General features: G+C 45.6%; 1 long non-coding RNA gene across 4 annotated transcripts; it reads right to left on the bottom strand.

The window, feature by feature from the left end:
- Positions 1–52,294: 52,294 nt before the first annotated feature.
- On the bottom strand, positions 52,295–258,499 carry LOC128323457 (uncharacterized). 4 transcript variants are annotated; one of them, XR_008306274.1, is made up of 4 exons: positions 258,361–258,499; positions 137,722–137,820; positions 128,515–128,670; positions 52,295–55,073 (listed from the first exon to the last, which is right to left on the bottom strand). It is a non-coding gene; the product is annotated as an uncharacterized LOC128323457 (long non-coding RNA). The 4 variants fall into 4 exon arrangements; XR_008306275.1 differs by lacking the exon at positions 128,515–128,670 and adding an exon at positions 108,482–108,626; XR_008306277.1 differs by lacking the exons at positions 52,295–55,073; positions 128,515–128,670 and adding exons at positions 99,589–99,878; positions 108,482–108,626.
- Between the last annotated feature and the right edge of the window lie 10,630 nt (positions 258,500–269,129).

The raw sequence follows: 269,129 nt of genomic DNA, 5'->3' as shown, positions 1-269,129 counted from the left end.
GAGCAACCTGCTATCCTTGTTGCAGCTTTGAGCATCTGTTCAGCTATGCAAACTTCTTCCATGGGTGCAGCTCTGTTCATTGCGCTATAAATGTAAAGTGTGCCATCCAGTCGGTGCCGACTCCTGGCAACCACAGAGCCCTGTGGTTGCCCTTGGTAGAATAAAGGAGGTGTTTACCATCACTAGCTCCCGCACAGTATATGAGATGATGCCTTTCAGCTTCTTCCTATATCGCTGCTGCCAGATATAGGTGTTTCCCATGGTCTGGGAAACATACCAGTGGGGATTCAAACCGGCAACCTCTAGCTTGCTGGTCAAGTCATGTCCCTGCTGCACCATTAGGTGGCATTCGTTGCACTAGTCCAATCAACACTGGCTGACATCCAGACTAACATTGGACTAGTTCGTCGAGCTTGTCCAGTGTTAGTCCGGATGTCAGCCAGTGTTAACAACACTGTCCTATATAGACCAATGGTCTGTCTCAGCAACTTTGCCTGTTCATTAGTCCTGGTATTCTTTTACATTGGAGCTGCTGGGAATTGAACCTGGGCCTTTGGCATGTAAAGAATGAGCTCTACCATCGAGACTGCTAGAGCCCTTCCCATTACAAATGCTGAGGAACATCAGCTTTATTTAATTAATAGTGGCTCAAGCAGTTCATCTCTGTTTACAGAGTGAGCTGTTGATAAGGACAGTAAGTCCCACTGGTGCACTTTGAGATAAATGTTAGTATTCTGTGAGGAAGAAATTATAACTCCTAGCAGCCCAAAGCACTCATCCGCAGAAGAGGTTGCCCACTGCACCTCTGCTTGTTTCAGTACTCTGTCCCGCCTCCTTGCAATCCGCTTCTGCTGAGGGCAGGGGATTCTTTCATGTTTCTGCATCAGGAATGACTGGAGCTTTCAAACACTCACAGCAGAATCACCCAGTCCCAGAGAATGCTGCTCTCACTATATCTCTGCACGATCCAGCTCTAAGTTTGCCTCCATCAAGTTAAAATTGCACAGATCAGTGACTTATGTAAAAACAACAACAGTGAAGTCATTCACGTAACCGAGAACTGGGTAAGACACTTGTTTTCGCTTTGTGTGCTCCCAATTTTGTGGGTTGTGTGGGAGCAGACAACTAGGTAGGAGGAGGGAGAAGTGATTGTGTGAGTCAAGATAGGAGGGAAAGCTGGGTAGGAAAGCAGTGTCCTACCCAGCGTTCATATCCAGAATTTAACCAAAACTGAAGGAAAAGCCATCCTACCTAGCTTTTCCTCCTATCTTGATTCAACACAATCACTTTTCCCTCCTCCTACCTAATTGTTTGCTTCCACACAATCAAAAATTGGGAGCATATCCAGCTCCCAAACCTGGGAAGGACACTTGCCCTATCCAGTGTTCGGTTGTGTGAATGACCTCACCGTGTGGGTTCATCTGAGGGTTGGTTACATGTTTTAAAAGTAGTGATAGGCCAAATCTTTTTTCATCACACAGCACTTTTGGCAAAGATTGCCACACTGAAAGGTCTTTGTGGGGAGGTAACATTTATACTTCTCTTGAGGGATCCACAGAAATTACGCAAATTTCTTGGATTGGGGAAGCAGCTTATAAGGGGCAGCAGGGTGGTAGTGATCTTCTTAAAAAACAAGTTTTTCTGGTAAGAACTAAGCTCCCTACTTCCCTTTCACTATAACCTTAATTGATAATTACCATCCTCACAGGTTAGCCCACTTCAGCCTTAAATGTTTACAGGTCTGCCATCTTGGGATGCGTGACATCATCACAAAGTATGCCCTTGAGCCGTCCTTATGTGTCACTCACTACCACTGTACCAAATTTGGTACAAATTGGTTAGACAGTCCACAGATTAGTCCACATGTGCCTCAACCATTTATGTGTCCACCATCTTGAATCAGGATGGATGGTAGCATTACAAATTATGCCCTTGAGCCATTCCTATGTGTCCCTACAGCTGTAGCAGATTTGGTTGAAATCCGTTAAGCAGTCCACAAGTTAGCCCACCTGTGCCTCAAACATTTACACGTCCGCCATCTTGAATTGGGGTGGATGCCATCACCACAAACTATGGCACTGCAGTGTCCTTACGTATCCTACAGTTATACCGAGTTTGGTTCATACTGGTTCAGGCATTGCTGATAGCAGGGGATAGACAGTTGCATGGACACAAAGACACATACACAGAGGCTGTTCTCATGAGCAGCAAAGCTCAGTTTTAAGCAGTAAAGATTAACACGCGGTGCACTGTGGGATTCACAGAGGCCAGGACAACAAGCCCCAGCCTCTGTTTACCAGCGCTGCTGAGAGCAGCACGGAGAATCATCCACACTGCTCCCAGCAGCACTGTCCAGAAGAGCTGCAAAGGATAATCTGGGGGCAGGTAGGTTGAACACTGCCTCCCTTCCCCACCCACCCACATGACCACACATGAGCGTGGCTATGTGAATAATCCCACAGAATGCCAGGTGACCTCATAAGCTTACTTTACTTAAGGAAACTAGACTAGAAAGCTGAAAAAATCTCAATCTCTGCAGGCACCTCCCCAATAGGGATGTGCACAAAACCGGCTTGGCTTGTTTGCTTCATATTAGGTTTGGTTTTAGTTTTGCTAGGAACTCCCCCCTCCCCGCTGAGTTTGGTTCAAATTTGAACCCACTTAAACCAGTTCTAAGAGGTTCTTCATAGAGTATAATGGGGACATGAACTGGCCTATTATTCCTTATGCAGAGCACCTAGGGGCACAAAACCTGGGTGGATGAGAGGTACACAGGGTACCTACCACCCACCGAACCCTGAAGCAATCAGACACTCCTGTGATATTTAATGATTTTTTGGAAATTTTTCTTTTCTTTTTTTGAATTTTCCCCATAGGGAATAATGGGGACTCAAACTGGCCCCTTATTCCCTATTCAGAACACTTAGGGGCACAAAACTGGGGTGGGTGGTAGGCAACCAGGGGTGTCTACCACCTACCAAACTGCAAAGCAATTGGACACTCCTGTGATATTAATGATGTTTTTTTTGAAGATTTTTCAAATTTCTGCATTTTCCCAATAGGGAATAATGGGGATTTGAGGATGACCCAACTGCCCCCTTGGGAGGGGTTTCCTGGGCACCAAAGTGTGTTTGGGGGCAAGGTACCTTGTGCCACAACAACCCCCAGAAGCCCAAAGCCAGTAGGGCTCATGGTTTTTGTTTTATACATGTTTAAGATTTTCACCTGTCTCGATGCAATGAATAGAAATTTCTCCCCCATTCAAAAATATGGGACAGTGTGTGACCTAGTGAACTGTGTGTGACCTCAGAGTTTGGAGCGGGAGAAATCCCCCAAAGCCCCATTATTCCCTATGGGGAAAATGCAAAAAAATGGGAAAAACTTTTTTTAAAAAATCATTAGAAATCACAGGAGTGTCAGATTGTTTGGGGGTTCTGTGGGTGATAGTCACCCCTGGGTGCCTACCACCAACCCTGGTTTTGTTCCCTGTGCTCTGCATAAGGAATAATGGGCCAGTACAAGTCCCCATTATACCCTAAGGGAAAATGCAAAAATTTGAAAAATCTTCAAAAAGTCATTAAATATCACAACAGTGTCTGATTGCTTTGGGGTTTGGGTGGTAGTTGGCACCCATGGGTGCCTACCACCCCAACCCAGTTTTGGAAGCCCAAACATTTGAACCAGTTTGAACCGGTTCGAATTTAACCAGGCTCTGTTTGGTTTGAACTCGGACCAGCATTGCCAATTCAATGCCCTGTTTGGTTTGAATCTAAACCTTTGAACCATACCGGTTTGAATTTGAACCTGTTTGCACATTCCTACTCCCCAACCCTGTTCATCTCTTTCATGAATTTTCCACTACAAAAGAAACAAACTTGGTTCTCCATTTTTGCTGCCTGCAAAAGTAGTTATGAAATGGAGGGTTTGGGGGCCAACAGTATTTAAAAGTAGCCTTTGAGGAGTGGGTAGTGTGGGTTCTTTCCAAACATCAGATCCCAGCTTCGATTCCTAGGTAGGATCGAACCCTGAGAATTACTGCAAGTCTAGACAATAATGAACTAGATGGACCAATGGTCTGACTCCATCTTGGGGAGGAGAGCTGGTCTTGTGGTAGTGAGCATGATAGTGAATAGCTCTGTATCTTTCCCTGCAACATATCTTGACTGAGGAAGAGATTTCACAGTGCGAGATGTGCCACAAAAGCACACCCTGTTGCTCCAGGACAATGCTAGTATGGCACTCAGGCTCTCAATAGGGATGGGCCCGGACCGGTCCGGAGGTCATTGTAAAGGCCTCCAGACCGGTCCGGACCGGTCCGGACCTGAGCGGTCCGGTTTGGGTGGGGGGGTGCCTTTAAGAGCTGGGGGAGGGTTTACTTACCCCTCCTGCCGCTTTCCCGCTCTGGCGCCATAATTTCAGAAGTAATTGGGGCGGCAGGATACCTCCCTGCTGCCCCTTCCCCGCTGTCACTATTAAAAACTCCCAGGAGTCCTTTGCGCGTGCGCACGTCACAGAGACGTGAAGCACGCGCACAACGTTCGTGCAAAGGACTCCTGGGAGTATTTAATAGCGACAGCGGGGAAGGGATGGCAGGGAGGTATCCTGCCGCCCCAATTACTTCTGAAATTATGGCGCCAGAGCGGGAAAGCGGCGGGAGGGGTAAGTAAACCTTCCCCCCGCTCTTAAAGCCACCCCCCACCCCAGTGCCGGACCGCAGTTTGGCTGTTCCGTGCACACCCCTAGCTCCCAATATAGCAGAACTAGATACCACAACATACTTGCACTAGTTTGCACTAGTGCAGTGAGAGCCTGGTTGCCAGCCAATAAGGTCATTCACACAACTGAAATTGGGGGGGGGGGGCTGAAGGTAAGGCAGGAGTCTACATGTCTTCCCCCAGATGACCAGAGCCTGGGCAGGTCATCTGAGCAGGTCATCTGCATGTGCGAGAAGCTGCACGGTGGTGAGACAAGCAGTGAATAGGAGGGGAGAAACGCAGCCGGGCCACCATGTATCCAAACGCAGCCGGGCCACCATGTATTTAAGGTCCTGGTTCTGACCTTCCAAGCCTTGCAGGACTTGGCACCTGTCTACCTACAGACCCGCCTCTCCCATCCAGTTCCATCCCATCCAGTCAGATCATCTCAGATGGACCTCTTGTTGGTCCCTGATTTCCGAGAGGTTCAGGGTTCTCGGACCCGCGAAGGGGCCTTTTTGGGTGCTGCACCACTTCTTTGGAACTCTCTTTCCCTCTAGATTTGTCTAGCGCCTTCCTTACTGATCTTCAGATCTCTAGTGAAGACTTTTCTTTTTCGCCAGGCTTTCGCCCTGTAGTTTACATATTTGTTTTTTGTTAGTTACTTGAGTTTTCCATTTAGAATGTAATTTTTAATGTTGTCTTGTTTGCATGTTTTTGTGCACCGCCCAGAGTTTCGGAGTGGATGGTATACTGAATGTTTCTAATAAATGAATAAATAAATAAATAAAATAAAACAGTGCACAGTGTGAGCAGCATGGTGCCTTGGGAACGTTCCACACTGCTTCACTGCTCCTGCCGCCCAGCTCTATGACCAAGATGGCTGTCGGCAGACGGGGAGCAGCAGCTGGCAGCGTGGAACTCCAGGAGAGGATCGGGGGGACTGGGAGCGATCCCTGAGCTTCTCACCACCAGCCCTACCTGGGCTTGCCCTGTCCTATCCAGGCTGAGCCGGCCGTGAGGACGACCTTAAAACCTGCTTCAAGACAAACCCCCAAATACTGCTTTTTCCCTGGGGTGTGTGTGTAAGAAATGTTGCTCACATACCATACAAAGCAAAAGAGACAGTCGGAGCACCCACCCACGCGGTTGCATCTGTGCAGACACTGTCAACATGGCTGTGCAATAGAACAGCTACACTCCGCCCCAAAGTTGCGCAAACACAGTTGCGCAGCACCCATTGGAAATAATGGGGTTTGCAGTGTGAGAGGAGAGCTGCTCTTGTGGTAGCAAGCATGACTTGTCCTCTTAGCTAAGCAGGGTCTGCCCTGGTTGCATATGAATGGGAGACTTGATGTGTGAGCACTGTGAGAGATTCCCCTTAGGGGATGATGGAGCCGCTCTGGGAAGAGCAGAAGGTTCCAGGTTCCCTCCCTGGCAGCATCTCCAAGATAGGGCTGAGAGAGATTCCTGCCTGCAACCTTGGAGAAGCCGCTGCCAGTCTGTGAAGACAATACTGGGCTAGATGGACCAATGGTCTGACTCAGTATATGGCAGCTTCCTATGTTCCTAACGGCACTGCCCAACTTTACTGCACTTGCATGACAAAGCGGAACTTCCCTGTTGTGCATGTCACAGGGTTGTTGTGAAGAGAAACTTAAGTATGCAGTACTCCGCTCTAAGCTCCTTGGAGGAAGAGTGGGATATAAATGTAATAAATAAATAAATAAATAAATAAATAAATAAATAAATAAATAACTGTTGGCGGTGTTTACATAGACCCCAGCATGGGCAGGTGCTCCATCCACCTCCATTGCTGAGCCTGTATTTTTACTGCAAATAAGCAGGGAGGAAACTCAGGATGCCACTTCTGGTGGAGAGACAAACATCAGTTTGACGAACTCTCATCAAGTCTCCCCTCTTTTTTCTTTTTTCTTTTTCTTTATACATTTTATATCCCGCTCTTCTTCTGAGGAGCTCATAGCGGTGTACTGCATACTTAAGTTTCTCTTCACAACAACCCTGTGAAGTAGGTTAGGCTGAGAGAGACGTGACTGGCCCAGAGTCACCCAGCAAGTATCATGGCTGAATGGGGATTTGAACTCGGGTCTCCCCGGTCCTAGTCCAGCACTCTAACCACTACACCACGCTGGCTCTTCCATCAACAGCGGATACGAAGCTGCTCTGACTGCCACGTTTGCTTTGTGGGCCAATTTGTGGCTTGCTTGAGGCTTTACAAGTTCAGCTTGACTACATGATCCCCATAAATCTGAACTGGAGATTTTGCGCTAGTTCAACTAGATTTCCAGAGCATGAAACCCTCAATAAACACAGCTGTCTTTATGACATGGCCACATTCATGGCGCTGTTAAAGTCATCAGGTTGTAGTCTTTCCAAAACCAAACAAGAACGGGGGGAACCCACAGCTTATAAATCCTTTGTGATGACACCATCTACAAAACCTTGGATTTCCCTACCACTTACAGAAAGGTCATTCCAGTACCTGTGTTTGGCATATGCTTCTCATCAATGGTGATTATATCCTGAACCGAGAATTACCTTCCACAGTGTCAGAGCACCATCTCGGAACACAAAAAGGGAAAATGAATACCCCGAATTACTCACTATTGCGTGACTTCTCAGTCTTATTGCATTCTAAATTATTTAAATATACTATTAGACATTATATTGGGGGGATGGGGAAGGAAGCAGATGTTTTCTAATTATGAACCGATTTTTACAGTGCAATGGTGTCACGTATTTAAATTACAAATACAGATTTTTTAGCATTCCAGCTGTGCTTTACAAGGGTTTAATTTGCTTCTTCTGATATGTCACATCACACCTGCCTTTTAAAACTCCCGTAAATGTAAAACATTTGTCAAGCACACTTATTAAGGCATGCAGAAGAAACCGAAGGATCCTTGCAGGAAGAGGAACGTGTCCATGCAGAGAGTCGGAGCGGCTTTGAAATAACATTTACAAATATTGGTGGGAGGGAAAGAGAGGTTAGTATACGCATAGGAACATTGGGAGCTGCCCCATGCAGAGTCAGACCACTGGTCCACCTAGCTCAGTATTGTCTGCACTGACTGGCAGTGGCTTGCCAAGGTTTCGGGCGGGAGTCTTTTGCAGCTCTGCCTGGAGATGCCAGGGAGTAAACCTTGGACATTCTCAGGGGCTGAGCCACCATTGGGTGAATGGGTTCAAAGAACCCAGGCCACCACCAATCAGGGGCCGCGAGTGTGGCTCCAGACATGCCCCCGTGTCTGACGTCAGATGCGAGGGGCGTTATTTTGGTCCCAAACAGGGCCACACGGCCCCATTTGGGTAAAATCGGGCCGCACTGCATTGGCAGCACGGCCAGAATGACAATCCGTGCCTTAAAGGCTGGGAGCGCAGCTCCTCGTCTCGCTGCCAATGCAGCGGGCCAATCGATCTCCCTGCCAAATGAGGTTGCACAGCCCTTTTTAGGAGAGAGATCGGCCCACACGGCATTTGCAGCGCATCCAGAATGGCTCTCCCTGCCTTTAAGGCAGGAAGAGTTGCTCTGGCCCACACTGCCCAATGCAACACAAGCCGATCTCCCCTTCCACATGGGGCCACGCGGCCCCGTTTGGAAAGGAGACCATGCCCCCTGCATCTGATGTCAGAAGCGGGGGGTGGGGCTAGGGGGATGCGGCGGCGGCCACACATGGGCCGCCGCCAGCCTCCCTACGCTGCTTGACATTCTGCATGCAAGCAGATGCTGTGTCGCTGAGATACAGCCCCAGAGCCTAAGGAGAATATCTTACAGCAGATCACACCCGCGCGTAGCCACCCATCCAAATGCAAACTAGGGCAGATCCTGCTTAGCAGAGGGGACCATTCCTGCCTGCTACTGCAAGACCAGCTCTCCTCCTCACATTCCAGCATGGGAGATGCGCATATGGAAGCATGTCCGCTCTCAGGGTCCAGTAAGCAGCCCGGACAGCTTCAGACTGCAAGGTTTCAGGCAGCTGGGGCAAAGGCTCACAAAAGAAGCTGCTGCACCAACAACCGGCAAGCAGGATCTGGAGGCCTTTCTAGCATGCAAGGACCATGCTCTTTCGTGTTCTACCTCGAGAAGCTCTCCTTCCGTGGAGACCCCCAGCTGACTCCCCCTTCCTCCCGAGGAGACCCATCACAGGGAAAGCCCTGAGCAGCCAAGCGTGTGCTCGCCCTCCATAAGGACAGCTCTGCTGGATCAGGCCCAAGGCCCATCTAGTCCAGCATCCTATTTCACACAGTGGCCCACCAGATGCCTCTGGGAGCCTACAGGCAAGAGGTACATTCAGGCCCGCTCTCCTGCCATTGCTTCCCAGCAACTGGTATTGAGAGTCATCGTGCCTCTGAGGCTGGAGGTAGCCCAAAGTCACCAGACTAGTAGCCATTATAAGAGTTGGAGCTCATTCCAGGCTTAAAGACATGTCCTTTCCTGAGCACATTCCCTGAGTGAAGGGGCAAGGCTGATTCTAAAGTAGGGACTGACCTCCCACTATGAAATGCTAGATCCTCAGTGTCCTATGAAGAACACTGTGAGAGTGGCAGGCTCTGTCTGCTCCTGTTCCAGTGATTCTAGTGGTTCCCTGTTGGGGGTGGAGCCTCTGCTAAGACCAACCCCCCACCATCCTTGGAGTTGTCTGACTCTGGGTTGGCATCGGGCCAACCCTGACAGAGCAGCCCCCATGCACCAATTGCCTTGCTGGATTGGGAACTGCTTCTAGGTGGGCCTTCACATCATGATGTGTCTGGACCTCAGGTTCATCTGATGCTCCTCCCCTTCACACTAAGTCATCTGAGCGGCGCTACATTTTTCATCTGTTTTTCAGTGCAGGTGGGATTGCACACCCTCAAGCACTGCATTGCTTTTGAATTGTCCATTGAACCTTGAAATAAGGCTCCACATAGGTCGGTAACCTCAAATAAACTTGCCTATATGTTATGGTCATGAATGGAAGCCTTCCTGTGTGTCTCATTCTCTCCCATCCCACCAGGTCAGTTTGCTGGTGACTAGAGAGAATTGGGGTGTTCTCAGTTATGGTCCTCTGCATGTTGGCTTTCTCCCTTCTTACCTGGGGTCAAAACTGATGGCTTTTGAGTGCAAGGTGAAGACCTTTGTAAAGCCCTATATTATGTCATCTAAATTTACTTTTTGGAGTTAATTTAGCTTCTTTTTCTTGTTATATTTCTTTCTTTTAAAAAAATCTTCTGTTGCTAACGGAAATACATATTTTAATAAACAAACATGCTTATTTGTTTACAATGCTATATACATCTCCCTAACAGGCTCGTAACCTTGGCTTGCAGCCATAGGAACATAGGAAGCTGCCATATAGCACTGGTCCACCTCACTCAGTATTGTCTACACAGACTGGCAGTGGCTTCTCCAAGGTATCAGGCAGGAGTCTCTCCCAGCCCTATCTTGGAGATTCCAGGGAGGGAACGTGGAACCTTCTGCATGCAAGCATGCAGATGCTCCTCCTAGAGTGGTTCCATCTCCTAAGGAGAATATCTTACAGGGCTCACACATGTAGTCTCCCATTCATATGCAACCAGGGTGGACCCTGCTTAGCCAAGGGGGGACAACGTCATGCTTGCTACCTCAAGACCAGCTTGTCCTAGTATGAGGCAAGCGATCAGCTGCACTAGATATACCAATGAGCATTCTCAGCATTCTTTGAGCACAATCCAAATACACTTTTTAACCTTAATGTAAGGTGGCAATGCATATAAGCAGAACTTCTTCTTTTTTTAATGTGCACAAATGCAGCTCCTAGGGCAGATTTATTATTTATTTATTTTATTATTTATTTAATACATTTCTATACCGCCAAAAACACAAGTTCTCTGGGAGGTGTACAAAACAATAAAAACAGCCAATAAAAAACTAAAACATTTCAACAATTAAAATTAAAAAGTTAAAACTATTAAAACACAATTAAAACGCAGTTAAAACAGTATCTAATTAAAAGCCTGGGTGAACAAATGTGTCTTGACTGCCTTTTAAAAAGTTTTAAGAGATGAGGAGGCTCTTATTTCAGCAGGAAGTGTGTTCCAAAGCCTTGGGGCAGCAATGGAGAAGGCCCGTCCCCAAGTCGCCACCACACGTGCCGGTAGCAACTACACATGAACCTCTCCAGAAGCTCAATGGGCGGCATGGTTCATAGCAAAGAAGACGTTCTCTTAAATACCCAGGGCCCAAGCTGTTTAGACTGATGAGGTCAGTCTCTCTAAAAACTGAACTGAGGCTTGCCTCTTTGGACTAAGGGAGGCACCACAATGTGAGTAGTTTTGCAAGGCTGCAAAATATGCTGAATCAAAATATGAACCTTTAATGATTCTCGAAGAAGTGAGGCCTTCAAGTTAAGCAAAGGAGTGAGGCCACTTCTACAAGAATGGACTTGTAGAAGTGGTGCAAAATGTTCGAACCACATTTATCATTTCTAGGGCAGATTCACAGTATCGCCATGGTAGTGAGAAGCTGCCCTGCAAATGACAAATGTGGTTCAAATGTTTCATACCACTTCTACAAGACCACTCTTTCAGGCCTAACTCCTTCAAGGATGTCCACTGAACTCATCTAATGCAGATCATCAAAAGTTTGTGTTTTGATTCAGCATATTTTGCACTCAAACAACTTCAATTGACATCAGAGTATGCTTTTCTTTTTAATATCCATAAACTCTCAAATCCATTTGCTTTCTTTAAAAAAAATTGTTTCTTTTCTTTTAATTAGTAGCCTTCATTATTTTTTGCTAATCTTGAAGTTAAGCAGTTTGCAGAGATGGCCTAATCTTTCTTAATGACTCTGTTGGCGTCATGGACATTTCACCTCCTCTACACCAAAATGGAATCTTTTCTCGCTTACACATTCTTAACCTGCTCAAGCATTGAAAGCCAATAAAACCAAATGCTTTATTAATTTCGACTTGCTGAATTTGCTGAACAGAAATATTTTCAATTTGATATTTTTTATGGAAGAAGCACAGGAAAAAAATATTCTTTATTGGGACCTTTTTTACATAACTCAAGGACTGCCCACAGGCCATTGCGCCTCGCACAGTGGAGAACCACAGAGCATCCAATTCAGAGTCTATGGGGTCACTCTGTCGCATTCATGGTCAGGCTGTTGTGTGAACTAGTGAGAATTGCCATCATATGGCTGGCAGGTACCCAGGAGTTGAGTTCTCCTTGATGGTGGCGGCATCTTTTTGAGCCATCATCATAATGGAAAAATCAGGCTTGGTCTACACAAGGTCTACACAAAACTACAAAAAACTACAAAAATTCTGTAGGTTTGGCGGGGTGGGTGCGGGATGGATACCAAGGCCCCCTAGCCATTTGAAGTGCCCACCCCCCCGACCTTAGAGAACCGGACTGGGTCCCCAAGGTCTGGAGGTTAATATGCCTGTTGTGGAATGTATCACACATTATACCTCAGAGTGCTGTTTTTGAGCACTCCCCTGTGTAGAAACCTCCCTGCTAACGGAGATCTAGCACAGTAGGGAAACAGGCTTATTCAGTCTTCTGTCCACTTTTAAGTTTCCTACTTACAAAGAATTGTCCCCTGCTAACTGAGCAAAGAGGCACCTTTTTAAAGTGGTGATCCTCTTTATTTAGCTGGGGGAGAACAACTGGCCCCCTCCATCCTCAGCACAGCATCCCTCCAGTGGCTGTTGCTGGTGTCTCCCTTAAGTTTCCTTTTTTAGACTGTGAGCCTTTTATTTATTTCAATCTATGTAAATCACTTTTGGAACTTTTGTTGAAAAGCGGAATATCAGTATTCGGTGTATCTGTATTGTTTTACATAGGAAAGTATTACAAAAACATGATACCCCTGCTAACTTGGCAAAGAGGCACCTTTTAATGTGGTGATCCTCTTTATTTAGCAGGGGGAGAGCAACTGGCCCTATCCACCCCCAGCACAGTACCTCCAGTGACTGTTGCTGGTACTTATCTTATGTTTCTTTTTAGATTGTGAGCCCTTTGGGGACAGGGATCCATCTTATTTATTTATTTGTTATTTCTCCGTGTAAACCGCCCTGAGCCATTTTTGGAAGGGTGGTATAGATATCGAATTAAATAATAATAATAATAATAATAATAATAATAATAATAATAATAATAATAATTGGGAAGGACTCGATGTCTGGATAAAACAAACCAGTCAATAACACCTGTCTGACTGTGTAAACAAGAAATAATAATAGAAGAAAAAGAAATAGAAAAAAATCACAAAATACAAAGATCTACAAATTGAAATTGAAAGGCTGTGGCAGAAAAAGACCCAAGTAATCCCAGTGGTCATTGGCGCCCTGGGTGCAGTTCCAAAAGACCTTGAAGAGCACCTTAACACCATAGGGGCCACAGAAATCACCATCAGCCAATTACAAAAAGCAGCTTTACTGGGAACAGCCTATATTCTGCGACGATATCTATAACCATTGACAATAAAATGCAGGCATCCCAGGTCCTTGGGAAGGACTCGATGTCTGGATAAAACAAACCAGTCAAGAACACCTGTCTGACTGTGTAAACAAGCAATAATAATAATAATATCTGCCACCTGCCACCTGAAATGGAACAGCTCATTCTAGCCCTCAAGGATTCTACCACTTCATTCCCATCTCATTCTGCTGAATTTGACCAGCTGTGTAGAGCAGGCCTCAGTAGCTGCTTATATATTACATAGAACTGCCAGTACACACACATTTATTACAGTGGTATACCGCCACCTAATGGTGCAGCAGGAAAGTAACTTGCCTAGGGAGCAAGAGGTTGCCGGTTCAAATCCCCGCCGGTATGTTTCCCAGACGATGGGAAACACCTAGATCAGGCAGCAGCGATATAGGAAGATGCTGAAAGGCTTCATCTCATACTGTGCAGGAGATGGTGATGGTAAACCCCTCCTGTATTCTACCAAAAACAATCACATGGCTCTGTGGTCGCCAGTTGACACCTACTCAACGACACAACTTTACTTTACTTTATTATGCTTATATCTGTCTCTTCCTCTGTAGAGCTCAGAGGGGCCTGGCTGGGATTTCTCATGTCTAGGGATTCTCCCATCTGGTCACCTTACAAAGAAAGACCACCAGTAGTGCTGCATCACATGACTTCATCCCACTCTCTGGGCCTCTGCCTCTAGGGCAGACCTCTTCAATAAGGGCTGACACCCACATCCACGTTAACAATGTTCTAGTACAGGGCTGCTCAGCTTCAGCCCTGCTACAGATGTTGGCCTACAACTCCTATAATCCCTGGCTACTGGCCACTGTGGCTGGGGATTATGAGAGCTGTAGTCCAAAAATAGCTGGAGGGTGCAAGTTGAGCAGCCCCGCCTGCCATACTGCAACAAACACAACTGCACCCATCCAAGGTCATGTGGCTATGTGGGGTGGCAGACAATGCTCAAAATTGTGCAGTCTGTCTTGTGCAAGAAGGATGAGGATCAGAACAGGATGTGGACATCTCATGGCAGGAGGCACGCCACAGGTTGTACAGCTGGTTGCATAAGTGTCTTATTGCACAAGTGGATCCTGTTGCTCTTGCACAATACTGGTTGGAAATGCAAGCTCCCAGGGCAAGCTCAGAACCTTGCACTCGCGCAGCATTTGTCTGGGTGTCAACCAGGGAGTCAGCTGTCATTCCCAAATTACCAGTCTCCTCACCAGCTGACTCTGACTGACATCCTGCGCAATGTGCTGTTTGCATTTGAATGAAATGTGCCTGCAGTTGCACAAGAGTGCTTTTGCGCAAAATTCAAAGATTGTATAAATGCAGTTGCATGATGGACCGCCCTTGTTTCCAATAACCATCCATTGCTCAACTGCATTTGTGCAATAGTTGTTTTTTTGCAAGAGCGTGGTTGAGCAAAATAATAGTCTTTTCCTCCTTTTTCCTTTCCTATGCCTCCAGTGTGGGCTTCATCATGAAGTGAAATGGAATAGCTGTCTTGGGCAGTAGGTTCTAAGGCAGAGGTGAATGAATTTGGTCCTCCAGCTGGTTTTGGACTACAACTCACATAATCCTCAGCCAAAGTGGCCGAGAGTCAGGGATTAAGGGAGTTGTTGTTCAGCAACAGCTGTGGGGCCAAGTCTGCCCAGCCCTATTCTAAGCAGAAAGTATAGTATGGTTTATTTTCCACCTCTTTGCATTCTTGTAAAAATATGCTCTGTCTCAGTTTGTGTGTGTGTGTTGGCGTGTGTGTGCACATGCATGCATGCATGCATGAATGCACACCATTTTTATTTTTTTGTTCAGGTCAAAATATCTATGGCTGGAAATATTTATACTTTGATTGGGTGTTTTATTTTAGATCATTTGCTGAACTATTTTTTGTTTTTCTTCAACTGTGTCTTGTTTGCTTTTCTGTAAATTTTCGTAGGTCGGTGTGTGGGTTTATTTGAACAGAAACAGGGAGCCATGGTTGTCATAAATAAATATACATCACACACAGGAGTAGTGCAGAATATACTGCAGAACTCTATCCCAGCAGGCACCCAGAATGGAACTCTGGAAGAAGATTTGACTTGCCAGATTGTGGTGGATTCTAAACTTGTTTCACAAAGATTCAGACTCCTGGCATAGCAGAAGAGAAGCCCCTTTTACTGATGGGCACCTATACTTCAGTGCATTGGTCAACCTCTCCCTGCACCACAGGAATCTTGATATAACTTTCTATGCAATCAAGTGAATTCCTCTTGCAATGTTTTATCATGGCGGACACATGTGCATCGGTAGTGTCGAGGGAGGGAAGCGTCATGAAGCTGCAAGTTACATGCTCAGTGTTCTTGGGGCTGCAGAGAGGTGACTCTGCAATTAGCTCCATACATTGCAGTTGACATTACATACTGATGGTGGAGGCACGGAGGAAAAAGCACACATATAACATATTTGGAGTCCTTCTTCCTTCCCTATGGGGCTGTAGCTCATCTGCTCTGCATGAAGAAGGTCTCTAGTTAAATCCCTGGCATGTTCAGGTAGGGCTGGGAATGATTCCTGCCTGAAACTTGGGAGAGCCACTATCACTTAGTATAGACCAGGGCTTCCCAGCCTCTGGTCCTCCAGATGTTGCTGAAATACTACTCCCATCGCCCCTAGCCGCAATATATTGTAGCTGGGGGGTGATGGGAGTTGCAATTCAGCAACATCTGGAGGACCACAAGTTGGGAAGCCATGGTAGACCATACTGAGCTAGATGGACCAATGCTCTGACTTGGTATAAGGCAACCTGTAGTGTAAGGAGGCTGGCAGCGGACCGTGTGCGGCCACCACGCCCCCTGGCACCACCACCACATCTGACGTCAGACGCAGGGGACGTGGTCTCCTAAATGGGGTTGCATGGCCCCGTTTGGAAGGGAGATTGGCCCACACTGCCTTGGCCCCAGACATGCCCCCCACGTCTGATGTCAGATGCAGGGGCCATTATTTTGGTCCCAAACGGGGCTGTGTGGCCCCGTTTGGAGCCGAAATCAGCCCGCACTGCATTGGCAGCATGGCCGGAGTGACTCTTAAATGCAGGGAGAGCCATTCCAGCCACACTGCCAATGCAGCGTGGGCCAATCTCTCTCCTAAACAGGGCTGCAGTCCTTTAAGGAAGGGAGAGTTGCTCCAGCCACACTACCAATACAGCACGGGCCAATATCAGCTCCAAACGGGGCCACACAGCCCTATTTGGGACCATAATAATGGCCCCTACGTCTGACGTCAGATGTGGGGGGGGGCATATCTGGGGCCGTGCTCATGGCCCCTGATTGGTGGCGGCCTGGGTTCTTTGAACCCATTCACCCAATGGTGGCTCTGCCCCTGAAGGCAACTTCCTATATCGCTTCATCCCTTCACTAAATGCTATCAGTAGATGACATAGGAATAGTAGGTATGGGGCTGTTAGCCTTGTGGAGCCTCAGGGCAGTTGGCCCCCTTTGTCCTACCTCTGCATGCTTGGTTCTCTGCACAAAATTTGGACATCAATGGGGGATTCCTAACACATCCAGACCACTTGGGGAAAAGGGCCATGTACTTCAAAACTCCAAAATCCAGGGGGTACTTTGGGTGCAGATAATATTGGAAACATCCCTGCCATCCTCTCTGGTTCTGAACCTCAGGACAAGAGACCTGGCCATCCTCAAGAAGATGCTAGACTACATTCTGGTCCAAGGAACATAGGGACATAGGAAGCTGCCATATACTGAGTCAGACCATTGGTCTATCTAGCTCAGTATTGTCTTCACAGACAGGCAGCGGCATCTCCAAGGTTGCAGGCAGGAATCTCTCTCAGCCCTATCTTGGAGATGCTGCCAGGGAGGGACCTTGGAACCTTCTGCATGCCCCTATGCAGATGCTCTTCCCAGAGCAGCCCCATCCCCAAAAGGGGATATCTTCCAGTGCTCACACATGTAGTTTCCCATTCAAATACAAACCAGGGCAGACCTTGCTTAGCAAAGGGGAGAATTCATGCTTGCTAGCTAGGATGTAGTCCAGCATCCTTGGTGCTGTTACCTTTGTGCGCCTTCCCCCTTGCCTACAATATCAGCCTGGAGGAGTATCAGCTATTATGTACAGAGTCTATTTCATTGCTCAGGGGAATGGATGGGAGGGGTAGGGGAGAGCAGAATCTCCTTTGCAGCACTGCCTCAAACTGCACCAGCTGAAACTTGCAGTAAAAGAAGATCTTCAATCCCTCTTTGCTCTACTTTGCAGGTAGTGAAGCTGCAACAACACAGACCTATCCACACAGCAGCTTTGGGACATAAAGCAAGTCACTCTTTATAGAACTATAATAAAGGTATGAGTGCAAAAGAATATTCCTGAATGTTTAAATCACCCATAAATATAAATCAATTACTTATTATTTCATTAAACTGAAGATGGAAAGAACTCGTTCCTAGCTCTTTGTGTTTGCCTCCTGGGGTCTTAGATAGCTTTCCCTGTCAAATTAAAAGGGAAGAAAAGATAAATAAACATGAGAAATTAAAATTGTCTAGGTGTGTAAAAAAGGGGGAGATGAGGGGGAGTGGAAATAGATAGAAATGATGTTCTGCAATTATTACCAGAGCTAAGAGAAACAAAATTACTTGATCATAAATTCAGGATAATCTGGTTTTCTTTATGAGTTTCCATTTTATTAATGAAAGGAAGGCAACACCTTAGTGTACCCGGATGAATTAAAATGCCTATTTCAAGGAGCAATCCTCCATAGGGGTCTTTAATAGAATCTGCTAGTGATTCTGAAGCCAGATAATTTAACAGTATGAAAGGTAATATTAATAGCTAACCTCTTCACATACATCAAATAATTTGGAGATACTCCAGGAGTGCGATAGACTTTTTCCTGTGGACAGAAATTCTCTTAGGCTGGTCCAGCCAGTGGACAATCTGACAGCAAAGGGAACCATGAGACTCATTAGAAGCCCTAGGGGAGATTTTAGCTGCCCCCCACAAAAAACCACATCCTACTAAACCCTTATAACACATGGAAAGCACATTTTGAACTGCAGTCTTACCTCCATGTCATAGGATACAAAAATTGCTTTTGTAATGTCAAAAAAATAGCCTGGATGCAATGCAAGTCCTGCTTGCATACAAGTCCCTAAAACAGCTCTCTGGATTGAGCCCATTAATATTTCTATTAATATCATTTTTATTACTAATGGCTAACATACAGAGCAAGGTAGCACCAGTGCAGCAAGAGGATCAGGCTAACAGCATTTCCCAATTAACTGCATCAGTGTACTGGGAAAAGGGCAATTTTTGATGACCTCCCTTTTCCCAGGAAGCCTTCTGTGCCACTCAAAAATATATCCCTGAGGGCTGTGTAGTGTTGTACTAATGTGATGAGAGAAACTGCGCACAGTTAAGAAGTGTGTGGAGCTGTGCAAAGTTGTGGTGATGTTGCACAGCCACTAATGGAAGATCTCCAAGACAATACAAGGTTGTGCTACAAGGCTGTGTAACCCATTGTGCGACAAATTGTGCAATCTGTTAACCATCTCGCATTACTGCAAGACCTAGTGCAGAACAGACATGCCTTTCCTTGTGCAATGTTCTTGCACTACATCCTTGTGCTAGCGCAACAGCATTATGCTAGTGCAACATTAGTCTAGATGTAGGCCCTTGACTCCCAGGACCTATGGAATGTTGATGGTAGTTGAGCTATGGATTGCTGGGAGAAGAGATCCAGGTTTTCCTCTAACCTCGCTTCCACACAATCAAAAATTGGGAGTACACACAGTTCCCAAACCCAGGTAGAACACAGTTTTCAACTGTGTGAATGACCTCAATGTGGGGATGTTTCAGGGAGCAGGAAAGGAGAATGTACACCTTTCTTCTCTTCATTCTCCAGAACTAGGGATGTGCGAGCCAGCTCGATTTTGAACTGGTTTGGTTCAAAGGCATGACCTCAAACCAACCGGATCTGGTAAGGTTCAGGGTCAAGCCAAACTGGGGCCAGTTCGGAGGGGCTTAAATGGAGCCTTCCCAGTCCAGTTAAAATCTGGTCCGGATTTGAAGTGAGCCAGGAAACTCGGTTTTGTGCAGATGCCTATCCAAAGCCTTCTCTTCATTCTTCAGAACTAGGAATGTGTGAGCCAGCTCAAAATCGAGCCAGCTCATTTTCGTACTGGTTTGCAGGTTTGACCACGAACCGAACAGGAGATTCGGGGTTGAGCTGGACCAGGGGCCGGGCCAGAGGGGCCTAAACTGAGTATTCATGGTCCAGTTCGCATCCAGTCTGGATTTGAAGCAAGCTAGGAAACTCAGTTTTGTGCACATCCCTATCCAAAACCCCTAATGCCACTTCTCACTGTATAGCACTCCAGATTCATTGGCTCACATACACCGATTCAAGAGCAGGACACACACTCATTGCATGTGTCTCCAAACTGCATTCTTGCTCCTACTGAGCTCAGATAGGCTCTTTTGCCACTAACAATTGTGTCATCGCTATAGTGATGAGCCTCTCGTTATTACAAATGGTAGCAGGGGCGCTGCAGCAATGATGCCATTCGTAGGAGCCACGGATTCTCTCCAAGCTTGGTTGGGGTGAGAATGCAGTTTGCACTCACAATGTGTCAGCGTGCGTGTGTCCCCCTTCCATGGGTGGTACTCTGTGCTGTATTGTAAGCCTGTACTGGCAATCAGCCTTGAACCTTAGCCCCATGATGCTGCTATAGCAAAGGAAGGAAGTTGCAGGACTTTCTATACGTGTTATAATAAACTCACCTATATCAGGCGCAGAGCCTCCTGCTGCAATGATGCTGTCCTCTCTGCACACTGGCCAGCATCCTAACAAACCATGAGCATCCCAACATCCCATGCAGTGCTAGCACAACACTCTGCTCTGCTCTGCTTCCGAAGCACAGGCAAACTTGCATCCTTGCACAAGAGCACAAATACTGAGGGTCTAATAATGTGTATCTGCCCCAACAGCATTTCTACAGTAATAGAGCATTAGATGCTCTAATATTTTATTCATTCATTCATTCATTCAATTTCTATACCACCCTTCCAAAAATGGCTCAGGGCAGTTTACACAGAGAAATAATAAATAAATATGTTGGATCCCTGTCCCCAAAGGGTTCACAATCTCAAAAGAAACATAAGATAGACACCAGCAACAGATGCTGGAGGTACTGTGCTGGGGGTGGATAGGGCCAGTTACTCTCCCCCTGACAAATAAAGAGAATCACCACGGAAAAAGGTGCCTCTTTGCTTAGTTAACAGGGTCAATAGAGCATGAGGGAGCTCTGAAAAGAATTAGCATGCTTGCACAAGAGTGCAAAAGTGCCCACACCTCAGAAAGTGGGTACACAATATGACCATTGATGTTAGGATCACCCAAGCTTCATTAGTCAAGATGCCAGCACTCATTCTTCAAGGATTAATGTTGGAAGGGGGCCTGCACTGAGTGTGAATGTCTTCAATGACCCTGATCATTTTTCTTTAACGTCATGCATTTTACTCAGTATGTGCTGTATATGTTGAATTTTTTTGCCACCTGGTGTGGAACCATTTCTCTTTCTTTAAGGTCAGCAAATGTCACTAGTCTCAAAAAGTCAAAAGTTAAATGGGCTTTGTCAATGAACTTTATGAGGAGTGGAAGAGAGAAGAGGGAAAAGAAGAGCGTTGGTGAAGGACAATTATGAACATACACGTGTGTGAACCAGCTCTAAGAATCAGCAAACAAGACATGCCTTTAAATGGAAGCATCCCAGGGGGCATAAAGAAAAAAGTGTTGGAAATTCAATAATTCCAAATCTTGTCTAAAAAAATAAAATGTCCTGTAGAGATGTATGCTAGTACAGGAGAACCCTGGTATCGACAGGGTTCCATTTTCCGCTACGACCGCAGTCCACAGATAATGGAACCACAGATACCAAGAGGACTCAGGGACTCAGGACGGGGGGAGGGGGAGGTTCCTGGAGAGCAAAAAAGGATTTTTATAACAACAAAACATGTGAAATGACATACCGTGTCCTGCCCCCCCCAAGTCCCAAATCTAGTTTTCCCTTCATGAAAAATCATGTTTCTTGGGGTGGGGGGAGGGGTTAGACAAACAAGCAACAAAATGGCTCTTCTCCACAAAATGGCGGACAGAAATTACCTCAGAGGTCATTTTCAGCCACCCCGAATCAAAGGATATGTGGGATTAACCATTGGGGGGAGGGGTATTGGGGTATTCCCCCCCCCGTGTATGCTGAGATCAGGTGTGGAATTATGGGAAATGGATTTAAAGTCCACTGCATGTTATACTTTAAAAGAAAATTATTATAAGATGATGTACAGGTGGTATTTGACACCCAAAAAATTAGCATTAATGTATAAAAATGTTCCAAACAAATGTTGGAAATGTGGACATTGTGAAGGAACTTTTTTTCATATGTGGTGGTCTTGTGGGAAGGCAAAGGCCTTTTGGGATATGATATATAATGAGTTGAAGAAAATTTTTAAAATAACATTTCCTAAGAGGCCAGAATCCTTCCTGCTGGGAATAACGCAAGGAGAGTTTTCCAGAATAAACTTAACATTTTTTATGTATGCAACCACGGCGGCCAGAATAGTATATGCACAGAAATGGAAGGACAAGGAAATGCCTTCAACAGAAGATTGGTTGATAAAAAATTTGGAATATGCTGAGATGGCAAAACTTACAATACTGATAAGGGATGGAAACTTGGAATGTTTTAAAAAAGATTGGAAACCATTCTTACTATACTTAAAGAACTATTTTTCTAATATCGATTTTTCAGCAGGGTTTGAAATTTAGTAATAATAGCAGGTTGGGTAGAGCAAAATCGAGTTTGCAATGTGTAGGATATAAGTTTTGAATTACTATAGCAATGGTTGACTTGTATAGTTAATGAATCGTGCAGATTGGTGAGCGGGAAGTCAATATTTACTTAATTAGATGTAACGGGATTGTTAAGATATTGTAATAACCAATAAAAATTTTAAAAAGCAAAAAAAAGAGAGATCAGGTGTCAATTATCCAGCCACAGATATGCAAAACCGCAGATGCTGGATCCACAAATGGTGAGGTTCTCCTGTACACAGGTTTTCATTTCAAACATTTGATTAAATGTAGGTCTGTGCATAGGCGAGATGGCAGCAGAATTAATATATCTGGCATCGGGGTCTGAATTTCAGGGAGCTGTAGTGCTCACCTCAAACACTGTGAGCCCCAAAATCTTCTCCAGCTTGGATTAAAAATTGTGTCAATGGCAGCTTCCACCCTGGGGCTTATAACACCACTGAAGAGGGGGGAACTGTCAGGACCCTGGCATGAGAGGAAAGGGTTAGATGCTCTCTTTCCACAATCCTGATCTTGGTGCCCCCGCCCCCCGCCACATGTGGTTATTTTTATTTTAAACACACATACGCAAAAACACAAGTACACACCTTTTAAGGAGGCTTTTTAATGCAACATCTTTAGTTATATCTGGTAGGCTCTTTCATTTTTAGTTTTTATAATTTTCAGGTTTTAGCTTTTAAAATAACTTTTAATTTGAACTTAATACTGATTGTGGTTTTTAACCTGATTTTTAACTCAAATCGGTTAATTTTAAATTTTATTGTATATTGTATGTATTTTATTGTTGTGAGCCGCTCCGAGCAGTAGTGTACTGGAGGGGCAGGGTATAAACATTCTAAATAAATAGATAAATAGCTAGATGGATAGATAGATAGATAGATAGATAGATAGATAGATAGATAGATAGATTTAGCATTACATCTGGCTTGACTATTTCTCTTAATCATTCAAAACATTAACTTTCTCAGGTGTAAAAGTCTACCTAATTTAATTAAGCAAATGAGTGCCTCACCTATCCCTGCCACATATATGGACTGGGGTAGAGGTTTCATAGGAACATGGGGAGCAGCCTTCTAACGAATCAGACCATTGACTGGTCCATCTAGCTCAGTATTGTCTACACAGACTGGCAGCAGCTTCTCCAAGGTTGCAGGCAGGAGTCTCTCTCAGCCCTATCTTGGAGAAGCTGCCAGGGAGGGAACATGGAACCAAATGCTCTTCCCAGAGCAGCTCCATCATCCCCTAAGGGGAATATCTTACAGTGCTCATACTTCTAGTCTCCCTTTTATATATGGTCGTTTGTCCCAGCATAGGAACACAGGAAGCTGCCATATACTGAGACAGACCACTAGTCCATCTAGCTCAGTATTGTCTTCACAGACCGGCAGCAGCCTCTCCAAGGTTGCAGGCAGGAATCTCTCCCAGCCCTATCTTGGAGAAGCCAGGGAGGGAACTTGAAACCTTCTGCTCTTCCCAGAGTGGCTCCATCCCCTGAAGGGAATATCTTACAGTGCTCGCACTTCTAGTCTCCCTTTTATATATGGTCGTTTGTCCCAGCATAGGAACACAGGAAGCTGCCTCACACTGAGTCAGACCATTGGTCCATCTAGCTTAGTATTGCCCACCAAGACTGGCAGCAGCTTCTCCAAGGTTGCAGGCAGGTTTCTCTCTCAGCCTGATCTTGGAGATGCTGCCAGGGAGAGAACTTGGAACCTGCTGCATGCAAGCAGGCAGGTGCTCTTCCCAGAGCGGCTCTATCCCCTGAGGGGAACATCTTACAGTGCTCACAAATGTAGTCTTCAATTGAAATGCAAACGAGGACTGACCCTGCTTTGCAAAGGGGATGATTCATGCTTGCTACCACAAGACCATAGGCGTGCCACAGATTGCCCAAGAGTACCCTGTTGCACTAGTGTTCCACTTGTCCGCGATGCAAACTCTCAGTTTCGCAGAACTAGCTAGTGCAGCACCCTTGCATTAGTGAAACATATTTGCATGTCTGGATGTCAGCCATGCACCCGCATCCTGCTCAGTGAGCCACCCATCCAAGAGAGGAGGATGTTTGCTGCTTCCAAGCCACTCTGCAGACAGTTCCAGATTTAGGCACATGCTAAGAAAGTTACGGGCTTGGGCCTCACATTTTGAGGGGCTTCAGGGAAGTAACCTGCCTAGAGAACAGGGGGTTGTTGGTTCGAATCCCCGCTGATGTGTTTCCCAGAATATGGGAATCTCCTATATCTGGCAGCAGCTGAAAGGCTTCATCTTATACTGCAGGGGGAAAGGCAATGGTAAACCACTCATGTCATTCTACCAAGAAAACCACATGGCTCTGTGGTCTCCAGAAGTCGAGACCGACCTGAGGGCACAACCTTTCCTTTCCTTCCTGAATTAAAAGACAAGATGAAGTTTCAAGTTCTACATCCTGTATTTTCATGTAAAGGTATTTCTAATGCAAATAGACTTATTGCAAGATAACTATTTTTGTTAGATCATAAGGCCGTTCACACAACTGAAACCTGGGAAGGACAAGTGTCCTACCCAGGCATAGGAGCTGTGTGTGCACACTTGATTTTTGCTTGTGTGTGAACAAACAACTAAGAAGGAGGAGGGGAGGGTGGGAAGCAGGAGCTGGGTAGGACAGCTGTTCCTCCTACCTTGGTTGAATGCTGGGTATGAAAACTAGGTCGAATGCCATTACCCTACCAAGCTCCAGCCACACATATGATCACTTCCCACTCCTCCTACCTAGTTGTTTGCTTCCACATGTGTGGAAACCAGGTAGACTCTTGTACTAACCAATTTTTGATGCTGTGAACAGCCTTTATTAGTTTTTCATTGCATCTTTGCCAAGTACACATAAAGCTTCATTAATTCTATTTTCATCATCCTTTTTGTAAATAACAATGATGATGATGATCATGATGATGATGCTGTATAGTCTTTTAAGCTTGACATAGCTTAGGGTACTGTTAATGGTACTGTTCCTGGGGAACTGGCAAGCACCCCTGACTGGTTTCTTTGTCTTGTGTGGGCAACTAGCAAGCATGAATGGAGTAACCCACCTCAGAATAAATTTGTGAAAAGCTTTGGTCTCTGAAAGAACTGACAGAGGGCGTGTAGATCAAAAACAGAATCAGGTTTATTTTAGAGTTTAGGGGTACAGGAAATGAAACATGATTAATAGGCAATACAATATTCAACTAGCAAAACAAACAAGACTAACAAACAGCTGACAAAGAGGCAATTGGGCTTGAGATCCAAATTAAGTCCACTCAAGGCTGACCAGAGAAACGGTCTTAGAAAACAGCTTTGGATTTTAGAGGGGGAGAGAGAGAGAAAGGAGGGGAGCAAGAGGTCTTGGAGCAGAGACCAGTAATATTTAAGTCCATCCAGTGGGGTGTGTGGACCCTTGTAGCTCATCCAATGTCAAAGGGGCCTCTCTCTACCAAGGCAAGCAGGAAGGAAAAAGGCAAGAGTGGGGACTGAAGTGCCAAACAAGGATTCCGGAGCCAGAAAGGATCCAAAGGGAGTCTGGTCTCAGGAGACCAGTCTCTCGCTGCAGTCAAGTGTGCTGAACAATTCAGGCCTGGCAATAGAGCTGATCTGGAGGTAACGAGCAGAACAGCAACAAGAGTTTGTGCAAAGCAAGACAGTGTAGCTAATGCCCAAATGTATGAACACACAACTGGTAAATCCAAGGGAGAGACACACTGATTGATTGTGTCTTGACTAGAAATAGACAGCATCTTGCCCTGAGGCAGCATGCTGACCACACCTTTCTATTGACAAAGGTGACAATAGAATAGACAAAAAGGGAATATAGAATATACTATAACTAAGGGTATAATAGAATATACAGGGATAGACAAAAGAGTTCACCCTTGTCCTATGCAACTTTGCTGGGTGGCTTTTTCAGCACAATAGGTGGAAAGGTTTGAGAAACCTGTGTGGGGTGGAATGAAATGGGCATATCAGAACTTATCTTGTGTCCTTAGGAGAACTTGGGAGTGCCTAGGAATGTTTTGACAAGCTTGCTTCCCATGCCCCGAGCCAGCCATTAGTGCTTTGTTAGAGAAGGAGATGAGCTTATTACCTCTTATTTTATCTATCTATCTGTCTGTCTGTCTATCTATCTATTTAACATATGTTTATACCACCCAAAACTTACGTTATCTATCCCTTGCTGTGCAGGTGATAGGCTTGAACTGATCCAGTGGGCCAACATAGGGGGCAAGTATTTGGCTAGTTTTCTAGAAGAACAGTGTTTAATTAACTCATGTCTATTCCGGATTCCCCACCTGAAAGGCAATCAGGGAGGTGAGCACAGGGATAGTCCTCCTGAAGATTTGGGTTAACTGAGCCACATTTTCCCAGGGTACGTGCCAGGCGACATACCCCATGAGTTAGCTCATGTGAATCAAAAGGTGAGCCCACAATCCCGTGAGTTCTGAAAGGCAAAAGTGGAAACTACAAGCCTGTAGCTTCAAACCGGGTGTAGGGGTGCTCCTGGGACCCCCTCCACACCCCAATAAGCTATCTTGGTAGTACCTCAGCATGGCATACTCTGGTCCTGTCTGCCCTACTTGAGTTAGTTGTGTTGCTAACTAAAGAATGCATCATTGCACTTCTAGTACTGCTCCCATCTTTGCCAATGGGAGCATCATCAGAATTGTAATGACATGCTACTTAGTAGCCTTGGAATACAAATACAAATTTGACAAATATTTATATACCACTTTTCAACAAAAGTTACCCAAAGCAGTTTACATAGAAATAAATAAAGCAAATAAATAAATAAAATAGCTAAAATGGCTCCCTGTCCTCAAAGGGCCCACAGTCTTAAAAGAAAAGAAAAGAAAGAAACATTAGATAGATCCCAGAAACAGGCACTGGAGTGATGCTTTGTTGGGGATGGATAAGGCCAGTTGCTCTCCCCCTGCTCAATAAAGAGACTTGCCAATAAAAAGATGCCTCTTTGCTCAGTTAGCAGGGGTGCCTTGGAGCACCCACTCTGTTGGGAGCAGCACAGGCAGGCTGGAGAGTGGCCCAGAAGCAGTGTGCATGCCTCCCTCTTGGATCAACAGCTCACTTCACAGTATGGAAGCCCACGACTGAACTCCAAGCATGTTGCGCTATTTGCGCTAGCTAGTTCTGCTAAGTCACCTTAAGTGGCGCAGTGGGGAAATGCTTGACTAACAAGCAGAAGGTTGCCGGTTCGAATCCCCACTGGTATGTTTCCCAGACTATGGGAAACACCTCTATCGAGCAGCAGTGATATAGGAAGATGCTGAAAGGTGTCATCTCATACTGCACGGGAGGAGGCAATGGTAAACCCCTCCTTTATTCTACCAAAGAAAACCACAGGGCTCTGTGGGCGCCTGGAGTTGACACCGACTCGATGGCCCATCTTTACCTTTAGTTCTGCTAAACTGGGAGTCTCTTGATTTCAGGTGATGCTCCCCCACATTCACCTGCATCCAGCCCTTGAAATAACACAGCAAAGTTTTAACCCCATCTTATTTTTAAATAACATATTGGTTTTATATTGTTTTTGCACTGTACTGTTTGTATATTGTTTTATCTGTTTTCCTAATTTTGTAAGCCACTTCGAGCAGTGGTGCATTGGAGGCATGGCGTATAAATATTTTAAATAAACAAATAAATAATGAGCGGACCACAAAGCACACATGTGGCACAGCACTTCGGATGCACTTTGGATGCAAATCTGGTGGGCCACTGTGCGAAACAGGATGCTGGACTAGATGGGCCTTGGGCCTGATCCAGCAGGGCTGTTCTTATGTTCTTAATGCAGAAATTAAACACTGAACAATGGAGAATTGAATAAAGCCAATTCCCAAATCTGGGGAGAAATTCCAATCAAGAGAATTTTGGAAGCCTTCCTAATATCAGAAATTTAGGGGAAACTCTTCATTTTAGAATAGATGTGTGTAGCATTTAAGGTTGTATGGATGAGTGTGTTGGAGGCTGATTACTTATGTGAGGTGCGAAGGCTTACTTGTCTTTAGGCTGATTGTACAAAAAGATGTAAGCAATGCATTTTTTTAAAGGGGGGGGTCAAGTTTAAGATTCAGATAGCCAGCTGTTTCCCCCCTACTCATTTGAATAACAAAAATAGCACAAGCTAAAATGTGTTCCTTCATTTTTTCCCCCCTGTTCACCAAATAAATGAATGTTCTAAGAACTATGAGGAATGAGCTTTAAAACTCACTGAAACAGAGAAATGTTTCAGGAGCCATATGGGGAGGGGGGAAGGAGATGGAGGGAAAACAGAGGAACATTTGATTTCCAGCTGAAGTTTCTGAGGGGGATGATAAATCTGACATATGGAATTTTGCTCCAACATTAAATGGGAATGGTTTTAATTACTTTTAATAGATTGATGGACATGTCACTGCGCAAATTTGTTTAATAGATAGCGATTTTTATTCTCCTCTGCGTAGTACTTACAGTGTGCAAATATCGGCTGCCTTGATTCTCTTTATTGGCTTGGCATCGCTCTCAAATAGCTATGTCAGATAAGCTTTGTCAGGTATGGCCATTTTATAGATCGGGAAACCGAGGCTAAGGAATTGAGATTTGCCAAATGTCAGCCAGCAGATGCAACTGAAAGGGATAGCAGGCTTGTCCAAATCTTGAAGTACTTATGAAAAGTGTTACAGTTTAATTGTGGCATGTTTCATGCACACAGTGTCATTTCAACATTCACAGTGTTGGAAAACTGTTGTAAGGAACAACGTTGAAAAACATTCTTCCTTATAGCTGTGTCGATGGATGGCCCTATCCATTCCCAGCACAGCATCCCTCCAGTGACTGTTTCTGTGTCTATCTTATGTTTCTTTTTTAGATTGTGAGCTTTTGGGGGACAGGGAACCATTTTGTTTGTTGGTTGGTTGGTTGGTTGGTTGGTTTGTAAACTGCTTCGGGGACTTTTGTTGAAAAGTGGTATATAAATATTCATAATATTCATCGTATTCATGAAAAAGAGGTCCACTGTATCTCCATTTAACAGCCTATTCAGTGTCCTTGGTTATTATTTTCATCCGAATTTCTCCTTTTATCTGGCCTCCCCCCCCACCAGGAGCATATGTATATAAAGCTACTACTGAATCAGACCACTGGTCAATCTAACTCAGTACTGTCTATACTTACTGGCAGCAGCTCTGTGAGATTTCCAGCAGGAATCTTTCTCATAAGCATGTGCAGAATGTTCCAAGCTCAGAACGTTCCAACTCAAAATGGGCTGTTTTGAGTGTACCGAGCTCGAAACAGAATGTTCTTCAAATGAATGGCCTGTTTCGAGCTTGAAATGGAATGATCTCATTCTGAGTCAGAACATTCTGAGCATACCAAGCGTCATTTTGGAAATGTGTTTTCCCCGTGCTAACTGTTCCCCCCCACCCGGCTTCTGAATGGCTTGCGATCTCCATGCTTCTTTGTTGGTTTGTTATACAAACTGAGTTGATTTGTAAAACAAGTCCATCGAGAAGCAAGGAGATTGCAAATCAATTGGAAGCCAGTGCAAAACCAGTCAGCAAGGGAAAAACACATTTCCAAAATGGCACTTGGAAAGCTCAGAACACTGTCTGCCGAGTCTCACGATCAGTGAGACTCAGTTTGGGGAGCTAAGTGGGGAGAGCCCGCTCTCCCTGCACACGAGCAGGGCGAGAGCCCTGGGTGACCGGATTGGCCGCCCACACAATTGCTGGCTCTGTGACGGAGTCAGTGAGGGCTGGGGAGTTCGGGGGCTGCGTGGCCCCTGGAAGCTACAGTATGGGGAGACCCCCAGAGCCCCCATACTGGGGAGACCCCAGAGCCAAGAAGCAGCTTTTCACCTCCCCTCCAGGGGTCTACTCATGAGTAACCGCAGTGCAGAGCTGCGCTGCGGCTACTCAAGATTTAAAAAACTGGGTTTGCGGAGTGCTCGGTCCGCAAACCTGGTTTAAGGGGAGGGCTACTTGAACGGGTTACCTGCTCAAGAACCACCAGGCTCGCAGCCGAGCCCGATTTTCTGCAATCGTGTGAAAAGCCTCTCTGAATGTTCTGAACCCATTCCGGTGGAACAACCAACACGCCCAGTTGTTCCGACAGAATGTTCTGGGGATTCGCATTCCATTCCATGCTCAGAACAGAATGCAAATCCCTTTCCATCACATCCCTACTTTCTCCGTCCTACCTGGACATACTGCCAGGGATTCCCATCTAAAATGGAATTGGGGGATTGGTAAAACTCAGTTAAGAATTTGTGAAGCTTCAGAGGCCTGTTCGGCCTTGAACTGAAGGCCTGATTCACTCCACCTGAACCCAACCCAACCCAAGTTGAACCAGCATCCTGTTTAGGCTGAATCATACTGGGCCCAATTCAGGAATGAATCTATTTAGGCCTGCAAAGGCCTCCGAAGCCACCCTGTTTTCTAGCAGCCGAGCCTCCGCTTAACTTCATTTTCACTCCTGGAGATAGAACTCAACAACATCCCCTTTTCCTTTGGCCAATGCTGTTTGTGTTTTGTGGAGGGCAGCAGCAATAAGTGGAGGGGGATTCTGCAAGGAGCTTTGCTGTTATCACCACAACCTGAGGTAAGCTTTATTCCACCTCCAGAACCTGCCAAGACGCCCCTCCATTTTCTCTGCCTGCATGTGGGGCAACGAACATGGGGAAGGGGGTTGCCAGCCCTAAGTGGACCTGACTAAGCCTGAACTAATTCATATGGGCCTGCAGTAAGCCAATGTTCAGCGTTTTGAGGCAGGTTATAGCTTATTTATCCCCAGTCAATCCAATTCGAGCTTGGGGGAGCATGGCCATGTCTATCAGTGAAGCAGTACCCGAACCTTCACCTCCCCAACCACAGGAATTGCTTGCTGCTAATGACCGGAAAAGAAGACAACTCATACAGGCATTACCTCTGGCCCCAGTGACAACATCCTGGACATCTGCCGTGTCAGGGGTCTTCTGAATAATAAAGTGGCATGGCCACAGGGACAATTTCACAGGATGAGAATCCCATCCACTTGCCAAGCCGAAGCACAGCGACTTTGTTTTCAGCTGTTCCTCTCATGAATAGTTATCAAGCAAGCATGTCCTCAAGCTAGTGCAAGCTGTCATTGCAGCCAGGAATATGCAATATTTAAAAGAGAATTCAGAAATTGCATACGTGAGAAATAATTACCATCATTCCCCCTTTTTCTGCATTTGAGGCAAAATTCCAGTAATTAACATTTAATCATTAATTTTCTCTCTAGCTGCCCCTTGTGCCCAGAACTCCCTCCCTGCATATGGTGTCACCTCTCCTTCTTCTTTCTAGCCCCTCCATTCAAAACCCATCATATCTGAAAAGCCTTTGGCTTTGTGTTGTATTCAGGCACTGTGAACTGACTATGCACTGCCCCCTTAAGGAGAACATCACACCCACCCACCTCCTTTCTCTCTTCCCTTGACCTGCTGCAGACTTGTGTTAAGAGCCTTGCCAAGAAGTGATATATAACCTTATAAATGAATCCGTTAAACAACCAATTGATTTATCCAGTAATGGAAGTTCAACCAATCAAGGTTCAACAGACAGCATCGGTTTTACCTCTGTGCAACTTGATCCTATGTATATTTTATTCATAAAAATAGAAGTACAACCCTGCTGGATCAGGCCCAAGGCCTAGCTAATCTAGCATCCTGTTTTGCACAGTGGCCCACCAGATGCCTCCTGGAAGCTCACAAGCAGGATATGATATAGGCATGCCCTCTATTCTGTTTTTGCTCCCATGCAACTGGCATTCGTTTGAGCCTGGAGGTAGCTTGTAGCCATCAAGACTGACAGACCTGCCCTCCATAATTTGTCTGCGCCACTTTTAAATCCATCCAAGCTGGTGGCCATCACCACATCCTGTGCCATCAATTAACTGTGTGCTGTGTATGCATTGAACTTTGTGGGTTCTATTTCTATCTATCTATCTATCTATCTATCTATCTATCTATCTATCTATCTATCTATCTATCTCTCAAATTTATTGACCCCCTGACTTCCATAGACTTCAGGTGGTTTACATAAATTAAAACAACAACAATGAAAACTAGAGGGGGGAAAGCGAAAAATAGACACACACACACACACTTTAAAAACTAAAAGCCTAGCAAAATAAATAAGTTTTCAAAAGCTTCTTAAAGGTCAGAAGGGAGGGAAGATTACGACTCTCAGAAGGCAGAGAGTTCCATAAGGAGGGGGCTGCAACAGAGAAGACCTCCCACGAGCCTGGGCCCCACGCACATCCCCTGGGCGCAGAACTCTGAGAAGGCCCACTTGAGACGACCGCACAGGGCTGGTTGAAGTTTGATGGCCGTGTGGATTGCTCCAGAATCTTGTACACTGACTTGATGAACATGGTTAGGCCAATCCCAACTGGAAAAAAAAATGCTAAAGAAGCCTTGTGATGATGATCAATGTGGGTACAGTCTACATGTTATGGTGGTGATGGTGTGGTGTGGTGGGTCAGAATGGCAAGGGGAGATTGTTATATGCCTCTTCTCTCCCTCCCTTCCTCCCCCGCAAATATATATACACAGACACACAATCACACAGTGTTCATCACTTGCAATAGGCCCTCCCTTTCCACCCCAGCACCCAAGTCCATCAGTTACTCACGATGACTCGTGCTAACCTATCTCACAGGGTTGTCATAAGGCTCAAAAGACAGACAGGCTGTTCTCACATGCAGCCTAACACAGGCTACGCAAGCCCAGCCTGGGATAGGCTGTGCATGAGAACTGCCAGCATTGGGCCCGATTCTGGTGGGCCAGCTCCATTTAGCCTGGCTGTTAGATGAGGCTAAGGGAGCAAGTAGACGGGCTTGCTACTCATGTGCAAGCCAGGCTGCTTCCAGCCTGGCCACACACAGAGATAGGCACCTAGAGTGTAGTTTGCACTTCCAGCAACAGAAGATGGATGGTCTTGAGGGGAATGTAAGCTTCATGCAGCTTTGCCCCTGCCTGCCTGCCTGCTCGGTGGTGTGGATCGCTCCAGAATCTTGTGCACTGGACCTGAGGTCCTTGGAGGACGGGCAGAATGAACATGCGACAATAACAACATACTGATCCCTTCCTCCTGCTCTGTTGAGTGCCAGGTGGAGGTGGGAGAGAACTCACAGTGGGGACATCCACCATGGAGAGTTACATAGAAGCTGCCTTATATCGAGTCAGACCCTTGGTCCATCTAGTTCAATATGTCTACACTGACTGACAATAGCTCCCCAGGGTTTCAGGTAGGAATCTCTGCCAGGCCTACTTGGAGATGCCAGGGACTGAACCTGGGACCATCTGCATGCAAAGTAGGTACTCTGCTTTGGGAGGAGAGCTGGTCTTGTGGTAGCAAGCACGACTTGTCCCCATAGCTAAGCAGGGTCTGCCCTGGTTGCATCTGAATGGGAGACTTGATGTGTGAGCACTGCAAGGTATTCCCCTCAGGGGATGAAGCCGCTCTGGGAAGAGCAGAAGGTTCCAAGTACCCTCCCTGGCAGCATCTCCAAGAGAGGGCTGAGAGAGATCCCTGCCTGCAACCTTGGAGAAGCCACTGCCAGTCTGTGAAGACAATACTGAGCTAGATAGACCAATGGTCTGACTCAGTATATGGCAGTGTCCTATGTTCCTATGTACCACTAAACTATGGCCCCATTTCTCCAAAAATGGCCATGGGAACCTAGGAAGCTGCTTTTTATTGAGTCTGATCATTGGTCCATCTAGCTCAGTATATTGTCTACATTCAGGGACAGAACTATAATAGGGGAGGTGGGTTAAAAAAAAACCAGGTTGCCCCGCTTCTGGGGGCCACTTGACTCAGCCCTCCCGCCGAGGTCCAGCGGGTCCTCATTTCCCAGCCATGTTTGCTGCTTGGTGCAGGTTTTGTTTACCCACTCAAGGGAGAGAAAGGGAAATAAATAAACTTGGGTGCCCTGCATGGGACCTCCGGGGCTCTGGCCACACCCCCTTACATGGGACCTTGGTTGGACCTTGCATGGACATTGCATGGGACCCTTGCAAGGGTGCATTGGTGTGCATGCTGTGCACACACCTGACAGTGCCACCTGGGATGGGGGGCAAACATGAGCCCCCATTCCCCTCCCTGCACCTCTGGCTATATTGACTGGCAGCAGCTCTCTAGCGTTTCAAATGAGTATTTCCCAGCGCTACTTGGATATGCCTAGGGATGTGCCCGAACTGGTTTGGAGGCCACGCTGGAGGCCTCCAAACCGGTCTGGATCTGAGCCGGTCCGGCGGCTCGGCACGGAGGGGGGTTGTAGCTTTAAGGGGGGGGTAGTACTTACCCCCCACACACCGCCCTTCCCCCTCCGGTGCTGTGGTTTTTTGTAAAGTTTCTGGGGCGGCAGCATTCCCTGCTGCTGCCCCTGTCCCCGTCGTTAGCCTGCCATTGCCGAAGTACATAACACGCATGCGCCCGCTCCGGCGTGCGTGCGCACCCACCGCCCCGCGCGTGCTCTGCATACGTCACACGTCGACGGAGATAGGTCACACGTATGTGGAGCACGTGCGCGGCGGCGGTGGATGCACACACGCGCCGGAGCGGGCGCATGCGTATTACGTACTTCGGCAATGGCAGGCTAACGACGGGGGCAGGGGCGGCAGCGGGAAACGCTGCCGCCCCAGAAACTTTATAAAAAACCACAGCACCAGAGGGGAGAAAGTGGCAGGGGGGGTAAGTACTACCCCCCCACCCTTAAAGCTACAACCCACCCACCCCCGTGCCAAACTGGACCGGTTCGGAGGCCATGCACATCCCTAGATATGCCAGGGATTGAACCTGGGACCTTCTGGGTGCAATGCGGATGCTCTTCCACCAAGCTATGATTGTTCTCCAAGGGTGGCAGAGGATTGCTGAGTCAGCTAGCTCAGGTCTCTTTGCACAGGGTATGCCCAGATCAATTAGGGGGCCCTTTTTAATTGGCCCAAAGCATTTTAATCAATTATACTCTCCACCAAGTATACTAAATGTTCAGCCTGACAAATCATTCCCCTTAGAAATGGTGGTGGTGGGTGGGGGGAATGGCTCCTTGTTTGTTCTGCTTAAATAGCCAAGATGGGTAGGGGGAAGGGGGAAGCCAAAGATTATACTACCCGGAGCTTATTACTGGGGACTGCATAATGCTTTGAAACAGGTATTGTGCTGATTAATAAATTACATTTCCAAATGAGGACGATATTATCACCAAAACATCTCATGATTAATTTCTAATGCAAAGCTTAGGGCCGTCACTTAAAAAATCACTTGAGTTTGCTGTGTGCGTTCAAAGGTCGAGGACTTCCACAACTCAGCTGAGAACCTCGCCACGGGCTCCTCCTCCCCGCTATTGAAACAATAGCTGTAACCTGTTAATACACCGTAACTTCCTCACCTCAATTACAGCTCTTGAGATGGAGGTGATTAAAAAAATTAGTATTTCCCCCCCTTTTCAATGAAGAGGTCATTCCTCCTAAGGAAACATGGTTTCAGAATGTTTCAGTGGCAAATTAATAGTAATAATAATTAAAAGTGGCTTGATAATTAAAGCTGAGATTTTTATTCTGTTGCGGGGGGCACTTCCCCCCCTATTTGTAACAAGCAAAGTCTACAGAAATCTCATAGGACTCTGTAATAAGGAGAAGGGAAAACAAAGGCCCCAGTCCACAAATGCTTGTTACACTTAATTGTGGATTCCTCACAGACACATTCGATTGTCCCATTCATGCATGTTTGACACTGAAATTTTGAAAAAGAAAGATTTTGAACAAATGTTAGGATTGGTCCCAAGGAGAAACATCTGAGCATTTGTGATGTAGTAGTAGTGAGCATGAATTGTCTCCTTTGTTTGGCAGGGTCTGTCCTAGTTTGCATTTGGATGGGTGACTGCATGTGTGAGCACCGTAAGATGTTCACCTTAGGGGACGGGACCACAGTTCAGTGGTAGAACATCTGCATGCTTGCATGCAGAAGGTCCCAGGTTCACTTCCTAGCACTGCCAAGATAGGGCTGAGAAAGAATCCTGCCTGAAACCTTGGAAACCTGTTGTCAGTCAAAGTAGGCAATGCTGAGCTAGATGGATTAATGGTCTGACTCAGTATAAGGCTGTTCCAGTGAATTTCTGTAAGCCAAGGGACCAGTTCACACAATAGTTTGCCCAACTGGCCTATCGGCAAACATGTCCACACTAATTGCATACAGACCACTCCTCTGCACATGGACCAAATGCTCAAAAGTATTTGAAGGAGTATGTAGAGTATGTAAGAGTAGTAGTTGGACTGCATGTGGAAGGGCAGTTTGGATGACGTACCCCCGTGCATTAATGGACAGCATGCTGAAGGAGAGGCATGCACAGCATGCTCATGTCTTTATCATGTGGAGTGGGCTGGTTAGACAAAGCATTGTGCAATCCAGCCCAAGTGAAATTTCTCAGGGGGGCTTCTAACATTGATCACTTAAAAGCCCTAAACTCCCTAAGGATATCATGCCTGACCTCAATGCATGTGCATGGGGGAGAACAGTCTCTGTTCTTCACACATACATATGCTCATTCATGGGGCTAGATGGGCCTTGAGCCGGACCCAGCAGAGCTGTTGGACCCAGCAGACCCAGCAGAGCTTATGGTCTTATGGTCTTATGATCATGGGTGAGAGAAAAATAAGGAAAGAGATGGGGAGCTTGATAGTTTGCCAAGCCCCAGCTACTAGGTACGAAGGGTTTTCCTCTTACCTCGTTCTCAAGCTGGGGGCGGAATCTGGGTGGAATCTGTGCTCGTCTGCTAACAGGCAGTCAGCTGAGAACAGGGCTGAAGATGATGATCTGGCAGATGCATATATGCTGAGAGATACCATGGTCCCAAACCACATAGAGCTTTGAAGGTCAGAACCAGCACTTTGAATCTGGAACCAATTAAGCTACCACACGATGGATCTGGAACCAATTAAGCTAACACACTTGTGTAGCACTTCGCACCCACAACCATCCTTGTGGCAGCATTCCGAACCAGTTGTGGCTTCTGAAACATTTTCAAAGGCAGCCCCATGAAGAGTGCCTTGCAGACTGGGTTGCAGCTTGTAGGCCTGTGCATGTTCATAAAATTCGGATTCGACCCGATCTGAATTTGTCAATATCAGATTTGGATTCTATGGGCTCTGTGGGTATCAGATATTGGATCAGATTAAGAATCTGAATCTGAATTCTGACTTAAATTCCGATTCCCCTCCCCACAGTGGTCAATGGGGAAATTTAAAAATAACTGGTCGGATCTAGAGCCTTTAAATGTGCCACACCTGTGGAGAGGGAAATCAGGGATGCCTGTTGTGAATTTGAACAGAATTGGTCAATTCCCTGATTTTTAGTGAATTTTTGAGAGAATTTTAAGCAATGGCTAGAAATGGTGAAATATTGCTTGTTTCAAGCCAGAACTTTACAAACATTTCTGAAACTGAGACCCTCCTTGGACCATCATTTCACCAGCATGTGAAGGAACTCTGCCCTTTGCATTCATGAAAAGGGGTAACAGCATGTTCATTTGGCTCTCCCTTTTATATCTCCTGAATTGATGGGCATACAATTATGAAATCTGGCATGCATGAGGTCCACATAGACAGGACACCGTGTCATTTTTTTCAAAGCTATGGGTCAATCCCCTGATTTTTGGCCAATTTTCAAAAATTTTCTTTTAAAATTTAAAACCACCCTGAGCCATTTTTGGAAGGGCAGTATATAAATCAGATAGATAGATAGATAGATAGATAGATAGATAGATAGATAGATAGGCTAAAATGGTGAAATCCAGCTTTTTTCAAGCTAGAACATTAAAAAGGGTTCTGGATCTGAAGCTTCAGAAAAGTTCTGACCATCATTCCACCCCCTTGTGGAGAAACAGGGCTATTGATCCAATTTTATATTAATCTTGTCTTCCCCATCACAGAAGCACACAGCAAATAAAAGTGAAAGTACTTTGAATGTTTCTGTTTTGTGGTTAGAAATAATTTCTCACTTTTCTTTCTAGCCATTAAGGGACAAAACATGTGAAGTCCTTCTAATCCCTTTTTAAAGCTCTGCCTGTTCCCTGTCATGCAGGTGTCCATTGTGCATGCACAATGGCCTACAAAATGGCTGCCGCAACCACAAAGAGGCCTGGAACGGGCTGAAAACCAGCCATTATGATGTTGGGGGAGGCCAGTGTGGCAGGAGGAACCTCCAGAAATCCACCCTTCGCGGCCATAGCAGAGGCGATGAGTTTGTTTTAAAAAAAATACCCCCAAACTGGCTTGAACTCGAACCTAACTGGGGGGTTTCAGTGATGTTTGGGGGTGCACAAAACCAAACATACCCAGTCCAGTTTAAGTCCGGTAAAAACTTGAACCAAACCAGGCAAAACGGTTTTGTGCACACCCCTAATGCAACAATTTAGAACACATTATGTGGATCCTTTGTACCCAAATATTCACTGTTCATTCTTTTGCTTATGTGCAGGGATGCCCAATTCCAATGGTTCTTTGGATGATGGGATAATAAATTGCCCCATCTCTGGCAATTTTCAAAAAACACCTGAAAACCCATCTTTTCACCCAAGCTTTCGCAGCTTCCTAAATTTGGGGGGTTTTAACATCTGGTTTATTTTAAAATTGAAAACCCGATTTTGGGATTTTAATCACTGTAATTGTTTAATTGTTGTTTTAAAATGTTTTAAAATTGTTAATTGTTATATTGTTTTTAATTTGTTTTAGCTCTTTACTGCTTTAGTGGTTTGTTTTAATTGTAAACCGCCCTGAGCCATTTTGGAAGGGCAGTATACAAATCAAATCAAATCAAATAAATAAATAAACAAACAAACAAACAAACTCCAAATTGGGGAGAGAAGAACCACCTTGTGTTTCAGATCAAGAACATGTCTATTTCCTGACAACTCGTCAGTTCTAAACAAAGAAGACCCAAGCAGATATGATGTGCATTTCCTGTAATAGATCTCCTGATGTAGGACTGAGATGACATAACTTTCCCAAACGTTGCCATCTCATTCTCAGACAGATAAATTAAAGGGGGACATTTCTGGGATTTTAAGGTGTGTGACAAAATTCATATTGGGCTATAAGCAAAATGCACCAGCTGTGCAACAGTTCTGTCAGCCATCTCCTTTTTAAACTTTATTGTTTTCTTAAGAAATTTTAACATAAGAACTCCCACTAAATTTCAATTAGGAAATAAACAACTGAAAAATAAACTGTTAGATTATTAATAACCCAGCTAAACATTACAAACCACCTTGAGATAAATTGGTTATGAAACATGGAATATAGATGCAACAATATAATAAATACAATGGTAAGAATAATACATTCACAGTAGCTATATTTTTTAATCCAGAAGCTTCCTAGCAATGTTATCACATAAGTGTCAAAATAAAATTGGACATCATTTGTTAATCCAGAAGGCCCCCTCAGAATGATACACCATCATGTAGTATTCTAGGGGCTTCTGGGTAAAGAAATGGCAGCTCCTAGCACAGGGAGGAGGGCCATGAGACCAGTGAGTTTTGCCCCACAAACCTGAAATTTAACAGAGGTTTCAGCCTCCCATTTGACCACCCCATCATTTCCGATTCCTCAACTATTTCCCCCCTTGCCATTAAATCCCCCAAGATGTGTTTTTTAAAATTTTATTTTATTTTATTTATTTGTCAAATGTGTACGCCGCTCCAAGCTTTCGTCTATGGGCAGTTAACAGCAACATAAAACAAGTTAAACATACACAAAAATCTTAAAACCATTTAGGCAATCTAAAAATTAAAAACAGATTAAAACTTAAAAATTTGAAAAAGCTGAAAAAGCTTGGCTGAAGAGGTGGGTTTTCAAGTGCTTTTAATAATGGTCAGAGATGGGGAGGATTGTATTTCAGTAGGGCACGCATTCCACAATCTCAGGGCAGCAACCGAGAAGACCCATCCCTGTGTGGCCTCCAGCCGAGCTGGTGGCAACTGGAGATAGACCACTCCAGATGACCTCAATGGGCAGTGGGGCTCATAATGAAGAAGGCGTTCTCTTAAATAACAGGGCCTAAGCCGTTTAGGGCTTTATAGGTTATAGGGCTTTATAGGTTAACCTCTAAAGTCTTTTCACTGCAGACAGAGAAAAGGCACGTGCAGTGTGGCTCCCTATTCCCAAGTGTAACTGAGGCTGACATCCAGACTAACAAAGTCCTTGTGTAAATGTGTTGCACTCGTGCAAAGCTATTGTGCCAGCTAGTTGCCCTAAGTCTGGAACTTGCCTTCCAGACTAGTGTTGCACTGGGAGAAACATGTGTGCACTAGCATAACTAGCTGCACAAGCTCTGCATGTCTCGTATATTTTTCTGGGAACTTTTGCTCCAGAATGCACTTCCAAAACCCCCTGTGACTTCTGGCAGCCACACGATCTTGCACTAGTGCAATTATATTCAGTACCAAAGTGCTTTGTTAGACTGGATGTCAGCCAGCAAATTCAGAGTGCATGATTGAAGTTGCTATAAGAGGGGAAATGTTAACTCTCCCGTAGCCCTGTTCCAAATTTTCCCCATTCAGTCAAAGAAGACGATGGTGGGAGACCTCATCATGGCATCACACCCAGTGGTTGGGCACATGACCTCTCTGGGGAGGGTGGGTGGGGAGGATCATATGGCCCCACCTAAGAACAGCCCTGCTGGATCAGGCCCAAGGAAGCCCATCTAGTCCAGCATCCAGTTTCACACAGTGGCCCACCAGATGCCGCCGGAAGCCACAGGCAGGAGCTGAGGGCATGCCCCCTCTCCTGCTCTTACTCCCCTGCAACTGGTACTCAGCGGCATCATACATTTGAGGCTGGAGGTGGCCTATAGCCTTCTGACTAGTAGCCCTTGATAGACCTCTCCTCCATGAAGTTATCCAAACCCTTCTTAAAGCCATCCAGGCTTTAAGATGTTGGCTGTCACCACATCTTGAGGCAGAGAACTGCACAACTGGATTATGTGTTGTGTGTAAAAGTTCTTCTGTTTGTTGGTCCTAGATTCCCTGGCAATCAATTCCATGGGATGACCCCTGGTTCTAGTCTTATGTGAGAGGGAGAAGAATTTCTCTCTCTCCACTTTCTCCACACCATGCATGATTTTATAGACCTCTATCATGGCTCCCCGCAGCCGTGTTTTTTCTAAACTAAATAGCCCCAGGTACAGGCACGGCTTGTGAACTCTCCTCCAGGGAGTGGCAGGCAGCTTCTTTAAGGTAAATGGAGTCGGTGCTCCATGCCACCCAGCAGCCCCCGCAGCGGGAAATCGCCTCTGCCACTCACCTGGCTTCTGCGGAGGTGAGCCCCCACCAGCGGCCAGGTGAGTGGCGGAGGTGATTCCCCGCCGCGGGAGCTGCTGGACAGCATGGAGCACCGGCTCCATTTACCTTAAAGAAGCCGTGCGCCCCGGAGGAGAGTTCACGAGCCACGCCTGCCCAGGTAATGCAGCCTTGCTTCATAAGAAAGGTACTCTGGGCCCCTGGTCATCTTGGTTGCCCTCTTCTGCACCTTTTCCAGTTCTACAATGTCCTATTCATTTGGCATGTCCCTTTTCTACTTGTTCTAAATGCAACCTGGGGGAGGCTGAACTGGATTGGGGCCATAGCCCAGGGAAATGTGCTGGAGCCAGTGTGTTGTAGTGGTTAGAGTGTTGGACTAGGTCCAAGGAGACCTGAGTTCAAATCCCCCTTCAGTCATGGAACTCAGTGGGTGACTCTTGGTCAGTCACTTCTCTCTCAACCTAACCGGCTTCTCAGGATTGTTGTGAGGATAAACAGACCCATGTACACTGCTCTCAGCTCATTGGAAGAAGAATGGGATATAAATGTAATGAAATAAAATAAGAAAGAATTGGTTTGAGGCAAGCGAGGAGTTGATGGAGGCAAAGGGCTAAGACAGGCTAATGGTGGGATATGGGGCAGAGACAAAGTTTCAGTCCCCTCCATAAGAACATATGAAGATGCCTTCTACCAAGCCAGACCATTGGTCAATCTAGCTCAGTACTGGCTGAGGGCTGCTCAACTTCAGCCCTCCTGCAGATGTTGGCCTACAATTCCCAACATCCCTGGATGTTGGCCTCTTTGGCTGGGGACTGTGGAAGTTGTCATCCAAAAACAGCTGGCGGGGCCTATGTTGAGCAGGCCTGCTACACTCTACACCAAATGGCAGCGGCTTCCCCAAGTTGCAGGCAGGAGTCTTTCCCAGCCCTATGTGGAAATGCCAGAGAGTGAACCTGGGACCTCTGAGACTCCGGGACCTATGAGCTATGATCCCATCACTGATTCAAACAGAATTGAAGGAACTTATCTGTTGTATTGTTTTTATCCCTGTTTTTTATGTTTTTAGCTTGCTGTTTTTATTGCTTGATGTTTTTATTGCTTTTTATTGTATGTTTTAATTTTTGTAAACCGCCTTGGGGTTTTCTTTTAACGAAAGGCGGTATAGAAATGTAAAAATAAATAAAATAAAAAATAAATCAACTCCCCTGCCACATTTAGGCGCTTTTCAGATTAGACCCTAAAACGAGGTCAGGGCGTATCTCTGAAGTGTGCTTCCACACTTCCTGTGTTATGATTCTGCAGTCCCGACGCTGACCACAGGGTGCCATTCATATGTCGGATGCCTCGTTTTGAATTTAATCACTGCGATTTAGTGCTATGGCGTCATTTGTCCGGCATAAAAAAGGTGTGTGTTTTTTCAGGTTGTTCATTTTCGCGAGACTGCTCCCCCTGCAGGTTTTACGTTTTGACTGCAATTTGCCTGAATGAGGCATTTAGCCGCTTTAGAGTGGCTTATTTGGAAAGCACCTCACACACCTTTCCTGCCACAAGGTGGCTTCTCCTTGTTCTTTTTCTTTCTTTCTTTCTTTCTTTCTTTCTTTCTTTCTTTCTTTCTTTCTTTCTTTCTTTCTTTCTTTCTTTCTTTGGTAGAAAATAAGTGAATATTAAAATAATTTGAATAATTTTCTACAGCTGAATTTTTAAATGCCCCCTTTTAATGACAGTAATTTAACAGATGTGCTGATACTCGACAGTAAAGTTGAGCAGCACCTTGGCACATTCGCATGGAAGCCTGCGTTGCACTTTTTTTTTCATGTGCCTGAATTATGTGATTGAAATACTGTAATTCTGACAAAATAACGTTTCAGTGATGCATCCCCAATGTTATGGCAACAGAGAAGAGCAATCTACACTTGGTAAACAGCTATACCTTGTGAACAATTACAACTTTAGCAGATGAATAAATCTGATCCGGATTCCAGAAGAGCTGGCCACATCAGCATGGATTTTGACCATGGTAAGTGGCTAATCCCCCATGGCTCCATCATACACAATATTAGTAACATAAGAATGTGGAAATCACAGGGAAAGGGAGGGACAGAATGGTGTCCCTCTGCTGACCAATGGGAGAGGAAGGTGTGCTACTTCCATGGTATTCTGCAGCTCACCTGTACAGCTTGCAGTTTGTAGCCCATCCCTTACTAAGGAGAGTGTCATCACAGTTGCGACGTTACTCCAGAATTCCCAATGGGAGTAATGTCACAATTGCAATGGGGAGGAAAGCTCATCTTGCATGGACTGTCCCCTTTGCTAAGCAGAGTCTGTCCTGGTTTGCATGTAGATGGGTGGCTTCATGTGAGTGCTGTAAGATATTTCCCTTAGGGGATGGGGCCATAGCTCAGAGGAAGAGCTTCTGGTTACATGCGGAAGTTCCAGTTTCCATCCCTGGCATCTCCAAGACAGGGCTGAGAGACACTCCTGAGAACCTTGGAGAGCCACTACCAGTCAGTGTAGACCAGGGTTGCTCAGCTTCGGCCCTCCAGGTGTTTTTGAACTACAACTCCCATAATCCCTAGCCACGATGGCCAAGAGTCAGGGATTATGGGAGTTGTAGGCCAACACCTGCATGGGGGCCAAAGCTGAGCAGCCCTGATGCAGACAATCTTGAGCTTGATGGATTAATGGTCTGACTTGATATAAGGCAACTTTCTATGTTCCTTGCTGTGCACGCTCAGGAGCTACTGTATTTAAAGGACGACTCAGGAGTAATTTGCTCAGAAGCATTATTTCAATAGGACTGCTCAGGAGTAATTTAGCCTCAAGGGCAGCCATTGTGAATAACACTTCAGATCTTGCTTCCAATGCTCACAGTTCTTCTTATTGCTGTTATTTAGAATATTGAAATCCTGCTTTTCAATGAAGATGTGCAGAAACCCCTTGTGAAATGTCATTTCACACTTATACTCATATACTTAACTTGCCTTATTTATTCTGCTTTCCTTGGAAATGGTCTGTTGTTTTGCATTTGGAAGAACCCCGAAATCCGCTTCGAGTTTCACTTTTTCAAAATTCGGCACCATCCCTACTTTTCAACAAAATGTCCACAAAACCATTTACATAGCAAAAGGAATAAGAAGGTCATTCCCTCATCATAAAATAAAGAGAAACCTCAGCCCTTGAGAGGGACTTTATGCTGGGTAGAGTAGGGACAGGTGCTCTCTCCTCCTGCCAAATATAAGAGCTACCACTTGAACAGGTACCAGGTAAGCAGGCCATTAGAATGGATTCCAAATTCCCACTGGGTATCTACATAACCACAAACCCAGCATCAGTTCAGAAAGTTTGCACTTTCTGCTCTGACAATATCAGCAACATGGCTGGGGGTAGAGGAGACTGCATCAGGCCTCATCTCTTTCCCCAGCAGTTGATTGCTGCTGCAGTCAACTCCATTCAAACATGTGATAGACCCTTCCACCCACCATGCACCATGTCGAAGAAAGAGGGTGGGTAAAATCTTGGTGCATAGGCAGCCACCCGGCAGCCCGGGTAAAATGCTATGGTCACTCCTGGCACCCTAGTCATGCCCCCTGCGTCTGATGTCAGATACAGGGGCATGGCCATATGCAGAAATGGAGTCGCGCAGCCCTGTTCGCAGTGTGCTTCAGCCGCGCAGCTCCATTTGTAAGAAGCTTTAGCCAGCACTGGCTTCCCAGCCTGGCTGGAGATGCATCTCTCAGTCTTTCCAAGCAGGAAAAGGCATTCCCAATCAAGCTGGAATCCTGACGCTGGCTGAAGCACCATGTGAATGGGGCTGTGTGGCTCCGTTTCTGCATATGGCCACGCCCCTGCATCTGATGTCAGGCACAGGGGGTGTGGCTAGGGCAACAGGAGCAGCTCCAGGAGAGTGGTAGTTCGGGTTCTTTGGACCCATCTGTTCAATGGTGCCTCTGTCCCTGGTGAAAGCTAAGAAGAAGTTAAAGCAAGCATTTTCAACCCCAAATGTTGTGGCACAATTTAGGAAAAGAAAGAAGGTGGGTCAAAGCTAAGTAGAGGTTAAAGCAGAGGTTATCAGTTGGGTTGTCAGATGTTGCTAGACCACAACTCCCACCATCTCCAGCCACAATGACCAAAGGGTTGAAGGGCCGCCCGGGACAAGGAGTTTGTGCTAGATGTAGAACGGGATGGGGGCACATCCCCTGGTATTGCTATGTCGATTATTTTAACTTGTTTTTCTTTCTTCTCAACTACAGTGATATCTGGTGTATTGTGTGGCAGATGTTTGTCTGTTTGTAGTCGGAAGTCCCATAATATTTTTACATCTTCATTTTCTTCTATTATTATTATTATTATTATTATTATTATTATTATTATTATTACATTTATATCCTGCTTTTCCTCCAAGGAGCCCAGAGCGGTGTACTACATACTTGAGTTTCTCCTCACAACAACCCTGTGAAGTAGGTTAGGCTGAGAGAGATGTGACTGGCCCAGAGTCACACAGCAAGTATCATGGCTGAATGGGGATTTGAACTCGGGTCTCCCTGGTCCTAGTCCAGCACTCTAACCACTACACCACGCTGGCTCTCTAGACACCAACATCAGTCTAGACACCAACATCTTTCCCCAGAAATCCTTGCATCAGCAAGGACTTTGCCACAAGTCACAACACATGCTGGAAATGTCAGGAATATAAAGGAATGAGGCAAGGAAATATGTCTCATTAAGCTTTCCATATTATCTATCATCTGGAGAGCCTGCAGTTCATATGCAGCACCAAACTGAGGGAAGGCTGCTCATTTATGTTTCCAATCCAAATCTCCTTTCATTCAGTAAACTGCTATGTGTCTTTTTTCCCTTCTCCAGCAAGTGAGGAAGAAACCTCTCAAACCAGTTTCATCCAAGTTAAATATGGGGATGTCCTTTCAGTTATTATTTCTCTGTGTCTGTCTGTCTGTGTGTGTTTCACTTTTCAATTACTACACTGAAATTATCATTACATTATCTTCCTTTTTAGCAATACCACATTTTATTTGAGAGAGAAAATATACTTCAAATATTCACATCAAAACCCTGCACTATATTTCCATTACGTTAACCACAAGGCATTCCCACTGGGCCACGAGTGGCATTTTGCAGTGCCCCTTGGGAGCTGTACGATTCCATCTGTCAAGCCTCTTAGTGTTTCCAAGATGGCGTCTACTGAAATCTCCAGTCAAATCTCTTGTGTGTAAGATTTAAAAAGAATGTGCATTACACACTCCATGGTTTCAAGACTTGTTGCTGTTTACTCAGCAGCAAAATGCCGTGGCTTCTTTCTTCTTCTTCTTTTTGGCATATCTCCACTACAACTCTGGTTTCAGTTCCATTTCAGCCTCCTGTTCTTATTGAAATTGTTGGCTTTGCCCAAATGAGATACATACATGGAAAAGGTAGGTACACTTCCACTGATGCCTGTCTGTTAGCTCCTTAGGGAGAACTAGCTCCAGTTTTTTGAGACACTGGAAAGGACCCAGATGATCATTGCCCTTACATAAGAATGTTTCTTGCATGCAACAATATTTGCTGAATCCACCTTTCCCTCTGATGCCCCCAGTGTATGCCTCTGCCCTCAGGGATTTTTTCCAAGGGGCATCAGAGACAGCAGAAATAAGATAGACTCATCACACATTTGTGTGCATATAAAATGTCCTAACAAAATGTCCTAATTAAAAAATGTGTAAGTCTGGATCAGTGTCCCCCCTAACAGGGATTCCCAGATGTTGTTCACTACAACTCCCAGCATCCCCAGCTGCAATGGCCTTTGGCTGGGGATTATGGGAGTTGTAGTCAACAACATCTGGGAATCCCTGTTAGAGGGGACACTGGTCTGGATGCTGCCCATTGGGTTTAAGAAACTTGGTTAAGCAAAAAAAGAATATCATTCTTATTAGCACCATACCAAGGGCATATATGCCTATGAGCTTGGGTCCGAGTTATCTTAGAGCTTGAGTGAACGGCTTGGGTCTGAACGGCTTGGGTCCGAGTTATCTTAGAGAGTGCCTTCTTCTACATGATCCCCACCACACGTTAAGGTCAACTGAGGAGGTCCGTCTCCAGTTACCACCAGTTGGTTTGGTGGTGACTCAGAGATGGGCTTTCTCTGTAGCTGCTCCTGGGCTGTGGAATGCACTCCCGGCAGAAATCCACAATCTAAATTCTTTAATGACGTTCAGGAGAGCCCTTAAAACCTATCTGTTTGGCCTGGCCTTCCAGGGTTTTTAATTAGTTTTAATTGTCTTAATGCTGTAACCTGGTTTTCAGGGTTTTAATTGTTCTGATGGTTTAATTTTTAATTGATGTTTTACATTGTTTATATTTCTGTTTTAACTGTTATAGGTTTTAATGGTTTTGTTTTAATTGTAAACCACCCTGAGCCATTTTGGAAAGGCGGTATAAAAATCGAATAAATAAATAAAATACAATAATAAATACGAGGGCTGTGTATCAGAGTGCCGAGTACTGATGAATCTGCAACAGCCCCCGATGCCACATGGAGGTGGCTGCTCCCACCACAGCCATCTCCATACAGTTACCACATCTTGGAAATAAAATACATAAATAAATGTTCAGCACTGAGGACAGCTCTTCTACAGGAATGAGGACCCGAGGACCCAAATGAGAAGGAACACAGGAGCTTCTGAGGACTGTGTCCCTCCCAGTGCTATCTTCCCCAAGATGTCTGCACACCATCCTGATATGCCTGTGTGCCTTACCAGCTGGGCCTGCAGGGTACTGTTCCTGTGGAAAAGTCCTTCCCGCAAGTGCCAGAAATGTGAGGAACTGCACAGAGATGTCCATGGTGGAAACGTGGCACTGAGGGGACGCTGCAAATTCATGGGCATTAGATTCATGGGGGACAGGTCTATCAATACTGGAGCTACTAGTCTTTATAGTTATAGACTACCTCTAGGCTCAGAAGTGGAATGCCTCTAAATACCAGTTGCACGGGAGTAACAGCAGGAGAGATGGCATGCCTTCACTTCTTGCCTGTGGGCTTCTCAGAGAAATCTGGTGGGCCACTGTGGGACCTGACCCAGCAAGGCTGTTCTTATGTACACCCCTAACACTTAGTCCCTTAGGTGGCTACTTCATGCATCTGACAAAGTGGACTCCAAAGTTAGAGGGTCCTCCCAAATTCTCCCCATTGACATTTCTCCCTGTATTTTGGACTTCCAGCATACGTGGTCTTGTTTCCAAAGTGGAACTGATGTATCAGGAATATCTCATTGTTCTTTATTTCCAAAATTTGCATTGATTGCTGTGCATATGTGTAGTATGACAGAGATTTCAGTTCCATCATGACTTTCTTCCTCTTGTCATTCCCAATATGATGGTGCACATTGAAAGAACATGCTAGAACAGCAGTTTTGTGTGCATGCAGAATGGCATCAAGATTCTTTGCTGGACAGTGCTGTACTCACGTGCTTGTGCTCTTCTGTGCCTTGATAAAAGACCTGGAAGAAACTGTTGAGAATTCTCTCTGGTAGGAGAAACCCTTTTTCATTATAGCAGAGTGCACAGAGGCACAACACAGCAGAATTTAGTTAGGCATGTGTGTATGCTGAGAGTAAAGAAACTTGGAGCCAGTTCATAGTTTCAAATCAATATAAGTGGTATTTATTAGAGAACTCCATTCTAGATAGGAAAGTGAGGAGTTGGGATCTTTAATCTATCTATCTAGCTGGATGCAGATGGATTCTGCATTTCTGCACACATGGTGCACGGGAGAGGAGCTTGCATGTTGCAAGATAGAAGGAAGGGAAGAGAAAGGGGGAAGAGGAAGTGCAAAGCAGGAAGGAAGGAAGTTAGTCCCTAAGAGTAGCAATCTACATTCCAAAGGGATAGTGTCAGATCAGTAGAGAAGGGATGACCAATGTCTTGACCCTCTAGCTCTCTGACTCACTAGTCTGCCCTCCACTGTCACTGAGACAAGAGACAGCGCAAAGTCCTTCACTTCCAACAGAAACAAACTCGACATGATTGTACACACGATTGTATCTGGATTCTTGCCGGGGAGTGGGGTGGGTTGACCAATGTTCAGAAGTGCATTTGTTATCTCAGGAAAGCACTGTACAAAGAGGACCTTGATGCAGTCATAGGCAGTTGTGGGGGCGGGGGGGGGGGAGATAATGTGGCAGCTGAGGTGGGGTGCCCATTGCTGTCCTCCTTCATGGCTCTAGTGGGGATCATCCAGGGGTGTTCCTCCCATGAAGCAAGGTGAGGCAGTCATCTAAGATTGCAGATTGCCAGGCAACAGCAGGGCTGCAAGATACCCCTCACCTTTGCCATTGGAACAGCATTTTGGAACTGATCTTTCCTTTGCAAGCTTTGCAAGGAATGCATCTCCTTAGGGGTGTGCATGGAACTGATTTTGGTGGTTCAGTTCAAATTCAAACCAAATTCAAACTGAACTGCCGGTCCGCAGACCATTTCGGTTGAACCAGCCGGTGGTCTGGTCCGTTCAATCAAACCGGGGTGAAGTGGTTCATTACTGGTTCGAGGAGCATGCTTGTAAAGGAGTATCTGGTGAGGATTCCCCTTTACCAACAAAGCGGAATCCTGCCTTTTAAAGGTTTCTAAAGGTGACCGGGGTTGTGAGAGGGCACCTTCCCAGAACTGGCAGCGGCTCTTCTAAACCCCAGTATTACCCCCACAGAGCAGCTTGAGCTGTAGTGGCATGGTTCTGGCTTTTGTGGATGCATGGAAGCCATTTGCGTGACCTCTGCACATTCATGGAGGTTGGACCCAGGGGCGTAACTATAATAGGGCAAGGGGAGACAGTTGTCTGGGGGCCCACTGCCTTGGGGGAGGGACCCAGAGGCAAGTCACATGACTGAATCCCCCAGCTGTGCACCCGCCCGGGCTTCCTTCAGTTGTATTCATCCTCTGAAACTGATGTGAGTGTTAAGACCTGGAGCTACCAAAACAGCATGTCTTTCTCTAGTACCATTAAATGACTTGCATCGTCCACAATTTACAAAACCTTTAAAAAAATAATTTAGGATGATGTTCTATTGTGGCACATAGGTGTTTTATTTACTTACTTACTTACTTACTCACTCACTTAATTACATTGCATTACATTACATTACATTTATATCCTGCTCTTCCTCTGAGGAGCTCAGAGGTTCGAGGTTGGTTTATTTATTTATTTATTTATTTATTTATTTATTTATTTATAAGCATGATCATGCTTATTTTTCTCCTCACAACAACCCTGTGAGGTAGGTTACACACACACACACACACACACACAATGTTTTTTGTTACCACTATTCAGCCTCATTTAAGATTTCTTTACTTCAGTGGGGGGAGGGGCATCTTAAAATTTTGTCTCTGGGCCCACTCCAACCTTGCTAGGCCCCTGGTCGGAACCACGCCACCATCTACGCTGCTAGGGGAGTCCTGGGGTTTAGAGGAGCCTCCGGCAGTGCTGGCAGTAAGGTGCCCTCTCTCCGCCCCCCGGGCCAACCTTAGAAACCTTTTAAAGGCAGGATTCCCTTTGCTTGCAAAGCGAACCCTTACTGGATTCTCCTCTATAAGCATCACCCATCAAACCGGGTCAAACCAGTCCGGTTCAGTTTGAACTCAAACTGGCTGCCCTTTTTTGAGGCTGGTTCAATTCAAGGTCAAACCAATCGGATCCATTCCACACACCTCTCTGCCTCTCCTCACACTTCCTTCAAAGCTGGCAAGAAACACAAGGAGAGAAGAGGAGGCTGCTGGCAACCTTCCCTTCTCCCTGTCCCCTGTGCACTTGCAAAGCTTTCAGGGGTCCATTTTGCCCCAGGCCCCCAGAGACATGAGGCAAGGCAGCATTTTGCACCTCATCTCAGGTGGCATCATATCTTGGGGGACCCTTGGGGCCAGCCCCCTTTCAAAATTGACCCTTGGAAGTATTGAAGATGGCACCAGGAAGAAGAGGAGGAGGGAAGGCTGCCAGCAGCCTCTTCTTCTCCTCTCCTCATGCTCCTTTGAAGGAAGTGTGAGGAGAGGAAGACAGCCTTCACTCCCCCCACCCCACTTCTTGCAGATCAGTCTCAAGAGCCGCGGCGGTGGCAGTGGTGGTGGTAGGCATCTTGCTGTCCGGCTGGTGCCTGAGGCAAGTGCTTCGCCTAGCCTCATGAAAGGAATGCCCTTGGTCATAGATGTGCTCATATCAAGACTGCCATTTTGTGTTGCTTTGTACAGGTTTCTATCAGTGGTGTAGAGGAGGGAAAGATGCAAATAAACTGAAGGAACTCAACACAAGCTGCACATGCTCCACTTCTTAGGAAAATAAGAAGCTGCTTTGCACTGAGTCAGACCTTTTGGTCCATCTAGCTCAGGATTGTCTACACTGACTGGCAGCAGCTTCTCCAAGGTTGCAGGCAGGAGTCTCTCCCATGCTGCCAGGAATTGAACCTGGAACCTTCTGCATGGAAATCAGATGCAATAACACTGAGTTAGTCCTTCCTCAATTAATTAATTCCAAAATTAATTTTACAAATCCTTCTAGTTAAACCAAAATTCAGGAGGAGTAAGGCACATGGCATGAGAGAAACAATACAGGAACATAATGGAGAAAATTCACTTCTCCCAAGCCTCTGGCCCCAAAGGTTTATGCCACAATAAATGTGTTAGCGTTTAAGATACCACAAGACTCTTGGTTGCTTTTGCTGCAGCAGGGCAGAATAGCACAGCTAGCCTTCTGGACCTAATATAAAGACTTGTTATTTCACACTAGCAGGTAAGGCCTGTTGTTGACCAGGCAAAGTCATTTTGCATAGATTACACATAGAAAAGTTCAAGGACTTAAATATATGTAGTATATTTTTATTAATGTGCTTGCAAAAAGGATGTAAAGAACAGTTTGGAATTTGTAGGATTTCAACCATTTAGACAGTATTCATTTTAATGAATAGTCACTATATACAGTAAATTTGAATGTGAAAGATCTTCTTTTGGAATTATTGATATTGATTATTGAGTATTAAAATTATGTTGAGAACAACAGTTAAAATATGATTACATTCAGAATTTCTTCTTTAAAAATAAAAAATAAACATTCACTGAGTATATTCCAGTCTAAAAAGGTAGTGCATTCAGCTAATTTCAGTGGCAGGATTGTGTATGCAACATTTGGTATCTGTAGGTCATTGGGAAGCAGGGCTTTATTTCACATAAACAAACATTCAAATCAAACAACCAACAAATTCTTCAAAATATACAGCAGACGAACTGAATTAAACAAATTGTCTTTTTCTAAAAAAACAAGATAAAAGATTATCACTAAAAAGAAAATATGCAATTTAAAATGCCCTTAATATAGAAAAATAACAAACACAAATATTATGACTGCTCAATAAGATTTTTTTTTCTTCATTAAAATAATATCCAACATCTGAGGTCTGCAGGCTGGGAGAGAAGGAAGCGAACAGGAGAATTAAACTAACTATTATAGATTAGAAAGATTCAGAATTGTACCGTATGTTGTAAACTTCACTTCAGAGGAGAGCCACCAATAACAAAGGGGGACTAGATTGCCATTGTATTGGTATTCAGAGTTGGGTTCCTACTAGCCTGCATAACTTGTTGTATACGTTACAAGTTATGTATCGAGCTTGTATGTAATCTTAAATTCCCCAGATCTTCTCCACCCATTGATTGTTGCTGGGTTATTGGGCTGTTTCCCACAGACTAGCAATTCACTTCTTGGCAGCTTTATAAAGGTGTTGCAGCAGTGATTTATAATGGTAAATGGGATCATTTTTTGCACAAAAGTGTAAAAATATGGACTTAGACATATTGCTTGGTTTAACATACAATCTCTGCTGACAAAACCAGCCACCGGGTTTCAGAACTAGGTTCCCCAATGTGGCCACTCTGGAAAGAGCATCTGCATGCTTGCATGCAGAAGGTTCCTCAAAGTTCCCTCCGTGGCATCTCCAAGATAGGTCTGAGAGAGACTCCTGCCTGCAACCTTGGAGACCCTGCTGCCAGTCTGTATAGTGTTACCAAAATAGCTTGTTTGGGGGTCCCAGGAGCACCCCTACACCTGTTTTGGGGTGATCCCTGTGCTCACCTCCCTGATTAGTTTTCAGGAGAAAGCTAGAGTAGACATGAGTCTATTAAGCACTATTCTTTTACAGAACTAACCAAATACTCTCCCGCTATGTTGCCACATCAGATCAGTTCAATCCTATTATCTTCACAGGAAGGGATAGATAAGGGGTAACAAGCTCATCTCCTTCTCTAACAGAGCACTAATGGCTGGCTCGGGGCTTGGGAAGCAAGTGTGTTAAAACATTCCTAAGACACTCCCAAGGTCTCCTGAAGACACAAGATAAGCTCTGATGTGTCCATTTCATTTCACCCTACGCAGGTTCCTTGACCTATTCACCTCATCATGCTGGTAGAAGCACACCCAGCAAAGTTGAACAGAACAAGGATGCACTCCTTTCCCTGTTGTCGCCTTTGTCAACAGAAAGCTGTGGCCAGCATGCCACCTCAAGGCAAGATGCTGTTTATTTCTAGTCAAGACACAACCAACCAGTGTGTCTCTCCATTGGATTCACCAGTTGTGTGTTTGTACATTTGCGCATTAGCTACACCATTTTGATTTGTGCAAACTCTTGTTGCTGTTCCACTCGTCACTTCCAGATCAGCTCTGTTGTCAGGCCCGAACTGCTCAGCACACTTGACTGCAGCCAGACACTTGTCTCCTGAGACCAGATTCCCTTTGGATTCTTTCTGGCTCCTGGCTCCTCATTTGGCTCTTGGGTCCCGACTCTTGCCTTTTGCCTTCCTGCCTGCCCTGGAGGAAAGACATCAGTTGAGCTACAAGGGTCCACACACCCCACCGGATGGACTTAGGTATTACTATTCTGTGTTCCAAAACTTCTTGCTCTCCTCCTTTCTCTCCCTCTCCCTCTCGCACCCCCTAAAATCCAAAGCTGTTCCCTAAGACTGTTTCTCTGGTCAGCCTTGAGTGGACTTGAGTGGAAGCACAAGCCAAATTGCCTCTTTGTGAGTCTTGTTAGTTTTGCTTGTTGAATATTGTATTGCCTATTAGTCATGTTTCATTTATTGTACCCCTAAAATAAACCTGATTCCATTTCTGAACTACACACTCTCTGTCAGTTCTTTCAGAGACCAAAGACAAATTTAGTCTGAGGTGGGTCAGTGTGGCTAGTTCCCCACACACAAGCCCCAAAAGTAATCAGGGGTGTTTGCAATTCCCCAGGACTAGTACTATTAACAATAGGCAATACTGAGATAGATGGACCAGTGGTCTGACTCAGTATATTGCAGCTCCCTTTGTCCCTATATAACTGCTGAACCTTCTATCAAAGGTGTGAAAAGGAACCTATTTGGCCCATCCTCTTCCAACATAGCTAAATATAATCTGAATAAATTAAATGAAGCTTTGTTTAGTCATGCACCACCTGCTAAGGATCTTATACTGAGTTTTCTTGATTTTAAAACAGACGGAGAAGTTAGGCATGGAAGATCAGACATTCTGTCAATCCTCTTCTTGTAAAAATACATCCCGATCCAGCTTCCATCCTCAAGTATAATCGAGTTTCTCCATCAAGATGAGAGAACTGGGTAGACTTTTTGGATGGCGTGGATGCTCTGACATACATCTCAAAGGATATGGAAGTGTGGCTCATCTGCTGCTTTTGAGAGATCTGCCCAAGTTGTTGGTACTGAAAAATCAAAGATGATCCTTTTAAGAAAGTCTTTGTAGAAGAAGACTATATCCTTATACATAAAGTCAAAGAATGTGTACAAGAATACTTTTCTCCAATTATGGTAAGCTGTTGGGTGGCCACAGTCCACATACTCTGCATAAACAATAAGCATTAGAGATTTAACTGCCCACCAATAGCTTCTTCACAAACGCCCAGATCTGCAGAGTGGTTGACACACCACACAATGTTATGATTGTGGTTGGGCCATTATATATAATTGTGTATGAAGGACAGCCCCAGCAGCCAATCAGAGAAGGAGATAGAGAGCTTCCTTCCCTCAACTCCGGTTACAGCAAGCACAGCCTTCAATTCAGCCTTCAGACAACATACTGCTGCCTTCAAACCTCAGGTAGGAGCAGCAAAACTGACGACAAATAGAAGGTTCATATTGGAGTTTGAGGAGGGAAACCTCAGGTCGCTTTTGAGACAGAACCACAATTGCACACATTCGGATGACCAAGAAATCCACCCTCTGCCCTGTTGAACTCTGGTTTCATGTTACGTGCGAAGGTGATCAATCACTATGGCTGCAATCATCAACCCATTTCATTGGTAGATTAATCAACCAAGGCTTTAGCCAATTAATCTATGCAGGTCAATAAGGACCAATTTTAACCAGTGGGGCTGAATGCAAAGGGCACACCTGTTTACTATTTGAGGCCACTCTGATTCCAGTGTGTTGCTATAATAAGAATTAAGAAGAAATATATGAGAAGTGGCCTTTCCTGCTGAGTGATAGATTTTATTTATTGAACTGTAAATGATCTTTTTAAAAAGGCCACCTTTGTAGAGGAGATGCTAATATGAACACATTTGTTTTGTAATCTATTAACTTATTAAAGGAAAAATAAATCATCTTAAATTTTTATAACCATTCAACAGCACTAGTAAAGACACCCATTGATTACAACTTCCCAGTGACTGCAAATGGTTAAGCATGTGCTTAACTCTCCCATTGAAATCAATGTTAAAGGTGCTTAATATTGACTGTATGGTGCCCCGCGTCTCCCTCGTGCACCAGTCTATCATTCTAATTAATAAATGTAGCAAGCTGTACACATCTCCTTATAGGTTGCTTCTAATTTCTTTTAATTCATCAATGGAAAAACAATCTAGCAAAGAGTAATTAATTTAATTTCTTCCGAGAGTGAGTCGTTGCTAGAAATGTTAAAAATCTCCAACAATGAGGCTTGAGAAACAGCTGCAGCTATGCAAAATTTTTATAGGTTTAATTGAACATCTGTGCACTTTAATTGATTAATTTGAACAGATCAAGGGAAAAAATAAAGCAACTGTAGGTAATGTGAATTTAACAAACCAATTTTAATTTTTGGAGCACTCAGCTAAATGATTTTTTTTTTTTTGCCATTAATAAACAGTGCGACAAATTGCAGACAACAACTAATACTTATCTCAAAGTAATTTGTGAAATATCCTAAGTAGCCTAATCCATTGACTGCTTATGCCAGAGCACTTGGATTTAAGTCAATCTGTAATCCTAAATCCATCTACTTAAGTAAATTCCATTGAACTAAATGGCCCTGTCTTAATTTCAAGTAAATATAGTGAGGGCTGGAGTGTTAGTCCCATTTATTTCAATGGAATGAAATTCAGTTAAACGCCAGGTATTCCAGCAGAAAGCTAGCTGCTATCCAGATTTTCTTCCTGATTTTAAGCACCTTCGCTCCAGTCTAGAGAGACTTAGTTATACTTAACTTTTTCTAGACTGCCACCATTACTGAGACAGAAATCAAAATTTCACTAGGATTTCCTTCCACAGAATAGTTCAGATCCAGAGAAAGTTAGTCATGCTTAAGTTCTCTTAAATTCCGTGAGACGGGGGCCTTCACAGGTTGCCTTATGACTGATCTTGTGGTAGCAAGACTGGCTCGTACGAGTAGGGATGTGCTCGAACCGTGGTGGTTCGAGCAGTGGTTCAAGCCCTGGCTGAGACTGGGGAGCGGCAGGTTTACGAAAGAGGAGAGCAGGCACTTACCTGCTCTCCGCTACCCCATGCAGCTTTCTGCTGGGGTGGCACTCGGGCAAAGAATGCCCGCGCATGTGCAGACGACACGTTGACCACACAAAAGGCACCCGCACGGATGCCATTGTGCATGCTGGAGCCACATGGGGATACAAGGCAGCTTCCTGAGTTCCCACCAGCACTATAATTTACTTTCAGGATAGGCTATCCTAGTCCAGGCTAGGCTGCTCGAGTTGAGCACCCAGATCCACACGGATCCTGGCACTCCTGCCCAACCTAACCCCGCGCCTAAGCCTGTCTCTTAGCTAAGGCTGAACAAGCAAATGCTCCCTTAACCTGGCTTCCGGGATCGCGTGTTTCCTCAGGCTGCATGCAGGAGACAGGAACCTAGAGCGCCCGTCTGATGGAGAATCACATCAATGCACTGCACTCATGGGCGCAGTGTATTGTGGGATATCTGGAGGCCAGGATGATGCTCCAAAGCTCTGCACAGCATGGCGCAATGCAGATAATCTGGGAGCACACGCCATGCTCCCAGATGCATTTCTTTGATCGTCTGGTGGGGGGGAGGCATGTTGAAGCAGGCTCCCCACCCTCCATCTGGTCAGGTGAATGGCCCCATAACATATTAGAGTTGGGGGGGGTAACTTGGAGGTCTTTTAATCCAGCCCCCTCCTTCATGCAGGAAATGTAGCAGGGGAGTCACTACCAAACCTCAGGACAACATCCCTGCAGTAGCTGTTGCTGAGGTTTATCTTATGTCCCACTGTGAGCCTTTGGGGCAGGAAACCATCTCCTTGATTTATAATCTTTCTGTGTTAACTGCTTTGAGAACACTCGTTGAAAAGTGGTATAGAACTATCCCCCCCACCCTTAATAAGACATGCATTTTTGCTCAAAATCCTTGTATATCTTGTATATTAAAGGGAAAGTGTGCCGTCAAGTCAATTTCAACTCCTGGAGCCCACAGAGCCCTGTGGTTTTCTTTGGTAGAATACAGGAGGGGGTTGCCATTACCTCTTCCTGCACAGTATGAGATTATGCCTTTCAGCATCTTCCTATACTGCTGCTGCCCAATATAGTAGCAGCAGGGATTTGAACTGGCAACCTTCTGCTTGTTAGTCAAGCATTTCCCCACTGCGCCACTTTAGGTGACACCTCGTATATTATCCCCTGCTAATTGAGCAAAGAGGCACCTTTTAGAAGTGAAGATTCTCTTTATTTAGCAGGGGGAGAGCAACAGGCCCTATCCATCCCCAGCCCAGCATCCCTCCAATGACTGTTGCTGGCATCTATCTTATGTTTCTTTTTTAGATTGTGAGCCCTTTGGGGACAGGGAGCCATTTTATTTATCTATTTATATCTATGTAAACCGCTTTGGAAATTTTTTGTTGAAAAGCGGTATATAAATATTTATCATATTCGTATAACAAATTTTTTTGTATATACATGTTTAAAATTCAGAAGCTTTTCTCACACACACATTCCAACATGTTACAAAACTGTACTCCCTTTTACAATCAGAGACTCACTGCAATGTCCTTAGTTCATTAGCTGTAACATCGGAATAAGAGTAAATTGCTTCACAGAGCCATTTGCACCTGATTGACATCAAAGCTGTAGCTACTGTAGCACAAGGAGTTTCCATAGCACAGACTGGAGAGGATGCTACGACTATGGAGGTCACCCAAAAAGACAGGAGTGTATCCAGCTCATCTCTCTCTTCTTCTGCAACATCTAGTAGAACTTATCGGTTGTTCAGATGTCATGATATCCTGAGTTCACACGCACGCACACACACACGGACCATTAGCAGGCAGTGGTGTGGAATGTGGGCCATGACAATTTGTTGTGATGTTCAAACATGAGATGAATGCTCAACATTGTGGAGCTGGATTGGGGAACATAGGAAGCTGCCATATACTGAGTCAGACCATTGGTCTATCTAGCTCAGTATTGTCTACCCAGACTGGCAGCGGCTTCTCCAAGGTTGCAGGCAGGAATCTCTCTCAGCCCTATCTTGGGGAAGCCAGGGAGGGAACTTAAAACCTTCTGCTCCATCGCCTGAGGGGAACATCTTACAGTGCTCACACTTCTAGTCTCCCAATCAGGAGGTGGTGCTCATGGCGAAGAAGACTTTCTCTTAAATACCCAGGGCCTAAGCTGTTTAGGGCTTTATAGGTAATGACCAACACTTTGTATTTTGCCCAGAAACATATCGGCAGCCAGTGCAATTCCTTCAAGACAGGAGTAATATGGTCTCTTCTAGATGACCCAGAGACCAACTTAGCTGCCGCGTTCTGAACCAACTGCAGTTTCTGGACTACGTACAAAGGCAGCCTGATAAAAACACATTGCAGTAATCCAGCCTAGAGGTTACCAGCAGATGTACCACTGCTTTGAGTTCGTTCATCAGCCATGCCATAGGCATCTTTACCCCTCAGAAACAGAGGAAGGGAGTATTCTGCAGTCTGGTAAATTTCCCACTCTTTTTGTTCCCACCCACTAAGTTACATTAGCTCCTCCCACCTGTTTGTCTGTTACCTGCACTCTGAGTCTGTGAACATTTCATTCCACTGAGTTACACTGGGGCACTTTGGGCCTTTTTGTTCCCTTAATATTTTTTCTTCCGTTTCATATGAAACTGAAGCATCTGAGGGTTACCTCGAGTCTGTTGGTACCTCCTCCTTACCCACAGGTGCTGCACTTATGCATCATAAGGATCATAACATTTCTAGCTCTTTAGGAAATAGATATAAGATCTGCCACTACGCTACAAGCCCCTGGTACATTTGCCAACATGCAGTACATATAAATCACCCAGGGTGTGCCCTTTAGCTGGCTCATGATGCCAATTTTTTTCTTTTTGTTGTGTGTGTGTGTATGGCAGGGGGTGGTGGTGGTGGTGAAACTCCAACCAAGGTATGCTGCATACCATGTGTTCAGCTGCTCATAATCGGTGGCGTTAACAATTTATCATCAAACCCAGTGACTTTGCTGCCAACGTATCAAAGTGGCCAGTGGATACATATGCTCAAGTCTGAGCATCTGGCTCTTCCCTGTTTCTGACATTAGCACAGACATCAGAATCAGTGGACTATTGAATGCAATTACAGTAAGCGAGACACACAATAAAGATTGATAGCACCTTCTCCTTTTATCACGCACCAAAACTAGTGGGGGGTTAAAGCGTCGCCTTGCACTGCCTCCGTTTAACAATGATTGAAAATATGCAATTGCATTGACTGGGGGGTGGTCGGGGGGATTTCACCCTATACCCTGTGCTGCTTTGTCTGGTGGACACATTATCAAATTAAATGAAAAGTGCACCAGGAAAAAAAAAGCTACATATATTATATATTAATGATGAATATTTACTTAGATTCTTCTACACGTTGCACCCTAGGAGCAGAATCCTTCTTGTTATCTCCATGGCGGGTTACAGGCGAGTAGGTCCGACATAGCTCTGTTTACGCGAAGCCTTCTGTCTACAAATCTCTAAACACAGACTTGCCCGGTTGGTTTTGTGACTGGCCACGTGACTTGACAGATATGTAATTAATAAAAACCCTCGACTGTAGTAGAATCCTAATTATTTCCACTTCAAAGAGGAGTTGGCAATTTTAGAGTGTTTCTTGGATGGCAGCAGGGTAAGCAAACATCAGGAGCGAGGGTGCAATCCTGCACTGTTAGCCTGCTGACATCTCAGGGCCTTTAATGGGGTTAAAGCAACTTGGCCATGCACAGGGATGCAGCCCAAGATTCTGCACATGGCGTCAGAAAAGGTATGGACAGGCCCAAATTCAGGTAATTCATTGCTCAGATTTATCCCTCCAAATCTTATATCGATTTCTAAAAGAGATGGAAATGTTATGGTTCTTATGGATGCATAACCAGAGCACTTGCATAACCAGAGCACTTGCAGGTAGGGATGTGCACGAATCAATTTTTTCTATTCAATTTGTATTTTGTACCCGCATCGAATCACCCCTGATTTGTTTGGGGTCCAAATCTGGCCAGCTGGCACAGGGGCAATTTGTTTTGTGCACAAATCGCATTAAACAAGTCGATTCAGGTACAAATCATTTTTACCCGAATCAATTCGTGCAGACAGCAGGTGCAGGCAGTAATTCTCTCAGCAGCAGGAAGGGGGTGAAAAAAATTCTCTTCTCTTTTTCTCAATCAGGAAAGCAGGAACAAAAAGCAGAGAATCCACTCCAGGCAGCAGGCAGGCAAAGCAGAGCAGAGCTCCACTCTCCCTCCCTCCCCCTCTCTCTCCTTCTACGAGGCAGGAAGGCATAATGGTTGCACTCTGCAAGTCACCAATCTGAAGCTTGGGAGGGTGGGATAGAGAGATCACCACAAAATGGAGGTCCAGATCTATGAATTTTTCAAGTCCAGAATCCGATCAATTTGTTTTGGACACGAATCTAGCCAGCTAGCACAGGGGTGATTTGTTTTGTCCACAAATTGCCCGTAACAGGTAGATTTGGGTACAAATCATTTTGTACCCAAATCAGTTCTCACATCCCTACTTGCAAGTGAGAGGGGGGTACCAGCACATTCGGGGTAAGCCACAGATACTTGGTTTCACAAAGATTTGAAGGAAAAACCTCTAAGGGGGTGAAATAGTAATAATATCCCAAACTGGCCCAATGAAAATCAGTGAAGTGAAATGTTCACAGGGCAGTTAACAGACAAGTAGGTGGAGCTAATGGAACTCAGTGGCAAGGAGGGAGGGAGGAGGACTTGAACAAAAAGAAAATTTCTCAGCATGAAAAATACTCCCTAAAGTCACAAGCCCTTCTGCTGAGGTGCCTAAAACTGCTCATACCACACTCAGGGACCGTTTCAGGTCAGAAATCACTTCTGTATTCCCAGGGGAGCACTGTATTTGGGATGGGGCTGTAGCTCAGTGGTGAGAGCATCTGCTTTTTCACCGAGAAAGTCCCAGGTTCAGTCCCTGGCATTTCTCAGTAAAGCTGGGGGAAACTCCTGCCTGCAACCATGGAGAGTCACTGCTAGTCAGTGTAGACAATGCTGAGCTAGATGGATCAAGGGTCTGACTTGGTAGAAGGCAGCTTCCTATGTACTTCCATTGTCTGAGCAGAAAATGCTTGGCAAGATGGACCAATGATCTGACTCGAGAGGGGGAACTCCCTATGCACACCACCTTCTGGATATGGGGAAGGCCTGGTGCCTCTCCGACCCAACAGGGCAAGTGAACTCAGAAGGACACACCATGGTCATCGCTGATGAATGAAATACAAAATCAAAAGACGTGTACAGATAAGTGGAATTTCTCTGTTGCTTTACACTTTAAATGATTATTCATTTCTCCAACCCTTATGAGTGAAATTATGGGTACACTTTCTGCCACGACCTGATTATGATTTGGTAGGTCTCCTAGGAGCCTGGTAAAATGGCCCGGGGCAGCCAGGTGGTCATCCCTTCTCTAGAGAATTGGTCTTCTAATGGTGAGTCGCCACATGTGACCGAGTTTCAAGCAGGCTTGTGGTAGGGTCACGCTAGTGGCATCACAACCACAACTTTTGGGGAGAGAGGAGGAGAGGAAGAGAAAGGCTGACAGAGAAAAGGAGAGATCAGGAAGAGCGGGGACAATCTCCATGCCTCCACTACCATCTCATAATACCTTCTAGGGATGTGCACGAACCGGTTCAGCGTTCTCGGAATAGAATGCTGAACCGGTTCGGAAACACCACATTAGAACTGGTTCAAATGGAGGGGGGGTCAATATAAGGTGCGGGAAGGGTGCCCTTACCTCCACCGTCCTACTTTCCCCTCCGGCGCTGCTTCAAAAACAGCTGGCACAGGACAGCTGTATACCCTCTTGCCATCCTGTAAAAATGGAAGTGATGAACATGCATGCACATGTGAGCTGCGCACCCACACACCCACCACTTTTGGTTTTACGCTGACCATGACGGCAAGAGGGTATACAGCCGCTCCGTGCCAGTTGTTTTTGAAACAGCGCTGGAGGGGGAAGCACGGTGAGAGAGGTAAGGGCACCATCCCCACATCTTAAAGCAACCCCCCACCTCCCTGGTGTGCATGGAAGCAGTTCTGTGCACACCCCTAATCTCTTCCAAGGAAGGGCATCGGGACCCACTCCCCATTCAGTGATGCTCATAATGGAAACTACTACACCACCAGTGAAGCACCACATGAGTCACTGAGGATTCCCCATGCTCAATGGAAAGTGGGCTAAGGGAGCTCAGCCCGCTTTCCAGGGATCGTGGGAACCACCAGGCTCGCAAGTGAGCTTGGTGCTCCCAAGGTGGCTAGCCTGCCTAATTCCCCCTCTCCTTAAATGAGGTTAATGGAGTGAGTACTCGGTTAACTTCATTTTTTTGCTTGTATGTTGCCATGGCACGCGGCGACACACGGGTAGACCCCCGACCAGGAAGCTGCGAGCAGTCTACAAGGCTTGGAGGTGTCTCCAGGATGCCCTACATGCTTGCGTGAGGCATCCTGGAACTTCTGGGGGGTGCGCGGCCCCCGATCCCCACTGCCCCCACCAGCTCCATGACATAGCCGGCGGCCACGTAGGCAGCCAGTCTAGCCGCCCAGCTACGAGCGGCTGCTCATCTGCAGGGAGAGTGGGCTAAGCCTGCTCTCCCTGCAAGCCCAACAGAAGCTGTTCTCATGGATCATGAGAAAAGCTTCACTGCTGTTGGAGGGAGTAAGGCTAAATAAAGCATACAAGATACATAATGGGAAGCTCGGTGTAAAGATAGGACCTGTGTCTGAAATGCTGAAGGGCACTGCTGTAGAAGGTGAATCCCAAACACATGAGGTCAGCGTTCTTCATGGTGAGGCCCAGAGGCCAATGGAAACATCCATCAACCCCTAATGTGGTCCTCTGCCTGTTTATTGGGCTTATGTGAAGCTTTGGCTGAAGCTGAATGCTCTGCACAGTCCCCCTGGCACCATGCTGAATTAGGAACAGAGGAAGCTGCCTCCTCCCACTATATGTGCAGGGGTGGCACTTGCATGAGGCGGGGTGAGATGGGGCATCAGGCATGGGCACACGGAGGGCAGCAAGTGCTGGACTCCCACTATCATGAGCACCCTGCCATGGGCCTTCTTGGTACTCGCTGTTACCAGCCTTCAGCTGGTGACCTCCGTTAAAGGAAATGGAGCCCTCTTGGGCCCCTGCAACATCTTGGAAGGTGTGCACAGGTGATGGGAAGCATAGCCCTTCACAGTGCTTTCCCCATAGAGCCCTTAGCAGAGGGCTCCGTCTTTCTTCAAGGGACTTCCCAGCACTGAGAAAAGCACAGTACTGTACAGAAGCCAACCTAGTGGGGAATGGCTTTCATACGGAAGGGAGGGTGTGTTTTTGGCTTTTTGGTTTTGTTTTTGCCAATGTGGCCCTTGCTAGAAAAATAGTAGAGATCATTCCATTGGGTGGAAGTTAAGTCCTACTGATTCCAGAGAGGAGAGCTGGTCTTGTGGTAGCAAGCATGACATTTAATTATCTATATACTTATTTCTTAGACAGGCCATGCGCGGCAACGTGGTAGGAAGGAGGCGATTGGCTGAGTTTGCAAGCAGAAGCACCTGATTGGGCAGTGGGGATTCCATATGCAGAGTTTGCAAGCAGAAGCACCTGATTGGGCAGTGGGGATTCCATACGCAGATAGAGAAGGAGCCTGTGAGAACAGAAGCACCATGGTGATTGGGCAATGGGGATTCCCTATGCAGATAAGGAGGAGGGGCCTGTGATGGTTAAGGTCAGTTGGAATTCAGCTGTTACTGGTCGGAAGATGTTCTGGATATAAAAGGATAGCAGGCAGGGGTCTGCAAAAAGACAGGTCGTGAGGGAGGAAAGAGCCCCTTCAGGAGAAGGAGGATGCTGTTGTGTAAATGAACAAAATCGGTTAACTCAGGGAGGGAGGAATAAAAAACATGAAAGGAGGGGGAAGAAAGAGGGGAAGAGCGAGTGGAGGAGAGAGAAAGAGAAAAAGAAGGGAGGGGGAAGAGAGACAGAAGGAAGGGCAAGGGATGGGCCTGAGCCTGTCAGTGGCCTGAGGGGAACGAGTGGCCATGGTGGTGGCAGCAGCGCAACCACTGCTGCTGATCCTGAAGGGAGGAGCAGGAGCAGGCTCGGGAGAGGGTGGGGAGGTCTCTGGGGATAGGGGGCTGCAGCTTGGCCAATAGGCGGCAGCAATGCTGCAGCCATGACCAAGAAGGGTGAGGGGGGTGGAAGCAATGGGATGGAGGAGGAGGAGCAGGAGTGCAGCTCAGGTGAGGGTGGGGAGATCTCTGAGGTGAGGGGAGCAATCAAGTACTAATGCGCAGATGCTTTAGAGAGTGCAAGAGTTCCAGCACTGAAGCGGAGAGAAATAATGGCAGCGGTCAGGATGCAGATGTGGAGGGCCGGCAAGCGAAGCCCCTCCGGCCAGAAGAGGTGGGTGGACAGTGGGCGAAGCCCTACCAGCTGGGAGGAGAAGGTGGGAGGTGGTGGTGGGATGACCTGGCCCTGGCCCGCCCAATGGGGAGAGCTGAGTGGGGGGAGCGAGTGAGCAAGCTGTGGGGAGGAGAGCGCGAGCGAGTGAGCTGCGGGCGGAGCGTGAGCAAGCGAGCTGTGGGGGAGAGCGAGTGAGCGAGATGTGGAGGGAGAGCGAGCTGCGGGGGATGTCACAGGCTCAGTACACAACTGCACAGATGCTCTGTGCGGAGTCAGCTAGTTATTATTATTTTTACATTTATATCCCACTCTTCCTCCAAGGAGCCCAGAGCGGTGTACTACATACTTGAGTTTCTCTTTCACAACAACTCTGTGAAGTAGGTTGGCCTGAGAGAGAAGTGACTGGCCCAGAGTCACCCAGCAAGTTTCATGGCTGAATGGAGATTTGAACTCGGGTCTCCCTGGTCCTAGTCCAGCACTCTAACCACTACACCACGCTGGCTGACTTGTCCCCTTAGCTAAGCAGGGTCTGCCCTGGTTGTATATGAATGAGCGACTAGAAGTGAGCACTGTAGGATATTCCCTCTTAGGGGATGGAGCCACTCTGGGAAGAGCATCTAGGTCATCCAAGTTCGCTCCCTGGCAGCATCTCCAAGATAGGGCTGAGAGAGATTCCTGCCTGCAACCTTGGAGAAGCCGCTGCCAGTCTGTGAAGACAATACTGAGCTAGATAGACCAATGGTCTGACTCAGCATATGGCAGCTTCCTTTGTTCCTAATTACACAAGGCCAATTTTTTAAAAAATCTGCAACTCACTTTCTGGAATCAATAAATATCGCCCTGATCTATGGAGTCTGTGATGCACCGGTGAGCGCTCCACTAACCTAGGTTTTCGAGTTGTGAGACACCACTGCACATCTCTGCACCGTGGCGACTCACAAGGAGACCCCCCCCAACCGGGATGCTCCATCACACCTCCAGGCCTCAGGGGTCTCCCTAGCATGCTGGGACTTCCGAGGGTCAGGCAGCCTCCGATTTCCGCTGCCCCTACCAGCTCCATGACAGAGTCGGTAGTTGAGTGGTTGACCGATTCAGCCGCCCAGGGCAAGCCCACTCTCCCCACACTCACCCTCCAGGCACTTCACACTAATAGTGTGAAGTGCCTCATTGTCTAGAAGCAAGGTAGGAGGAAAACCTGGGTAGAAGTGATGTTGTGGATGCAAGGTAGGAGGGAAACCTGGGTAGCTTTTCCTCCTACTTTGCTTCCACACAATCACTTCTACCCAGTTTTTCCTCTTACCTTGATTCCACTCAACCGAAAATTGGGAGCACACACAGCTCCCAAACCCGGGTAGACCACAGTTTTTGATTATGTGAACAACTTCATTGACTGGCAGTGGTTCTCTGGGGTTCAGACAGGGGTCTTTCCCAGACCTACCTGGAGATGCCAGGGATTGACCCTGAGACTTTCTGGAATTCATGTGTTCTACCACTGAGCTGTAGTCCCTCCCCAGACCGATACGGCTGACCAGCCTTCAATGCAACTCATAATATGTCATCTGTCTTTAGAAAATGCCTACTGGCCTCACAGAGAATTTAGATATTTCACAAGAAGTTCAGCAGCTCACACTGGGACATAAAGCTAGCCCTTGTGTGTTGCAGCGGGAACTGTGGACTCCACTGCAACAGACAGTACACCATCTTTTTGTGTGCCTGCCCTGAGTTCAGCCACGGCATACTTCCTGTTGTGATATATTTCTTCCAAGTTCTGTAGCTGCCTTTTTTCTTATCTTGGTACAAAACGTAAAGCGCTGTTTTTAAAAAAAATCTTTGACACCGTATATTAAGTCCTGGACATAAACAAGGAAGCTCTCTTTAAAATATCAGGTTTCATTTTATATGCCTGGTCAGTTTTTTGAAACATGGAATTGTGTGTGTGTGTGTTTGTGTGGTGTGTGTATATATATATATATTTTTCCCAGTTACATATGTTGAAATATAAATTATTTAAAAATTAAAGCTATTTAGAATAATGGCCCTCCAAACGCAAAGTATTTATTTCTCCTTTCAGCATCCAGTATTTATAGCATTGATTTTTTTTCCTCGCTGCCATTTACTTAGTATTAGACTTGCACGGATCTCATCAATAAAAAATGAATTTTGATAACTTTCAAAACAGCTATATTATTTTTTTCCCTTTCATTTGTAGCATTTTTTTCTCTCCTCTCAGTGGTATTACTGCAGTAAGTCAGTCATTATTTCTTTATGTTTCCCCTCCTTTCACTTTAGTATTTCATTTCCCTTTACAACACCCATCTCGTGATCACAAAGAGAGAGAGAAAAAAATCATACAAACAGAAGCGTTTTTATTTCTTATAACAGTTGAAATGGCTGCAAGTGATTTAACTGTCGTTTAATTTGATTCCTCTCTTCTGTCTGTGGAGAAATATGTTTAATGTACTGGAAATTATGTTAATAAGAAAAAGCATTATCTCATTTAATGAAATAAATATACAAATATTTCAAAATAAAATAAAGAGGCAATCTTCAGCGAGGGAAGGGAAAAAACATCTCGCTGTTTGCATAAAATAACACCAATGAGGGGGGGGGGGGGAATTAATGAATGCATTGAAACAGACTGACAAAGAGAAGAATCTTGAACTCAATTTTTTTTTAAGGAATGACAACAAAAAAAGGTTATGAATTGTATCTCACCTTATCAAATGTTTTCAAAATACACAAAAGCAAGCAAGAAGAATCAATGTAAAAAAAAGAGAGACTACATTTATTTTCATAATTTCATCGAGCTGGTTCTTTATTTTGTTTTGGTGGATGCTGTATTTATGTATGGTTTCCCCTCTGCTTACCTTTACATGTATTGTTTAAAGACTGTTCCTTTTTTTCCCTTCCCCACCCCAACCTTCTCTCTCTTTCACACAGACACACATAATTCAAGATTTCTTTACCACAAAACAAAAATTTAATTTGTGGCAAAGAACTCTGAACTGGGCTGATGCTAGTGAAATTGCAGCTGTCAAGACCACTGCCTTCGCCTACGGAAAGTAACGCGAGAGCAGCCTGCACTGAGGTTAAACAAATACCGTTTGTCGGGAGAGCAAAACTTGCTGCAATTAAGTAATAAAACCATGACCACTGCAACAGAGACACATAATTAGCAATTTAATTACAGGCATCAAAACACAACTCAAAGATGTCAATAACAAAACCAAAATCTGGTGTGACAAACCGATTCCATTTCCTTGTCGTGCCATGTTAGAGCTTAAATGTTGTGCTTTGTGTCATTTAGGTCTATTTGTGTATTCCCCCCTCCCACCACCGCAAAATTTGATAGATAGATAGATAGATAGATAGATAGATAGATAGATAGATAGATAGATGCAGTTATATATGTGATATATGCAGTTTATAAATATATATATGCAGTTGATATATGCAGTTTCCAAGTGTCATGTTCCTGCACTGTCATTCTGCCAAGGATATTTATCACCATATAGTGATTATTTTTCAACTCATGTAAATTGCTTTGCTAATTCTCTCAAAAACAAAACTGTTATGCAGCAAGAGCAAGAGCTTTTCAAAGAAGGAGAAAAAGAACACCGCTAAGTAGACTACATTTCAAATGAATTCCGAGTCTTTCAGAACAAAATGGTTCTCAAAGCCTTCTCCCCTGAAATAGCTGTCCGGATGCCATCACACAGGCATACCCAGAGCAGGGGCTAAATCCAGCTCCTTCACAGTTGCTCAGCTCCATTATCTAACCAGGGCCGCACACTGCTAGAGCCTCCACAGTGGCTCTCATGCAGATCCCGACACATTTAAAAGGATTCCTCCCATGTGGCTTTTAATCCAGCATACAGTGTCTAGTCTCATTAGGCTCTGAAGAATTGACAAATATTATCCAAAACCACCTTCCTGCAGCCATAAAGGGGAGAGGGCAGTAGGTCTGTCAGATGACTGCCCCTTGCATTTCATGGCGTGCTTCTCTGGAAGGCCTCCCATGTTATTAGCCCATTTCAAATATAGGTTCCACGTGGGTGGAGAATCTCGGGAGGATGTTGGGTGAATCTCAACATGGGAACCGGACTTAGGTGGGTTCAGATGTCATGCTGGCTAGGAGCACACGCTTCCAGTTCCTGACATATTTACCCAACATATTTCTGGCTTGCTGACCTGCTGTCGGGCATGTCTTGGTCCCCTTCTATGGACTTTTGAAGCTGCCTTATAGCCAGCCAGACCACTGATCTGCCTAGCTCAATGTACTGATAGAAAGCCCTGCAGGGTTTCAGACACACACCTTTCTCATCCTTACCGAGAGATACCAGGAGTCCTGCCAGACGATGGTTTTACTTTGGAAGGGCAGGTGTGTGTTCACATATCTTACATCATGAATCACATACACAATTCAGGATTTTTTCATTGTGCATTGAAGCTTGGCCCGATTTATGTCCGGGGTAAAAAAAATTCCACTTTTTGCGTGTTTGGGGGCAAATTCAAAATATCTGATATGCCCTGTAACTCACAATATTTTACCCCTCTTATTCCTGTAGTAAAGCCTGCTGTCTGGGAAAGGCCCTGGTATTGAACCTGGGGTCTTTCATATGCAAAAAAACCCATGTTCCACCAAAGAGCTACAGAGCCTCCATTTGTGGTCCTGTGCGTCTGTATATAACATCAGAGAGCTGAGTCCTTCAGTTCTCAAAATCAACTGCATTTGTACTGCTGCAGGTAACTGTGAGCCATCTGAGGAAGGGAGGACCTGTGTGTAAATAATACAGTGTAACAAAGAAATAAAGGCAATTGATACATAGGAAAAATGCCAGGTACAGCTACTAGGCTTCTGCACCAGCTTTGCTTAAGAACGACGTTCTCCTGTAGCTACAATACAAGCCCACAACACAGCTTGCTACATTAGTGGGCTTTACAGTAAGCAAACGCTAAAAGCTATTTATTCCAATCCTATCTGATGTACTTTTGAAGTTTTGCCGGCCTCTTTTATGTAATTCTCTCAGCTTTTTTTATCGCAGCTTTTAAAAAAAATGCATTTGAATGCATTTGATTCCAAACTCCCCCATGCCAGTTCCGTTGCTGCAATAAAAAAGGAATTAATCTCTATACCTTTGAAGATGGTGCCTTGGTGCTCCATCTCTATGGAAGGCAATTCTTATTCTATAATGAACATTATAATAGGAGGAAGTCTAGGCTCAGGATTGGGTGTTTCAGTTTAGAAGTAGCAGGGATTCTGGAGTTTGAACTAGTAACTTCGTAGAGTAAGGCTGAAACTTAGGTGTAGCTATAACTGAGTGGATGGGTTCAAAGAACCCAGGGCCCCCAGCTCCTGAAGGGCCCCCAGATCCATCCATCTCTATTCTTCATTATCTCCCCCAGAGTAAGGGAACCGCCGGGGAGAGGGGTGAACACGTGCTCCCTCTCCCCTAGCTACACCCCTGAGCTATCCTAGGTCTCACTGCTCTGCAGGTGTCACAAAAATATGGCACAACTGAAATCACTCCCTTTGGGGGGAAATGGTTTGGATCAGGGATGAAGCATGTGAGGAAAGAATGTTTAGTTGTTGTTTTTTAAATCCCTGTCTCTCCACTGTAGCCCTGATCCAAATAGCCCCACTCAGCTGCTTCTGAAGAAGCAAAAACATACACTAGAGGGGCCAAACACAGAGCTCTCACATCACATCTACATATGAACATAGTAAGCTGCCATATACTGAGTCAGACCCCTGGTCCATCTAGCTCAGTATTGTCTTCACCGACTGGCAGCAGCTTTTCCAAGTTTGCAGGCAGGAATCCCTCTCAGCCCTCTCTTTGAGATGCTGCCAGGGAGGGAACATGGAACCTTCCGCTCTTCGCAGAGCGGCTCCATCCCCTAAGAGGAATATCTTACAATGCTCACACATGTAGTCTCCCTTTCATATGCATCCAGGGTGGACTCTGCTTAACTAAGGGGACAGGTCATTCTTGCTACCACAAGACCAGCTCTCCTCTCCATCTGTCTTGGCTTTTAGCTACTATGCTGCGTCTCTGGGGCTGAGAGAGACAGAGAGTGGCATCAGATGTTACACAACGTGATGAGGAGTGGGAGGAGTAAGTGGGAGGAGTAAGTGATTTTGTGATTCTCCTCCTCTTACATCTTTAAAACTAGACTTTCCCATCTCCTTTTCCTTTCTGAGGCACTAGAAGCCCCTGCATCAGGAACATGAAACAAGAAGTGGGAAGCATCACTTGCTGTATAACAGGGACTCCCAATGTAAGGCCCCAGATATTGTTGGACTAGAATCCCCAGACAAAATGGCCACCATGACTGGAGTTGATGGGATTTGTAGTCCAATAACATCTGGAGACCCAAGGTTGGGGACCCCTGCTGTATAGTATCTGAAATCACTCAATGGCTGCATTCGCACCTAATGTGGAACCAGAGTTGCACGGGGCAGAGGTATCCCTACCATTACGTCCGAATGCGTGAAACTCCGGTCCCACTCCTCCAGCGACCCAAGGTTGTGTCCGTAGTCTCCAGTTTGAACGCTCAGTTTGTAGTGAGTTTTGCTGCTCATAATGGGGGTTCCAGTCCGAGAGAGAAATCTGACGTCTCCTCTCTGTCATCTGAATATGGTACTGGAAGCTGCATTCAGTGAAAAGCTCCTCTCTCTCTCTCTCTGGGAGTGTTTGGCTGTGTAGACTGTCCTTCAAGCAAGAAGGAAGCCCAGACAGCCAGTCCACCCCCATCTCTGCAGTCTCCCTGACGGCAGAGAGTCCGCACTCCATTTTGTCTGAACGTGGACAGGAGAGCAGGGGCAGTGTATGGAACTGTGGGTCCATTGGATTGTGGGTCCATTGGACGTGCGAATACAGCCAATGTAAGTTGCTGAGAGATTCAGTCAGGGGTACTGTCAGCAGCGTCTAAATAATAAGTTTGTGCGACTTAGAACAGACTAAAGACTAAAGATTTATCTTTTTACCCTAGCTTTTTAGCTTTTTAACTTTTAGCTTTTTAACTTTTTAAACTTTTGATTGTTTATTATTTGTTTTAAATTGTTTTTAGTATTTGTTTGTTGTGAACTGCCCTGAGACCTTGGGTTAGGGTGGTATAAAAATGTGCTAAATAAATAAACATTGAGAATTCTGATGTTGGAATTCCCAGGCCCCACCACCAGGAGGCATTAGCGCACAAGGCAAGTGCCCTGGGTAGCCCGCTGGTGGTGGTGGGGCTTCAACTGGCCACCCAGAACTGGTGCAGGGGCGGATGGGCTGAGCAGCTAAGTTCAGGAGTTTGGGGTGGGATGGGAGTGACAGACTTCTCCCTCGGAAGTATGTGCAGCTGCTGGGAGGGCACGCAGGCTTCTGGGGATTGTAGTCCCACGTAGAACTTCTCAGTGGGAGATAAAATGTACTAAAGCTCGTCTGTCAGCAGAGATCAGATGACAGCAGGAATCAGATGACCGGAAGATCCAATCAGATTCCATGTGGTCTTATATGAGTGCCGATTCTGGCCTGTCTCTTTGGGCTAAGCTGTCTATTGATCTCTGACCTGCTAGTGTGCCTGCCTGCCAGCCATGACACCAAGAAAACATTCAAGTTTTCACAATACATGTAGGTCAAAGAAGTCAATGGAAGCATATTTAACCTGAGCAATACACAGAGGGAGTGATATATATATTTCTCCCCTTTAAAAGAAAAAGAAAAACAGTTGCAGATGAAAAGAATGCTCTTGGATGAAAGGAGTGTTTATATCAGTCATATACTTGTGGTTTCCACAATAAGCCAAGCTATGACAAGAGCAGTGAGAAGCTCAGACACAATGCTTGACCTAAATACATTATGCAGACTTTGCTTGCTTAAGTAGGTCAGAATGGGCTCTTAAAAGTAATTCAAAACTTACTGCTGCTGCGTTGAAGGGATTGTCACACACAGCAACTCCGGATGTTATGACAATGCAAAGAGAACAGGAAGCGTTAAAGTGCCTCCCTCTTCTTTGGCATCTCCATTTCCTGCTCAATAGTTCTTCTCCCCCACTGGAGAAATATGCATGCTCTTCCTGTGAGGACAGCTTACTATCTGGCCACCAGATATGGCCATAGGGAAAATCTATTTCATTTTTGGAGGGATGGGAAGGCCTTGAGGGACGACTAGGCCTCATTAGAGCAACTGCTGGGAGGGTGGGCCTTTCCTAATTAGGGGGGGAAAGCCTGGGAAATTCAAAGCAGAAGGACCATGGGAACTACACACTCAGCCACCTACTGGAGAAGAGAAGCTTTGGTCTGTTAGTTAGTTCTGTCCCAGGAGGGCCCCGAGAAAGCAGCAGGCTGAGAGCTGCTGAGTAAATGGGAAGGCTGCAGCCTGTGAGTAACAAGTTAGGACCAGTTCAGTTAGACATGTGAGAGAACACATTTTCCTCTACTGTATTGCTTGGAATGCAAGTAGCCTCATTTAATGAAAACTCTCTCTCTCTCTTACCATTTGCTTTATGAAGAGATAATTTTTCTCATTCCATAATGTTGTTTTTCTTTTAATCTAATAATAAACCCTTGTTGGTCAAGTGTGCTACTCTTCATTTTGGCTCTGCCTTAGTCATACATCTTTGGAGGTCTAGGACTGCTCAGCCCTTCTAGGGAGGGTTTTGCCACTTTAACCTCCCTCAGGAATCTTATATGGAAAGAGTGGTTTGCCACATCAAAATAAAATGGATGGTGGCAGCCTACTGTGAATCCTTTACAGACAAGGATTCAACCGCAGTGAACTCCCCCATCCTCCTCTGGCTCTGATAGGAGTCATGACAATACTAGATAAGAGTAGTTGAGGAAGAGGAAGCACACAGCACTTATGCTTCCTGTCCACTTCACAACATTGTATGGAAGCATGGCTATTCTTTCCCACCATGCTCTGGACATTGCATCAGTCCAGGGCATTGTGGGGGGAAATGGCAGCTGTCACAACCATATGGCACATGTCAGAAGGAAATGGGCAACAGGGATGACACCACATTGGAGCTAGCAATGGGAAAAGAGGAAAGTATTGCAATTTATTTCTGAAAATGGTCCTGACACATTTCGAGGTGAAAACCTCTTCTTCGGGGGAAATATAAAGGAGTACAAAAAAGAGAATATTCTCTCCAGCTTCTGTATATTTCCCCCCTGAAGAAGATGTTTTCACCTTGAATGCATTGGGACCTTTTCCAGGCAAAAATATGGCAGCCACAATTATTCCTCGGAATAGCTCAGGCCAATATCATGTGCAAGGCATTACGGGGGAAATGGCTACCACCAGAGGTAGACACAAAAAGGACATATTTCTGCTTATTTTTGAGTTTAAGCAATTAAAAAAGAAGAAATGAAGTTGGACCTGTGAAGAAATGCTTCATACAATGGACAAAGTTCAGAAGATCTGGGATTTGGCCTATCTCCAAATTTCATCTAAAATGACATTTGGAGGTAAATTTAGAGTTTCCCACCTGGGAAAACCTCTGAGGAATTTTAATGGCAGCCTAAAGAGTTTATGTCACCAGTGTAATGTCTCAGGGTGGTCCACCCATTTTTAATTGGAGGCCCAGAGTGTTGCAATGATTAGAATTTTGGAACAGGACTGGAGGAACCCAAGTTCAAATCTCCATTCAGCCATGAAATTCACTGGGTGACTTTGGGCCATCTCTCAGCCAAACCTACCTCACAGGGTTGTTGTGAGGATAAATATAAGCACGTACACCACTCTGAGCTACTTATAGGAAGAGCAGGATATAAACATAAATAAATTAAGAAGTCAATTAACAGGAGGATATCTCCCTCTTGTCCATTGGAAATATCTTCTACCATGTCTACTCAACATGTCTCAAGTCAGTGATTCTCAACCTTGAGGTCCCCAAGTCATTCCGATTGTGGCTGGGGATGATGAGAGTTGTAGGCCCACAACACCTGTTATAAGCCCTGTTGCCTATTGAAATAATATGGGAAGGTCCACTTACAATTTCCAATTTTTGAAGTGCTGGCTCTGTTAAATTTGGCAGGAGAGAGCAACTGTCCTTGCAAATCTCCAGAAGCTCTTGTTCATACCATGTGTGTGTGTGTGTTGTGTTGTGTTGTGTGTATGTGTGCACCCGCACATGTGTTTAGACTGTGTGCCAATTTGGTACAGGGAATCTTCTATTTTCTTTTGCTATATAAACTTCTTTGAGAACATTTTGTTTGAAAAAATGAATAATAGCAATATCTGTATCTTTATATCCAGGGGCGTAACTATAGGGGGGCAGGGGGGCACGTGCCCCAGGCACCACCGCAGTGGGTCACGTGGGGGGTGCCAAAAAGTGGCTCCCCCCTGCCACCCCCTGGATCGCCCGCCAAGTGTGGCGGCGGGCATGCGGGCGGCAATTCGGTGGCGGGTCGCGTGCCGAGTGGCGGCGGCAGTGGGTTACCCGCCGCGCCGAGTGCGGCGGTGGCTGGCCTGGCAGCGATGGGATGGCCTCCTCAGTGTAGCGGCCGAGCGGCAGCGCAGAGTGCAGGCAGCGACGCCGAGCCTGCCTTCTGGCCCGGTGTTGCTTCTGCACAGGGACGCCAGTTGGGACGCCGACGCCAAGCCGGCGTCGTTTCCCAACTGCGCAGGCACGCCAGGCGCGCCTGCACAGAAGCGACGCTGGGCCAGAAGGCAGGTTCGGCATCGCTGCCTGCACTCCACGCTGGCGCTCGGCTGCTACACTGAGGAGGCCATCCCATTGCCGGCAGGCCAGCCACCACACCATCCACCGCCGCACTCGGCACGGCAGGCGACCCGCCGCCACTCGGTGGGCGACCCGCCGCAGCCGCGGCCCGCCACATTGCAGCCGCCGCGGCCCGCCACATCGCCGCCGTGGCCCACCACATCGCCGCCGTGGCCTGCCACATCACCGCTGCACGCCGCCACCAAATTGCCGCCACCGCCAGCGACCTGCTAACTGGGTGGCGCCGCCGCTGCCGCCAGCCCAGGTATGTGGGGGCCGGGGGGCAGCGGGGGCGCCATTTCAGGGCGCTTGCCCTGGGCGCCGTTTCCCCCCGATACGCCACTGTATATCTATATATTTCTCTAAGGTGTACTCATCGCTAATCCCATGTGTGGCAGCTCTCGTGAGAGTTTGCGGGCAAGCTGCTGGCGGGGGAGAGAAAAGCAGCAGCACCAGTAGACAGGCTTGTGGACGAGGCAGGAAACAAAATGGCAGCAGCGGGCAGGTGGGGGAAGAAAACACTGGTGGCGGGCGAGCAGGCAGGGAAGAAAATGGTGGCGGCGGGCAGGAGGGGGGACTAGAGGTGCAGATGCTCTGTGCCTGGCCGAGCTAGTTAATAATAATTGGAGATGTAGCATCAAGGCAAGACACAGTCCAAGTAGGAATGTGCATGGTTCATAGGAGGAACTACATTTCCAGATTTATGTTTTCTGATTGTGAGCAGGGTTTTTGTTGTGGTTGTTGTTTCGGGGAGGTAGAAAATCCTAATGTAAATTTAAACTATCTCTTTTGTTCTTTTATCTTACAACTAGTATTTTCAAGCCCGTTAAAATAACGAGTGCTAGTACCTTTTTTTGGTTTTTTTGGTTTCCTTTAGTCCTTCTCCCTCTCTCTCGCCCTCCTTTCCTTCCTTTCTTCTTCTTTCTCTCTCTCTCTCTCTTTCATTCCTTCCTTTTCTCTCCCTCTTCCACTCTTTCCTTTCCTTACTATTTTCTCTCTCCCTCTCCCTCTCTCTCCTTTCCTTCCTTTCTTCCACCTCTTCTCACTCCCATCTTTCTGTTTTCTTTCTCTTTTCCTCTTTTCTTTCTTTAACGGGCTTGCTCTTTGGGGCTGGCTGCTCCTCCCTCCTTTCTGGTTTTTTTTTTTTGTTTTTGTTTTTTGTCCTTCTCCCTCACTCCTTTCTCCTTTTTCTTTCTTCTTCCTTCCTTCATTACTTCTCTCTTTCTTTTTTTCCTCCCTCCCTCCTTGTTTCTTTTGTCCTTTTCCCTCCCTTCTCTCTCTTTTCTCTCCTTCCTTCTTTCCTTCTTCCCATCTTTCTATTGTCCTGTCTCCCTCCCTCCCTCACTTCTCTCTCTCTCTCTCTGCCTTCCTCCCTCAGTCCCTGGCCCATGGCAGCTAGTAGACATTTGGTGCCTCCTGGTCCCCTTGCAGCCGCCTCTGTCCTCCCAAACCCCCTGCTGCCGTCTCTGCCTTCTCCGTAGTCCGTTCTGCGCCCGCCATTTTTCTCCTCTCTGTGGTCGGTGCTAGAAGGAGGAGGAGCCCACCCAGGAGTAGCTCTCTCTCGGGGCCGCCCGCTTCATCGTCAGTCTGCCTGCTGCGCTTCCTCCTTTCGGGCGCGCTTTTAGCTCTTCCGGCCGTTGCCTGCTCCCGGGACCTCCATGGCCGGCCGTGGTGGGTTCCCTCTCTCCCCGCCGCCCACTTCCTCCTCCCACGCCACCACCCATCGTCACCTCGCCGGTCCTCTTTCCCCCGCCCGGCTTCGCCTCCCGTTCCCTCCGTCTCTGGCGGGGCCGAGTGTGGCCGCCACTGCCAGTGGGCCCAGCCCGCCGCCAGCGGGCCAGGCCCAGTTCTCTTCCCGCCGCCGCCATAGGCCCCAGTCGCCCTGCAGTGGCCACCGCCGCCGGCGGCCGCCAGCGGGCTCAGTTCCCCCGCCACCAGCGGGCCCAGTCTCGCAGCCGCTCGGCTGCACCTGAGTTTTCAGGCGGTGGGCTGCAATGGGAAGAGGGAATGGGGGGGGGGATTGCCCCCCGCCCCCGGTTCTCCTTCTCTCTTGCATGACAGAACTTCTATGGTTTGACCCAGTCATTTTTAGGATCCAACCCAATGGATCTGGAAAAACCGTTAAGTATTTTGGGGTGGGGAATCAGCTTTAATGCAAATGTGAATTTCAAATACCTTCTTTCATACTTTATTGTGAGGTTGTTGGAGCTACAAACACACATGAAGCTGCCTTATGCCGAGTCAGACCATGGACCTATCTAGCTCAGTATTGTCTGTCTCTGACTGGCAGCAGCTCACTTGTGCAGATCTCATGCCGTCCTTTCCCAGCCTGTTCCCTGACATATCTTTAATGCAGCCCCATGGGCGTAACTATAATAGGGCAAGGGGAGACAGTTGTCTGGGGGCCCACTGCCTTGGGGGGCCCCCCAGAGGCAAGTCACATGACTGACTCCCCAAGCCACGCACCCGCCCAGGCTTCCTTCAGTTGTATTCATCCTCCAAAACTGATGTGAGTGTTAAGACCTGGAGCTACCAGAACAGCATGCCTTTCTCTAGTACCATTAAGTGACTTGCATTGTTCGAATAAATAATAATAGTCCACAATTTACAAAACCTTTAAAAAAATAATTTAGGATGATGTTCTATTGTGGCACATTGGGTGTGTGTGTGTGTGTATACACACACACACACATCTTCAGTGAGTGGGGGGGCCAATTTTAAAACATTGTCTCTGGGCCCGCTCCAACCTTGCTACACCCCTGTGAAGCCCTGTATTACTTACGGCCCATGGGCCACATCCAGCCGATGGGGACTATTTTTCTGGCCCATAGGACTACTCCCTCCTGTCCAGACTCTCTCTCTCCTTGTGCGTTTCCTTCAATTAAAGCTTCTCTTCCACTTGTGGGAAGGAGGGAAAGAAGTCAGGCATTTGCATGCCACCTGGAGCAGCCATGTGGCAGGGAGGAGGAGAGCTGGTCTGGTGGCAGAGAGTATGAATTGTCTCCCCGGCTAAGCAGGGAGGGGGAGAGTACAGGGAGGGGCAAGGAGGACATCTTCAAAAGCTGAAGCTGCAGAGAGAGATGGAGAGGAGAGGAGGACCCAGAGAGGAGGAAGAGTGCAGGGGTTTTAACCCCTTCCCCTGCATGCTTGAGGTCCCAGGGAGATGGAGAACGCACAATGGGTGCAGGCTGGTGCCCCCAAGTGGCAGAAGTTGGCACTGACAGTGCTACACCACCAGACCTAGGTATACTACCTAGCAGGGCTGTAGCTATAATTGAGAGAATGGGTTCAAAGGACCTGGGCCCTCCAGATCCTGAGCCCCCCCCCACCTCCACCCCTTCCTATTTTCTTCATTATCTCCCTACTCCGAGGGGCCACTGTGGAGAGGCGACACCCCTGCTACCTAGAATTGCATAGTGGGAGAAAAGCAGATAGTAAAAACCTGCAAATCGAAATGGGCTTGCTGTTGGCCCCAGTATTATCCTTTGCACCCACTTCTGCTCTTAGGTTGTGATTCGCGCTGTTGGGAACAGTGATGGAGTTATACAAGTACACAAGAGGCTTCCTGTTTTCATCGGTGAGCATCGGAGGAGATGAGGGGGCCAGGTAAAGGTGGTCCACAGAAGCGGTGTCTAATTTAAATTATCATTCTGTCTGGCCCACTGTGAATTCTGCATCACTCCCTTGCATGATCTCTGCCTTGCAGGCATAAATGTCCTCTGAGCTTACACGGAGCATCCGCCATCACACCACGTGGTGCGGCAAAATAAAACAAAACCCACCGACAACTTTAAGGGCAGCATTATTTTGCATATTGAAAACAAGGAGAGGGGGAAATCTGTACGGTTCAGCTCCTTCTCCCTCCCCTTTATTGCTTTGTTATTTCATCATTATTCACTGCAGTTTCTCTTCCCTTCCATTTGCCGAGTTTGGGTTTTAATGTAATGGCCATTCCATAAAAATGTTGCTTTTTAAAAGGTTTGCATATCATCCCATTTTCTTTTTCAACCCTTCAGTTACCATATGGCAAGCAATCAGGTCTGCAATCACAGGGTCCATATTATGTAGCGCATGATTTTGGCATTATGCTATTACCCATCTGTTTCTGTAGAGAAAGACATGAACCCTCGTAAGAGAGGTCAGTGGTTTCATTGCACACCGTATTCCAGAAATCTATCTCTGTTCACTTGAGATCACTTTTGTGATTTACTCTAGTCTCTGGGCCAGGCTCTTTCTTTTATTTATTTCTCTGTTCTTCTTCTCCCCCCCATTTTTTTTAAACACAGACAATCAGCACAAATTTGTCTGCCTGACTGTTGTATAAAATTATTCCTGTCATTTCAACACGCTCACATAAGGAATACACTTCCTTCAACCTCCCAGGGTTTTCCTTGTAACGGAAGAGGAAGGGACAACCCCACTTAATTGAATTTGTTTAGCTGATTAGTTAACAAAGAAGCATGAGGTTATAACTCCAGTGCTAATCAATTTACAGTCAGGTAGCAGCAACCTTTTCGTTCATAAAAGAGCATTAATAAAGCCAGCGTTTGTTTTCTGTCCCCAGTAAACTTCAGACATATGTCTTAGAAATCACACTGATTTTCATGAGATTTATCCGGGGAGTGGGCGGGGGGGGGCATATCCAAAGCACAATGCATTCCACATTCTTTCCACATCCTGTCATGCTAGATTTCGACTTCCAGGTTTCTTAGAGTGGAAACAGACCTACCTTATCTATGCTTGTAGCAGAAAGAGGTAGGCTAACTGAGCGTTTGTCCTCTAATAACTGAGCAAAGAGGGACCTTTTAAAGTGGTGGTTCACTTTTATCTAGCAGGGGGAGAGCAACTGGCCTGATCCAACCCCAGAGAGAGGCCCCCTTCAGACGTAACACAGGACCACTGGTCAAATGGACCCGCGGTTCCTTCTGCCCGCCCCCCTCCAGTGGTCCCTCTAATTTTTTTTCCATCTCTGTGCGGAATGAGTTTTGTTCTGGGCAGCAGAATCAAGGCAGTGTGTGCGCATGTGCATTCAGAGTGGGGCCTTCCTGATTCAACCTGGACGGGATCTAAAATGAACTGAGCGGATATTAGAAAACTTGTGAGCACACACACATGCGCATGCCTTAGAGGGAACAGTGTCCCTCTCCCCCCTGCTCTCCCCTCCATTTTCAGATATGCCGGAGAGCTGCCTCTCTGCTGTCAGCAAGACTGCAGAGAAACGGGGGAGCTGGCTGTGCAGGCTTCCTTCTTGATCGAAGGACAGCCCACACAGCCAATCAGGCCAGAGTGAGGGAAGAGCTTCCTCCCCCAACTCCAGCCCTATGGGGCCGAAACTGTGATGCCAGAGTTCTGGTGTAACACCGGCGCCACAGAACCGGAGTTGGAGGTGCCCAAAGTGGAGTTCAGGGAAGGGAAACCATGGGTCCCTTCTCACCTTCAACTCCAGTTACCCAAATTTGAACGTGCATCCAGGGAAACCGGAGGTGAAGGGACCTCCGGTTTCCTGTTGTGTCCGAATTTGGTGAGAGAGAGATTGTGCAGCCTTTTGGCACAGGGAACTGTTTTATTTGTTGTTTATTTATTGTTCTATGCAAACCACTTTAAGAACAGAAGAAGAACATAGGAAGCTGCCGCCTACCAAATTAGATCATTGCTGCATCTAGCCCAGTATTGTCTCAACTTTGACCCTCCAGCTGTTTTTGGACTACAGCTCCCATAATCCCCAACCACAGTGGCCACTAGTCAGGGGTTATGGGAGCTGTAGGCAAACATCTGAAGGAGGGCCAAAGTTGAGCAGCCCTGGTCTACACTCGCTGGCAGCGGCTCTCCAAAGTTTCAGACAAGAGTTTCTCCCAGCCCTACTTGGAGATGCCAGGGAATGAACCTGGGGCCTTCTGCATGCAAGCAGGCAAATACTCTTCCACAGAGCTATGGCCCCATCCCCCAAGACGAATATCTTACAGCGCTCAAATGTAGTCACCCATCCAAATGCAAACCAAAGCAGACCCTGCATAGCAAAGGGTACAATTCATGCTTGCTACCACAAGACAAACTCTCCTCCCCAGAAAGAACTTCTGTTGAAAAACCACAGGTATACACTTATTTGTTGGAAGTGGGGGGGGGGGGGGAACGAAGTGAACAGCAGTCTTCTGAGGGGCCCAAAGCGACTATACCACTTCTTACTGCTGCTGTGAGATTCCCTTTTGAAACACAACTTTGCACAACAGAGTCCCTGCTAGCAGAAAACTAGCACAGCAAGGAGCAAGTTAGTTGAGATCATTTCACTCTAATATGAACATAAGGACATGAGAACAGCCCTGCTGGATCAGGCCCAAGGAGGCCCATCCAGTCCAGCATCCTGTTTCACACAGTGGCCCACCAGATGCCGCTGGAAGCCTACAGGCAGGAGTTGAGGGCATGCCCTCTCTCCTGCTGTTACTCCTCTGCAACTGGTACTCAGAGGCATCCTGCCTCTGAGGCTGGAGGTGGCCTTTAGCCCTCCAACTAGTAGCCAACGATAGACCTCTCCTCCATGAAGATGATAGACCTCTCCACCAACTTTATACTTGAAGGGAGGTTTCTCTACTGCTCTAACTAGCCCCAAAGTTTGGCTTCTGCACACAAAAATGGTGTCCCTCCCAAATAACAGCCAGGCCAGGGCTGTTCTCATTGGTGCTCTTCTTCCATGTGACCGCATTTTGCTTCTAGGCCCCTTTGATGAATGCACCATGTTCACCACCACCAGAGAAGACTCATCAGGAGCTACCCTTCCTGCTTTACATTTGGACCTTCTGGCAACATGCTCCTGATGTTCTCTGGCAATAGCAGACCCTGGCACTCAGTCCCGTTTTGCATCTGCTGCCCGTAATCAAGCACTGACATGCAAGCTCCTTCCATACAGTAATACACCCATCTCATTGAGGGGACCAGGATTGCATCCACTACAACCATCTCCCAAGAGGAGAGCTGGTCTTGTGGCAGCAAGCACGACTTGTCTCCTTAGCTAAGCAGGGTCTGCCCTGGTTGCATATGAAAGGGAGACTTGATGTGTGAGCACTGTAAGATATTCCCCTCAGGGGATGGAGCCACTCTTGGAAGAGCAGAATGTTCCAAGTTCCCTCCTTGGCTTCTCCAAGATAGGGCTGAGAGAGATTCCTGCCTGCAACCTTGGAGAAGCCGCTGCCAGTCTGTGAAGGCAATACTGAGCTAGATAGACCAATGGTCTGACTCAGTATATGGCAGCTTCCTATGTTCCTATGTTCCTAACCTTTGTGCATTCAACTGAAGGCTTGGAAAAAGCTTATGTATGTATAAGTTGCATGTGCACAGAGCAGATTCTCTTTATGCTGGATGTGCTGCTTTTTTGCATGTTTGAGCACAATTCTACTCCCTCATGCCACACATTCAGTGTGTGTAGGATTGTTGTTTGGCAAGAGCTACAGGAATTCAAGTAAGTAAGCAAGCAAACAAGTAAGTAAGTACCGTATTTTACGGACTATAAGACGCTACGGACTATAAGACGCACCTTAATTTTAATCCAGTTTTTCAGAGTTTTAACATATTAAACTGTTAAAACATATAAGACGCACCTGAATTTTGGTGGATATTTTTCGAGGAAAAAAGTGAGTCTTATAGTCCATAAAATACGGTAAGTAGTAGTTAGAGTGTTGGACTAGGACCGGGATGACACGAGTTCAAATCCCCATTCAACCACTAAACTCACTGAGTGACTCCGGGCCTGTCATGTATCTCTCAGTCTAACCTACCTCACAGGGTTGTTGTGAGGATAAAAATAAACATGTACACCACTCTGAGCTCCTCGGAGTAAAAGCAGGATATAAGTGTAAAAATAAATGATATAAGTGAGTTAGTTTATTGTTACGGTCATAGACCAGCACACAAAAGAGATCATATGCATCATAAGAATCACCAAAGAAAGAAAATGAACATATATATGTATAATATATGTAGGTATATGGGTGTGGGTGGGTGTATATGTGTGTATGCATGTATGTGCATGTATGTGCACTAATCAAAATAATTAATAGAACCATCAAACCATATTTATCATAATCTTGTAATCCTTTAGGAATCTTTTATCCTAAAAGACTATGACAGACACAAGGAGCTGCTCAAAACTTGGTCAGCTTTTCGAAAATCTAGTCAGAAGAAAACAAGTGTACTATATGTCCAGCCTACCTAGACATTTTTGTAAAAGGGGTGTAATAAAATCAGACCAAATATTGCGATAAAAGTGACAACATAAAATACGGATATGATGAATATTTATATACCGCTTTTCAACAAATGTTCCTAAAGCGGATTACATAGATATAAATAAATAAGATGGTCCTCTCCTGTCCCCAAAGGGCTCACAGTCTAAAAAAGAAACATAAGATAGACACCAGCAGCTGCCACTGGAGGGATGCTGTGCTGGGGATGGATGGGGCCAGTTGCTCTCCCCCTACTCAATAAAAAGAATCACCACTTTGAAAAGGTGCTTCTTTGCCCACTTAGCAGGGGACATATGCTCCACAGTCTTCACAGCCCCCTCCCACAGGGGCATAAGCACTCCTGATACGGTACACGCCTAAATCTCCCCTCCAGCAGAGCAGATGGCAGCACATTAAATCTGGCTAATATAGACATCATATGCAATTTCGGGATTAGAAATTAAAGTACATTTCCTAAGGGTGGCTTTACACATCACATGGAACGTGAGGTTTCCCCAGCCTGAGATATAAAGAGAAACTGAGATTGGTGCTGCAGACTATCGTATATCTCAGTTTGTTGGAGGTAGCTGAGTTGAGCAAGAGTCATGTCCCCTGGCCGGGCCGCCTAGTGTGGTCCTGGATGATATCCCAGCCTGCCTTGTGCCACGAGGGTGTAGGTTCAGACGTAACACACACCTGAGACACGGCTGCACCTACTTTGCCAAGCCAACTTCAAATCTTGGTTACGGAAGTCAGTTTATGTCCCCATCTGCACCTGAGGTTCCTGCCGTGGGTTGGATTCAGATGATCATGGAGCAGTTTTTAGCTTTTTATTTAAAAAAAAAATTAATTTAAACCTTTTTTAAAAATCGTAATTTTAAATGTGGTTTTAACCTGGTCATTTTACTTGTTTAACTTTATTAGTCTTTTTACATTGTATCTATTTTATTAGCATTGTGAGCTGCCCCAAGCAGTAATGTATAGGAGGAGTGGGGTATAATAAAATTTGGGTGGTAGCTTCAACTCATTGGCCACTACCACCCAACCCACTTTGGCCACAAAATGGAGGTCTAAATAGCTGGATTTTTTCGAGTCCGAATCAGAGTGATTTGTTTTGTACCCGAATCTGGGCAACTGAGCACAGGGCGATTTGTTCTGTCTAAAAATCACCCGAATCCAGCTGATGAATCTAGCTGATTCGGGTACAAATGGTTTTGTACCTGAATCGATTCACACATCCCTAGTTACCAGCTTTATGGGGCCGTTCACATGACACTGCCTGGGAAAATCCATGTCATCTGAAGCACCAGGAGCCTTCTGGTCTTGGCTGCTCCAGACCTGACCACAGTAGCCCAACTTCTGTGCCTGGGTTTTAATTGAGGTAGAATGAAACTACTGCTCATCTCACCTCGGTAGGTGATGGTGTATGCGATCGCCCTAGGTAGCTGGGTTCTAAACTGGCTAGTCACCATTTTAGGGAGAAAGCTGTGGGGGAGCAGCTGTGCAGAATGGAGCACCTGCAATATTGAGAGGAGCCATTCTGCTGCTCGCGCAATGCATTCTGGGTCCCTGGAGGACCCAGTGTAAGTTCTCCTCCTCCAGTTGGAGCTCTGGGCTCTACTGCCATGCCAGTCATTTGGGTGTGCGAGCGGCAGAGCCCAGAGAGGGCAGCAATCATCTGTCCTGCCCCCTCACTAACCTGGACCTGTGTTCTCCCAAGCCCAGGACAATTTATTTATTTGTTTGTTTGTTTGTTTGTTTGTTGTTAAATTTATATATCACCTTTCATTAAAACAATCACAAGGCGGTTCACATAGAAAAAGTTAAAACAAGACTATAAAAATTACACAATTAAAATATTATGCTAAAAAATAAAAACAGATCTGATTAATTTTTTAAAAATATATATACATAAACATAACCAGACAATATACAAAGCAGCAGCAATGGAGACAATCACATAAAAGCCTGAGTAAAAAGCCAAGTCTTCACATGTTTCCTAAAAGCCATGATGGAGACCGAGGCGTGAATAGCCACCAGGAACAGCCTCTGTAAGTAGCTTCCATGTTATGTCTGAACCCACCTTTACTGCTCAACCTCCTTCACATACATGCCCTATTCAGATCTTGTAGCAAAAAAAAGCTGAACTCACATACAGCTCTTTAAAGGGGAGGCGGAAGTCCTGCCCCCTGGCATGTCAATCAGGCTCCATCATCCACAGCACTTCCACAGCACTCAGTTACCACGGTCGTCTGCAGAGGCGGGCTCCTCCGTGATTGGCAGCCTGGGGCCACCCCCATTTCGACAGTCATAGACAGGCACAGCTTTTTAAATATCATGTCTGAATAGGGCTACCGTCTCTCTGGAATCCTTACACTTGCCCTGTAAAGGTGGCCAGCATTAGAGTTGGTGCTGTGGGAGGCTGAAGCAAGTGGATAGCATGTCCAAGGCTGACCCCTAGGGGGTCGGGGTAAATAAGTAAAGGATATAAACATCCTATATCTCTGTGCCACGTTCCCAAATCCTACTGGACTCCTGCACAATAGCTATTTTTACTTTAAAGTAAACCCCAGCCTAGACAATGATCCATTAAACAAGTCAATTCGTATCTAAGCTAGGATTTACGATGGGAAGCTTCCAGCTCATTCACATAGAAAATGTCCAAAGAGGCAAGCAGAAAATGCATTATAAGAACCTCACATATCTTTGAAGGAAACCTTTCTTTTCTTCTTCCCCCTTAGGAACAGAATATTGAGCAAACTCAATAGAAATTGTATGCGTTCTTTTTTTAAAAAAAAAAATCTGTACACTATGACTACATATGTAGGTTGTAAACAGTGTGGAAATTAATGAAAAATGTGAAGTGTTCCAAGTCATGACTGGGGGAGAGGAAAATTACAGGCTGACAACCATTAATTACAGAATAAATGTTATTCAAAAGCTGAAGTGATAATAGTTGGAAAGACATACAAGTACATTTTGACCTACAGTTTTATTTACCACTTATCAAGCAACCCGAATGTCACTGCACCTATGCAAACAATGTGAAGGCATCACACTGAAATAAAACCCAGCTGTGGTTAATTAAAATGATTTAATCAAGGTATAGGTATTTACAATAGCAGAGCCGGAGCAATAAACAGATTATTTGTTGGTATTTTGTATCGCAATAATTATTTAACAAACATTACCCAAGGATCAGAGCTGTTAACTCGACATGACACGTATGTGTGTAGCCAAATACAAAGGTACCATAATGTAGGATATCTCCTTTATCCTTCTTTAAATTTTGAGGGGATAAGCATTTTGCATGAGTGCACATGCACACCGCATGACCAGTGGTGTAGTGTTGCAGGGACGGGCAGGGATGCAGTCCCAGTACTTTTTCCCCTCTAGGGTCTCAGCAGGGATGCAAAGCCTTTGCCTTTCTACATGGAAATAATGAACTGCTCTTGCTATTCCAACTATTTAATACCATTCTTCCTGTCTTAGGGACATAGGAAGCTGCCTTATACCGAATCAGTCCATTGGTCCATCTAGATCAGTAATGCCAACTCTGACTGGCAGCAGCTCTCCAGCCGTACCTGCAGATGCTGCCAGGGATTGAGCCTGGGATTGTCAGCATGCAAATCCTACAGTGGACTAGTGCAAGAACGTCCTAAAATGAATGACAGGGAACGCCCACTGAAATGCTCTGGTTCAGTATTCCTTCTAACAGGAATTCCCAAATGTTGTTGACTACAACTCCCATAATCCCCAGCCAAAGGCCGTTGCAGCTAGGGATGCTGGGAATTGTAGTGAACAACAGCTGGGATCCCCTGTTAGAAGGAACACTGCTCTGGTTCCTTCCAAATGGCCATGGAATGCATTCAACTTCTGAATGGCCAGTGGCCATTTGGAAATTCCGTGCATTCCTATGACCATTTGGAAATTACCAGAGCATTTCAGTGGGCGTTCCATTCCATTCATTCTAGTACGTTCCCTAGAGCCTGCATGATCCTTGACTTCTTGTAACAGAACCCCCTAAATTATTACATCTATCGAAGTGAGGGGTGAGGCCATTGGGATGGGCGTGGCTCGACACTGACTTGATGGTACTTAATCAATCAATCAATCAATCAACCAATCAATCAATGGAAGCTTCATGGAGAGTGCCTGAAAAAGGCATTTGTGGCTACATCACTGCACATGACTATACACATGTACCTATACAGATCTTATAGTGAGTGTGCAGAGGCCACAGAAGGGGCAGGCAAGCATTGAGGCAGGATGGACAGGTGTGTGGCTGTACCATTTCTCCAAGTGGTCCTATGTGCGGTGACCATAGATGGGACCATGGCACATTTGTGGTGGCTGCAAGTTTTGGTTCTTTTTAAATTGTTCGCTACTGTGAGAATAGCTGTTGTGAGAATGGGGCAACAGCTCAGTGGCAGAGCAACTGCTTTGCATGCAGAAGGTCCCAGGTTCAGTCCCTGGCAGCATCTCCAGGTAGGGCTGGGAAAGGCTCCTGCCTTAAACCTTGGAGAAGCTGCTGCCAGTCAGTGCAGACAGTTCTGAGCTAAATGGGCCGATGATCTGACTCTGGTATAAGGCAGCCTCCTATATTCCCCTGTGTCCCCTAATAACTGTTGGGGGGTGCTTCCCCTCGACTCCACACCTGGGCTTGGAAGGATGTGTCAAGTGTCTCTCCATGCACACTTTGGGCCAGCTCTCACTACCCAATGGTCGCAGTTATGCCACCAAATGCCGGGCCGTGGAGGGAGGAGGAGTTGCACAAGGAGAAAAAATGGGCTGTGGGTAACGGAGCCGGCAATCGTGTGGGCGGCCGATCTGGGCTGATCTGGCCACCCAGCTGTGGGCAGCTGCTCATCTGCAGGGAAAGCGTGCTCAGCCCACTCTAGCCGCAGAACCCTCTCCGGTGCTTCACACCGATTGTGCAAAGCGCCTCATAAACTGGCCCCTAGCTATGTTTTCGCTTTTCCTTTGGGGCCCGGCCCTCAGTATGGGCTGCAGGATTCGGACTGCAGCCTGTTGCTTCCCAGGAGTGAAGGACTTTTGCGATCTCGCCCAGCAAACACACATCTGTGAGGTAGGGATCTGCCCATCACAGTTGTTCATCTGGACACTCATCTCCGAGTGCATCTCACCATGGCGTGTGGGGAGGGGGAAGAGAGGGCTCGGTTTGTGGGGAAACAAAAACAACTGAAAGCTGAACATTTACCAAGCTCCACATTTGTCTTAACAGTTCCTTCAGAAGACGGAGGAGTGAACTGTGCTGTCCTCCACCCCCACAGCTGAGGTTTGCCAGCCCATCTGCCACCCCAACTGTTGAGAAACACCACCCCATGGACTTATACTCCCTCTTGTGGCTCTGTGGTGGCAATCAGACAGTGGATTCCAAGACAACTGGCCCTCTTTCTTCTCTGAGGAGATTGGTCGTAGTCCTAACCTGGTTCCCAGGGGGACCCAGGCCCCAACCAGCCTGACTGGATCACATTCGAGCATTAGAGTGGTGGTGTCGCTGATGCTGAAAGCAAAACACATGGAAAGCTTATTTGCAAACTGGTTGGAGGATAGGACCACCTTTTAAAAAATTTATTTTAAGGAAACTAAAATTAAAACCAGGTTGTCCTTTGGATAAATGAGCCACTGCTCAGAAGCAAGACAAAATGCAAAGGAAGACAGAACTCATGTCGTTTCTGCCATTGCGTAAAGGAGGGAATTCCAGTAAGTGCAGATTTCCCCCCTCGTGATTGACAAGCAGCTACACCTGCCTGCACGTTTCCCTCCAGCACACGTATTGCAAACAGAGAAGCCCTGTATTTCATCCTTTGCATTTCATCACCTCAATCATCATCATCAGCAGCAGCAGCAGCAGCCAATTACAAAAAGCAACTTTATTGGGAACAGCCTATATTCTGCGACGATATCTATAATAATAACAGCAACAATACTGATAATAAAATTGAGCCATCCCAGGTCCTTGGGAAGGACTCGATGTCTGGATAAAACAAACCAGTCAATAACACCTGCCTGACTGTGTAAACAACAACAACAACAATAATACTGCAACAGTCAGCTGATCCAGCACAGAGCAACTGCACCCCTAGTTCTCCCTGTCTCTCCTTCCCTTCGTTTCCCCTTCCCTTCAACCCCAGTCCATGCTCCATCCCCACTTCCCTTCAGCCCAGTCTGTTCTCCTTCCCCCTCCCTTCAGCCCCAGTCCATGCTACTTTCCTCCCCCTCTCTGTCTGCTTTCCCTCCCCACCTACCAGCCTGACCGGCGCTTTCCCTCCCCACCAGGTACTTTCCTTCCCCGCCCACCAGTAGTGGTGATTTCCCTCGCTGGCCAGCCTGGCCGATGTTTTCCCTCCCCGCCCACCCACCCGATGCCGCTGCCACCACCATCATCATTTTCTCGCCCTGTACCCGTGGCTATCTGGCAGATGCTTACAAACTCTCGTGAGAGCTGCCACACATGAGATTAGCCATGGGTACGTCTTTAAGAAATAAATATAAAGATAATATCATTATTATCATTATTCTAATCATTATTAGTATTTTATATAGCGCTTTAAAATGTCAAAAGTGTTTCGTGACCGTGCATTTAATATTTTGTTTGTTTGTTTGTTTGATAGATTGATTGATTTATATACCGCCCTACCAAAAATGGCTCAGGGTAGTTTGCATTAATAACACATTGTGTGCGGGCTCACATGTAACAACGGCACTTGAGGTCCACACAAGCACCTGCAGCCCTGGGAACACCCCATTCCCACATGAGCCCTGACTTCCTGCCCAGGTTCTGATATGCCAAGATCAGTCATAACATCCAAGCCCACCAATTGTGGCATATCCTGCCCAATTTCCATTGGAGAATTTGACTCCTGTAACTTACTTCAGATCTCAGTTACAGAGGTCAAGTAAGTCGGGTAGGATATGCTGACCCTAACTCCCAAAATCGCTGACTACTGGGCCACTGTGGTTGGGGATTATGGGAGTTGTAGTCCAAAAACAGCTCAGGGGCCAAAGTTGAACAGCCCTATGTTGGCGTGTTGGACTAGGACTGGGGGTTTGAGGGTGGCAGGGTCAAGTCTCCATTCAGTCAGAAAATCCATTCAGTCCATTCAGAAATCTCCATTCAGTCAGAAAATCCACTGGGTGGTTCCGAGGCACTCACTTATTTCTCAACCTAACCCACCACACAGGGTTGTTGTGAGGATAGATATAAGCACAAACTGTGCTCTGGGATCCTTGGAGGAAGAGCAGGATATGAATGTAAAAATAAGCTTTAAAAACAAAAATCTTTGGTTGTTGTTGCTATTATTAAAGTATTGGGAATCAGAAAACCTTGCAGATCTGCTATGAATAACCCAGGGATCTCCCCGGGGATGCCAAACTCCCTTCTGCTGGCTGTTGCTTTAGACTAGTTCACAAGTCCCCCCTCCTGTGTTCAGTGAACAGGAGGGTGAATTGGGATGGCACCTCCTGGGCATCCCTGAAACCAGCATGGCCACTGGTCACACCTGTGGTGGCAGCCTGGGCAGTGTTAGCATAACAGGGGCCTTGGGCACACACAGCTGGGCCGGTTGGGGAAACATTTGAAGGGCTCCTGTAGGCACCAGTCCCTAAACATAATGGTCCCCATTGGATTGTCTGGGGAGTGCATGTTTTATGGGGCAAGGACCGTCTCAGGGGTCAGCATCCAGCAACTGCCAAAGGCCCACTTAGGGACATAAAGAAAGCAGGTGAGAAAATTCTCCAGGATTTCGCCTTGGGAGGAATCCTTGACGTTCACTTTTATGAATTCACTTTGGAGATATTTTGGGTTCTTCCCTAATTATTATTATTTTACATTTATATCCCCCTCTTCCTCCAAGGAGCCCAGAGTTAAGTTTCTCTTTGCAACAACCCTGTGAAGTAGGTTAGGCTAAGAGGGAAGTGACTGGCCCAGAGTCACCCAGCAAGTATCATGGCTGAATAGGGATTTGAACTCGGGTCTCCTCGGTCCTAGTCTAGCACTCTAACCACTACACCACGCTGATTTCTGAGTCCACCTTCCTTTGTGATTCTGTAACATAGCCTGTGTATGGTAGTAGTGGCAGAGTAGTAAAGTTGTGCCATCGAGTTGGTGTCGATTCCTGGTGACCACAGAACCATGTGGGGTTTTTTTTTTGGTAGAATACAGGAGGGGTTAGTAGGCCTGTGCAAATAGGGAACCTGGGAATTCAGGTAGCCCACTGGTGCAGATGTAACAAAGAACGGGGCTGGGAGAGAATAAACAGACATTTTGTGCTGCAAAAAGAAGTGGTACAGATGAACAAAAGTGAAGACATGAGGTAAGCAGTAAATGCTGTTTCCCCCCCTTCACATTTGCCCCAAGCCCTCAGATCGTACCTCTGCTGTAAGTGTAAATTGCCTTAATGCATTGATGTCTTTTACTGTTTCATCTTGTTTTGTAGTTTCGCTTTTAGGTTCCATGAATTTGCCACTGTTCTGACTGATTGTTACCAAACAAGACAGCTCTGGGCTCCTTGCTGGTGAAGGTAATGATCTTGTTATCACGTCTGGTCATTGCTCGTACAGTAGAAACAGAGTTGGGATGAACCGGACACTCTCTGGCTCAAATCTTAGATCAGATCATCTAGCAAAGCAGTAAGGAGAGGATTCTCAAATGTGGGTCTGCGGATGTTGGATTATAACTCTGTCCCTCACCACTACAGATGAGCTGTTCAGTTTTGAAGGGGTTGGAACAATGAACCAACTAGGGGGTTCAGATAATGCCTCAACTATTTTTTATTTATTGTATATTACCCTTTATTGTATTCAGTGGTGGCACCAGAAGAAAAAAAACTGAGGGGGGCAGAGAAGGGGCAACGTGCATTTATGGGTGGGTGAGCTGGGTCCCACATATTAGAGAGCACATATTAGAGAGCGCCTTCTTCGGTATGATCCCCATCACTCTTTGGGGTCATCTGGAGAGGCCCATCTCCAGTTACCACTTGTACGTCTGGTGGTGACTCGGAACTGGGCCTTTTCTGTAGCTGCGCCTGGTCTATGGAATGCACTCCCGGCAGATATCTGCAGTTTAGGCTTGCTGTCGGCCTTTAAGAGAGCCCTAAAAACTTATTTGTTTGGCCTAGCCTTCCAAGGCTTGTAAAGTGTTGTTGTTTTTTAAAAGTATTTTAATTCATTTTAAATGGTTTTAATTGTTTTTGAATTAGGGGTGTGGGATGTGCGTTTCTTTTCGGATACAAAATGTTTTGTGCCCCAAACAGGCCATTTTGGCTGTTTTGTAGCCGAAACAAAACACCCAATGCTCAAAACAGAAAATTTTGTAGCTGAAACAAAACGTCCCTGTTTCGGATACAAAACGTTTTGTTGCTTTGGCTGGAACTCCATTTTGCAATCGGTGAAAGGTCTTTCTCCTTCAGTCTCCATTTTGAGTTTTGACATCTGTTTGAATTCCCGGCCCTTCCAGCCTACAGACTGGCCAGTGAAAGCATGGGCTGATCTACTGGCAATTGCCTCCTTATTCCTTTTAAGGAAATGTAAGGGTAAAATTTACCCTCATTGGCCAGTGGGGCAGTGTGCACACTGCATGGGGCAGTGTGCATTTCATTGTTGTTGTTTCACACTGTTGTGTGAAACAACAATTGCATTTCTGGGGGGGATGTGGATGTGCATGACCTTTGGAAATCTGCCAGGTTCTTTGAAAAGCTCTGCTGCTGCTGCTGTTGTTGATGTGTGATGTTGATGTTATTTAGGGTGGATTCGGGGAAGAAAGTGGGCTTTGGGGGCAGAAGAGTGGGTCAGGTGGTAGTGCCCCAATGGGTGTCTGCTGCCACCCAGATTCCAAAGGAATTGGGGCTGATTTTTAAAGAATTTCTGAAGTTGACATGTCTTTGGGGCAGATTCAGGGCAGAAAGGGGGCCTAAGGGGCAAAACAGTGGGTTGGGTGGCAGTGCCCCAAGGGGTGCCTGCCACAACCCAGATTCCAAAGGAATAGGGCAAAGGGCTGATTTCTTAGGAATTGTTGAAGTTTACGCTTCTTTAAGGTCCCCCCCCCGGAATAATGGAGGTTTCAGCAGACCCATAACTCCACCTGGGGGGCACTGGGGTGGCCGGGAGCGAGTAGTGGTGTAGTGCACCTAGGGTACCAAACACCCCCATGGGTTGTTAACCCATGGGGTCCTGGGTTCTGTTGTTTCTGAGGTGTTCTGAGTGTAGATTCTCTGGCAGCATATAAGATTTTCAAAGACAAACCATGAATCCACACTCATATGCTACCAGAAAATCTGAATCTACACTCAAAACATCTCAGAAACAACAGAACCCAGTACCCCATTGGTTAGCAACCAATGGGGGTTGTTGGCACCCTATGTGCTCTACACCACCACTTGCTCTGAGCCACCCCTGTGCCCCCCAAGTGCAGTTATGGGGCTGCTGAAAACCCCATCATTCCCTATGGGGAAGAACCTTAAAGATGTGCAAACTCCATTACTTTAAAAATCAGCCCTCTGCACAATTCCTTTGAAATAATTCTGGCAGCTTCCTTGCTCCCACTAAGCACTACCACCCACCCTACTCTGCTCTGGGCCACCCCTTTCCCCCCGATGTGAAGCTATACTTTTGCTGAAACCTCCATTATTCCCTATGGGAAAAATCTTAAACTTCAAAAATGCACCAAAAATCAGCCGTTTGCCCAATTCCTCTGAAATTTGAGTGGTAGCTTCCACCCATCGGGCAATACCACCTCCACCCAGTAGTTTTACCCCAGGGCCATTTTTTAAAATCCAAAACATTTCGGATTCGGATTTTGCAATTTTGAACAAAGAACAAAATTGCTGTGTTTCGGATTGGCTGATTTTGAACAAAGAACAAAATGGGGGTGTTTCAGATTCGGGCCAAAAACAAAACAGGAAAAAAACAAAACACACAGACCTATTTTGAATTGGTTTTATATTGTTTTTAGCACTGTGTGTTTTTATGTTTTTTAAAAAGTTGTTGTACACCGCCCAGAGCCTCTTAATGGGGTGGTTTATAAATGCAATAATAAATAATATAATATAATATAATATAATATAATGTAATGTAATGTAATGTAATGTAATGTAATGTAATGTAATTCTGAGACAGAAATGGGGGGCAAGCCACTTGTCTGGGGGGGCATTTGCCTGTTTCACCACTCCCCAGAACTGCCCATGATTTTATAGTGCTCACTTACAGCCTGTGGCATCACTCAGCCACCTTCCTTGTGAGGGGGCTCTTCACAGCTCATTATTAGCACAACTGTATACCCTCTTCCCCTCTGCCTTCCCTGTCACTCCTTCAGCTCATTAACACTTCCAGGAGTCCAGCAATCATCTCTTCCTTGCAGCTGCCCACACATGCATCCCAAATTCCCACTGGATGTACTGTTATGGTAGCTGTCGGTTCCAGGTATGCCCAACTGGCATCTTATGAGGGTATACAGACCTGCCACTCCCCTGTTTCCCTGCATGTCTTTCTCTGATGCCCAATGTGCCATTGCCTCTTGAATCAGACTGCAACTCTCTCTGGGTCCTATCAGGTTCTGGGTCAAGCAGATTCAGCTTCCCATGGGCCAAGAATCTGTTCCAGGCTTCTGACTCAAAAACTCCCATCATCCTCAGCCAGAAAGGCCAAAGACTATCAAACACCCCACAGTAGCTTCCATCAACAAAACAACAACATAAGCCATTTGTGAATTGGAAGAGATGGCTCAACTCAGTCGTGGCTGTTTATCCCTGGTGTGGGTTTTTTTTGTTTGTTTGTTTATTTATTTAGCGGCCTGCATTATTTCCAATCATTTCCAGTTAGAAAGATCAGGGTCAGTCAGTGTCTGGCAAGACCTTCCATTCTCAGCAGTTCAGATCTCTTTGCCGTCACAACGGCAGGCAGCTCATTGCTGTATGACTGGTTTAATTGTGGGCTGTAATAAAGGTCATAATTAATATCCCAACACAGACACTAACAAACAATTTTAAATTGCCAGCATAATCAAATGATGCAAACATCTATGAGCTACAAAAGTTCATTGCCGCAACTGACAATTTCTTAATTGTATTCAGTCATTCATGGAAATTTTATTAACATCGAACTGATGTATCCTGCCCCGTCTTTGTCACAACACCAGGGATCTAATTTCATTATTTTCCACAAGATTTGCTTGACTACTGCCATGATTCTAATATTGCTTTAGTCCAGATGTTTATGCTATTTAAATTAGGAAGAAAAGGCTTTTGGGTAAACACAATTAAAGAAGTTTTTTTCAAATTTAGTTTAACAAACTTCTTTTAATTAATGCATATAGCCGCAGAGTTGATGCCTTTTGCCTTGATTTTTTATTTAAATTCACTCAGCCCCCCCCCCAACCCCCTGCCATGATGCAAAACACACACTGTGCACAACCCCCCTTCTCCTTCTAGCAACCTTCTGATTTTTTTTTTTTTGCACTTATGTTTGAGCACTCATTAGAGTGAAAGATATTGGTGCTTTTTCAAAATCATTTTACTCTTAAATCAACGCCTAATATATTTTGCATTGTAATAGCCCGTTTTATACATTTCCCTCCCCCTTCATTTAGATTATACTCTGGGAAAGTTTCTGGTAGGGGGAAAAACCATCCTTGAGTTTGTACATCTTGTCTCAGGGCTGTGGGAAGTCTCATGTCCAAGAATCAAATCTGTCTCTGGACCCTGTACCATTGTTTTATTATCACATTTTAACTGCATCCCTTCCTCCTGGAGCTTGTGATGGTGCGTGGCATTCCTGAGCGGCCATGTTTTTCATAGAGTTGGGGGGAGAGAGAGGCGAGGGAGAGCAGAGCTGCTCCACTGCTCACACATTGCATTGTGGGATCCTGGAGGACCTTGTGTGAGTCCCCCCCTCTCATTGGAGCTTGCTGCTGCACTACTCATATGGGTGCACAAGTGAAAGAGCCCAAAGGAGGCTCCTGTCATGTGGGGGCTGGAAGCTAAGAGCTGGCCTTCCCTTCTGCTCCCCGGCCTCGTTTGGTCATGAGGACGACCTTAGTGATTATCCCAAGGTCACTCAGTATTCTTATAGACTACTAGTCCTGATGGCTATAGCCTCCCATGTCCCATGATGCCTCTAAACACCAGTTGCAGGGGAGCAGCTGGAGGAGTGAGAGCATGCCCTCACCTCTTGCCTGTGGGCTTCTTAGAGTCATCTGGTGGGCCACTGTGAGAAACAGGGTGCTGGCCTAGAAAGGCCTGCTAAGGATGTGCACACACCACGGTTCGAACTATGGCCTGAGCACTTTTGGGGAAATTGGGCAGAGAACTTTAAGAAAAAGGAGAGCAGGTCCTTCCATGCTCTCCGCCTCCCCATGCAGCTTCCTGCATTGTGTCATGCAACTGCACCGACGGAGCTTTACAACGGAGCACTGCTGTCTAGTAGCTGTCAAGATTGGCCCCCAACACTGACCAAGAAGAGGTTGATTCAGAGCAGGGATTCTCAACGTTGGGTCCCCAGATGTTGTTGAACTTCAACTCCCATAATCCCCAACCAAAGGCCACTGGGGACTGGGGATTATGGGAGTTGAGGTCCAACAACATCTGGGGACCCAACACTGAGAATCCCTGATTCAGAGGATGAGGGTGACCCAGCCTCAGCAGAGAGGACCATTTCTAATACCAAACTGCCAGGGGGCAATCAGCCCCCACCCTGGAACATAGGACTATAGGAAGCTGCCATATACTGAGTCAGAACATAGGTCCTTTTGCTTTACTTAAAGAATTATTTTTCTAGTACGGACTTTTCAGTAGGGTTTGAAATATAGTAATAACTGCAGGTTGGGTTGGGTAAAATCAAGTTGTATTGTGGAGTATGTGTGTTTTGAATTATTCTAGCAATGGTTTATATGTATAATTATTGTGAGGGAAGTCAATATTTACTTATGTGTAGAATTAGATAAATGAATGTAATTTGAATGTAAAAGCTATTGTAAAATCCAATAAAAATTTAAAATGCAAGAAGAAGAAGAAGAACATAGGTCCATCTAGCTCAGTATTGTCTACACAGACTGGCAGCAGCTTCTCCAAGTTTGCAGGTAGGAATCTCTCTCAGCCCTGTCTTGGAGATGCCAGGGCGGGAACTGGGAACCTAGATGCTCTTCCCAGAGCAGCTCCATCCCCTGAGGGGAATATCTTACAGAGCTCACACATCAAGTCTCCCTTTCATACACAACCAGGGCAGGCCCTGCTTAGCTAAGGGGACAAGTCATGCTTGCAACCACAAGACCAGCTCTCCTCTATAAACCACCCACCCCCAAGCCCCCAGGGGAGGAGGAGGTGTCGTCATGCCCAAGCCAAGCTCCAGCCAAGAAAGACAAATGCCCAATTGGCAGCTTGCCCCTCAGTGGATCTCCTTGGAAGAAGGGGGGAGTCAGTCTCAGTGTTGGGGCCAATCCTGACAGCTACTAGACACCATTGCTCCATTGTAGAGCTCCGTGGTTGCAGTTTCATGACACGCTGCCCATTATTTCCACTGGGCATTGCATTGCACTGCCCAACTGCATTCACTGAGCTTGATGGCAGAGTGTTGCTGCCCAGCAGTGCTTACACGCATGGCGGGTATGGGCTGTGCTACAGGCGCCCATGTTCCCTTGCACAGTATGTCAGGCAGAATTCCAGTGATTTGCCATTAGCTAGCTCCTGTCATGTATCGCCTCGTTCTGCTATTATGTGTCACAGCCCTGGCTAAACCAGGCCTGTGATTTTTACGTTTAAGCACTGCCACCATGTAGACTTTTAGATTCACTCTGACTGAGTCTACTAAAACAGCCTTCCAACTTCTATTGTAATAATAAATTTAGTAGTATGGTAAAGGCTTTAGGCATGGGGTGGAGAAAACAGACAGAAGCTCTGCTCTTTTAAATATAAACAAGGAATGTTACTTTTAAAATAGTTCCATTTTAAACCAATAGTTCCCTTGAAAAGTTTAGTACAAAAACAGCAACCAAATGAGCATAAGGAAGAAATAAAATCTGAGCAAAATGCATCCAAACTGACCTAACACTGAGCCCTAATTCAGAATCCTCTGCAGTCACTTCAGCTTTTCCAGCAAACCTGGCTTGTCCCTTGTTCAGCCTCAGGTTCTGCTCTCCTTCACAGCTCTGGGAGTTCAGCCCCAAACTGTTTCTTCGTGCTTGTGAGTGATATAGCTCTCCAGAGAATTTCCACTCTCTGCCAGTGATTTCTCAGCTCTTTCTAGCACAGCTCTGATTCTCACTCAGATTGTTCTGCTTGCACTCTTGGAACTCCTTTTCAAACACTCTCTTCTTCCAACTCAAACTGCACTCCCTTGGACTCTTCTTGTATCATATTTGGACTCTTCTTTTCCAGTACCAAACTCGTACTTCCACTATAACTCTGCCAAAAGCAAACAACTTTTATACACAAACTCCCATCCCATTTTTCCAAACCATCCAATCACTACAACTTAAGTTCCAGGGGCGTAACTATAGTAGGGCAAGGGGAGACAGTTGTCTGGGGGCCCACTGCCTTGGGGGGACCCCCAGAGGCAAGTCACATGTCTGACTCCCCCAGCCGTGCGCCTGCCCGGGTTTCCTTCAGTTGTATTCATCCTCCACAACTGATGTGAGTCTTAAGACCTGGAGCTACCAGAACAGCATGCCTTTCTCTAGTACCATTAAATGACTTGCATCGTCCACAATTTACAAAACCTTTAAAAAAATAAATTAGGATGATGTTCTATTGTGGCACATAGGTTATATATATGTGTGTGTGCATGTGTGTATAGATTTTACTATGCTTTTTGTCACCACTTTTTAGCCACATTTAAGATTTCTTTACTTCATGAGCTGAACTTCAGCGGGTGGGGCATTTCAAAATCTTGTCTCTGGGTCCACTACAGCCTTGCTACGCCCCTGTTAAGTTCCCTCCATATTTCAAACCATAACCAATAAAATCAAAATCTCCACTTCCCTCCAAAATCTAACCAGTACATTTTATCACCCTCAAAAATGAGACTGTTGAACAGGAGCCGTGAACTTCTGGCCCCTGCACAGCTTTCTTAACACAATGAATAACAAAGCAATGGCAACATAAAAACCTATATACAAAAAGAAGAGGTTTAGGCCTCATTCCTTCACAGCTCCAGTGACGGGAGGGGAAGAAAATGCCTGTGATGGTATCCAAGACAAGTGAGAAGGGTCCAGCTGTCAAGATTCAAGGTAATGTCCACTCTCTGGTAGATCTCCAGCCAAGCATTGAAACTGAAAGGAGATAATCCAAAGTGGCAAAAGCTAGCCAAGGAAAAACAAAGAGCCTTCCTGGACCACACTAAGGAGGGTCCATCAAGTCCAGTATCCAGCTTTCCACAGTAGCCAATCAGCTGACCCTGCACACAGGCAATTGTCCTATCCTGCTATTGCTTCCCCTTCAACAGGTATTCAGTGGTATAAGGCCTCTGAACATGGAGGTTCCAAGTAGTTCTCAGTAGGAATTTGTGAATCAATTTGGATTTGAATTGATTCAACTCAAATCTGGCCAATTCAAGCTATTCAAATCCGAATAGAATCACCCCTAAAAGGGTGGTTCCATTCCAAATTGAATCAAATCTGGCCAAAATTAAAGCCTGGGAGAAGGGAGGGGACATAAAGACAGAAAGAGGTGCAGAGGGCCCAGGACCTCATCTTTCAAGTGCAGAAAGTGCAGTTTGGGAGCAGGGAGACCCACTATCCCTTGGCGGCCTCCTGGATGCTCCAGCATGGTGTAGTGGTTAGAGTGCTGGACTAGGACTGGGGAGACCCGAGTTCAAATCCCCCATTCAGCCATGAGACTTGCTGGGTGACTCTGGGCCAGTCACTTCTCTCTCAGCCTAACCTACTTCATAGGGTTGTTGTGAGGAGAAACCGAAGTATGTAGTACACCGCTCTGGGCTCCTTGGAGGAAGAGATACGAAATGTTAAAAATAAATAAAATCAATAAATTTTAAAAGAAAGAGGAGCAGAGGTGCCTTTGAACTGTTCTTCATCTGTGCCGATGGTGCCAAAGAGTGGTACCGATGGCAAGTCGGATCACCCCCTTCCCACCCCACTGCATGCTCTGCATTTGGTACTGCTCCTTGGCAACAGCCGCACCGAGGAGGAGAGGTTCAAATGAAATGAGTGGCCAGTGGGCTGCCAGGGGATGGTGGGTCAGGTTGCTACCTCCCCCCGCCAACTGCACTCTCTGCACTTGCAAGGTGAGGTCCTTGCTGCTTGGTGCCTCTTTCTGTCTTTTATAAAGACTCCCCTCCCTCCTCCTGATCCTAGGCTTTAACTTTAAAAACAGTTCAAATCGATTCAGAGTCAAATTGATTCAATTTTGAATTGAATTGAACTGTTTCAAGAGCATTGGATTCAAATGTGAATCAAAACAACATGTTTTGATTCGCATTCGAATCGAATCACAATTTTATTTTGTGTGCATCCCTAGTTCACAGGCATTTTTAGACCTGTCCTTCACAAATTTGTCTAATCCCGTTGTGGCCATCACCATATCTTGTCAGTATGCTTTATGTGAAAAAGCATTTTCTTTTGTTGGTACAAATGGAACCTTTGTTGGTACAAATTTGTTGCCCCTGCTAACATGGTAAGGTGGCACCTTTTAATGTGGTGATTCTCTTTATTGAGCAGGGGGAGAGTAACTGGCCCTATCCACCCCCAGCACAGTACCTCCAGTGACTGTTGCTGGTGTCTGTCTTATGTTCCTTTTTTAGATTGCGAGCCCTTTGGGGACAGGGTGCCATCTTTTATCTAGCAGGGAGATTGTTGGGGATGGCTTAGTTAATATCATAAACTCATCGCTGAGGAAGGGTAGGATGCCTCCTGGTTTGAAGGAGGCAATTATTAGACCACTTCTTAAGAAACCTTCCCTAGATCCCTCAGTGATGGACAGTTATAGGCCGGTCTCCAATCTCCCATGGTTGGGTAAGGTGATTGAGAGAGTGGTGGCTAACCAGCTCCAGGCGGTTTTGGAGGAAACCGATTATCTAGACCCATTTCAAACTGGCTTTAGAGCAGGCTATGGGGTTGAGTCTGCCTTGGTCGGCCTGATAGATTACCTTTAACGGGGAAACGACAGAGGGACTGTGACTCTGTTGGTTCTTTTGGATGTATCGGCGGCATTCAATACCATCGACCATGGTATCCTTCTGGATCGCCTGGGGGAATTGGGGATAGGAGGCACTTCTTTGCAGTGGTTCCGCTCCTATCTCTCAGGCAGATTCCAGATGGTGGAGCTTGGTGACAGCTCCTCTTTAAAACAGGAGCTATTATATGGAGTCCCTCAGGGCTCCATTTTGTCACCAATGCTTTTTAATATTTACATGAAACCGCTGGGTGAGGTCATCAGGAGATTTGGTGCTGGGTGTTATCAGTATGCTGATGACACTCAAATCTATTTCTCATCATCATCATCTTCTTCTTCTTCATCAGGAAATGGCATTCACTCCCTAAATGCCTGCCTATGGGCAGTAATGGGCTGGATGAGGGATAACAAATTGAAGCTGAATCCAAGCAAGATGGAGGTGCTCATTGTGGGGGATCGGAATTTAAGGGATGAGTTAGATCTTCCTGTACTGGATGGGGTTACACTCCCCCAGAAGGAACAGGTACGCAGCTGGGGAGTGCTCTTGGATCCAGGCCTCACCATGGTATCTCAGGTGGAGGCTGATTCGACAGCTGTGTCCATTCCTTGAAGAGAACGATCTCAAAACAGTGGTGCATCAGCTGGTAACCTCCAGGCTTGACTACTGCAATGCGCTCTACATGGGGCTGCCTTTGTACATAGTTCGGAAACTTCAGTTAGTCCAAAATGCGGCAGCCAGACAGGTCTCTGGGGTAACCTGGAGAGACCATATTATGCCTGTCTTAAAAGAGCTGCACTGGCTGCTGATATGTTTCTGAGCAAAATACAAAGTGCTGGTTATTACCTTTAAAGCCCTGAGCAGCTTGGGTCCGGCTTACCTTAGAAAGTGCCTTCTTTGGTATGATCCCCATCGCTCGTTGAGGTCATCTGGAGAGGTCCATCTCCAGTTGTCACCAGTACATCTGGTGGCGACTCGGAACCGGGCCTTTTCTGCAGCTGCTCCTGGTCTATGGAATGCACTACTGGCAGATATCCGCAGTTTAGGCTCGCTGTCAGCCTTTAAGAGAGCACTAAAAACCTATTTATTTGGCCTGGCCTTCCAAGGCTTATAAAGTGTTGATGTTTTTAGAAGTATTTTAATTGGTTTTAAATAGTTTTAATCATTTTTGAATGGTTTTTATATTGTTTTAGCATTGTTTTAATTGTGGGTTTTATGTCTTTTTAAAAGTTATTGTACACCGCCCAGAGCCTCTGGATGGGGTGGTTTATAAATGTAATTAATAATAATAATAAATACATCATCATCATCATCGACCAGGCCCCCACAGCACAGCAGCCCTGGGATTGAACAGTACTATTCCAGCACTACCTTTTGTAATTTCCCTTTCAGGTTGAAGGACCACACCTCAGTGTCCTAACCTCTAGCCCTTGCAAGACATCAGAATGCACATGTGAAGGACAGAACCAGACCGGAAAAGGCCCAAACCTGGCCACTGCCAGTAGGGATGTGAGAACAGCTCAGGGGTGGTTCCAGTCCTACGTCGGTTCAGTTTGATTGTTCTGGGGTAGAATCGAACCACCCCCCAGTTTGGTCTGACCCCAGACCGAACCCACCCCCCACAGTTCGGGGGGTTCACAAAATTTTTTTAATTTTGTTTTTACATCTTCTACCTTTAGCCCCTTCAGGGGGCTTCCCCTGGGCCATGGGGGGTCCACGAAGGTTCCCCTCCCCCCCGGCCTTGGTATCACCACAGTGACTCATCCGGCCACTCTTTTTGGCCCGTTCAGGCCTCTGTATGTTTGTGCGGCAGCCATGTTGCCCACCACCACACATGCGCAAATGGCCTCTGCGAGGCCTGGCATAGCCATGCCAAGCCTCACAAAGGCCACTTGCACATGCACAGGGCCCGGCAAAAAATGGAAAGTGTGGCTGGATGGGCTGCGGCAGTGATACCGAGGTCGGTGGGGGGAGGGGGAACCTTTGCGGACACACACACACAGACACACACACAGACACACACACAGACACAACACAGCCTAGATGAAGCCCCACGGGGGGCTAAAGTTAGATTTTTTTAAAAAAAATTGTTAACCCCCCTGGATCGGACCAGACAGGGGGGAGGGTTGTAAGGGGTGCTGGATTGAACTGTTCCAGTCAGGTTCGAGTCCGGTCCGGACTTGAACCGAACCAAGCCAGCCGGTCCATGCACATCCCTGCCAGCCCAGACTACTCTGAGGAGGCCAGTGCCGGGGTGGGGGGAGAGCCACCCCTGCCACCCTCCCTGCAGTGGCCACTGCTGCCCATTATTTTTGTAAGTACCCCTGACTCCCCTCCTGCCCCCATCTAGCCCTACAGAAGCCCCCTTTAGGGAATCCTTACCAGGTTCCCTTTTACCAGTAGACCCCCCAAACCATTCCATGAACTGGCTCGGCCTGGTTCAGTGGCCAGACCAGACCAGATCCAGTTCAGCTGGACCCTTAACCGAACTGGCAGAACCGGTTCCATGTGCACTCCTATAAAGGACATTCCAGCAGTGCATCAGGATGTCCTACAATGACGTCCGAGAGGGTGCTCTCAGCACATGCCTTCTCTCTTTGCATGATGAGCCAGGTGATTAGCTGAACTGGCTCAGGGTCAGTTTTGAAAGGGAGCTGGCCCCCGACAGGGTAATGGAGCACAGCAGCATTGAGTGCCTTACTCCATGTTAAGGATGTGCAAACAGTTCGAAGGGGGTTTGGTTTGACGTTACGGTTCTGAGGTTAAACCAACCAACCCCCCTGTTCGGTTTGACCCTGGACCAAACTCGCCTGACAGTTCGGGGGCATTCGCGAATTATTATTATTATTATTATTATTATTATTATTTTTAAAAAACACATTCTTTTTTCAACCTTTAGCCCATTTGGGGGACTTCCTCTAGGCCGCAGGTGTGTGTGTGTGTGTGTTTGTGTGTGTGTCCGTAAAGGTTCCCCCTCCCCTCGCCAACCTCTGTCATCACTGCTGCAACCCGTTCGGGCTTCTGTATGTTGGCACAGCAGCCATTTTGTCCACTGCCGCACATGCGCAAATGGCCTTTGCAAGGCCTTGCATGCCCCAGGGCCTCACAGAGGCCATTTGCATATCCGCAGCGGCCAATTTTTTTTTTTTAACAGGCCGTGGCAGTGATGACGAGGCTGGTGAGGGGAAGGGGGAACCTTCATAGACACACACACACACCCGTGGTCTAGAGGAAGCCCTCCAAAGGAGCTAAAGGTAAACAATATTTTTAAAAAAAAAAAAAAAACATGAAACACACACACACACGCCACCAGACCAAACTGGGGAGGGTTCAAAAGGGTGCTGGACTGAACTGATCTGGTCAGGTTTCAGTCCAGTCAGGACTCAAACTGAACCAGGCCAGCCAGTTTTGTGCACATCCCTACTCCGTGTGCCACAATAACTTGAGCAACTCCTGTTTCTTATTTTATTTTAAAAAATTTAGCACATTTGTATACTGCCCAAAGCTCACATCTCTGTGTGGTTTACAATAAAACAACACAAGTTAAAACATCAAAACAATGTAAAGCAGTGACAGATTCTACGTCTAATTCAAAAACTGGGTGAATCAGTGTGTCTTAGCAGCCCTTTGAATAGCTGTCAGAGCTCTTATTTCGACAGGGAGTGTATTCCAAAAGTTCAGAGCAGCAATGGAAATGGCCCATCCTTGAGTAGTTATAGCAAGCTGGTTGCAGCTGCAAATGGACCTCCACAGACGATCTCAATAGATGGCAGGGCTCATATCAGAGAAGGCATTCTCTTAAATACTCTGAGCCTGAGCTGTTTAGAGCTTAGGAAAGGACACTTGTAGGCAAGATTATAGGCAAGCGCCATTCTGAGATTTTCCCACAATTTCACTGGTCTGGTCTGGTCTGCTATGAGACTATCAAGAGATTGGTGTGGGCTCTTCATGAGAATTCTGTGTTTCTAGGAAATCCTGAAATAATATCCTGTGGGTATGCCCCCTCACATCTCAGAAATTACCATACTCCAAAATGGGAATGCGTCTTACAACTATTTTGGATGCTACAAAGTTTTATTAAGAGAATGCTTCCATGTATGAAAAATAACCCACAACCTGCATGTACATAATCATTCCTGAACATGCTGGTGCTTTTCTGTATCCCCCATCTATGATGGGAATGATGATTGGCTGAAATGGATTCTTCTTAAAAAATTGTGTGTGTGTACATGTGCATGTGTATTTTTCAAGGTAAATATATGGAGTGTGAACAAAGGCATGATTACTTAATTCTAGCATTTTTCAATGAAACAGTTGAAAAAGCTGTGATATATGCAGGAAAGCCTGGCTTGTGTTCTCATCAAGAGCCTTCGATGGAGGAAATCTGTATTTGGCAAGCGCTCCATGTATACCATGTCAACTTTATATTAAAAAAAATTGTTGAAAAAATATTATCCCAAGAACATACGTAAAATTATAAATATTCAGCACCTCAAGCTTTTGATATACTTTAGTGCACATGAACGGAGTAGCTGTCAAAATTACAACAGGCAACTCAAGTAATTATGCAGATTTATGCAAAACATTAACAAGAAGAATTAAATGCACAAATGAGGTGGCTACACTTGAATTGTTAAGATTATGAATAATTACCATGAATCTTTTTTGCTCTTAATATAACTTGTTTTTGATAAACAAAGCCTTAATTATCAGAATCCTTTGGAGAATATTGGTGACCTTCATTAATCTTACAAAACAAGTCTCTTGTGTTCTGCATTGTAAAAAAGCACATGCTTAGAATAAGTACACAGACCATGGGAAAAGCATATGCTAATGGCTACCACAAAATCATTGTGTGCTATACCTCCTGTTTTCTGTGTACACAGCATTCGGCATATGTAGAAGTAAAATCTGTGTGTTTTTGCAAATGTTCAGACTGAAGACAGAATGTTGTAAAGCAGAGAGGAAAACTTGGGGGCTGGCTATATAGAACCTCCATGTTCAGAGGCAGAATGCCACTAAATGCCAGCTGATGAGGGACATAAGAAGCTGCCTGATACTGAATTAGGCCATTGGTCCATCTGGCTAAGTGTTGTCTACATGAGGGCCGCTCAACTTCGAGTGTGCCCTCGAGTCGGTGTCAACTCCTGGCGACCACAGAGTCCTGTGGTTGTCTTTGGTAGAATACAGGAGGGGTTTACCACTCCCATAATCCTAGCTATTGGCCACTGTGGCTGGGGATTAGTCCAAAAACAGCTGGGGTGAAAACAGGCCCCCTCTCCCCTAGCTGTGCCCCTGGATGCTGGGGTTTAATACTGAGACCTTCTGCATGCAAAGCAGATGATCTACCATTGGGCTATGGATCCATCCCATTTCTGAGACGTCCTTCAAACAGAGATAGCCAGTTTCCAGGACGGAGATATTGGCCCTCACCTGAACACTGAATAGTACAGACCTGAGCCCCAGAGAAGCAAGATGGGCCAAGGAGAGCACAATGCTTGCCTGTATGTCAGTAAAGCAGGGGACTACAATCCCCATTATCCCCAGTCACAATGAGCAGAAGCCAGAGGTGATGGGAATTGTAGGCCTACCATTGTGTAACATCCTCCTAGAGGAGGATGACCTCAGAACAGTGGTGCACTATCTGGTAACCTCCAGGCTTGACTTCTGTAATGCGCTCTACGTGGGGCTGCCTTTGTATGTAGTTCGGAAACTTCAGTTAGTTCAAAATGCGGCAGCAAGGCTGGTCTCTGGGGCAACCCGGAGAGACCATATTATGCCTGTTTTGAAACAGCTGCACTGGATGCCAATATGTTTCTGAGCAAAATACAAAGTGCTGGTTATTACCTTTAAAGCCTTGAACGGCTTAGGTTCAGGTTACCTTAGAGAGCGCCTTCTTCGGTCTGATCCCCACCGCATGCTAAGATCATCTGAGGAGGTCCGGCTCCAGTTGCCACCAGCTTGTCTGGTGGTGACGCAGAGGTGGGCCTTCTCTGTAGCAGCTCCTGGACTGTGGAATGTGCTCCCTGCAGACATCCGTAATTTGAATTCTTTATTGGAATTTAGGAGAGCCCTAGAGACCTACCTGTTCGGCCGGGCCTTCCAGTGCTCTTAAATTATTTTAAAGGGTCTTTAAATTGTGAACCGCCCTGAGCTATTCATTCATTCGATTTTTATACCGCCCTTCCAAAATGGCTCAGGGCAGTTTACAATTAAAAACAGAAACCATTAAAACCAATAACAATTAAAACAAAAATATAAATATGAACACCAATTAAAAACACCAAATTTTGCACTGCTGCTATTTATATGTATGCAACATTACTATGCTGATGTACCTTTGTGCAATATGTTAGCCATTATTATAGGTCTCTTACCTAATCCAACTCAGTCCTTAGGATTGCTGTACTTTTAAAAAAAGTTTTGAAACAGATGGCTTTTTTTCATAAATTAGAAAGAATGTATATAGTAGTTTTTGAGCACAATAAGCTATAAAGCAGATTACAATCATAACCTCATCACTGCAGATTTAAGGAGCTGAGACCAGGATAACAATGGCTGCAATCACACGTAATGGGGAACCGGAGTTGCCGGGACCAGAGGTTTCCCTACTGTTACATCCAAATGCAACTCCAGTCCCGTTCTTCAGTGACCCAAAGTGTAGTGATCAGTCTCCCCTCCCCCTAAAGAGTTAACAAGGAGTGAACCCTTGTCTTGTCTGGCATGCTGGTGAACTCCAGGGCAGCCAATCAGTACACCAGGTGAGTGGGACCTAGAGAGCAGTTGCTGGGAATTCTGGGAACAAGAAGGGCAGCTGGAGAGAAGCACGTGCAGAAAGGCTTAGTGAGGGGCAACAGAGTTTTGCTCCCTCATGGTCGAAGCCAGCATGGAGGTTTCTCTCATGGAATAAATCTGTAGATCCTTAAAAGAAAGGATTGCAGGATGCTTGATTCTCATCAGGAATTCGGTGAGTTTAAGGAAAAGGGAATTCAGCATAGAGAACATGCCGTGTGTTAGGAACTTATTTTCTTTGTATGTGTGTGCTTTTGCATATTGCTGATACTGTTCTATTATTGTTTACCTGTAATGTAATTAAAATAAGAGAACCTAGTCTATGCCTACCCTACCTAGGGCATTGCAAATGACTCTATAAACATTTAAGCGTGCCTAAGACAACCTATTTTTGTAACCTACTAAGTATTTTTGAGTGTATCTAAGAAGGCTAGAGGCCTCAGATGGAAGCAGTCTGTAGTAATTGAATAAAATTGTTTTTTGGTTGTTCTGTTCTTATTACAAACCTCTCAGAGTTGGTTTTGAACTCAGGAAAAGTGGGGGGGGGGGGGAGAAGGGGGATTTGTCTGGTGCAAAAGTGTCCTCAAGCACTCAACAGCTATCAGTTTTCTCACCACGTGTAGGCTTGCATGTGGAAGATTTTTGTACTTATCCAACAGCAAAAGAGAGTTTTCCCTGGGATTCTACCCTGAGCCCAGGGAGGTTCAAGCGATGTCAATAAGAGGGGTGGCAGCGGCAGTATTTCAATTCTACTTTAAATATGGATTAGTTTAGGAGAAGCCGAGATAGGCAGCTTGCCAAGGATGAATCAGAATCTTTTTCCCCTCACGTGAGCTGCTCTGAGACAAAGGCTTTAATCCACTACAGATGGCTTCACCCCAGAGACTCCAATTTGAACCCCTCAGTTTGTAGTGAGTTTTGCTGCTCAAAGATCGGTTTCCCTTCCAGGAGCATTTCATGCAAATACAGCACTGGAGGCCGCATTTGCTCCAACTGGTGTTGAGGGAGGAAGCTCCTCCCTCTCTCCACACATGATTGGCTGTGCGGGCTGTCCTTCAACTTGCCACTCAGCAAGGTGAGTCTTGAACCAGGAATTTCATCAGCTGACAGTATTAGCCACTGCACTACATCAGCTCTAGCCTAGGATTCGATTAACAACCAGTGTGCAAAAGGGGCGGTGGGGGAGTGATCACTGCAGTGGTAACTGAGCAGTATTGCAATCTAGTTCTTTGGAGGTTCCACAGCTCCATGGTATCCTTTGCATTCAGAAGATTCCAGAGGCATTGCTCCCATAAAGCAAGGTGAAGCAGTCACCGCAAGTGAGGAATTTGGGGCGGGGGTGGTGGTGGAAACATGCTCCCTGCCACCTCATCTACCTCCCATTGCTGCCCCCCACAGGTCTTTGCTGAATAGCGTCACAGCCACAGAGCATCTCCAGCATTCTAGTGCCCTTGCCTCATCTCTTCTTCCTCCCCTTCTCATTCTCAGGCCGGCAGCCATTGGGGATGACGACGATGAGGGCAGGGCATGCATGCTGCACATTGTACATTCATTCATTCGCTTTAACATATTTCTATACCACCCAAAACTTGTGTCTCATTGTACATTGCACAGCAGTGGCTATTGCCATGCCCAGGAAAAAGAGGTGAATACGGGGCATGTATACAAAAATCAAGTGATGGGGGCTATTGCTGCTACTTGAAAATACAGAGCGGGGGACACTCTGCCAAAGGATGAGAGCAGCATTTGGTGCCCTGCCTCATTTTCAAGGTGGTCTGGGCCATCAATGGGCTTAGTATATGAGGCAGCTGGAGAGGTTGGGGGGGGGGAATGAATACTTCTTGTGATTTTTTACAACAGATGGAAAATAAGTGATAGCATTGCAAGACTTTCAGCTGTCAGTGTATGATCATGCTTTTATGGTCCTGACCATTGGGCCTGCAGTGGCCAAATTTGCAATGCTGCTTTAAAAGCGTTTAAACGTTTTTTAAAAAAAAACACACACAAACCTTCTATAATGTGTTATTGATGTTGTCAGAGAAATGGAAATGAAAATTGGCAGGATGGACCTCCAAAGATTACTCTATGGAGATAGTACAATGTGTTCATTGTAATCCTAACTCCTTCCTAGGGATCATTAGGAAGGGGATTGAAAATAAAACTGCTAATATTATAATGCCTTTATAGAAAACTATGGTGTGGCCACTCCTAGAGTACTGTGTACAACTCTGGTGACCACATCTAAAAAAGGATATTGTAGAAATGGAAAAGGTTCAGAGGAGGGCAACCAAGATGATTAGGGGCCTAGAACACCTTCCTTATGAGGCAACGCTACACCTGGGGCTATTAAGTTAAGTTCATTGTAATCCTAACTCCTTCCTAGGGATCATTAGGAAGGGGATTGAAAATAAAACTGCTAATATTATAATGCCTTTATAGAAAACTATGGTGTGGCCACACCTAGAGTACTGTGTACAACTCTGGTGACCACATCTAAAAAAGGATATTGTAGAAATGGAAAAGGTTCAGAGGAGGGCAACCAAGATGATTAGGGGCCTAGAACACCTTCCTTATGAGGCAACGCTACACCTGGGGCTATTAAGTTTAGAAAAAAGTCAACTGCGGGGAGACATGATAGAGATCTATAAAATCATGCATGGTGTGGAGAAAGTGGATAGGGAGAAATTCTTCTCCCTCTCACATAACCCTAGAACTAGGACTCATCTCATGAAATTGATTGCCAGAAAATTTAGGACCAGCAAGTGGAAGTACTTTTTCACACAACACATAATCAACTTGTGGAATTCTCTGCCACAAGATGTGGTGACAGCCAACAACTTGGATGGCTTTAAGATGGGCTTGGATAACTTCATGGAGGAGAGGTCTAACAGCGGCTACTAGTCGGAGGGCTGTGGGCCACCTCCAGCCTCAAAGGCAGGATGCCTCTGAGTACCAGTTGCAGGGGAGTAACAGCAGGAGGGAGAGCATGCCCTCAACTCCTGCTGTAAGCTTCCAGTGGCATCTGGTGGGCTACCTTGTGAAACAGGATGCTGGACTAGATGGGCCTTGGGCCCAATCCAGCAGGGCTGTTCTTATGTTCTGTAACCCTTTTCTCCATGCAAAAAATGACTGCAATTTTACTAAAATAATTTGGGGATAGGGATGAAGAAGGGGCTGATAGCACAGAGAAAGCTGTATGGGCAACAATACTATCACCTATCTTCCATCTCTGGGGTGGGGGAGTGTAGATACCTAAAAACACCATGAGCATTCATCCCCTGAGATGGTACCAGTGGCCAAAATCTCTGCACCTGGCTCAAAACCCCAATTCCCAGCATGCTTAGTAATGAATTAGCAGGTTGAGAAAGGCCTCCAACTGGGGAGTTGTTGCTAATCAAAGATGACACTCTTGAGAAGATGGATGAATCATCTGAGCTCGTGCAAGGCGTCCCTTTATGTTCAAATGTCCTACCCTTATCACATGGCCATCCAAGAGCCCAACCGTGCAACCCAACACTGGCTTTCAGAACTAGGCCCTTCCCTACCAATGCTTCAGTTGTGCCCTTCCCAGTGGCTGGTGGGCCACTGTGTGAAACAAGATGCTGGACTAGGTGGGCCTTGGGCCTGATCCAGCAGGGCTGTTCTTACGTTCTTATGTTCATATTACAAACATATTGAGGTTGTGCACACAACCAAAGTCCCTGGTGGCTAGGGAGGACTGGGGGAAAGGCAGGAACCTTCCTGCCTTCGCCACACAAGCAGACAGTTGATAGAACTCTACCACACCACACACCCACACAACCTGCATGGCTTACAGCACTGGGGATCTGGAGGAGGAAGTCCTCCAATAGCCCACAATGCATTGCACAGGAAGCCAAGAGACTGCCCGCATCAATGCTGCAGTTAGCAGCTTCCTGGCCACTCTTTAAGCAGCAACCTGTGATCTTCGGGAAGCCGGGCTGTTGGGAGCTGCAGCACACAGCCCCGATTGCGCACACACGATCTGGGCTGCAATGTTAGGAGGGGGCTTTCCCCCTTTAACCTGGCTTAGAGTAGCCCTGCTCTGGAGCAGCGGGGTGGGAGACTCCACACGAGCCTCACAACCCAGGTTTCCACGCTCCTGCCCTGCTGCAGCTGGTCATGAGAATAGCCTCATTGTTTGGCATCAAAGCATCAGCCCTTCCCTTAAAGAATGCTGGGAATTGTAGTCTGGTGAGGATTTGGAGGATTCTTTGTTAAGAACCCTAATTCCTTCTCACGGGGCCACAATTCCCAGGGTCCCCTGGGGAGAGAGAATGGCTGCTAAACTCTTTTCAGTCTGTCGATGCAGCCTGAAGTCTCCCTGGTGCCCCGGCCCTTTTGTCTTGTCACCCAGATCCTATTTTCCACCTCCTTTCCCAACCATCCCTTTTCCTTTCACCAGCATACCAGCTTCCAGAGGCCCCCACCCGCAAGACTTGGCCAGCTGCTCCGTGGCGGAAAACTACGAAACCGTCTCCATTTCTGCTTCACTGGTAATTTTTGCATTGCCCTCCTTCCTTCAGATAAACAGTGGGACCTCTTTGAGTCCCCTCAGTTAATTTCAGAATTAATTTGCAAGCCTGTCATCAACAGTGTAACAATTCACTGATCAACAGTTGCAGTTCTTCATAACACTGTCAAACTCCCAGCTGCCACTGTGCCAGCCCGGGCTTCGGTTTTTTTCCCTCCCACCCCCTCCACCCCCCGTTCCCGTTCTTTTGCCCAGGCCTAGACATTATGCCTTGGGACTACTAGTAAAGGAGGACTTTAGAAGCATTAAGTCTTTACTGCCAGCTACAATATCTCTTCCCTAGAGAGCCAGCTGTCAGATCAATGGTGTTTTTGTCATAAAAAATCCCTCCAAAGGGACTCAAATTTGTTTTGGCAAATGTCAAGTAGCTTTGATGCATAAAAACCAACTTAAAGAGGTCACATTTCAGCAAACGTGTCTCTTTTTTTATAAGCAAAGCCGTTGCCTTATGTAATGAATGAAAGCATGTGCATGTCAGAATACGTTACATGCATCTATTCTCGGGGACGCAGCTCACCAGATAGCACAGCACTGAAAATCTGCCTGCCAAGAGGCACACCACCGGTCACGCTGGAGGAGGGGCGGCCCTACCGGGGAGCAGGGTGACGTGGGTGGCTTCAGGAGGCAGATCGCTGGGCTGGTTCTCAGGGGCAGCCCAGCCGCCTACCCAGCGTCCTCCTCGTAGATGGCCTTCAGAGGAAGGAAAGTGAAAGGGCACCATACTGCCCTTTCACACCCCTTGTTTTCCTTTTCTTTTAGGATGGGGCAGAGATCTGAAAGAAGGAAGGGAATGGGCGGCAGGGGGCTGATTTTTACAGAGCAAAGAGAAAGGGGAGGGCAGGGCTGCAATTTGCTGCTCTACCTCAGACAGAGAAATGACAAGGCCCAGCTCTGTTTTGAAGATACTCCGAGAGAGCTTCTAAGGTGACAGTGGTTCCTGAGGAGAGAGGCGACAGTCCTAAAATGAAACTTTTAGCTACACATAGCAACACAGGAAGCTGCATGATACCGAGTCAGGCTATTGGTCCCTCTAACTGAGCAAAGAGGCACCTTTTAAAAGTGGGGATTCTCTTTATTTAGCAGGGGGAGAGCAACTGGCCTTATCCATCCCCAGCACAGCATCCCTCCAGGGGCTGTTGCTGGTGTCCATCTTACATTTCTTTTTGAGACTGTAAGCCCTTTGGGGGACAGGGAGCCATTTGACTAATTTATTTATTTATTTATTTATCTTTATATTTAATTCCCTGAGGTGTAACTGTGGCTAATCCCATGTGTGGCAGCTCTTGTGAGAGTTCGGAGAGCTGCCAGATAACCACGGGTATGAGCGGGAGGGGGGGAAATGGCGGCAGCCGGCGGGCAAAGAAAATTGTGACAGACGGCGACAGGATGGACAAGCGGGCGAGAGAGCAAGCTGGCAGCGGGCTGCATGGGCAAAATGGTGGCGGTGGCAGGCGGGGGAGGGAGGGAGGGAGAAAATGATGGCAGGCAGGCAGGCTGACACTGGGGATTTTTGTTTATTTTATTTATTTTTAAAACTTTTATACCGCCCTTCCAAAAGGCTCAGGGCGGTTTACATTAAAACACCATTAAAATCAGTTAATAATTAAAACAAAAATAATAAAGCATAAAAATAATAACTAACAATTAAAAACATCGTAAAACAACACTTAAATAATCAGAAGAATTTAAAAACAAGTTTTTAAAAGCTGAGAAAGCCTGGTTGAAGAGATGTGTTTTCAGGTGTTTTTCTGAAAATTGCCAGAGGTGGGGAGGATCGTATCTCAGCTGGGAGTGCATTCCACAATCTCGGGGCAGCAGCCGAGAAGGCTGGTCTCTGTGTAGCCACCAAATGAGTTGGCGGCAACTGGCGACGGACCTCCTCAAGTGACCTCAATGGGCGGTGGGGCTCATAGTGAAGAAGACGCTCTCTTAAATAAGAGATGAAGAGAGAAAAACAATGGTGGGTTGAGAAGTGGCACTGGGGGGGGAATGGTGGCGGCGCGTGGCTTGAAGCGCAGATGCTCTGTGCCTTGCCCAGCTAGTATCTATGTCAACCACTTTGGGAACCTTTGTTCAAAAGTGGTATATAACTATTCATTGTATATCCATATATATAGCTCAGTATTGTCTGCTTGGCACTGACTGGCAGCAGCTCTCCAAAGTTTCAGGAAGGAGCCCTTCCCAACTCGACCTGCAGATTTTAGGGAGTGTATCTGGGACCTTCTACATGCAAAGCAGATGCTCCACCACTGAGCCACGGTCCCACCCCCAACAGGAAATATCCTACAGCAGAAAAGTGCTCACATGTAGTCCCCCGTTCAAATGCAAACCAGGGCAGAGCAGCAAAGGGGGCGATTCATGCTCACTGCCACAAGCCCAACTCTCCTCTGCAAGATGGGCTAATTCAAGGGCAACCTTTCCCATCACCCCCTGGGCTCTGCAGACTAGCACATGGCTATCCAGAGCCTCAGGACAATGGAGAGAGGGGAGGGAGGTCCTGAGATTGCCCTCTGCACCCACTGATACTTCTGCCCGCACATCGTGACACATAAGCCAAGAAAAGGAGGTGAAGGTTGTCTGGGGACAAAGGGCTGGTGAAGAAGGATTTGGGGAATGGGTGAGGCTGTTGGGGATGGCCGTGACAGCATTTTCCCAAACCTCAGACTGGATGAGAAAAATGGCCCATGGTCTCATGTTGTTCAGAAGAACTTTAATTGGTTTCAGATTAATCTGAGACGAGCTTGGGGAAGCTTGCCCATTTCTTTGAACTGGACCCAGAAACAAAGTGGCAACCAGGAAAGATGAAATAATGCCTGAATTGTATGTTTAGGTTTTTTTCCCTTTCCCAAGGATCTGTCTCCACACTGGTATTTAAAACAATCATAAATTCCATTATATCAGCCACCCCTGTTATCAGAGGAGGGAGTCTTTACGTTTTGAATTTTTAAGAAGTATTTCCCATTGCTGAGTGCAGAGAACCTCAAAATGTCAAGTGCAACTTAGCTTTCAAATTCCCTTCAAAGTCCTTCATTAAATCCTAAAGCTGATAACAAGGGACCTTCCTGCTCCCCCTTCTTCTGGCTGATACATAACGGAGCTATTGCTTTAAAAAAAAATAAACAAACATTATTAAGCAGCATTTACTTCTGGAGTGCTTTTTTATGGCGGAAACATTTATTGGTGTGTGCCAGGAGTTGTGTAAAGTGCTTTTCAATCAAAAGCCTTTCAACTGCCTGGTCCATCATTTCAGTCCTTCAGCCTTTTTTCTTTGGGTCTTCTGCATTACCTGTTGGGACCACAGGCTGCCCTGCACAAGGACCTGCATGAGAAGCACAAGCAGAACCAGGCCGTTCCTGTCTCTTTAGGCACAGCAGACTCTCTGAGCTGCACTGCGTGTCTTTGACAGGTGGGAGGAATAATCCATGATCCAGGCCCACCATCTCAGGGGACAAATGCCCATTGTGCTGTCTGGCATCATCTACCCACCAAAGGAGAACATAAGAACAGCCCTGCTGGATCAGGCCCACGGCCCATCGTCCAGCATCCTGTTTCGCACAGTGGCCCACCAGATGCCGCTGGAAGCCACAGGCAGGAGTTGAGGGCGTGCCCTGCCATTACTCCCCTGCAACTGGTACTCAGAGGCACCCCGCCCTTGAGGCTGGAGGTGGCCCACAGCCCTCTGACTAGTAGCCATTGATAGACCTCTGCTCCATGAAGTCATCCAAACCCCTCTTAAAGCCATCCAGGTTGTTGGCTGTCACCACATCCTGTGGCAGAGAGTTCCACAAGTGGATCATGCGTTGTGTGAAAAAGTACTTCCGTTTGATGGTCCTAGACCTCCTGGCAATCAATTTCATGGAGTGACTCCTGGTTCTAGTGTTGTGTGAGAGGGAAAAGAATCTCTCTTCTCCATGCCATGCATGATTTTATAGACCTCTATCAGTCTCCCCGCAGGAAAATAGGTGAAAGCATTGTTGCCCTTACAGCGTTCTCTGTGTTATCACCCCTTATTTATCCTCCTTCTCCCCCAATACCCCTGCTAATTGGCAAAGAGGCACCTTTTAATGTGGTAATGTCATTTGAGTCCCATTATACCCTATGAGAAATTTTTAAATTTTTTTTTTAATAGTTCAAAAAAATCAGACGAGTGTCCGATTGCTTTGGGGGTTGGGTGTTAGGCACCCATGGGTGCCAACTACCATCCCACCCACTTTGGGAGGTTCAAACTAATTCAAGACTGCTTCAAACCACTTTGAACCGCTTTGAATTCAAACCAAACCACGAGGGGGGGGGTTCGAGCAAAACCAAAATGGAACCTCCCCCTCCCGTTACGAACCCGGTTTAAATTTGAACCGAACTGGGCAAAGTGGTTTTGTGCACGTCCCTACCAGCCAGTGGTAGGTTTGTCTGGCTTCTGCTCTCATTCCTGATAACTACCAAAATGCCCCAACCAATTGCTCATCATGAATGGGATGGTGAAATGCGGGGAGAAATATCAGTTCAGCCCTTGGTACCTTTGGATAGGATCCTATCTAGGTGCTTTCACATCAGCCCCACTCCTTTCTATATGTTATGATCTTTTCCTAGGAAGGTGTATTAGACTACAAAATCTGTAAGGAATGCCTTCATCTCAAAGTTCATTTCTGTGTGGCTGCACAAAGGGCAGAAATCCAAACTGATATTCTCCAATTGCAAAGTGTTAAACTTGAACCAGCCAAAAGGCAAAGCCTGTATATCAACATCAGCACTTGCGACGATATAAACAACTTTATTTTGCCTCACTTCACAACCCAAGTAGAAAGACCGTGTAATCAGCTGTAATTATTGCTTTTGAAAATGTGAGCTTTACATTCTGCAAAATCCTTTAAAAAATATAAATACAGGAAGCTTCTCAAAATACATTTACTCAGTTCAACAAAGAGGAAAAAAATATCAAACTAAGTTAGGACACTCAAGTGTTATTTGAAGCAATCATGATAAAGTCAATTTTGGCTTAAACCATGATTGTCATAAACACTCACAAAACATATTATTTACCAGATGGCAATTTCACTCAAGCAAACACATCAAACTTATGTTTCATTATTGTCAAATAAGGATGAACTTGCCACTGGGATAACCTCCAGTACTTAAACAAACACTTCTCCACAACAATGGATGGTATAGCGTATGATTTGGTACGCAAGCAGTTTAAAATAAAACCACATGAGTCAGCAATGAGAGATCCTGGCCTATCGCTAAGCAGGGTCTGCAAAATGCTTTGCCTACAGAAAGTCCTGGGTTCAGTACCAGAGATTGCTGCTAAAAGAGGCTGACATATAGAGCAAGGATGCATCTGAGAGTACAGCCTAACAGAGCATCCCAACTAACTACATTGGCGCAGCAGGGAAGGGGCAGTTTTTGACACCCTCCCTTTCCACAGGAAGCCTTCTGTGCCACCCAAAAATAGGTCCCTGAGAGTTGCGCAACCCTCGGCCTGCCCAGCCACCCACATGCTCTCCTCGCTGTTTTGCCTCCCTACCATTCCCTCCTGCTGCTGCTGCTGCTTTCATGCTGGTGCAGGAAAATTATGTTGCTGTACAGTGTGGCTACATCATTATAATGTGCTGCAGCAGGCCGGCTTCACAGCAAGCACCCTCGCCCCAATGGACTATATCTTGAGCTCACGGAGTGGCACCCAGGGCAACCACCTAGTTCATCTAGTGGATGGGGTTGCCCTGACTGGTGAGTGAATAAAAGAAGGGGGCATGAGTAGGTGGATGAGAGGGTAGGGGGCTTGGAGACTGGATCTGCAAACATTCTGCTCCTTTGAGTTTCATTGGGGCAATTTGAGTAGGGTGGGACATCCCCTTAGGATTTTTTAATTTAGATTGATTTTTTTTTTTTTGGTCAAACTGACATATCTGTGGGTTACCGCAAGTGTGCCAGTACTTCCCTTTCACCCAGAGTTGCTCCGCTGATGCACCCATAAGAATAATAATGTTTCAGAAATAGATATAACTTGTCCAGGGAAAGCTGGCGTAGATTCCAAGAGGCACTGGAGAGACTCCACCTTTGAGGTTCTGGCATGCCTCCCCACTACTTTGCGAGATTGTTTTGTTCATATAAACATAAGGGATGGCTGCTGTATGAAGCTATTTAAATGCAAAGAAAATTCCAGCCCTGCAGTCACCAGAAATGTTCCCATTGATTTTCACCAAACATACTCACGCCCTTATTGAGCAATTATGATCTTGCAGCCCAGAGTTTATGAAACTTACAAAAGATCTATTTTCTTTTTTTCTTTTTCCTTTCCTGTTTTTGTTACTGCATTACTTGGTCAACGTGTAGCCTCTCTTAGGAATTTCTAAATAAAATAACCAGAAATGAAATGCAAATGAAAACAAAGGCCTATTATTTAAAAAATTCATCTTTAGGATTTGAATGTGGATAAATAATATATGGCACTCAAAATGTATGTTCCTTCCATGATAAGACCTCTTAGCAATGCGAATTTTACATTTAGTCACATCATGGAGGCCAGACAATTGCAAGCACTAAGACGCCCCTGTCGAGCTGTTAATAGGTGGCCAGAGGGGAAGAGCCATTATTATTATTATTATTATTAGGGGGGAAATGGTGCTTGAGAACAATTGCAGGTGGGGGGGAGGGAGAATAAGTCAATACATCAAAACACAATTTCTTCTGCAAATGGAAGTATGCAACACTTTTGTTTAGTTTGCCAACTAGACCTACTAATAGTTGAGGACAAAAGAGGAAATGAAGGTAAAAGTTTTCATAGGCCTTCCGGGAAGGGGTCACTCTAAACTGTTTTTGGGAGGAGGAGGAGAACAGCTGTTAAGGGACAGAGAGTGATGATGTATGCACACAGAAAAAGTTCTCTAGAGGTCTCAGGGGTACCCTCTGTTTCCAGTGCAGGGGACCTCTGCAATGGTGCTGCGTACAATTCTGGTCACCACATCTTAAAAAGGACATTATAGAACTGGAAAAGGTACAGAAGAGGGCAAAAAAGATGATCAGGGGCCTAGAGCACCTTTCTTATGAGGCAAGACTACAACACCTGGGGCTTTTTCATTTAGAAAAAAGACGACTGCTGGGAGACATGATAGAGGTCTATAAAATCATGCATGGTGTGGAGAAAGTGGACAGAGAGAAAATTCTTCTCCCTCTCACATAACACTAGAACCAGGGGTCATCCCATGAAATTGATTGCCAGGAAATCTAGGACCAACAAACGGAAGTGCTTTTTCACAAAACGCATAATCCACTTGTGGAATTCTCTGCCACAAGATGTGGTGATAGCCAACAATCTGGATGGCTTTAAGAGGGGCTTGGATAACTTCATGGAGGAGAGGTGTATCAACGGCTACTAGTCAGAGAGCTATAGGCCACCTCCAGCCTTAAAGGCAGGATGCCTCTGGGTACTAGTTGTGGGGGAGTAACAGCAGGAGGGATGGCATGCCCTCAACTCCTGCCTGTAGGCTTTCCGCGACATCTGGCGGGCCACTGTGCGAAACAGGATGCTGGACTAGATGGGCTTCCTTGGGCCTGATCCAGCAGGGCTGTTCTTATGTTCTTAGTGTTAGAGAGTGGTCTCACCTCTCCCCGGTGGCCTCTTGTGAGCACCAGCCACATCACCTGCATGTGATGTAACATGCAGGGGGCATGGCCAGCACCTGGAAGGGTCGGTGCGGCCCTCCTGAGTTCATTTCCAACAATGAAACGGGCTGGAGGTTTTCTATCCTTAGAGTGAGGGAGGGAATGAAGAAAATACTCAGCAGGCAATAAAGGGTGAGGGGCAAGGGGTAAGCCAGGTGGCTCTCAGGTATAGGGCGGCTTGCGTTCTTTGAACCCATCTGCCCAATCATAGCTCTACCCCTGCTTGTACTCAGGGGCACATCTAGGTGATTTGGGAACCTGGATTTCCCAGCCACGAGGTCCCCCCTGTGCAAAGCCCCCCCAAACCTACTTTTGGGGGGCACAGTCCTTCTCTGCTCTCCCCCCTCTGGTGGTGGCAGCCGGAGCGACACTGGGCCCATCTGGTCAGGCCAGCATCTTCTACCAATTGCGAGACATGCCTGTGCAGTTGGCAGAAGACGCTGGCCTGACCGGATGGATGGGCCCAGTGTTGCTCTGGCCACTGCCACTGCTGCCAGAGGAAGGAGAGAGGAGAGAGGAGAAAGACTGCTCCGCTCACCCCTGGCAGCCATCCCTTGGCCGCGCCATGGCTGCAATTTAAAAACAAACAAACATGGAGGTCTGGCGGGATTGGTGCGGGTTGGCTGCCCGAGGCTCCCCCCCAGACCTTGGAGGCCATGGACCGGGGCCCCAAGGTCCGTGAGTTAAAACACCTCTGCTTGTACCACAAATATGGTGGTTGTGGTGGTTCTCTAAACCACATCTGGGCCTCAGCAATCATCATCTGACCTTGACAACTGCAAGAGAATGCTGTCCACTTGATGGTGCCTAGCAGAGAGCCTGGAAAGAAGAAGATCCCTCTCTCTTCCTAGAAAATGCATTCTACAGTATATAATATGGCATAGGCTAGGGACGTTTAGCTCTTTTTGTAATGCATGCAGCATGGCTATATTATTGTTGTTACTGTTACTGTTATTGTAGTAGTAGTAGTTATTGTTGTAGTAGGTGGGCTAGTAGTAGTAGTGGAATCTGTGACAAAAATGTCCCATCATATACTCTTCTATATGTATTGAACATTACTGTACATGTGGAAAGATTTGTATGTGTGCACACTGATTGTCCATGGGTTGGACATAATGTGTGAGGAGGGCTATAGTGTCATTAGTAGGGGGAATTGAGGAGGGCAATAGGCCACTGGGAGAGTGAAACTGAAAAACAAAGCCTCAATTTGAGTTTCAGTCCCTTTCCCCCCCTCCTGTTCCCAAAATTTCAGCCTTACTGAAAGATCACATGCAGCGCATGAAGGTAATTGGCACCCTCTTTTGTTTGTCCACACCATCTAGTATTCAAAGATATACTGCCTCTCAACATGGAGGTTCTATAGCCTTCCCCCTTCATGAATCCTTTTTAAAAGTTCTCCTCTTATGTTGCATATTATGTGACTGTGGGCTACTTTGGGGAACCCAAATGTGTAGCGAATGATTGGGCGGTGCATTAATCCCACCCCATACCTGGTATAATTGCCGCTTCCTAGCTGTGCAGTTTGTCTCAAACTCCCACCCACCTCCCAAAATCCGTGGACAAGTGCACCCGTGCTCCTCCCCCACTCATTTGAATGGGCTAGCCCAGGGTCTCTCAAATGGCCTTTGGCCAATGTGGCTGGGGATTATGGGAGTTGCAGTCCAACAACATCTGGGGACCCAAGTTTGAGAACCCCTGGGCTAGAAGACATTATCACTTCCACACTGGCCCCATCAGTATCTTCCAAATATTTGGCAAGACCCTTCTGTTTAAAGAAGCATTTAATGCTCAGGGATCAGGAAATACATTGTAGCTCTGTTTTAAAGCATTGGGCATGCCAAAAGAGCTCTTTGGGCCCTGTGAATAAACTCTTCCTTCTGCCACTACACCTTTCCTTTCAGGGATAAACAAGCACCAAACTTTCCAAGATTGCATCCCACCCTGTACAGCAAAGGCGCTCCTAATGAAAGCCTTCTTTCTCAAACAGGGTTCCTCCCCTCCCTTTAATAATTAGCTGGGTCTATTTTTTCCCCTTCATAGCTCACCAGATGTTTCTTGCCCCTTCGACCATCATCAATATGCCATTAAATGAAATTTCATAGACTGTAGCTTCAGAGCCAGCATTCCGGTTCAGCGGTCGTGAACCTATAATGCTTTCTCAACTTTCTGACGTTGAAAGTAAAATTAAAAAGAAAGAAGGCCATGACTGACGGGGTGTATGTTGAAAAGCACTCTGGAGTTTAGTCCACATGATGAATGCCCAGAGTTCAAAAGCCTAAGGACTTGTAATTTCTTAAGAAAAGACACAAGGATCTGCGTCTTTTCTTTTTCTCTTAATGGCAGGTTGCGTAAAAGACATTGCTTGTGCCACTTCAGCCTTACTTGTATAACCACGGAACATGCTCCATTTCTATAATGGAAGGCCAAACAATATATGATGTTAAGCCCATCATGAACAGATGGGCTTAAACAAGGAAATGGACCAGAAGTGGATGACCCTTTATGCACACAGGGCTGGCCCATCCACCAGAAAGACACAAGTGGTTGCCTAGGGCACCAATTCAGGGGGAGGGGGCGGCCCCACAAATCCCTGGGTGTCATAAACACCTAAGAACAGCCCTATTGCATCCGGCCCAAGCCCTATCTAGTCCAGCATCCTGTTTCACGCAGTGGCCCACCAGCTGCCTCTGAAAAGTCCACAGGCAAGAGGTGAGGATATGCCCTCTCTCTTGCTATTGCTATCCTGCAGTGGGTATTTAGAGGCTTTCCAGTCCTCTGCTACAGAGCCTGATTGTAGGGACAAGTTACACTAGATGGACCAATGGCCTGACTCAGTATATGGCAGCTTCCTATGTTCCAAGATGGGTGAGCTGTAGTGCTTGGTTGCTAATGAAAACATAGATAACAGAAACCTGGTGGAATGGTGAGAACCAATGGGACACTGTTATTCCAGGATACAAACTTCACAGAAAGGACAGGGAGGGGAGGATTGGGGGTGGAGTAGCACTGACATTAAGTGCTACTTAATATTAAAGAAGGGATAGAATCTAGAAACAGACTGGCAGCGGCTTCTCCAAGGTTTCAGGCAGGAATCTCTCACCGCCCTGTCTTGGAGAAGCTAGGGAGGGAACTTGGAACCTTCCGCTCTTCCTAGAATGGCTCTATCCCCTGAGGGGAATATCTTACAGTGCCTACACTTCTAGTCTCCCATTCATATGTAACCAGGGCAGACCCTGCTCAGCAAAGGGGACAAGTCATGCTTGTTACCACAAGACCAGCTCTCCTTGGCTTGGAAGCTTCTGACATTGATATATAAACACCTATATGTTGAATCTTTTACCTGGTGTTGGCGTGTGCTATTTCCCTTACTGTCATTTGACCAGCTGTCACATGTTCCCATCTGCTCAACTCCTGATTCTATTCTCCCCCTTCTGGTTTATCGAAAAAGTTTGCACCCTCCCATCTTGGGAGATTTTGCTTGCTGAACCATATACCACCCAGTTCCTGTTGGCAATCTCTCAGGCATCATTTTAAAAGCTGCTCTGCGACCTTTTTGATTTTTAGCACCAGCAGTCTGGTTCCATCTTGGTTCAAGTGCAGCCCATCCCTTTTGTACAGGCTTTTCTTGCCCCAAAATGTATCCCAGTGCCTAACAAATCTAAACCCCTCCTCCCAGCACCACTGCCTCATTCATTCATTGAGATCCCTCAGCTCCACCTGTCTTGCTGGCCCTGTACGTGGAAAAGGTAGTACTTCAAGAATGCTACCCTGAGGGTCCTGGACTTCAGTATGCTATCTAGCAGCCTAAATTTTGGTTCTAGGACCACCCCAATGCATTTCCCAACATCATTGGCACCAACGTGCACCATGGCAGTTGACTCCACCCCAGCACTGCCTAATAGCCTATCTAGATGCAGCATAACATCGGTAACTGTCACACCAGGCCATGAAGTCTACACATGGGTCACAGACCCATATCTCTATGCCCCTAATGATAGAATCGCCAACTACTAGGAGGCCCCCAACCCCCCGAAAAGTATCCTCTGTGTGAGAAGATGTGGGCTCTTCTTCAGACTGTTGTCCTCCTTCCCTGTGAACTTTATTCTCCATGACAGCAGAAGCACTGTCAGCCTTGGAGTGGGGATATGTCTATCATGTCCGCGAGGGTCTCACCCACATAACTCTCTGCCTCCCTGAGCTTCTCTAGGTCAGCCACCTTGGCTTTGAGGGAACAAACTTGTTCCCTGAGAGTCAGGAGCTCTTAAGAACCGAGCACACACCCAGGACTTCTGCCCCTCAGGCAGACAGTCATACATGTGACACTCTGTGCAATACACTGGGAAGCACCCCCTCCTCTACTGACCTTCTACTTTTGTAACTGTTTTTATTTGCTATTTAAAATATAGAGAGCTTGTTTACTTGAAAGCTATTTCTCACCTACAGTTGCCAGCTAATTAAAGGTTTTAACCTCCAAGCAAATTATAAGAGTGGAGTAGTACTCATCTTCTCCTCATTCTGCGTGTTCCCTGTGGGATAAAGGCGACCTCTTGTGTGCCTCCCCGCACACTTCCTTGCTAAATTCCACACAAAACCCATTTGATATATGTTAGCAAACTCCTGTTCATAAAGTTCTGGATAGCAAAGCAAAGTTCCCATGGTTTGAGCTTTGTCTTCTCTAGAGGTGCTTTCAAACTGAGCCACCTCAGGAATGTGGACCTTCCCACAAGCTGTGTGACTCACCTGCTGCTAATTCCCACCCACAGTCTCAAGGCACAACTGAATCTGCCCTGTCAAAAACATATCCCTAGTCAGCCAGAAATCAAACTCTGGAAAAGTCTAGCCCTAACAAACTCACCTTGTGCTTTCCTCCTTTTGTTTGTTTGTTTGCTTGCTTGCTGTATTCTTTAGGAAAGAAAACCAAGGTTTGCTGCTTCTCCTGGTCTGAGCATTGTCTTCTCAAGAGCTACTTCCAAACTGAGCCGCCTCAGAAATGTGGCCCCTCTTACAAGCTGTGTGACTCACCTGCAGCTAATCCCCACTCACTGTATCTCTAGGCCAGGCCTGCTCAACTTTGCCCCCACCCTAGCTTTTTGGGGACTACAACTCCTATAAACCCCAGCTACAATGGCCAATTGCTGAGGATTCTGGAAGTTGTAGGCCAACATCTGTAGGAGGGCAGGTCTGCTCTATGCACAACTGAAAATGAAATTGAAACGACCCTGTCAAAAACAAACCCCTAGCCAGTCAGAAATCAAACCCTAGGAAAGACTCCCCAACAAACTCTAACAAACTTACCTTTGCCTTCCCCACTTGCTTTCTATTTTTCTTTGTTTGTTTCCTTGCTTGCTGTCTTCTTTAGGAAAGAAAACAAAAGTTTGCTGCCTCCCCTGGTCTGAGCCGTGTCTGCCTTGTGGAAGTCAAGTGGCCAGGGCCCATGTCCTAGCTGATCGCTGGCTTGCTTTCCTCCTCCTCCCCCATCAGCAGGCTCGGTCCCTGCTCCTCTCTGTTGCTGCTGTGGCTGCTCAGGCAGAAGGCACCATCCTGGTTCCTCAAGTGCCCTGACCCCAAACAGGAAGTAAGTGCTCCACATGACGGTTGGCCTGGCTGTGCTCGCAAACAAGAAACTAAGCTGGGATCTATATATCACAAATAGCTAGCAAGAAAGATTCATAATAAAGTGCCTGTGTATATTTAATAAGACCAAGGCACCTTGGTCGAAACAGAGGTCATCGGTCACTATTGAGGATTTGGTGGATATATGGACTTTTTGCTCTTGAAGGGACATGGTATTTTTTTAATCTTATTGGTTTTAATTGGCTGTGGTTTTAATTGGCTGTGATCGGTCCTAGTTGGTCATGGAGGGAAGGTCCTCACAGCAGCATTAAAAACTGCCTCTCAGGGAGACAGAGGGGCTGGTTGGTCCTGAGGATCACGGGGCCTGCAATGCTGAGGAGAGGGAGGCAGAGGCAAGAGGAAAGATGGGCCTCAGCTGTTTCCCCTCTCCTGCTGTATCCCCAAACCAGCACTGTATCCCCAAACCACCACACACATTTATCTATCTATCTATCTATCTATCTATCTATCTATCTATCTATCATATAAATATAAATATAAATATAAATATAAATATAAATATAAATATAAATAGAGAGCCAGCATAGCATAGTGGTTAGAGTGTTGGACTAGGATCAGGAAGACCCGAGTTCGAATCCCCATTCAACCATGAACCTCACTGGGTGATTCTCTGGGCCAGTCATGTATCTCTCAGCCTAACCTACCTCACAGGGTTGTTGTGAGGATAAAAATAAACATGTACACCGTTCTGAGCTCCTTGGAGGAAGAGCAGGATATAAATCTAAAAAATGAAATGAAATGAAATGTATATACCACCCTATAGAAAATCACGAGGCAGTTTACAATCTAGCCAAGCAGAAACGAAAACCTAAAAATCATATCAAACTGATTAAAATGGTCATAAATAGAACTTTAAAACACCATAAACCAAAAGCCTGGGGGGGGGGAAACACGTGTGTTTTCAGACGCCGTATAAAATCAACCAGAGATGCGGAGATTCTGATTATGTTTGAGAGTTTGTTTGCTGGTCATCCATGTGGGCTGGTAATTTGACCCACTGGATTTATTTATTTAATTACTATATGTTGTGTATTGAATGATCAGCCTGCATGGCTCAAGTTGAAGCCGGGATTCCACCATTCTCAGCTAGCATGAGGGCCTCCAGGGCCCCCAAAACTCTAGGACTGGCCCTGTATGCACAACTACAGTCAGTGGGAAAGACAAGCAGGAATGGGGCCATGGCATGGCATGCAGTGAAAGGGTTTGACACATCCCACCTGCAGTGGTGGACAACCTCCCCAGAGTCACTATTTCCAGCAAAAGAACAAAGGTCCTACCCAGTTACTGTATCCGTCTTCCTGGTTCTTCCTGATGCTTCATGCTTTTTCTTTCTCCTCTGAACCTCAGGCAAGGTTCTCATTACCAGCTGCTAAGTTCCTCTTTTGGAAGGAATATCCATGCTTTTACAAAAAATCTCCCTGACTTGAAGAAACCTGTAAAAATTCAAATACAGATTTGCCTGATTTAAATGGCTGTTTCCACATATGGATGCTGCTGTACTTATGCATTTGGGATAAACAAAATATTAAGTATATGTAGAAGGAAATAGTAGCAGCAGTACATGTGAAAGGGACCTTGGTGTCTTAGTGGACCACAAGTTGAACATGAGCCAACAGTGTGATGCAGCTGCTAAACAAGCCAATGCAATCTTTGGCTGCATTAACGCTCAAGCACCGTGTCCTGATCAGGAGATGGAATCATTCCACTCCATTCTGCACTGATCAGACCTCACTTGGAATACTGCCCAGTTCTGGGTCCAACATTTTAAGAAGGACAACTGGTTCAGAGGAGGGCAGCATGGTGAGAAGCCTGGAAACCAAGTCCTCTGAAGAATGGTGGAATGAGCTGGGTATGTTTAGCCTGGAGAAGAGAAGACTAAGAGGGGATAGGATAGCCACCTTCAGATATATGAAGAGTTGCCACATGGAAGGAGCAGGCTTGTTCTTTGTGGCTCTCGAGGGCTGGATTAGAACCAATGAGTTGACGTTGCAAGGGAGCAGATTTAGGATAGACATTAGGAAAAAATTCCTGACTGTAAGGGCTATTTGACAATCTAGAGGTACCACGAAGAAATGAAACCTTTTGGGAGGTTCGCATAGAAAAGGCTGCAAAAAAGAAGAGCCCCAAGTAAAAACAGCCGTGGAGCTGCCTGGTTATGCTATCCACATGACCAGGCAGGCAAGGGAGCAGGCAGGTGGTGGGAAGGCTGAATGGAGCTTACCTTCCCCCGAGACGATCCATCTATTGTTGCTGGGAGCGTGAACCACACTTCCAGATGATCCTGCACTGTGCTAGGCACGACACACACAATGCATGGGGAGATTCCCCAGAAGACGGGCACTCTAGGCACCCATCTCTGTGACTGCAGGGGCTAAACGTAGCCCCAGTGAACACATGAGCAGTTAGCTCGGGCTAAATGAGCCCTCGCTCCCTTAACCTCAGCTAAGATCTGGGCTCCCAAGCAGGGCTAGGTGGTGGTGCCCTACTGGGATCAGGCCCAATCCAAGTAGTTCTCACGCACAGCCTAACTCAGGCGGGGCATCACTACCTGGGTTAGGCTGCATGTGAGAACAGCCTCTTTGCCTCATCTACTTGTGAGCCTTCAGTGGAGGTTTTCAAATCATTGTTGACTAACATCATTGCTCTTGTAGAACGTGATTTAATATTATCCACTCTTGTAGAAAGTATTCCACCACGTTTAATATTGTTATCAGAATGCAGCACTTTCAAAAGTGTCAATACCCATGCCAGGACATTGCCAGAATGAGAATTGATGCTAACGGTTTTCTCTTTTGTCGTTTAGGTGAATTGGATTTTAAAAGCATAAGACTATGGTCATGGTTTCCATCTGGCTTTGCTTGCAAACTGGACATTTGCAAAACCTGGCCTAGCGTTTTGCTCGGAATTTAACTTCCTCAACTGGAAGGAAGCCCTTCAGTTGATTAAAGATGACACCTTAGGGATCCCGATAGGGCCCGTTGCTCGCTTCTGTGTCATGTTTCCTCAGTTTACTATCATGTCAAAGCGCATTCTTTTCCCACTGCTCTCAGCCCTACAGGGTCAAGCCAGCTAATGAAAATCAAGCTGTCTTTTTTGCGCTATCAAGAATGGTCAGATAACAAAATGCAGTTTCAGATCCTGGCATGTTTATTGTTAGTGATGATCTCTAAATTGATAGCAGACAGCTCCATTTTCTTCAAGCCAGCTTGACCCTTCCGAGAGAACTGGAGGGCAGAAACTTTGAGTTTGTGACTAGTAGCAGAACAGTTAAGCAAACCAAACATGACATGGATGTCAGAGTGCATAATGCATCTTCACCAGCTTAAGTAATAGCAGGAGAATCGACGGAAATCTAAAAAATGTATGGAACTAACCTTTCAAATATGCGGTGGGGTTTTTTTTAAAGAAAAAATTAAATGGCGTAACAACAGGCCATGCAGAAGCAAACAAAAGATGGGATAAGGTATCTGGCAACACACAAAGGTCTTGGAATAACAAAGATCTTGGAATAACCAGGCCCCAGTTTTTATGGCACAATGGTCTTCTGTGATTCCATCACTAATATACATTGAGGCGGGGGTTCTCGAATGTGGGTTCCCCAGATTTATTTTATTTATCTCACATATTTATATACTGCCCAAAACTCATGTCTCTAGGCAGTTTATATCATAAAATGCAACATAAATTAAAACAACTAAAACATAATAAAATGCAACATAAATTAAAACATGTAAAGCATAATAAAATGCAACATAAATTAAAACATGTAAAACTACAGCATCTCCGCCACAATATCCAAAGGGGATGATGAAAGTCAGTAATATAGGAAGCTGCCTTATACTGAGACCGTTGGTCCATATGGCTTAGTACTGTCTACACTGACTGGCAGTAGCTCTCCAAGGTTTCCGGGCAGGAGTATCTCCCAGCCCTACCTGGAGATGCCAGGGAGCTATTCTGGGATCTTCTGCATGCATGCAGATGCTCTTCCACTGAGCTATGACCCCATCCCCTAAGGAGAATATCTTAACTGCTCACATGTAGTCACCCATCCAAATGCAGACCAAGGCAGACCCCACTTAGCAAAGGGGACAATTCATGCTGGCTACCACAAGAGCAGCCCTCTTTCCCTGTGAGTCCATCACTACTATATATTAAGGCAGGGGTTCTCAAACATGGGTCTCCAGATTTATTCATTTAACACTGCCCCAAACTCATGTCTCTAGGTTGTTTTTATAATAAACCATAAATTGAATTAAAAAATAAAACACATAAAACTACAACATCATCCCCAATCTCAATGGTCATGGGGGATGATGGGAGTTGTAGTCTAACATCCGAGGACCAAAGTTTGGGAACCAATGCTTTCATGGTAATAAGTTATGCTGCTACCAAACATTAAAGAGAAGTAATTCTGGCAAGTCTGTAGTTTCCTGGCTCCTCCATTTTTTCTTCTTTGTTGAGGCTTTTTTGGTAGACTCAATTCTTACAACAGAGTGTAGCCATGATGATGGTCGGGGTGGGGGAGGGTTCATGCCCAATGATCATCACTTTTGCACCCTTCTGTGTTAATAAGCAACATACCCAGGTTGTGTGTAAACTGGCCTTTAGATGTGTCTAAATTGTGTTGTGTCAAAAATGAGGTATTTGGGGGTGAAACAGAGGAATGCAGCAGGCAGGTAGGCTGAGTGAAGATAGGTGCAGGATGGAAGACACCAGACAATCGGCCAGGCAAGTCTAAGACTTGTTTGTTTGCTTGCTTGTTTGTTTGTTTGTTTCCCTCAAGCAAACACAACCAAGCCTGACCTGGAAGCATTTATGGCCATTTCTGGTCAAGGAGAGCCAATGAGCTGAGTTGGAGGCAGAGCCTTGCTAGAGGCCATAGTGCTCTGTTCTACAGCTTTGCGTTTCGAAGGCACTACAGTGCAGAAGGAGAAGGTTCTTGGTTCAAGATCTGGCCAACTTTGACAGTAATGGGGTGTAAGGAATTCAGTCTAAGAGTTCCAGTTCAGAACCATTTTGAGGATGGGCCATAGCTCAGTGGTAGAACACTGGCTCTGCAGGCAAAGGCCTGCGGCTCCATCCCTGGCATCTCTAGCGAGGGTTTATTCTCTCTCTCTCTCTCTCAAATATTTCTGTTCCACCCCTCCAGTACAATACTATGCTTGGGGCAGCTGGCAATAAAAAAAAAGCAATAAAAGCAGTATAAAATTAAACACAACACTTAAAATAGATGAAACACCGTACAAAATTATGTTATTATACATGCATTTTAGAAAAAACAATAAAAACTACCACATCCGCTAGTGCACTCAGCCTTTGGCTCCCCCCGCCCCCGCTTGCCCGCCTGTTGCCCATTCTTCCCTCCCCCAGCTCACCATTCACCCGTTCTTCCCTGCCCCTGCTCACCAGTTGCCCATTCTCCCCCCCCCACTACTTGGTCGCCCATTCCTCTCCCCGTTCGCCAGACACCCTGCCCTCCCACTTCCCGGTCGGCTGTACCTCCCCACCCCCAACTCCCCAGCCACTTGCTGGTTGCTCATTGCTCCCATACACCCGTTCTTCCCTCCCTCCATTCACCCCGGAGAAGGAGGCTGCACCGTCTCCTCGCCTCTCTGCACAGGCGGTCCCAGTGCGGCCGGACCTGTCATTTGGCCAACAGGTGGGCCCGGAGAGGGAAGCTGTGCCACCTTCTCAGCCGCCTGCTCAGTCAGTCTCATAGGAATGGCAGCTGGGCTATCTGGGCACTTGGAACACTCCCCCCCCCCCAGCTGCCATTTACTCTCCTCCCTTCCTGTCCACCTGCCCACCATTTCCTTTCTTCGGCCAGCCGTCTGGCCAGCCACTGCCACTGCCCACTGCTTCTTCTCCCCCCACCCACCTGCCCAGTCACACATTCACCTTTTTTGTGGCCGCCCACTGCTTTCTTCCTGCCCCCACCCCCCGGCCACTTTCTCTCCCTGCCTGCCTGCCCATCTACCCGCCTGCCCGCCCATTGGCCTGCCCGTTGGCTTCCTCACACAAGGCATAATTAATTTATGGAACTCATGGTGGTAATGGCCACTAGTCTAGATGACTCAAATGGCTTTAAAAGGAGGTGTGGGGTCCATCATGATGAGGGCTGACCCGAAATACTCCCTCCTCCAGTTTTGCATCATCTCCCATCATTCTGAAGGCATCTGAAGGGGAAATGCTAGGCCTCAGCAGTGGCCCCCAAGATCCCCTCATTAAATATTAAATGACATAGCAGAATCCTCACACCAGTGCAGCATCATTCCAATGATGGAGCAAGAACGGAACCAGTTACCTAAAGGTGTGGTCGGGTCTTCTTCACTGGAGATCCTCAAGGAGAGGCTGGACAATCATCTGTTGGGGATTTCCTGCAGTGAGCAGGGGGTTGGACCAGATGGCCAAGAAGGCCCTTCCACTTCTATGATTTGTGATCCACCATTCTGGAAATAAAAGGTGGACCATCTGAGATAAATGGTCCCCAGGAAACGCTTCAGAGGGCCAGTTCAAATGAACATTGTCAAGAAGGGTGGGCATACATCAAGAGCGTACCCACCCCAATGTCCCTGAAGGACACCTTGACGCACTTTTGGGATGTCCCTCCATCATATGTGGAGGATATTAATCCAAATGGCACCTAAACAGGCACCGTCAAACCCTGTTTAAACAGGGTTTTGGAGTGTGTATTTAAGGGTTGTTTGGATGAACAGCCACCCCCCACCCACAACTGAAGGAGAATCTTATGTCTGGTGGCTATAGGCTACCTCCTGCCTCAGAGGCAAGATGCCTCTAAATACTAGTTGCAGGGGAACAATGGCAGAAGAGGGGGCAATCCCTCATCCCCTGCCTGTGGGCTTCCCGGAGGCATCTGGTGGCCAATGCGTAAAATGGAAGGCCGAACTAGATGGGCCTTGAGCTTGATCCAGCAGGGCTGTTCTTGCCTTCTTACATGTCCTTCAGTGACACTGGGGTTGGCGTGCTCTCAGAACACCCCCGCCCCTCTTCAGGTGTTGAGGCCATGTTTGTTTGAACTCAGGCGTGGCCCATGAACGTGCCTCCGGGGGGTTGGCGGGTGGCATCTTAAAGTGTAAACGGAGCCGGTGCTCTGTGTCACCCAGCAGCCTCCATGGCGGGGAATCACCTCTGTGGGATCCAGGTGAGTGGCGGAGGTGATTCCCTGCTGCGGGGGCTGCTGGGTGTCATGGAGCAGCAGCTCTGTTTACACTTAAAGAAGCCGCCCACCCCGGAGGCACGTTCACGGGCCGCGTCTGTTTGAACTGATGCAGCACCATTCCAGGGCTACTTGAGAAAGAAATGGCAGACTCAAAATGGCAGGAGCAGCCACAAAATAGGGCACAGCGGGTGGGGAGAAAGGCAAAAGTGTGGGCTTCATCGTCCATTTTGCCCCTCCAAGGGACTCCAACATCCAAGCCAAACGTTCATGAGAGCACTTCCGACTCTTGCCCTGAAGGCTGCGTGGAACCTCCCAGTTCTGCCTCTGAATACCTATTGCTGGGGAACAGCAGCAAGGGAGAGCAGTTGCCTTCAAGCCCTGCTTGTGGGCTCTGCAGAGGCATCAAGAGAACCTCTGTGACGAATGAGATGTTGCCGGACTAGTGGGAGGACCACAGCTAGGTGGAAGAGCTAGGAAGAGCTAGGTAGAGGACCACAGCTAGGTGGACCACAGCTAGGTGGAAGAGCAGCTGCTTTGCAGAGACAACGTCCCAGGTTCTGCCCCAGCTGCATCTCCAGGCAGGGCTGAGAAATACTCATCAGAAACCCTGGAGGGCTCCTGCCAATCAAGGTAGACAATACTGAGCTAATCCACCTAGCTAGATGGACCAATGGTCTGACCCGGTAGAAGGCAGCTTCCTATGTAATGACTGCCCTTATGCTTTTATCCTTAAAAGGGGAAAGATACGGCTATTCCTACCTTTTCTTCCATGGTGGTGGGGGTGGGGCAGCCTGGAAGGAGCAATTCTGAGTCGAAAAACCACCAGTGGGGATCAGATTAAGAAGTCCTTCCCTGCGCCCTTCCTCAGCTTCAACTCAGTAGATAAGATTCAGACTAATGCTGCACTAGGGCAGAGAAGTTGCACTAGCCCATCCCACTAAGCCAAGTTGCTTGTGTTCCAGGCTAGTGTGAAGCTGGTGCAACCAGGTGCGTGACACCCCCTGCTGTAAAACGTCTTCCTTAGTTGGTGATTGCAAGGAACAATGCAAAGCTATTCACTATTGTTGTTGCACAAGCGCAACGCTTGCACGAGCGACCAAGAGTGCAAGAGACTGAGCAGCTTTGAGCAGCATCAGTCTGGATGTCAGCCAGAGACTCCCAAGACGGCTTTTAGTTGAAAAATAGGGGATGGGGGGAGAGATCTACGCATCTGCCCATCACATCCAATCCATACCCAAGAGATTCCCAGTTTTGATGGGCAATATAAAGGTTCTTTCTGCCCAGAACTATAAACTCTTTCCTTAGCCATCTCCACTTTCAAACTTAATTAAGGGCTGGTTGTACAACATTTGAACTAAGATGTATTGACTCGGGGGCTTTACAGAAAAATAACCAAACACCCACTTTTCTTCCTAGAATGATCTGCCAAGCCCAAAAGTACAAAAGCAACAGGCAGGCATATCACAAACGTCACCATAATGGGCATGCATTCAGCCATTGGATCAACATCTTTCAATTTATTAGCATGACAAAGGACACAATTATTTTGGATATGCCTGAATGCAATTTTCATTAACTTTGCAATGATTTATTAACAAAAGTGTCAGGAATGTAATAAAAGCAGTGGGACTCCTCAAAATGCCAAAATACAAGGGGGGGAAATGAAGAATACAGCAGAATTTCCAAACATGCCTTGCAGCATCAGGTCAATAAGGTTGCCTGATTCTATCAAAAGCATCATCATGGTGAGTGAACTCTGCAATTAACAAAGAATAAGCACAAAAATGCTAATATCTCATTTGAATGTAATTATGCACAGATTACTGTTCACTGGAACCAGAAAAGGGATTTTTAATTGTCACCCAAATGTATGCACAATCCATAGATTTTAGTTAACTTGGAGCTGTCGACAGGACATGTGCACGTGTATTTGGAAAGTATACAGGATGCCAACCTCCCCCCCCCCCCAAAAAAAATGGCCACAAGGGTAGAGGGAAGATATTATGAAGATACACAGGTTGCCTTATCTGGTGTCTGAAAGGACTGAGAAATTTTTTTCTCATGGGTGCAAAAGGAGGGGTTGTTTGATGCCTGCTGGTGGATTTAAACACAAAGTTACCCAGCAAGTAAGATTTTGTTTCCCAGCTCTACCTGGGGATATCTGGGATTGAACCTGGGGCCTTTTGTATGCGAAGACTGTGCTCTGTCATTGAGCCCCAGCCCCTCCTTGCTTCAAACAACTTGTCTCTAATGTGAGGACACTGCCTATGCTCCTGCCCCACCCCACCCCTTTTCCAGATGTTAAATGCTCATAAAGATACTGGCTAACATACAGAGCAAGGATTCAGTGGTGCAGTGAGAGGACAGTCAAAAAGAGCTGCTAACTGAGCAAAGAGGCATCTTTTTAAAAGTGGTGATTCTCTTTATTGAGTGGGGGGAGAGCAACTGGCCTTATCCAACCCCAGCACACCATCCCTCCAGTGGCTATAGCTGATGTCAACCTTATGTTTCTTTTTAGATTGTGAGCCCTTTGGGGACAGGGGACCATCTTATTTATGTATTATTTCTTTTTCTATGTAACTTATTTTCTATGTAATTTATTTCTATGTAATATATTTTTCGATTTTTCTATGTAAAGTTCTTTGAGAACTTTGGTTGAAGGGCAGTATAGAAATATCTGTAGTATCCATAGTAGCGTAACAGAACTTCCCACCTGACTGCACTGGTGCAATGGGGAAGCAGTGATTTCTACCGTCCTCCCCTGCCCCAGGAAGCCCTCTGTGACATTTGAAAATATGTCCTCAAGGGCTGTGCTGGTGCATCTCACTAGACCAAGATACCCTTGCTCTGTATGTCAGCCACGAATGGGATATGACAAATGCTGAAGCTAGAAACTGCAGCTGATATCCAGACTAAATTATTTCTGAGGAGTCTTATTGAAAGTATGTAGTCTTTGACTGTAACTCCTCAGTAACACTATTGAATAACTTAGGCTGTGTTCTCACAATCACAGTGATCCTGGTTAAAGAAACTCACTACAACCCAAGGGTTCAGACTGTAATCTCAAAATCTAAACCTCGGGTGGGTCATCTCATGGAACCGGAGTTGCATGCATTCCAACGTCATGGTAAGACAACATCTGCCCCCTTAAACTCTGGTTCCACGTTACGTGTGAATGTGGCCTATGTGTTGGACTGCAGCAGTTGGAGATCCCAAAATACCAAAACTGGTTACAGTCAGAGATACTAACAGGGTACAGTAAATGCAAAAGTTAAAATGCTTTAAAAATGCTCAGGATGCTCACAGATTCTTGAATGCCACGTCCATGTGCACTGATCATCCGTATTTCCACCAAGTAGTACTCCGTTTCCTGTTTCCCTCCACCACCTCCTCGCTGCTGTCCCTGTGAGTACATTGGCAAGGTTAGTTTGCAATAAGTTTCTCTCCATCGTTTGCATTTTAATATTATTTGATCTCATTTACATGTTTAAATTTGTTCCTGTAATAAAATTCATTAGTATGTTTATCATAACCACATAATGAATATAGCCCTTATGTAAAATAAAATAAAAAATTGAAAGTACATTAGAGACATTACAAGCTGTTTGAAATTACAGCGCTTTGCATATTATACCTTATTAATTAAATTATAAATTATTTATTTATGTATTTCTTTAATCAGGGGCAACCACTAGAACAATATTATATTAGCAGAAGAAACACAAGACAACTCCAAAGCTAATTCACACACGGACTAGCTTTCCATATAGAGGCGTTCTGATTCATTTTGCCAAGCGTGCGGGGGGGGGGCACAAATGCCTCTTTTCCTGCTGTGAGTCAGGAGACATGAAATAGCTGTTTAAAGGGCAGTGGGGGGAAATATGTCTTGTGCAATGGAGAAAAAAAATTCCATGTTGAGATAATATCTCCTTTTGTCTTTCCTTTTCATGAACATAATGAGATCAGATATGCAGATGGAGAAAAGAAAAATCAATAATTATTTATGCTAATGCCGTGTCCTCAACAGAAGGAGAAGGTCCGTGCTCGCAGAGCCAAAAAGAAAGAAAAATTAAGCCCATTTCACTTGATTTCTCTCTCACTCTCATTGGCAATGATTTAGGAAGTCCAGAATGCGGGCAGAACAGCATCCTCTGCTAGGAACAAGCTTCACAAGACCATGTGGCACTTTCGAATACTCAGAGCCATTCATAGGAACATAGGAAGCTGCCGTATACCGAGTCAGACCATTGGTCTATCTAGCTCAGTATTGTCTACCCAGACTGGCAGCGGCTTCTCCAAGGTTGCAGGCAGAGATCTCTCTCAGCCCTATCTTGAAGATGCTGCCAGGGAGCGAACTTGGAACCTAGATGTTCTTCCCAGAGCAGCTCCATCCCCTAAGAAGAATATCTTACAATGTTCACTCATCAGTTCTCCCATTCATATGCAACCAGGGCAGACCCTGCTTAGCTAGGAGGACAAGTCATGCTTGCAACCACAATACCAGCTCTCCTCATTTATAGGAAGCTGCCTTATGCTGAGCCAAACCATTGGTCCATCTAGCTCAGTATATTCTATACTGACTGGCAGCGACTTCTCCAAGGTTGCAGGCAGGAATCTCCCTCAGCCCTATCTTGGAGATGCCCAGGAGAGAACTTGGAATCTAGATGTTCTTCCCAGAGCAGCTCCATCCCCTAAGAGGAATATCTTACAGTGCTCACATGTATATGCTACCAATGAGAGCAGCTCTCCAAGGTTTTGGAGATTACCTCTGCTAACTAAAAGACACCTTTTAAAGCAATGAGTCTCTTATATTTAGCAGCAGGGGAGCAATTGGACCTATCCAACCCCAGCACAGCACCCCTCCAGTGGGTATTACTGGTATCTCCTTATGTTTCTTTTTTGATTGTGAGCCCTTTGGGGATAGGGGACTGTCTTATTTATGTATTGTTTATTTGTCTGTGTAAACTGCTTTGAGAACTTTGGCTGAAGTGCAGTATATACATATTTGTAGTTGTAGTGGGAGTAGGTGGCAGGCCACAGTCTCTCCCAAGCCTATCTGGAGGTGCCAGGGAATGAACCTGGGGTCTTCTGCATGCATGCAAGCATGCAGATGCTCTTCAACTGATATATGATCCCATCCCCTAAGGGAAATATCTTACAGCATTCACATGTCATCTCCCATCCAAATGCAAATCAAGGTGGACCTTGCTTACCAAAGGGGACAATTCATGCTCACTACCACAAGTCCAGCTTTCCTGCCTGCATATGGTAATTCCATATACATGATCATAGGTTCGGTCTACATGCACACACCACAAGGAGGTGGAAATGAGCAGAGACCTTCTTACCCCCTGACCTTGAGGCCCCTGTCCAAGGCCTCCAAGGTCCAGGGGGCTTTCAAAGTCCAAGTGGGACCTCCAGATGCCACCACACTCTGCGCCCTACCACTGCCCCACGGCGCCAAACCAATAATTCTAGCTGCCATGTGCAAGGCCAGGGTGTGGGGAGTGAGTACTTCAGGCTGCAGATGCAGGGATCTCCTCTTCCCTATATAAAATGCTTCCTAGAAACAAAAACAAAAAACTAGCTCAGCGGCAGAGGACTAGGGCAGATGTTTTCTCCCTGTCCCAAGGAGGTTTTGAGGGTTGATTTATTTTATTTTATTTTTTGCATGGGGCAGCATTCAAAAATGATATCCCTCACTTGCCATTGGAAGAATTTTTTGGTGGTTTTTTTTTTTTAAGGGTTGCTGTGAGGGTGTCTTGAGGGGCCATCTCCTCTATGCCATGGGTGGGCTTGCCCCTTCCACAATTGGCCCCATGGTGCTGTTACCGTAGATCTTGGAGCCATCGCTGCACCTTTCTGAGTCATGGAGTATTTATTTATAAGCACCCTTGTTTTCTCCTCCCATCTTGTTTGGAAGTGCACAGGATCCCCTAAAGTTACCGTGGTTTAAGGGTGTAAATGGTCACCAGTGTCACTGGGACAACAGGATGACCCTGCATTCTCTCCTGCATGAGAAAGAAGGGGAAATGCCATTTCTGATGTCCTGACATCTGCAGCTTTTATGTAAAAAAATAATTAACTTGTAAAAACAGGGGGAGGAATTGGATCCCAGCTAGTTTTACTGTGATTGGAAAAAGTTCCTTTTGCACAAGGAGAAAGGAGTGAATTTTGGCAATTCCCCTTTCTGTCCGCTGACTTCTGCACCCCACAACCTGGTTCCTTCAATTCCCTGGGACATATTGGGGGAGAGGCACAAGGGGCTGCAGAGGCAGGGGGTTGGCAAACGTTACCCCTAACCCCAGGTGCAAGTAAAACATTTTCTATTCACTGAAGTACTAGTTGAGATCCAACACATCGGGTGGCTTTGGATGTAATGTGGAACAAAGGTTAAGCATAACCTTCACCTTAGCCAACCTTGACCATAACACAAACCAACTTCAATCCTTGGGCTCAGATCCTGGTCAGACAGCCATAAACAAACCATGGTTAAAGCCATCGCATGGGTTCAGATGAAAAAAGTAACCAAGGTTACTTAAAATAAACCAAGGTTCTGTGTGATGCCTGAATCGGCTCATAGCATTTCCCATTTTAATCATGGATGGTCTTTTAGGCAATTTGAAAGGTTTGTAATCAGTTTGTGTAACTGGCTATGGATGAAATGCTGTAGTCCTAGGATGCACCCTTCTGGATCCTGGCCATACACCTGTACGGATTTTGAGAGAATGCTCCAGTATAGGTGAGAACCGAGCTTTGTCTAAGTGAATAAATACCATGACAGCAGCAGCACTTGGTTTTCTACACGAAGGATGGTCATATTCTCAAGCATAGCATTTCATTAAACCCGCGCCTTATGCTGAATAATTGGCCTGTTCCAGCTCTCAGTGGCAGGCAATATTAGAGTCCAATGCATATTGATTTTTCTTAAAATACCCTGGACAATTTCAGCTCAAGAAGATGAATGTCCAGAAAAGTTATGAGGCTGTGTGGCAAACCAAGAATAATAAGGGAAACTCTTCTCTCCACTTTAAAACTGCGAAGAAGAAGAAATAAAGGAAAAGGAAGAGACCTCCGGAGTGTCTTCTGCAATAAATCTGGTGCTCTCTGGTACAGAATAGTTTTTTTAAAAATGAAGAAATCTATTCAACTGTCCTTAAAGTATTAATTTTAGTGCCATGATTACAAGACTTACTATTATTACCTTAATAAAAATCATTCAGTTTACAAGCTAAAAGGTCTAGGGGATTGAATGCTGGAATAATCCAATCTAATTAGGATAACAATGTAGAAACGGCTCAAGTAACAATTGCCAACAATTTTCTAATGGGCTTAAATTATGTGCTTGAAAAGGACAGTGACAGAAGATATGTTTACTTTTTCCCATTGAATACCCAGAGTCCATAAAGGAGACCACAACCCATTTGCTGTGTGAAAATGCTTTCTGTGACAGCACTCCATGAGGCTGGGTTCTTCACGGGGCAGATGGGGGGTGTGTGTGTGTTGTGTGTGTGCGTGTGTGCATGCTTGCTTGATTACTTGCTTGCTTGTTATTATTAGAGTTGTGATGCAATTCTGACAAAGCACAGGAAAAAAAGGCAGAATTCAGCTTCTCAGCTTGCTTGCTTTTCTTTTCTTTTGAAAACAAGTTTCTAGTCCTTTGGGAGATTCTTGAAAATGTGTGAACAACACCTACTAAAATCTCAGAAATATGAACAAGATTTTCAGAGGCTGGGTATGGGACCTGAGTGTCCTCACTCCTCCCCATGAAGAGTAAAACAAAAATAACGGCATAAAAATGGCAGAATATTTTGACCAACATGCAGACCAACAAAGCGCTTGCGCTACAAATAATGTTGTGCTGGCACAGGAACATGTGGCATGATTGCACTCTTGCGTGACTGCACTCTTCATATCTCCTCACGCTTCAGCGTCACCAGAAATATTGAAAAAACAACTTGCACTGAGAAATCTAGCATGGCAAGAGGAGAATTGGTTAGAATTCTGACACATCAGTTTCCCAAGGATGGGAACATAAGGACATAAGAACAGCCCTGCTGGATCAGGCCCAAGGAGGCCCATCTAGTCCAGCATCCTGTTTCACACTGCGGCCCACCAGATGCCGCTGGAAGCCTACAGGCAGGAGTGGAGGGCATGCCCTCTCTCCTGCTGTTACTCCCCTGCAACTGATATTCAGAGGCATCCTGCCTTGGAGGCTGGAGGTGGCCTATAGCCCTCCATGTTCCTGATGTGGGTATATATATATATTTACATTTTATATCCCGTTCTTCCTCCAAGGAGCCCAGAGCGGTGTACTACATACTTGAGTTTATCTTTCACAACAACCCTGTGAAGTAGGTTAGGCTGAGAGAGAAGTGACTGGCCCAGAGTCACCCAGCAAGTCTCATGGCTGAATGGTGATTTGAACCGGGGTCTCCCCGGTCCTAGTCCAGCACTCTAACCACTACACCACACTGCCTTTCATGATTGACTAAGACCGTATCTGGAATGCCCTGCACAAATGCACAACAACCAATATGTGAGAGAGGAGAGCTGGTCTAGTGGTAGCAAGCACATATTGTCCACTTTGCTAACCAGGGTCTGCCCTGGTTGCATCTGAATAGGAGACTTGATGTGTGAGCACTGCAAGATATTCCCCTCAGGGTATGGAGACGCTCTGGGAAGAGCAGAAGGCTCCAAGTTCTCTCCCTGGCAGCATCTCCAAGATAGGGCTGAGAGAGATTCCTGCCTGCAACTTTGCAGAAGCCGCTGCCAGTCTGTGAAGACAATACTGAGCTAGAGAGACCAGTGGTCTGGCTCGGTATATGGCAGCTTCCTATGTTCCTATGACTTCAGACATAGGAAGCTGCCATCTGCTGAGTCAGACCATTGGTCCATCTACCTCAATACTGTCTACTTTGACTGGCAGCGGCTCTCCAGGGCTTCAAGCAGGAATTTTCGTCATCTCTACCTGAAGATTGGGGAATAGGGCTGTCGTTCAGTGGAAGAGCATCTGCTTTGCATGCAGAAGGTTCCAGGTTCAATCCCTGGCATCAGCAAGTAGGACTGGGAAAAACGCCAGCCTGAAACCACGGGGAGCTGCTGCCAGTCAGTGTTGACAATACTGAGCTAGATGGACCAATGCTCTGACTCAGTAGACGGCAGCTTCCTGTGAGCCCAGGGAATGAGCCTGGGGCTTTCTACCTGCTTGTGCACTTCCACCCCTACTGCTGCTCAGAGGTCAGAGCAGCCCATGAGAACACTGGGCCAATGCATAACACTGATGCACAGAGTGGAGTGCAAATGCCTTCTGCTTCCCCTTCCTCTGTACTGTCCCAGCAGAACTCCCACATGATCTGCTCTCCACAGGACACGTAAAAGCTCCCAACGCAGAGATAGCATGCACTTTCATAGGGGCAAGGGATATAGAGACAGAGTTAAGAGCTTTGGATTTTGGTTTTGGATGAGGAGAGCTGGTCTTGTGGTAGCAAGCCTGACTTATCCCATTAGCTAAGCAGGGTCTGCCCTGGTTTGCATTTGAATGGGAGACCACATGTGAGCACTGTAAGATATTCCCCTCAGGGGATGGAGCCGCTCTGGGAAAGAGCATCTAGGTTTCAAGTTCCCTCCCTGGGGTCTCCAAGATAGGGCTGAGAGAGATTCCTGCCTGCAGCCTTGGAGAAGCCGCTGCCAGTCTATGAAGACTATACTGAGCTAGATAGACCAAGGGTCTGACTCAGTATATGGCAGCTTCCTATGTGCCTATGAGATACAGATGTGAGGAACAGGAAGCACAGAGTAATCGTACTTCCTGCCTGGTCCACACGCATCAATGTTACACCCGTAGTCAATCTGATTCAGGGCATAAAGCCTGTTCCTGCTGTATACATTGAGAACTCTTCAAGATCAAAGTTCTATTTTATTTTCATTTTTAATTCAGCCCAAGGGTTCAGGGCACACAGCAACACTAATCCGATGATGCCAAGGAGATAAAATCCCCATTAATATATAAAACACTGCACATTCAAAGGAATTAAAATTAGATCATACCTCTTTAACCCCAGCCATTAAAAATAGGTCAGTATTTATTTCTTAAAGACATGGGTCAGAACGAAAAGACATAAAAATACAGAATTAGCGATAAACAGAGTTGCACACAAGCAATTGGGAGACAAGACTCAGCAGCAAAAAGGCACTCTCAATTAACACGGGAGATCTTTAATCAGTGAGTTCTTTTCCTAATAAATCCTTATATGGAATTTGCTACTTTTTTCACTGCTGTTGCATGCCAAGTTAATATATACATGGAACTGTCCAGCACAATTCCATTATCTCTTTCTTATATCGTCATTACCTCCTCAACTTCCCTCAGTATACAGTATATGTAAGGTTAGGGTATCCAATGGGCATCCAGTTATACTTACTTACATTGAACCTCAGCTACTACTTTGTTGCCCACACAGCCAATTCTGAGAGCTCCTTTTGGACCTCCAGAGTCTGGTCAGATTTTCCTCATCCTGACAAATTCTATGCCACCTCTGTGGCCCCCACACAAAGTTTCTCATACTCTAGAGGACCCCAGCATGGAAAACTTCTCCAAAAGTGCTAGGGGTGAAAGAAAGTGGCCCAGTACTAATTGCAAAGTGCTCTGTACCGAGTTGCCTTTGAAGAGTTTGACCTCAGTCATTGATACATTGGTGAGATCCAGACTAGACTACTGCAGTGCGCTCTATGTAGGGCTGCCCTTGAAGACAGTTCAGACGCTTCAGCTGGTCCAGCATTCTTATAAGACCTTATATAGACCTTTCTTATATAGACCTTATAAATATAAGGTCTATTTATAGACCTTATACAGGTTTATAAAATCATGCATGGTGTACAGAAAGTGGATAGAGAGACATTCTTCTCCCTCTCACATAAAACTAGAACCAGGGGTCATCCCATGAAATTGATTGCCAGGAAATTTAGGACCAACAAATGGAAGTACTTTTTCACACAACGCATAATCAATTTGTGGAATTCTATACCACAAGATGTGGTGACAGCCAACAACCAGGATGACTTTAAGAAGAGTTTGGATAACTTCATGGAGGAGAGGTCTATCAACGGCTACTAGTCGGAGGGCTATAGGCCACCTCCAGCCTCAAAGGCAGGATGCCTCTATGTACCAGTTGCAGGGGAGTAACAGCAGGAGAGAGGGCATGCTCTCAACTCCTGCCTGTGGCTTCCAGCAGCATCTGGTGGGCCACTGTGTGAAACAGGATTCTGGACTAGATGGGCCTTGGGCCTGATCCAGCAGGGTTATTCTTATGTTCTAGAACAAGGATGGTCATGGATGCTAATCACTTCGTGAGTATTATACCCATCCTGTGTCAGATTCATTGGTTACTAATTTGCTTTCAGGCTAGATTCAAAGTGTTGGTGTTGACCTTAAAAGCCCTACATGACCTGGGGCTGAAGTATCTATCAGACCGCATTCGCCCATATAAATCTGCCAGGGTCTACTGTTCTACCTCTCGGGCCCTGCTCACGGCCCCACCATTGACTGAGATCTGGTTGGTGGGAATAAGAACAGGGCCTTTTCATCTGTGGTCCCTTGGCTTTGGAACTGTTTCCTGGTCAAGCTTTCCCATATTCCCTCCCTCAGGGTTTTAAAGAAACACTTAAAGGCCCATCTTTTTAGAGAGGCTTTTTAGTTTTTATTCTTTTTCTGTCTCCAAGGGATTTTTGATCTGTTAATTCAGTTTTAACTGAGTCTAGTTTTTAACTGAATTTTATTAATGTTATGTTGTTTTGTCTGTCTTTGTGAGTCACGCTGAGCTGTCTCGCACTGGAGGGGAAGGGTACAAATATTTTAAATAAAATAAATAAATACAAGTATTTGGACACTGCAGCTGGTGCAGAATGCTAGTTCCTGATTTGCTCCAATTCAAAGGCAGAAATTACCATAAAACCCCTCAGTGCTTTGGGACTGAGATTTCTAAAAGACCACCTTCTCCCACAACGGCATGCCCTCACCTAATCTGCAAAAGGGTCATAAGAATACTGTCCTATTTTATATGGCTGATGTGAGGAATACTGAAATAACATGAAATTCTATCTGTCTGTCTATCTATCTATCTATCTATCTATCTATCTATCTATCTATCTATCTGAAACATTTAATATACCGCCCACTCCAAAGACTGTGGGTGGTGCACAAAAACATGCAAACAAGACAACATTAAAAATTACATTCTAAATTAAAAACTAAAGTAACTAACAAAAACAAATGAAGTAAACTACAGGGCAAGAGCCTGGCGAAAAAGAAAAGTCTTCAAGAGAGATTTGAAGATCAGTAAGGAAGGGGCAGCAACCAAAAAGGCCCTTTTGCGGGTCCTAGAGCCCGAACCGACAAAAGGGCCATCTGAGATGATCTAACTGGAAGGGATGTAACTGGATGGGAGAGGCGGGTCTGTAGGTAGACAGATGCTTGGAAATGCTCAGAACACTCCAAAAACAGTGGCGGACATGTGGACTAAGGCACCAGAGGTGCTGCCAGTGGAGTACTGATGCTGTGCAGGTGATGCTGCTACATTCCAAATGAATACAGCATGCATGCTTATGGAGGGGGAGTGATTTCCACGGATCTCCCCTGCCCCTAGAAGTGCACCATAAGAACTGGAAGAAGGTCCTGAGGGTCATGCAGTCCTCGGGGACCTACATCCAGGCCACAGGAAGTACTTCCAGGCGAGATGGGCAAATATCATCCCCACAACATGAATAATGGAGCTGCATTACACTCCAGGAGCACAGCAGCATTCCATTGGGAGCACTGACATTGCCATTCTATACATAATAACAAATTTTATTTCTTAATAATATGTAATACAACAACAATAATAAATATTGGGGGCTCATAAGAACATAAGAACAGCCCGGATGGATTAGGCCCAAGGAAGCCCATTTAGTCCAGCATCCTGTTTCACACAGTGGCCCACCAGATGCTGCTGGAAGCCCACAGGCAGGAGTTGAAGGCATGCCCTCTCTCCTGCTGTTACTCCCCTGCAATTGGTACTCAGAGGCATCCTGCCTTTGAGGCTGGAGGTGGCCCACAGCCCTCCGACTAGTAGCTGATGATAGACCTCTCCTCCATAAAGTTATCCAAACACCTCTTCAAGCCATCCAGGTTGTTGGCTGTCATCACATCTTGTGGCAGAGAATTCCACAAGCTGATTATGCATTGTGTGAAAAAAATACTTCTGTTTGCTGGTCCTAAATTTCCCGGCAATCAATTTTATGGCATGACCCCTGGTTCTAGTGTTATGTGAGAGGGAGAAGAATTTCTCTCTATCCACTTCCTCCTTGTAGGAAGAGTGGAACACAAATGTAAAACAATAAAAATAAATAAAATAAATTATAATAGAAGAAGAGGACATTCTGATGGCCCAAGCCATTTCAAAATTATTTTGCAAAAGAAGGAAGGAAGGAAGGAAGGAAGGAAGATGGATGTTAAATGTTGTTCAAAAATTACAATCATAAATCTGAATAAATATTATTTGCGTGGCAGTCCAAAGCTAAGAAAAACAAGATCTGCAGTTGCCCTGGCAATCCCAATTCTGCCCTCTTGTGCATCTGCATGGTGAAGCAGCAATTAATGGCATAATTACTTGTCCAATGTGAAATTATTCCTCTTTTTGATGGCCTCCCTACCTTATTACAACACAGTGGAGCTCCACCCAAACCACACATATTGTACTCGCTAATATTGTTGTACAATGCAAACCCTTGGATGTTCAGACACATTAATTAGGCACTGGTTTTGGTATTGGAAAAACAGAAGTGAGCAAAAGGATCAATCGAGATTTAGTGCCAGTTCATAACAAAGAGAATCTGAAACCAAACAAAGAAGTTCTGGCTCCTTTTAGGTTGTTTTGCTGGCTTTTTTTGAACTGCACAATGGCCACGCACAGCCAAAACACAATATTTTGTTCCCCTTCTCGCAAAGTCTAGCTGCTAATCAGTAGTCGATCTCATCAAGGACCTAATAAGTCCATAATGGTACATTTGTTTCCCAGGAGAAGCCGGTCTTTCTCATCATAGCAGAAAATACACCACCCCCTTTGCAAAGTGCAACCAGGATCTACAGACATTGCAACAGTCTAATAATTTGATTGCAAGCCCTAAGGCAGGGATAGCTTAAATTACAATTAAGAGGCCTAGTACTGCTGTTAACATCTGGGTGATGAGGCACTGTGTGGATTAAAGGGTTTTCTTTCCCCCGAATCGGAATGGAATGCTGTGCACACTAGGCAAACAGAGAGGCTGTGCCACAATGGCCTACTGCTTAAGCATAGAGGGTATGATCCAGCCAGAGTTAAGCACTTTGGAGTCCCGTTGATTTCACAGAGAGGCATTTGAGCCCATTCTTAATTCTCTCGTGAAAATCGATGGGGCTGAACATTTCTGAGCTTGGCTGCAGCATGACCATAATTTCTAAGGTCAAACAACACGACTCGATTGGCACAGTGAGAATGTGGCAGGAGCGGACCGATGCTGAGTTCAGCGCGCAAAATCGATCGTTTTGGTATGCTCCACATTTTCAAATCTCTGTATGCTGCCCCACCCAAAGGCAAGGATTAGGCAAGGCAAGACATGATAACTGTGGTTCCCAATTTACTGGTTCCTAAGGGCTGAATGTAAGGTTGCCACTTACTCTGGATTGGCATGGACAGTCTAGGTATTGGACCTCCTGTCCAGAATATAGGAAAACTGTTATCTTGGAGAGGAAATGTCAAGGAATTTGTGTGGGAAGATTGCTTTTATGAATTTTACCCATTTTTCAGGTGCATCTCTCCAGGCACTGTAGCTACATGGCGCTAATATTTTAAAGCCTATTTTAAAGAATGGATAAGAATCCATTCTCTGGAATCACTGTTGCTGACTGGCTAGACTGATGGCCAGGAAATTTAGGACCAACAAAAGGAAGTACTTTTTCATATAGCGCATAATTAATCTCTGGAATTCTCTGCTGTGGGATGTGGTGATGGCCACTAGCTTGGATGGTTTTCAAAGCGGCTTAGACAAATTCATGGAGGACAGGCCATACCTACTAGTCTGGTGGCTATAGGCCACCTACAGCCTCAGAGGCAAGATGCCTCTGAATACCAGTTGCAGGGGAACAACAGAAGGAGAGAGGGCATGCCCTCACCTTTTGCCTGTGTTCACTTGTGCCTCAAATGTTCATGTATGCAACATCTTGGATTGGGATGAATGGCATAATCACAAACTAAACCATTGAGGTGTCCCTATGTGTCCCTAGAACAGTACTAAATTTGGTCCAAATCGGTTAGGTGGTTCACAAGGTATCCCATTTATGCCTCAGATGGTCACACATCTGCCATCTTGAATTGGGGTTGATGGCATCATCACAAACTACACCAATGGGTTGTTCCTACAACTGTTCCAAATTTAGTTCAAATCAGTTAGGTGGTCCACCAATTAGCCCACTTGTGCTTCAATGTTTGTGCATCTGCCATCTTGAATTGGGGTGAGTGACATCATCACAAACGATGATGTTGAGGTGTTCCTATGTGTTACTCACTACAACTGTACTAAATTTGGTTCAAATAGGTTAGGCAGTTCACAAGTTAGCCCACTTGCACCTCAAATATTCACGAATCTGCCATCTTGAATTGGGGTGGGTATCATTATTACAAACGATGCCCTTGAGCCATCCCTATGTTTCCCTACAGCTGTAGCAAATTTGGTTCAAATTGGTTAGGCACTTTACAAGTTAGCCTGCTTGCGCCTCAAGCATCCACGCGCCCGCCATCTTGAAATCTTGAATCAGGGTGGAAGACATCATCACAAACTACACTATAAGGCTCAACACACAATCAGTGTGTAGACCTGCTCTCCCCGCAGACAATCACGTAGACGCTCTCCCTTAGCCCAGTTTCTGCTGCTCATGAGAATTGCCTCTATGTGTCCCTACAACTGTATCCCATTTGGTTCATATTGGTCCAGGCATTGCAAAGTTGCAAAGGAGGCCAAAGGATATATTTAAAGTCCCTGCACTTAGAAAACAAGCTAACATTTGTATTGCTGGGCTGCTAGCTTTCTATGTGCAGGGGATATTTAATGTGGGGGGGGCACTAAAAAGTTTGCCCCACCTGTAATCTGAATCGATCTCCTCAGCAATTTTTACATCATCCTGCTCTATTAATTTTGCTCCAGACACATGTGCATTTTTCTCATTTGTGCTTTTGTGACAGGGTCCAATGCTGCCACTACTTCAGAACAGGGAAATCACATGACTATCAGTAGCAAAGGAAAACAGATGCAGGGTAGCAGCCTCCAGCTATTACAACTGCATGAAGTCCATGAATGAAATAACTGAATTCTTTCCTTCCCTGTCTCTCTCCACGGCAGGAAATTCCTCAAAGAACAAACATGATCCAAACAGCAGCCTAGAGATATTGCCAATGCAAAATATACTCTTTTTTATTTTTTTAAAAAAAACAACCAAAAAGAAAGAAAGAAAGAAAAACAGAATCTTGCCATATGGTAACAAACCCTCTATAATTCTCTTGATCTTTAATCTCTATGCCAATGTCTGTTTTACAGATTATGGCTTCAGCCTTTGACAAATCTGCTTAGCGAATTTTTGGCTGACAACTTTGGCACGGCAGCCTCTGTCTGAAATACATTCAAAAGGCTAAACATTTTCATAATAGCTACTTTACACAGATTAGTAAGCTTCCCTTCAGGACACCAATTTGACTTCTTTTTTTAAAAAAAGTGACTGTGTTCATTTGTGTGATCACACACGCACACGCACACACACAGAACTGATTTTTTAAAAGAGATATATTTAATGCAGTGGGTCTTTCGAAGGGCTCCTCACCCCCAAGAGGATCAAGCTCTTTGCCAACAGACAGATATTGCAACATGGGGTTATTATGGCCATTTTTCATGTAATTGGGAGTCTGCGTTTGGCTGCCCTGGTTTGCAGGCTCATTGCCTCATTTTTATAATCCTTCATAAAGGGGGTTTCTTGCACGTCAGAGAAATATGCCCAGCAGCTAGGATACACAGAAACACCACCAGGTGAGTATTTTAACATCTGCCCTTGATGTCCTTTGATGGTAACAACCAATTTTAGCCCACTGCAATGACCCCAAACAGAAACAAGATCATTTGGGTCCACTCAGAATAAAAGTTAAGAAAAACTAAAAACAATGAAATCTCCAAACTATAGCTACAAGAAAAATAAGAGATTCGTTGGCAGCAAAATTTTGCCAAAAGTGAAAATCAAAATGCATTGTAGGATGTTCTCCTTCAGACAAATCATCAAAACGTGTCAACACCCAGCCTGTGTAGTGATCAGAGAGGGATGGAATAGGGCAGGGGGTTCCAACTGTGGGTCTCCAGATTTTTTTGGACTACAATGCCCATCATCCCCAGCCACAGTGGCTGAAGTATAGATATAGGCCAACTTTGGACATAGTGTGAAACCGCAGGTTGATGAATCTGAGGTTAATTCTCGAAGCTGGGACATACCGCAGACAACCCAGCAACCGCGGTCTGGCAAACTTTGGTTTCTGGGCAGAGGAGCCCCTCCCACCTCCTGGTCTGCCAAGGCCCCAAAAGCTTTGGGACACTCACATCACCAGGCTGTGGGCAGGGTGTCAAGACGCAAATAAAGTGGCTACCATTGGACATGATCAGCCACCTTCATCAGGGCAAAGACATTTTAACCCCTCCCTTGCATCATTTGCACCACTGCCTTTGCAGGAACTTCCAGCCCATGTGGTCATGCAGAAAGCACAGTTATTGAAACCCCAGAATTACTAGGGGCACTTTGAGATGGGAACAGGGATGTGGGGGATACATGCAGAAGAGCAACCGAGAACCTAGGGCTAGAGGCCGGTGAGCTGTTGGCTGGGTGGGTGGTAGAAGATATGGTGCACTGGGGGTGTGCAAAGAGGTTCGAATCCAAACCAGTTCAATAGCTGACGTTCTATCTCTGCAACACAGTACATGAAGAGGGGAGAGAAAAGGAAAGTGATGAAGTTTGTATCCCTTATAAAGCCTAGTTCTTGCCTTAATTGGCAAGAACTAGGCATTATAAGGGACAAATGTTCCAATGGTTACAGAAAATTCAGTTTTGCGTGAAAAGTGACCACGGCATGTACAATATTCCCCACCACCACCACTGTAAAAAGCCCGTCTATGATAGTTTTCATTTGGTACAATTAAACCCTCTGCTACTTGGAATTCATTATTACTGTTCAGAACTTGCTAATTTGTGGTGTTTTATTCTGTTTTAATAAACCAAACAGACTTTTAATTAAAAGGAGAGAGAAATGCTTTGAATGATGATTTCAAAGTAGAACTTGAATTTGCTTGGCATTTCCAACTTACAAAAAACGGCTTTTCCAAAAATGTATTCCCCATGCTAATAGCAGTACGATCCACAAACCACTCAGCGGAATACTTCAGTTAAAGCTTTTGTACACTAAGATCCCAATACAAAATACTTGGAAACAATTCTATTGATTGCCGTGACACTGGTTTTCCAGAATTTTTCTGCAAATGTTATTTTGGAACATCTGGTTTTTATTTTATTTTTATTTTTAAACATAGGTCCTACTCTTGCTCCAAGAAGCCCAGAGTGGTGTAGATGTCATGCTTATCCTCACAACAAGGTTAGGGTTAGGGTTAGGGTTAGGTTAGGCTGGAAGATAAGTGTAGAGTCACGCCTGGGAGTTGTAGTCACCCCTTTTACCTGGGTTAAAGGGCACAAGGACACCCTTTACTCCAGGTAAGGTGTTGTGTGTATGCTCAGGCTGGACACAGCCCGAGCATACACAGAGTTGGGCACCTACAGTAGAGCACCTGACTACAAAACTATGGTGCGGCCACACTTGGGAGTACTGCATACAATTCTGATCACTCCATCTAAAAAGGACATTGTAGAACTGGAAAAGGTGCAGACGAGGGCAACCAAGATGATCAGGGACCTAGAGCACCTTCATTCTGAGGCAAGGCTACAACACCTGGGGCTCTTTAGTTTCGAAAAAAGGTGACTGCGAGGAGATATGATAGAGGTCTATAAAATCATGCATGGTGTGGAGAAGATGGATAGAGAGAATTTTTCTCCCTCTCACATAACACTAGAACCAGGGGGCCTATGAATTTTCATCCCATGAAACTGATTGCCAAGAAATTTAGGAACAACAAACAGAAGTACTTTTTCACACAACACATACCGGTAATCAACTTGTGGAATTCTCTGCCAGAAGATGTGGTGACAGCCAACATCTGTTAAGAGGGGTTTGGATACTTCATGGAGGAGAGGTCTATCAATTGCTTCTAGTCTGAGGGCTATAGGCCACCTCCAGCCTCAGAGGATGCCTCTGAAAATCCAGTTGCAGGGGAGCAACTATGGATGTGCGAAATGACTCCAGTACAAAATGATTTGTACCTGAATCTGGCTGATTCAGGTGATTTGTAGACAAAACAAATCACCCCTGTCCTCAATTGTCCAGATTCGGGTACAAAACAAATCACCCCGGTTCAGATCTGAAAAATTCAGAGATTCGGACCTCCATTTTGTGGCAAAAGTGGGTTGGCTGGTAGTGCCCAATGAGTGGAAGCTACAACCCAAATTTTAAAGAAATTCGGCAAAGGGGTGAATCAGTAGAAATTGGGGAAAGGGGTGACCAGGCCACACAGAGGCCAATTGTGCAGGAACAGCAGACTCCAAAATGGCTGCCGCACCAGAGGGAGAAGGCTCAAATAGGCCGAAGAGCCGGCCGAACGGGCCAGTTTGGACTGTAAGGGAGGCTGGCGGGGGGAGGAGGAACCTCCGCCTCCAACAACTTACCCGAAGGGGGTAAGGTTAAAAAAAAGAGGTCCACATAGCCAGGGCGGGGGGAGGGCGCGGGTGTTCGGTCCGGACAGGGGATGGTTCGGTTCAACCCCAAACCATCAAACCGAACAGGTTCAACATTGAACACATTCAAAACATTTTAAAATGGCCGCCGCGCATGCTCAAATGACCTCTGCAAGGCCCTGGGCCATGCCAGGCCTTGCAGAGACCATTTGATCATGTGCAGCGGCAGGGAAAATGGCTGCCATGCCAAATAACAGAGGCCCGAAGGGGCCAAAAAGGATTATTTTACGGGCCACCATGGTGATAAATGAGGCTGGTGGGGGGAGGGGGAAACTTTGCAGACACCCCCCCCCCAGCCTTTAGGAAGCCCCCTGAAGCGGCTAGGAGGTAGAAAAATGTTTTGGGTTTTTTTTAAGAATAATTTGTGAACTGATGCGGGGGATCGGTTCTGGTCCGGACGGAACTGGGGGGGTTCGGTTCAACCCTGAACCCCCAAACCAGTTCGAACATCCCTACCCTAAGGCTCAGGCACAGAACCTGAGAGGCTCAGTAGTGGTATCTGGAAGATCAGTGAGTTAGAACAGGGTGGCGTTGACTTGTGTCTGGTGAGGGCAAAGGATAGACCTGGGCTGTGTTTGTACATAGCAAACTGCCTTCTACTGAATCAGACATCTGGCCCATCTAGCTCAGTATTGTCTACTCTGGCAGTGGCTCTCCAGGGTTTCAGATGAGTTTCTCCCAGCCCATCTCCCAACCTGGAGATGCCAGGGATTGAACCTGTGACCTTCTGCACGCAAATCAGACACTCTACCACTGAGCTACAGCAGGTACAGGTTCTATGGGATGGAATCTGGTTAGAGGCACACTTTGCCACAGACCTTGGGGATCTGATCCGTGGCCTCCTGTTTCCGGGGGCCCCTCCAAATGTTCTGGGGGCCTCCCCAGAGCCCTGCCACTGCTTCTTGAGCACTCCGCTGCTGCCTGCAGGAGGGGGGTTGGGGTAAGTTAAATCTTCTCTCTTTTTATCTTTTTTCAGCCGCTGCAGCATGGCGGGCATGATAGCAGAGACAGGGGGTGGCCGGCTGGGTGCAGACCAAAGCACATGGGTGCAGAGGCCCAAAATTGGCCAAAAGCAGCCCGACCTGTCATTTGGGTGGCAGGTGGGCTCAAGGAAGGAGCTCTTGCCACTGCCTCTGCCTCCCCTGCTTTGGTCCACACCCTGCCAGCCTTCTGGGGAGAGGCCTTCCCCCTGTCTCTGCTACCATCCCAATCACACAGCGTTTGAAAAAACAAAACAGAAACTGATTTAACACCCCAAACCACCACTCAAGCTGGGAGGGGGGGCTCTGAAGCCCTTCAGGTCCGGGCTCCAAAATTACCTAGGTGCGCCACTGAACCTGATGAATATGGGAGCAGAGCTCGTGGCAAGAAATACTCTAGCCACAGCAGAAAAGAGTCTGTTCCTTGATTCTGGCTCTTCTGTGGTTTTTCTCCTTCTCCTGGAGAACCTGGAAGAAGGAGGCCAAAACCTTCCAACTTCAGCTCAATTTCAGGTCCCTCCATGTGGATGGAAGATGATTGACATTACCCAGAGCTTCCTGGGACGAACCTCAGGGCAGCAGTAAGCACGCTGCTGACAGTAAGGTGGAATTTGATATAAAAAGTTGTTGTTAGGGCTTTTGCAGCAATGGTTGTGGTTTACAGCCTGAAACATTTGCTATGCACACTCCAGAAGTGTAGGTCGGGCTTTGACATCTTTGCTGTCCCCCCACCCCACCCCTTTTTGCATGTCGTATTGATATTTTCCCCTTCGTTTTTATCTTACTGCACAGTTGGGAGGCCATATCTTCACTTTTGATTTTATAATTACACAAACAATGCGTGACTAGTAGGCCTTGGTAGGAAGCCAGTCAAGGGAAATGGATGGAGTGATATTATTGGACTAGTCTGCTGCTCAAGGGGAGGGAAATGCAGAAAGCAGAGAGATAAAAAACAATCAGGACACTGTGCAGATTTTGCACTGCATGGCTTGGAAATTATCCCATTTATGGCAAGACTCACACGGTGGTGGAGGAAACAATACCCTCCGAATTCTGTTGTGGCTGCTTTGATATTAGCATAGGGCCCAGACTCATGTTGGCACGATCAGCTTTCCTGTGATATCAACCCCTGAACTCCCTCCAACTTCTGCCAGTTTTTTTCCAGGCTCACCTGGAAATGACCATGTTTTGTCGTTTGCTGAAATTCCAGAATCTGCTGAGCAGGGGTGAAGACAGAAGGGAAGCTTGAGGAGGAACTCCTCAGGTTTTTGTTTTGTTTTTTGTTTTGGTGAGAGGAAGATAGGTGCTTTGCAGCGGGGGGGGGGGGGACACAAAAATTAAAGATATGGATTAGGTTAGGCAGATGGAGGCTGGTAAAAGGAGGAGGAGGAGGAGGAGGAGGAGGGAAATGCCTCAAATGCTTGGGGAGGGGTCTGGATCCTGGCTGGAGCCCCACCAAATTGCAAAATTGACTACAACTATTTATATACCACTTTTCAACAAAAAAAAGTTCTCAAAGTGGAAGAAGAAAAGGAGGAGAAGGAGAAGGAGAAGGAGAAGAAGAAGGTGGTGGTTCCCTTTCTCCAGTGGGCTCACAGTCTAAGAAGAAATGTAAGGGAGACCCAGCAACAGCCACTGAAGGGATGCTGTGTTGGGGTTTGATTGGGCCAATTGCTCTCCTGCTGCTAAATATAAGAAAATTACCACTTTGAAAGGTGCCTCTTTGCCTAGTTAGCAGGGGGAAATAAGAACTTATGAAAACCCCACATACACACTAGTTTCCCCCCGCTAGGTCAGGTGATCTGGCTCCATAGTTCAGTGGTAGAACATATTTGCATACAGAACGTCCCAGGTTCAATCCCTCCATGCCTGGGAAAGGCTCCTGTCTCATACCTTGGAGAGCTGCTGCCAGTCAGTGCAGACCAGGGATTCTCAACGTTGGCTCCCCAGATGTTATTGGACCAACTCCCATAATCCCCAAATCAAGGCCACTGGGACTGGGGGTTATGGGAGTTGAAATCCAATAACATCTGGGGACTCAACATTGAGAATCCCTGGCGTAGACAATACTGAGCTAAATGGACCAATGGCAGCCTAGTATGTTAGTCCATAGTGACCAACCAGATCACTTTGGGATACCCACAAGCAGAGTTTGAAGGCAATAGCCCTCCCACACTGTTGCCCAGATAACTAAATCAATATTTCCAGTGATATATTGCCTTGAATCCTGGAGGTTTCTCTGTGCTATTTATCATGGCTAATACTCCTCTTACTATGGATAATTATATACTGCTCTTCAACCCAAGTTCTCACAGCAGTTTACACAGAAAAATAAATAATGCATACATAAGATGGCCTCCTGTCCCCAAAGGGCTTACAATCTAAAAAAGAAACGTAAAGGCAGATAGCAGCAACAGCCACTGAAGGGATGCTGTGTTGGGGTTGAATAGGGCCAGTTGCTCTCCCCCTGCTAAATATAAGAGAGTCATCACTTTGAAATGTGCCTCTTTGCTCAGTTTGCAGGGGTAATCTCCAAAACCGTGGAGACCTGCTGCCAGCCAGTGTAGGCAATACTGAGCTAGATGGACCAATGGTTCGGCTCAGTAAAAGGCATCTTCCAATGAATGGCTCTGAGCATTGGAAAGTGCCGTACGATCACTGACAGGCTTCTTCTGCTCTAGGAATGGTTTGATTTCCTTCTAAAGCCCCCTAATCTAGTGGTCATCACATCTTGTGGCAGTACATTCCATAAATCAATTGTGTATTGTACAGAGACGTCTTTTTCTTTTGTCTGTCCTGGACTATCAATATTTCATTGGGTGACCATAAGTTCTAGTGGTTGGGGAGAGACATAGAAATGTCAGATCTACCATGCATATTCTAGGAAGCCTCTTGCACATCCCCTGAATCTTAGTTGTTTTTTCTAAACTAAAAAGCCCCCAATGTCTACTGATTCAGAGATTTGTGGGGCAGGTACTCCAACCCCTTGATTGTGTTCAAGGGATTGGAGTACCTTCCCTGCAAACGTCTGAATCAGTAGACATTGGGGACTTTGTAATTTAGAAAAAGACAAAGACAACAAAGCTTTGTTTTCGCTGATCAGAGGGTTGGATCAGATTCCGCCAGCCTCCTCCCATAAGCTGCCAGGTTTCTCCCTACTTGCAAAACTAACCATCCAGGTCCTACACTGGTGATGTTCTATGGTCCAGGAGTACCCAGCCTCAGGTCCTCAGTAGGGGTGTGCACAGAACCAGCTGGTGTAGCTCAGTTTGAGTCCAAACCGGACCCGAACTGGACCTGGCCAGTTCGGTCCAGCACCCCCTCGAATCCCCCCAGTCAGTTCGGTCGGGGGGGGCAGGTTCACAAAAACATACCCCCTCCAGAGGGTTCTCTGAGGTGGTGGTGGGTCTGCGGAGGTCATGGCAGGCCATGCAGAGGCCCATTGCACAGGTGCAGTGGCCTCCAAAATGGCCACCACACTGGGGGGGGGAAGGCCTGAATGGGCCAAAGAAGAGCCAAACAGGCCCGTTTTGGAAGGAAGGGAGGCCAGGGGGGACCTCCACAGACCTCCCCGCTGCCTCGGAGAAACACCCCCCCCAGGGAGTAAGATTTTTTTTAAAATAAAAAAATGTAAATGCCCGCAAACTGCCCCCCCCCAACAGGCCAGGAGGGGTTGAGTCCGGGTTTGGACCAAACAGGGGGTGATTCGGTTTGACCCCAAGCTGTCAAACCGAACACGTTCGACATCAAACCTGTTTGCACATCCCTAGTCCTCAGATGTTCTTGGACTACAACTCCCATCATCCCCTGATACAGCGGCCACAAACGTGCTTTAACTGGCACACAGCTGAATGATAGAGCTCATGCTTTGTATGCAGAATGTCCCAGGCTCAATTCCAACCTCTGTCTTTCTTCCTGGAAACCTGGAGAATCACTGCCGTTTGGTGTAGACAATACCGAGAGTCGGATGATAAGGCAGCTCCATACATTCACAAGGCCAGGCTGGAGTCACTAGGGCAGAACCTTAAGAAGGTCCCAAGAAGAGGACTTTCAGATCCACCAGAGCCTTCTCATATAGAGCTCATTTTCATTTGGTCAAGAAAGAACCTGTCTGTGCCCCTGATTTTGGCAGGGAAAAGGGGATCTAGCCCTTCGGGATTTTTAAATGCTGCTCATTTATTCCAAAATTGTTCCCCTTTCCCCTGACATCCCAAGTCAATAAACGGCAACCAACAATTATGCCATCTGATTGCTAAAATGAAATAAATTCTCTTCTTTGTCTCTGGATGTATTCCAAGGGGACTCTTTCCTCTCGCTCCTTTAGTCTGCTGCTCAGTGAGCCAGTAAGAAGAATATTATGAGTTCTGGGTGTTTAACAAAAACCCTGACATACCACAAGCCCTCAAAGAATGCAACAGCTGTTCTTTGGGATTTTTTAAAAAAGTATCCATTGTGCCTGTGGTTTCAGTTACAATAAATACCAGAGTTTCTTTAGGCATCATAGTTGTGAGTAACAATTTAGCCAACACTGCAGTATCCCTATTCAAATCATTTGGGAGGGGGTAAGGAATAATGCAGTGTTTCTACAAGTCAAAAGATGCACCATAAATTGAAACGTTGCAGTCAAAGACCTGGTTCAGACGTAAGGCTAAACCATGGCTATGCAGCACAAGACTGAGCCGTGATGAGCCTCGAGGTGGTGAACAACCTGCGTCTTTTCCTCCAAGTCAGGGGCATAACTCTAATTAGAGGATGTGTTGAAAGAGCAAAAGCCACCATGGTTACCCCAAAAAGAAGGTCTGCCAAGGGGCCCCACCTACCGCTAGACCTCCCCATTCCCACTTGCCTCTACTGCTTGCCTCCTGCCCCACCACCCCTTGGCCCCACCACTTGTTAACCAGCTTGCACAGTGGCAAGGGGTTCCATGGCCTCACTTGAGTAAGGAGAGAAGCTGTGGGACTCCTTACCACTGCATAAGCCAGCTAAATGGAGGGCCTAATGAGGGCACATTTGGCGTATCAGCTGATACACCAGATATGTCCATTTCTGGAGACAAATGACCTTAAAATGGTGGTACATATGCTGGTAACCTCTAGGCTTGACTACTGTAATGGACTCTACGTGGGACTGCCTTTGTACATAGTTCGCAAACCACAATTGGTTCAGAATGCAGCAGCTAGATTGGTCTCTGGGACAACACAAAGGAACCACAACACATTTTCTAAAAGAACTACACTGGATTCCGATATTTCCCAATGAAATACAAAATACTGGTTATTATCTATAATGCCCTTAATGACTTAGGTCCAGGGTACTTATGAGAGTGCCTTCTCTGTCATGAACCCTGTAGCCTATTAAGATCATCTGGAGAGGTCCGGTTATCGTTGCTGCCAACTCATTTGGTGGCAACTCAGGACCGGGCCTTCTCTGTGGCTGCCCCAGGGCTTTGGAACTAGCTCCCTGCTGTAATAAGAGCATCTCCTTCTCTGTTTGTTTTTAGGAGGACCCTGAAGACGTACCTATTTTCCCAGGCCTTTGACTGAGACAATTTTTTTTAAAAAAAATTAATGTGTTTTTTATCTATTATGATTTTTATCTTTTTATGAATTTTCAATGTTTTATATTTTATATTATGTTTTAATTCTGTATACTGCCTAGAGATGTCTATATTAGGCAGTCTATAAATCCAATAAATATATAAATCCAATCAATCAATCAATAGATTTGCAGCCTCCATTTTCCAGTCAGAGGTTCCACAAAACATACATTAAAGGGGGGCAATGTTTGTTTAATGAACACAGCCCCCTCTGACTTTGCTATATCCTGGCTTCAAGTGCAAGGGGAAGAGACAAAAAGCTCCCACTTGCAATTTTGAATTAAAACCATGCCATTTTCTCAAGAAATTGTGGTTTATCCTAACTGTGGCTCATTAACAAACGATGATCTGAAACCATGATTTGATCTAGTTTTCTCCAGACTATCCACAATTAGAATAAAGCACAGTTTCCCGAGGTCAGATGTAACAGGAAACTGAGGTTTATTCAAAAGTGAAAGCAGAAGCTTTCAGTCTTCTCCCCTTACACCTGGTGGTGGAGTCATTCATGACAGGAATGAGTCGCAGTTCAGTCTCACCACGGCTCCTTCTTGTCATGCGGAACCATGGTTTGGCATTACATCTGAAACTGAGTCAAAGATTCAACAGGCTGCAGGGAATAATTCTTTAATCCAAGTATGGAAGCCAAATATCAGCCACAGGGACATCTTAAAGCCAAATGCACTTTCTTGCTTAAGTAACACAGCCAAGGATGTTCAAGAGAAGCAAAAAGGGTTTTTAAATTATTTCAGCGAGAGGGCTCCCTATACACCCTAGCTGCCACCAAGTTTCATCCAAAATTAAAATTCTCAGTGAATTCATAGATTCTACTTGGACAAGAGGCCAAAGGAATTCCTAGAGTAGCAAAAAGAATTTTTAGGACTGAGCCAAAGTCCTGCCCCCTGACTTTAACGTGCTGCTCATAAGATGTGAAGTTAAGGGGCATTTTGGTGGTAAGGAGCAGAAGTGTGATCAGGAGTCACGTGTGTGGTGAACTTACCCGTGATGGTGATCATGCTCCCAGGGCTGTCCTTAGAGAGCCCTGCCGGGGTGCAGGACCCGGGGCAAATCAGCCAGTGCGGGGGCCTCCTTCCAGATAATTCTAATGGGGGTTAAAAGATCAGGGCCCGGGACAGTTGCCCTGCTTGCCATGTCCTAAGGACAGCTCTGCATGCTCCTCATTCTTGGAAGGTGCCATTCCCTGGCCTCCTGCAAGGTTACAGAATTCATGTACTTTCACTGAACTTTTATTTAAAATAAATAAATAAAAAATTGAAACAAAAATAAATAAAATTTATTTTAAAAATTTAAATCATAAAATTTGGGGGGATTTTTGTTTTGGGTTTTTGCTGGTTTTAATTTGTTCACTGCCCTAGGAGCCCAGGACTAACCCCTGCTAACTGGGCAAAGAGGCACCTTTTTTAAGTGGTTCTCTTTTTATTGAGCAGGGGGAGAGCAACTGGCCCTGTCCATCCCCACCCAGCACACAGTGGCTGTTGCTGGTGTCTTATGTCTCTTTTAAGATTGTGAGGCCTTTGGGGACAGGGACCCATTTTTATTTCTCTATGTAAAGCGCTTTGGAAACTTTTGTTGAAAAGTGGTGTATAAATCTGTAGTAGCAGTAACAATGCAAATTATACAAAAGTATGTATGTATGTATGTATGTATGTAAATCAATCAATATGGGCATAGTATCACTGGCCTACCTTACAGGACTGCTTTGTGGTTTACTGTGTCTAAAATGATTGCTCCTTAATATTCTTGTCCTTTCTCGGCATTCTGCTGTGGAGCAGAATTAACAATTTAAAAGACGAAAAAAGCAAATCAAAAATCAACGGAAGGTGGCAAAGAGATATGTACACTCTCTTGTGTATTCTCTTCCCCATTATTAATTAGAGGTGGTGTTTAATGTCTGAGTCAACAACTCTTCCTAGATTAGGTGTGTGCAGAAGACGGGGCGGGGATGCCTTGTGGTAGTAGACTTCTGTCTAAAAAATATATCAAACATTGAAGACAGATCACATGTTCACAGCAGGAGACTGGGCTGGTCTTTATCCAGGATGGGAGAAGGCACTATCATTTAGCTCTCCCACCGCCCCAGCAGGAGGGCAGAATAGTGGCACAGCGAAGAACCAGCACATCAGGAGCACTACGGGAGTCCCTTTTACTGACACTCGTCTGCTCCCTGAATGTGGCTTTTTACATTTTAAAGGAAGAAGCAGGGAGGAGGGAGAAAACACACAGAGAGCGAGTCTTCTGGGTTGCTTTTTTAAAAAAATTTAAAATACAGTTTAAAAATGCAAACGGAAAGAGCAATTTCCAGTAAACAAAGTAAGCACACCTCTGCCAGATCTTTACAAGGCCTATCTTCAGAGGCGTTCTTACCCCTGGACATCTGGGCTCCACACCCCCTGGGTCCAGGGCCTCCACACCCCATGAGGGCCCCCAAATCCTCTTTAGTCTGTCCCAGGTGGTGTAGTCACCACACCGTGCTGCTGGTCCATGCTGTTCTGGGCAGCCGAAAGTGATTGTATCCCTGCCAGGTGGTGTGGGCGCGACCTCTGCTTTAGAGACAATGGGGGGAATGGGGAAAGGAAATACATGGGATGGGGATATGTGTTCTGTTGCGTGTTGAAATGTTTCTGCGAATGCACAGAGCCAGCGTGGTGTAGTGGTTAGAGTGCTGGACTAGGACCAGGGAGACCTGAGTTCAAATCCCCATTCAGCCATGAAAACTAGCTGGGTGACTCTGGGCCAGTCACTTCTCTCTCAGCCTAACCTACTTCACAGGGTTGTTGTGAGGAGAAATGCAAGTATGTAGTACACCGCTCTGGGCTCCTTGGAGGAAGAGCAGGATATAAATGTAAATAATAATAATAATAGTCACCATAAAACCATAGCGCCCATGCTGTTTAGGAGAACACCGGTGGGGGGAAAGCGGCGGGGCAGAGATGGGCAGGGAGGAAGCACCTTAAAGTAACACACACACCCCACCCTCCGAATCGGCTTAAACACAGGACATTCAAATCGGTTTGGCCCTCCAGAAAAGGAGCATCGAACCGGTTCCATGCACATTCCTACCAGGCTCCAAAATTACCTATGCCTATCAAGACAAGGAGCCTGACTATGGGCCCTCAGGCGTTGGTGGACTACAGCTCACATCATCCCCTTGTGACAGGGGATGATGGGAGCTGTAGTCCAACAACATCTTTTGACCCAAATTTGGAACTCCTGGTCCAAACTAGCATTCTCTTCAGAGGTTACTGAGAACTGCAGTCTCATCTGTTGTGAGCCGCCTCAAGGCGCGGGGGATAAATATTTTAAATAGATAAAATAATCTTCACCATTCACTTCATATCCACAGGTCTGGGCAAGAGTGCATTTGTAAAATAATGATTTTTAAAAGACAATACAATCCCGAACGGATTCTTGCCCATTCACAAACCAGCTGGGACACAACATGTGCCCCTTGCTCCACAGTTCAAACACACACCTGGATCACAAGCCAGCTTGGACATATCATGTGTCGGACTGCCCCACTGGCCCCCATTGGGACAAGGCATTTAGAGAGGAGAGCTGGTCTTGTGGCAGCAAGCATGACTTGTCCCCTTAGCTAAGCAGGGTCTACCCTGGTTGCATATGAATGGGAGACTTGCCCTCCCTGGCGGCATCTCCAAGATAGGGCTGAGAGAGATTCCTGCCTGAAACCTTGAAGAAGCCGCTGCCAGTCTGTGTAGACAATACTGAGCTAGATAGACCAAAGGTCTGACTTGGTATATGGCAGCTTTCTATGTTCCTATGGCATTTACCCAGCCAAACGGTGGAGGAGAAGGCAGCTGGGGTGAGCTTGAGCCTGTGTGGAACTGGCGGTACCCATTTGTGGAGGCCATGGAGGGCAAGGAAACCAGGAGGCTGATCACACATGGCTGCAGCTGGGAGACAGCAGGCCCCGCCCCTTTGCAATCATGATGATGCAGGGAGAGGGGGCGGAGCTCTGGGGCACAGCCTGTTTAGAGGCTGTACAGGGGAATCACAGAAGGCTACAACAGAGGGCTAGGGAGGGGCCAGGAAGGGCAGCACCTGACTGGGTGAGTTAGGAGGACCTATATAATGGGCCTTGGGCCAGTGATGAAGAGGCCAGTGGAGGGGAAAAAATATTTTTAAAAAGAAAATTCAAAAATTTAGCAAAAATCAAGTGACCTATCTGCTTCAAATTAAATATACAGGGCCCCCTCCGCCATCCTGCCCTACATCAGTGTTCAGTATAAAGGCCAAGTCATTCCAGGTGATCTAAAGGGTGAGGCAAAAGTTGGGGCACTTTACTTTTTTATGAAGTCAAAGGGCAGATTCCGCCACATAGGGGTAGAATGACGGTCCATGGGGGCGATGTTCCAGAAGTTTTGGTAATTTTCTTCCACTGAACAAGCTACTTATAGGACTTATTTATTGTTTTTAGAAAAAAATTCAAAGAAAATATTTCGAATCAATACATTGACCAACCCATTTCAAATTAAATATACTACTACTACGAATATTTATACCGCTCTTCAACCAAAGTTCTCAAAGTGGTTTACATAGTGGAATAAATAATACATAAATATACAGCATCCTCCCACCCTGCACCACATTTGTCCCCAATAACAAGGCCCTATAGCAAGTCATTCCATAAACATGCAAGTGGGGGAATAAACACAGAAAGGAAATCCTGTACTTTCTATTGCTGGCTCTAAGGAGGAGACAAACACAGGATCAGCCAAACAGCTGATAGTCGTGGGGGGGGGGGGACATAGGTGTGGCCAGCAGCCTGCCCCTGTGCATGGAGAGCCTTCCAATGGCAGGCAAGGCTCCCAATCATAGCCACCCCCATGCTGCTGGTGCGCATGGTGCAGAGGAGGCATCGCAGAGCCTGCACCAGCTGCAGGGCAGGGAGGCAGGTCTTCTGGGGCTCTACAAGAAAGACAGGCTGTCGGTCCACGGACCTGTGCCCCTAGTTCCCGGCCTAATTGTGCCTCTGATTATTTTTTATAGCAGCAGCCAGGTGGATGCCCCTGGAAAAGAGAGGGAAGATGATGGCCTCCCTCTGTTGCCCCTCCCCCACATCTATAATTAAAAGGTATACTTCTTCTGAAGATGGAGGTTCTATGTAGGCGATAACCAGAGAGAGGCCTAACCGGCCCTACAATCAATGTACGTGATGAATGTGTACCAACAACAGCCCTGCTGGATCAGGCCCAAAGCCTAGCTAGTTCAGCATCCTGTTTCCTACAGTGGACCACCAGATGCAGATGTGTAGCTATAATTGAGCGGATGGGTTCAAAGAACCCGGGAGCCCCCCAGCTCCTGAGGGCCCTCCAGCTCCACCCCTCCCTATTTTCTTCATTATCTCCCTCACTCAGGGGGGCCACCAGGGAGAGGGGTGAACACGGGCCTCCTCTCAGCTAGCTAACGTCTCTGACGAGATGCCCCACAGGCCAAAGATGAAGGTGTGCCCTCTCTTCTGCTGTTGCTCCCCTGCAACTGGTATTTAGAGGCACCTGACTTCTGAGGCTGGAGGGGGCCTATAGCCCTCAGACAAGTAGCCATGGATAGACCTGTCCTCCATGAATTTGTCCAAGCCTCTCTCTTTATAGCAGCAGCCAGCTGGATGCCCCTGGAAAACTCACAGGCAGAGAGGGAAGATGAATGGCTTGCTCTGTTGCCTTTCTCCCCTGCATCTACAATTTAAAGATATACTTCATCTGAAGATAGAGGTTCGATGTAGGAAATAACCAGAAAGAGCCCTATCCAGATAGACATACACACACAATGAAGCCCTATTCAGACGCTTCGGTTGCACGTGCATTCAGGTGTCTGTTCACATGTACAGGTTTTTATGAGAAAGTTTGTGCATTGTGTTCATTTCAAAAGTAAACCTCTGTACAGCCACCCTCCACAGGTGCATAGGAATAGTGCATAGGCTTCTCCCCATCTCAGCTTCTAGCTATGGGCAGTGACAAAGTGAAAACGGCCATCAAACAGAGGATCTGGATACGGAATGACAGGCAGACCTAACTATGGTGCCTGGTTACCTGGCCTCAGACAGCTCTAGGTTCACAGTACCCACCCGCTACATATTTGACTCCACTGGGAATTCCAAGCCACAGAAGGGCATTCACCCTCGCCCACTGTCATGCCCTTCCATCTGCTGTTCTAGAAGGCAAATATAGGAAGATACCGTTAATGGAAAGGCTGTGCCCCTGTGCCTCTGGGGAGGTGGAAACCACTGAACGTGTTCTCTTTTCCTGCCCATTTTATAAAGATAGCCGGGAGAAGCTTATGTTTCCTCTACTTCTCAACTACCCTGGCTGCCCTAGTCAAGTCTACACTGTTGCTCTCGGATGAAAGCGAACCTTCACATACAACGTTGCTAGGTTCTGTGCAGCAGCGTGCACAATCCGTAGGACTATGACTGCTAGCCCATAATCTGTGATTTTAACTGCTGGATATCCTAATATGTCTCTTTATATAATTTTATTTTCTTTGATGCATTTAACTCATCGATAGTTAACTTTTAACATTTTACTACTCATCCTATTAGAATTGTATTTTTAATAAACCAGTTTTTACATATTGCTTATATTAGTTTTATGTATGTATGTATGTATGTATTTATTTATTTAACATATTTTTGTGCTGCCCAAAACGCAAGTTCTCTGGGTGGTTTACAAGATAATAAAAACAACCAATAAATAGATTAAAACATTTCAACAATTAAAATTTAAAAAGTTAAAACTATTTAAACACAATTAAAACAGTATCTAATTAATCACAGTATCACAATTATCTTATCATTTTTATTGCTTATCACTTAGCTGTCTTATTTTTTGAGCTATCTCTCTTTTACTCTTTAGTATATTTTATAGCCAATTTTATACTTTTTAGACAATTTTATATTCATTGATAGTTGTATGCATATGTGTAGCAACTTTCAATATGTTTCTATTATCTGTCCTGCTGTAATTATCTATGCTGGTCTTTGACTGTAGTAAAGTTGATTGGAATGCATAGGAAATGTACTACTGCACGTGCATGGACCATGACGTAAATAATTGTGCATGCATACAGAGCCGTATGTGTGTACAATGAACAAAGATTGCACCTGCATTGTGTATACTGTGTGGAGCTACACCTTCCCAGCAGCATGTGCAGGAGAGAGGCTGGATCAGGCCCTACAATTCTAAGGTCCCCCAAGACTCTTCTATATTACTGTGAAAAGGTTATCTTTAAAATATCTCAGTGGCAGTGAACGCTGCTGAGAAGTGTAACTATATCAAATCAACTAATTCTGCCAAACTTCTTTTTTTAAAAAAATTCATTCCATATGTGACACAAAATGAGGTGTGAACTTTAAAAAAAAAATCACACATATGAACTCATTCCATTTAACTATCAACATAAATATATTTTGCTTAAATACAAGTTCTTATAATTAAGCTCGAGAGCCTGGAAAGCTGACTGTTAATTTCACTGGGGGCGGGGGGAATTGTCAGAATGCAAATATGAATTGTCAGACACAGATCTTTAGGTATCAAACTCTGAGGGTTTTTTTAAAAAAATCCATTAAACAAAGGTTTCAGGATACATTATTTAAAGGTCTATTAAAAAAAAAACATCAAGCAGTGTCACTTACAAAAGAAACACCCCACTACCCGGACAGTCATATTGTGAGATATTTTCTTTAGCCACATGGATAGGAAAGACATAAAGACTTTTATGTAGCTCGGTGAAGAATTATTTGATAGGGCACCTTTTTACTGTGGGTGTCGATTAACAGGAACTTCAACAATAACTCATCAAGGCTGTTCTCACAAGCGACCACGCCCAAGCCTTGGCTTGACTCCCCGTGAGAATTGCTGGGATCCACACAGACCCTGGCACTGTTACACTGCCAAACCCGGCTCCATAGCTCAGCTGTTATCCAGGATTAAGGGTGTGCGCATGCCCTTAACCTGGCTACTAGGATCATGTACAGCCCAAGCAGACACAGAGTCAGGTGCCTAGAGCACCCATCTCCCGGAGGAATCCCGCAATGTACCCAGCTCATTGCGTGGTGCATTGAGGGATATCTAGAGGCCGGGACACATCGCCCTGGCCTCTGGAAATCCACACTGCTTGGAGCAGCACGGATCACCCGGGAGCGTGGTTCGTGCTCCCAGCAACATTTACTTCATCATCTGGGGGGAAGATGTGTTGGGTCCAGCCTTCCTTCTAGTCCCCCTGCCTGCCCAATCGTGTGAAAGGCCCCATAAGTATCTGATCTTCCTGAGATTCTCCGATGGATTTCACTGAAGTGGCTTGTGCTAGGATCACCCGTGTTGTCTCTCAAAGAGCAAGAATGACATAAATGGTCGATAGGCAAAAGAAAAGTCCCTAACTTTTGAGATCTGCTGGGAGGCTCTGCTGGGCCCCCTCCTCCATCTGAATTATAGTTGGTGGGAATGTGGGACAGATCTTTCTTCGTCATGGTGCCCAGGACTTTGAAACCCCCTGACTCATGAGGTCTGCCTAGACTCTGGCCTATTATTGTTGTTGTTGTTTACACAGTCAGACAGGTGTTATTGACTGGTTTATTTTATCCAGACATCGAGGCTATTCACACGATTGCAGAAAATCAGGCTAACCTCCGCTAGCCTGATTTTCTGCAATCGTGAGAACCACCGGGCTCGGCTGCAAGCCCTGTGGTTCTTGAGTGGGTAACCTGCTCAAGTAGCCTGCCCCTTAAACCGGGTTTGTGGAGCGAGCGCTCCGCAAACCTGGGGTTTTTTATTGTGAGCAGCTGCAGAGCAGCTCCGCACCACAGCTCCTCATGAGTATACCCCCAGAGAGGAGGTGAAAAGCTCGTGCAGGGCATACTGGAGCTTCCGGGGGCCATGAGGACCCCGAACTCCCCAGCCCCTGCCGGCTCCATCATGGAGCCGGCAATCGTGTGAGCGGCCAATCCGGCCGCCCAGGGCACCTGCCCTGCTCATGTGTGGGGAAAGTGGGCTTAGCCCGCTCTCCCCCTGAGCTCCCCAAACTGGGTCTTACTGATCGTGAGACCCGGCTCATCGAGTCCTTCCCAAGGACCTGGGATGGCTGAATTTTATTATCAATGTTGTTGCTGTTATTATTATAAATATCATGAAAGAATATAGGCTGCTCCCAGTAAAGTTTCTAGTTTCAGTTTCTTCTTCTTCTTCTTCTTCTTCTTCTTCTTCTTCTTCTTCTTCTTCTTCTTCTTCTTCTTCTTCTTCTTCTTCTTCTTCTTCTTCTATCACACAGTCAGACAGGTGTTATTGACTGGTTTGTTTTATCCAGACATTGAGTCCTTCCCAAGGACCTGGGAGGGCTGAATTTTATTGTCAATGTGGTTGCTGTTGTTATAGATATCGTCACAGAATATAGGCTGTTCCCAGTAAAGTTGCTTTTTGTAAATGACTAATGGTGATTTCTGTGGCCCCTATGGTGTCGAGGTGCTCTTCAAGGTCTTTTGGAACTGCACCCAGGGCGCCAATTACCACTGGGATTATTTTGGTCTTTTTCTGCAACAGCCTTTCAATTTCCATTTGTAGATCTTTGTATTTGGTGATTTTCTCTATTTCTTTGTCTTCTATTCTGCTATCCCCTGGTATTGCTCTGTTGATTATTTTAACTTGTTTTTCTTTCTTCTCGACTACAGTTATATCTGGTGTATTGTGTGGCAGATGTTTGTCTGTCTGTAGTCGGAAGTCCCATAATATTTTTGCATCTTCATTTTCTACAGCTTTTTCAATTTTATGGTCCCACCAATTTTTGGCTAAGGGTAGCTTGTATTTTTTGCAGATCTTCCAGTGTATCATCCCTGCTACCTTGTCATGCCTTTGTTTGTAGTCAGTTTGTGTGATCTTTTTACAACAGCTGATTAGTTGGTCCACTGTTTCATCTGCTTCTTTACAAAGGCGGCACTTGCTGTTTGTTGTGGATTTTTCTACTTTTGCTCTTATTGCATTTGTTCTTAGTGCCTTTTCTTGTGCAGCCAGTATTAAACCCTCTGTTTCTTTCTTCAAGTTGCCATTCTTAAGCCATTGCCAGGTCTTGGTGACGTCTGATTTCCCACTTATATTGTGCAAATATTGACCACGCAGGGGCTTATTTTTCCATTTTTCTGCTCGGTTCTTGACTTGTTCTTTCTTGTAGGCCTGCTTTGTTTCATTGGTGTTCAATAGTTTCTCGTTATTGACCATCTGAAGTGCATCTTCTTCACTGTCCTTGATATATTCTTCAAGGCCTCTTTTCTCCTCCTCTACTATTTGATGGACTTGCAGCATTCCTCTTCCACCCGAGCTGCGAGGGAGGTATAGCCTATCTACATCACTGCGGGGGTGCAGAGCATGATTGATGGCCATGATTTTCCTGGTCTTACGATCTAGCGTCTCTAGCTCTGCCTGGGTCCAGTCTATTATTCCTGCACTGTATCTGATAAAAGGTATAACCCAGGTGTTTATGGCTTGTATGGTGTTCCCACCATTGAGTTTGGACTTGAGGATTTTTCTAACTCTCCTGATGTATTCACTTCCAATTTTTCTTTTAACTTCCACGTGTGCAATGTTATCAGCCTGGAGAATGCCCAAGTATTTGTAATGTTCTTTCTCTTCCAGGTTCTTGATGTTGCTTCCATTGGGCAGTTCTATTCCTTCTGTTTTTCTTATTTTTCCTCTTTTCATTATTAATGCAGCACACTTGTCTAGTCCAAACTCCATTGCTATATCGCTACTGAATATACGGACAGTGTTTAGCAGTGATTCGATTTCTGATTGGGACTTTCCATACAGCTTCAGATAGTCCATGTACAGCAGATGGTTTATTTTACTGGATGTTTTAGATGTTTGGTATCGGAGGCCTGTTTTGTTTAGTACTTGTGAAAGTGGGGTCATGGTGATTACAAACAACAGAGGGGATAGTGAGTTCCCTTGGAAAATACCTCTTCTAATGCTAGCCTGTCCAAACGTCTCGCCATTGATTGTTAACTGTATACTCCACATACTCATTGCTTTTTTTATAAATATCTGAATGTTTTTGCTGACACCAGTTGTTTCTAAACATTTTAGTATCCATGTGTGAGGCAATGAATCGAAGGCTTTCTTGTAGTCAATCCATGCAACTCTTAGATTTGTTTTTCTTTTCTTACAATTTTCTAAAATCATTTTGTCAATCAGCAGCTGGTCTTTTGTGCCTCTGGTGTTTGGACAATTTCCTTTCTGTTCAACTGGAAGCTGTTTGTTAGTTAATAAGTGTTGCATCACTTCATCTGCTATTATTCCAGTTAATAATTTGAAGATGGTTGGCAGGCAGGTTATCGGTCTATAATTACCTGGAACTGCACCTTTTGCTGGGACTTCCGTTATGAGATGAGTTTTCCCAGTTGTTAGCCATTGTTCAATATCACCTCCTTGCAAAATGTGATTGAACTGTTTTGATAGTTGTTTATGAAGGCTTGTCAGGTGTTTAAGCCAAAAGCCATGCAGTTCATCGTCGCCTGGTGCAGTCCAATTTTCAATTTTCTTTGCTCTTTCATTTACTAATTCTGGCGTTATTATTAGATCTTGCATTTGTTGGTTACATTAGCAGTGTTTCTTCCAGTAACCTTGCATTCTCCAGCACTGGTTGCTCAACTGAAGATCCTGAGTCATGTTGCCCACTTGCCACCAGATGTCCGGGGGCTCCAGCATCTGGCGCGGTCCTTGTTGCCCCGGGCGATGACCGATCCGGTATAGATTTTTTAAAGTTACGTCTCACCATATTGTTGATTGGAGAGGCACTCTTCGTCTGGCTCCTCTGGTGAGACCTGTCCAGTATGGTTGGACCTCTGGCATAGCTCTCACCTTCCTCAGAGCATGCAAGCCACACAACTACGCCAAGGTAGTGCCTCACTGGGGGCACTACAGTTATTATTATTATTATTTCTTGTTTACACAGTCAGACAGGTGTTATTGACTGGTTTGTTTTATCCAGATATTGAGTCCTTCCCAAGGACCTGGGACGGCTGAATTTAATTGTCAATACTGTTGGTTATTATAGATATCATCACAAAATATAGGCTGTTCCCAGTAAAGTTGCTTTTTGTAATTGGCTGATGGTGATTTCTGTGGCCCCTATGGTGTTGAGGTGCTCTTCAAGGTCTTTTGGAACTGCACCCAGGGCGCCAATGACCACTGGAATTATTTTGGTCTTTTGCTGCCACAGCCTTTCAATTTCAATTTGTAGATCTTTGTATTTGGTGATTTTTTTCTATTTCTTTTTCTTCTATTCTGCTATCCCCTGGTATTGCTATGTCGATTATTTTAACTTGTTTTTCTTTCTTCTCGACTACAGTTATATCTGGTGTATTGTGTGGCAGATGTTTGTCTGTTTGTAGTCGGAAGTCCCATAATATTTTTACATATTTTTACATATTTTTTAACATTATTATTATCTATATATATAATTCTCCTGGGTGTGCCTTTCGAATGTGCGTCCCGGCAGCCCAGCTGATTGGCTGGGCTGCGGGGGCACCTGATTGGCTAAGGCGCACCCAGGAGAATTGGTGGCTGGGCGGCTGCGAAGGCAAGGCGGCGGGCCTGGCGCGGCAGTGGTGGGCCATGCTGCGGCGGCGGGAGAATTGGCTTGCCAGGCAGCTGCGGCGGCAGTAGTGGGCTATGGTCGGGCAGCCTCAGAGGCAAGATAAGGTGGCAGGTCCGGTGTGGCGGTGGGTCCGGCGCGGCCGTGGAGGCAGCGGCAGGCCCGGATGCGAGGTAGCGGCGGACCCGGCCGTGATGGCGGCCACACTTGGCCCGGCCAGAGACTGAGGCAGGAAGAGAGAGAGGTAGGCGACCCCAAAGAACGCACAGATGCTCTGTGCGGGGTCGGCTTGTTATTATTTTTTCTTGTTTACACAGTCAGACAGGTGTTATTATTGACTGGTTTGTTTTATATAGACATCGAGTCCTTCCCAAGGACGTAGGATGGCTGAATTTTATTATCAATATTGTTGTTGTTGTTATAGATATTGTAACAACAATATTACGATATCTATAATAACAATATTATTATTATTATTATTATTATTATTATTCATTATCATCATCATATTTTAATAATAATATTTTGAAGCTTAATGAAAACTGCCTTGTTTCAGTTGGCTTTCAGTGTGATTTATTTAACTTGTCTCCCGGTTGACAGTTTTCTCTGGTTTCTCTGCTGATCTCTGCTTTTAGAGCAGCTTTTAGAGTTAGTTTAGAGTTAGTTACTTTTAGAGTTAGCAGCTTTTAGAGTTAGTTGTGTGGCTTCATTTGGTTATTGGCCTTTTTAATGCTGCTTTTGGGGGACTTTTGCCGAAAAGCAGCCTATACTTTTTGAAAAAAAAAAATCTTCAGACTTCTTATTCCACGTAGCAGATGCTTTGTATGCAGATGTCTTCCAAGCTCAGTCGCTGGCATTTCTAGGTAGAGTGGGGCAAGCTCAGTTTCTGAACTTGAGCTGTCTCTCTGACCTAGAGTGCCACTGCCAGTCAGTGTAGACAATACTGAGCTAGATGGACCAATGCTCTGACTCTATGAGGCAGCTTCTTGCAATATGTTCATATGCTGTATCTTGGAGGAAAAAGACCACAGACCAGTTAGGCATTCAGCCCATGTCCCCTGAGTGGCATAAGAGTTGCTACATGTGTGCACTCCAATAGTATAAAACGGATCCCATTAAAACATGCTACTACTGGCTATCCCAGAAGATGTGACCAGGGCTGGCTCCAGAATGTGGAGGAGAGCTGGTCTTGTGGCAGCAAGCATGACTTGACCCCTTTGCTAAACAGGGTCCATCCTGGTTTGCATTTGAATGGGAGATTACATATGAAATACGGTATTTACTGTAAGATATTCCCCTTAGGGGATGGGGCCACTCTGGGAAAAGCATCTGCATGCTTGCATGCAGAAGGTTCCAAGCTCCCTCTCAGACATCTCCAAGGTAGGGCTGAGAAAGACTCCTGCCTGCAACCTTGGAAAAGCCACTGCCGGTATGTAGACAATACTGAGCTAGATGGACCAATGGTCTGACTCTGTATAAGGCAGCTTCCTATGTTCCTATGTAATGTTTTGGGCCTCTGGGCAAGGCATCCCCAGTACGTCCCCTTAACCTGGGTAGAGGTGGAGTGTACAACCTGCAAATTCTCTCATTCCACCATGGACCTTCTCAGGTGCTCTGTGCAAAATGAGAAACAAGGCACCAGTGGGATGATGGGTTCTTTCCTGGTCTCAGGACGGCCTGCCTGGCTTCAGCACCCTCTGGAGCTGGCCTTGGCTGGGGCAATGCTAGCATGAAAATACTCCTTCTGTGCGGCTTGTCACTTCTGACTCTACCAAAGGTGCACTTTGGAATTCTGGAACCTGGGCCTACAAGCCTTTGGAGGACCCCCCCCTCCCCTGCAAATTAAACAACATTATGCTCCAGCAGGCAACCACACCACCCAGGACAGACAGAAGTAGATTTGGGGGCCTCCAGGGACTCTTGAGGCCCTGGACTTTGGACCCAAAGTCCCGGGGTAAGAGTGCCTCTGGACTTTACCAGAGCAACATGGGGAGGAAAGCCATGGCAGGAACCCTGATGCCCCAAGCCTAGGCCTGCCATGTGGAAAACAGGACCCGTCTCCTGTATCCCTCCAGCAAAGAAGCACCTTTTAAAATTGTGACTCTCTTATATTTAGCGGGGGAGAGCAACTGGTCATATCCAGCCCCAGCACAGCATCCTTCTGGTGGCTGCTGGTGGCTACCTTGTGTTTCTTTTCAGACTGTGAGCCCTGTGGGGACAAGGAGCCATCTTATTAATTTACTAGTGTTTTCAGGCCCGTTGTGATAACGGGCGCTAGTAGGGGAGAGTTTCCCCCCCCGCCCCACTTCCTCTGGCCTCCCCCCCCCCCACCGCCTATTGCATCCTTTGCGTCCATAGCAGCAGTTTGGGCATTGGCTTAGCACAGAGAGGAGCTCTGTTCGGGAGCTCCTCTCTTCTGCGCAAAAAATGGATTTTAGATCGCCCGACTGTCGCGGGCTGCTTCGGGTAAGGAAGTCTCGGCCAGCTGGGAGGGCGGTTGGCGGCCATGGCGGCGGCCGCGGAGGCATTCTTCTGGGCCATTTTGGCCCTTAATCATTGGGGGGGAGCGGGGAAGGAGTATTTGGGCAGCTGGGAGGGCGGGAGAGTGGGCGGTGGCGGCGGCCAGGCGGACTCTGGGGGCGCCGCTGCCGGTCCGGTCTGCCCCCGCCTCACATTCCCGGCCGGTCTCCCCGGCCGGGCAAGGGCCCCAAGGACTCGCAGCCGCCTGGCTGCGGCGGCTGCGCCAGGCCTCGGCGGCGGCTCCGCCACCACCTCGGCCGGCTTCCCCCGCCGCCTCCTCCCCCCGCCCGGCTTCGGCGGCGCGGCTCCGCCGCCGCCTTGGCCGCGCCTCGGCCAGTCTCACCCTTCCCCGCATTCCCGGCTTCTTCGGGGCGGCCACTTCTGGCCGCCCAAGATGGCCACCAGGTGCCGGCCGTCGTGTCTCCCTTGCCCTGTTCTGTGCATGCGCTCCGCGCATGTGCAGAACAAGCCAGGGAGGCACGGACACCAAGCGTTTTATTAGAGAGGATTGTTTTTTTCTGTTTACACCGCTTTGGGAACTTTTGTTGAAAAGTGGTATATAAAGATCTGTTTGTTTTGTCTGTTGTTGTTTGTTTAAGAGAAGCACAGAAGAGGGAATTTCCGCAGGTACCACTCTTCTTTCCCCTGCATGACAAGTAGGAGCTGCTGAAAATTCCTCTTCTGTGTTGGGAATTCTCTCTGGTAAGAGAAACCCTTTTTCCTTATAGCAGAGTGCACAGAGGCCCAACACAGCGGTATTTACTTAGGCATGCGTGTATGCTGAGAGTAAAGTAACTTGGAGCCACTTCATAGTTTCAAATCAATATAAGTGGTATTTATTAGAGAACTCCATTCTAGATAGGAAAGTGAGGAGATAGGATCTCTAATCTATCTATCTAGCTGGATGCAGATGGATTCTGCATCTCTGCACACATGGTGCAGGGGAGAAGGTAGGGAAAGAAGGAGGAAGAAGGAAGTGGCTGGAAGGAAGGAAGTCCCTAAGAGTAGCAATCTACATATCAAAAGGATAGTGTCAGAGGAGTAGAGAAGGGATGACCAATGTCTTGACTCTCTAGCCCTCTGACTCACTAGTCTGTCCTCCTATGTCATTGAGACAAGAGACACGTATAGTCCTTCACTTCCAACATTCTGTGCATCTTTTAAAGGTACAGGAGAGCTGTCTTTTTCCCCACATGGCAGGCCTACTCAAGCGAGGCTAGCTGAAATGGGGCTCAGGGTGGCCACCCAGTGCCCCACTCCTCTCAGCCCCACACTGCAGTAGAGCAGCAGAGACTCTTCTAATTTCAGCGGGGCTGGCACAATATTGATTCATCATGGAGTTCCCACAAACTACAGTATTTTCATCCTGGGCCCTGCAAAAGCTAGAAACAGCCTCTCTGCCAAAGTAATAAAAGAAAGGGCAAGAAGTGTTCTTAAGAATCTATCTATCTATCTATCTATCTATCTATCTATCTATCTATCTATCATATTTTTATACCACCTGTTATGGCGGTGTACAGAATTTAAAACACAAATATAAAACAGAGTAAAAACCATTAAAATTTCACGAAACTAAACCAAAAACGATCTCATTAAACAGCTTTACATTATTTTTAGTTTAAAAAGAATGTATCTTGAGGGTCTTCCTAAAAGCCAACAGAGAAGGAGATGCTCTTATTTCAACAGGGCGCATATTCCAAAGCCCTGGGGCAGCCACAGAGATGGCCCGGTCCCAAGTCGTCACCAAATGAGCCGGCAGCATCCGGACCTCTCCAGATGAGCTTAAAGGGCGACAGGGTTCATGACCGAGATGGAACGGAAGGGAATCTTTTCTCCCACAGCAGCCTCACACTGAAAGCGGAGCAAGGCTGCACCCATGAAAAGAACCACAATCCACCATGCCAGCTGCGGTCCTGAGGACCTTAAACTGGGGTGGGGGGGTGGCTTTTAACACAGAAGCTGCAGCAAGAGGTGAGCAGCCAGATGGTTGTTCCAGAAAACCCCAGGCTCCAGAAAAGCAGCTGTCTTCTGAACCCAGTTCAGGGAAGCAACCGGGATGAAGAAGGCAGGCAAAATTGAGGGGAAGGCAGGAGAAGGGAGAGGGACAGAGAGAGGGCAGTAGCGGGGAGGTTCAGCAGGCAAATCAGAACTCCAACAGAATTCCGCAATGATAGGAGGGGATTGAGTCGGAGTTCCAATTGTCGGGAGTTCCTCCTGTCATTATAGGACCCTAATGCCTAACAGAGGGCATATTGGGTCCATTAGACAGACCTGACTGCACATCCATCCTCCTCCTCCTCCTCCTCCTCACCATCATCTTATTTTTTTAATATTATTTTTTATGTATTTTATCTATTATTATTATTTTATGTATTATGTATTTTAATATTATTATGATGTATTTTTAAATAATAAATCTTATTCTTATGCAGTTCTATGATTTTATTGCAGTACAATATTGCTGAGGGTGGCTCACAATAATAATAATAATAATAATAATAATAATAATAATAATAATAATAATAAAAAATAGCAGTAATAGTAATAACTTGGTACATAGTTTGTAACAAACCATAGCTTCCCCTCATGCCTGTGAAGGGAAACCTTAAATTTCTTCCCCTCATGTATGGAGGAGGAAGGGAGAGAGAACATGAGGGTCTGTGGGTTGTGTCTGTGGAATGGCTCACACAGACACACAGACACACACAGAGAGAAACGCAGAAACACTTTTTCTCTGTCTTCTTTGATCCACAGTTTTCTCCCCACCTCCCTTCACTAACACCTCAGAGGAAAAGAGAATGAAGGGAGAAATATGCATAAAACAAATCTTTTGACAAAGAAAATAAGCATACATACAAAAAGCTACACTCTCTTAAATTACTCCTTGTTAGGATAAAATGAAAGAGGAGGAAGGGATGTGAGCAAAGGATCCTTCTTGTTAATGTAAAAGAAACCTCAGTAAATGTACTCAGTAAAAGTTTATTTGGCAAAGTACATTCCTGGAATAGAGACACATCTTAGGTAGACGTTCACGAGGTCCATAAAGATCTGATAACTTTTAAAAACAAATAACATGTGGAAAATGTTAGACCACAAAAGTCATTCTATCATTCCTGGTTCTTGCAGAAAGTCAAAGCTGTTTGGTACATGTTTCCCCAGTGAAAACGATGCCCAGAGAACTCTGCTTCAAGCTCTACTAAACGCTTTTGAAATCTCACGGGACTTAAAATCTCCCAGTCCTCAAGACATGCCCAGTTCAAGACAGGAGAAATGATAGGTAACTAATCATTTAAGAAACGTGGTTGTCTCAAGTCAACATGTCATCTCATCACAACTCTTTCATGCAGCATTTAAAAAAAAGAATTCAAATGATTGAAAAATTGAATTGGGGTGTGTGGGGGTGAAGACTTCAGAAGAAAGAAGGGAGGAGATAGAAATCCAGACTCTTAACACTATATTCAAGGGTAATTACTTAATGCATGCAATGCCTCAATTGTACACCCTACAATTCTCCCAATTGGTTTCAGCTCCTCTCTCTCTCTCTCTCTCTCTCTCTCTCTCTCTCTCTCTCTCATTTAAATTTTTTAAAAGAATTTTGTGTCTTGTCTTTTTTGTTGTTAAGAAAAAAAACTTTTTTCTCCACCTCGCTCCTGCATGACAAGGGAACAGATGGCAATTTAAGGGGAGAATTTATGAGAGGCACAATCTTAATGTTGCATAAAGAAAAGAGAAAGCCTCGCATCAAAACCACTGACAAATGCACTCGCTAATATTAATGCACTTCCCATTCATCCAATATGCTTCCTAATTGCTTTTCTGTACATAATAATGTGGCACCTGCTGCTCAGCATTGCAGGCGCATCAGGATTTCTCCAAAGTCAAACAGCTTCCACAACTGGTCCTCTCCCAGTGATAAATGTAGAGCTGTGTATCACACACAGTTCCTGTCAGCCCCGTAATTAAAATTTTATACTTACAGAAAAAGATAGTAAACAATCAGTCCTTAAATGGATTCACAAGAGGAACTCTTGTTACAGCCAACTTTCTAATTAGCATGCATCACGGCTCACTAATATATCCATGACAAGAAACTCGAAAGAAATGGGGAGGGGGACAGTAGAAACTTGGGGTTGTGTGCGCTCTCTCTCTCTCTCCCATTGACGTTCAGTTATGGAGGACCAAACATGGAAACTATTGGCCAAACCTCTTCCACCTATTTGTTCCATCATTTCAGATGCTGGAAGGCCTAGGGCAGGGTTGTTAGTTCAACAGCTGTCGTTCAACAACAGGGGATGAAGCCGCTCTGGGAAGAGCAGAAGGTTCCAAGTTCCCTCCCTGGCATCTCCAAGACAGGGCTGAGAGAGAGAATTCTGCCTGCAAACTTGGAGAAGCCGCTGCCAGTCTGTGAAGACAATACTGAGCAAGATGGAGCAATGGTCTGACTCATTATAAGGCAGCTTCCTATGTAACAGTTGGAGGGCCAGGTTTGCCCACACCTGCTCTAGGCTAGGGCTGCACAGCCTTGGCCCTCCAGCTGTTGTTGAACTACAAATTTCATCATCTGCAGTCACCTCTCTGTTCTCAATCTGCAATAGCAAATAATTATACCATCCTACCTTACCACCATGTGCTTGGAATTCAGAACCGAGCCAATGTGGTGTGGTGGCCAGTAGGCCTGTCCAGCCTAAAAAACATTGGCCCCAGTCTGATCCAATCCAACCCAAAAGAGAAATTACCAGGAGGGCCCAAAATTGTTGTGTCACATTGTGTTGGATTGGAAATCCACCATTTCCCAACATTCCTGTCGGGCCAAGTTAAATGGTTAGCAAGCTGCCTTTTAGCTGAGAGGCAGCTTGCTGGTCATAAGAACATAAGAGCATAAGACCAGCCCTGATGGAGCAGGCCCAAGAAGGCCCATCTAGTCCAGCATCCTGTTTCACACAGTGGCCCACCAGATGCCACTGGAAATCTACAGGCAGGGGGTGGGGGGCATGCCCTCTCTCCTGCTGTTACTCCCCTGCAACTGGTACTCAGAGGCATCCTGCCTTTGAAGCTGGAGGTGGCTTATAGCTCTCCGACTAGTAGCCATTGATAGACCTCTCCTCCATGAAGTTATCCAAACCCCTCTTATAGCCTTCCAGGTTGTTGGCTGTCACCACATCAAACAACTAGGCTAGGCAGCTCATGATAATAGTCTCTAGGACTGGAGAGCTGGGTTCATAATCTTCACTCAGTCCTGAAGATCACTGGGCAGTGTTCCCTCTAGGGCGTGCACACGTGCACATGCTCAGTTAATTTTAGATTGCGCTCAGGTTGAATCAGGAAGGTCCCATTCTGAATGTACGTGCGCACATACTGCCTGGATACTGCTGCTCAAAACAAAATTCATTCTGCACAAAGATGGAAAAAATTAGAGAGAACACTGTCATTGGGTGATTTTAGGTCAGTCACTCTCTCTCAACCTAGTCTACCTCACAGGATTGTTGTGAGAATGAAATGGAGTAGAGAAGAGAATATTGGCTGATGTCTAGATTAATGCACTCATTAATCTAATAAACTCATTAATGCTTGCACAAATGTGTTGTCTCAAGGCTGTTGTGCTAGCTAGCTGTGTTAAATCTGAAGCTGATGTTCCCGACTACTGTTGTGCTACTGCGAACATCTTTGTGCTTGTGCAACAAGGTATGCAACTGGTGGTTGACCTCTTACTGCGAAACCTCTCCGTCTGTTTATATTGCAGAGGTCATCTGAGCAACAGCGCAACTTTTGGTTTTTGCACAGGAATGCAGTTTTCGTGGAGGTGCTCAATCATTGCGCATGCGCTTTGCTAGTTTGGAAAGAGCCAGTGTGGTGGTGTGGTTGGACTAGGAATGGGGGGACCCGAGTTGAAATCCCCATACAGCCATGAAACTCACTGCTGACTCTGGGCTAGTCACTTATCTCTCAGTCTAACCTACCTCACAGGGTTGTTGTGAGGATAAACATAGCCATGTGCACCTCTCTGGGCTCCTTGGAGGGAAAGTAGGATATTAATATAAAGTAAAATAATCATGATCATATCAGCCACTGTATGTTTGTTTGATTGATTGATTGATTGATTGATTGATTGCCTGAACTTCTTGGAGGAAAGGTTAGGTAATAATAATCAAATCAAATCTTTTTATTTCGCTCAGCAACCAGCATGAGATTAAAACAAATGCAGAAGAGAAAACAATCAAACTTCTACTACAAACAATAAAACCAAATAAATTTTAAAAAGTCCTCCTGAACATAGATCAAGGTACTGAAAGTGGACCCAACAGAACTACTAAAAAGACATAACTAAGAATAAAAGAAGACAGCAGTATTTCATACTTATGAGATTATTATATTATGAGATTATTATTACAGTTGCCTTCCCAACTCCTGAATCTGAGAGGGGTGAAACAATTCAGGAGCAAGGTAATAATAATTATAACAACAGAGTGTGTGAAGAACTCAGAAGTATTTTCTGAATGCTATTTATTAATTGTAATAACACGTGATATGCTACCATTACCATTGATTTAATATAGAAATGGCCACCGGTATACTACGCAGGGGAGTGGCGTCTGGGGCATCACCAGCACCCCTGTGTGTGTGAGTGTGCATGTCGGCAGGGCTGTGCTGCAGGGCCGCTTACGCAAACACTAAATAATGGACATCATGCCCCCACAACTGCATTTGTACAACTTTTTGATGGATCATTATTGATGTGAACGCAGCACAGCCAATGGCGCTGACACCCGTGCAGGGCTGTTGGTGGGACTGCATCTGTCAGTCTTCCCCTGGCCTGCACAGCATATCAGGGAATTGTATGTATGTGAGTATCTGTGTGGCAGTTTACTTACGTTCAGGGGTTTCATTGGGAGAATTTGGTTGGTTGGTTGTTTCTTCTACACTCCCCCCCCCACCTCCTGCCCCAGTCTCGCTTCTTGCCTTCTCTCCCCATTCCTCTCCCGACCTGGCCTCTGCTGCCAGCCAGCCACCTGTCCGCTTCCCCAAGTGGCCCACCGTTCTCTCTCTCTCGAGTTGCGAGTGGTGCCGAGTGCCGACTGGTGCCCAGCCAATCTGGCACCTCCACGGCTCAGCCAATCAGCTGAGTGCCAGGACACACTCTCCACATCAGGACGGGCACGTCTACAAGGATTAAATATATGTATGTATGTATACAGAGGCATCTTGCCTTTGAGGCTGGAGGTGGCCTATAGCCAGCAGTCTAGTAGCCATTGATAAGCTCTATGGATTTGTCTAAGCCCCATTTAAGCCATTCGTCCTGGGACCTCAGGCAGCATTCCCCGTAACCGGGATTCCCAGATGTGTTGACTACAACTCCCATCATCCCCAGCCAAAGGCCATTGCAACTGGAGATGAGGGGAGTTGTAGCCAATAACATCTGGGAATCCCTTTTACAGGGAAAGCTGTCTGAGATCCCAGGATGAAGGGCAGTATACCAAAGTAAATAAATAAATAAAATAATTCAAGGCATATTTATTATTATAAAAATATCATCATCATCATCATCATCATCATCATCATCATCTTATAATATATATTCTTATTTATGGGGTCCTCCCCTTCCCCTCTGACACTAACCAGTTGCTATCTTAATTTGCTTCCAGTTCCAGGCTGTTTTTCTTCCCTTTTCCATCCACCCCTTTCTGCAAAAGAATTCTGTATATGATCCCCCAAAAGAGAACAGGAACAGTAATGAATCCTTTTGGACAGAAGTGAGTTCGATACAGTGGCCAATGACAGCAATCTGGGGGGTGGGTTTCCCTCTCCCCCACTTACCTGGAGAAATAAAACTGCTATTTCAACTGTGGACATTTTAAACGTGTCTTTAAAAGGCATAGAGGCAATTACAACCCTTTATTATTATTTTTTACCTGTTTGAATGTCTCGGCATTGTTAAACCAGCAACGACAGGTGGCCGCAGCATTGGGGCATCGGATGGGCTGACCCACTGTTAAATGCCAGAATGGGGGATATTTCGGCAAATGTGGCCACCTGGGTCTTTAGTAAGCTCTGTGAAGCTAGGATCTACTTGTGCCTAATAATGATGCTCAAAGGGCTGGAAAATGCGGAGAGAGGCTAGCCAGGAGAAGCGTGTGTGGCTGCTGTCCTGATACATTTCACGTTCTTCAGACCGCCTTTCTTGTAACCAATGCAGCACTTGCTTTGATCTCTGGCAACTGACCAGTTTGCTTTGCTCCCTCCAAGGGTCAATCTCAATGTTACTTTAAGCACACAATTGCTTTGTTTTGCTTTTGCTAAATGTCTGCTACGGGTGGGCCTGATCCAGAATGGAGCTACAAGTATGGGAGTTTAACTCTTGCCCCCCTCATAGTCCAAAGCTTTGGTCCCCTCCTACAGCCAAAGACCTTTCTGCACACACAGCTTCATATACACCCAGCATACAGCTTATTATAGTGGCTAGAGTGTTGGAGAAAGGCAAAAGAACAGCCCTGCTGGATCAGGCCCAAGACCTACCTAGTCCAGCATCCTTTTTCACACAGTGGCCCCACCAGGGTGCTTTCTAGATTAGACCCTGCAACAGGGTTACCAGGGACATAGCTAGGGGAGAGGGGGCCATGTTCATTCCTCTCCCTGGTGGCCCCTCAGAGTGAGGGCGTTAATTAAGAAAATGGGGGGGGGGGGTGGAGCTGGAGGGACTTCAGGAGCGGGGGCAGTGTGGTTCTTTGAACCCATCCGCTCAATTATAGCTACACCCCTGAGGGGCACGACGTATCTCCGAAGCGTGCTTCCACACTTTCTGTGTAGTGACACTGCAGTCCCAATGCTGACCCCCAGGGTGCTGTTCACATTTCAAGCTTGGGAACTCCTGTACTTAGGCACAACCATTGGTAGACTGCCTCCATGAATTTGATTGAGGCCCTCTGAAGGGCATGTGAGCTAGTGGCCTTTAGCCCATCTAAGTTAGTGGTCATCACAAGATAATATTTCCAAAAGAGGTGGAAACATGATCCTTATCATGATGATAATACATAATTGGAGTGTCTGGGTGGGAGGAATCAGCAGACCTGGGGTGACCCGCAGATACATTGGTGTTCAAAAGGTCTGAATTAAAAAACAAAGGGACCTCTCAAAACCAGCCCATGTTAGTCAGTCAATGGGATGGCATGTTCATGGGCTCAGAGGGAAGTTAACAGACAACCAGAGGCGGAGCTGATGGAAATCTGTGGTGAAGGAGGTAGAGGAGGAGGTCTTGAACACAAAAAGCAAGAAATTTTTCAGCTTGAAGAATATTCCTTCAGGGCAATGACAACTCCTTCTGCATTTGAGAGGGGAAGGTGCCTAAAACTTTAACTATCCTCAGGTACAGGCTCAGGTAACACATGCAGACCAGGGATATACTGCAACATTTTTTTGGCGGGTCTATACTTGTCACAACATGATTCCAAAAATGAATGTTGCATTGTACATGCTGCTCTGAATGCTTTGATGGAAGAGTGGAAGAAAATAAATAACAGCAGAGGAAAGCTGATCTTATGGAAGCAAGCATGACTTGTCCCCTTAGCTAAGCAGGGTCTGCCCTGGTTGCATTTGAATGGGAGACTTGATGTGTGAGCACTGTAAGATATTCCCCTTAGGGGATGGAGCTGCTCTGGGAAGAGCAGCAGAAGGTTTCAATTTCCCTCCCTGGCCTCTCCAAGATAGGGCGGAGAGAGATTCCTGCCTGCAACCTTGGAGAAGTTGCTACCAGACTGTGTAGACCAGGGATTCTCAGCGTTGGGTCCCCAGATGTTATTGGACCAACTCTCATAATCCCTGGGCAAAGGTCACTGGGGCTAGGGATTATGGGAGCTGGAGTCCAATAACATCTGGAGACCCAACGTTGAGAATCCCTGGTGTTGACAATACTGAGCTAGATAGACCAAGGGTCTGACTCAGTATATGGCAGCTTCCTATGTTACTAACACCATCAACGTTATTGTTATTGTTATACGATATTATTCTTATTTTATATTGGTATTAGTGCAGAGCACACACAACCCTGACCACTGCTTTGTAATCAAGATGAATCGAGAACCTTCTAAAAATTTAAAATGATCTCCATCAAAATAATGAAGAAGCAAACAAAGCACCAAACCAAACCCTGCATTCATCATTAGATGTAAAAATTCATGTCTCCCATTCCTCAGGGCTGACAGGTGCTTTTTCAAGAGAGCTCGAATGCTAAAGGAAGAGCATTCCTTTGTAAATAACAGGGAGTGGTACCAGAGCTGGATTTTTTCCACCTCTGCACTGTAAGATCGCTCACAGCAGGAGATATTATATTATAATGCAGATTTCTTGAGTTTTCTGAAAAATCCTCTTCTTCTTTTTTTAACCATTCTGCATTCTCTAAGGAAGAAAAATACTATCGGGCAGCAATCCTATTAAGTTCCATTTTATATTAACCCACCTTACACTACCTATATCATCTAAAACATAATTGCTAATATATTAGAGTTATTTCCACTGTGCCTAATTAGCTTTTCATTGTTTTAACCTAAGTGCAATATCACATTGTGTTCTTCGGTCCTCTCCGATTTCAGATTCAATAGGATGGACTCGGTGCACTATGATAAATTAGAACTTTAAAAAAAAAAAGCTAATTACGACACAGTTTTTAAACAATCTGTTAGAGCCAGAAGCCAGACTGAATCCCCTAGAGTATCTGATGAGGGCCATTCTTTGGATCGGATAATATGGTTTGAAGGCATTGGAAGCTTCATTGCATCCAGTGTTATGGAGTGAAAATCAGCCACCTTGAAAAGAATCCAGAATGTGTGCCCAAAAAGGCAGCTTGGCCGTTAGGAATTTCAGGAAAAGGTTATTCTCCTGTCTTCTCCAGCAGTGGTGTTTGGGTCCAGGTAGGCAGCCTTAGGGAAGAGTCTCAGGTGTGCATATGCTGGCTGGCCTCAATCCCCAAATGTCTTGTGCCACATTAAACAGCTGATGATTACAGGGAAGCTCTCTGATGTCCACGCTCGCCTATACTCTTTCCAGCAGGTATCCCAGCTGCTTCCATTGCCTTAAGCAATCCTGCCTGGATACGTAGACCTGGCCTGTGCGTGCAGGGGAAATGCACACTGTAGAGTCCACCAAGAATTGTGCCCCTTTAAAATGCCAGTGAAGGACGGTATGTTTGAATGCCCCTCCCCCAACATTTTTATTGGTTAGATTGTTGGACTAGGACCAGGAAGACCTGAGTTTGAATCCCCATTCAACCATGAAACTCACTGGGTGACTCTGGGCCCGTCATGTATCTCTCAACCTAACCTACCTCACAGGGTTATTGTGAGGATAACCATAACCATATACACCGCTCTGAGCTCCTCGGAGGGAAAAGCGGGATATACATGTAAAAAATAATAATTAACAAAAGAGCAGGGGAACTCTCTGCATGTAGAAAACAAGCAGGAAAGGCTAGCTCATATCTTAGCAAAAGAACACAAGAACTAGCTCGCTTGATAAGACCAGAAGTCCATTGAAGTCCTATTTGCTCATTATGTGCAACACTTGTACAACTTGTATATGATGTACACACTCGTACAAATCTGTACACAGGTAGAATTATTCACATGTCAAGTTGAACACAGGTACAGCAGAACATTTACTCTCGGTAGCCTTGCATATGAGGGGGCCTGTACCCAAGTTAACTTTTTTTAATGAATGCAGGTACAGTCATTCACACAAAACCATGTACGAGTGTACAAACATCTGAATACAGGTACAAGATAGTGGCTGACATATTGTGCCACCTGGGCTGACCCAAGGCTCAGGGGCACTCCAGGTAGAGCCCGCTTGGGTGCCCCCACCCACTTGGGTATCCCCCACCACCCCCACCACCTGCCCAGGTACCTTCCTGGCCACAGTGGGCAGGGGTGTGGACAGGCAATGGAGAGTATGCTCCCGCCCACCCTCGTCCCTGCCGCCACCACAAAGTGGCCTTTAAAGCCTTCAATGGTTTGGCCTCTGGATATCTGAAGGACCACCTGATCCCAAGGGTTTCTGCCCACTTGACAAGATCATTGGAAGGGGTTCTGCTCCATGTGCCGACAGTGAGGGAGGCTCACCTGTCATCCATGTGGAACAGGGCCTTCTCAGTTGTTGCCCCTAGGCTTTGGAATGCTCTCCTAGTTGGCATCTACTCCTCTGTCCCCATCATAATTTTTAGGGAACTAGTAAACAAACGTAGCCTCTCACCCAGGCTTTTATATGAGAGTGTGTATTTTATATGAGAGAATGGTGTTTTGCTATTGCTTTTATATGTGAGAATAGGCTTTTTATATAGGTTTTTAAACTTTTAAATAGAGCTGTCATATTTTTAGGTTCAAATGTGATAATTGTACATTAAACCGTGTATTGTTTTAAGTGCGTATTTTAATGATACCGTAATCCAGCCTGGGAGATTATTTTAATGAAATGAGAGGTATAAATTAAGCAATACATAGTTTAGAGGACTGCTGCCTCCGCCAGTGGTAAAAGGACCCTTTCACCCCTGCCCCCAGCCACCATAAGAAGTATTTTAAAGGCAGGGTTTCCCCCTTTGCTTGTAAAGGGGAATCCTCACCAGATTCCCCTTTATAAGCATACCCATCAAACCACTGAACCGGTTCCGAAACTGATCCATTTGAACCGGGGCTGGTTCAGTTCAAACTCAGACCAGCACCCCTTTTTTGGAAGGTGGTCCAGTTCAAGTTTGAATCAGACAAGCCGGCCTGGTTGTCCATTTCCAGCCCCAAAGGCAAGATGCCTCTGAGTACCAGTTGCAGGGGAGCAACAGCAGGAGAGAGGGCATGCCCTCAACTCCTGCCTGTAGGCTTCCAGGGGCATCTGGTGGGCCACTGTGCGAAACAGGATCCTGGACTAGATGGGCCTTGGGCCTGATCCATCAGGGCTGTTCTTATGTTCTTATGTTCTATATGGATAGAAAGAGTTATCTCTATCCAAAGAGTACTTCGCACCTAGTGGAAGTGGAGCCAACTTTGAACCTCCAAATAAACAAACAATATATGTGTTTTTAATGCATTATGCTCAAGCTGGTTTGCAATCCAGAAGGTCTAAGTGAGAACTGTGACGCAAGGGGCGTGTGTTGCAGTTTTAACGTTTCCCCTTACATATGCACTATATGTCCAAGCTGGTTTGTGATCCAGGTGTGTGTTTGAACTGTGGAGCAAGGGACACAACATATGTCCCAGTTGGTTTGTGAATGGTCAAGAATCTATTGGGGGCAGGGTGTTGTTGTTTTGGCCCAGACCTGTGGATTTGTGGGGAATGGTCAAGAAGTTGTGGGGACCCTTCAGCTGTTCGCAGGTGGGAGAATCTGGCCGAGGCAGAGCGCTCTGTGTGCTGCTGCCTCAGTCGGTGCCTGCCTTCCTGTTCCTGACTGCCCGTGCCAATGGGAAGCCGTGTGAAACCATGGGGTGTGTGTGTGTGTGTAGACAATACTTATTTTGCAAGAGGGGCCCCAGTGACCCACTAGGTCCAGGCTTCAAAATTAACTAGTTGCTCCTCTGTATATATGGTTACAGAGGGGCAATTTTATAATGTTTGGATGAGGCAGGAGATAGTAAGGGGGAAGGACTCAGGGGCAGAGTCACCACTGGGTAAGCCACCATGAGCGTGGCCCTGGACATGCCCCCTGTGTCTGATGTCAGACGTGGGGGGCATTATTTCAGTCCCAAATGGGGTACGCGGCCCCGTTTGGAGCCAGAATCGGCCATCGCTGTGTAACGGCAGTGCAGCCGGAGTGACTCTCCCGGCCTTAAAGGCCGGGAGAGCCGCTCCTGGTCTTGCTGCCAATGCAGCAGGGCTGATCAGTCTCCCTCCCAAATGGGGCCGCGCAGCTGCGTTTAGGAGAGAGATTGTGCCACGCTGCATTGGCAGTGCAGCTGGAACGGCTTTCCCTGCCTTTCATAGAAGGAGAGTTGCTCCGGCCTGCATTGCCCAATGTAGCGCGGGCCGATTTCCCTTCCAAATGGGGCCGCGTGGCCCCATTGGTAAGGGAGACCACGCCCCCCGTGTCTGACATCAGACACGGAGGCATGGCTAACTGGGTCTGGTGGGGGCGGGGCCAGGGGGCGGCGGCAGCAGCAGCAGCACACAGGCCGCCACCAGCCTCCCTATGTTGCTAGAAGGACTCTCACCTATGGACTGTTGATTGGCGGCAAAGAGGAATGTTCTCTGCATAGATATTCAATGGCAGAGAAGCAGAAGGAAAGTTCAGGATCAATTTACCCCTGATGTAATTACAAGGGGGTGCATAGAATTCATGAAATATTAAAGCAGGATGCACTTCCGTATTAATATGAATGTTTTTTAAAAAAAATCTTCCCCCAACATTGCTGGAAGAATTGCAAGAACTCTGAATGGGTATTGAATTTTATCTGTTCACATGGTAGAGTGAGAGGATAAGCAAGGAAGGATATCTGCAAAATTAGGCCCCAAATCCAGCTCAAATAAAGACCAGCTTGAACCAATTCCTAAAGATAGGAGTTTTGTTTTGTTTAGAATTACTATTCAAGCTTTATCTTGAATAAAATGATCTTTTGAAATAATATAAATATTCTTTGAACCAGTCTGTTTTACTTGCCACATCTGCTTAAAGATTAGTATAAATTCAATACAGCCTAAAACACAGTAACTATGTGGGCAGTCTCAGGCTAATACTTTCAATGGGATTTGGTCCCTAAGGATAACATAGACTCGGTCCCCATCAGAAAGTAATGGCGTCCAGCAATCACATAGCATTTCTTTTACGGAGACGTCATCTGTACTATCCATGATAGTACATAGTAATACTTGGTTGCCCAGCTCATCGGCATATAGAATGAAAATGTAAAAGGCTGGCAAAGCTGTAAATGTGCACCCTGAGTGCCCCCACCAAAAAGAAGGGGGGAAATCAGATCTCCCCCCCCCCTTCCATTTTCAAAATCACCCAAATCCAGATTCCTCTTCCATGCATGTGAAGAAACTGTGGGTTGTTCCGAACGGGTACATCCACAAATGGATGATATTCCATTTGTGCAAGGGGAAAGGGAGTTTTTTGCTGTCCCCCCTCCCTCTGTAGCCCCCTGTTCCTCCCCCCCAAAATCAGAGGGCCCCCAACCTTCAGGGACATATTTTCAGGGAGCTCATAGGGACTGCAGAGCCGTAGTGGCAGCAGAAGAAAATTGAGGGGAGCACAGAAGGGGCAAAGTGCATGAATGGGCAGGTACGGTTTTAAAGGTTAAGTAAAGTGTGCCGTCAAGTTGATTTCGACTCCTGGCGTCCACAGAGCCCTGTGTAGAATAGAGGAGGGGTTTACCATTGCTGCTGCCCAATATAGTACCAGCAGGGATTTGAACCGGCAACCTTCTGCTTCTTAGTTAAGCACTTCCCCGCTGCGCTACTTAAGGTGGTGGCATGGTTTTAGCTCCTGCTTTATTATGATTATCATTTTATTGTTTTGCTGCTTTCACTATGCTGCTTCATTTTATCATCGTTGCTGGTGTTTTTATTTTATTTTTCAAAATAAACATTATTAACTGTTAAAGCACAAAATGCTACAAAAATAGAGTAAACAGTTTCTTTTATAGTAGAACAGACATAAATAATTCCCATCATTACAGAACAGATTTCCCCCCTATTTTAAATAAATGTTCTTGTAAGCCACCTTTGGGGCTTTTGAAAGGCAAAAACAGGGTATAAATAGATTGTGTAAATAAATAAATAGATACACGCCACCTTGAACTTCATATCTGGGAAACAGATATTACATACATTTTAAGTAGCCCTCAGTTTGATCTTAAAGTGTAGATGCATGTGGATAGATAGATAGATAGATAGATAGATAGATAGATAGATAGATAGATAGATAGATCATATGGTTGCGCCAACCCAATCCGGGATCACACACTGACATGAATAATATTATATTGCAAAATAGTCAATCCGATTTGCCTATGTGTTGTTGTTATTGAGGGTATGTGAGCAATGTAAACGATAGAAATTTTTCAGCAACACTGAAAACATTTGTGAAATATACTGCAAGTCATTTTAGCTGAGCTCTAGATGAGACAGACATCTGTCAGCAAAAATGATCGCAATCCCCTTGCCAGAGCGAAATACTGGTCCATAAAGAACATGATTTTCACATGTTGGAGATAATTGCCTTGCAACTCTTCCACTCAGCCCTTTTTCATGGAAAGAAGAGTGCTGAGAGAACGGGTGTGTCAACAGTCCATCCTCGAGGTCAGAAGCCTGTGAACACCTGCCTGTTCTCACCTAACACCTGCTTGGAGGAACAACAAAGCAGGTAGGGCTTTTATGACCTGAGGAGAGTTGCAACCTAATTTGGGATGAGGAGAGACGGTGTTCTAAACTGTCTTGAAAAACTAAAAATTAACAAATCACTAGGGCCAGACGGCATCTATCCAAGAGTTCTGAAAGAACTCAAATGTGAAATTGCCAGTCTCCTAGCAAAAATATGCAACTTTCCCCTAGAATCAGGTTCTGTATCAGAGGACTGGAAAGTAGCTAACGCAACTTCAATTTTCAAATAGGGATCCAGGGGGATAAGGGGAAACTACAGGGCAGTTAGCTTAGATTCTGTGCCAGGTAAATTGCTGGAAAACTTACTTAAGGACAAAATTTTAAAACATATAGAAGAACAGGCCTTGCTGAAGGAGAACCAGCATGGCTTCTGCAAGGACAAGTCTTGCCTCACTAACATATTTGGAGTTATTTGAGAATGTCAACAGGCATGTGGATAAAGGTGATCCGGTTTACATAGTATACTTACTTATTATTTATTTATTGATTTGATTTCTATACCACACTTCCAAATATGGCTCAGGGCAGTTTACATTAAAATAAAACTAAAATCAATTAACTGTTAAAATAAAAAACTATAAAAACATAAAACCATTATTAAAACATTTAAAACCATTTCTAAAATCCCAGAAAACCAGGCCAAACCTTTACTGTTTAAAAACCCTGGAAGGCCAGGCCAAACAGATAGGTCTTAAGGGCTCTCCTGAAGGCCAACAATGAATTCAGACTACAGATTTCTGCTGGGAGTGCATTCCACAGCCCAGGAGCAACAACAGAGAAGGCCTGCCTCTGAGTCGCCACCAGATGTGTTGTTGGTAACTGAAGATGGACCTCCTCAGATGACCTTAACGTGGACTTACTTGGACTTCCATAAAACTTGTTGACAATTGTGGACTGGTAACTGATTGAAGGACAGGAAACAGAGGGTAGGAATAAATTGACAGTTTTCGCAATGGAGGGAAGGAAGAAGTGGGGTCCCCCAGGGATCTGTACTGGGACCAGTGCTATTTAATTTGTTCATAAATGATCTAGAAATTGGGGTAAGTAGCAAAGTGGCCAAATTTGCAAATGACACAAAACTATTTAGGGTAGTGAGATCCAAGGCAGATTGTGAGGAGCTCCAAAAGATATCTCCAAACTGGGTGAGTGGGTGACCAAATGAGGTTATAACATAAGAACAGCCCTACCAGTTCAGCATCCAGTTTCACACAGTGTCCCACCAGATGCCCCTGAGAAGCCCACAGGCAAGAAATGAGGGCATGCCCTCTCTCTTGCTGTTGCACCCCTGCAACTGGTGTTAAGAGGCATCTTTCCTCTGTGGCTGGAGTTGGCCTATAGCCACCAGACTAGCAGCCATTTATAGACCTTTCCTCTGTGAATTTGTCTAACCCCCTTTTAAAGCCATCTAAGCTAGTGGACATCACCACATCCCATTGCATAGAACTCCACAGATTAATTTTGCCCTGTGTTAAAAAGTCCTTCCTGGGTTGGTCCTAACTTTCCCAGCCTTCAGTTTCATGGGATAATCTGTGGTTCTAGTGTTGTGAGAGAGAGAGAAATATTTCTCCATGTCCACTCTCTCTATTTCTCTCTGTCCCCAAAATGCATCACTTTGTACTTGCTTACATTGAACCTCATTCGCCATTTTGTCACCCACTCACCCAGTTTGAAGAGATTTTTTTGGTGCTTCCCACAATCTGTTCTGGATTTCACTACCCTAAATAGTTTAATTTCATCTGCAAATCTGACCACTTTGCTGGTTCAGTGTGAGCAAGTCTAAAGTGAATGATGCATAGTGGGGCAAAAAAACCCGACTTCATATATACGCTGATGAGATCTGAGCTATCAGTGACTGACTAGGAGAGAGATCTTGGGGTCGTGGTGGACAGCTCACTGAAAGTGTTGACTCAGTGTGCAGCAGCTGTGAAAAATGCCATTTCCATGCTAGGGATCATTAGGAAAGGAATTGAAAATAAAATTGCTAATATTATAATGCCCTCATACAAGTCTATGGGGTGGCCACATCTGGCGTACTGCATACAATTTTGGTCACTATATATTAAGAAGGATATTGTAGAACTGGAAAAGGTGCAGAAGAGGGCAACCAAGGTGATCAGGGGCCTAGAGCACCTTTCTTATGAGGCAAGGCTACAACAACTGGGGCTTTATAGTTTGGAAAAGAGGTGACTATGGGGAGACATGATAGAGGTGCATAAAATTATGTGTGTAGTAGAGAGTGGACAGAGAGATATTTGTCTCCCTCTCTCACAACACTAGAACCAGGGGTCATCCCATGAAACTGAAGGCTGGGAAATTTAGGACCGACAAACAGAAGTACTTTTTCACAAAGCACATAATTGATCTTTGAAACAGGATGCTGGGCTAGACACGGCCTTGGGCTTGATCCAGCAGGGCTGTTCTTACGCTTTTATGGGTGGGTGAGCTGTGTCCCACATATTACATTTCTGAAGCAGAAATGGGGGTCAGGTGGGTGGCAAACAACTTGTCTGGGGGGTGCTTGCCTCCTTTGCCCCCATCCTGAGCTGCCCTCATTGCAAAGGGAAGTAAGTGAAGCACACAGACTTCACCTGCCAGTTCTCCCCATCTCTTTCCAGGCAAAGAAATCTAGTCAGACCTCATCTTGTGTACTGTGGCCAGTTCATCAAACTTAAAGATGGATGCCAACAAATTGGAACAGTTTCAGAGGAGGGCTCCAAAGATGATCCAGGGTCTGGAAAAGAAGCCCTAAAAGGAAAAGTTGAAGGAACTGGGTATGTTTAACCTGAAAAAGAGAAGACTCAGTAGGCGGAAGGAGGGAACAAGGACAAAGACTTGATCTCATGGAGCTAAATTACAGGAGGGTAGATATTGGCTGAACATTAGGAGATGCTTCTGAACAGTAAGAGCTGTTCAATAAGGGAAGCAGATACTTGGTGGGGTGGTGGGCTCTTCCTCACTGGATAGACAGGAGAGGCTAGACAGCTGTCAGAAGATGTTCTAGCCCTGGTTTTCCTGGATTGAGCAGAAGGTAGACTAGATGGCCTATAATGTCCCAGTCTTGGTGCTAAGGATACTGATGATGATGATGACGACGACGACAATGATGAAGATGACGATGACTACTACTACTACTACTACTACTTTGCATCTACTTCTGTAATTCCCCAGAACTACACCATACACATAAGTTAAAAATATTTTATTAATAGATTTGGTAAGGTTGCTCATTTTTTAAAATTGTTTTTTGTTTAAACAAACTTCAACATTTCTTTCAATTGTTTTCACTGTTGGACAATGTTAAGTACAGCAAGAAAAAAGTTGTTCTCTGTGTATGGTCAGCTTATTTATACATACTGTAAGAGTTTGTGCACATTGTATCATATCCATATCCTTATCTAGGCATTCCTTCCTCCACTGTGAGTGTAATGCAGTCTCTGAAAACGAAGCCCCACTGAAATCTGTGGGGCTCATTTCCAAGTACAGTGGAATGCTGGATGACCTTAGCTTGATTACTCATAACGCTTTTTGAGATGGTGGCTAAATTGCATCACGCAACCCGCCCTCATCCCCTGCCCCAATCCAGGAGCAAAGGAGGTTGAAAGACGAAGAGGTGCCTGTTTGTGTGTGTACGCTTCTGTCATTTAAAATATCCGTTTTTGGAGCTGGACCAAATTTCCCTTTTGCCACTGTAACTGTAAACTGCGGCTTCAATATTTAATGAAATGCTTATGTTGCTGCACCTGGATACATTGTCAGCCCAGGCTCCCCTGTGGGTCATTACTGCAGCCATCTGAAAGGGGGCAAACTGTTCATCTGTGGCAGTAATGCCTGTCTTGAAGACTTGAAAGCTACAAAACAGCAGGGAGCAAAGTTGTGTTGGTTCTGATCTTGGGGAATGAGACAGCCAGGGGGCGAAATCTTGTTTCCTACCATCAGAGGAGACAGTAGTTAGCCATAATTCTGGAACTCGGAATTTAGGCAGGAGATCCAAGCTGCCGGCTGCCCCAGTTCTTGCTTTCTCCTCCCCGTCTGCAGAAAGCAAGCAGCTCCTGGTGAGAGCTTCTTGTCAGCAGGAAGAAAGAAACACCAGTTCACGCTACCCCTGCTAATGATCCGATGCATCAATAGCTCCAACTATCACAACAAGCAGATGTCCTAAGTTAATATAGACCTCCCTGGGATTTAAACTGGGAAAACGTCGCCTTTCGGAAGCATTTGTCTTGCTTTGGCCTCACTAGAGTTCCGCCAAGCCTTGGCACCGAATTCCTTACGCGTACGAGAAACCCGCCCCCCCCACACACATATCCACCACGCACACTTCCACCCCGACTAATGGAATTTAATTACCTTCCTGGTATTAATCATCTGTACAGTAGAGCAAAGTGTATTTTATTACCACTTTTAAGGGTTATCGGCACAGTTATTTCAAATGAACTGTCAAACTGCATTACGTGTCAAGCATGCCATGTTTGAGATTCTGCAGGCTGGGTGGAGGACGGGGGGACTCTCCCTGGGAAAGGACGGGGGGGTGAGGAGGAAGAGATGCATCTTCAAAAGAGAACGTGTTTCCATGCACAAGGGTGCAAAAATTCAAATGCCCAAGTCTCTGCTGGCAACTGAACCAGTGAGCTTGGCGATGGGAACATAGGAAGCTGCCTGTTACTGAGTCAGACCATTGCTCAGTATTGACCTTAGCTCAGTATTGTCTACATCAGGCCTGCTCAACTTTGCCCCACGCCAGCTGTTTTTGGACTACACTTCTCATAAAACCCAGCCACTGCAGCCAATAGCCAGGGGTTATGGGAGTCGTAGGCCAACATCTTCAGGAGGGCCAAACTTGAGCAGCCCTGACCTAGCTCAGTATTGTCTAGAATGACTAGCAGCACTTCTCCAGGGTTTCAGGAGGAGTCTTCCCCAGCCCTACCTGGAGATGCTGCCAGGGAGTGAACCTTGACCCTTTTTCATACATAGCAGATGCTCTGCCATTGAGCTACGGTCCTCATCCTCTCATAGACACTTGGGCTGCTGGAAGGGAGGTGTAGGTGCACCCCTTTACACCAGGGAAGGGAGCAGAAGGTAGTCTGGGATCAACTGATAGTTGACTGGATGATCTGCAGCAGATCCATAAGACTTCCTGAGGAGTAACTCTTAGCCATAATAGCAGCAATAGCAATAGCAGCAAAAAACGGTTTTCCCCTTCTGAGTTAGATCATATCCCAGATCTGCAGTAGCTCAGATGCAACTTTCACTTGTGTGCGCAGCTCTTCCCAGTATATCAGGGGCTCTTAGATCCACAAATATTGTTGGACTATAATTCCTATCACCCTCAGCTCATTTCTGAACGTTTGCACAAGAGTGCTATAGCTCAACACCACACTTGCACGGATCCCCTTTTAAGTGCAAGTAAGGCATCCTCTTGCACAAGCGCAACAGTGCTTGTTCCAGATGTGTCGCACGGCTCTGGCTGTTGGTCGCTGACTTCGAGAGTCGGCAACAGCCTCACAGTCTGAGAGCTGGTCTTGTGGTAGCAAGCATGACTTGTCCCCATAGCTAAGCAGGGTCTGCCCTGGTTACATATGAATGGGAGACTTGATGTGTGAGCACTGTAAGATATTCCCCTTTCAGGGGATGGAGCCGCTCTGGGAAGAGCAGAAGGTTCCAAGTTCCCTCCCTGGCTTCTCCAAGATAGGGCTGAGAGAGATTCCTGCCTGCAACCTTGGAGAAGCCACTGCCAGTCTGTGAAGACAATACTGAGCTAGATGGACCTATGGTCTGACTCAGTATATGGCAGCTTCTTATGTTCCTATGTAACTGGAAGCTGGAGGATTAGTTCAGGCTGATTCAAAGACAGCTTGTTCTGATGAGGAGCTCCACCTTGAAAAGGTGCCATGTCTAGCCAGGCTCGACCTAGTTTCTGTCCTCTGTTTGCAATGCCTCTGTGACTGGACACAGATGCAGAGTTTCCAGGTGAATCTCTCTCGCTCGCTCGCTCGCTCTTGCTCTCCTTCTCTCTCTCACACACACACCCCTCCTGCCAGCAGCATGTGTGGCCAGGGTGACCTCGTGAGCTGGGAGGGAAGCATTTTTTAAAAATGACATTTTCAGATAACCAAACACAGACCAGCATGTGTTATTGGGAGATAAACGTCTCAAGTGCATCATGAGATACAAGAGACAACCTGATGCTCCCCACGACCTAAAAGAGTGTAGCTGAATGTAATACATACCTTGCAGTCTCTTGCTATGGTTGGTACACGGAACAACGGGAAAGGAAGGGATTTACTCCCGTTCCTTGTTCTTTTTAAAAAGAGACATATTCTACATAGCTTTAGAATCTAGAATCCTAGAATATAAAATGCTAGAAAAGGGATGGCAGGGGGCACAGCTCAGTGGTAGAGTACCTGTCTGGCATGCAGAACGCCCTAGGTTCAATCCCTGGCAGCATCTCCAGGTAGGGCTGGGAGAGAGCCCTGCCCAAAACCTTGGAGAACCACTACCAGTCAGGGTAGATGATACCAAGCTAGATGGACCAGGGGTCTGACTCAGATATAAGGCAGTTTCCTATGTTACAAATGTGTCTGATCCCTTTTTAGGGAGGAAAGCTGGTCTTGTGATAGCAAGCATGAATTGTCCTCTTTGCTAAGCAGGGCCTTCCCTGGTTTGGATTGAATGGGAGACTACATGTGTGAGCACTGTAAGATACTGCCCTTAGGGGGTGGGGTTTCTCTAGGAAGAGCATCAAGGCTCCAAGTTCCCTCCCTGGAAGCATCTCCAAATGGGACAAGATTTTTTTTTTTTAATTGAACCAACAAACTACCAAAGCATACAGTACGTTGCCAAAGCACAATTAAATACAAAGTGGTTGTTTGTACATCATATACTGTATCTACAAAGATTTAGGGCTGAGAGAGATTCCTGCCTGCAACCTTGGAGAAGCCACTGCTAGCCTGTGTGGACAATATTGAGCGAGATGAGCAAACAATCAGACTTGGTATAAGGCAACTTCCTATGTTCTTATGCCCCTAATCAAACAGAAGAGGGATCATCCTTACTATTAACTATCATCTTTACTAGTAAATGGCGCTATCCACCCCCAGCACAGTACCTCCAGTGACTGTTGCTGGTGTCTATCTTATGTTTCTTTTTAGATTGCGAGCCCTTTGGGGACAGGGAGCCATCTTATTCATTTATTTATTTATTATTTTGCTGTCTAAACCGCCCTGAGCCATTTTTCGAAGGGTGGTATAGAAATAAAGTAAAATAAAATAAAATAAATAATATTATGCACCAGGAAAATCTTGCTAGAGGCAACCGTTTCCAGAGGGGTACCATATGCATCGGTGCAAGTCACCTTTCCTCACACTTAGCCATGACTGCGGGAAAGGGGACCTTCAGCAATGGCATGGGATTGCCATTGCCCCAGAAACCACAAGGGGAATGGACAGCGAAGGGACGGTTCTGCTCATTTCTGGATTTTCCTTCCCCTGGAGTCCTGCACACGGCATCCCAGGCAGCTGCAAAAGGTCCTCCTTAAGCCATGGTTTTTCAGGAGGCTTCAGGAGGGAGGAAAAGGTGGGGACAGTCCCTTCACTGGCACACATTGCAGCCGCGGTGCTCTGGAGGGTCCCCCCTGAATCCAGAGTGAGGCTGAAGTAGGTGGAGATGTAAGAGTCCAGGAGAAGAGACAGAGTGGGAGACTTTGATGACTCAGGGCAGGGGTGGAGCTATAATTGAGCAGATGGGTTCAAACTACTCAAGTCCCGCAGCTCCTGAGGGCCCCCAACTCCACTCCTCCGAATTTTCTTCATTATCTCCCTCACTCCAAGGCCAGTTCCATGCTAGGGATTATTAGGAAGGGGATTGAAAATAAAATGGCTAATTTTATAATGCCCTTATACAAAAATGATGGTGCAACCACACTTGGAGTACTGTGTATAATTCTGGTCACCACATCTAAAAAAGGACATTGTAGAACTGGAAAAGGTGCAGAAGAGGGCAACCAAGATGATCAGGGGCCTAGAGTACCTTCCTTATAAGGCAAGGCTACAACACCAGGGCCTTTTAGTTTAGAAAAAAGATGATTGCGGGGAGACATGATAGAGGTCTATAAAATCATGCATGGTGTGGAGAAAGTGGATAGAGAGAAATTCCTCTCCCTCTCACATAGCACTAGAACCAGGGGTCGTCCCATGAAACTGATTGCCAGGAAATTTAGGACCAACAAATGGAAGTACTTTTTCACACAACGCATAATCAACTTGTAGAATTCTCTGCCACAAGATGTGGTGACAGCCAACAACCTGGATGGTTTTAAGAGAGGTTTGGCTAACTTCATGGAGGAGAGGTGTATCAACAGCTACTAGTCAGAGGGCTATAGGCCACCTCCAGCCTCAAAGGCAGGATGCCTCTGAGTACCAGTTGCAAGGGAGTAACAACAGGAGACAGGGCATGCCCTCAACTCCTGCCTGTGGCTTCCAGCGGCATCTGGTGGGCCACTGTGTGAAACAGGATGCTGGACTAGATGGGCTTCCTTGGGCCTGATCCAGCAGGGCTGTTCTTATGTTATTATGTGGAGCTGCAACAGCAAAATACACACGACTATTTCCTCACTGCAATGATTAAGCGGTGGTCCTTAAGAGAGTGTACACTTTCAAATGGTCCTTAAGATTATGTTGGAAAAAAGGAAATTGTTGAAGAATGAAAGGTGAAATTGTCCCACCACATGCTGAAGGTCAGTCCAGTTTGATGTCTCCTTAATTTGAATTTTGAAGTGTAAATGGCTTGCCTCTTTAGCAGCTTGCCTCTTACACAAGTTTAAAAAAAAAAAAAAAATCTCCAAAAGATCACCATGCATGACTGCCCAGCTCTAATGTTCATCAATGTAAGTCTTACACAGACATGAAAATTAACATATTTTACACTTAGAAAATGGCAGCAAAATTGATAAAGAATCCAACATTTGTAAAAATCCTACAAAAATATGCCCAAAGTAATTCATTAAAATGACAAGGGCAACATAGCACTTGTAATCACCCGAATGCTTCTAGATGTAGACCAAATTGTCTTAAATAACTCTCAAGTAGATATTGGGTGGCTTCACACAAACGCTGGTTAAATACTTACCAAGTAGGTATGGGGTGAACCAGAGGTGCTACAGCGTGAGCGCTCTGGTGCTGTGTGTTGTGAGAACCCAGGAATTTTCAGCAATATTGGCTGAAATGCCAACCACACTTTGTCAAACTGACTTCAAATCCTGGTGATGGAAGCTAGCTTGAAATCCTTTCAAAGCCCAGTTGTCAAATTGCCAAGTGGAAATTGCAGAGAGCTGGGGGTCAAATTTTAAGGCATGTACTAGTGTAGGTGCTAAACTCTCCCTTTTACCTCCATATAATCTGCCCCTGAAACTTCAGCATTCTTCTCCCAAATAGGCTATTTCTGAGCTCTGGAGCATGGTTGATGGAAAATCGATTGGGGGGACAGCCTATGGGGAGGTAAGCCACAGGTGGGAAGAATTAAGCATTCCCTGCTCATGCACCCATTTGCTCTTATAATTGAACCTAACAATGCTGTTTTATGCATAAGGGGAGATCCAGGTTTGAACATATAGATCTGCCACCATTATGTCAAGTTAGGTGCTCGGATGCCAGGCTTTGTAAACTGGGACTGAAGCAGTTAGTAAAATATATTATCCCTATATAAAATATATTATCCCTATATAAATTCACAGATCTATTACATTCTGATCACAGACCCATGTTGCACCTACCCATCTAGTAAGTGCAGCTGTTTGAGTTTTATTATGGAGGCCTTTCCAACACCCTTCTACATGGCCACAAAATAGAGTGGTCCACAAATACGCACATACATGCATACAAATAATAACTAAAAAACTGTAAATCCATCAAAGTTCATGAACTCCTCTGCCATGAAGTAGCACTACTGTTCTATCCTTTGCAACAAGCTGCAGGGTGTGAATAATATGTTAAATCTTACACATCTATATCTCACCATTAGACTCAGGGATTTGAAATATCTCCTCCCGCCCCGCTGCCGCCGCCATTTTATTATCCTATTCCTGGCTGGACTCGTAGCTCCATTGAGGCAGGGTTCCAAGAGGGTCACAGACCTTGGACAGCTCCAAGAGGAAAGGAGTCAGCACCTTGGATAGCTCCAAGTAGGACCACAAGAGGGCTGGACACAGGCCTTTGGTGATAGTTCAGCTGCATTGGTTACCAGTTTGTTTCTCGATGCAATTCAAGGTGATGGTGCTAACATACAAAGATCTAAATCAAGGTACCTGAAGGACCACTTCCTCCCACAGGAATCTTCCTGTCTCATGGCAACATTCCAAGGGGTCCTCTTGCATTTGTCTCCTGTAGGGCTGGAAAAGGCCCCTATCTAAAAACCCTAGAGAGCTTTTGCCAATCAGTGTAATGAGATAGATGAACCAATAACCTGAGGTCAGCTTCAGGTCTTTGTGAACACTTAAACTCAAGTCTACCACATTGGATTTTGATCTCTTTCATTTGGGCATAAACTAGTATATCTTCCAGCAATAACAAATATTCATTGTGCTTCTTATTATATTATTATCTCACCTTTCTTCCAAGGTGGTATATACAGGGTTTCCAGATTGTCACCTCTCCAAGCACTGACCAGACCTAGGGCTGCTTGGCTTCAGCAAGGTTGCTGTGTCAGATGCCTTCAGACCATACCTTGGAATTATGTATCCAAAAATAAATACATCCAAAGAAAGTTGAATCTCTTTCAATAGAAGCAAATAGGCATGAAATGCCACCCATGTTACAGCTTGAACTTAACACACACACTATATAATATGCACACAGGTGCACACATGCACATGCACATGTGCATGCATATGCATGTGCGCGTGCACACACACACACACACCTTGCCATGATTTCACTATTTAATTCTGTGTTTTGTTTAGGGTGATTTTTTTGAAGTTTATGGTATCCCCCCCCCGCCTTTGCAGGTTTCTCTACATTCCCCCGCATTTGGAGAATCCATGCTTGAAAAAAAGGGGGAAGTTCAGTTTCATTCCACTATTGATCTGTCAGACAAGAACCTAATCAATCTTCTTTATAAGCTATTAAAGCAGAGCAAGAGAAATGAACTCACCTGATACATTCAACATTGATTGCTTCTTTCTAAGAACTGAATGTCAGTCTTATCTGCTACTACAGCTGCGATTCAATTTTTCAGAAACAAGTTTTTTCTCTTGCTAGTTTCCCAAGAAATAAAGAGTGAATTTTTAATACAAGAAAGGGCATTATAGCCTGAAATAAAGAATATTATCGAGATTAAACAGGACAAGATTTTTCTCCTGAATTGTATTAGCTAAAACAGGGCTTGGTTATATAAGACAGATAGCTGCCATACTATTTCCTCCAAGAAAGCTTCACTGGTCTTTGAGACCCCTGAAATCACCAGCCTGCAGGTAGGGACATCACAAGTAGGCAGCGTATGCCTTCTTCCCTTTTTACATCACAAGGGAAGAAGGCATATGCATTGCCTTAGATAGGTTTCCCAAAGAAGCAACAGGTTTATAAATAGTTTACACAGGAGTGTGAGGGGAAAGACAACTGAGAATCATGGCCATGGGTCTGAAATGGGAAGCAGGACTTGGTGTTGAAACATATGGGTGGACTGCATCCACCCATAAATATGGGTGGTCTTCTTCGCCATGAGCCCCACTGCCTGTTAAGATCATCTGGAGAGGTTCTTCTGCAGGTGCCACCAATTTGTCTGGCGGCTACTCGGGAACGGGCCTTCTCCGTTGCTGTCCCTGGACTTTGGAATGTGCTTCCTGTTGAAACAAGAGCCTCCCCATCTCTGGCAACTTTTAAAAAGGCACTGAAGATACATTTATTGACCCAGGCTTGTAATTAGAATTATAGTTTTAAAATTTTTAATACTGGGTTTTAAATGTTTTTCAATGTTTTCAATGATTTTAATTGTTAATTGATTTGATGTTTTAAATGATTTTGACTGTAAACTGCCCAGTAACGCAAGTTAGGGGCAGTATAGAAATATTTTAAATAAATAGATAGAATAAAATAAAAAATAAGTTAAGTAAGAAGCAGAGATGTTCACAAAATTCTCCAGAGCTGACCTCAGAAAAGAACTTCAGAGGCCCGTAAAAGACTTTCTCAAACATGAGCTGAAATGATCAGAATCTAAGCTGAAGAAGACATTGAAGATACATTGCAGCCATTCCTAGCTGCCCCCATCCCCAACAAGAAATGCAGAACACCATGTACAGTTCTTTGGATCTAAACCAAAGCTTTGATGAAAGACCCATAACAATGGTAGAGAGGTAGCACTCAGCTTAAAGCACCTTTTAACATACCACAGGCCTGCACAATTTGTGATCCACCACATGTGGTGCACTGGCCATGGATTGTGGACTCCCCAGGTTCCCGAAATCCCCTCTGTTTTGCAATTTCAGGCAAGCAGCAAAACCAGGAAGTCTATTGCATCCCTGGTGGGCTGTTATATGTGGCTAGTGGGTCGCAAGTTGTGTCAGTCTGAATTGCTGCACAAAGGGCTCTGTATGTGAGGTCTCTGTCAAGGAGGAGGCCTTTGGTGATATTTCAACATACAGCATCTCCCCCCCCCCCACCACCTAGAAACTTCACTAATGCAAGATAGCAGAGGATTATATTCAACCATATCATGGAGCCAAATGCCGAGATTGCAGCAGAGTTCCCGCTGAGCTTGTTTTATTTTCCTTAATACTAAATTGATTCCTGGAATATTAACTGTGCGCGCTTTCTCAGAAACCCCATCCATTCGCAATACGTGGATATAATTTCCCCCAGGAAGATATGATGGCGCATTCAATCTTATGTTTATTTATTGGGCAAAAAATACAAAAATGGCAGGAACTCTTCTATGAGAACGTTTCAGCCAAATTAAATTAATTTCTAATTAATTTTCAGTGGTATTTCTGAGAGGAAACCTTTCATCAGCATCATTTAGGCTTTGAAAATTACAATATTAACTAATAGTAATTAAATAATAATTTATTAATTTCAATAGTTTTAATTATCTCTTCTGATTAAATTACCTGTTAATCAGTTCCACTCTGCTTTTGTTATTAATTAGTTAATTTAAGCATGAAGTGCAAAAAAAAAATTACTCTCTTGAGAGCAGCTTTGTATTTTGTCTAAACAGGTCAACAGAAACTACTTCTGAATGTCAGTTTGACTTAAACGATTATTAAGGAGGAGAAAGAACCCCTGACTTGCAGAAAGAAAAATCTGTTTTAGAGACTAGGTAGCACTGGGTTGGAATGTCAAACTGGGCAGGATTTGCTTAAATTAATTTAATAAAAAATGATCAGGAAAATCAAAACAAAGTAGGTGTTGGGAATTGTCAGTTCCTGGCCCAGATGTGGCCAAGGAACTTAACGAAGAGAAGTTAAACTCTCTGCACCACAACTCTTGGTCTTTGGTGGGTCTTTAAAGGTGGCAGCTGATGCTACTGTCGGTTTTTAACTAGCCTGATTCAGGCTGCGCTCAATAAAACTTAACACAGAAGAGGAGATGAGCTGAAGGGAGAGACGAGAATCAAACCTGTTATCACAGAGTCCAGTCTACACTGGACTGCTAGTCCATCTTGCTCCTGACCTGGTCTAGCTACCTCTAGTCAATCTTGCTGCCGACTAGCTACTGCTAGCCCACTTACCTACTAACCATACCAAAAGCGACATAGCATGGATAGATGGAGGTGGCCGCGGTGGGGGGCTACAGAAAAGGCTGCTTGCCTTTTCAGCCTGCATCAGCAAAGACAGCTGAGCTTTGAGCACCATTCCTGTACATTTCAATGGGGTTTGCTTCTGAGAAATTCCCACCAGATCATGCCCATCCAACCCAGAAGGTCATAAAGAACCGGCAGTCCCTTTCAGAATACGATTATCAGTGGATCCGATATCAGAAGAGGAGAGCTGGTCTTGTGGTAGCAAGCATGACTTGTCCCCATAGCTAAGCAGGGTCTGCCCTGGTTGCATCTGAATGGGAGACTTGATGTCTGAGCACTGCAAGATATTCCCCTCAGGGGATGAAGCTGCTCTGGGAAGAGCAGAAGGTTTCAAGTTCCCTCCCTGGCTTCTCCAAGATAGGGCTGAGAGAGATTCCTGCTTGCAACCTTGGGGAAGCTGCTGCCAGTCTGTGAAGACAATACTGAGCTAGATAGACCAATGGTCTGACTCAGTATATGGCAGTTTCCTCTGTACATTCCACTCCTTCGCTGCAATAATAACAATTAGGCAATGCTTAGCATTAATGATCCAGCTAGGGCTTATAAGTTACCCGAAGCAGGCTTCCACGCAGGTGCCTCCAGTAACCCAAGGAATCATGTGCACAGTTTTCCAGCCCAGTTCAGCAGCCAGGACTGCACTTGCATAAGAGTAAGTCCATTTAAGAAGGTCAAAGGGCTGCACTCCACCAAGGTAGGTAGCACATTGATCTATCCTGCCACATATCAAACGGCAGCCCCGTTGGGGTTCCGTTGGAGCCAGGGCTCACCTGAGCTTAGTGGCTTCTCTTTTCCATGCCACAAGCTCACACTTGGGGCTCCCAAAGATGACAATAAATGGTGGAATCTGCAGAATTCCCTTGCAAGTTTAGAAGTCATTTAAACCACTTCTCGGGAGAAAAGGGGTTTCAAGCTCTTTTTAAAACTCCCCAGGGAGGGAGATGATTCTAACATTCAGGAGTGACACCTCCCACCTATGCTAGCCATTGGCTCTCCTCCACAAGAAGGGCTAGAAAAGCTTCCTGTTCGAGCTGAGGCTTGGCCTGGGCCATGAGAGCCTTTCCAGTCTCTGGTGTGTTTGCCGTCTTGACCCTGGCACAGTTCTGACTGCGAAACAGCTCCAGGTTCCTGGCACCCACTTGATAGCTGACTGAGGCCTAATCCTGATAAGAGTGCACACTAGGGATGTGCAAACAGGTCCAAATCTGAACCTGTTCAAAGTCAAACTGAACCCCCCATGGTTCAGCCCGACTTTGACTTTGGACCACCACCACCCCACCGCAGTTTGGGGGGAGTTTCCCCCTCCCCCACAGGCCCAGTTTGGGTGTTCTTCAGCCCTTTCTGGGCCTTTCCCCCATCCTGGTGGCCATTTTGGAGGTTGCCACGCATGTCCAATGGGCCCTGTGTGGCCAGGTCATGACCCAGTCCATGCAGCGGCCCATTGCGCATGTGTGCCAGCCTCCAAAATGGCAACCACAATGGAGGAAAGGGCCAGAAATGGCTGAAGAATGCCTGAACTAGGTGATTTTGGGCATTAGGGAGGCCAGCAAGGGGAGGGCAAACCTCCATGGACACCCCCCTGCTCAGAGAAGCCCACTGGAGGGGGTAAGTAAAATAATAATAATAATAATAATAATAATAATAATAATAATAATAATAATAATAATATCTGCACACACACACACAGCTGAAACAAACCAGAGGGGTTTGAGGGGGGCAAAAGCAAACTGGCCCGGTGCTGTTGGGGGCCAGTTCAGCCTTGAACTAAACTGGGCCAGCCAGTTTTGCGCATACCCCTAGCACACACTGTGCAGCCTAGAACTTCTCAATGTAGATTTCATCATTCAAGCTCCAAAGCTGTGAAAATAATTGGCCAATGTTCTGACTAATGGAGCCCTTGTGGAAGGACACTGAGCTCACAAGAGGGCATCGCACAAGTGCATTCCACTGTGTTGGGAGCTTGCTTTCCATACTAGTGTTGTGGTAGAGGAATGCGGTTGCGCTAATGGATGTAGCAAAGGACACTGCATAAAGAAAAAAAATGAATGTTTAAGACTAGTCCTAGTAGATATTGACAAGCTGCACAACATCGTTGCTCAAGGCTGTTCCATAGATTGTTGCACCATATGCCATGTGCAACAACTGTTCACAATGCTCATTTCACAACCCTTGTAGTGCAACTGGTTTATGTCCCAGGGAAGCAGTTCCACTCAACGCTGTGCAACTTCTTCAGTTTTGTGTACCTCCACACCCTTTTTGCATGAACATAACTTTGGTCATTGTGTAAGTGCACCATTATAACAACAATGACAACAAATATTTATATAACGCTTTTCAACAAAAGTTTCCAAAGCAGTTTACACAGATAATTAATTAATTAATTAATTAATAGGAGGGAGGGAGGGGGAAGGGGAGAGAGAGAGGAAGGAAGGAAGGAAGGAAGGAAGGTGGCATTAGTCAGGATGTCAGCTGCTGGAATGAACAGTAAGGATATCCAACTCTTCTTATGGTCATGCCTCTGTGTTTTTCACATCTGTGAGATGTTTCGCATCACTGCATCTTCATGCCATCTAAAAATGCCTTCTGCCGAAGAACATAAGAACAGTCCTGCTGGATCAGGCCCAAGCCCCATCCAGTACAGCATTCTGTTTCACACAGTGGCCCACCAGATACCCCAGAGAAGCCCACAGGCAAGAGGTGAGGGCATGCCCTCTCTTCTGTTGTTACTCTCCCGCGACTGGCATTTAGAGGCATTCTGAGGCTGAAGGTGGCCCATAGTCACCAGACTAGTAGCCATTGATAGACCTGTCTTCCATGAATCTGTCCAAGCCCCTTTTAAAGCCATCCAAGCTGGTGGCCATCACCACATCCCATGGCAAGGAATTCCATAGATTAATTATGTGCTGTGCGAAAAAGTCCTTCCTCTTGTCGGTCCTAAATTTCCCAACCTTCAGTTTCATAGGCTGACCCCTGGTTCAAGTGTTGTGAGAAAGGGAGAACAATTTCTCTCTGTCTGCTCTATCTACTCCATGCATACTTTTATGCACCTCTATCATGTCTCCCCGCAGTCACCTCTTTTCCAAACTAAAAAGCCCCAGATGCTGTAGCCTTGCCACATAAGAAATGTGCTCCTGATCAATTTCTGCTTGACACACATACATTAAAAGCACAGGACTCCTGCCAGAAAAAGTTGGACTATTGAACTATGCTGGACCTGCAACTGACCCCTGCAGAACCACAGATTTTTGAGGGGTAACCAGAAAAAAATCTTGTTTCAATTCTGATGCACTTTAAGGTGTGGCTTACAAAAAAAAAAAAAAAAAAAAAACAATAGAGAGAGCAACTAGTAATTTTCTTTTTAAACATCAAGTGGTTAAAATAAATGGGTTTTCCTCACTCCCAATGTAAGAAAATAAATGACAATGTGTGTTTGCCTTTAAGAACATTATCTATGTCTTTTGTTAAGTGATTTGTAATTGTTTTTAAATTGTTGATCTCTCTTTAATGGTATATTTGCAGCTGTGCGGCTGTTTAAATTCTCATTGCAGAAGCAATTTTTGGATTAACGTAAATTGTTCATCCATCTTTTGATGCTCTTAAAAATAGTGAAGAGGAGTGGGTGGGGGCCGAACTTGGGAGAAAGGGAGAGAATACTCTAATATGCAATTATTAAGAGATGCATTGTGATAACACCTTTAAATATTTATATAGTAGCTGATTATATATTAAACAATTCTCACATGAACTCCCTGAAAATCCATTAATATTATTATTAGATTTCAGGCGCACCTGCAGACTTCATGTGAGGTGGGGCCCATTAGCATGGTTCCTATAAAACTACATAATTCAAATCCTTGCCTCATGCTCCAGCTGACAACATTTGTAGACCCTAGCGGCAATTGCAGCTGCTTTTCACAGCCATGCCCTGTTGATCCTCCTCCGGGCCGAGAAGGGTGCTGACACAGGCATGCAACAAGCTTAGGAATATAGGAACATAGGGAGCTGCCATATACTGAGTTAGACCATTGGTCCATCTAGCTCAGTATTGTCTACCCAGACTGGCAGTGGCTTCTCCAAGGTTGCAGGCAGGAGTCTCTCTCAGCCCTGTCTTGGAGATGCTGCCAGGGAGGGAACTTGAAACCTTCTGCTCTTCCCAGAGCGGCTCCATCCCCTAAGGGAAAAATCTTACAGTGCTCACACATCGTCTCTCATTCAAATGCAACCAGGGTAGACCCTGCTTAGCTGAGGGGAGAAGTCATGCTTGCCAACACAAGACCAGCTCTCCTCACTGGCTTCTGCCACACTGTGTAGCCTGTATTGTTTATTTCACTTTTATTTATTTATTATATCTGTACACCACCCCAGACATCCATCTCTGGGCAGCTTACAGCAAAGGTAAACAAATTAAAACAGGAATGAAATCCTTAAAGCAATTTAAAGCCACAAGTCTAGGTACAAAGTCTTTAAAGGCTTTCTAAAAGTTGTTAGAGATGGGGAAGCTCTTATTTCAGCACGGCGTGCATTCCAGAGGTAGTAAGCACGACTTGTTCCCTTAGCTAAGCAGGGTCTGCCCTGGTTGCATATGAAAGGGAGACTAGAAGTGTGAGCCCTGGAAGATATTCCCCTCAGGGGATGGAGCCAGTAGCAGCCAGTGAGACCGCCAGTGGAGGGGCGGCGAGAAGCACCTTTAAGAGTAAATGAATTGGTACTTACCTTCACTCTCGCCACCCTTGAACACTGCTCGGAGAAGCAGCTTGTCGACCTGAACCCCCTGCGGCTTGGGATCACCTCCCCAAAGGGCTCACAATCTATAAAAAAATGTAAGCTAGGTGCCAGCAACAGTCACTGGAGGGATGCTGTGCTGGGGCTGGATAGGGCCAGTTACTCTCCCCCTGCTCAATAAAGAGAATCACCATGTTAAAAAGGTGTCTCTTTGCCCAGTTAGCAAAACAGCAGCCCAGAACCTGCTGCCAGTCTGTGTAGACAATACTGACCTAGATGGGCCTATGGTCTGACTCAGTATATGGCAGCTTCATATGTTCCTATGTTCCTAAGAGAGAAGGCCTGTCACTGTGTAGCCACCAGATAAGATGGTGGCAAGTGCAGACAAACCTCTCCGGATGATCGCAACTGGCAATGGGACTGATAGTGAAGATGTTCTCTTAAATACCCAGGGCCTAAGCTGTTTAGGGTCACTGTACTCCCTGGAGGCAAGGCAAATGTATTCAAAGAGGCAAATATATCATCATAGTTGTCTTCTTCATCATGAACCCCACCGCCCACTGAGATCATCTGGAGAGGTCCATCTGCATTTGCCACCGGCTCGTCTGGTAGCCAGTCAGGGACGAACCTTCTCTGCTGCTGCTCCGAGGCTTTGGAATGAGCTCCCTAGTGAAATAAGAGCCTCCCCATCTCTGACAGCTTTTAAAAAGTCTTTAAAGACGCATCTGTTCACCCAGGCTTTTAATTAATATTGTTTTAATGGTTTTAATGCTGTTTTAAAATATTGTTTTAAAACTTTTTAAGTGTTGTAATGTTTTACACTTTTTGTTTTTGTTTTAACCAATGTTTTACTTTCTGTTTTTATTTTGTTGTAAACCGCCCAGAGACGTAAGTTTTGGGTGGTATAAAAATATGTTGATAACAACAACAATTAGAACCACATAAAACAGGTTAGACATTGAATGTCTGCCTGAATGAGATCTTTAAAGCCTATCTAAAAATGGAGGCTGACATATAGACCAAAGATGGACTGGTGCTGCAAGAGAGCACAAGGACACAGAACTTCCCAACTGCAGTGGTGCAGTGCCACCCGAAAAATGTATCCCCAAGGGCTACACAACCCTTGGGGACTTATTTCCATGTGGCACGGAGGGCTTCCATGGAAAAGGGAGGGTGTGACAAACTGCCGCTTCCCCGCTGCACCAGTGCAGTTAGTTGAGAAGTTCTGTTAAGATGTTCTCTCACTGCACCAGTGCATCATCTTTTTCTATATAAGCCAGGAAGAGAGGGGAAACCCCCGGGAGAGCATTTGACAACTATGGAGCCATCACCAAGAAGGTCCCATCCCTAGCATGAGTCTCCCATATCTCCAATGGAGATGGGCTAGACAGAAGAGCCTCTGGTGCTGTTAATAAATCTCAGGCAGGTTTTATGGCCAAAGGCAGACATGGTCCCTGGGACCAGCATTTTAAACTCAGCCCAGAAATGAATAGGTGGAGTGAAAAAGGAGTGGAGTAATATTATCTTACCATCAATCATCGTGAGCCAGCCAGCACATAATTATTTGCATACTACAGGGTGGAAAACAGCTTGTTTGGAGGTGATTTTGTATCGGAAAACAACCCAAAGGGAAAAGGCAGCATGTGTGGCCTGCTGAACCTTGATTTATCATTCAAGCTCCATCAAGATGGCTTCCCCACAGACCAGTGCAAAGAATGTGCCCCTGTAGATTTTGAAACTGGAATATTGCAGGGGACTGGACTAGATGGAAAGTGTTGATGGTGCCTAAATGAATAATCAAAACTCAGCAGCATCAGGCTTCTACACAGGCATTGGTAGCATAAGAGGTTGATTTAAAGGAGTTATATACAGCTTCCTGGCAGGACTCTAAATACAGGCCTGCAGCAGAATTTCAACTAGTCCAAGGGAAGAAAATGAGGTTTGAAGCTTGAGTTGTACTTAAGGGGACACTGCACAGTTAATTGAAAAGTGGTATATGGCTTCAAAAAACAAATAAATTAGACTTTGAAAATAAGATTTGCCAATGCATTAATTATAATTGAAGAGAATATTTCGGAAAATTATTCTATCCATTCTATTAAATGCACTGGCGGATATTAATAAATCACTGTCCTGAATCCAAGACAAAACTATCTCTTCCAAAACTAATAAAATCCTCTTGCAGCCTCTCACATCTATTTTCAGGGTGGTTTTGTTTGTTTGTTTGTTTGATGCATCATAGAAAAGATACACACAGCTATTTGGAATGGGTAGTTCCCCTGTCCCACAGACAAGTTTAAAGTATAAATCAACAGCACCTTCTCAGAATATTCCAAAATTCATAGGCTACAGGCAGTCTAGGTTCACTCATTATCTTAGTTTTAGTAAAACTACATAATTCAAATTCTTGACAGGGTGACAAAGTATTCATTCCGGGTGAAGACAGATAACGGAAAGAGGATAATGTAAAGAGAGTTCCCTCACAGCAGCAGTGGGACTCTAGGTTCTGCATGGCTCCACAGACAGACAGACATAACAGAAAACTGGATTTTTGACACACAACTCCAGCAGGCAGTGCACTAGGGATGTGCACGAAACGCATTTGGCATTTTGTTTTGAGCTCGAAACAAAATTCAGATGGCCAAAACGTTCCATCGAAACAGCAGTCGACCTGGTTGTTTCGATGGAACAAAGCTCAAAACGAGTGTTTTGGCCATAGGAAACAATGGGGAAATTCAAAACACCCCATTTTCCTCCATGGGTAGCCCTGAGCATGTGCATTGTGCGACTGTGTTGGTGTCGACTCCTGGCGACCACAGAGCCATGTGATTTTCTTGGTAGAATACAGGCGGGGTTTACTATTGCCATCTCCCATGCAGTATGAGATGATGCCGTTCAGCACCTTCCTATATCGCTGCTGCCTGATACAGGAGGTTCCCATATTCTGGGAAATGCACCAGTGGGGATTCAAACCAACAGCCTCCTACTCTCTAAGCAAGTTACTTTCCCGCTGCGCCATTGGGTAGCTCCTAGGGACACCCAAATGGGTTGAGTGGTAAGGCATGATGGGTGCTACCTACCACCCAACCCACAAAAGAAATGGACAAGCAGGCAATTTTAAGCCAAATTTTAACCTTCCACCCCAAAAAACTCCCATAAAATCACACGCCAGTGCCAGAAAACCAACCAGCAAGGGAAAAACAGGCCTCCAAAATGGCACTCGAAATGTCAAAACATTTCATATTGAAACAGGATTGTTTTGTTCCGAGCTCGAAACAGGGCCCTTTATTTAAAGGGCATTTTGTCTCAAGGGCAAAACACTTGAAAAGGCCCGTTTCAAGTCGAAATGTTTCAACGTTGAAATGTTTTGGACATCCCTATAGTTCACTATGTTGCATAAGGAGGGCCCAGTGCATATTTTCCCACTATCACTTCCACAACATTTAATGCATTTCTGAAACAGAGGTCACTTCCTTGTGCCATGGTCTTAAGAACATCAGAAGAGCACTGCTGGATCAGGCTGAAGTTCCATCTAGGCCAGTGTCCTGCTTCATGTAGTGGCCAACCAGGTGCATCTGGGGGGTTTTCCTGCAGGAGGGGGGGACAGCACCCTCCCATTGGTGTTCCCTAGCACTTGGTGTTCAACAGCATGCTGCCTCTGATACTAATGAAAATATATAGCTGGCTAGTAGCCATTGATAGCCCTATCTGCCATGAATTTGTCGAATCCTTTTTAAAGACCATCACTACATCTGGCAGCAGTGGATTCCATAGTTTAACTACATGTTGTGCAAAGAAGTACTTTATTTTGTCTGTCCTGAATCTCCCAACATTTATTTTTAACAGATGGCCCTGGATGATTCTAATATTATGAGTGTGGAAGAGAAACGTCCCCCTAGCCACATATTCCACACCATGCATAATTCTATAGAAATCATGCCTTCTTCTAAACTTCTTCTTTCTAAACTAAAAAGGCCCAAACTTTTTTCTAAACTAAAAAGGCCCAAACTTCCCTCATCGGGGAGTTGATCCAACCCCCCAAGCATTTTGGTTGCACTTTTCTAGCTCTACAATATTCTTCTTAAGGTGTGGTGACCAGAATTGTCCACAGTATTCCAAGTGAGGTCGCCACCATTTACGCAGGCACAAGAGTATTCAGGATGCTAGCCTTAATAAGCTGTAAATAAATGCATGAGTCAATGTCCTCCACATGCAGATAAAAAGAAGAGCACTTTCCTGAAGTCCATTTCGTTTCTTGGTCCAAGATAGCAGGCCTGAGATTTGTAACTATGGGTGGCTTCACACATAACACAGCATCTGAGATTGTTGTGAGTAGCTGCAGTCCTCAGATCACACAGGAGTCCGACTTCTGGTCTCGTGGGAAATGGGAAAAGGGCAGAACTCAGATAGAATGATGTACATACCAGTATAATGGGTACTGTCTACAGTAAGACACTGAAAAATTATGCATGAATAAATGTACTCAAATACGTAGAATACACCATACCAAGACATAGGAACATAGGAAGCTGCCATATACTGAGTAAGACCATTGGTCAATCTAGCTCAGTATTGTCTTCACAGACTGGCAGCGGCTTCTCCAAGGTTGCAGGCAGGAATCTCTCTCAGCCCTATCTTGGAGATGCTGCCATGGAGGCAACTTGGAACCTTCTGCTCTTCCCAGAGCGGCTCCATCCCTTAAGGGGAATATCTTACAGTGCTTGTCCTTCTAGTTTCCCATTCAAATGCAAACCAGGACAGACCCTGCTTAGCTGGGGGACAAGTCATGCTTGCTACCACAAGACCAGCTCTCCTCTCCTGAAAGACCTGGAAAGGTCTTTCATTAAGATTATGGCCACCTTCACACATGACGCCAAAGCAAATGTTGATGCAGCAGAGGTTAACTCCTGGACCTGGGAATTGTCCCAGATAATCTTCCAAACAGGGTCGGTCAACCTCTGGTTTCAGGGCAGAGGAGCCCCTCCTTTTCCCTGGTCCGTCGAGGCTGCATTCCAGCACTCTCCGTAGCACTTGCATTGCAAGACTGCTGGCAAGGCATCAGTGTGTCAGGGGAGAGACAGCCACTGGCCATGGTCTTCAAGGGAGCGTGCCCAATGCGATCATGCCTTTTCGGCACGGACCACCCACCCTCCACAGGGAAAGGGCGTTTAAAGCCCTTTCCTCACAACACTTGTGCCACCACCCTTGCAAGAGCCCCGCGGCCTAAACAATCTCCCACAAGCATGACTACTGGAAAGGGGTGGAGGTGGACAGGGGCACAATTTTTGTGTTACTCTGAGAAGGGGCCATGATGACCTCCTAGGAGATGATGAGGCGATTCTCACGATCAGTGGAAAGCAGGCTAAGGGAGCTTAGCCCGCTTTCCATGGACCGTGCTGGGAACCACCAGGGTCGCAGGCGAGCCCGGTTTCCCCAATGTGGGTAACCCGCTTAAATACCCCTCCCCTTAGCCCAGGTTAGTGGAGCCAGTGCTCCGCTAACCCCGGTTTTCCAATCATGTATTGCCGTGGTGCGGCTCCGCACCGCAGCAACACACAAGGAGACCCCTGTCGGGAGGCTGCAAGCAGTCTCCCAGGCTTGGGGGCCTCTCCAGCATGCCCCACACACTTGCGTGGGGCATCCTGGGACTTCTAGGGGGCCATGCGGCCCCCTATCCCCGCAGCCCCTGCCAGCTCCATGACAGAGCCGGCAGTCGTGTGGGTGGCTGATCTGGCCGCCCAGGGCTGCAGCCTTGATCATCTGCGGGGAGAGTGGGCTAAGCCCGCTCTCCCTGCAAACCCCCTTACAGCAGGTCTCACCGATCGTGAGACCCGCCTTGATGTGTATATGAGGGCAGGCCAAGGAGCCTGGGGTCTGGTCCACTCTGACAATGGATGCTTCTATAATGACAGACCTGGGCAAAGCAGTCCAGGAACCACCAACACACTCCCACCACCATGTCACTTTGCTAGCCGGGGATTAGCCCTCTCCTGAAAGGGCCAGTCCACTGGGGATGAGGAGGCTTCACAAGCTTTGGGTCTCCATAGGACTGCATCCTCATGAGCTAGGGCAGCCTACTATAGGGGGTGCTGCTGATGTGGGCCACCCGGTAGATCTGTTTAAAGAACATAACTCATACTTCTTGCCTTCCCCTCCTCACTCAACCCCTACTGGCTCCCAAGGAGTCCCGGTCACTCCATGTGTCAGGCCATTTCCCCGTGGGTTCGTTCCTGCAAGATCAGTGATGGCGGCTAGTATACATTTAAAATTCCCGGGCTGGGATCAGCATTGCAGCGTATGTAGATTGGCCCCATGGGGAACGGTGAGCGGAGGGGAGCCCCTATTTCCAATGATTCCTGCCAAGACCGGTGGCTGTACTGGGCAAAAATCAACATGCACATGTGCCAAGGGACAACCAGACTGGCCGAGTGAGCACTTCCACTCCTGCGGTCCACCAGTTACCGCAATCTAGAAAGCTGTTGGTGTAGTACCCTTCCTGGGGCTTGCATGGCTCTAGCAATGGGGCAGGGCAGCAAAACCCCTGCAGCCCACATGCGTGTCTCAATGGCCTGCCACTCTCATGAGAGAGCAGTCCTTGGGAGAAGAGGCATCATCACACATTATTAATGATCCAGCCCTTTAATCACCATCCCAGGGTACCCCAAGATGCTTCTTCTCATGAGTAATGCCATAGAGTATGCACTTGCACCCAAGGGGAAGGGTCTGGGTGCCTCTTCCCTTACTCATCTGTAAAATAAAAGAGAGAGAGCAGAGCCACTCAAGAATCCCAGGGGCTGCCTTTCAACCCCAGGTATCTATCGCCTGGCATGTGTCAACTTGGTCGGGAAACAACTGAGTTGCCCCCGGCACTATACGTGCTTGTGCAAGTATTTATTCATCACTATTTGTGGAGACCTCTCCATGAACTGGCCATCTTGTCATCCCATCCCCTTTCTTTGCAGATTGCCAAAGAGGGGGACATGAGACACAGTGGAAAGTGGGTACCCCCCAATGCAGATTTCCCCTTTTGCATGCTTTGAAGTTTGGGATGCGGCGATGTGGCGTCCCTGTTGCTGGGCAACGGCTGGAGGAGTGCGGAGACAACAGGGGTGGGGCAAGTGCTCCTAGAGACGACCAGCGAGAAATGTGGCAGACATAGAGCTGATGTGTTCCTGGGCTGGTCTGAGCTGTCCTCTCTATGGTTTTTGAACCAGCCACAGCACAAAACCAAGGTTACAGTGGCGTCAGAATTTGGATGACATGATGGTGCCTCTAAACCTGAGGTACAAGCAGCGAAACTCACTACAAACCGAAGGTTCAATGCACAGTTTGGGGAGTGAAACCTCAGTTGCTTTTGTGACGAAACCGCAGCTTCATATATTTGGATGACCATGAAAGCGAACTTCTGCCTCACCCATCTCCAGTTTGGTGTAATTATTATTACTACATTTATATCCTGCTCTTCCTCCAAGGAGCCCAGAGCGGTGTACTACATACTTGAGTTTCTCCTCACAACAACCCTGTGAAGTAGGTTAGGCTGAGAGAGAAGCGACTGGCCCAGAGTCACCCAGCAAGTCTCATGGCTGAATGGGGATTTGAACTCGGGTCTCCCCGGTCCTAGTCCAGCACTCTAACCACTACATCACACTGGATCTCTGAAGGCAGCCTATCTGTCTAGAACATTTCCATTGTGGATTCATGAGGACCTGGCTATAAATGAACTGGAACTGATGGAGATCTCGAAATGTGCTGCTTAGTGCTACAAGTTTTCTTTGTTTGATTGCTCATTCATACAGTCCTCTGGGGTTAATGCATAAATGCTTTTTGTCCAACTGCTCATGTGTATAGTTTCTCAGTTCATTGTGTGGCGTATTCTTTTGTGTTATAAATCTTTCTCTAGTACATTTACTTGTGCATATTTTTTCAGTATCTTACTGTAGACAATACTCATTATTCGGGTGTGTACATCAATCTACTTCTGGTCTCAGCAATGATATGTTGAGATTGGGTATGTTGTACAAGCCCATCAATCTCAGCATATCCTGCCCTACTTGTGGCATGGAATTGGACCTCAGGTTTGATGTGAGGACAGATGTCTGGTTCTGTGTTGTAAATAGGGAAGGATATGCCAAGATCGGTGGGTTTATATGACATGCCCATTCTTGGCATATTGTTGCCAAGAATGGAACTAGGGTTCTCACGTGGACCCAGGGCTGTGGCCACTCATTAGAGTGTTGGGCTAGGACTGGGAAGACCCGGGTTTGAATCTCCATTCAACCATGAAACTCACTGGGTGACTCTGGGCCAGTCATGTATCTCTCAGCCTAGTCTGCCTCACAGGGTTGTTGCGAGGATAAACCTAACCAAATCATGTACACCTTTGAGCTCCTTGGAGGAAAAGCAGGATATAAATGTAAATAAATAAATAAATAAATAAATAAATAAATAATGCCATGTTATATGTGAAGCATCTTTATATTTCCTCATCAACAGATTCAGCAGAAGTTTTCACTAAGGTCCCAGGTTTTCATGTGGAAATGCTCTCAACTGCAATCAATAGGACTTACTTCCAAGTAATATATTGGGAACTGGGGTTGTTAGTAAGTTATATCTTTTCCCAAAGAGGAACATTATTTATTTGTGTTCCACTTACCGGGTTAAAAAAAATTCTGGCCAAAGCCGCGTCCTTTGTTTACACAGAAATACATTATTGATTTAGAGTAGCTCATTCATTTGCTTGAGAAAGTCTGGATCTAAAATTGATCCTCAGCTTTAAGCCATGTGTCCTGTGAACCTGATAGGCCTCATGAAATTTAAAAGGCTATGCCCTGCATTAATTAAAATAATACAATAGAAAATAGAGAAAATGCAAAAAGAAGTTGGGCGGGGGGGGGAGCAGAGAAAAAGAAAACCTGCATTGGAAGAACCCCGAACTTTTACTAATGTAACTAAAGAGTAGGGATGCAGTGCATATCTGTGATTTTCATTGTGGGGAGCAAATATCACATATTCACAGCTGCAAATAATTGTTCAGAATATAATACACTCTATAGCAACAGGTTTCTGAAAGGTTATCTGTATGGACCTGCAAAACTAAACAACAATATTGACTTCCACAAAATGGGAATCTGGTGAATTAGAAAGTCAGACAATGCTTTAAATGGAAAAGATAAATGATAGCATTGTATCTTGTAGCAAGTGTGCACACATTTTTTTACCAGGGGAAGGTGTATAAATTAGGCACTTTTATGCTTGTTATTTTTAAAAAGAATGTAAACAGCTACCAACCACCTTAAGTGGTGCAGCGGGGAAATGCTTGACTAAACAAGCAGAAGGCTGCCAGTTCGAATCCCTGCTGGTACTATATCGGGCAGCAGCGATATAGGAAGATGCTGAAAGGCATCATCTCATACTGTGCGGGAGGAGGCAATGGGAGATGGCTCCTGTATTCTACCAAAGACAACCACAGGATTCTGTGAGCGCCAGGAGTCAAAAATGACTTGATGGAACACTTTACCTTTAAACAGCCACCTACTTGTTTACAAAGCTAAATTTTTGCACATTTCAGCCAGGTCTCTTTCCCTTTCAGTTGGCACAATGCACAATTGCTCTGCAATCCTTTCTAAAATGCAAATTAGCATGCAGCATAAATGTGCAGAAAAATCTTGTGAAAATTGCAGATCCAGTTTTGTAGAGAAGTGCCCTAAACATGCAACAACATGTTTGGCATGGAAACTTGCAAAACTTCAAGAGGACAGGGAACCTTTCCTCAAGGATGTTACAGCCTGAATTTTGACCTAGGCAGCTGAAGGCAAGTGTCAATCAGAGCAGGGGTTACCAACTTTGGATCCCCAGTTTTATTGGACCACATCCCTTTGACCATTGTGGCTGGGGATGATGGGAGTTGTAGGCCAACAACATCTGATCTATGAATAAGACCAATATTTATACACCGCGTTCCCAAAGCATCTTACATAGATATAAGTAAATGAATAAAATGGCTCCCAAAGGGCTCACGGTCTAAAAAAGAAATATAAGATGGGTACCAGCAACAACCATTGGAGGGATGTTGTGCTGGGGATGGATAGGGTCAGTTGCTGTTCCCCTGCTACATAAAGAGAATCACCACTTTAAATAGGTGCCTCTTTGCTCTGTTTGCAGGGAACTGAGAATAATCTAGAGAATAATCGATCTAGAGAATGATCTAGAGCAGAGGTTCTCAACCTTGGGTCCCCAGATGTTGATGGACTTCAACTCCCATAATCCCCAGCCCCAATGGCCTTTGGCTGGGGATTATGGGAGTTGAGGTCCATCAACATCTGGGGACCCAAGGTTGAGAACCCCTGATCTAGAGGATAATATGTACTTATTTCAGCTCCACTTAGGCTTAATTACAGGGCGGGGGCAAAGGGGACTGTGGCAAAAGCCTCACAAAAAAGCTTTTGGGGGAGACCAAAGGCCATGACCAGGGATGTGTCAGGATAGAAGAGCAGAGAGGCAAGGGGGTGGGGGCAAGGCCATGGAGGCCTCTGCCAATAAGAACAAGGAGTTTATGCTGGATCAAGCAGCAGCAGACAGGAGATGATACTGCCTCATCATAGTGGCACGGTGTGTGTGTGTGTGTGTGTGTGTGTGTGTGTGTGTGTGTGTGTGTTCTTGGGATGCATGAGCGAAATACACCAGGAGGTATAATCCCAGTAGGGCCACCCAAAGCGCAAAGGTCATCCCAGCTGCCCAGCTAAAGCAAGCAGGCCCCTATATTGGGCAGCAGCAATATAGGAAGGTGCTGGAGGCAGATGATCACTTCAGTGACAACGACAAAGGCATCATTTCCTACTGCATGGGAGAAGGCAATGGTAAACCACTCCTGAATTTTACCAAGAAAACCACACGAGTTTTATCTTCATTATGTCTTCATTATCAACTTCATTGATAATGTCAGGTGGTGCATAGTTTCTGCCTTTTAGGATTGACCATCAACAGTAAAGGATCCAGCAGTCAAGAAATACGCCGCAGACTAGCACTTGGTAGGGTTGCAATGAAGGCCTTGGAAAGGATATTTGGATGCCGTGACGTGTCTATACCTACAAAGATTACAGTCGTTGAGACAATGGTTTTCCCTGTGACACTCTATGGATGCGAAAGCTGGACTTTGAAGAAGCAAGATAGAAAAAGCATTGCCACTTTTGAACTTTGGTGCTGGAGAAGACTTTTGAGGATACCATGGACAGCCAGGAAAACAAACAAATGGATCCTAGAACAAATCAATCCAGAATGTTCACTCGAGGAACAAATGACCAGGCTCAAACTATCATACTTCAGACACATTGTGCGAAGACCCAGCTCCCTTGAGAAGTCTATAATGCTGGGGAAAGTTGAAGGAAAGAGAAGAAGAACATGACCAGCAACAAGGTGGATGGACTCAATTACAACAGCAATGAATGCACCACTGAGAGCCCTTAAAGGCCAAGTTGAAGACAGATCATCCTGGAAAGAATCTATCTGTGTGGTTGCTAAGAGTCGAAACCGACTTGACGACACTTAATCAATCAATCAATTGTGGGATTAAAGCCATGAAAGAGGTGTATGATTCTGATGGCTGAGGTGAGACGACCAGAATGTGTCGATGACGAGATGACCAGCATGTGAATAGAAGAGAAGGGGATATTTGTTGGAGATGTGGCTTCATAAGCATCAATTCTCAACATCAATAACTCCTACTGACCACTAGTGACATTAGCAAAAGAAGCAGAGAGCGTAGGATGACCCCCTTATTCTCTCTTTGGTTTTTTTAAATCTCAGCTGTAAGTCTCTTCTGATTGGTAGAGTGATACTCTTAGGACACTCCCTTCTTCTTCATTTTCTCTGTTCTTTCTTCTTCCTTCCACCATGAGGTTGCTAGGACAGCATTCAGGCTTCCTATCTAAGTTTGGAACATCTTGAAATAAACCTTTACATGTTTTTGGCTTTTAAGCAATTGCCCCCAGATCGCTTCTGAGAGCTCATCAAAATGGGTTTCTCTGCTAAAGTTGATTCAAATTCCCCTCTACAATATTTTTGCAATGTTGTAATGAAGAGGTTCTTGGACTTGGAGCCCCATATTTTGCTGGACTAAAACTTCCATCATCCCCAGCCACAATGGACAAAGGGGATATGGTCAACAACATCTGATGATCCAGTGATGGTAAACCCTGTGCTAATGTACACTTGCCTTCAGCTGCCTCCTCTTCCTGGGTCAAAGTTCAGGCTGTAAACTCCTTGAGGAAAGGGACGCTGTCCTCTTTTGTACTTTTGCAAGGTGCCATGCCAAATCATGTTCTTGCATATTAAGGGCATTGTGGTTGGGGATGATAGGACTTGTAGTCCACCATCTGGGAACCCAAATTTGAGAACATCTGTTGGAATGTGAGAAGTGGCAAAACTTAGTGACAGACTGAATATGGGAAGCAAAGGAGAAAGAGAATTGAAAGGTAAAGCCAAAGCTTCATACCTGTTCAACTGGGGGAGTATGACACTGGCAATGGTGAGTAAAGCTGGGGAGGGAAGATGAAAAGTTCATTCTTCTTAGGCATATGAAGTTTGAGACAACAAAACATCCAAGGAGAAATATTAAACAGGTAAATATGTGTGTGTTTGTGTGTGCGTGTGCGTACCAAACCTCTAATAAATCACATTGTTAAATCCTTTATGATTTTTTTAATTACACCATGGGAAGAATATCTTTTCAAAAAAATAATTGCACTTTAAACATTTCCTTAGAAGCACCAAACAAGACATTAATAAGAAACTGAAAAGATAAGCAGAAAAAGAGTCAGTGAAAAATTCTATATTTGTATTATAAAGGCATTGTTTTCACTGGTGGCACCTTATTTTTCAAGTACATAAAGAGAATGCAAGCTAGAACAGGGTGAGACAAAGATCAATGCTGAATGTATTACCTGGCAGTGGTCAGACTCAGTTTAATAAGAAAAGAATTGATCCATTAAGCTAAACCTAATTCTTCGCCGAAAATGGTTGAAATCTATTCTTTATATTGCTAGCTTAATAAAGACCTATAATATTTGGAAGAAACAACCCAGAGCTGAGTTTAATCAGATTAAATGTATTGCAAAATATACTTAACAAGAATCTATCAAGTTGTTAATGATCGCTATTAATAGCAAACAATTTTTGTATAGAATTTTTTTTATTATTAGAGCCGTCGTCAAAATATAGTCATGTGGAATGCAATCAGAAAAAAGCAGGAGTGTGGGGAGACTTTGTGGTAATTTGTAACACCTACGATTGCAGGCTTGAAACCTTCATCTAAAAGATCTAAGTAATTTATTTCATCAATCCAGTTTTTAACACAAAGTGAAATTTGATTCATAAAGCATTTAAGTGTTGGCCATTAATACTCCCAGCAAAGTTCAGAGGGGCAGGAACAACTGTTTATTGCCAGGGGAAGTTGGACGGTAAGATACAGGGCTGGTGAAACATGTTTTCTCCTTGCTGGCAGAACTTCCAGAACCATTGTAAAGAAGCCACATTGTCATGTTTAGTGTTTCTCAGGTGTTGCCTCACTTTGGGATGGGGCCGGAGCTCATTGGTAGAGCATCTGCTTTGCATGCAGAAGGTCCCCGGTTCAATCCCTGGTGGCACCTCCAGGTAGGGCTGGGAAAGATTTCCGCCTAAAACCTTGGCAAAGCTGCAGCCAATCACAGTAGACAAGTAAGTAGTAGTAGTAATCATACATAAGAAGAGTCCTGCTGGATCAGGCCCGATGCCTATCTAGTCCAACACAGCACCCTGTTTCCGACAGTGGTCCACGAGATGCTCTGGGAAGCCACACAACCAGGACAAGAGGCAAGCTCCCTCTTGTGCCATTGCTCCCCTCTGCAGCTGCCCGGCCCTATACTCATGGGTCAAATGGGCCGTAAGCCAGAATTTGGCTTTTAAAAAGCCAAATCTGGCCACTCTATATGGAGAAAGCCAATAGCCATCAGGACTAGTAGCCATTGATAGAGCTGTCTAAGCCCCACTTTATGAATCTGTCTAAGCCCCACTTTAAGCTATCCAAGCTGGTGGCCATCACCACATCCCATGGCAGAGAACAGCAGTATGCCGGGGGGAAGTGCTTCCTTTTGTCAGTCCTAAATTTCCTGGCAATCAGTTTCATGGGATGACCCCTAGTTCTAGTATTGTGAGAGAGGCCTATTCACTTTCTCCACGCGCTGTGTCATTTTATAAACTTCTATCACCAGGTAACCTTGGACACCTTTTTTCTAAACTAAGAAGACCCCAATGTTGGAGCCCTGCCTTGTAAGGAAAGTGTTATATCCCCCTGAACATCTTGGTTGCCCTCTTCTGAACCCTTTCTAGTTCTACAATATCCTTTTTGAGATATGGTGACTAGAACTGTACTACTACTACAGTAGTAGTAGTAGTAGTAGTAGTAGTAGTAGTAATAGTAGTAGTAGTAAAAGAGTAGCAGATGACAATACTGTACCGAATGGGCTAATGATCTGACTGGGTACAAGGCACCTTCCTGTGCACTGTACATATTCCATGCCACCATCTATCTTTTCCAGGACTTAGAAATCAGTAGCAAGCATGAATTGTCCCCTTTGCTAAGCAAGGTCTGTCCTGGTTTGCATTTGAATAGGAGATTACATGTGTGAGCACTGTAAGACATTCCCCTTAGAGGATGGGGCTACTCCGGCAAGAGCACCTGCATGCTTGCCTGCAGAAGGTTCCAGTGTCCTTCCCTGGAAGCATCTCCAAGCTAGGGCTGAGAGAGATCCCTGCCTGCAACCTTGGAAAAGCCACTGCCAGTCTTATGTGTAATCACATAAGTATGTTTTTACCCAGTATGTTTTACCCAGGCCTCTCTGAGGCCAATTGTGCAGGCACGGTGGCCTCCAAAATGGCCGCCACATCAAGGAGGAAGGCCCCAATGGGCCGAAGAGCCGGCCTGTTCGGGCAGCATTGAGGCCGGCGGGGGGGAGGGGGAACCTCTGTGGACCCCCCTGCTGCCTCCCACAACTCTCTCGGAGGAGGTAAATGCCTTACTTTTTTTTTAGGTTAAAAAAAAAAGGTCCCTGAAACCCCCCCCCCCCGACTGAACTGAACCAGGGGGTGGGTTTCGAGCGGGTAGCAGACCGAACTGGCCTGGTCTAGTTTGAGTCCAGTTTGGACTCGAACTGAACTGGGCCAGCTGGTTCCATGCACGTCCCTAGCCCCAGTGACTCGGTATTCATGGTTTCTGTATCTGCAGTAATTGCGGAGAACGGAAGCTCTGCAAATACTGAAGGTCTCTTGTAAACGACTTTATTTAGAACTTTAACTCCATGCCTCCAGACAATATTAACTAGCAGTGCTCTCCTTACATGAGCACTTCCGCTGCAGCTGCGGCAGATAAAGAAATCTCCCCTCCAACCTCTCCAGCAGTGTGTTCACTGCTCTTTTTATCTTGACTGATGTCTTCTGTCTGTTGCTTTTGTTTTCATGTTGTATTTTTGAATGTGGCACTGTGTTTTAAAGGTAGGTTGTGAGCCTTCTCAGAAGCTTTTGTCTGATGGAGGAAGATAGCGTTTTGAAACCAAGAAATAAAATCGCGAGCTGAAATGTCTGGGGCTTGCTTCATCGTTTTGGCCTTCCTTTTTCTTAGAAGCCGGGAAAGCACTTGGACTCTGCCCCACTTGCCTCTTGTGTTTGCAAACAGCCATCTCCTGAGCCTATAAAGAAGACTTGCCTGATTGATCCTTCTGTCTCTGTGCTCCAGTTTCCTTAAGGGAGGGCTTGTTATGAGGACTCTGTTGACGGAATTGTAAGCTGAAGTCCTTCATCTAGTCATTGAACAAGTCTCAAAATAAATAGGCTCGTAGGTTATCCTTTACAGAGACTAGGTCTTTCACTGGCCATGTGGAGCCTCTATGCTCAGAAGCAGTATACCTTTGAATTCCAGTTGCTGGAGGCAGCAACAGCAAGGAAAGTCCAGTGCCTTCATGCCATCCACCTAGAGACTTCGGTAGTCGGCAGTGTACAGATATGCTAATTAAGTAAATGAATGAATGAATGAATGAATGAATAATCCTTGTGGGCTTCCCAGAGGCATCTGGCTGGTCACTGAGGGAAGCAGGATGCTGGATTTGATTGACTTTGGTCTGATCCAGCAGGGCTCTTCTTAATACCTGTCAGTGGCTTGTTCGGTAAATAGAACCTCCATCTTTAGAGGCAGTATACCACTGAATATCAACTGTTGGGCAGCAACAGTGAAGAAGAGCTATTGACTGCAAGACTTACTTATGAGCTTCCCAGATGCATCGAGTTCTAGCGGGCCCCTATATGGAGCATGCCACAATGATAGATCATTGGTCTGATCCAGCAAGAAGGTTCTTCTTATGTTTGGAACTATGCAGTCTGAAGGGCTACTGCAGCACTAGTTTGGAATGCAAGCTCGAGACTTAGCACAAGTTGCTAGACTAATGTACAGGTAGAGCATTAGTCAGGATAGGAACATAGGAAGCCACCTTCTACTGAGTCAGACCCCTTAGTCCATCTAGCTCACTACTGTCTACACAGAATAGCAGTGGCTCTTCCAAGGTTGCAGGCAGGAGTCTCTCTCAGCCCTAGCTTGGAGATGCTTCCAGGGAGGGGCATTGGAACCTTCTGCAGGCAAGCATGCAGGTGCTCTTCGCGGAGTAGCCAGTTTATATTTTAGGAATTTTTGAGGTGTTGAGACTCTATGGTATGTAATGAATCCCCATAGGGATTCATTCTGCGGAAAGGGGTTATTAGACCTCCAAGAGCCTCAACACTTGAAAAAAATCCTAGAGCATAAACTGAGTAGTATCCCACTGCCTTGCGGGGGTGTAGTTGGCACATGGCAGTTGACAGTTGGCACTGTCGAAAAGACAGTCAAAATTCATAGAAGAAATGAAGGTGTGTAATGAATCTTCATAGGGATTCATTGAGGGAAAGTTATTATACACCAAAGAATCCAAACACTTTAAAAAATAGTGACCACACATTTTGCTCCATAACTCCACTTCTACAAGGGCTAGAGCTTACCTTTAAAAAAGAAAAGAAAGAAAGATGGGAATCTGAGAGAATTAATAGAATGGATCTGAATCTCAAATCAATTCGAATCGAATCAGGCGTGATTCGATTTGTCCCCGAATCTAGCCAATGGACCACAGGGGTGATTTGTTTTGTCTCCAAATCACCCAAATCAGCTAGATTCGGCTACAAACCGATATGTACCTGAATCAATTTGCACGTCTCTAGTTGGAAGTCCTGCTGTGGTGCATCACGCCACCCCCACCACACTGCTCACAATTACGGCAGGGTTAGTCTGAAGCGGTGAATGCTGCCTGTAACCGTGATGGCGGTCATCTTAACCAGGCCCTGGCCTAATGAAACCTTGCTATAATTTGCAGTTATTTCTGTACAAATTTATAGAATCAATAGGCCTATTCAAATGTTAAGTTCAACACCACTATGAGAGCACCATGTACACAGCGACAGATCTGTACGCAGGTACAGTCACTGACATGTTATACTGAATGCAGGTACAGAAGTACACTTCTCACCTGCCCCATGCATTTGAAGGGCCTGTATCCAGGTTCGCTTTTGAAATGAACACAGGTGCAGGCATAGACACAAAGACGTGTACGAGTATACAGTACAGACAACCATCTGCACACTTGTACAGCATAATGTCTGAATCAGGCTAATATGCAAATACAAATTGAATCTGGGGTGATTTGGAGGGGGTAGATTTGGATACAAAACAGATTAGGGGTGATTTGTTTTGGGCACAAATTGAATTTAAAAAAATGATTTGTGCGCATCCCTATTCCCAACCCATTTTGCAATGTTATGAGGCCTTCTAAGTTTGCTTAGGGCCTCAGTATGTCATAATCTGGCCCTGACTCCCATGATCCCATGATCCACAATAAATCTGTTGCCTTCCCCTGCAGTAGACTGTGCTGATGCTCTACAAGGGCCCTTGAGAGAGCCCTTGTTTAAGGCTAGTTGGGAAGCTTCTGGGGGCCAGATGGATCTCCTAGCCCCACCTCCAGTGCATATAGAGGCAATGGGATTCGAAGAAGAGTGAGATCCGATGTCTGAAATGAAACAAAGAAAAATTATGCTGCCGCTTATAATAAATCCGCAATGCCATGATTGGAATCGGAGTAGATCTTGGGAGTTCCTGATTCTGAATTGTAGTGAAAACCTCATTTTCAACAATTTGGCTAGTCAGTGAAGGAAAGAAGGATGAGAGTCGTCAAGCAGCAGAAAGACCCTCTGTCCCCTAGCTTAGCAATCAGATTAGAGTGTTATTATAGTTTCTGATGAGTCTGTTCCTAGAAATCAAGGAATTTATGAATCATTAAAATGTGCAGAGGACAAGGCTCTATAGAATGGAATTCAGAGAACTGCAAGGGCTAGACTCTAAGTATAGCACACTTGGCTGAATGCAGATGAAATGTTTAAAAAAAATAATAATGAGGGAGAGCTGGGACTGCCAACTGACCAGGAAAAGACAGTATAGCTCACTCTTGTGCCTTTAACGGTACCTTGGCCTACAGAAATCAGCAAGTGAAGCTTTTCAGTGCATGGAGTATTGTCACCTGTTAATGCCTGCAGATCAATTTGCTGTTAAAGGCATAGGCCACTTTCCAAGCTAGCTGCTCAACAGCAGCAAAATGCCTTCTGTTCAGGCAAGTCACACTCAAAATGTAAACAGCAGGGGGAGCAGTCTTGCGGAAACCAACAGCCTGAAAAAAACAGCAACTTTTTTACACTGGCTATACAACATCCTAGATCTATATCGCAGCGATTAAATTCAAAACAAGACATTGGAGATGTGATCGGCACCCTGCTGTCCACGTAGGGACTGTGATGTCACAACGCAGGAAGTGTGGAAGCACATTTCAGAGATACGCCATGGCCCCATTGCAGGGTCTAATCTGGAAAGTGCCTAGAAGAAAAGCTCAGGTTTTTGTTTTTTTTTAAAAGACCACCACTAGGGGCATCACAAACTCAGGGTTATTGGAGAATACAGTACGTGCCCAACTGCTAATTTCAAAACCCCCAGATGTCATCTGCATAACTATTTCAGCTACTTAAGAAACCCAGCTTTCATTGGGGAGAAAAAAATGGTTTTGATTAGGTGTACAGACACCTAAATGCACAAACAGCATAATATCTGAACATAGCTCCAGTTGTGGTGCCAAACCTGAAAATGTTTTTAGCCTTCTCCAGCACTCTAACCACTGCACCACACTGATTCTTAAGGCAACAGTTAGGAGATGTTGCATGGAGGTCTGTCACAAAAGGGATAGGGTGTTCCTTGTTAATATCTTCGTCACGACAAAGGAGAGGAATTCTCTCAATAGGATAGATGCCCAGTAGCTGTTCTATATGTATATGAAAAGGCATATAAATGAAAGAGGAATTATGCACAGTGTGTGTGTGTTCTTTACCTGTCAGGAATCACTTAGTTCCTGACAATTTTCCAGTAAAAATAAACAGTAGATTTACTCTTTATCCTAATAGACAGGAAAGACATATTTATACATGCAGGTTTTCCACCCTGCTTTGTCTCAGAAATATTTATCATTATAAAAGGCAAAAGATGACATTCCATAATGCTGCCTCTTAGAGTAGTTAACACTGCAGGGAAGAGATCTGTCTTTGTCTTCAAACTCCATTACCATAAAAAAGCAGTAAATGAAGTCTAACACGGACGCTTGCAAATAAATAACTAGTTTTGACCATGAACATACCTTCCATTATGGCTGCCGAGTGAGGCAGTTGGTTGCTGCTCAGTCACAGAAACATGCCGTCTTGGCAACCTTTTGACCTTTGTGGCTTCCAGAGTTACCACATTGCCATTTTGGATCCTCATCTGTGACATGGAGCTTGGCTCAGAAGTTCTCCAGTCAGAACGTCTGATTGAATTTGGAGTGTGCAGGTTGGGGACAAAAGATGGTGTGAAACTGCCTTGCCTTGTATACATTTTCAGATTGGCAATTTTTTGAGGGGGCAGAGGTTGAGCACTAAATTCACCAGTCCTCCTCCCAGCTGGCTACTGCCACCCTCCCCAGAATGTCATGAAACATTAGCCCCATTCACATGTTATGTTCAACCCTTGTACGAATGTACCCAGGTATACAGATCTGTAGACAGGTGCAGTCTTTCACATGTTATGCTGAACACTGGTACATAAGTACACTTCCTGTTGGTACCATGTATTTGAAAGGCTTGTATCCAGGTTCACTTAAAATGAACACAGGTACAGTCATTCACACAAAAACATGTACGAGTGTACAGACATCCATACAGCCATACCGCATAATGTCTGAATTGGGCTATTCTGTGAAGTCAATGCTTGAAGCCTTGGAAGATTGTCTAATTCAATTTCTTTAAAATACTGGGCTGGTTTGGACAAGCACCAACTGCGACACGTGAGAAGGATGGAGTCATGTCAAGAGTATGCCTGCCCTGACATCACTGAAGGATGTTGCATTGTGTGGTTGGGGTGCCTTTAATCACTAATCTGAATTGCCCCTCTGCAGGGTTTTGGAGTGTGTGTGGAGGGGCAATTCAGATGAATGCCCTCACATGCTATTAATAGCACATTGGGATGTCCTCTAGTTATGATGTCCAAGTGGGCGCACTCTTAGCACAACCCTGTTCTGATCACGTTTGTCTGAACCAGCCCATTAATAATACTGAGTTAGTTATGACTAGAGAAAGCTAGTTATGACTTAGGCTCACTGAAATTACTGGGACTACAATCAGTCACAGCTAACTCATCGAATCCATTTCAGCTGAGGGGATTCAACCAGTTCTGGGTGGGGCTGCATTCCCCTAGAAAGAGTAGCTTGGGGGTATTGCTGGAACTGGCTCTGCTTTTGGATGGCCAGTGGTGCCTTTGCACAGCTTCAGCTAGTGTGTCAGCTACATCCCTTTCTTGAGAAGGCAGATCTGGCCACAGTTACCCATGCCGTAATCACGTAATAGCTGGATTACTGTAATGCGCTCTCTGTAGGGCTGCCCTTGAAGAATATTTGGAAAGTGCAGCTAGTGCAAAATGTGGCAGCTAGGATTGTATCCAGAGTTGCATGCTGGGACCCTATCACTCTCATCCTGAAAGAGCTACCTTGGCTGCTGATGTATTTCCAGGTCCGATTCAAGGTGCTGGTTTTGACCTCCTGGGCCCTAGAGATCTGATGGACAGTCTGCTCCCAAAGGTTTCTGCCCACCTGACAGGATAATTGGGGGGCTCTGCTCCAAGTGCCGCAAATGAGGGAGGCTTGGTTGTCATGCATGTGGGACGGGGCCTTCTTGGTCATTGCCCCCAGGCTTTGGAATGCTCTCCCAGTAGGCATCCACTCCTCAGTCTCCAATACAGCTTTTAGAAAGCAAGTTAAAATGTGCGTCTTCACCCAGGCTTTTATGCAAGAGTGCTGTTCTCTTTTTTGTTGCTGCTGCTTCTGTGTTCTGCATTTTACTGTTTTATTTTGTATGGTTTTAAACCTTTTTTTAAGAGAGCTGTATTATTTTTATATTTAAATTTGATATTTGAATTTTTAAAATAGTTTAATAGATTTGCATTTTTTAAAATGATATTGTAAACTACCTTGGGATTATTTTAATGAAAGGTGGTATACACATTCAACAAAAATAAAATAAATATGCACCTCAATCCAGATAAGGTGATCTGCCTGCAGAAACAACCTTCCTTGTATAGCAAGATTGCAATTTAGATGCACATCCAATGTGGAAGTCATCTGTTACATTCAAAGGGATGTACCTTTGGATGAGTGCTCAAATATACATTCCTATCTACAATTCAGATAGGGATGAGGATGTACATTTGGATGGGTGTCCCACTGAAAGTTATGCAGTGTGGATACACAACTTCTGCATCCAGATGAGTGTACAATTTATGTTCACCGTTCCCAATAGGCACCGAGTGCTGCTTCAGTATTCAGATTCCATTCCCTGAATTGGGACAGTGATGTTTTAAGTTCTATATTTGCAATTGATTTGACACGGGTCTTTATGCATTTATTTATTTACATTTCTTTATAATGTTAAAAAAATCCATAATGCCATTCTGTGAGAGTTTGCTATAATAGACAGTAGCAGCTGTTAGGGTCTATTGTGTAAATAAGTAATTATGGAATTTACAGACTATCATGTAAATATGTAATTATGGACTTTTAAAAATGTGCATTATTCCCTCCATGTATTATTTACTCAGCTTGCAACAGTTCCTTGGGACAGAGCCCATCCAGCCTCTCTGGGTAAACACATCATGACGAAAAATTTTAAGGGATGCATTATTTATTCCATAGTGCTCTTTTCAATACATGAATCGGAGTCATTTCTAAATGGGAGCTATGTACACAATACGCTGCCAAGTCACAGGAGAAACACTTTTGTCAAAGGAGCAATGCAATTCTATACATGTTTTCATGAAGTTCTATTTCTCGGGCACAAAACACACCAGTGTTTCCACACAGCTACACCTTCCAAAACACTGTTAACAGCTTTCATTTGGTGCCCCCTCCAGACAGAGGCCATAACATCTTGTCAGTCTCTTAGACCAGGCCATTGTGGCCAGGGAGGATGAGGAGGATGGAAGTCCAAGAACATCTAGAGCAGGGATTCTCAACGTTGGGTCCCCAGATGTGATTGGACTTCAACTCCCATAATCCCCAGCCCCAGGTTGGGGATTATGGGAGTTGAAGTCCAATCACATCTGGGGACCCAACGTTGAGAATTCCTGATCTAGAGAACCAAGGCTGGAAGCCACGATGAAATCATTCACCTACTTCACACAGTGGGCGGCTTCACACAACCACGGGGATGTCCAGGAGAGTGTGTGTTCCTGGCAGACATATTGTCCAAATCTGACCAAGTCTGGTTCCCAAGCTGGCTGGTGGAAATCCTCCCAAGATTCTGCAGCAGTTGGTAACCTGCATTTGAAGTTTGGCGGAGAATCTAGGGTGGCCAGCTCGGGAGCCATGTTTTGGTGGGTTCGGATGATGCCCACTGGGAACACGCACTCACTGAGGAAAAGAGGTTCTGAGTGTAGCAGACACATCTGGAGGCGGTGAAGAAGGGGAGGAGTCAAGAGTGGAGAGGGCGCCTCCTGGCAACGTTTGCTAAGGGGATGAGAATGTTTGGAATGGCAGTTGGGTGCAGTTGGAGAGGATAGAGTGGAGATGGAATGCAGAGTGGGGTAAAGGAAAGAAGTAGCCAAACGGAGACTTCGGCAAGTGAATGGAGTTGTGTATTTCTGATAGAAGCAAGGAGCAGAGAGGCTGAAGACAGAAAAGGAGAGAGTCCATACTATGTATGGGCTCACAGGACGACTGCGAGCAGCAGGAGATGTAACAGCCTGCAGCGCAGCCCAATGTCATGGGATCTCACCAGGAGGTTTTTCACACCCAGCTTTCAGTTTGCATGTCCTACGGAATGGCCACATTTACCCTGAAGTCCCTGCAAGCTATCAGGGAACACTTCACACATGATTTGGGTTTTTCATCGCGTGTTAGAGTATAGCCTGATTTTTCTACGGGGTTAAAAAAAAATCCACTTTTTGTGTCATTTGGGGGCGGGGAGGCGGGCAACTACAAACTTGCTGTAAAACCTTGCAGGAAACCCATGGTAAAGCCTCCTGTGTGGGAAAGCTGCTGGGCTGCACTGTGGAAATTTCATTTAAATTGGTGATATATTGTGAAGGAGGAAAGGGGATCCATTGCAGAGGAGAATTTTAGCTGTTTGCTTTAATTTATTGTTATTTCATTGTTATCTTGATCAAAATTGTTTAAAGCTGACGTATTTGATCTGGGCTCAATCATTTCTCCCAGATTCATATTCCAGTGGGCTGTGGCTTGTATTTGCCATACTGGCAACCGGACTTCCTAGTGGTTGTGTTGAAGATGCCCAATTTTTGTCTTTTTGTCTGTTATGATTTAATGTTATAGGGTGACTAACAAATAAAGTTGTATTTATTATTATTAATTATTTCTTGTTTACACAGTCAGACAGGTGTTATTGACTGGTTTGTTTTATCCAGACATCGAGTCCTTCCCAAGGACCTGGGATGGCTGAATTTTATTGTCAATTGTTATAGATATCGTCGCAGAATATAGGCTGTTCCCAGTAAAATAATGATGATGATGATGATGATGATGATGATGATGATGATGATTCCTTTCATGTTCCTGCTTTGCTCTCATACTAAGCACACTTTCCCCTCATTCTTTGGACGTGCCATTCTTTTCTCAGCCCTGCTTTTTTGCTCTCCCTACACCCACCTTTCTTGCCTGTATTTTTGGGAACTGACCTCAGTATGTCTCTTTAAATCTGCAGTTTTGCCTCCTTTCCCCTGTCCTCATCAAATGCCTCAGTATGCTCAGCCCCCAGAAAAAAGCCCAGCCACAGAGTTCCAGGTCCTCCTTCTCTTCCCAAGAAAGTACTTCAGTCCTTTCTTATGGATCTCAACCCCTGCTCTGTGCACCCTCTTGGCTTTGTTTATTCTGGAGGCCCTGCCGGCATTCACAAGGTCATGCCGGATACTCCTCGTCACACTATATTGCCTATGCGTGAAATCCTCATTTTGTGCAAAGCTCACAAATATATATTCATGTCATAACGTCTTAATGTCCGGGAAGGATTGAGCAAGCAGAGGCGAGGGTCTCCGTTGTACGCGCTCTGCATTATTGTGACAAAACAAGCCAATGGGAAATATTGTCAATTCAAGACTGGGAATCATAAGAAAGTAGGGGTTTGAAGTTAAAGGTTTCAAGTTAGTTGGCTTTGCTGGAACTAGGGCATTCAGCCAAAAGGAAAAAGGAAAAGTCAAAGGAATACATTGCCTTTCTATTACTGCAATTAGTTATGTGTGAAGTAGACAGACATGCCAATCTGGAAACTGTGTCCGCGTTTTTGTAAGAATAATTGCACAGCCATTTTCAAGGTGGGATTATGGGCAAGAAGCCCCCAGGGACCATTGCTGCCCATGCAGTAAATCCTCATTTTCTGCAGACTTAATGAGAAAGAGAATTTCTTGTAATTCATTCTGGGTTTTGTCACTTGTTTCTGCTACATCGAGACGAGGATGCGTTGTTGGTGCTTAATAAAGGCAGCACTAATTTATTTATTTGTTGGTGGGAGGGAAGGAGGAGGTCGTGCTGGTGCTCCCTCAATAAATGCTCCAACATTACGGTTTAACCAGAATTAAGACTTTTCAATATGTATCAATAGCTCCGAGCCAAAGTTTTGTACTAACTCACAGACCGTGCAAATTCCTTGGTATATCAGCGGCATTCTCGGTTCTGCCAGAGCAAACCTGACTGTTTTGGCTTATGTAACTCTCTGCAGAGGGGCAGTGGTTGCATTTAGCTTCATGTTCTACAGCCCAGAGACTGCAGCGTTTGGGAGCGTAAACAGCAGCTAATTAGGATCAGGAGAGTGGATCATCTTATCTATCTGCCAGTGGATGCTTTGGCTATGGAAGAGGAGGAGAAGCATCAACAATCCTCAGACACTGGGATAATGCTTCAACAACTGCTCAAATGAAATAGTTTAGTTTAACAGAAATATCATCACACTGCAGGGAGGGGGAGGGATATCACCACTTAGGGCACACACTAGCACAAAACAAACAAATGCATTGCTACAAAAAGGACCTTTTCGGAAATGGCTCCACTCCCCCCAAAATATTTCCCACCCCACTTTCCCTCCCCCATCCTCCAGACTGGAACTTTACAGCAAAGTGTCAGACAGCACAATCATTGTGCATATTATGGCCCTACTAGCTGAGCATCTGTGCGGTTGTGCACTGGGCCTGTGGCATCCCCCACAACCCTCTCACTCACTCACTCTGCTCTCCACAACCCCCCTCTCTCTATGCCCCCCACAACCCCCTCGCTCACGTTCTCCACTCCCACAACCCTCTCGCTCATGCTCTACACCCCCCACAATCCTCTCGCATGTGCTCTCCGTCCCCACAACCCTCTCACTCACTCTCTCTGCCCCCACAAACCTCTCGCTTGCTCTCTCCATCCCCCACAACCCTCTTGCTCTCTCTCTCTCTGCTCCCACAACCCTCTCACTCACTCTCTCTAACCCCCCCAACCCTCTCGCTTATTCTCTCTCCCCCAACCTTCTCGCTTGCTCTCCCCCACAACTCTCTCTCTCTCTTTCCCCTGCAATTCTCTCTCTCTCCTCAGTTTTTCTGCCTCTCTCTCACAGTCCTTGCTTTCCCCTGCCGCTGCCAAGGCCTGTTGCCCGCTCGCCTGACAGCCTCTGAGCTCCTTGCTCCCTGCCACTTCATGGTGTAGCGCAGCCAATCGTCTGCTGCCCACAGACCCCTGAGCCAACTGTCCAACACCCAAAGCCGCAACCAGCCTCCGAGCTCCCTGCTGCTTCACAGCACCCCCGAGCCAACTGTCAAACTGCTTTCCAGCCACCCGCCCAACTCCCTGCCGCTCCAGAACTCTCTCCCCCTCTGTCAGCCAACTGCCTCCTTTCTGCCACGTCCCCAAGCATCTTGGAGAATTAATTATATAGATAGCTCGAATTAGTTGTTTTAAAAGGTCTCCATTGTTTAAAGAAGCTTCATTCATTCATGCATGCATGCATGCATGCATGCATTCATTCTTCTACCTCAGGACAAGCAGCAAAAGCCAGTGCACCAAGGTAGGAGGAGACTCCTCCAGCCTCCCAGGAGCCAGGCCAACCCCTTTGCTTCCTCCCTGACCAGGAACTGGGCTGGGTGAGACCATGAGTACATGGGGGTGCAGGCTCATCTCCCCTGCAGATTTCATCTGATCTGGTACTGACCTCTTTCCCCACTCTTTCCTGCCCCATGGTCTTGGACAGGAAGAGAAAACTAGCCTGGAAAGCAGACTGGATGGTTTGGCCTAATCCAAAAAGACAATATTTACTAACAGGAACCTGGCCAGTTTCCTGAATAAAGTTGAAAGTGTCAAGCAAGCTTCATTAATAAGGTACTGTAAATAAATGAACAATGTTAATTATCTTACCTCTATAAGTAACATATAGCAGAATGGTCGCTCCCCTAATAATGTCCGTTGCCATCTCTTTCTTTGCTCCCCCATAATAGTTGTTCTCGAGTCATTTCTCTGCCTTTATAATGGGGGCTGCACTATGAAGCTATTTCCACAGCAGGAACCCTATACAGACATTGCTGTCATGTCTCCGCACCGCCCACAGCTTCTGCAGGCCGAGCCTGAGTGAAATGGCATGGCAGCCCAACTTACCCGGTGCCTAAATTGATAGGTGAAGGTTGGTACTCACATCTAGTGCAGTTCTGAGTCAGTTGACTCAGAAATAAGCTCACCTGTATGCAGTTGGACTAACTGGGCAAAGAGGCACCTTTCAAGGCGGTGATTCTCTTTATTAGGAGTGTGCACGGTTCGGTCCGGGCATAATTCCAAAGACCGCCGGACCGGTTCGGAGGTCCGGAGGTCTGGGAGGGTGGGGGGGACTGTTACTTTAAGCGGGGGGGGTGGTATTTCCCCCCCCCCCGCTGCTCTTCCCCACTGCTCTTCCCCTTCCGGCACTGGTCCTTTGAAAAATCTTCTTGGGGCAGCAGAGTTCCTCCCTGCCGCTCCTGGCCCCGTCGTTGTTTCTAAAGGGTTAAAGAGACAGGTGCTAGCGGCGCGCATGCGCCCTGTGCGGCGCGCACACTTGTCTCTTTAACCCTTTAGAAACAACAACGGGGCCAGGGCCAGCAGGGAGGAACTCTGCCGCCCCAAGAAGATTTTTCAAAGGATCAGCGCCGGAGGGGGAAGAGCGGTGGGGGGGGGTAAGTACCACCCCACACCCCACCCCCGCTTAAAGTAACAGTCCCCCCGTGCCGGACCAGGGGGGACTCCAGAACTTGCACACCCCTACTCTTTATATTAAGAGAATCTTAATGTCCCTGTTAAACCCCAGCACAGCATAAGGGCTGCTCAACTTTGGCGCTCCAGCAGATGTTGGCCTACAACTCCCATAATCCACTGTGGCTGGGGATTATGGGAGTTGTGGTCCAAAAACAGCGGTGGGGGGGGGCTAAGTTGAGCAGGCCTTCTCTAGTGGCTGCTGGTGGTGGCTGCCTTGTGTTTCAGTTAAGACTGTGATCCCTTTGGGGACAGGGGACCAGATCTATGTAAACCACTATGAGAACCTTTTGGTTGAAAAGCAGTATATAAGTAGTACTAATAGTAGAAGAGCCCCTGGTGGCGCAGTGGTAAAACTGCCGCCCTGTAACCAGAAGGTTACAAGTTCAGTCCTGACCAGGGGCTCAAGGTTGACTCAGCCTTCCATCCTTCCGAGGTCGGTAAAATGAGTACCCAGAATGTTGGGGGCAATATGCTAAAATCATTATAAACCGCTTAGAGAGCTTCGGCTATAGAGCGGTATATAAATGTAAGTGCTATTGCTATTGCTAGTCGTATGCAAAGGATTTTGCCCTATTCCAATCACATTCTGAACATGGAGCGTCTTTACTCTCTTCTTTTACAAATGGGATAGGGTGAAACATAGGAACATAGGAAGCTGCCATATACTGAGTCAGACCATTGGTCTATCTAGCTTAGTATTGATTACACAGACAGGCAGCGGCTTCTCCAAGGTTGCAGGCAGGAATCTCTCTCAGCCCTGTCTTGGAGATGCTGCCAGGGAGGGAACTTGGAACCTTCTGCTCTTCCCAGAGCGGCTCCATCCCCTCAGGGGAATATCTTACAGTGCTCACACTTCAAGTCTCCCATTCATGCCAAAATACCCTTCCAAATAAGTAATTCCACAAGCTATCGCCCATTTTACATGCCCTAATTTTAAATTTGAGGTCATTCTGACAATGCTTACCAAGCTGAATTCCATCTTTATAACTAGCTTTGGGGTGTGTATTTATAATATTAATCTTGCATGGCAGCTGTACTGGGCATAATGCTACAGTCTTGCACTTACTAGTCTCTTACCAGGGTGTTTTTCACAGAGCAGGCTTTACTGTAAGTTTACTGTGAGGCTTTACTGCATATTTGAAGTCTCCCCCCCACCCAACACAAAAAGTGGATTTTTAAAGCCCCGGCTATAAATCGGGCTACACTCTAATGTGCAATGAAAAACCCGAATTGTGTGTGAAATGCTCCCCGATAGCTCACAGGGACTTGGGGATCAATCTGGCTAATACGTGCCCTCCGTTCTGGAGGAGATGCAAGCTAAAAGTCCTGTGTGGAAACGTCCAGAAGTCAGACCCAAGCACAACAGAAAGTTAGTTCTCTTCCTGTTAGTTTATTACATAGGAAGCTGCCATATACCGAGTCAGACCATTGGTCTATCTAGCCCAGTATTGTCTTCACAGACTGGCAGTGGTTTCTCCAAGGCTGCAGGCAGGAATCTCTCTCAGCCCTATCCTGGAGAAGCCAGGGCGGGAACTTGAAACCATCTGCTCTTCCCAGAGCGGTCGCTCCATCCCCTCAGGGGAATATCTCACAAAGCACACATTTCCAGTCTCCCATTCACATGCAACCAGGGTGGGCCCTGCTTAGCTAAGGGGACAAGTCATGCTTGCTACCACAAGACCAGCTCTCCTCTCCTTACCATGGGAAGAGAGGTCTTGGGCAGCTAGCATGAATTGTCCCCTTTGCTAAGGCTAAGCAAGGCAATATGCAGATAGGATGGGATGTTGCACTGGGGGATAGGGAAGTCTGTCTCTGATTGGACACGGTTTCCAAAGATGCCAGGAGTTTATTAAGCTTGCAGAATGGCTGCCGTATTTAACTCTATATTCTGTTCCAGAGTTTCCCAGCCTTTGGCCCACAGATGTTGCAGTCCAACAACATCTGGGGGCCTCAGGTTCCGGGGGGGGGGCTGTTCTATTCCATTTGCCCCTCAGTTCCTTTTTCTTCGTGACTCATCAAACATGGCAGCCGAACCTCCCTCATTGCACACAGAGCAGAGCCCCAACAGACAAGCTTGTCAAGCGAGCAGCAACCCTTGGGTGCAATTTATTGTATTCTTATTTTTATTCTTCTTATTTCTTTAAACCGGTTTGGGATACGTGTTATGGTATAGAAACTGAAGTATTAAACAAACAAACAAAATGTCCGGCACTATCTGTTTTTAAAAGCTGTTATTACTAGAAAATGCTTTTTTACCCCACCCTTCCCATTCCAAAAGGAAACATTCAAGGTGGCTTGTGTAACTAAAAATCAAGGACGCAGCACAGCCAACCCTGCCACTCAACAATAACAAACACAAATTAACCAAAGAGCAGCAAATAACGCACAAAGATAATAAGCAAAAAAACAATTACTGAGACGCAGGAACCTTAAAAGCTAGTTGAAAGGTAACGTTCACCTGCCAAGGTTCATGTGGCAGCTCATAACACAATTCAATATAATAATAATAATTTTTAAAATATCATGAAAAACAGATTTACTTGCTACATTTCTCTACCATTTTTCGGCGGATGTATTCAAGGTGGTTTGCAATTTGAACAAATGGCGAGTAATAGAATAGGCATGATACAAGAGGAAGGGAAAGTTAGGGAGAAAATAAGCCAATAATGCAACTACCAGTTCTTATCTAATGTTATATCAGGACATAAAGATGGAAGGTTCGGTACAAGAAACAAATCTGGGGGGAGAATGAAATTATTTTATATGACACTTTTACACACACTTCCTACTGGTGAATAAAGTTGTGCCCTCGAGTCGGTATCGACTCCTGGTGCCCACAGAGCCCTGTGGTTTTCTTTGGTCGGATACAGGAGGGGTTGACCATTGCTGCCTCCCGCGCAGTATGAGATGATGCCTTTCAGCACCTTCCTATATTGCTGCTGCTGAATTGAGTAGGACTTTCTCCTGAGTAAACATTCATAAGATTGTGCACAAAGAATGCAATCCTATACCCTTTTTTAAAGGATCTGGCATAAACCCCCTTCTGTGGGCAGGAATCGAGACATGCTTCTCCCTTCAGGTTCTCCTACAATGCTGTTTATAAAAACTTTCACTTTGTTACAGTTGTTACTAGGGGTTATTAAGTAGGGATCCCTTCTCCCTACCCATTTTCTTACCTCGACTGGCTTCAGGATGGGGTAAGCCATCCTTTCTGCTACCAGGGCTCAGTTTAAGAACATAGGAACAGGCCCAAGGCCCATCCAGTCCAGCATCCTGTTTCACACAGTGGCCCACCAGATGCCTCTGAGAAGCCCACAGGCAAGAGGTGAGGGCATACCCTCTCTCCTGCTGTTGCTCCCCTGCAATTGGAGGCATCTTACGACTGAGGCTGGAGGTGGCAGACAATTAGCCATTGACAGACCTGTCCTCCATGAATCTGTCCAAGTCCCTTTTAAAGCCATCCAAGCTAGTGGCCATCACCACATCCTGTGGGAGAGAATTCAAATTAATTATATGCTGAGAATTATGTGCTGTGTGAAAAAGTACTTCCTCTTGTCAGTCCTAAATTTCCTGGCCTTCAGTTTCAAGGGATGATCCCCTGGTTCTAATGTTGTTAGAGAGGGAGAAGAATTTCTCTCTGTCCACGCTCTCTACACCATGCATAATTTTATACACCTCTATCGTGTTTCCCCATGTTCCCCTCAGTTTCAAACTAAAGAGCCCCAGATGCTGTAGCCTTGCCTCATAAGGAAGATGCTCCAGGCCCCTGATCATCTTGGTTGCCCTCTTCTGCACCGTCTCAAGTTCCACAATGTCCTTTTTCAGATGTGGTGACCAGAACTGCACACAATACTCCAAATGTGGCTGCACCGTAGATTTGTATAAGGACATTATCATATTAGCATTTTTCTTTTCAATCCCTTCCTAAGGATCCCTAGCACAGAATTTGTCATTTTCAAAGCTGCCACATACTGAGTTGACACTTTCAACACGTTGTCCACCATGACCCCAATATCTCTCTCCTGGTCAGTCACTGACAGCTCAGATCGCATCAGCGTATATGTGAAGTTGGGTTCTTGTGCCCCAACAGTCATCACTTTACACCTGCTTACATTAAACTGCATTTGCCACTTTGTCACCCACTCACCCAGTTTGGAGAGATCCTTTTGGAGCTCCTCAACATCTGTTTTGGATTTTACTACCTTAAATAGTTTAGTAGCATCTGCAGATCTAGCCACTTTGTTGTTTACCCAAACTTTTAGATCTTTTAGGAACAAGTTAAAGGGCACAGGTCCCAGTACACATCCTTCCATGTCTAGGTTACATGGGTATGTGATCATTTGTGTAATGACAATATAATGTTGTGTAATGTTGCACTGCGGGAATGGAGTAGAGGATTCCAACAAAGATAATATGCTGTTGAAGTGTCTACTTTGGTGTAACTGCATTATACAATTTGACTACCAGTCCCTTTAATGACAGAGAAGCTCTTCTTTCCTGACAGCAACTAGATATTCTTTTAAGTACTACTCGAATAACCAGCACTTGTCTATCAGGTGACATTGTTGCGATGACTGGCCAATCAATAATCGCTGCTGGAAAAAATTGAAAGCAGGAGGGGAAAAATCCCCTTCTAAGGCCATGCCTGCAAGACTTTATCAGAACCTGGCATAAAATGTGGAAAGCATTATTAGTGGTATAAAAATGAGAAATGTCCTGTTGATTTTGTGCATTGGGTTTCCTGCAGAATGCATTACGACTCAGCTTCCCGCAGCAAGCACAAGGTCATGCCGGATACGACTCGTCACACTATATTGCCAATGCATGAAATTCTCATTTTGTGCAGCACTCCAAAATATATATTCATGTCATCATACCTTACTGTCCACTTATAGTCTGGGAGAGCTTGCCTATTACATATGCAGCATGTGTGTAGACGAACCCAGCACCAGTTCTGAGATCTATTTCTTCCCCCTCAATACACATGCTAACTCCCATTAGCTGCAAGTTGTACGCAGAACGAGTAGCATACTAGGACGTACTGTCCAAGCTGGTGAATTAAGGTTGAATGCACGGACATATGCAGCTGCCTTAGTCAGTTCATCTAGCTCAGTACTACTGTCTCTGAATGTGGTGCTTAGTGATGTCCAGGCTAGGGCTGATCCAAAAGAAGGGTAGGAATATAATCTTAAGAAGAGCCATGCTGGATCAGACCAAAGATCCCACACTGGCCAGAAGCTCACAAATGGGAAAGCAACTGTCTTCCCTCACTGTTTCTCCCCCCAAGCTGGTAATTTGGTGATATATTGCCTCTAAACCTGGAGGCATCATAGCTAATCGGACAAGGTCTGTTTCCTACAAATGGTTCTTCAGCATCAAAAACTAACCATCCTGCCAGCGATTGCTTGGGAGCTGCACTGGAAAAAGAGTGTGCAAGTGTTTGACGACGACAACAACAAATATGTATATACCACTTTTCAACAAATGTTTCCAAAGCGGTTTACATACAAAAATAACAAATGAACAAAATGGATCCCTGGCCCCAAAGGGCTCATAATTGGGGGGGAAACCACCATAAGATAGAGACCAGCAACAGTCACTAGAGGTACTGTGCTGGGGATGATAGGGCAAGTGACTCTTCTCCTGCTCAGTAAAAAGAATAACCACGTTAAAAAGGTGCCTCTTTGCCCAGTTAGCAGCGGTTCACTCTTCCTGAGCAAGGGTACATAGGAACATAGGAAGCTGCCATATACTGAGTCAGACCATTGGTCTAGCTCAGTATTGTCTTCACAGACTGGCAGCGACTTCTCCCAGGTTTCAGGCAGGAATCTCTCTCAGCCCTATCTTGGAGAAGCCAGGGAGGGAACTTGAAACCTTCTGCTCTTCCCAGAGTGGCTCCATCTCCTAAGGCAGGCTTCCCAAACCTGCGGCCCTCCAGATGCTGCCAAACTACAATTCCCATCACCCCCAGCTACAACGTATTATGCCTGGGATGATGGGAATTGTAGTTCAGCAACATCTGGAGGGCCACAGGTTGAGGAAGCTTGCCCTAAGGGGAATATCTTACAGTGCTCACACTTCTAGTCTCCCATTCATATACAACCAGGGTGGGACCTGCTTAGCTAAGGGGACATGTCATGCCTGCTACCACAAGACCAGCTCTCCTCTCCTCAGACCACCTCTCCTCTCCTCAATCAGTGATCACATTGGCTCAAAACCTCCAAGTAAGCAGACCAAGAAGTCTTAGCTGATACCATTTCCAGGGGTTTAATTTGTCGGGATTCCTCCCATACATGAGTGTGTCAACTGACTTCATTGGAAAACACTGCATTTGAGGTTCTCTGAGACAGGGAGTAGAAAGGTTCTAGCCCAATTCAATGCTATCATTAATCAGAGAGAACAGGGGCCCCACACAAATCCACCCCCCCCGGTTTTGTTAGCTCAACTGATAAGCGTGCGGTCCGACGGAAGACCAAAGGCTGGCGAGGTCCTCATGAGAGTGCTAGTACCCCGGCAGCAAGCCCCACGGGAGCAGGAGTGTGGTTTGGATGCTTTGCCAGTGTCAGCCATCGCAAGAGCAGTCCAGACCCCAAGATCCTTTGCATATCCCACATATGCATATCCCCTCCTAGGAAGTCATCATGCTTCCTTCACAGAGCAACAGGAAAATAGTTCTCCCCTGCATTCCTCCACCCCAGAAATTGTGCTTCTGCATGGTTCTGTTTTGTTGCAGGGTTCTTACGAGGGCGGTGGTGCAGTCACTGTCCAAAGAAGAGCTTGAATGGCATGGCATTCAAAGGGATTCAAATGCCCTTTCCCTGCCGAGGGCAGGCAGAAAAGGAATGATCGCGTTCGGCACGCCCCCTTGAAGACCGTAGCCAATGGCTGCCACCCTAGAGACGTGCTGATGCCTTGCCCACAGTCTGGCGACATGAGATGTGGCCTTGGCAGACAAGGAAGAGGGAGGGGCTACCTGCTCTGAATATGGAGGTTGCTGGTCTGCAGTTGGACGAATGTCTGCAATGTGATTCACGCTTTGGAAAGTTAACCATGGGTTTGGCAACCTCTGGTTTCACGTTATGTGCAAATGCAGCCTCAGACTCTCCATAAAACTGGGCTCTGCAACATCATTGTTGCAAACAACCTGGGCTCTGCCCCCTGCTAACATGGCAAAGAGGCACCTTTTAATGTGGTGGTTCTCATTATTTAGCAGGGGGAGAGTAACTGGCCCTATCCACCCCCAACACAGTACCTCCAGTGACGGTTGCAGGTGTATATCTCATGTTACTTTTTAGATTGTGAGCCCTTTGGGGACAGGGATCCATCTTAATTTTTATTTATTATTTTTCTGTGTAAACCACCCTGAGCCATTTTTGGAAGGGTGGTATAGAAATTGAATTATTATTATTATTATTATTATTATTATTATTATTATTATTATTATTACTATTATTATCAACAATATGGTGAGACGTAACTTTAATAAATCTATACCGGATCGGTCATCACCCGGGTCAACAAGGACCGCGCCAGGTGCTATAGTCCCTGGACATCTGGTGGCAAGTGGGCAACAGGACTCAGGATCTTCAGTTGAGCAACCAGGGCTGAAGACAGCAAAGTTACTGGAAGAAACGTCGCTTAACCAAAAAAAAATACGAAAAATGCCAACAAGGAAATAATGATCTGCTATTACAAGTCTAGTCCAACTAGAAGAGGTTATTTAAAAAGAATGTACCAAATTTGGAAAGAGAAGCATCCAGATACAGAAATAACAGAACAAAGGCTAGCAGACCAGAGAAGATTCATAATAAGAAATAAAGTATTCACAGGAGTTGAGCTGGAAGAACTGCAAAAAGCAACACAGGCTCAAGATATGGAAGAAGAATTACCACCAACTGAAGTTGCTCAGGTGCAGGTGGAGGAGGTGTTGGAAATCGAGGATGCCACTCTTGCTGAACTGTTTCAAAATCAAAACCAGGCAACCGCCCCTTTGACTTCACCTCAAAAACCCAAATGCCATTTAACAGAAAAGCAACAAGAACTAAAGCAAAAAATAACTAAGCACATGAATCAAACAACCACCAGGGTTCGACTTTCAGCTCTAAAAACAGTTGCCAAAAAACAACTTGCTAAGGCATTAAAAGATGTCAATGCTGCACTTGCAGAAATATCAACCAATAATTTGCAAGAAACAAACCAACTAATGTACTGTGCAGCAACAATAACAACACAAAAGCTCAGATTTCGATCGTAAGACCAGGAAAATCATGACCATCAATCATGCTCTGCACCCCCGCAGTGGTGTAGATAGGCTATACCTCCTTCGCAGCTCAGGTGGAAGAGGAATGCTGCAAGTCCATCAAACAGTAGAGGAGGAGAAAAGAGGCCTTGAAGAATATATCAAGGACAGTGAAGAAGATGCACTTCAAATGGTCAATAACAAGAAACTATTCAACACCAATGAAACAAAGCAGGCCTACAAGAAATAACAAGTCAAGAACCGAGCAGAAAAATGGAGAAATAAGCCACTGCATGGTCAATATTTGTACAATATCAGTGGAAAATCAGACATCACCAAGACATGGCAATGGCTTAAGAATGGCAAATTGAAGAAAGAAACAGAGGGTTTAATATTGGCTGCACAAGAACAGGCACTAAGAACAAATGCAATAAAAGCAAAAGTAGAAAAGTCAACAACAAACAGCAAGTGCCGCCTTTGTAAAGAAGCAGATGAAACAGTGGACCACCTAATCAGCTGTTGTAAAAAGATAGTACAGACTGACTACAAACAAAGGCATGACAAAGTAGCAGGGATGATACACTGGAACATCTGCAAAAAATTCAAGCTACCTGTAGCCAAAAATTGGTGGGACCATCAAATTGAAAAAGTGGTAGAAAATGAAGATGTAAAAATATTATGGGACTTCTGACTACAAACAGACAAACATCTGCCACACAATACACCAGATTTAACTGTAGTCGAGAAGAAAAAAAAAACAAGTGAAAATAATCGACATAGCAATACCAGGGGATAGAAGAATAGAAGAAAAAGAAATAGAAAAAATCACCAAATACAAAGATCTACAAACTGAAATTGAAAGGCTGTGGCAGAAAAAGACAAAAATAATCCCAGTGGTCATTGGCGCCCTGGGTGCAGTTCCAAAAGACCTTGAAGAGCACCCCCTCAACACCATAGGGGCCACAGAAATCACCACCAGCCAATTACAAAAAGCAGCTTTACTGGCAACAGCCTATATTCTGCGACAATATCTATAACAATTGACAATAAAATTCATCTATCCCAGGTCCTTGGGAAGGACTTGATGTCTGGATAAAATAAACCAGTCAATAACACCTGTCTGACTGTGTAAATAAGAAATAATACCCCTGTTGGATCAGCAACTTTACTGGGAACAGCCTATATTCTGCGACAATATCTATAATAATAACAGCAACAACACTGATAATAAAATTCAGCCATCCCAGGTCCTTGGGAAGGACTTGATGTCTGGATAAAACAAACGAGTCAATAACTCCTGTCAAACTGTGTAAATAATAATAATGATGATGATGATAATGATAAATGTTAATTTTTAATGTAGGTATTTATAAAAACGGCCAAGGGCAGGCACCATTTAGAAAAGGCATTCTTCCCAGTTAGAAGAGGTATTCTTCCTTCTCTCATGAATATTTCTTCTAAGATTGTGCAAAACTACAACGTTACTGGCCCTATCCACTCCCAGCACAGTACCTCCAGTGACTGTTGCTGGTGTCTATCTGATGTTGATTTTTAGATTGTGAGCCGTTTGGGGACAGGGATCCATCTTTTTTTTTACTTTACTTTATTATTTCTCTGTGTAATTCCCTGAGCCATTTTTGGAAGGGTGGTATAGAAATCAAATTAATAATAGTAATAGTAATAATAATAATAATAATAATAATAGTAATAATAATGAGAAGAAAGAAAAACAAGTCAAAATAATCGACATAGCAATACCAGTGGATAGCTGAATAGAAGAAAAAGAAATAGAAAAAATCACCAAATACAAAGATCTACAAATTGAAATTGAAAGGCTGTGGCAGAAAAAGACCAAAATAATCCCAGTGGTAACTGGCACCCTAGGTGCAATTCCAAAACAACCTGAAGAGCACCTCAACACCATAGGGGTCACAGAAATCACCATCAGCCAATTACAAAAAGCAACTTTACTGGGAACAGCCTATATTTTGCGACGATATCTATAATAACCAACAGTACTGATGATAAAATTCAGCCATCCCAGATCCTTGGGAAGGACTCGATGTCTGGATAAAAACAAACCAGTCAATAACACCTGTCTGACTGTGTAAACAAGAAATAATAATAATAATAATAATAATAATAATAATAATAATAATAATAATAATAGCCCTGTTGGATCAGTTCAGCATCCTGCTTTCAACAGTGGCCAACCAGATGCCTTTAAGAAACCCACAAGTAGGGCATGAAAGAAATAGCTATTCTGTGTTGTTTGCCCCCTCCACCAGCAACAGGTATTTACAGGTATATTGCCTCTGATTCTGGAAGTTCAATGATTGATACCTGCCCTGAGTGGTCTAATCTGCCTTTAAAGCCATCTAAACCAACCACTGCATCTTGTGGCATGGAATTCCACACGCTAATGATGCACTGTCCTTAATAATCAAGAGCTTGTGGCATTTAAACATGGGAGTACATCTTTGGATGAAGCACCCACCAAGGCCATGCATATTACATAAGCAATCATAATGCAAAACCAAGAGCGGCTGTCGATGAAGTATTCCACACCCTGAGAATATTAGCTTTCATTTTTTTAAAAAAATACAAGCTTCTAGCCCTTATGGGTGGATAAAAATGAGGGCAACCAATTAGACGTTTCTGTTTAAACTAGCTTATCATGTAGGAAGAGTAAGTTAGAGTGCTTGGTTGTTTTGCTCCTCTGGGTTTTTTTGGTTTCATTGTGTGTTTTTATTGTGGATTTATTAGGTTTTTATTGTATTATTTTATGGTAGGTCGCTTTGGGTGAAGGTTGTTATGAGAAGCGAGCAAGATATTATAAAAATAAAATAATAAAAATCTATGGGCGATGCCTGGTAAAATCTCAGAGGAGAAAAGGATGACTCAAAGGATTTCTACGGGTCAGGGTGTGAAGAAGATCACCATGCCAGGCAGAAGGATGAAAATATCAGAGATGGGAGGAGAGCTGGTCTTGTGGTAGCAAGCATGAACCCCTTTGCTAAGCAGGATCCACCCTGGTTTGCATTTGAATGGGAGACTACATGTGACCACTGTATGATATTCCCCTTTGGGGATGGGGCCACTCTGGGAAGAGCATCTGCATGATTGCGTGCAGAAGGTTCCAAGTTCCCTCCCTTGCATCTTCAGGTTAGGGCTGAGGGAGACTCCTGCCTGCAACCTTGGAGAAGCTGTTGCCAGGCAATGCAGAAAACACTAAGCTAGATGGGCCAATGGTCTGACTCAGTATATGGCAGCTTCCTATGTTCCTATGGTATAACATAGTGGTTAAGAGACTGAGTTGCAAGTCAGGACTTCCTTGGCTGAAATCTCAACTCTACTATGACCTTACAAGGTGGCCTTAAGCAAAGTACTCAGCCTCAGTTGCAATATGAGAACAGTACTTACCTTACAGGGCTATTGTAAGGCTTATCTCAAGATCACACATGGGAAATCTTTTGCCCACTCCAAAAGCATTATGCAGTTGCTAAATATTTCCAGGTTGCTTAGGCACTGGATGTTGAATTGTTTAGCAATGAGTATGCAACTTTTGTGAAGGGGTTAGATCTCTATGGCGGGGTGGCCTCCAAGGTTCTCTTGCTATTTCTGGACTACAGCTCCCATCATCCTCAGTCACAATTGCTTCTGGGGATGATGGGAGTTGTAATCCATCAACGGCTGGAAAGCCTCAGGTGGGCCACCCCTGCTCAATGGTAAAGCACATGCTTGGCACACTGAAGGTCTTAGGTTCAATCCCTAGTATTTCCAGCTAAAAGGAAATCAGTTAGCAGTGACAAGAAATATATTTCACTGCCTGAGATCTGGGGAGTTAGAGTGGACTAGATCGGGATCCCAGGTGTTGTTGGAAAACAGCTCCCATCATCTCCAGCCACAATGGCCTCCAGTCTCCAATCTTTGGCCCTTGTGGCTGGACATGATGAGAGCTGTTGTCTAACATTTGGAGGACCAAGGTTGGGACCCCTGATCTAGATGGACTAATGGTCTATGGGAGATTTATGTGTTCATAATTCTGTTCATGCAACATGAGCAAGAAAACTTTAATCAGTGGCTAATGAGCATCATCAACCTAGAATTTGTCTTGGGCAACCCCAATGAAAAGAATGGGAAAGTCCTTATTAAGAACCGTTTGGCTGGCTTGGTTCGAATACAAAACAGATTCGAACCAGCCCAACCCGGGTCAGCTTCAGGCTCAGCCAAACTGAGACCACTCCAGTTCGGCCATCAGACCAGGCTGAGCCAGTTCGCAGGTCAGCTCGGGTATACTTGTAAAGGGGAATCCTTAAAGATTTCACTTTATAAGTAAAGGGCACCCCTAATCCTAATGGTAAAGGTAGCATGTGTGGGGGGAGTGGCTAAAGAAAGCCACCTCCATCAGCCTCTGTATGACAGAAGTGAGGGAGAAGTGGCAGAGGTGGTGGGGGGTGGTGGCAGGGGCTCCTTCAAGCCCCCCAGTGGTCTCCCAAATGACAGCCTGGACCTGAAACAGGCTGGCTCGATGTCGAGCCCAGCTCAAAGCTAGCCGGCTCACACATTAGGAACATAGGAAACTGCCATATACTGAGTCAGACCATTGGTCTATCTAGCTCAGTATTGTCTTCACAAACAGGCAGCGGCTTCTCCAAGGTTGCAGGCAGGAATCTCTCTCAGCCCTACCTTGATTATCTGATGTGCCTTGAAATCCCCCCCCCCCCGAGTTACAGTACTACCTGCATATACTTCATAACCTTGTGGGTTTCCAAATCCTTGTGTGTAAATCTTTGTAGATATATCATGTACAAACAACAACTTTGTATATAATTGTGCTTTGGCAACGTACTGTATGCTTTGGTAGTTTGTTGGTTCAATAAAAAAATCTTGTCCTATAAAAAAATCTTGTCCTATCTTGGAGAAGCCAGGGAGGGAACTTGAAACCTTCTGCTCTTCCCAGAGCAGCTTCATCCCCTGAGGGGAATATCTTGCAGTGCTCACACATCAAGTCTCCCATTCATATGCGACAAGTCTTGCTTGCTGACACAAGACCAGCTCTCCTCTCCATTCCTAAGGACAACCTTAAACTGGTGTGATAGTCACTCCCTCTCCCTGGAGAAACTTGAGAAAGGGGAACAATAGTCCAGCCAGAAGGATATAGGACACTCTAACCACCCCACACCCAGGAATCAGTGTTGGATCAATCAGTCAAGCAACCAATTAGATGTTGGCAGGCACAATGTAACTTACTTTCGAGTAGAAAAGTAACAAACAAAGAATGAATAAATACATTAAAAATGCTTGCTAATTTTGTTCAATTTTCATGGCAGTTTTATGGATGTTGTGAACGTTATGTGATAGGGTTGATTTGATTCAAATCAAATCGATTTTAATCATGATTTAAATTATTATTTAAATCGCTTCACAGGAGGACTCAATTTTAATGATTTAAATCACAATTTAAATTACTAGCCAGGAAGATTCTATTCAATCATCATTTTCTATAAAAGGACATTCTTGTTGTTGAATATAACTTTAATACCTATTTAGAGAGCCACCTAATGGTGCACCGACTCGATGGCATACTTTACCATTACCTATTTAGTGATAGGTAAATCTATCTTTTAGATTTACCTATCTATTTAATCTATTCATTTTTAGAAGAAAGGTAGGTACACACTTCTCATAATGCTGTTTCATTCAGGTAACCAGACCTTGCATTTCGTTGTTGCACTGTTTGCATTTTGCACGCATGCCCTTCTTACTCACAAATACAAGAACTTTGTTAAAATATTTCCAAGTGGGGTCTCTCTTGCGGCCTGTGGCCATGGTAGGTGTTTCCCTTCTACAATGGAGGATACACTCAGAAAATGTTTCCTCAGGGCTGCATGAATATGCTCTAGTTTGTTCACTTTTGGTTTCACTTTCTATTCCCCTCCCTATCCTGTGCATTTATATCCAGAGCTCCTCCTTGCTTAGATCTACTCCATCCCCACCGAAATCCTCTTTTCATTCATTGACCTTCTTTGTCTTTGCACGGGTGCGTGGGGGAGCAAGGGTGTATGTGTATGTGTGTGTATGTGTGCATACACACTGTGTATGTGTGCTGCATGTACACCACCTGAAGATTTCCCAGATAGCAGGTTTTACCATGGATTTTCTGTAAGGCGTTACAGAAAGGGCTTTACTGTGGGTTCAAAGTTGCCCCCCAAAATCAATGCAAAAATTGGATATATATTTTTTTACCCCAGATATAAATCGGGCTACACTCTAACATGTGACAAAAAACCCGAATTGTGTGTGAAGTGCCTCCTGATCGCTCACAGGGACTTCGGGGTCAATTTGGTGAATATGTGAATGCACATCTCCATTCTGGAGGAGATGCAAACTAAAAGAAGGGTGTGGAAAACGTCCTGCAGAATAGGGCTGAAAGAGTTAGCCATCTGAATGACTCTTTCCATTCAGAGTGTTTGGATTGGCTTTCATACACATTTTGTGTATGGAGCTGGACTAGATGGCCTCCAAGTATGCTATGATCCTATCCTTCATTATTCTTGGTCTGCATTTGGACTGTAACATATGTTTGAAGCCGTGGTTCATTTCCAAAAAGAGAGGAGCAGGGACTCAAACCTGTCTCCAAGTCCTTCCTGATAATCCCAGACTAGTGGTGATCAGCTGTATTTATTCAGTGAAAATGCTCAAAATATGCCCCCAAACTCTGGGGTTATTCACCTTCATATCTGCATTAAGAATACTGCAACACACTCAGCCTAGGGCTCATTTTGGAAAAATGTTCAGGAACTTCAGCTGGCACAAAAAGCTGCAGCTAGAATTTCACTGGGGCCTATTTTGGGGGACATGACACTCCATATTGGTTCCGTCTTCATTGGCTCCCTGGCTGCTTTCTGAACCAGGTTCAAAGATGTGGTTATTACCTTGAAAGTCCTAAGTGTTTGGGATCGTGGTATTTAAAGGACCACCTCCTCCCAACAATCCTGCCCACATTTATTTATTTTAGAAAGGTTATATCTTGGCTTTCAGCAAAAAGTTCAAAAAGCAGCTTATATAGCAGAGAAATGAAAGTCCCCCAAGGGGACTCGTGATAGAAAGGGAAGGGGAAGGGAAGGGAAAAGAGAGATACCACCAACAGCCACTGGAGGGATGTTGTGCTGGAACCGGGTAGAGACTGTTGCTTTCTCTCTGTGTTAAATATAAGAGAATCCCACTTGAAAGGTGCCTCTTTGGCCAACTAGCAGGAGGCAAGCTGGTGTTTAAAGCACATGCCTAACTTTTTCTTGGAGGTTCTCCTTTGAGTTCCTCCACGGTCAGAAATGCAGGACAGGCCTTCATGGTTGTGGTGCCCAGTTGTGCAACCCATTATCCAAGGAGGCTGCTCCCTCTCCATTGACATTGCACTGTCAACCAAAGAAGACCAGCCTCTTTCAAAGCACCTTTGTTTTGCAGAATGAATACTGTATCCCCTCCTTATATGAATGTCAGTTTTGTAGCCCTCTTCAGACATGGTTGGGGGGGGGGGGCATTCCCTCAGTACTGATGCATCTGCAAGCCTCATCCTCCCCACACCCCAGCATTGCCATCACAGAAATGCCCGACAACGTGCTTCAAGCATTTCTCTCTTCAGATAAACGCCAGTCTGAGAAGAATGTGAGGAGGGTGAGGACTTTGAGTGCATCAGTGCAGGAGGCTGGACTTCTGGGTGCACTCTGGAAGGCTGTAGATGAGTTGTAAGGGGAGCAACAGCAGGAGCAGGGGCAGAGCCACCATTGTTCAGACCAGTCCAAAGAACCCAGTTGACGCTCCCTGTGCAGCCGCCCCATCCAACCGAGCCACACCCCTGCATCTGACATCCAACGCAGGGGATGTGGCCATATGCGGAAAACAGACTTTGCAGCCTCATTTGCAAGGCGTTTCAACCAGCGCTAGGTTCCAACCTGGCTGAAAATGCGTCTCTCTGCTTTTCGAGGCAGGGAAAGGCACTCCCAGCCAGGCTGGAAACCCAGCGCTGGCTGAAGTGCCTTGTGAACGGGGTCGCACGGCCCCATTTCTGCACATGGCCATTCCTCCTGCACCTGACGTCAGATGCAAGGGGCATGCCGAGGGCGCTGAGGGGCTGCCGCCGGCGGGTTGCACACATACAGCTGCTGGCTTCCTATGCACTTGAGCAGGAGAGAGGGCATGCTTTCATCTCTTGCCTGTGGGCTCCCCAGAGACATCTGATGGCCCCCTGTGTGGAACAGGATGCTGGACTAGATGTGCCTTGGGCCTGATCCCGTCGGGCTGTTCTTATGTTCTTATGCTCAACATCCCCTTTCCCCCAACATCTGTAGAGTACATTTGTCTTCCTGGTTTGCTCTTTTGTTGATCTTGTTATTATGCTGTCCAACTTGTTATGGTTTAATTTGTTATTATACAATTTTTTTTTTAATCTTCTTGTTTGCTAGCCACTGTGGGAGTCCCACTCTGTGGGCCAGAAAGATATCCCTTCTAACTGAAGAGGCACCTTTTAAAACAGCGGTTCTCTTATATTGAGCAGGTGGGGAAGAACGGTCTTTATCCTTTCCCAGCATGAGTGTCCTTCCAGTGACTGATTGCGGGTGTCTGTCTTGTGTCTCTGTTTCGACTGTGTCCCCTTGGAGGGCAGGGTGCCGTCTGTGAACCTTTTTGAGAACTTTTTCCTGAAAAGCAGTATATAAATATTATTTAATAATAATAAGATATAGATATGTCAGTGCATACGTAGATAATTCTCTAGCCTGATTCAGATGTCATAAAATTGCCCCCCTGCTGTCACCCCAGTAGTTGTATACAGTGGGCATGAAGTGGGAGGACGTGGTGGTGCTGCTATGTCAATGACCCTCACACCCCACCACTCACGGTTACAGTGGGGCTTGTCTGGAGAGGGAAGAGACCTACCTGTGGTGGTGGGCACTTCCATGATTACTTGTCTGAAATGCGTAAAGCCCTAAGTGTGATGGTAGGCACTTCCATGATTGCAAGGCCGGACCGATCCAGTCTCGCAATCACGGAGGCACCCGCCATCATGGGCTCTTACCTCTCCAGACAAGCCCCACTGTAAGTGTGAGCAGCAGGGTGTGTGTGTGTGTGTGTGTGTGTGTGCTGCTGATTGACACAGCGGGGGCAGGACTTCCTCCACCTTTGCCCCACTTTACAAGGCTACAGCAGGGCAATTTTCTAATGTGCGAATGAAGCCTCTTCTCTCTCTGGTGCATTCAAAATAGTTCCTAGGGTGTGGTTTGACTGGTTGGCCTAAAGCAGGAACTTGGGCAAACCTGGCCCTCCAGGAAGTTTTTCATATGGGGCTTTTAAAGCCCCATATTTTAAAATATAGCCCCATAGTTTTAAATAACTCTCCTCCGGAATGGAGTGGGTGCACTCATATTTCAGCCAGATTTATCCCCCAAGTCCCTGCGAGTTATCAGGGAGCAGCTCACACACAATTCAGGTTTTTCACTGCACGTTAGAGTGTAGCCCGATTCATGCAAATCCACTATTTGTGTCGGGTTTTTGTGGGAAACTTTGGGTTTTCAGTAAAGCCTCCCAGTAAACTCGCAGTAAAGCCTGCTGTGTGTAAAAGTCCCAGCTGATGTTAAACTACAATTCCCATCATTCCACAATAAATTGTGCCTGGGAATGATGATAAATTGTGGCTGGTGAATGATGGGAGTTGTAGTTCAGCAACAGCTGGAGGGCCAAGTTTGCCCACCCCTGGCCTAAACTAACTTCTCCTTGGGAGATCCAAACATGTTTGACAAGTTTTTGCCCTTTCTCTCTCCCTCTCTCTCTCTCCCTACTTCCCTCCACGAAAATCTAAGAACAGGGCCTGAGTTCTACCTTTCCCTTCTCACATTGTCCGGATCCGTGTTGCCGTCAGTGTGAGATATTGGGGAGCACTTATTATTCTTTTACTTTTTACATTTTCTATCCCGCTCTTCCTCCAAGGAGCCCAGAGCGGTGTACTACATACTTGAGTTTCTTTTTCACAACAACCCTGTGAAATAGGTTAGGCTGAGAGAGATGTGACTGGCCCAGAGTCACCCAGCTAGTTTTCATGGCTGAATGGGGATTTGAACTCAGGTCTCCCCGGTCCTAGTCCAGCACTCTAACCACACCACGCTGGCTCTAACCACTATACCACGCTAGCTCCACACTTCACAAACGATTCAGGTCTTTCATTGCGTGTTAGGGTGTAGCTCAATTTATATCCTGGGATGGGGGGGGGGGGGGAAGCCACTTTTGGCCTTGGTTCTTTGGGGCAACTTTGAAATCGCAGTAAAGCCCGGCAGTAAACTCGTGGGAAAAGCTGCTGTTTGAAAACCCTCCTGGGGAAGCGGTATAACCAGAGACCCTGGCATGACTTCCTGCAGAGGCTGAGGCTGTTCGAACAACTGAGGACTGGCTTGGGAGGAGCTGCGCGCGCACGCACACCCCGCTTTCGGCTGTGTGGACAGCCTCGTGCCCTCTGCGTCCCCCGCCTTTCCCTCCGCTGCTCCTTCCCCTGCGCCAGACCAAAGCCAGCCGCCGCCTCCAGGGGGTGGAGACAGTGCTGAGCTAAGCCACCCAAAGCCAGGCGGCGGCAGGACGCCTGGAGGGCTCAGCTCACTCCCTCTTCCCCGGCGGAGGCTGCCGTCCTGCTCTCCGTCTGCCTCCCACTGCCAGCCCCGGAGAGATGCGGCGCCTCCCCGAGAAAGCGCTTCCAGCAGCAGCCTGCTCTGGCCGAGGAGGCTTTCCCCAGCCGCATGTGCCTGGCCCGCCCTGGTCGTGAAGGGGCGACCTTCGAGGGACCCTTCCCCAAACGCTAGAGGGGGCTGCATGGGGGTCTAGGAAGCTGCCTGAAACCGAGCCAGACCCTTCGTCCACTGCCTACACGGATTGGCAGCGGCTTCTCCTCCCAGGTTGCAGGCAGGCGTCTCCCTCAGCCTTATTTTGGAGACGCCAGGGAGGGAGCTTGGCACCTTCTGCAGGCAAGCAGGCAGGTGTTCTTCCCCAGAGCAGCCCCATGCCTTAAGGGGAATCTCTATACAGGGCTCACACATGTTGTCTCCCATTGAAATGCAAACCAGGGTGGACCCTGCTTAGCAGAGGAGACAATTCATGCCTGCTGCCACAGGACCAGCTCTCCTCCTCCTCCCCCTGGTTGGGGTGGGCGGCAGGGTGGCACGGAGAAGGGGGGCTTTCTTTGGAAGAGGAGGGGGACTAGGGAGGGATCTCCCCCCTCTTTTTTTCTGCTGTCACACTTACCCCAGCCGTGTCCACGTTCCTGCTACCTCCTGGGGGAGGCTTTTTAGTCCATAATCCACACAGCCTGCTGGAAGGTGCCCAGCAGAAGCACTCCGCCATGATTCCTTTTGTTTCGCTAATTCCTCTGCTCCCGGCTTTCCCGCTTACAGACGACACCCCCCCCCACCTCTGTTTCTCTCTTCCTTATTTATATATGTAATCATTCCCTCCATCCCCATGTTTTCAGTGGTTGATGCTGCTTTCCTCCCCAGACATTAGGAAAGGCTTGCTACTGGTCTCCGCTCTTATATTTTACTAAGATCTTTTTCTTCCCCTTCAGTCCCCCCACAAACCCCCCAACATTCTTCTAAAGTCAATGGAAGCTGCAGGGGAGGGACCTCAGATTACCTTGTGATTCTTTTTTGGCAGGGTTTTGTTTGAGCCAAGAGTCAGTGAAGCACAAAGTGGTAGTTACTGCTGCTGAACATGGAGGTTCCTTTTCTTTCTTTCTTTTTTTTTGCATTTCAAACTGTGCAGAGTGGCATTGCCTCCTATAAGGGATGCCAGCTTTCCAAATGATGGTTATATGGATATGGAACTTCCCTGTTCAGAGACCATAGTATACCATGGCTTTCCAGTTGTCTTAAAGCCCTGCTTGTGAGCATCCCTACAGCACCTGATTGGCTAGCGGGCAAAGCAGGGTGCTGTCCCTGATAGGCCTCTGTAGTCTGATCTAGCAGGGACTTCTTAGGTACACCCATTAGCAGGTGGCATTTGTCCTGATGCTGTGAAAAGCTGCATTTGTCAATAAATATCCAAAGAAAGCTGGGATCGCCGGATCTTTTCGGGTCAGTTGGCAATCCTTCTGCCACATGGTTTGGTTCTTTCTCCTCTTCTCGGGGCTACTGTTCCTTTAATAATGGCTGGGCAAGCAGAAATGTAACAGAGGAGCTTTACCCACCACCACACAAGGAAGAGTTTGTCTAACTTTCTGCTGCAGAGAAAAGGGCAGTAGTCCTGCCCGGCCAGGAAAAATGCAAGGCAACCCTTGATCCGGCCCCTCATTGCTTGTTTCTTTAAGGCATTTATAGCTTTTCAGGCACACATCCCAAAGTGGTTCACATAAAAGTAATAAAATCATAGGCATCAAGAAGTACCTATACAACAAGCAACAAAAAGGTGAAGAGCTGAATGGGGAAGACTGTAGCACAGTAGAAGTGCATCTGCTGTTCAGACAATTAAGGCCACACGGGGCCACCACCAGAAAGTCCTGTCTCTTGTAATGATTGGCCTCACTTCTGAAAGGAGTTGCACCCAGAGCAAAGCTGTGATTGCAGGGCTTCACGGGCACACAGTTCTTCAGATATCTGGGTTCCAGGTCATAAAGGGCTTTACAGATCAAAATCGGCACCCTGAAATTGTTCTTGGAAACAATCTGGAAGCCAGCAAAGACTTTTCACTACCTGCAATAGTTAGTTAGTTAACATATTTTTATACCGCCCAAAACGTACATCTCTGGGCGGTTTACAACAAAAAAATGACAACAGAAAAGTTAAAACGTTAGTTAAAACAAATAAATGGCAACAGAGAAATTAAAACATTGGTTAAATAAATGACAGCAAAAAGCTAAAACATTACAACAATTTAAATTATTAAAAAAATATTTTAAAACTATTAAAATGGTATTTAATTAAAAGCCTGGGTGAACAGATGTGTCTTTAAAGATTTTTTTAAAAATTGTCAGAGATGGGGAGGCTCTTATTTCAGCAGGGAGTGCATTCCAAAACTTTGGGGCAGCAGTGGAGAAGGCCAGTCCCCCAAGTAACCACCAGACAAACTGGTGGCAACTGCAGACAGATCTCTCCTGATGATCTCAGTGGGCAGTGGGGTTCATGACAAAGAAGACGTTATCTTAAATCCCCAGGGCCCAAGCCGTTTAGGGATTTATAGATTATAACCAGCACCTTGTTTTTTAATTATTAATAATAAGTTGTATGGAAAGTCCCAGTCAGAAATCGAATCACTGCTAAACACTGTCCGTATATTCAGTAGCGATATAGCAATGGAGTTTGGACTAGACAAGTGTGCTGCATTAGTAATGAACAGAGGGAAAATAAGAAAAACAGAAGGAATAGAACTGCCCAATGGAAGCAAGATCAAGAACCTGGAAGAGAAAGAACATTACAAACACTTGGGCATTCTCCAGGCTGATAACATCGCACACACTGAAGTTAAAAGAAAAATTGGAAGTGAATACATCAGGAGAGTTCGAAAAATCCTCAAGTCCAAACTCAATGGCAAGAACACCATACAAGCCATAAACACCTGGGCTATACCTGTTATCAGATACACTGCAGGAATAATAGACTGGACCCAGGCAGAGCTAGAGACGCTAGATCGTAAGACCAGGAAAATCATGACCATCAGTCATGCTCTGCACCCTCGCAGTGATGTAGATAGGGTATACCTCCCTCGCAGCTCAGGTGGAAGAGGAATGCTGCAAGTCCATCAAACAGTAGAGGAGGAGAAAAGAGGCCTTGAAGAATATATCAAGGACAGTGAAGAAGATGCACATAAAATGGTCAATAACGCGAAACAATTCAACACCAATGAAAGAAAGCAGGCCTACAAGAAAGAACAAGTCAAGAACCGAGCAGAAAAATGGAAAAATAAGCCCCTGTGTGGTCAATATTTGCACAATATAAGTGGAAAATCAGATATCACCAAGACCTGGCAATGGCTTAAGAATGGCAACTTGGAAGAAAGAAACAGAGGGTTTAATACGGGCTGCACAAGAACAGGCACTAAGAACAAATGCAATAAGAGCAAAAGTCGAAAAATCCACAACAAACAGCAAGTGCCACCTTTGGAAAGAAGCAGATGAAACCGTGGACCACTTAATCAGCTGTTGTAAAAAGATCGCACAGACTGACTACAAACAAAGGCATGACAAGGTAGCAGGGATGATACACTGGAACATCTGCAAAAAATACAAGCTACCTGTAGCCAAAAATTGGTGGGACCATCAAATTGAAAAAGTGGTAGAAAATGAAGATGTAAAAATATTATGGGACTTCCGACTACAAACAGACAAACATCTGCCACACAATACACCAGATATAACTGTAGTCAAGAAGAAAGAAAAACAAGTCAAAATAATTGACACAGCAATACCAGGGGATAGCAGAATAGAAGAAAAAGAAATAGAAAAAATCACCAAATACAAAGATGGAAATTGAAAGGCTGTGGCAGAAAAAGACCAAAATCATCCCAGTGGTCATTGGCGCCCTGGGTGCAGTTCCAAAAGACCTTGAAGAGCACCTCAACACCATAGGGGCCACAGAAATCACCATCAGCCAATTACAAAAAGCAGCTTTACTGGCAACAGCCTATATTCTGCGACGATATCTGTAACAATTGACAATAAAATTCTGGCATCCCAGGTCCTTGGGAAGGACTCGATGTCTGGTTAAAACAAACCAGTCAATAACACCTGTCTGACTGTGTAAACAAGAAATAATTTATTCAATTTCTATACCACCCTTCCAAAAATGGCTCATTATTTTGCCTGGAAACCTATCAGCAGCCAGTGTAGCTCTGTGTTTTCTAATGTGTGTTCTGAGCAGTCCGTACTCATCAATAATCTGTGCTCTGTATTGTCTGAAATTTCTGAGTAGTTTTCAAGGGCAGCCCCATGTTCAAAATATTGCGGTAGTCAAGTCCTGGAATTACAGGCATGGATCAACGTGCAATCTCTGTCCAAGAGAGACTGCTGTAGCTAGTGTGCCAGCCTAAACTGGTAAATAGGTGCTTTGCACCACAGATTAGTCATCCAAAGTAAGGGTCAGATCTAATCCACAAGCTCTAGACTTGGGAGCCTGCATTGCATTTACTTCTGGTGCTGCTATTTTGAGAATCATTCTTTCTATTGGCTTGCGTGACATACCATCATCTTCTATCAGTGTATGTAATATCACGAAGGATGGCAGTTCCTCTTTGACCCAGGGGATATGGTGTCACAGTGAATTAATGAAAGCACTGCTGGAATACCTCTGGCGGAGCTTTACCTGCACACGTTCCGAATACAAGCCAAATATCAAAGGAGCCTCGGAAAAGGCTGCAGAAAGCCTTGATCGCTCTCTGAATCACTTTGGCACAGGGCCGAATCTGAAAAATGAGAAGGACAGGGGCTCCAGGCTGCTGAATAAGGGCTTTCCAATGTGCTTTTAACAGCTGCATGATGTGCAGGAAAACCACTAGGTGCAGCTTTTCCCTATGAAGATGCAGCAGTAGAAGAAGCTGCACCAGTTGAGCATCTATCTGTTAGAACAAGAAGAAGAATAGTCTGTTTCCAACAGGCAGCCTGCAGGAAGCTCAGAAGCAGGACGTGAAGGCAGCAATTCTTTCCAGTTTGTGATTTTCTCTTCTTGCAAGTGAGATCCAGCGCTTTACTGCTGCTGCACATGGAGGTTCCATTTATAGATAAATGACTGTTAGCCCTTGATAGACCTATGCACTATGGGAGGAGAGCTGGTCTTGTGGTAGCAAGCATGAATTGTTCCCTTTGCTAAGCAAGGTCAACCTTGGTTTGCATTTGCATGGGAGACTACATGTGAACACTAAGATTTTCCTCTTAGGGGATGGGGCTGTTCTGGGATGAACATCTGCAGATAGAGCTGAGATAGACTCCATCCTGTATCCTTGGAGAAGCTGCTGCCAGTCAGTGCAGTCAGTACTGAGCTAGATGGACCAATGATCTGACTCAGTATAAGGCAGCTTCCTATATTCCACGATGAATTTGTCTAATCCCTTGTAAAGCTATCTAAGGTAATGGCCATCACATCATCTTGTGGTAGAAATTTCCACAAGTCAGTTACACACTGTGTGAAGAAGTCGTGATTTTGAGGGAGGACTAGGCCTCGCTTAGAGCAACGGCTTGGAGCCTGGGTCTTTCCTAATAAGGGAAAATGCCCAGGAAAATCAAAACAGGAGGACCAGTCCAGAGGAATGGGCAGGAACTACACTCACAGGCACCAGCAGAAGAGGAAAAAGCTTTGTTCTGTCTCAAGAGTGCTCTGGGGAAGCAGCAGGCTGAGAAGATGCTGGGGAAATGGGAAAGCAACAGCCTGGAGGCTGGAGACAGCAGGAAGGCTCTTGCCTGTAAGTAATAAGCAGAGGTGTGTGGAATGGTTCAAATCGAACCTGGTTTGATGCAAACTTCTGTGGAGAGAGTGGTTTGTCCAACATCAAAATGACAGCACTGAACTGTTCTTTTCCATGGTCTTAATCTCATGACAATCCATTTCGTTGGATGACTCTGAATCCAGTGATGAAAAAGGGAGAAAAACTTTTCTCTGTCCACTTCCACCAGACCATGCATAATGTCTTTCTACCATGCCCCTTAGTAGTTTTTTCTTTTTCTTTTAAAAAGCCCCAAACACTTTAGCCTTTTCTTTTACGAAAGGTGCTCCAAGCCCTTGATCATTTTGGATGCCCTTTTCTGCACTTTTCTGTAATGCAGCCATTAAATTCACACAGCCCCCGACAGCTGTTAAAAGCACAGTCAGGTAACCTGAACTGCTTTACATGTGATTTCTTTTCCTTACATGGAGATGACATGCCATACAGTAAATCCCACGCTATGCTGGTGCGCCAGCTTTACCAATAAGTCCACCACAGTCAGAAGCCCGCATACGCTTTTGCTAGCTGGCCCACCCACACTTGTCAATACGGATTTGTTTTTTTCAGGCCAAATTATGTTGCCATGGGGAGCATTACAGGTATAGAATGCATGCAAGTAGGAAAGTCATGTTGTAATTGTGTCAATCTTCCTGTTAGTTTGTATAACTCTAGGAGAATGCCATAATCATTTAAGCAGAACTCTACTAGCTGAGGCTTTTCTGTAATCAGCAATTAGGGATTGTTTAGACAGGTCTAGTAAGGTCTGTAGCCAATGAGATTTGGTGGCTGGTTTGTCTGTGTTTCCTGTTTCTGTTCTCTGCTGATGGAGGAAGATCAAAATGTTCAAATGATCATAGTCTTCGGAGTGGGCTGTATATAAAATGTTTCTAATAAATAAATACATAAATACATAAATAAATAGGCTTCACAAGGAGACTGCATCTAATCTTCAAATCAAAACTCTAAACTCAGCTAAAAACAACGGTCTTTTTACCTAATGGGTTTAATATCGAACCATCATCAGTCTGAAAGAAATCTTCTCCAATCCCACAAGCATCACTGTGCATATTGGGCAGCAACTCTACAGATCTATTCTTTGAGGCTATTCTCACGACTGCAGGAAAGCAGTCTAAGGGAGCCAAGCCCGCTTTCCTGCAGTCATGGGAACCGCCGGGAACTGGGTGGCTCCTGACAGTTCATCTGCTTAGGTCCCCACCCCCTTTAAATGAGGTTAGCGGAGCCCCATTTTGGAGATCGTGAATCACTACGGTGGGGCTCGCTGTGGCGAATTGTGAAGATACCCCCTCCGAGAGGCTAAAACAAGCCTCCCGTTCGGGGGGGGGGTGTCTCCCCAGGATGCCCCACACACTTGCGGAGGGTATCCTGGGATTTCTGGGGGCCGGGTAGCCCCCTATCCCTGCAAGCCCTACCGGCTCTGTGACGGAGCCGATAATCATGTAGGTGGCCAATCCGGCAACCCAGATCTCCGCAGGTGCTCATGTCCGGAGAGAGCAGGGTCTCCACACTGCTCATGTGGAGATCCTCTTTGCCTTTTAATCTGTGAATCTATCTGGCACAATTTGGCCGGATGATCATTGAAAATCTTCTAATTCTATCATTACTGCCATTATCCTACGACTTGTCCTGTGATTCCACAAGTGTGAATTCCATCGGGCTGTGTTAGTGCAAAGTAAGAGCACTTTTAGCAGAAAAAAATTCTTTTTCTTGTTGTATTCTCCTCAGTTACCAAATTGCTATTTTATAACAATAACCGTACATTAATTATGCCAATTTTCCCCCCATGATGACAGATTACGGTGAGCAATTCATCACTGTAACATATTAATCGTGTGTATTAGTTTTTAAACGGAAGAATCACATCTGTAACATACTTGTCATATTAGTGAAAATTACCACAATGATGAAAAATAACCGCCCAGCTTGCACATGCATTAGCAAAACAAGAAGGGGTAGGGAGAGTCATAATTCCCTATCTATGCCTGTGTTCAGTAACTACCTAATACTGCAAAGTATGAGGAACAATTCTTTGCTGCAGGAATTCTCAAATTTGGGTCCCCGGGTGCTCTTGGACTACAATTCCGATCATCCTCTGTGGCTGGGTATCACGGTAGGTTTAGTCCAATATCTGGGGACCCAAATTTGAGAACTCCTGCTGTCCTGGTATTCAAACTCTGCATTTGGGAGGAGAAAGAACTTTTATGCTGGACCCTAAATGAGAAAATGTATATTCTCTCTGGAATCTAGTCCAAACTCCCCGCCCTCTCCTTACCTTCAACGCCTTTGATTATCCTGCCCAACTTTAGTGCTGCCCTCAGACCTTCATCCTTCCAGCTTCACCACCATCCGCCATCCAGTTCTGCTCCAGCAAAGAACATAAGAACAGCCCTGCTGGATTGCGCAGTGTCCTGTTTCACACAGTGGCCCACCAGATGCTGCTGGGAAGCCCACAGGCAAAAGCTGAGGGCAGGTCCTCTTTCCTGCTGTTGCTCCCCTAGTATTCAGAGGCATCCTGCGTTTGAGGCTGGAGGTGGCCTATAGCCCTCCAACTAGTAGCCGTTGATAGACCGCTCCTCCATGAAGTTATCCAAACCCCTCTTAAAGCCATACAGGCTGTTGGCTGTTACCACATCTTGTGGCAGAGAATTCCATAGGCTAATTATGTGTTGTGTGAAAAAGTACTTCCTTTTGTTGGTCTTAAATTTGCTGGCGGGAGCCATCTGATGGCGCAGCGGGGAAGCAGCCTGCCTAGAGAGCAGGAAGCTGTTGGTTCAAATCCCCGCTGGTGTGTCTCCCATAATATGGGAAACCCCTATATCAGGCAGCAACAATATAGGGAGATGTTGAAAGGCATCATCTTATACTGCACGGGAGGAGGCAATGGTAAACCTCTCCTGTATTCTACCAAAGACAAAAACAGGGCTCTGTGGTCGCCAGGAGTCGACATCAACTTGACGGCACACCTTACCTTTAAATTTCTTGGCAGTTTCATAGGATGACTCCCGGTCCTGGTTCTAGTGTTATGCAAGAGGAAGAACGATTTCTCTCTATCGACTCTCTCCACACCATGGGTGATTTTATAGACCTCTATCATGTCTCCACTCAGTCATCTTTTTCCTAAACTAAGAAGCCCCAGGTGTTGTAGGCTTGCCTCGTAAGGAAGGTGCTCCAGGCCCCAGATCATCTTGGTTGCTCTCTTCTGCACTCCTCTTCTCAACTCCACCCTTTCTCCACACTGCCCTTTATATTTGAATCTGCCTCCTGAAACTCCAGTATGATGCCTTCTCTCTTACTTTCTTGAAATCCTTCTTGAAAACCCACCCTTTCTTTGAACTCCCACCAATGGCCTTTGGTCATCTTGTCTGGGGATGATGGGAGTTGTAGTCCCATGACATCTGGAGACCCGGGCTGGATACCCCTGATCTCCTGCAACTAAGCAGCACTACGTGGAACTGAAACTAGTGTATATTCTCCCCATTTACCCTGCCTCAATTTCCCACCAGCCTTGCATCAATATGAAGACTGCAAGCCCCTTGGGGCAGAGATCAGCTCTTTCGTTTTTGGTAAAGCACTATGTTTGAACACCATACATGTGCACATGTGCACACACACACACGCACACTCATTCTCATTTAGGGAATGACGTAAACATTCTTGGTCCTCCCAATGCTATGAGAGAGAAAAAGATGTTCTGCTACTTTTAAAACTTGAGGTTTGTATGCACATATGTCCCAGCCACCTAATGGCACAGCAGGGAAATGACTTGACTAGCAAACCAGAGGTTGCCGGTTCGAATCCACACTACCACAATCCACGCTAGCTATATTGGGCAGCAGCGATATAGGAAGGTGCTGAAAGGCATCATCTCTTACTGGGCAGGAGATGGCAATGGTAAACCTCTCCTGTATTCTTCCAAAGAAAACCACAGAGCTCTGTGGTTGCCAGGAGTCGACACCGATTCAACAGCACACTTTACTTTATGTCCCAGTCCAGTGTGTGTGTGTGTGTGTGTGTGTGTGTGTTTTTCTATGGGCGGCTTAATCCATCATGCTGAACTGGAAGCTCAGTCTCTGGAGAGCATGTATGAGCCCTGGTTTGGGGACAGCTGTGCTGATATGACATGTGAACATACCAGTATCAGCCAGTGTTCCCTCTAACAGGGATTCCCCGATGTGGTTGACTACAACAAGCAAAAACCACTGCAGCTGGGGATTCTGGGAGTTGTAGTCAACAATGTCTGGGAATCCTTCTTAGAGGGAGCAGTGGTGTCAGCCTATTCTACCGACTTGAGGTCAAGAACCTGACATCTGTCACTTGCTTGGAATCTTGGTTACAGGTGTTTATTTTTCTGTTATTTATTCTTATTTATTTATTTTGATTTATATACCGCCCTTCCAAAGGTGGCTCAGGGTGGTTTACATTTAAAAAACAAACAAAAAACACCAATTAAAATCAGTTAACAATTAAAATCAAAAACCAATTAAAAGCAGATTAAAATTACCATTGAAACTAGATAGCATTAAAACTAAGTATCATTAAAAGTCAGGCTAATAAGATAGGTCTAAGGCTCTCCTGAAGGCCTCCAACGAAGACAGATATTGGGTACTGGTCCACAAGTAGGATAGACTATGCTGACATTGGCAGGTTTGCATGTCACTCCCAGCGTCAGGACAGCCTTCCTGAAGCAGCAAGTCAGGCTTGTGCACACCTTCCAGGTACTGGTGGCTCTGCTGAACCTCTGGTTTGGCATGATGGAAACGCAGGAACATAGGAAGCTTGTTTTTACTGAATCTTGGCCCATCTATTTGACACATCTATATTGCCTACACTGACTTGTAGCAGTTCTCCAAGGTTTCAGGCAGGAATGTGTCTCAGCCTTATCTACTAGTGAGTAGGGATGTGTGAAACGTTTCGGCTACAAAACGTTTTGTACCCAAAACAGCCTGTTTCGGGTGTTTTGTAGACAAAACAAAACACCCATTCTCCAGATCCAAAAGTTTTGTATACAAAACAAAATGTCTCTGTTTCGGCTACAAAACGTTTTGTTGTTTCGGACCTCCATTTTGTGGTGATCTCTGAGTCAGTCTCCATTTTGTGTTTGACATTTCTTTGAATTTCCCACCCTTCCAGACTTCTGATTGGTGACCTAAATCATGGGCTGACCTGCTGACAATTCCCTCCTTGTTCCCCCTTGGCTCTTTTGCTTCTTGCCACTCTTTACTGACATTGGCCAGGGGAAGGGTTGCTAACCTATGGGGTGCTGGGTTCTGTTGTTTCTGTGGTGTTCTGAGTGTAGATTCTCTGGCAGCATATGAGAGTGTATTCTTGTTTTTCACTGAAAATCTCATATGCTACCAGAGAATCTACAATGAACACCTCAGAAACAACAAAACCCAGTACCCCAAGGGCTTGTGGGTATGGAGGTGGTTGGCACCCTATGTGCACTACACAACCCCTCGCTCTGGGAAACCCCAGTGCCCCCCAAGTGGAATTATGGGGCTGCTGAAACCTCCATTATTCCCTATGGGAGAAATCTTAAAAGACACATAAACTTCAACAATTCACAAAAGATCAGCCCTTTGCCCAATGGA

Source organism: Hemicordylus capensis, chromosome 1 (assembly GCF_027244095.1).
Source record: "Hemicordylus capensis ecotype Gifberg chromosome 1, rHemCap1.1.pri, whole genome shotgun sequence".
Classification (NCBI taxonomy): Eukaryota; Metazoa; Chordata; class Lepidosauria; order Squamata; family Cordylidae; genus Hemicordylus; species Hemicordylus capensis.
Note: the sequence above shows the minus strand (reverse complement) of the source record. Positions and strands in the feature narration are given on the sequence as shown.